At 43.2% G+C, this 288358-nt stretch overlaps 1 protein-coding gene and 1 pseudogene across 1 annotated transcript; both read left to right on the forward strand.

Annotated features, from left to right (window-relative positions):
* The first annotated feature begins 3986 nt into the window (after positions 1 to 3986).
* Positions 3987 to 4105, forward strand: LOC134949819 (5S ribosomal RNA; annotated as a pseudogene).
* Positions 4106 to 61707: 57602 nt separating this feature from the next.
* On the forward strand, positions 61708 to 177620 carry LOC135051931 (vomeronasal type-2 receptor 26-like). The gene is made up of 8 exons (XM_063957414.1): positions 61708 to 61734; positions 61831 to 61886; positions 63056 to 63079; positions 63462 to 63753; positions 121093 to 121902; positions 149306 to 149536; positions 155964 to 156087; positions 176716 to 177620. The coding sequence occupies exons 1-8, from the start codon at positions 61708 to 61710 to the stop codon at positions 177618 to 177620; spliced, it is 2469 nt and encodes an 822-aa protein (XP_063813484.1).
* The last annotated feature ends 110738 nt before the right edge of the window (positions 177621 to 288358 follow it).

The following is a 288358-nucleotide window of genomic DNA, read 5'->3' on the forward strand; positions in this document are numbered from 1 at the left end:
CCATAGGACAATGTTTCCCCCCTTGTCCGAGGGCTTAATTACTATGTCAGACCAGGACTGTATTTCTCGCAATGTTCTCCTTTCGATTTTGCTTAAATTGTCGCCACGGAGTGGTTTGGATTGGGACTTGGTATAGATTTTATCCAGGTCACGGGCTAATAATTCTTGAAAAACTCTGGTTTCCGGTGAAATATGTTCCGGAGGGAAGAAGGTTGATTTTTTCTTGCATTTAGGTCTTGAAATTATAGCCTCGGTATTCAAGTCGTCAGTTTGAAGTTCCTCAAGTGCAGCTAGGGCCTCTATTTCTTCTGTAGTGAGAGATTCATCTATTCTATTAAATTCCATATCATTTGACCGGGAGGATTCCTGATGCGTTGCAAAGAATTTTCTAAGAAGTAATTTTCGCCCAAAGAGTTTTACATCTTTTTCCCAATGGAAGCGATTCAGTGGTTGTGTAGGCGAGAAGGATAAGCCTTTAGAGAGGAGAGTAATGTGATCGATAGTGAGGATTTTGTCTGAGAGATTAATAACCCTGAGATTAGCCTCCTGTGTTACTTCCTCCTGTTGTTTCTGACTGGGTATCTGGGTTCCCAGTTGATTTGATCTCGTGGGTTTCTTGGTCCCCCTCCTCGTCTTCCTCTTTGTCGAAGTCTTGGTCTTCCTCCCCTCCTGTCTGATCCTAAAAAATGGTTCGGTGTATAATTATTGGAATCATCCCTATAGTTATAGGTTTCACCTTCCATATTAACAGGGTCAGAGTATTCCTCTCCCCCTGATGATTCTGCCTCAGAAGAAGTATACCTATCTTGCGACTGAGTGTATTCTCTACGTGTGGATGTTTTACTCCAACGAAATATGTTACCTGTCTTTAAGTCCCGCATATCTCTCGCAAATTTGTTTTTCTTTCTTTCAATTATTTTTTGCTCATATGGTTCCAATTCTTTCTTGATTTTTTCAAAAGTTTGTTGGAATTTAGTGTTGGTCTCCCATTCTTCAAGGCTTTTCCCCAGGTCTTCTATTTCTTATTCACACGCATTTAGCACTAGATGATTGTGCTTAATTAAAATGGCTATGAGGTCTTGGGAGCATTTTAAAAGTACTCCTTCACATTCTGTAGTTAGATTGTCCGTTGTTAATTGAAAAGTCGGAAAGATTTTGGGTCTCAGACCTCGTGGTGTAATTTTATTTTTTGCGTAACTTTCCAAAGTTTTGACATCCCATGCAGATCGCATCCTCTTCTGTAGACAGGATCTTAATTTGTTAAGTTCCGAGTCCCACCCCGAATTGCCTGAAGGCAAATCTGTTCCACTATTGAAAATGTCTTCCACACTTTGTAGTGACGCATGTCTACTACTCAATTCATTGCAGAGACTAAAAGAAGCCATGCTCTATTGTTTTTTATTGTTATAGGATGAGATATTATTACAGGTATGTAACAAATATAAGTCCTTATATGGATGTGTGTGGTAAAAAAGTGTACTACAACAAATTATGCCAATAATCGGCTTGAAGGAACATAAATGTTCTGTCCGTGCTGGCACCTGAAGCTGAAGATTCAATCAGCGTAAGTAATCAGGAAAAAAGGTTAATTAGTGCCACACAGGACTGTGAAAATTTCTTTGTAATGGGCTCTTGAAAAATTTGTCCCTTGTAAACCAACAGTACAAATGCATAGGACACGACTGTATCGGTAATCAAGGAGGTTGTTGGTGGTGCACCCAGAGTCAATTATATATATCGAGGTTACAAAGGAAAAGAGAGACTCTTTGTTGGGGCACGCTTGAAAGACTAAAACTTAGCTTTTAATATAAATATCATTAGAATATAGTACACAAGATCAACACACGTATATATATATTTTTTTATAACACTTTTGAGAAAAGGCCATAAGCTTGTAATGGTCCCTTCTCCTTTGTGTTGATTTTAAATTGTTAAAAGAAAAAATTCTCAATCATGAAATAATTAAGAGTAATCAACCTACAATTAATGTAGTTAATAACAATGACAGTGACACCTGGGGTGAAAATATTATAAATTGAATTTAACATTAAGTGCATAAGCATTGCATATGTTGTAAATACGCTGCGATAGTGATCCTTACATATTTACCTATAGAGAAGATATATCCTGGTAAGAGTTAATCTGCTGCTTAAAATTTTTTTAAGACAATAGGGTACAATAAATGAGAGAACAATTACTTATTGCAGACAAGTAGGGAGTCAGAGAAGCTGAATAAAACCCTCACCCCGTACACAGTATCTCAACAATCACCTATTGAATTATCTTTCCTGTCTTGGTTACACTCAGTTCACCAACTTTTCCCTTAACCTAACTATTTTCCTAACAAAATTTTACCAATTTAATTTAATTTTATTTTCATTTTTCTCCTATCATTAAGCATAATTTCAGTTAAATTTCACATATAAAATATCTATTTCTTAATAAACACTGCATTCATTTCCGTTTTTTCAGTAATCATTAATAAATCTTTAATTGTTATCATCACTAATTAACTCATAGCTTACAGTTCTTACATGTACACAACAGACTTTTATGTAAAAATATTATTTTATTATTACTTTTACTTTTATAGTAATCTTTTTATTCTCAAATTTTGCATTATTAAGCTTACTTAATTTGAGATTATCTAGCGACCAAACAACTGTGAACCTTTAACCCTATTTTGGGTTGCACATAGCACTTCCTGTTTTGTTTACAACAGAAATTTTGTGGACAGGTATTTCCTGGGTAGGGCTACGTCCACGTCATTTCCGGTCACGGAGTTTTCACTCCGTGACACATTACCGTCATTTATTCAAAACAGGAAGTGACGCGGTGAGTCATTTCCGGTACGGGTTCGCGTCCACATCACTTCCGGTCACGATGGCTCCACTCCGTCTGTGGAGATATCATTGTAACCAGCTGGATCTTTGTTTTCACATTCCCCATCCTGGTCCACCTATACTTACTGGCCTTGCTTTATCCGCAATCCAATCGTATATTCAAGCATCGTTGTTGCGGCATTTTACGACTTCCGGTCTCCGATACCGGAAGTGACGTACACATATCCGATACCGGAAGTGACGTACACATACCCGATGGTTTATCCACGAGAAATCCAGAGTTTAAAAGCATACCTTATACTAAGCTGAGGCCTTGTCCTTAGCCTCAGTACCCTGCAAGTCTAATTAAATCTCTCTTCAGTAAATTTTACTCATATTCTTTTACTTGCCAGTTATCTATGTACAACCTGCAGGGGTCAACTAGTATAATTACTTCCGGGTCCTTGGACTGGAAATGACACGCAGGATGTTACATAACATCATTTCTACCTTGTCCTCTGCCTTATGATTGGTCCTCATAATCGGACCACCCCCACTTTTGCCTTAAATAGATTGCCTTCCACCACTTCTTCACACAGTGAACAAGCCACCATCCGGTGAAACGGCCGTCTGTGTCCAGTGGAGCTGAGCAGTGCACGGCTCAGCCCACTCATCTCCTGGTATCGTATAATATGAAATCTATATCATTTAATTATCTAAGATTTGCCTAATCTGCTACTTATCAATTTCAACTATATAATACCACTTCTACTATATATAATTTTTCCTAAAAATTCTTAAATCCCCTTTATTTCTTTAGCAGTAAACCCAAAAGTTTCCAATTTTCTTACTGTCGTCAGGGCTTAAGATACCTGTGTAATTTCATACTCATTTTTCATTAGGCACAGGAAACCCATTTCTCTCTCCTATGTCTGCCACATGACATATGTGGCTGACGGTGGATAATAGAAGACGGGCCCTGAACCTATACATTTCCTAGACTCAATACCTCTTTTCCAGTACTCTCTCATTTATTGATGCCAGTCATACATCCATTCGTCAATGCAGAAGCAACAGAAGGACTGCGCACAATGATGATAAATAGAGGTACTTCTTTTGGTATATGCCAATAACCATATACCACTGTATTCACAATCTAGGTGTCATTACTACCATATCTCACTGGGTACGCCCAACCTCGCCTGATCTTGGAAGCTAAGCAGTGAATAGCCTGATTAGTACCTTTTTGGGAGACTGCTAGGGAATATCAGGTGTAGTAATAAATATCTCTGTGTTTGTGACAAACAGTGGTGTTGGAGCAACCTTTGACCATTACCACTTTCATACCTACATTTTCCTTCTCGTATTTATTCAGCTTCTCTGACTCCCTACTTGTCTGCAATAAGTAATTGTTCTCTCATTTATTGTACCTTATTGTCTTAAAAAAATTTTAAGCAGCAGATTAACTCTTACCAGGATATATCTTCTCTATAGGTAAATATGTAAGGATCACTATCGCAGCGTATTTACAACATATGCAATGCTTATGCACTTTATGTTAAATTCAATTTATAATATTTTCACCCCAGGTGTCACTGTCATTGTTATTAACTACATTAATTGTAGGTTGATTACTCTTAATTATTTCATGATTGAGAATTTTTTCTTTTAACAATTTAAAATCAACACAAGGGAGAAGGCACCATTACAAGCTTATGGTCTTTTCTCAAAAGTGTTATAAAAAAATATATATATACGTGTGTTGATCTTGTGTACTATATTCTAATGATATTTATATTAAAAGCTAAGTTTTAGTCTTTCAAGCGTGCCCCAACAAAGAGTTTCTCTTTTCCTTTGTAACCTCGATATATATCATTGACTCTGGGTGCACCACCAACAACCTCCTTGATTACCGATACAGTCGTGTCCTATGTATTTGTACTGTTGGTTTACAAGGGACACATTTTTCAAGAGCCCATTACAAAGAAATTTTCACAGTCCTGTGCGGCAATAATTAACCTTTTTTCCACTTAAAAAGATGAAAGAGGTCTGTAATTTCCATCATAGGTACACTTCAACTGTGAGAGACAGAATCTGAAAAAAATAAACAGGAAATCACATTGTATGATTTTTAAACAATTTATTTGTATATTCTTGAGAATAAATATTTGGACAATCAAAAAGTTTAACTCAATGCTTTGTAATATAACCTCGGTTGGCAATTACAGAGGTCAAACGTTTCCTGTAGTTCTTGACCAGGTTTGCACACACTGTAGCAAGTATTTTGGCCCACTCTTCCATGCAGATCTTCTCTAGATCTGTCATGTTTTGGGGCTGTTACCGGGCAACACAGACTTTCGACTCCCTCCACAGAATTTCTATTGGGTTGAGGTCTGGAGACTGGCTAGCCACTACAGTACCTTGAAATGCTTCTTACGGAGCCACTCCTTAGTTGCAAGGGCAGTGTGTTTGGGGTCACTGTCATGCTGTAAGACCCACCCACGTTCCATCTGCAATGCTCATACTGAGGGAAGGAGGTTTTTGCACAAAATCTCATGATACATGGCCCCATTCATCCTCTCCTTAATACTGATCAGTCATCCTGTCCTCTTTGCAGAAATGCAGCTCCATAGCATGATGTTTCCACCCCCATGTTTCACAATGGGTATGGTGTTCTTGGGTTGCCAATCATCATTCTTCTCCCTCCAAACACGGTGAGTGGAGTTTATACCAAAAAGTTCAATATTGCTCTCATCTGACCACATTACATTCCCCCAATCCTCCTCTGGATCATCCAGATGGTCATTGGCAAACTTTAGATGGGCCTGGACATGTGCTGGCTAAAGCAGGGGGACCTTTCAGGTGTTGCAGGATTTCAATCCATGACGATGTATTGTGTTACTAATGGTAACCTTTGTGACTGTGGTCCCAGCTCTCTTGAAGTCATTGACCAGGTCCCCCCATGTAGTTCTGGGGTGATTCCTCACCGTTCTCAAGATCATTGATACCCCATGAGGTGAGATCTTGCATGGAGCCCCAGGTCGAGGGAGATTGTCAGTGATCTTGTATTTCTTCCATTGTTTTATAATTGCGACAACAGTTGATCTCTTCTCACCAAGCTGCTTGACTATTGTCAAGTAGCTCATCCCAGCCTTGTGCAGCTGTACAATTTTGTCCCTGGTGGCCTTAGACAGCTCTCTGGTCTTGGCCATAGTGGAGTGGTAGCAGTCTGACTGTTTGAGGGTGTGGACAGGTATCTCTTATAGAGATAACCAGTTCAAGCAGGTGCCATTAATACAGTAATGAGTGGAGGATAGAAGAGCTTCTTAAAGAAGAAGTAACAGGTCTGTGAGAGCCAGAAATCTTGCTGCTTGGTAGGTGTCCTAATATTTATTTTCCACAAGAATATACAAGTAAATTGTTTAAAAATCATACAATGTGATTTCCTGTCTATTTTTTTCAGATTCTGTCTCTCACAGTTGAAGTGTACCTATGATGGAAATTACAGACCTCTTGCATCTTTTTAAGTGGGTCAACTGTCAAAATCGGTGGCTGTCCAAATACTTTTTTACCCCACTGTATATATAAATACAGTATATATATATATATATATATATAGCTTGTTTATGGACCAGCACTCATCTCTCCATGGCCAGCATACCCCGGTGCCCTCTGAAAGCGTTCTGCAGACTCCAAAATAGATGACAGCAGCACTCGAGGATTCTCAAATCAGCAAAGTGTATTCATGGCACACAAGAAAGCCAACGTTTCAGGGCTCACATGCCCCTTTGTCAAGGTGTTTAACAATGTGTAAAACAAAGCCAGTACCTTTTATCTAGAAGAAGCCCGCCAGTGAATTGCTCGTGATCGGAGATGCAGATTCCCACTTTACTTCCAGCCCTTCTCTAATGACCTCACTGCAGCAGCGCCCGTCGGTTGCCGCGGCAACCGTGATGCCGCTTCTCACCTGAGATCACAGCTGTGAAGTTAAAAAGTAAAAGAGTAGTAGAATACAAGAGCCGTGCTTCTATAAATAACAGGAACCTCCACCCTATCTGATCACATCTGTACAAATACATACTTTTCTTTCTGATGAAGAATTAAAGGTCTGGTTTTCAAATTGTTTGCTTTTATCAGATACCATAAGTGATGCACTGTGACTTTAATGTGTCTAAGCATTGGTTTTCAGGGGCATTTGTGCCATATACATTAGGTGATAAAATGACTTTCCTGAGGTCCAGAGCAAGCCCACCAAATGGCCAATTTTGATGACTTTTTATTGCTGACTTTTAGCAGACACTATGTCATTATTACAGTTTATTTTATAGCGCAGCAAATTCCGTTGCACTTTACAATTGGACACATTGATAAAACAAAACTGGGTAATAAACAAACAGTCATAGAAGTCATGACAACACTTCCAATAGAGTCTGATGTAAGGGAGTCTTCTGGGGGCATATTATGTATCTGCCATATGGGACACACAGAGGGGTCTGCACTTCTCTGACAGGGTTCACCTTTTGTCCATGTCGACCTTTTGTCAATATCGACCTAATGCATGTCGACCATATGGGGTCTACCTAATGACTATTTACCTAGACATTGTAGATCTTCTAGACCAGTGGTTCTCAACCTCAGTCCTCAAGTGCCCCCAACAGTTCATGTTTTCCAGGTCTCCTCACAGGATTGCAAGTGAAATAATTAGCTCCATCTATGGGTCTTTTACAATGTGTCAGTGAGTAATGACTACACCTGTTCTACTGCTAGGTGACCTGGAAAACATGAACTGTTGGGGGTACTTGAGGACTGAGGTTGAGAACCACTGTTCTAGACCACACCCGATTGAAGTGGTGAGAGTGTGTTTTTGGTAAGACCAATAAGGAAACAATTGCAATAATCAGTGCGGCAGATAATGAGAGCATGGATCAGATATATTGCAGAGTCTTGTGTAAGATATGGTCATATTTGGGATATGTTTTTTGGATGCATGATTTAAAGGCAGATTGAATGTAGGAAACAAGGACAGGTCAGAGTCAAAGATGACACCTAGGCAGTGAGTTAGTGGGTTAGGACTGGTTGTCACGTTCTGTATAGTGATAAAGATATCAGGCTGATGACCACTATTGATCAGTGAAAATAATGTGGAAACATAAAGATTGAGGTGGCGAGATGACATGTAAGTTGAAATGGCAGTAAGTCATTCAGTGACACGACCCAATACAGATGGTGAGAAATCTGCGGAGGATAGGTAGATTCGAGTATCATCCGCTTACAGATGATACTGAAATCTAAAAGAGCTGATTAGTTTGCCAAGAAATGTTTTATAGATTGAGAAAAGCAGAGGACCCAAAAAATGAGCCTTGTGTTACTCCAACTGATACAGGTAGCATAGAGGAGGTGGTTTCAGAGAAGCAGGCACTAAAAGAGCAATTAGATAGGTAGGATGAGAACCTAGAAAGGCATGTGTCCATAAGACCTAGCAGAGCTGTCCTTAGGCATAGGCAAACTAGGCAAATGCCTAGGGCATTTGGTATGCTTAGGGGCACCAGCAGCTTCTGATGATTAAATTGGTATGCAGCATGCCTATATTCTGTGTGTGACTGCAGCTGTATCTGCATACAAAATGCTATGTTGCAGTGTATTCCTGAAAATCACTGTAATGTAGCATTTCGTATGCAGATACAGCCACAGTCACACACAGAATAAAGGCATGCTGCATATCATTTTAATCTGCAGAAGCTGCTTGTGCATCCTAGCCACATAGCATTGCAAATAATATGATGAATTTTCATAAACAAAAGGCACCTGACATTAGCAGAGCTGACGGCTGACTCATGCCAGGCATTTCCTGCAGAACTAGCGGTGGTGCAAGGGGGCAACAGCCAAAATCTTGCTTAGGTCCGGATCTGAGACCTAGGGATTGTAGTGTTTGTATGAGAAGAGAGTGGTCAACATTGTTAAAAGCAGTAGAGAGATCTAGAAGAATAAGAAATGAGTAATGGCCTTTAGACTGCATTAAAGTTATGTTTTAATACAGGCATTTATCAAATTTAGCAGCCATGGTTACATTTTCAGGAATTACTATTATACTGAATATAAACATTTTGTTTTATATATTGCTCTTAAATTGATATTTTACAGTATACACTACATCATATTATATGTGTCTTGATGACTCATTGCCCTACCAGGGTAATACATCTACGGGTATATAAGCACAGTTCTATACTACAGTATACTGTGCATATTTTGTTTGTCTTTTGTTGGTCGATTGTTTTCCACTTATTCACATTAGAACTACAGTAACTGCTCTAATTATACATGTATTTATTTCTTATTTATATTTTTTTCCATTTTGTCCTTTTTTAGTATTAGAATATACAGCACGTATTACATACCCAGCAGCAAGCCCTCTGGGAACTCTCCAGATGGAACAATTTCCAATAGGGCTGACTGGTGCAGGATATCTGTACAAATACATACTTTTCTTTAAAGTAGCCCGATCCCCAACATTGGGTACGGGAATAGGGCTGAGCTCACATATGTAATGAAACAGTACAGTTGTGTGACACTACCCCTCTGTCAGAGGGTCCCGTGATGTCTTAACTTCTATGTGAAAGTGGGGCCGGTATACTCGGCTTAGTTGTGAAGGGGTAAACTGGGGATCGGGCTACTTTGAAGAAAAGTATGTATTTGTACAGATGTGATAAGATAGGGCGGAGGTTCCCGTTATTTATAAAAGCACGGCTCTTGTATTCTACTACTCTTTTACTTTTTAACTTCACAGCGGGGATCTCAGTACGAAGCGTCGTCACAGTTGCCGTGGCAACCGACGGGCGCAGCTACAGTGAGGCCGGAAGTACAGTGGGATGGAACACATGTATTAGATGTTTTAATCACAATTTCCTTGGATAACTTGCATCTAATACAGGTGTTCCGTCCATGGGTATTTTAACCCAGGTTCTGGCAACAGGAGTCACATCTTTGAGAAAGTCACGTGAACGTGACGAAATGTGTTAGCACTCCTCCCACTTCATTTTTTGATTCATCACCTCTGATCCCCCCACTCTGTCCACAGGTTCAAACCGCAACAGCCCTTTACCTAGCCAGGCGTCAGCATCGGTTGCGGGCAGCTGGAATCCCCAACTGACAAACACCCGCAGTACAAGCATACAACAGCCGCACCTGACGTGAGGACAGCCCCCGCTCCAGCTCCCCCTCCGAATACGGACAGTTAACCTGCATTGTGGGACGCCACATATATACCTGATCCGATCACCGGCTACTGCACTCTCGCTAGATCTCTGACCTAATTATTGCTGCCCAGCCGCTCCCCGTTAATAGCGGTGAACAGAGCATAATTCACGGCTTTATAATACTAGACTTCCTTATAGATGGAGTAAGTAACATGCATACTCTTACCACAAAATATCAGTCACAAGCTTGTGAGAGACTATAATTGATTATTCCATACAGGACTATTTACACAGGTTCAATCTTGTGAACTTTTAAAGTCATCGCTATCTCTCAGACCCACAGCATTTCATTATTACTATTTCTTTATTGTTGCTTTTAATAATGTCTCTTTGTATTTATATAGTTTTTCATGTTATATGTTCAATCAAAACTGTGCACAGTAGCAATTAAGGTTTTTTTTATTTTAAAATACAAACTGATTTACACCAAATAAATTAGACAGTTTTATTACTGATACATTGGTTTTTGTGATCCGTAAGTGTCATCTATTGAGTTGTTATTTAATCCCAGAACCGTGATTTCCTTTACGCAGTTGTTTTTTGTTTCATACTGCCGTATAAGTCCAGTGGTACTGCCGTATAAGTCCAGTGGTACTGCCATGTAAGTCCAGTGGTACTGCCGTAAAAGTCCAGTGGTACTGCCGTATAAGTCCAGTGATACTGCCGTTTATGTCCAGTGGTACCTCGGTATAAATCCAGTGGTACTGGCGAATAAGTCAATTTTTACTGCCATATAAGTCCAGTAATACTGCAGTATATATCCAGTGGTACTGCCAAATATATCCAGTCCAGTTGTACTGCTGTATAAGTCAATTGGTACTGCCGTATAAGTCCAGTGATACTGCCATATATGTCCAGTGATACTGCGGTATATGTCCAGTGGTACTGCGGTATATGTCCAGTGGAACTGCCATATATGTCCAGTGGAACTGCCGTATAATTCCAGTGGAACTGCCGTATAAGTCCACTTGTACTGCCGTATATTTCCAGTGATACTGCCGTATATTTCCAATGATACTGCCGTATATTTCCAGTTGTACTGCCATATATTTCCAGTGATACTGCCATATATTTCCAGTGGAACTGCCATACTGTATATGTTTAGTGGAACTGCCGTGTAAGTCCAGTGAAACTGCGTTATAAATCCATTAGTACTGACGTATATGACCACTGGTACTACCGTATATATCCAGTGGAACAGCAGTATCAATCCATTGATACTGCCATATAAGTCCATTGGTACTGCCATAAAGTCAAGTGAAACTGCCGTATAAGTCCAGTGGTACTGCCGTAAATGTCCAGTAATACTGCCGTGTAAGTCCATTGATACTACCATATATGTCCAGTGGTATTGCTATATATTTACAGTGGTACTGCCGTATAAGTCCAGTGGTACTGCCATATTAGTCCAGTGGTGCTGTCCTGTGCTGTATATTAGTTACGCCACATAAAGGGGTTATTCATATTTAATACAATTTCTTTACAGGGTTTGCCCTGTGTGGTAGAGGGGTACGTTCTCCTGTGCCACATATTGTGTTATATAACTCCAGAAAAATAATGGTGAACAAAAATGTTGACAATAAAATAGGGAAAGATCAAGAACCACTACCTCTTAGTGCTGAAGCTACTGCCAATATTTATGACATAGATGACGAAATGCCATCAACGTCGTCTGCCAGGGCCGATGCCCTATGTCATAGTAGAGGGCGTGTGAAATCCAAAAAGCAAAAGCTCAGTAAAATTACCCCAAAAAATTAATTTAAATGGTCTGAGGAGAAATGTAAACTTACCAATATGACATTTACGACAATGAATGGTCAAATCTCATCTAGATTCCACATCACAAGTAAAGTGATTTCCGAACTGTACAGGGACATGTCCTGAAAAATGCAACTGTACCCAGTGTCCATGAAACTATGGACATGTGGACAAGTGAAGCAGGGAAAACTGAGGACTACATGACTGTGACAGCTCACTGGGTGCATGTATTGCCTTCCGCAGCAACAACAGCAGCGCCACCAGTAGCAGCATCTCACAAATACCAGCTCGTTCTGAGGCAGGCTATGCTGTGTATCACCGGTTTACATATGAGGCACACCGCTGACAACCTCTTACAGAAACTGAGGTACATCATTGCACAATGGCTTACGCCATTTAGACTCTCCAGGGGATTTGTGATATTGGACAATGCCACCAATATTGTGCATGCATTACATATGGGCAAATTCCAGCATGTCCCATGTTTTGCACATACAATTAATTTGGTGGTGCAGATTTTTTTTTTAAATGACGGCCGTGCAGGAGATGCTGTCGGTCAGCCGAAAAAATGCGGGCCACTTACGGCATTCAACCACCACATGCCGAAGACTGGTGCACCATCAAACACTCCTAAAACCTGCCCTACCATCACCTGAAGCAAGAGGTGGTAACAAGGTGGAATTCAACACTCTATATGCTTCAGAAGATGCCATTCAAGCCTATACATCCACCTACAATATAGGCAAAGGAGGGGGAATATACCTGACTCAAGCGCAGTGGAGAATGATTTCTGTCTTGTGCAAAGTTCTCCAACCCTTCAAACTTGCCACACGTGAAGTCAGTTCAGACACTGCCAGCTTGAGTCAGGTCATTCCCCTTATCAGGCTTATGCAGAAGCAGAAGGAGAAATTGAAGGAGGAGCTAAGATGGAGTGATTCTGCCAAGTATGTGGGACTTGTGTATTGAGCCCTTCCTTTGCTTTGCCAGGATTCAAGGGTGGTCAATCTGTTGAAATCAGAGCATTACATTTTGGCAACCGTGCTCGATCCAAGATTTAAAGCCTACATTGTATCTCCCTTTTTGGCAGACACAAGTCTGCAGAGGTTCAAAGACGTGCTTGTGAGACAATTGTCAACACAAGTGGAACGTGACTCATCTTCAGCTCCTCCTTCAGTTTCTCCCTCAACTGGGGCTGCAAGGAAAAGGATACAATTTCCAAGCCCACCCACTGGCAGTGATGCAGGGCATTCAGGAGAAAGTGCTGACATCTGGTCTGTACTGAAGAAGCTGCCAACAATTACTGACATGTCTACTGTCACTGCATATTATACTGTCAACATTGAAAAAATGGTGGAGGATTATATGGGTGACAGCATCTAAATAGGCATGTCAGACAGTCTGTATGTATACTGGCAGGAAAAATGGCAATTTGGAGGCCCTTGCAACAACTGGCTTTATTTTACCTAAATTGCACCCCCACCCTCCAATGTGTACTCTGAAAGAGTGTTTAGTGCAGCCGGTCACCTTGTCAGCGATCGTCGTAGGAGGTTACTTCCAGAAAATGTGGGGAAGATGATGTTCATCAAAATGAATGATAAATTCCTCCAGGAAGACATTTACCAGAAATTGCCTCCAGAAAGTACACAGGGACCTGTGATGGTGAATTTCAGTGGGGATTAATTAATAATCTGTGAGGAGAAGGAGGATACACACGCTAAAAGGGGTGAGGAATTGGCAGATGAGGATGAGGACAACATCTTGCCTATGTAGAGCCAGTTTGTGCAAGGGGAGATGAATTGCTTCTTTTTTTGGTGGGGGGATCAATTGCATCATGTGCTCTTTGGGGCCAAGTTTTTAAAAGTGCCATCCTGCCTGACACTGAAGTGCCACACTTAGATGGGCAGGTGTTTGTGCCACACACTTCTGTCGCTTAGCTTAGTTACCCAGCGACGTCGGTGCACCTCTTATTTTTCTTTGCATGATCTGTTATTTGGGGCTTAGTTTTTAAAACTGCCATCCTGTCTGTCTCTGCAGTGCAACTGCTAGATGGGCCAGGTGTTTGTGCCACACACCTGGGTCGCTTAGCTTAGTCACCCAGCAACCTCGGTGCACCTCTTTTTTTTGCATTATGTGCACTTTGGGGCCTAGTTTTTTAAAACTGCCATCCTGTCTGACACCGCAGTGCCACTCCTAGATGGGCCAGGTGTTTGCGCCGCCTACATGGGTTACTTAGCTTTGTCATCCAGCTTCCTCGATGCAACCTTTTGGCCTAAAAAAAATATTGTGAGGTGTTCAGAATACACTTGAAATTAGTGTAAATTAATGTTATGGAGATTAATAATACCGTAGCATCAAAATTACCCCCAAATTATGTGATTTTAGCTGTTTTTGTGTGTTTTTTAAAAAAATCATCCAGAACCAAAACCCAAACCTGAAAGGGTGGTTTTGGCAAAACCAATCCAGATCCAAAACACGAGTGAGGATCAGATCCAATCCCAAAACACAAAACACGAAAACACATCTCTAGTTCCTTTGCAGAAAGCAGAAGCTTGAAGGTAGACTTATTAGTCTCAAGTCTGATCACCTCACTCTCAGCTAACTGAAAATCGAGTTTATAAGCTCTCTTGAGCCTAGCCACTGTTTGAATGGCCGACCCACGTAAAACAGCTTTGAAGGAACACCAATAGTTAAACATTGAGGTGTCTTATGGCTTATTAGTATCTAAAAACAACTGTATTGATTGTTGAAGATACTTAATGGCCTCTTGGTGGGTTAATAGATATTTCCTCAGTCTCCAGGGGCCTGGGGCAGTTTTCCAAGATCCTAATTCCCAAACCACCATTAGGGGGTAGTAGTCCGATCAAATCATTGGGAGTATTTCAATTTACTAAGGGAGGGGAGTGTCCACTTATCCATCAGAACTAGGTCAATTATAGAATATGAAGAATGAACATGTGAATAGAAAGAGTAATCTCTAACCATGGGGTGCTTAGTTTGCCTGGCATCATAGAGGTCATATTCTCTAAGTATGTGACGGAAACCTATGGAATTGTCACAGGAAGTCTTAGGCTTATATGGGTAAGACCTAGTTGTGCATGACCTATCAATAGAGGGATCAACCACCATATTAAAATCACCATGCAACATTATGGCACCCTTAGCATATTTATGTACCAGCGAACACAGCTTCCCACAAAATGGGAGTTGTTTAGAATTTGCGGCATAACATGAAACCAGAGTGACATCAACATCAGCTAGGTGTCCTACTAAGATTAGATAATGTCCCTCTGGGTCTATATATTGAGAAGATAATATAAAAGGGCAGTGAAGTGAAATAAGAATAGCTACCCCAGCCCTTTTTAGTGGGGCTGTTTGACATATAGCAGGTTGGGAAACAATTATCAGAAAAGCGCGTCTTGTCAGACTTCCTAAAAAGGGTTTCCTGAATAGCAACTATGTCCGCTTTCATTTCATGAAAGGACAGGGCCAACCTATGCTTTTGCACGAAATTCAAACCCTTAACATCCAAAGATACAATATTAATCATAGTGAATACAGAAAAGTTAGATATTGACAAGTAAACCTAGATACTTCAAAAAGCCACATTCTGGTCCCTGAGCACATAAAGGGGGAAACAGACAACACACATAAGGGAGATAAAACAGGAAGAAAGAGAAAAAGATAAACAAATAGACTCTATGTAGAGTCATAGTAAGAGCAACGCCTCACCCATCAAAACAAGGGGGTTGTAACTGACCACCCCACAATCACCAGGTAAGCAAACATTCAAAACACCTGGCATAACAGATATAAAACTATCATTAGAGTGAGAACCCCATATACAGGGCACGGAACTCCTGTCCCATGAAGAAGTCAATCCACTGAGAACACATAGTGGACAATGCTGAGCAAATCAATTGAGCTAGGACCAGAGATCCATGCATATATCCAGGGCGCTCACATTCGTAGTTACATCACCAATAAAACTTTTATTTTTCCTTTTTTTTTTCTTTTTGCAAACCCAAAAGACAAAACATCAAAACAGAAAATCAAGGGTTGTGGCAAGCAAAAGTCGAGGAAACAAATAGCAAAAACCCTTCAAATAAGCCACGGTCACATTAACAATTGGAGTTGTCAACAGAAGTATAGAAGGCATAATTAGCGTAGTTAGTGGTAAAGATGAGCATATAAGATTACTTCACCACTGTCAACTAGTCCTGCTGAAGCCGACGACCTCCAGGCAAGTTCCATTTAATAAGAAAGTTCAAGCCATCTTCCACATTAGATATAGCAATTTGTAGAGCCCTAATGGGGAATAAGTCATCACGCGGGGAAACCCCACCTACTGCCTTAAGGGAGGGCAACTGTAACCGGTTGAAAGTAGCATCTTTTAGAGAGTGTAGCTTGTGACAGGTCTCCAACATTTTGAAGCGATCCCAACGCTTCTACTGTGTCCGGTGAGGTTCTTGCCACTTTGAGTAAAGATTCCTTAATGTGAAAGAAGGGGACCCTCATCAGGTCGTCTCTAGAGGTACCCTGAGGAGCATTCCGAGCTTTCGGTACACTGTGGATATGGTACAAAAGCAAATTGGTGGAGGAAGCAGAGGGTATATGGTGAAGACAGCAGTATTATCCCCTCATAGTAACAGCTGTGACTGTCACCAGCAAGAAGGTCTCACAACACAATCACAGGCGGAGATATAATGGCTGTGTCATAGTTATACAGGCTCAATGCAGGCTCAATTAGTGTACACAGAGAAGCCCTGCAGCTAGAGATACAGCCTGCAGTATGCAGCCAAGATGGCCTCCGTAGCACAGGAGTAAGTCAGAGAGAGCCAGTCATCCTGCAGCTCAAAGCCCAGCTGTGCTGCCTATCCAGGATCAAGGCCGGCTGCCCAGGGTGTGAAGAGAGGTAAGCATTTGTCAGGCAGATCATGCAGCGGCGGTGGCACGCATGATCTCGCCGTGCCTGTCACAGAGCTTAGGGAGCAGGTCTGCACTAGACCACAATCCCCGCCCGCACACTAAAGGAAGGCCGCAACCTGCAGGGAGGGATTTCTCCATCACCCAGCTCCACGGCTCACTCCACCTCAGCAGGAAAAGTGTCAGGAAGGTAGGTGCAGGCAGGGAATTAGGGGAATAAGACGATATTTAGGAGTCTTTACGCCGGAGCTCCAGGAAAGTGCTGCCAGTCTCCGTTTCATCCATGCCACACACCCCAGCACCCCTGTATTTTTACAGCATACAGAACAGAGCACTTTTATTTTAACAACAGCACCCCTGTATTTTTACAGCATATAGGACCAGTGTACTTTTATTTTAACAACAGCACCCCTGAATATTTACAGCATACAAGACAGGACCAGTGTACATTTTTTTTCACTGCACCCCTGAATTTTTACAGCATACAATACAGGGCCAGTGTACATTTATTTTAACAACAGCACTCCTTGAATTTTTACAGCATACAAGACAGGGCCAGTGTACAGTTATTTTCACTGCTCCCCATTTTTTAACAGCATACAGGACAGGGCCAGCACCCCTGTATTTTCACTGCAAACAGGAGGACAATGTCCCTACCCCCTGTACAACACAGTGACAAACAGAACATCAACACCCATGTACAGCTGCAGCACCCCTAACAGCACATGAAACACCAGTGACAACCAGGACAGCACCCCTAACATCACAGGGACACCACAATGACAGGAACAGCACCACTACAGAGCACACACGGACCCCACCTGATGCCACCACCCACAGAGAGACAGAGGTCTGTCTCCCTCACTCTTCAAGTCCGGAGTAAAAAATGTCGATGATGCGCGGCTGTTTATATGGAATCCAATATCCACGAGAATCTGACAGTGGGATGATGATGTTTTGCCTCATTCTGGTTTCCGAGTCTGGCGGGAAGTCCTGAGCTGGACTCGGATTCTGGCTCAGAACGTGAAGTTCGGGGAGGGGGGTTCGGTTCTCTGAGAACCGAACCCGCTCATCTCTAACAGTTTCCATTAGAGAGCAAAGGTGTCACAATCTCAGTCACGATTAAAAAATATCTATATTTAGGAGTATTCCGTATTTTGGCATTTTGGACATGGGAGACTCAATCTGTGTGACAATTGTCTATTCTGGTCACTATGCCTGGTGTATTTTGTAAAGTGCTACTTGCACTTTATGTGTGTCACTTATATATATGGAAGATATACATTTATAAATATTAATTTCATCTTATTGAACACACTTATGTTCAAAAACAGTTTATGCTCCTTAGACAGGTATGAATCTGCTATTTCTGCCATTCAATGGGAAAGAATAGATAAAGTTCCCATTTTTCTGATTATTCCAGAATATATTATATCTAACCTGTTCAGGAATGAGTATAAAAGTACAAGTTTACACACTAATATTGTTTACATTTAGAAAAAATCAATTTGATTTTAATAACTTTATTAAAAAAAAAGTATATAAGGTCATACAGTCTGTACCTATTTTATTTTTTATTTTTCTTGCATCATTCATTCGTTGTTTTTATTTACATAATTTTTCATGAATGATTTGACACCATTTCCTCTAGATATTATTGTTAAACAAGGGCACTGTGTACTGAAGCTGTGCTGCACTTTTTTGTTAAGTGTTAAAGCTTCTTATTTATGGAAGTCTCTCACTATGGGGTACATTTACTAAAGTCCAAGTTTAAATTTGGTGGAAATCAATTGTACATGGGAGTATTTTTCCAAATTTAACACAGGTATTTACTATAATACTGCATTTTTTGTGACATGTATACACATATAGCTCCTCTCCGCAAACTCCTGTGGTTTCCCTCATTTGTAGGGTCACCATCCAATTTGCAGCTGCTGCTATGTAACAGCCCACTGATTGATTAAGAGTGGCCTGACTCAGTCAGACTGTCATTTAGCAGCAGGTTTGTTATTGACTGAAAGTAAGGCCGCTCACAGCCAATCAGCGGGCTGTTCCCACAAAAATGGCAGCTGATTGGCTGGCAGCCTTGCAAAGGATGGAAACCATGAAGGTTCCAGCATTGTGGAGAGAAGCAATTTGTGTATACACAGCAAGCTCCTATAGGACTGGCCCGGTTTGGGACATTAATTTTTTTATTGTTAACCCCCTGGTTGCTTACTGGAGAAGAGGACCGATCTCCAAGGGGTAGTGAGTATGTTTTATTATACCCTATCCATGTAGCAGAAACTACTTGGAGAAGCAGACTGAGCAGCACCATGGACAAGGTAAGTACAGTATCTGTGAGTGTGAGTGTGTATATTAAACTTGCACTGTCTGCAGAGTGTGTGTACTGTCTATGTTTTAAGATTTCTTTTGCAAGGGGACTGTGGGTACTTGGTACCAGTAGGCCCTTAATGCCCCGCTTGCTGGTACTTGTGGTTTTTCTAGTATTGGAATATGGGGGAGGCTTGCTGGGACATATAGTCCTCCTATAAAAGACAATATTAGTCTAACTTTAACATAATGCTATCAACTCAGCATCCACAGCTCAGGGATGCTGGGAAAGTCACAAGCACAGCCCAGGCATTGGACACCTTGGAAAGTGGGGACCCCATTATTGGTGGATTCCCACTTCCTCACCAATCCCCAGCATGGACTTTCTAGTTGGTAGGGGAATGCTTTGGCCAGAGAACTTGGTCAAGAATGTTTCCCCCCACTTAGTGGAGCCTGGTGCTGGTTCATTAAGTGCAGGGAGCCCTATGCATTTTCCCCCTCTATTTTTTCATCCAGGTCAAGCAGTTTATTTTCTCTTTATTTTTTAACCCTATAACTACTTTTACACTGGGAAGCACTGCACAGATCACACTGATTTGTGCAGGATTCTCAAAATACACTCATCCGTCTATTTCAAATGTGTATTTTGGTTCGAGGTTGCACGATTAACGGGTGAGTTTGCAAACACGATTATTAGTAAATTCATATGTATCACTGATGTCTATGGAAAGTACGCCCTAGTTTGGCTGATTTTGTATTTCATTGTGTTAGCGTGTTTGCCCCGGAAGTTCTATTCCATTTAAAACTCACATGTTTTTGCCTATAGTAAATTTCCATGTTTGCAAAAATGGGCAAACACACCTGAGATTGCAAACTCGGGCAAACTTAGATCTTAATAAATTCACCCCTATGTTACAATACTGTGATTTGCTTCACTATTAATTCCAGTGTGTGCACTGTTAGTTTTATCATATTACACCGATCACAGTATGCCGCTGAAGCGTTGCAGTGTTGTTCAAAGTAATAAATTATTACAGTAGTTGCTTGGTTACAGAAATGTCAATGCATCAGCCTAATTGCATATTGATGCTAGTTTTTATAACTGAAGACCTATCCTCATTGGATATTGTCACTATTACATCATAAAGGACTGTGTTTCTTTTTTAATTGATGATTGGTTCTTCAAGTGGAGATATCAGCCTTCCAGCAGCTGGTCCCTGCTCCAACTCCAGACGGGCTGATGGAGAGTTCATACAAACTCAACACAGAGATTTGATATGAAAATGATGATACTTATTAAAAGGCCCTACTTGTCAGTTTTTGCAATTGTTTGGTGGTTAAGGTGTGAGTATACAGTATTGTAACGAGGTAATACACCTTTGAGAGAGTTTTTGATATTTCAATATTGAGCCTAATTCAGATCTCCAATAATTTATACTAAAACACAGCGCTTACAAACCACAAGAAAACTGTTAAATATTTTCTGTATACCAGATTCCTGCAACTCTCACAGGTGGTACTGTCACATCAATTAATTATTATAAGCACAAAGATAGCAATTACTATCAAGGGAGCGCTAATTCAGATCTGTTCGCTCGCTAGCTATTTTTGCAGCGCTGCAAACAGATAGACGCCGCCTATAGGGGAGTGTATTTTAGCGAGGTTAAGTCACAAGAATGACCCCACTTAACCTCGCGGTCTGCCGCAGACCACAAAGTTCCCACCATTGGATACAATGGAGTGGCTCTGCGTTACATTGTATCTACTGTGCGCAGCCTGACAGCTCAGGAGCATACAGCCAATCAGGAGAGTGCCATGACGTGGCGCTCCCTGATTGGCTGAAGGGACCCTCTTTGAAAGGAGTCACGGGGGGGTCCCGCAAGATGGGGAAAGGGGATCCATGTGTAAACATGGATCTCCTTTTAACGCGTTTTTTTATTTTGCCAAGTCCCTGGATTACAAATTTAAAGAAGAGGACCGATCTACACAGGATTTTTTGTGAGTATAATTTTTATTTACAGGTACCCCGGGATTCTACTGGAGAAGAGGACCGACTGCTTCGTGTCAACATAGGCAAGTATGTATGAATGTAAGTGTGCATGTATGTTTACTAAACTTTTACTTTCAAGTTGTATGTGTTTTGTTTTTATTTGGGTATTCATTTTGTAGTAGAACTACAGGTATCAGCAGGCCCGATTTCCCCCTGCATGCTGGTACTTGTGGTTCTCAAAGTACCAGCTTGTGGGGGAGGCTTGCTGGGACTTGTAGTACTGCTGCAAAAAACAATATATATTTTTTTTTTACACTATGGCTATCAGCCTCCCATCCGCCGCCCTTGGATGGGGTGGCAGCCTCGGGCTTCACCCCTGGCCCTTGGGTTGCTGGAGGGGGGACCCCTTGATTTAAGGGGTCCCCACTCCACCAGGGTACCCCGGCCAGGGGTGACTAGTTGATGATTTAATGCCAGGGCCGCAGGGATCTATATAAAAGTGTCCCCCAGGTGTGGCATTATATCTCTGGCTAGTGGAGCCCGAAGCTGGTGTTAAAAATACGGGGATTCTACGTCTTTTGTCCCCCGTATTTTTTGCACCAGGACTAGGCACAGAGCCCGGTGTTGGTTGTTGAAATATGGGGGATCCCCAGTCAATTTTGTCCCCGTATTTTTACAACCAGGACCGGCTCAAAGAGCCCGAGGCTGGTTATGCTTAGAAGGGGGACACCACGCAAAAAAAAATTCTGATTTTTAACCCTTTCACACCCCTTCCCACTAATAAACATGCACGGATCTCACGGATCCGTGCATGCCTATCAGAACACAGTAAAAAAAAAGCAGGTCTATTTAAAAAAAGCTTTTTTTACGATTCGTATTTTTTCACGGCAGTGTTTGGCTATTGCCGGCAGTGAATTTTTAGTAAATTACAGAGTTATATGAAATAACAGGCGTATTTGACCGATGGTGTATTCATTCGTATTTTTTTTCTTTAACTTCAAAAAAAATACAAATGCCCTCATCACTGTCGAGAATTGAGTTTAGTAAATTCCCGAGATGACACTTTGCTGAAAAAACACCAAATCGGTAAAAATCGGGAGCTTAGTAAATATACCCCATAGTCTCCTTTTGTCTTTACCTCCTATGTAAAGATTTTCCATTTATACAGTTTATTGTACTATTTTTTCTGGTAGCACCATCAGCCAGGTGCCAGGAGTATTTGACCCTTTGCAGTGCATGTGCTACTTTGTGAGTAAGAGACTGAACAAAGGCCCTCATTCCGAGTTGTTCGCTCGGTATTTTTCATCGCATCGCAGTGAGAATTCTCTTAGTGCGCATGCGTAATGTTCGCACTGCGCATGCGTCAAGTAACTTTACTAAGAAGAAAGTAATTTTACTCACGGCTTTTTCGTCGCTCCGGAGAACGCATTGTGATTGACAGGAAATGGGTGTTACTGGGCGGATGTACGGCGTTTTAGGGGCGTGTGGCTGGAAACGCTACCGTTTCCGGAAAAAACGCAGGCGTGTCTGGAGAAACGGTGGGAGTGCTTGGGCGAACGCTGGGTGTGTTTATGACGTCAGCCGGGACAGAAAAGCACTGAATTGATCGCACAGGCAGAGTAAGTCTGGAGTTACTCAGAAACTGCTAACTCGGTTTTGATCGCAATATTGCGAATACATCGGTCGCACATTTAAGATGTTTAGATTCACTCCCAGTAGGCGGCGGCTTAGCGTGTGTAACTCTGCTATAATCGCCTTGCGAGCGAACAACTCGGAATGAGGGCCAAAAGTCTCAATACAACATCAATTAGCATTAACATAAGGCAGGGGGGAGAGCAAATGGAAACCTAATTAGTTGTCTGTCTTGGGACGGTGCACTGGGCCTGATGTACTAAGCTTAAAAAGTGATAAAATGGAGAGTGATAAAGTACCAGCCAATCAGCTCATTACTGCCATGTCACAGGCTGTGTTTGAAAAATGACAGTTAGGAGCTGATTGGTTGGTGGTTTATCACCCTTCACTTTATCACTTTTTAAGGCTTAGTACATCTTACCAACTGTCTCCAAATTCATTTATCATTCCCCCTGTGTGCTGAGGCAAACAATAGATGAAAGCAGGGGCACTTTAAGAGAGGCCCGTGTGATCGCTGACATCTTTGGGCTGAAAATCACTTAGCGCATACACACCGAGCGATTTTCCCCCTGCCCAGCGATGTCAGCGGGAGTGAATGGCTTTCCATAGCAGGACGCTATGGAAAGCTGTCCACCCTGATGTTCATCTGCTGGTAATACCAGCAGATGAATGGCATCCACCGGCGATGAAGCGGGAGTACGCATCAGCACTCACCGTTCAACGCCGAGTCTTAACACCTTTTCACAAGCCTGCTTTGTCCTGAAAAAAGACATCAGTCAAATCACTTAGAAAAGCAGCCAAAATTGCTACGTGTGTAGCAGGGACATGCAGTCAGGGGAGGCAGGGGAGGCAGTGCCTCCCCTGTCATTAATGATTAAAATAATACAAAGAGATATATGTTTTAGACTTTGTATTATTTTAATAATTTTTACATTGTAAATATTATTTTAATTGTGTGTAGGAGGCACCACTCTCGGTGCCTCACGCTATTAATATGAAATGGTCGTAAGTGGGAGCGAGGCTAAAGCCCAGTACTCACAGGCCGATCAAGGAGAGATGCGTGCTGAGCGAACCGCTCAGCACACATCTCTCATGCCGCTCAGCACAGCGCGATCTGTGCTGAGCGTGCGGGGGGAGACGGGGGGGCCGCTCACTTCACACAGCGGGTGAAGTGAGCGACCCGCTAGATTGGCCTGCATGCAGGCCAATCTAGCAGCGGCGATAGCGATGTGCGGGGCCGCGCATCGCTATCGCCGAGGGGGCTACATACGGAGCGATCCTGCCGATATTCTAAGCAATCTAGTCAGATTGCTTAGAATATCGCTCCGTGAGTACCCCCCTTAAGAAATGAGCAGCGAAAGTCCATTAAAAAAAGCGCCTGAAGCGGCACTTACTATAAGTGCCTCTTTGACAGGGGCGTCACAGTTAGCTGTGATTGGGCAGTCGTAGGGGGTAGCACTAAGCTGTACAGCGTCCATAGCCTGCCCCCCCCCCTCCCTCCCTCCCTCCCTCCTTCCACCCGGTGCCTGAACATACATTATGCCCTCCGGCGGCGGCACCCCTCACACACCCGCCTACCGTCCGGAGGACGGACGCTGCCAGCAGCAGTATCTCCGGCTGGACACTGCTTTGCTCCCTGTTCGTGGCTGTCTCAGCTCCCCCGCTGCTCTGGTCCCGCTCGGCTATCCTGAGGAGAGGAGCCCTGAGTGGAGCTGACGCTGAGCTGCAGAGCCGCCCGCTACACTCTGACTGTTCTGATGGGGCCCTGCACTGCTGCTGGAGCTCCGGCCGAGATCAGGAGATCACTACCCAGGTGCGGCTACACGGGAAGTGGGATTATGGGGTGTGCATGACCATGTGGAGGGACAGTGGGAGTAGGGTGTGTGGTGGGGGTAGTGGATTATTGGGTGTATATAAGGGAACAGGGGGACTAGCTTATTTGTTGGGGTAGAGGGTTGTATGTGGGAAGACTAGGGTTTGTGAGGTGATGTAGAGTTTAAGGGTTTTATGTGAGGAGTCAGAGGGATTAGGGTGTGTGAGTGGTAGAGGGATATGAGGTGTATGTGGGGGGACGGAGTGCTGGGTATATTGGAGCAGAGGGATATTTATTGTATGTGGGGAGACAGGGGGAGTAAGGTATGTTGTCAATCTCTCCATCACCCACTGCTGTCACTCTGTCACCCACCGCTGTCACCCTCTCCCTGGCATCACTCGCTCCTTGTCACAATCTCCCTGGCGTCACCCACTGCCTGTCATCCTCTGCTGTTACCCTCTCCCTGGTGTCACCTACTGCTCTCACTCTCTCCCTTGGGTAACCCTTTCCCCAGCGTCACCTTCTCCCTGTCACTGCTGTCACCCTCTCCCTGTCATCCACTGCTGTTATCCTCTCCCTGGTGTCATCCTCTCCCTGGCGTCACATATTGCTGTCACCCTCTCCTAGCTCCCACCGCTGTCACCCTCTCCCTGGCATCACTCGCTCCTTGTCACAATCTCCCTGGTGTCACCCACTGCCTGTCATCCTCTGCTGTTACCCTCTTCCTGGCGTCACCTTCTGCTGTCACCCTCTCCCTTGGGTAACCCTTTCCCCGGCGTCACCTTCTCCCTGTCACTGCTGTCACCATCTCCCTGTCATCCACTGCTTTTATCCTCTCCCTGGTCTCATCCTCTCCCTGGCGTCACATACTGCTGTCACCCTCTCCCAGGCATCACCCGCTCCTTGCCACAATCTCCCTGGCGTCACCCACTGCCTGTCATCCTCTGCTGTTACCCTCTTCCTGGCGTCACCTTCTGCTGTCACCCTCTCCCTTGGGTAACCCTTTCCCCGGCGTCACCTTCTCCCTGTCACTGCTGTCACCGTCTCCCTGTCATCCACTGCTGTTATCCTCTCCCTGGTCTCATCCTCTCCCTGGCGTCACATACTACTGTCACCCTCTCCTAGCTCCCACTGCTGTCACCCTCTCCCAGGCATCACCCGCTCCTTGTCACAATCTCCCTGGCATCACCCACTGCCTGTCATCCTCTGCTGTTACCCTCTCCCTGGCGTCACCTTCTGCTGTCACCCTCTCCCTTGGGTAACCCTTTCCCCGGCGTCACCTTCTCCCTGTCACTGCTGTCACCGTCTCCCTGTCATCCACTGCTGTTATCCTCTCCCTGGTCTCATCCTCTCCCTGGCGTCACATACTGCTGTCACCCTCTCCTAGCTCCCACCGCTGTCACCCTCTCCCTGGCATCACCTGGACCCTGTCACAATCTCCGTCACCCACTGCTGTCACTCTCTCTGTCACCCACTGCTGTCACTCTGTCACCCACTGCTGTCACCCTCTCCCTGGCATCACCCGCTCCCTGTCACAATCTCCCTGGTGTCACCCACTCCCTGTCATCCTCTGCGGTTACCCTCTCCCTGGCGTCACCTACTGCTGTCACCCTCTCCCTTGGGTTACCCTCTTCCCTGCGTCACCTTTTCCCTGTCACTGCTGTCACCCTCTCCCTGTCATCCACTGCTGTTACCCTTTCCCTGGTGTCATCCTCTCCCTGGCGTCACATACTGCTGTCACCCTCTCCTAGCTCCCACCGCTGTCACCCTCTCCCTGGAATCACTCGCTCCTTGTCACAATCTCCCTGGCGTCACCCACTGCCTGTCATCCTCTGCTGTTACCCTCTTCCTGGCGTCACCTTCTGCTGTCACCCTCTCCCTTGGGTAACCCTTTCCCCGGCGTCACCTTCTCCCTGTCACTGCTGTCACCGTCTCCCTGTCATCCACTGCTGTTATCCTCTCCCTGGTCTCATCCTCTCCCTGGCGTCACATACTGCTGTCACCCTCTCCTAGCTCCCACCGCTGTCACCCTCTCCCTGGCATCACCTGGACCCTGTCACAATCTCCGTCACCCACTGCTGTCACTCTCTCTGTCACCCACTGCTGTCACTCTGTCACCCACTGCTGTCACCCTCTCCCTGACATCACCCGCTCCCTGTCACAATCTCCCTGGCATCACCCACTCCCTGTCATCCTCTGCGGTTACCCTCTCCCTGGCGTCACCTGCTGCTGTCACCCTCTCCCTTGGGTTACCCTCTTCCCTGCGTCACCTTTTCCCTGTCACTGCTGTCACCCTCTCCCTGTCATCCACTGCTGTTACCCTCTCCCTGGTGTCATCCTCTCCCTGGCGTCACATATTGCTGTCACCCACTCCTAGCTCCCACCGCTGTCACACTCTCCCTGACGTCACTCTCTCCCTGTCACCCTCTCCATGGTGTCACCCTCTCCCTGGCGTCACATATTGCTGTCACCCACACCTAGCTCCCACCGCTGTCACACTCTCCCTGACATCACTCTCTCCCTGTCACGCTCTCCATGGTGTCACCCTCTTCCTGTCACCCTGAGATGCAACTTAGCGGCAAGAGGGTCCAGGGGGCTGATGGCGGCAATTTTGAAGGCCTTTGGTAGTGGCGGTAGGGAGCACTGGCTTGAGGGTGGTAGCAGGCATCGGCGGGACTCAGTGGACATTATGGTTACAGTGCCTCACCAGCCACTGACCTCACTGCACGTCACTGGTGTGTAGTCCCCCTATACACGTAGCGATTTAGGCTGCTTTTCTAAGTGATTTGACTGAATCGCTTAGAAATTCAGCACAAATCACTCTGTGTGTGGACTATAGCAATAGTGATGCGCGTCGCTATCGCCCGTCTAGGTACTGTATGCTTGAAAGATCTAGTCATCTCCCGTGTTTTCTCTATTGAGAACATGGGCAGTGACAGATCGCTCAGCATACATCGCTGGTTCAGCGCTGTGTTCTGAGCGATTTTGCTGAGCGATCTAAGCGATTTAGCATTGCTCAGATCACTGACTGCAGTCACCCCGTGTGTAGGCCCCATAATTCAGCAGCAGAAAAGAAAAGTATAATATATCCATTGGATTAAAGAGAAGCAATAGGTTATAGCAATACAGTAACTGAGACAATTAAGGCTTTGTTCATGAACCCATATTAATCTCTGGATTACACACTGAATTAGGAAAAAAATAACTGCTCTCTCTCCCTATTTCATTATCAAATGCTGTGCATACTTATAGTAGGTAGAGATGAGCCCACTCAAAATTCCCAATCCGAGCCGGGATCAAAGTCCAGCTCGGGTTTTCCTGCCAGACTCAGATCCCGGAACGAGACAAAACGTCATCACCCCGCTGTCGGATTCTCGCGAGATATGGACTATATACTATTCCACACTTCTTGCTGCAATTATCACTCCAGCATTGGAGAGGGAGCAGGATGGACATGTCTTTTGTCTGTCTGTGGGAGGGTGGCAGAAAGGGTGGCGTGGGGCGGGTGCTGGTTCTGCTGACAGTGCTATTGTCCTGTGCTGTCACAAATCAGTCCAGTGCTGGGGCTGTGCTGCCATAATAAGTCACTGGGTGCTCTGTCTATCATACAAGTGGGTGCTGCGCCTGTCTGCCACAAATCAGTCCAGTGATGGGGCTGTGCTGCCATAAAAAGTCACTGGGTGCTCTGTGTGCCATACGCATGGGTGCTGCATCTGTCTGCCACAAATCAGTCCAGTGCTGGGGCTGTGCTGCCATAATAAGTCACTGGGTGCTCTGTCTATCATACAAGTGGGTGCTGCGCCTGTCTGCCACAAATCAGTCTAGTGCTGGGGCTGTGCTGCCATAAAAAGTCACTGAGTGCTCTGTGTGCCATACGCATGGGTGCTGCATCTGTCTGCCACAAATCAGTCCAGTGCTGGGGCTGTGCTGCCATAATAAGTCACTGGGTGCTCTGTCAATCATACAAGTGGTTGCTGCGCCTGTCTGCCACAAATCAGTCCAGTGCTGGGGCTATGCTGCCATAATAAGTCACTGGGTGCTATATGTGCCATATACGTGGGTGCAGCACCTGTCTGCCACAAATCAGTCCAGTGCTGTGGCTGTGCTGCCATAATAAGTCACTGAGTGCACTGTCTGCCATACACGTGGGTGCTGCGTCTGTCTGCCACAAATCAGTCCAGTGCTGTGCTGCCCTAATAAGTCACTGAGTGCGCTGTCTGCCATACAAGTGGGTGCTGCGCCTGCCTGCCACAAATCAGTCCAGTGCTTGGGCTGTGCTGCCATAATAAGTCACTGAGTGCGCTGTCTGCCATACAAGTGGGTGCTGCGCATGTCTGCCACAAATCAGTCCAGTGCTTGGGCTGTGCTGCCATAATAAGTCACTGGGTGCTCTGTCTGCCACACAAGTGGGTGCTGCACCTGTCTGCCACAAATCAGTCCAGTGCTGGGGCTGTGTTGCCATAATAAGTCACTGAGTGCGCTGTCTGCCATACAAGTGGGTGCTGCGCCTGCCTGCCACAAATCAGTCCAGTGCTGGGGCTGTACTGCCTTAATAAGTCACTTGGTGCTCTATCTGCCATACAAGTGGGTGCTGCGTCTGTCTGCCACAGATCGATCAAGTGCCGAGGCTGTGTTTCCATAATAAGTCACTGGGTACTCTGTCTGCCATACAAGTGGGTGCTGCACCTGTCTGCCATAAATCAGTTCAGTGCTGGGGCTGTGCTCCATAATAAGTCACTCAGTGCTCTGTCTGCCATACAAGCGGGTGAAGTAACATGAGACCCGGGGCCTGAGCAGCCATAAGGCTGCAGCCTGGATGACTGAGTCCTGAGGGGCGGGCTTAGGCTCTACCTACTACTGGAAGCGGCAAATTCCATGCAGACAGCATGGAAGACAGCCCTTTAAAAATGGCAGCTGCCTTCTAGGAGACAGATGCTAGAGGTATTACCAGACCATTACCCAGAATGAGCATGTAAGCCTCTGGCACTGAGCATGTAACCCCCTGGCACTAAACATGTAACCCCTATGACAATAAGCATATGTAACCCCTGGCAACGAGCATGTAACCGGGTCCGACTTCCGGTCTGCAGAATCACGGATGCCGGTGGCTTCTACTCCCACCTCTAGCCACCAACAGCACCGTGGGCAGAAACATGGACATCCGTATGTGCAGGGCAATTTATCCATCAGGCACACAGGAATATCAGCAGCGGCAGCTAATTGTGAAGTATTAATATATCTCCAATACATCTCTCATACTACAATATCTTCCATACAGGTACCTGGCTCTCTCATCCCAGCAGCCGGGCAAACTTCACACAGATATTTGATATGGAAATTATGATATTAATTAAAAGGCACTATTGATACTTGTTATTTTTTGCAATTGTTTGGTGGTTAAGGTGTGAGTATAGAGAAGCCAATTCTCTCAAAGTATTGTAACGAGGTAATACACCTCTGAGAGATTTTTGGGTATTTCAGTACCGTATACTGCATATTTCACTATAATACATTGGATTACCGTATCAAAAACTTTCTGATTACAATTTTTACATGTCGCCATGTCGCTTTGTGAGATGATCTTTTTAATTGTGAATATTAAAAGTTATATTTTATTAATAATTTTTGACAAGTGTGCCCCAGTGTAGACTTATAGTCTCCTTTTTCTTTACCTCCTATGTAAAGATTTTCCATTTATACAGTTTATTGTACTATTTTTTCTGGGAGCACCACCAACCAGGTGCCAGGAGTATTTGACCCTTTACAGTGCATGTGCTACTTTGTGAGTAAAGTGCCCTACACACTTAAAGATTATCTGTCCAATCTTTCTGGTTGGAACAAAAATCTGGTAATGTATGGGAGCAAATGACAACTGACCATTTGCTCTCAAACACTGGACAACAGACAAAAATGGACTTTCAAACAAATTGGTTTGTTTTGTTACAATTGATCTTAACAACCATTTCTGTCCATTTTCTGGATTTTGGGAGCAAATGGTTGATTGTCGTTTGCTCCCAGACATTGCCAGATCTGTCCAATCAGACAGATTGGACAGATAATCTTTAAGTGTGTAGGGCCCTTAAGAGACTGAACAAAAGTCTCAATACAACATCAATTGGGACGGTGCACTGGGCCTGATGTACTAAGCTTAAAGTTTATTGAACTATTTTTTCTTGGCGCACCACCAACCAAGTGCCAGGAGTATTTGACCCTTTATTGCCTTTATGTTGATTTTTTGAATTTCTAACTAATCATAGTGTGAACCAAACACAGGTCCTGTGCGGTTTTAAAAACCTCTCTTTTTACCTGTCTAATTAATATGCATGTGACCTGAGCATTGTGTCACAATAAAGAACACTACAAATACACCGTTGTACACTCATTATAATGTGTGGAGTTTGTATATTCTCCCCGTACTTGAGTGGGCTTCCTCCGGATACTCCGATTTCCTCCCACAATCCCAAAATATAGTGATAGGTTAATTGGTTCCTAACAAAATGAACCCTTGTGCAAATGTGTGTGTGTACATGTGGTAGGGAATATAGAGTATAAGCTCCACTGGGGCAGGGACTGATGTGAATGGCTGAATATTCTCTGTACAGCGCTGCGGAATATGTGTGCGCTATATAAATTACTGGTAATAATGTAAGACACATACACCTAGACATCAGGTGAGCGCAGATATCACCACCCCTGATACTACATAATACTACCATGAGCCTGGACAGCTCATTATATACCGGCTGCTCCCAAATCAGGAAACAACTACTCACAGCAGCAAATGGTCGACATAGAAATGGTTAAAACACACATATGTTCAACACAAGGTTTTGGGAATGTTTTCATATTTTTTTACTTTTTCCTTCCTTTTCTCTCCATGTCACAAATCATAACCTTTAGTATCCTTGTAGTGAGCAAAGCATTTAATGCACGTCTGAGCACCAGACATTGGGTCATTCCGAGTTGATCGCCGCTGGCTAGTTTTAGCAGCCGTGCAAACGCTATGCCGCCGCCCACTGGGGAGTGTATTTTAGCTTAGCAGAAGTGCGAACGCATGTGCTGCCGAGCTCTGCAAAAACAGTTTGTGCAGTTTCTGAGTAGCTCTAGACCTACTCAGCGCTTGCGATCACTTCAGCCTATTCGTGTCCAGATTTGACGTCACACACCCGCCCAGCGAACGCCCAGCCACGCCTGAATTTTTTCAGACGTGCCTGCGTTTTTCCAAACACTCCCTGAAAACGGTCAGTTGACACCCAGAAACGCCCCTTCCTGTCAATCTTCTAGCGGGCACCAGTGCGAAGGAAAACTTCGATAGAACCTGTGCAAAACCACAAAGGGCTATGTACCCGTATGTCGCGCATGCGCATTGCGGGACATATGCATGCACAGCAATGCAGATCTTTAGCCTGATTGCTGCGCTGCGAACAACGGCAGCTAGCGATCAACTTGGAATGACCCCCTTTATGCAGCTCTGTGTGTTCTCCCCTCCCCCAACAGAATGACAACAATCAGGCACAGTGCACACAGCTCAAGCAATTCCCATCCCCCACGCTGCCCGATCACAGCAGTGGCAGCTCTGTGTGATAGCAATTTCTTTACACAGTCACAGTGCACACAAAATAACTCATATTTTTTAAATGGACCAATGGTAAAGAATTATGCTGCGCTATGTAAGAAACTGTAAATAATAATTATGATGCTTTATTTCTTAAACTAGAATCAGACTTCAACAGTGATTATGTGGCTGATAGGTACTGTATATCCCAAGTACACAGATCTTCAGTTGTCGCAATGGCGTGGCAATTAAGATCCTGCATGCAGGATAAATCTAGTCAGGTTGCCTGTCAGGGCCAGTGTTCACTGGCCCAGATGGATCGTTCAGCACACATCATTGACACATTGCTGGGATGCGCTGTGTGATGAGTGATCTTGCTGAGCAATCTAGCATCGCTCAGATCGCTCAGCACAGTCACCCCGTGTGTACTGTGTAGGCCCTTTTATACAGTAGATGCTGTGATGCCCACTCCCTGCTCTCCTCTAAAGCATGGCACAGGCTCCCCTCACAGCCAAGAGTGCATTCCCTGAGCATTTTACATTATTTGACCAGTTATGAAGGAAGCTGAATCAATTATATTTGTAAATACATACCATATTTGTTTATTGCAAGGAACAAGAAATGTATAAAAAAACTTTTGATATTGTAGCTGTATAGACTAAAGTTAGAAGCTGAAAACACTTAAATTGGAATTGAATTATTCATTTCAAATCACAGGCCATCCCTCAGACAGGATATATGCTGTCTATACCCTCCAAGGAATCTACTTCAAAGGCCTCACACACTGAGGTTTTCACACCTACTGTACACAATTAGGAATTGGACTCTAAAGCTATGTCATGATTGCTACTTTCCTGTGTTTAATTGGCCACTCACTGTAGTCTGTTAACAGATCTTTATTAATATGGGGTTATATGCTCTTTACTGTGTTCAGCTCTTTTATAGAGAATGTTTTTTAACTTGTGTTTTGCTGTATGACTGCTAACATTAAAATAAACTATCATTGTAATAGTAAACCACGTTTTCAATGTCATTGTACAGTAATGGCTGTAAAAACCCACTGATCGCTGTAGGTAAGCAACAGACTTACTTTGTGACAGAAGCTAGATTTTTTCAAAATTTTGAAGCACCCACCCATAGCCATGTTTTTGAAGTACCCAAGCATATGGTTCTGTACAGGGAGGAAGGGAGTAGGGGGGAGGGGAGAAGTTTGTAACTGTTACTGATAGTCAGAGGGAGAGGGTTAGAGTCATATGGAAAGAGAAAGTAAAAGGGAGAGAAAAACTGAGAGACAGAGTTAGGGGGAGAGCGATAGAGTTAGGAGGAGAGAGCAACAAAATCAGGGGACAGAGACACAGAGAAAGTTATGGGGAGAGAGATAGAGTTAGATGGTGAGAGACAAAGTCAGATGGAGAGAGAAAGTGAGACAGTCATGTGAGAGAGATAAAGTCTAGGAGAAAGAAAATTAGAGGGTGGTAGACACTGATAGACAGAGTCAGGGGGGAGTGCAATAGAGTCAGGAGGAGAGAGCGACAAAGTCATGGGACAGAGACACAGAGATAGTTTAGGGGAGAGAGATTCAAGAAGAGAGCAATAGAGTTAGAGAGAGAGACAAAGTTTTATGGAGAGACAATGTGAGACAGAGTCATGTAAGAGAGATAGAGTCAGAGGGAGAGAAATAAAGTCTAGGAGAAAGAAAATTAGAGTGTGGTAGACACTGAGAGACAGAGTCTGGGGGAGAGCGATACAGTCAGGAGGAGAGAGCGACAAATTCAGGGGTCAGAGACACAGAGAGATAGTTAGAGGGAGAGAGATAGAATCAAGGAGAAAAAGCGATGGAGCTAGAGGGAGAGAGACAAAGTTTGATAAAGAGACAAAGTGAGACAGAGTCATGTGAGAGAGATAGAGTCAGAGGGAGAGAGATAAAGTCTAGGAGAAAGAAAATTAGAGGGCGGTAAACACTGAGAGATAGAGTCAGGGGGAGAGAGATAGAGTTAGGAGGAAAGAGTGACAAATTCAGGGAACAGAGACATAGAGAGATAGTTAAGGGGAGAGAGATAGATTCAGGGAGAGAGAGCGATAGAGTTATAGGGAGAGAGACAAAGTTTGATGGAGATACAGAGTCATGTGAGAGAGAAATAGTCAGGGGGAAAGAGATAAAGTCTAGAAGAAAGAAAATCAGAGAGTGGGAGACACTGAGAGACAGAGTCAGGGGGAGAGCGATAGAGTCAGGAGGAGATAGCAACAAATTCAGGGGACAGAGACACAGAGATAGGTAAGGGTAGAGAGATAGAGTAAAGGATTGAGAGCGATAGAGTTAGTGGGAGAGAAACAGTCAGATGGAGAGAGACACTGAGATAGAGTCATGTGAGAGAGACAGTCAGGGGGAAGGAGATAAAGTCTAGGAGAAAGAAAATCAGAGGGTGGGAGACACAGAGACAGAGTTAGTGGGAGATCAATAGAGTCATGAGGAGAGAGCGACAAAGTCAGGGGACAGAAACAGAGAGATAGTTAAGGAGAGAGAGATAGAGGGAGAGAGACAATCAGATGGAGAGAGATAGTGAGACAGAGTCAAGTGAGAGATAAAGTCAGGGGAGAGAGATAAAGTCTACTAGAAAGACAAAATCGGAGTGTGGGAGAGACAGAGTCAGGGGGAGAGCAATAGAGTCAGGAGGAGAGAGCAACAAAGTCATGGGACAGAGACACAGAGAGACAGTAATGGGGAGAGAGATAGAGTTAAGGAGAGATAGAGTTAGATGGAGAAAGACATAGTCATGGGACAGAGACACAGAGATAGTTTAGGGGAGAGAGATTCAAGAAGAGAGCAATAGAGTTAGAGAGAGAGAGACAAAGTTTTATGGAGAGACAATGTGAGACAGAGTCATGTAAGAGAGATAGAGTCAGAGGGAGAGAGATAAAGTCTAGGAGAAAGACAATTAGAGGGTGGTAGACACTGAGTGAAAGAGTCAGGGGGAGAGCGATAGAGTCAGGAGGAGAGAGTGAAAAATTCATAGGACAGAGACACAGAGAGATAGTTAAAGGGAGAGAGATAGAGTCAAGGAGAGAGCGATAGAGTTAGAGGGAGAGAGACAAAGTTTGATGGAGAAACAAAATGAGACAGAGTCATGTGAAAGAGATAGTCAGAGGGAGAGAGATAAAGTATTGGATAAAGAAAATCAAAGGGTGGGAGACACTGAGACATAGTCAGGGGGAGAGCGATAGAGTTAGGAAGAGAAAGTGACAAATTCAGGGCACAGAGACATAGAGAGATAGTTAAGGGGAGAGAGATAGATTCAAGAATAGAGAGTGATAGAGTTATAGGGAGAGAGACAAAGTTTGATGGAGATACAGAGTCATGTGAGAAAGAAATAGTCAGGGGGAGAGAGATAAAGTCTACGAGAAAGAAAATCAGAGGGTGGGAGACGCAGAGACAGAGTTAGGGGGAGAGCGATAGTCAGGAGGAGAGAATAACAAAGTCAGGGGACAGAGACAAAGAGAGAAAGTTAAGGGGAGAGAGACAAAGTTAGAGGGAGAGAGAAAGTTAGATGGAGAGAGACAGTGATACAGAGTATTGTGAGAGAAATAGAGTCAGGGGAGAGAGATAAAGTCTACTAGAAAGACAAAATTAGACGGTGGGAGACACTGAGAGACAGAGTCAGGGAAGAGAGAGTCAGGAGGAAAGAGATACAGTAGAGTCAAAGGGAGAGAGACAAACTTAGAGGGAGAGTGACACACAGACAGAGACAGGAGAGAGACAGAGTCAGAGTTGGCTGGTTGGAACAATATCATTCAATGTACAGTATGGACAGCTTTAGCAATGAATTCAAAGCAGGTCTCTTCCTCCACACCCCCTCCCTGATCACAGCCAGCAGTGGCTCTGTGTGCCCCTCCCTCACCATAATCGGAGTGAAAGTAATCACAATACCCTGCTTGCCATTCCTAAAAAAAAATTCCTCTGAACAAAGCAGCTTATATTTAAATTACATTTTTAAGAATTAAAATGTATATAAAAGAAAATTGCTTTCCTGGGGTTCGAACCTGGGTACTTGGTTTACTAAATCAAAGCATTAGTCCACTAGACTACCTTGGTGTCTGGTAGTTATTCTTCATTTGTCCTCTTTCTGTAATTTGAAAAAATCTTTTCTAGACCAAATGTGCTGTATGTGGAAAGCTACGTTACATGATGCACTGGCCACCCAATGGTGAAACTAAGAATTGTCATGGCACAACATCACGGCAGAACAACACAATGAACTTATGTCCTGCCAAATTGACTGCCATGGCACTATTTTCAGAAAGGTAATCGTGGGCACATCTGTACTTCAAATGATGTAAATGTGAGTTATGGAACCTGTGGTAGAACAGTGTATGCAAAAGATTGCTCATCTGCACATGTCGTACACCAATATGCGCATGTGCAAGGTCCTAAACTGCGTTCTCTGCATAACGCAGTTTAAGATTTGGATGTCGATGCTCCATTTAAGTGCCGTGGACCCACCCCAGCAATGGTCCGTACATGCCTGCATTGTCCGGACCGGACAATGCAGGCATGTACGGACCATTGCTGGGGTGGGTCGCGGTAAATGTGTGACATTACACACAGCTGCTGCGACCAAAAACATGGTGGGTAGATACTTGCCTTCACAGCTAGGCTGCATAGGCAGGGAGCTACTCGTCAGGTGTGAAAGCATTACCGCTGTGTGACACTTTCACACCCCTGTGTGGGGGGGGGGGGGGCGGTAGGGCCTGGCATGTAGGGCAGACTAGCCCTGTGCTGGGTGTTCCCCCACATGTCAGAGATTATGACCGTATTTGTGCATTTTTTTGCACATCTACAATCAGCTGTGTTTTATGTGTTATTCTTTTCTATATGTCTTCTGGGGAGATTTAAATATCGGAACTGATTTCCTTGTATATTTGAGTATACTCGGCCAATAAAGATGATTCTGAGTGGAAAGGACTGGATGAAGACTACACACACACAGGTCCCTTTCTCTCTTATTATGCCCCTGATCTTGTATATTAATAAAATACTCTACTAATATTTTTCAGCTTAAGTCCTGTTTTAAAAAGGAAGTCCGTTCCTCGAGGTTCCATTCTATCCAAGTGTCTAAACAGTGTCGTCTGTTGATCGTGATCCATCATTCAGTCCCACTTGCACTAGTACAATTCTGGACAAACGTGAGGTGGTCAAAATCTCCACACAAATGGTAACACAAGTGCCCAGGAGCTCCCCCTAGTGACTTTTTTGCATACTGTACAAGCACCATGGACTGCATATGCATCTTTGCTACGTGAGTGACACTGAGTGGCAATGATACTGTACATGCAAATGACAATGTTATGGGTGTGTCATGTATGTGTAGCCGAATGATACAAATTAGAATGGGCATAGCTTCATTACATCCATAGCTGTGTTGGAATTGTCTATGACTCAGAACCAGACCCTATATAGTTTTATTCAGTAGATTAAAAAAAAAATCTTAGTACACTAAGAGATGAGATAGAGAATGCAAATGGCAGAGTTATATTTATATGTGTAATGGGAATAATATACTAGATGTAAATGTGACAAGTCCCTGTGTGTTATGTCTATTTTACTGCTTGTTTTTCTATGTAAGTATAACTTTTACTTTATTCTAAGTACATGAATAAGCCACATAACATATAAAAACCTCTCCCCATCTCATCTCTTACCAGACTGCTGATTACACCATTACACTCCATGCTGCTGTCACTGCTGAGTCTGCAGATAGAGGACACAGTCTCAGAAATGTGTGAGACATTCAGCAACTTTCTATCTACGTTATTGATCAGACTGTTCTGGTTGCTGGTCCTGTGTGTTCCCACCTGCAGATCAGCCGCATCATCCTCAGCGCCCGGCTGTCATCTTTCTATGAGAGAGTTTGTGTTTGACTATAAATATTCCAAGGATGGAGATATAATCATAGGAGGAATATTCAGTGTAAATTCTTTGGTATTGCCATCATCCTATAGCGATCCTTTTCCTTATCAACTCTGTCAATAGTAAGAACTGTTTTTGTGATTTTACTTTGACAAAACCTATTTAGGCAGTGGGAGGTCTACACTTACTATGACCACAGTGAGTATGTATACATGGCAATGCCGGTGCCAGGATCCTGAGATGGGTGTAATTCTACTTACAGCATTATACGCAGGCAGGTGCTGTAACTTTATACATGCTGCTTTCCATCATATGTATACTGTAGTTAATATACCCATGTAATCCTGGACAAGGCATTCTCATGTTGACTTGCTCGCTGTGAGAGACAGATCATTGTTTTTTTATAATTTCAGAAGACATATTTTTCTAGACATTTAATAGTTATTAAAGAGCTAGTCAGTGTGTGACCAGTGACCGCTTTATCCCGGCGCTAATTTATAATTAGAGGTAAAGTACTCTTATATGATCCAATTATGCAGCTGCCGTAGTCAAAGCGTTCAGGTGCTGATCTGACCAAATAAACTACTAACAAAAAGAGACTGAAATATAGACTGAACCCAAGTGGTATCAATATGACATATATATATATATATAAATAGACAGATTCTCATGCACACTGTATGTATCGTGTACTCCATAAAACTGATAAACTGAAAACTGAATATAAAATATACCAGGCGCATCCTTATTATAAAATATATTAAAATCATAACATGTGTCTTTCTATGGTGATATATTTTATATAAACCCTGTGAGGGAGATGTACTTAGCCTTAAAAAGTGATAAATATCACAGTGATAAAGTACCAGCCAATCATCTCCTAACTGCCATGTTACAGGCTGGGTTTGAAAAATGACAGTTTAGAGCTGATTGGTTGGTACTTTATCACTGTGCATATCACTTATCAAGGCTTAGTACATGTATAAATGCTGCAGTAGTTATTATGAGCACATGCTGCTTGTATAATGCAAAGTATTATGTGAAAATGACCCAGTCCACAGTTCTTAATTATTATATCATTAGGGGGAATAGCGAGACCTCCCTATGCTGTCCCTCCAATGCAGTGGTGTGCGGTGGGGTGAGGCAGGTGAGGCAGAGTCTTTACTGTCATACTAACGTTTAAGCCAGAGTTTTAACTATATAATGTATATGAAAAACACAAAGATTATATTATAAATATATTCTGAGCATCATTCTAATCATTTTTATAGGCATAACTCTGGAGTAAAAGTCTTTGGCAGGTCAGGCAGTGCCCCCCCCCCCCCCCCCACACACACACACACACACATGCACACACACACACACACCTAACTCTGATCAACACTCACCAAATTTCAAACAGTATACTGTATTCTGCTCCATCTGTGTATAATGGGGTCAAGACAGAAAGAAAAAAGAAAACTCTTTTTTTGTGGGCACTCTTAACAAAATGTATAAAAACTTGAACTTTTAGAATTATATTTTTATGTGTAGACTCACGTGCAGACAAAACAAACACTTAACACGTATAGGTTACAATTCACAATATATCTTGTTGTGGTTAAATCATTTGTTTGTTGTTCCAATATAGTATAGAAATCTCCTCAATATAACATTCTCCTCAATAAATAATACTTTGTAACATTGCTAGTGCAATCACAAAATGCTAAATATATGCAGCTTATTTCTACATCAACATCAACCTGTTTGTCAATGTCACCTATTTCTTCTCTATCTGCTTTTTAAATTCTAATTACAATTTAATATTCACAGTTATAAAACTGCATCTATTGTATCTACTGTATATTGACTGTAACATAAGCAGAGGAGAAAGAGGAGAAAGAAAATTATATCAGCATCTTTCTTATGGATTATTTCAGCCAAGCAGATGGTAACATTTATGGGGGTAATTCCAAGTTGATCGCAGCAGGTCATTTTTTAGCAGTTGGGCAAAACCATATGCACTGCAGGGGAGGCCGATATAACATGTGCAGAAAGAGTTAGATTTGGGAGGGCTGTGTTCAATCTGTAATCTAATTTGCAGTGTAAAATTAAAGCAGCCAGTATTTACCCCGCACAGAAATAAAATAACCCACCCAAATCTAACTCTTTCTGCACATGTTATATCTGCCTCCCCTGCAGTGCACACGGTTTTGCCCAATTGCTATCAAAAATCCTGCTGCGATCAACTTGGAATTACCCCCCATGAACACTACAAAGTGTCACCAATGTAACATTGTATCAATTGCTGTGCCACATTTGAAAAGAAATCTTCTAATTACAATGGGGGTAATTCTGAGTTGATCGCAGCAAGAATTTTGTTAGCAGTTGGGCAAAACCATATGCACTGCAGGGAAGGCAGATATAACATGTGCAGAGAGAGTTAGATTTGGGTGGGTTATTTTGTTTCTTTGCAGGGTAAATACTGGCTGCTTAATTTTTACACTGCAAGTTAGATTGCAGATTGAACACACCACACCCAAATCTAACTCTCTCTGCACATGTTATATCTGCCTCCCCTGCAGTGCACATGGTTTTGCCCAACTGCTAACAAAATTCCTGCTGCGATCAACTCAGAATTATCCCCCATGTACTGTATTTAGGTAAAATATATTTGAAACATACTCAGATCATCAGAAAATTCTGTATCCACGTAAAGAATCTGATATCAAGAGAAAAGTTTTCTTATATGTAAAGGAATAGGTAAGGGAAATACAGTATCACACACTGGCCCTCATTCCGAGTTGTTCGCTTGTTATTTTTCTTTCACAACGGAGCGATTGTATATACTGCTGCATCCAGGGGTTAAAGTGCCTTGCATAAGGGGCACCACTACTATGGGCTCTATATAAGGGGCACTACCACTGGGGGCACTACCAGTACAGTGTACATTGCATAAGGAGCACTACTACTGTGGACATTGTACAAGGGGTGCTACTGCTATGGGCATTATGTGTATTATGGGGTGCTACTACTTTGTGCATTACTACTATTGTGCGACCACGCCCCTTTCTTTTTAAGAGTACGCCCATTTTTTTGCAGCATGTGCACAATACCTCTATTACATGGGTGCTGTGGGGAGAGGGTGAGTTCCACCACCTCTCTATGACCACTATAAGCACTGGCTGCACCTATGTATAATGCCCACATTTATATACTGCTGCACCTGTGTATAATGCCCACATTTATATACTGCTGCACCTATGAATAATGCCCACATTTATATACTGCTGCAACTGTGTATAATGCCCACATGGATGTACCGTTGTACCTGTGTATAATGCCTATCTGTATATACTGTGACACCTGTTTATAATACCGAGATATATATACTGCTGCATTTGTGTATAATGTCCACATGAACCCTTTAGTTCATAAATTGTGTTTATATCTGGCTCTGGTACTAGTTAGCGGCTCCTCAGCCATTTTGCTCACCGCACGTCCCTGCCCAATGGGAGGCTTGTGGAAAGTCCTAAGCCCCGTACACTTGAGGGAGATGTGGAGGAGATGCGTGCTGAGTATAGTTGAGCAGGTTCTGTTCCCTGAGAACCGAAACATCCCTCCCCCGAACTTCACACTCCGAGCCCAGGTGCCACCAGACTCAGAACCAGAACTAGGCAAAACGTCATCATCCCACTGTTGGATTCTTGCGGGTTTTAGATCCCATATAAACAGCAATTTTTATTCTGGACTTGGAGAGTGAGGGAGACAGACCTCTGTATCTGTGGGTGGTAGTGTTGGGTGGGGTTAGTGTGTGCTCTGTAGGGGGGCTGCTACAGTCACTGTGGTGTACCTGTGCTGTGTAAGGGGTGCTGTATTGGCTGTCCTGGCTGTCACTGGTGTTTCATGTGCTGATATGGCTGGATGCTGCAGCTGTACATGGGTGTTGTATCCTGGCTGTCACTGTGTTGTACAGGAGGCAGCAGCACTGTCCTCCTGTAGTCTGTAAAATATAGAGGTGCTGCTGTTAAAATAACATTACACTAGCCCTGTATGCTATAAAAATTCAGGGGTGCGGTTGTTAAAAATTAAAAGCACACTGCTTTTGTATGCTATAACATATAGGGGTGCTGCTGCTAAAATAACATTACACTAGCCCTGAATGCTATAAAAATTCAGAGCTACAGCTGTTCAAAATTAAAAGCACACTGCACCTTCATGCCATAAAAAAGTGTGCTGCTGTTAAAATAACATTACACTTGCCCTGTATGTTAAAAAAATTCAGGGGTGCAGTTGTTCAAAATTAAAAGCACACTGCTCCTGTATGCTGTAAAATATAGGGGTGCTGCTGTTAAAATAACATTACACTGGTCATGTAAGCTATAAAAATTCAGGGGTGCAGTTGTAAAAAAATTAAAGTACACTGCACCTGTATGCTATAAAATATAGGGGAGCTGCTGTTAAAATAATATGACACTGGCCCTGTATGCTCTTAAAATTCAGGAGAGCAATTGTTAAAAATTAAAAGCACGCTGCTCCTGTATGCTGTAAAATATAGGGGTGGCAAGGAAAGGCTAAGTCCTTGGCCCATGTTCATGACTGGTGGCACACCTTCTCATATGGATGGAAGCCCTCCTCCCTCTCGAAAAAATGTAAGAATTAAGCTTGTTAAAGCACAGGAAACAACAACAGTGCACTCAGAGAAATAAAAAATCCCCAAGGAGAATCCCAGAGTGTCTGCGGTTGCGATGTAACAAGACTATATTTTTTTTAAATGACAGGGGCGTGCAGGAGATGCTGTCGGTGTAAAAAAAGAGGAATAAAAAGGTACCCACACCCTAGAAATCTGGGGAAACCTTCCCAATGCAGCACGTATTGGAAAGGGGAAAATGCCTACCCCTAGCAATTGGATACAATACAGACAAACAATGACCATACAAGTGCAAAGAAAAGCTATGATTAATATCTTTAATAAATATAAAATTAAAATCCGTAATCAAGTGGACCCTGATGTTATAATAAAAATGTAAAACATATAGTGATCACAATAAAAAATTGAGACAGTCAATATACAATATTTATTGATAAGGACTATACTGAGTTGGAATGAGTTAATACCTCTTGTCTTCCGTCTGCAGTACGGAATGAAGTTGGTATCCGTACTGCAGATGGAAGACAAGGGGTATTACTTAATTCCAACTCAGTGTAGTCCAGGGGTTCTCAAACTCGGTCCTTAGGACCCCACACAGTGTATGTTTTGCAGGTAACCCAGTAAGTGCACAGGTGTATTAATTACTCACAGACACATTTTAAAAGGTCCACAGGTGGAGCTAATTATTTTACTTGTGATTCTGTGAGGAGACCTGCAAAACATGCCCTGTGTGGGTTCCTGAGGACCGAGTTTGAGAACCTGTGGTGTAGTCCATATCAATAAGAATTATATATTGACTGTCTCAATTTTTAATTGTGGTAAGAACTGAAAATGTTTTAGATGTATATGATACTATCAATGTCCATCTGATTACGGATTTTTATTTGATATTTATTAAAAATATTAATACTATTCTTCCTTTGCATTTGTATTATGCTGTTGGTGGCCTTAAAAATTGCGTGCCCGTTTCGACATTCAGCAACTGCGTGACAAAGACTGGAGCCCCAGCAAACACTCCTTAAACTGCCCTGCGATCACCTGAAGCAAGAGGTGGTAACAAGGTAGAATTCAACCCTCTATATGCTTTAGAGGATGGAGGAGAAGCAAAAGGCCATTCAAGTCAATTCGTTCACATCCTATTAATAAACTACCTAAGATGTATATAACTGATGTTACAAAATTTCATATAGTGAAAGATTTCATGTCACGGACAATGTGGGAGCTTAAACTAACTCCATCAGGAAAGGCGGTGATATGAAATAGATACAATATACTGCCTTATGTTTAACTATGAAAGGCATTGGTTATGCAGGAAGTAGGGATATATTAGATGTCCATACTGACGAAAAATATTACACATGCTCCACTCAACCATGGTGGAGCATATAATCTGCTATTTGTGACTATGATGTTAGATGATTGGTGTTGACTAAGACCATGGTCAAAACGCATTGGTGTGAGGGCTACTAGTGTGTGTGAGGGCTACGCATTGGTGTGAGGGCTACTAGTCACCTGAGGACCTTCCAGGCCACTTCTCTCAAGGTGAGGTAATCCGGATCTATCTCATCTCAGTGATTGTGTTTTACATCTTCTGGATGGTCAACTAGGGTTTTGTACAGTTTTTATTGTTTATATGTTGGATGTTGTAATAAATTCTTTTTTACTATACTCCCACTACTGATACACAAGTTTCATTTATACCGAGATTGGGAGTATCAAACATTGGAGTTCCCCTTCCTAGGATGAAGTGGAAAAAGAAACCGCTACGGGCATATTACCAGTTGGAACACTGTAAATTGAGTATGCTCAGCCTTTTTGTGTTCTTCTGTTCAGCGGCTTATCTTATTCTGAAAATCATTTAAAGATACCTTTATGGGTTCATTGAGTACTTAAGGTTTGTAAGTACGGTATGCCAATTGAGTTTCCCTCACTTTCAGTAGGATTGTTGGAATGGATTTCACTATGATATAGTTATTGGGCTGTTTCTCTCCCACATTTCCTTTTGGGATACAATTTTTGGAGAAACAGAAAGGGGGTAAACGACATCATGTATCCAGATAGGAGAAACTCGAACCCAAAAAGAAACCTTTACATGTGGGAATCCATCCATTTAGACGTGAGTACGGTACAAACCATCCTTATATATTTCAGAGAATGAGATTTAAAATCCCCTCAGATCAAGGACGTACTACACGATATTGCGCTTCCATTTTTTTCTTTTTCAGGGACATTGGATCAAACCAGAGGGAATCTCATTAATAGATGGACTAAAGAAAAAAATTGGAAGACAATCTCCTTTCTTTACACAGACTGACGTTAACTGCATGTGTAAGGCACCCAAGTGGGTGTGCGCAGTTGAAGTAGTACTCACCTTTTGTGTATGAATGATAAATTCCTCCAGGAAGACCTTTACCAGCAATTGCCTCCAGAACGTACACAGGGACCTGTGATGGTGGATTTCAGTGGGGACAAATTAATATTCTGTGAGGATGAGAATGTACACACTGAAAGGGGTGAGGAATTGGAGGATGAGGACAACATTTTGCCTCTGTAGAGCCAGTTTTTCCAAGGAGAGATTAATTGCTTCTTATTTGGTGGGGGCCCAATCAAAGCAATCATTTCAACCACAGTCGTGTGGCAGACCCTGTTGCTGAAATGATTGGTTTGTTAAACTGTGCATGTCCTGTTTATACAAAAAAAAATGTTTTTATTATTTATAAACAGTTTCTTATATAGCGCAGCAAATTCCATTGTACTTTACAATTGGAAATAACAATGATATAACAAAACTGGGTAATGACAGTCATAGAGTTAGGAAGGACGTGCTTGCAAGCTTACAATCTATAGGGAAATAGGCATGTATATACAAGCAAAGGTGCTATCTATGGCATAGTTGTCTGCCAGATTGCAAAGGTTCTTGGTGGGCTGTATGATATGGTCTTACAGAAATGATGAACCAGGTTAAGGAGGAAGGGAAATTGAAGAATGAGAAGACATGTGAGGATATGTGTGGACTGTGCAGAGTGGATGCAATTTGATAGGAAGGTTTATGAAAGTTATGTGCGCGGTTTTGGAAACTGATATGCTAAAGAGGTGAGTTTTCAGGGAACGCTTAAAAGGTTTGGAGACTAGAGGAGAGTCATTCCACGGAGTGTATGCAGCCCGATGAAAGTCCTGCAATCGTGAGTGGGAGCGAATAATGAGTGTGGATGAGAGACGCAGGTCTTGTGAAGAGTGAAGAGGTCGGGTTGGGAGATATTTTGAGATAAGCAAAGTGATTTACGTTGGTGTAGTTTGGTTAATGGCCTCGTGTGTGAGTAAAAGTATTTTATATTTTATACAGTAGAATACAGGTAACCAATGGATGGACTGACAGAGTTTATCTGCAGATGATGAACATCTAGCGATGAAAATAAGCCTCTGCGCTGCATTCAGAATGGATTGTAGTGGTGAGAGTCTCGTTTTGGAAAGACCAGTTAGGAGACTATAGCAATAATAAATGCGGGAGAAAATGAGAGCATGGATTAGAGTTTTAGCAGTGTCTTGTGTAAGGTATGGTCAGATTTTGGATATGTTTTTTAGATGCATGTAACATGATCTTGAGACATATTGAATGTGGGGAACAAAGGACAGATCAGAGTCAAGGATGACACCTAGGCAGCGAGCTTAAAAATTGACAGTGTAGAGTACCTATTATAATAACAATATCACTGCAGCATGTATATTCTGAGCAGATCCAAACTGCAAATGAGTGTAGGTTACCTATTATAATAACAATATCACTGCAGCATGTGTATTCTTAGCAGATCCAAACTGCAAATGCTTGTAGGTTACCTGCAGAGAAAGGAGAGCAATCGTCATATTGGTCCAGCACAGCCCTTCAGTATATGGCAAACATACAGCCACTATGTAGAAGTCCTGGGTAAGACTATATTGTAATATTTTGTTAACCCTTTTAAAATAACCCAAATAAGCATGGGCGGGAAGGTCCAAGCACAATTCCATCTTGCCCCTCTTTTTCTTCTTTGCATTATGTGCTGTTTGGGGCCTAGTTTTTAAAACAGCCATCCTGTCTGCCACTGCAGTGCCACTACTAGATGGGGCAGGTGTTTGTGTGCCTACTTGTGTCACTTAGTTTAGTCATCCAGCAACCTCGGGGCAACCTTTTGGCCTAAAAACAATATTGTGAGGCATGATGTTTTAAAAATAGACTGGAAATGAATGTTATTGAAGTTAATAATATCGTAGGATCAAAATTACCCCCAAATTCTGTTATTTAAGCTGTTTTAATGGGGTTTTTTTTCAAAATCATCCAGATCCAAAACCAGAAGCTGAAAGGGTGGATTTGGCAAAACCAATCCACATCCAAAACACAAGCAGGGATCTAGATCCAAAACCCAAACCAAAAACACAAAAAGTGTCCGCCGCAAATCTCTAGTGCTGTGCGATCTAGCACAGACTGCTCAGCACACATCTCTCCCCGCTCAGCACACAGTATATAAAATACAAGATTCTTGCAATAAAATAATAATGAGTATCAATGGGTTAAAGCAACCAGACAGAGCTAACACAGGACAGACACATGGGGGGGGAAAGAGGAAAAGAAGGAGGGAAAACATATAAGTAAACAGTACAGTTAAGTCCAAAACAATCTATCCATATGCGGCCTAAGGTTACCTAAATATACGTATATAACATAAATATAAACAGAATATTGAAGTAAGGTTTGGACTAATTACCATTATAAAGAATGTAGACCTTGTTGATAGATCCAGTCCATATCAAAGAAGACTCATCCAAAATCACGGATACAATAAAATAAATGTGTGTGAGATTGCTCTATACCAGTCATGAGAATCCAGGTATTGGCGGATCAGAGAGTAAGAGTCATCATCCAATGCTGTAATAAAGAGGTCCCATTTATTGTGAAAGGAGCGAGAAGAGAGATCATCATTCAGGAGGAGGGATTGTATGTCAAAATAAAGAATCTCCAGGAGTTTGTTTATGAGTTCTTGGATGGAAGGACCAGATTTTTTTTCCAGTCAATTGGTATCATTTTTTTGCCAGGGTTAGAGCAAACACAATGAATGGGACAATTCATGAGGGGTCACTATCCAGAGACCAATTATTAAAATTGAAGAGTAAGCAAGCTCTAGAATCAATCGACAGTTGTGTACCTGTGCTAGACTGTATCTACAAAAGAGTTTTATTCCAAAATCTGCGTATCTTGGAACAGTCCCAAACACAATGAAAAAACTTAGCATTTGTTAAACCACATTTGACACTGCATGCAGATTAATCAGATGACATATATTTCCTTTGCGCAGGCGCTATGTAGGTCCTGTATAGAAGATGGAAGTGAACTTCTTGAAGTTAGGCAGACCATAAATATTTGTTAGAGTTAGTGTAGGCCAGAATTTACCTCTGAAAATCATCTGACAAAGAGGGGAAGTAGTAAATATGTGTCTAGCGTGTAGTGGCAATCTGATTTTATGATCTATTAAAGGAAGGTAAATATGTTTAACTCTATAGACCCTACTCCGATTGTCATGTAAAACTGTGAGAATTAAGTTGGGAGATGGAGGCATTGGAGAGCTAATCGGAAGCGATTGAACATAATGCCTAAGTTGTAGATAAAAATAAAATGACTGTTAAGTTAGGTGAGAATGTTTGTTGGAGATCCTGAAAAGTAGGGAAGGGTCCACCAGGATCGAAGACCTTGTTCATAGAAGTATGCCCTTTTCTTTCCAAATCTGGAAAATGGGTTATAAATAGAGGGTGAGAATTCAGGATTACCATATATCGTAAAATACGGGGGAATATCTGAAATCTCTTTTGTTTTTTTATGTGGGATCCAAGCAATCCTTCCAAAATGGAGGAGAAAAGATGTTGAAAGAAGGCTATGGGGGTCATTCCGAGTTGTTCGCTCGTTGCCGATTTTTGCAATGGAGCGATTAAGGCAACAATGTGCATGCGCATTGTACGCAGTGCGCATGCGGTTAGTATTTTAGCACAAAACTTAGTAGATTTACTCACTATCCAAACAAAGTTTTTTCATCGTTGAAGTGATCAGAGTGTGATTGACAGGAAGTGGGTGTTTCTGGGCGGAAACTGGACGATTTCTGGGAGTGTGTGGAAAAACGCAGGCATGTCAGGGAAAACGCGGGAGTGCCTGGAGAAACGGGGTAGTGGCTGGCTGAACGCTGGGCATGTGTATGACGTCAAACCAGGAACGAAACGGCCTGAGCTGATCGCAATCTGTGAGTAGGTCTGGAGCTACTCAGAAACTGCTAAGAAATTTCTATTCGCTTTTCTGCTAATCTAAGATACACTGCCAGAGGGCAGAGGCCTGTCGTGTGCAATGCTGCTAAAATCTGCTAGCGAGCGAACAACTCGCAATGACCCCCTATACTAGGTGGAAATGAGGTGGATTCATCGTTTGGGCACCCTTGGACCCAGGGGACTAAACGGTGAATTTGAGCACAAATGTTTTTACCATAGCCCTCTATCTGCCCACCATTTCATTCACCGTGCCTCTCTGTATTCATATTGCACATTGTATATGGTAATTGTGTATTATTTCATTTTATTGTTTTATGTGATGGATATTCTGAGGATTATAAAATCTGAACTTTGCTGTGCTAGGACTTTTATCTGGACTCTCCAGTGTTGCATTACAATGGAAGCGCCGCTCTGTATGGCCAGGGGACACATAGGATCGCGGTGGAACGCAAACACAGGAACTTACGGCTGTTGGAAAGCAGGTGAACCGCATGAAGGACTTCCACTTCCAGTCTTAGGACTTTATGCACAAGCGCAACACTGGGGAAATGCCGATTAGTGGCGATGTAGCCTAGCTGTTATTCATTGCTGATTGGGTTTAAATATTGAGAATCTGAGCCAGTAAAACCACGCTTCTTACGAAGGACAACCTGTCCGAAATGCATTAAGCGTGGCTCACTTGTGGACTCCTGGACTGACACATCCTTGTGGGGAACATTCCTTCCAGTGTGGAAATGACTAGTATCTGGTGATCCAGGAATTCCCCAGAAAAAAACGCAAGAATGGTGACATGTGTATTGTGATATGCTGTTTTTATTATATGTTCTTGTAAGTGCAATCTGTGGATAATAAATGTGTTCATTATAAAAGATTACTACACTACATGATGTTTGATACCCTCTAAGTGTCTCCAACTATTACCCATTACTCAAGGGAAAGGAGACACTTATTTTGCGGGTACTCCACAAACATCAGAGGCACAAAGCAGACTTGCTGTCTGGGGGAAAACTGAAAGGGAGGTTTTCTGACTATCTTTTGGCTAGACCCAGTTCAAGAGTGATCAGAGGACATCCCCCTTTTTAATGGTATATCAGTTTCCTGATTTCATATGTTACACAATGGTGTCATGTGTTTAAATGTGGTATATGGACAGCGCTACTATTGATGCACATTATATATTATTACACATCTGTCTACTAGTGTGTTTTGGATGCATACTTTATGTTCATTGTGTAGCTGCAACCCTTAATTTAAGTATTTTTTGTTTCCATCTTATATTAGCTGTATATTTGTCTAGCATCAATCACCCACACTAACAGGCAAAGGTGCCGATTCCTGATTCCGCCGTCCATCCTTTCAGCTGTGTCCTGTGTGTGTGTCGGCAAGCGGGCAGGCAGACAGCACATGGCAGGTGAATACGGGATGACAGCATATGGTGGGCAGGAGGACAGCTCATGCCAGAGCAGGCGGCCGTGGGATGCAGCGTGGTGTGATGTCAGCATGTCACATCGCAAGCCAGCCTGCCCGTGATTCGAATGGGAGGACAGCACTGGGTGGGAGTGAGGAATCGTGGTGTGACGTCAGCATGTCACATCGTGAGCCGGCTGTAGAGTGAAGATGGGTGGGCTGGCTGTGCGGCCAGTTACCAACACAAGTGTAGTGCCTGAACCTGGATGGTGGGTGCTTAACATTTTCCATGGGTGCTCAGGCCAAGGAGCACCCATGGAATTGGCACCCATGATCGGCAGTACAGAAACTCTGCCATCCAGTGATGCTGCCATGGCTACATGGTATGTTATGACTCTTGTGCTGCCCATGACGGGCCACTTGTACATAACTTTATACTTTTAATTCTCAGTCTGCCCCTGGTCTCAGACACAACTGCAGCATAAGACAAATGAAAGACAGCAATTGCATACAATCAGGCCCTTTGAGGAGGAATCCGGCCACTTCCCACCCATGTTAGGGATGCTTCCATAAATTTCCCATGCTGGATTTCCATCACAATCCACCCCTGTATAGGGGTTAGGTCCACCACGGGAAAGGTGAGAATTGTATGGGTGTACCTGTGGTTTTGGGGCCAAGGTCAGTGAGTTACTGTAAAGATGGATCCTCCGTTATCTTGGCTGGCTGAGGCATTAGTGATGATAGGGCATACGCAGCTTGCCTGGGCAAAGGGAGGTGCGCCTAGTTGTAGGGAGGCGCATAGAGCGTTTGGTGTTACCTTTATGTGTAATGCCTGCGATTATCCAACAGATGTCTCTTTTTACGATCACCACTGTGCATACGTGTGGTCTCCAGTAAAATACAACACCGAAATGCATAATAAGAACTACTTTACTGGTGCGTCTCATTACGCTACAATATGCTACAGTATGTCATTCAGTATATTACAGACATACTGTAAATACAGCAGAACAGTATATGCTGAAGCAAATTAATGTGATAAAGCCAAATTATAGTCCATTTACAGTATGTTAGGAATATTTGAGCGTCCAAGTCCCGCAGACAAATAAACAAATAAAACCAGTAGTGTACACAGAGGCAAACGGATGTTTTACAAGTGCATTGTGGTCTACTGATGTTAGGGATATTGTATGTTAGCTTCCTAATCCCGTAGCCATTACGGCATAATCAAAACTAATGGGCTTATTCATCTGTTGGCAGTGACGTGTCCAAGTGGTGAAGTGTTCCGCTTCCCATGCTTAAAATCCGGGTTTTATTCCTAAAGTGCTGTATGAATGCATGTTAGTTTCTGCAGACACTTTATTATTTTTTTTATTTTTGTATCTATCGTACTGTACTATACATTCACATTCAATAGAAGTGTGCACGCAAATTTTACATAAAGCAGGGCAAAGTGGCGGGAGTGTTTCTACAGTAAAATACACAGTGGCTATGAGGATAAGGTTCTATGCACCATGCGGTACACATACAATTCTGTAGCAGGGCAGACTCAATTAGAATGGCTACCACCCGTGAACCCCCGCCTCATGGCAGTGCTCGGGTATGGCGCGGACGACGGCATAAGTTTTGAAGACTTTGCGACAATGCTAAAGGAGCGTCACAATCCCCTAGCTAAAATACACAGAGGCGAAAGGGCTAGGCGAGCTCTATGCACATTACGATACACCGGACTCGAACACATACTGTAGCAAGTTATCAAAATGGCTGACACCAGTTATCCCTTGCCCCTTGGAGGCCCTCGGCTATGGAGCAAGTGATGGCACAGGTTTTGCAGGCTACGGGGCAATGCTGAAGGAGCGACGCAATCCCCTAGCTAAAATACACAGGGGTGATAGGGCTAGGTGAGCTCTATGCATATTACGGATACACCAGACTCGATTGCCTAGCAAGTTGACAAAATGGCTGCCACCCGTGAACCCCTGCCTCCTGGTAGCGCTTGGGTATGGAGCTAGCGAAAGCATAGCTTTTGCAGGCAATGCTGAAGTAGCGTCACAATCGCCTAGCTAAAATACACAGGGGCAATGATGTCCCGTAGAGTGATCAATTAATAAATATAGTGTAACCATATGCAAAACGAGGAGTTTAAGCAACAGAACAGTCCATTGAAGTCAGGGAAACAGTACAGTACAGTATGTGAGCGCCAAGTAACATAATAACAAAGTATCTAAGGTTGAAAAAAGACAAATTATCCATTGAGTTCAACCTATTTATGGTCTCCTAAGCAGGATTTTTTTGGTCTAAATTTTGTCTGATGCTGATGTCAGCCATTGTGTTTCATTCCTCTTTTTATAGTAACTATAGTGCGTGACTACGCACCATAACCCTGGGTATCCTTATCCATTAGGAAATTATATAACCCATTCTTAAAGGGGGTGACTGAGTCCGCCATTACAAGCCATTACAACTCTCTCAGGCAGGGAATTCCAAACACGTATTGTCCTTACTGTGAAAAAACATTTACACCATATTGTGCGGAATCTCCTCTAACCTAAGCGAGTGTCCATGTGTCCTTTGTGCTGATCTTACCAAACACAGATCCCCAGCTATCTCTGTGTGTTTCCCCCTTATATATTTGTAGATGTTGATCATATCGCCTCTTATTCCAGCATCTCCATGCCCTTAATTAGTTGAACCTTTTCTAGCTCCAGGATATCCTTTTTGTAGTATGGTGTCCAAAATTATACACAGTATTCAAGATGCGGCCTCAATAGTCATTTATATAATAGGAGTACAACACCCTCGTCACTTGCATCAATTCATTGTTTTATGCATGCTAATATCGTATTAGCCTTTTTTGCTGCAATCCTACTTTGGGTACTGCTGCTTAGTTTGCTGTCTATGTGAATACCTAAGTCCTTTTCCAGTACGGAATCCCCTAGTATTAACCCATTTAGTATGTATGTGTTTTTTTGTTCTTGCTACCACAGTGCATTACCTTACACTTGTCTGTATTAAAGCACATTCTCCATTTGGCTGCCCATGCTTCTAGTTCAACTAGGTCATTCTGAAGAGACTTAGCATCCCCTCCGTATTTATAACCTTATACAATTTGGTATCATCGCAAAAATTTACACCATGCTCCCTAGACCTAATTTAGGGCATTAATGAAAATGTTGAACAATAGTGGCCTAGTACAAACCCTTGTGGCACACCACTTAGCATTTCAGTGCAATTTGAAAATGATCCATTTACCACAACGTGCTGCTCCCTATTATCTAACCAATTTCTGACCCAAGTGCATATTGTGCTCCCTAGCACTATTTCTTGTAGCTTATAGGTAAGTCGCATGTGTGGTACTGTGTTAAAAGTAGTGATGAGCGGGTTCGGATCCTCGGAATTCGAACCCCCCCGAACTTCACCCATTTTACACGGTTCCGAGGCATACTCGGAACCTCCCGCCTTGCTCGATAAACCCGAGCGCGCCCGAACGTCATCCCGCGGTCGAATTCTCGTGAGATTTGGATTCTATATAAAGCCGCGAGTCGCCGCCATTTTTCACTCGTACATTGGAGATGATAGTGAGAGGATGTGGCTTGTGTCCTCTCAGTTTCTATGTTCAGTGGGCTGCAAATTGTTCTGCAAATATCTGTGATTAGTGTGCTGCAAATATCTGTGCTCAGTGTGCTGCAAGTGCAAATATCTACGTTCTCTGCCTGAAAAACGCTCCAAATCTGACTGTGCTCAGTGTGCTGCAAATATCTGTGATCAGTGTGATAATTGCTTTATTGTGGGGACTAGAGACCAGCAGTATTATATAGTAGGAGGACAGTGCAGAGTTTTGCTGACCAGTGAACACCAGTATTATACATTCTCTGCCTGAAAAATGTTCCATATCTGTGCTCAGTGTGCTGCAAATATCTGTGCTCACACTGCTTTATTGTGGGGACTGGGGACCACCAGTATTATATAGGAGGAATACAGTGCAGAGTTTTGCTGACCAGTGACCAGTGATCACCAGTATTATACGTTCTCTGCCTGAAAAACGCTCCATATCTGTGCTCAGTGTGCTGCTAATAGCTGTGCTCACACTGCTTTATTGTGGGTACTGGGGACCACCAGTATTATATAGGAGGAGTACAGTGCAGAGTTTTGCTGACCATTGACCAGTGACCACCAGTATTATACGTTCTCTGCCTGAAAAACTCTCCATATCTGTGCTCAGTGTGCTGCAAATATCTGTGCTCACACTGCTTTATTGTGGGGACTGGGGACCACCAGTATTATATAGGAGGAGTACAGTGCATAGTTTTGCTGACCAGTGACCACCAGTAATATATGTTCTCTGCCTGAAAAAATGCTCCATATCTGTGCTCAGTGTGCTGCAAATATCTGTGCTCACATTGCTTTATTGTGGGGACTGGGGACTACCAGTATTATATAGGAGGAATACAGTGCAGAGTTTTGCTGACCATTAACCGTGACCACCAGTATTATATGTTCTCTGCCTGAAAAATGCTCCATATCTGTGCTCAGTGTGCTGCAAATATCTGGGCTCACACTGCTATATTGTGGGTACTGGGGACCACCAGTATTATATAGGAGGAGCACAGTGCAGAGTTTTGCTGACCAGTGACCAGTGACCACCAGTATTATACGTTCTCTGCCTGAAAAACGCTCCATATCTGTGCTCATTGTGCTGCAAATATCTGTGCTCACACTGCTTTATTGTGAGGACTGAGGACCACCAGTATTATATAGGAGGAATACAGTGCAGAGTTTTGCTGATCATTAACCGTGACCACCAGTATTACACATTCTCTGCATGAAAAACGCTCCATATCTGTGCTCAGTGTGCTGCAAATATCTGGGCTCACACTGCTATATTGTGGGTACTGGGGACCACCAGTATTATATAGGAGGAGCACAGTGCAGAGTTTTGCTGACCAGTGACCAGTGGCCACCAGTATTATACGTTCTCTGCCTGAAAAACGCTCCATATCTGTGCTGCATTGTAGTATATATAGCAGGAGTACAGTGCATAATTTTGCTGACCACCAGTATATAATATATAGCAGTACAGTACAGTAGGCCACTGCTCTACCTACCTCTGTGTCATCAAGTATACTATCCACCCATACCTGTGGTGCATTTAAGTTTTGCACAGTATATATATAGTAGGAAGACAGTGCATAATTATGCTGACCACCAGTATATAATATATAGCAGTACGGTATAGTAGGCCACTGCTCTACCTACCTATGTGTCATCAAGTATACTATCCATCCATACCTGTGGTGCATTTCAGTTGTGCGCAGTATATACAGTATAGTAGTAGGCCATTGCTATTGATATATTACTGGCATATAATTCCACACATTAAAAAATGGAGAACAAAAATGTGGAAGGTATAATAGGGAAAGATCAAGATCCACTTCCACCTCATGCTGAAGCTGCTGCCACTAGTCATGGCCGAGACGATGAAATGCCATTAACGTCGTCTGCCAAGGCCGATGCACAATGTCATAGTAGAGAGCATGTAAAATCCAAAAAATAAAGTTCAGTAAAATGACCCAAAAATGTAAATCAAAATCATCTGAGGAGTAGCGTAAACTTGCCAATGTGCCATTTACGACACAGAGTGGCAAGGAACGGCTGAGGCCCTGGAATATGTTCAAGACTAGTGGTTCAGCTTCACCTGAGCATGGAAGCACTCATCCTCCTGCTAGAAAACTTAAAAGAGTTAAGATGGCAAAAGCACAGCAAAGAACTGTGCATTCTTCTAAATCACAAATCCCCAAGGAGAGTCCAATTGTGTCGGTTGCTATGCCTGACCTTCCCAACACTGGACGGGAAGAGGTTGTGCCTTCCACCATTTGCACGGCCCTGCAATTGCTGGAAGGAGCACCCGCAGTCCAGTTCCTGATAGTCAAATTGAAGATATCACTGTTGAAGTACACCAGGATGAGGATATGGGTGTTGCTGGCGCTGGGGAGGAAATTGACAAGGAGGATTCTGATAGTGATGTGGTTTGTTTAAGTCAGGCATCCGGGGAGACAACTGTTGTCCGTGGGACGAATATAGCCATTGACATACCTGGTCAAAATACAAAAAAAAATCAACTCTTCGGTGTGGAATTATTTAAACAGAAATGCGGACAACTAGTGTCAAGCCGTGTGTTGCCTTTGTCAAGCTGTAATAAGTAGGGGTAAGGACATTTACCACCTAGGAACATCCTCCCTTATACATCACCTGAACCGCATTCATCAGAAGTCAGTGACAAGTTCAAAAACCTTGGATGACAGCGGAAGCAGTCCACTGACCACTAAATCCCTTCCTCTTGTAACCAAGCTCCTGCAAACCACACCACCACCTCCCTCAGTGTCAATTTCCTCCTTACACAGGAAAGCCAATACTCCTGCAGGCCATGTCACTGTCAAGTCTGACGAGTCCTCTCCTGCCTGGGATTCCTCCGATGCATCCTTGAGTGTAACACCTACTGCTGCTGGTGCTGCTGTTGTTGCTGCTGGGAGTCGATCGTCATCCCAGAGGGGAAGTCGGAAGACCACTTGTACTATTTCCAGTAAACAATTGACTGTCCAACAGTCCTTTGCGAGTAAGATGAAATATCACAGCAGTCATCCTGCTGCAAAGCGGATAACCCAGGCCTTGGCAGCCTGGGTGGTGAGAAAATTGTTTCCGGTATCACCTTTAATTCACAGGCAACTAGAGACTTGATTGAGGTACTGTGTCCCCGGTACCAAATACCATCTAGGTTCCATTTCTCTAAACAGGCGATACCGAAAATGTACACAGACGTCAGAAAAGGAGTCACCAGTGTCCTAAAAAATGCAGTTGTACCCAATGTCCGCTTAACCACGGACATGTGGACAAGTGGAGCAGGGCAGACTCAGGACAATATCACTGTGACAGCCCACTGGGTAGATGTTTTGCCTCCCGCAGCAAAAACAGCAGCGGCGGCACAAGTAGCAGCATTTTGCAAACGCCAACTCGTTCCTAGGCAGGCTACGCCTTGTATCACCGCTTTCCAGAAGAGGCACACTGCTGACAACCTCTTACGGAAACTGAGCAACAACATCGTAGAATGGCTTACCACAATTGGACTCTCCTGGGGATTTGTGACATCGGACAACTTCACCAATATTGTGCATGCATTACATCTGGGCAAATTCCAGCACGTCCCATGTTTTGCACATACATTGAATTTGGTGGTGCAGAATTATTTAAAAAATGACAGGGGCGTGCAACAGATGCTGTCGGTGGTCCGAAGAATTGCGGGCCACTTTCGGCATTCAACCACTGCGTGCCGAAGACTGGAGCACCAGCAAACAGTCTTGAACCTGCCCTGTCATCATCTGAAGCAAGAGGTGGTAACGAGGTAGAATTCAACCCTCTATATGCTTCAGAGGATGGAGGAGCAGCAAAAGGCCATTCAAGCCTATACATCTGCCTACAATATAGGCAAAGGAGGGGGAATGCATCTGACTCAAGCACAGTGGAGAATGATTTTAACGTTGTGCAAGGTTCTGCAACCCTTTGAACTTGCCACGCGTGAAGTCTGTTCAGACACTGCCAGAATGAGTCAGGTCATTCCTCTCATCAGGCTTCTGCAGAAGAAGCTGTAGACATTGAAGGAGGAGCTAAAACAGAGCAATTCCGCTAGGCATGTGGGACTTATGGATGGAGCCCTTAATTCGCTTAACCAGGATTCATGGGTGGTCAATCTGTTGAAATCAGAGCACTACATTTTCGCCACCGTGCTCGATCCTAGAATTAAAACCTATGCTGTATCTCACTTTCCGGCAGACACAAGTGTGCAGAGGTTCAAAGACCTGCTGGTGAGAAAATTGTCAAGTCAAGTGGAACGTGACCCGTCAACAGCTCCTCCTTCACATTCTCCCGCAACTGGGGGTGCGAGGAAAAGGCTAAGAATTCCGAGCCCACCCGCTGGCAGTGATGCAGGGCAGTCTGGAGCGAGTGCTGACATCTGGTCCAGACTGAAGGACCTGCCATGATTACTGTCGTCTACTGTCACTGCGTATGATTCTGTCACCATTGAAAGAATGGTGGAGGATTATATGAGTGACCGCATCCAAGTAGACACGTCAGACAGTCCGTAAGTATACTGGCAGGAAAAAGAGGCAATTTGGAGGCCCTTGCAGAAATTGGCTTTATTTTACCTAAGTTGCCCCCCCCCCTCCAGTGTATACTCCGAAAGAGTGTTTAGTGCAGCCGCTCACCTTGTCAGCAATCGGCATTCAAGGTTACTTCCAGAAAATGTGGAGAAGATGATGTACATAATAATGAATTATAAGCAATTCCTCCATGGAGACATTCACCAGCAATTGCCTCCAGAAAGTACACAGGGACCTGAGATGGTGGATTCCAGTGGGGACGAATAAATAGTCTGTGAGGAGGGGGATGTACACAGTGAATTGGGTGAGGAATCGGAGGATGAGGAGTAGGTGGACATCTTGCCTCTGTAGAACCAGTTTGTGCATGGAGAGATTGATTGCTTCTTTTTTGGTGGGGGTCCAAACCAACCAGTCATTTCAGTCACAGTTGTGTGGCAGACCCTGTCGCTGAAATGATGGGTTTGTTAAAGTGTACATGTCCTTATACAACATAAGGGTGGGTGGGAGAGCCCAAGGACAATTCCATCTTGCACATCTTTTTCTTTAATTTATCTTTGCATCATGTGCTGTTTGGGGACTATTTTTTTGAAGTGCCATCCTGCCTGACACTGCAGTGCCACTCCGGGATGGGCCAGGTGTTTGTGTCGGCCATTTGTGTCGCTTAGCTTAGCCATCCAGCGACCTTGGTGCACCACTTTTTTCTTTGCATCATGTGCTGTTTGGGGACTATTTTTTTGGCAGTGCCACCCTGTCTGACACTGCGGGTGTGGTATTGAAAGTCGACAGTAACTAGGTCGACAATGTCTAGGTTGACCACTATTGGTCGACAGTAACTAGGTCGACAGGGTGTCTAGGTTGACAGGGTCTTTAGGTCGACATGTCAAAAGGTCGACATGAGTTTTTAATGTTATTTTGGTGTCGTTTTCTTCGTAGAGTGACCGGGAACCCCAATTAGTGCACTGCATCCCCTCACATGGTTCGCTTCGCTCGCCATGCTTCGGGCATGGTGCCTTCGCTTTGTTCAGCACAGATTACCGTTCCAATCGTAGTCCACGTGGATCGTTAAGTATGAAAAGGTTCAAAAAAAGAAAAAAATTGTGAAAAACTCATGTCGACCTTTTCACCTGTCGACCTAGAACATGTCGACCTAAAGAACCTGTCTACCTAGTTACTGTCGGCCAATAGTGGTCGGCCTAGACATTGTCGACCTAGCTACTGTCGACTGTCAGTCCGGATCCCAACACTGCAGTGCCACTCCTAGATGGGCCAGGTGTTTGTGTCGGCCACCTCGGTGCAAATTTTAGGACTAAAAATAATATTGTGAGGTGTTCAGAATAGACTGAAAATGAATGGAAATTATGGTTATTGGGGTTAATAATATTATGGGAACCAAATAACAATTCTATGATTTAAGCTGTTTTTGAGGGTTTTTGTAAAAATACACCCGATTCCAAAACACACCAGAATCCGACAAAACATTTTCCAGGAGGTTTTGCCAAAACACGTCAGAATGCAAAACACGGCCGCGGAACCAAATCCAAAACCAAAACACAAAGCTGAAAAATTTCTGGTGCACATCACTAGTCAAAAGCTTTGGTAACGTCTAAAACGATTACATCCACCTCCTTACCCTGATCAAGGTTTGCACTTGCTGTTTCATAAAAGCCTAGTAAGTTGGTTTAACTTGATCTGTCATTCACAAATCCATGTTGATTCCTTTTAATGACCTTATTGGCTTCAAGGAACTTCTGAATACTATCCCTTAGAATACCTTCCAATGCTTTCCCCACTATAGATGTAAGACAAACTAGTCTATTATTACCTGCTTCAGTTTTACTTCCCTTTTTGAATATTGGCACTACTTCCGCTATATGCCAGTCTTTGGGAACCATACCTGATATAACTGAATCTTTAAAGATCAAAAATAGCGGTCTTGCAAGTTCATAGTGAAGCTCCATTAGAACCCTTGAGTGAATTCCATCGTGACCCGGTGACTTATTGATCTTTAATTTTTTTAATCGGTCACAGACTACCTCCTCACTTATAAAAGCACTTATCAGTAGGACATTATCATTATTGAGAATGTGTGTTGGTCCCTGAATTTTGTCCTCTCTTGTATCGTTGAAAAAATCTAATTTAGTTTTTCTGGTATGTCATAATTTTTTATTAATACCCCCAAATTGTATTTTAAAGGGTCTGTCCTCTCCTTATTTAATCTCTTGCTGTGGATGTATTTTTTTTTAAAAAAATTGGGATACGCTTAATTTTTATTGCTACTAGTTTTTCAGTTTCTACTTTATCCACTTATTTCTTTGTTGCATATTTTGTTACAATCCTTATAGTGTTGAAAAGACTCTGCATTCCCGTCAGTTATGTACTTTTTTAATGCTCGCCTTTTCTTACCCATAATTTCCTTTATCTTTCTGTTAAGCCACATTGGTTTGGGATTTTTATTCCTTTTTTTGCTGCTCGTGGGAATAAATTTGTGAGTATTTTTAACTAGCAGTGATTTTAATACATCCCATTTCTCTGTAGTATTTTTTCCTTGAAACTAAATTTACCGTTCAATATCCCTTAAAGCTTCCCTCATCATGTCAAAGTTGACTGTGAAAAAGTTTAGTCCTAGTTGAGCCAGTATAGGACTGCTTATGAAAACTGATATTGAATGTTACCATATTGTGGTAGCTGTTTCCTATGGGCTCCTCTACTATAAAATTTGATACCAATTCCCCATTGTTTGTTGATATCAGGTCTAAGATTGCATTGTACCTAGTAGGTTCCTCGATTAGTTGAACTAAGTAGTAGTCATTTAGTGTGTTTAAAAACATGTTACCCCTAATTTTATCACATGAACCATTTTTCCAATTTATCTCTGGATAGTTAAAATCACCCATCACTACTATATCTCTTACTCCTGCTGCTGTTTCAATTTGCTTCAGTAACAATTCCTCCTCAGACACATTAATACAATGTGGCCTGTAGCATAAACCCAATACTAACTTTTTTATTCCTTTATCCCCGCATGCGGTCAGCGGTTGGCCGAGAGTAACCTTACCGTTAAGCTAAAAGTTCCCACCATTGGTTACAATGGAGCGAATAGGCGTTACATTGTAACACTGCCGTGTGCTGCCTGTCATACACTACAGGAGCACACAGCCAATCAGGAGGGTGCCACAACGTGGCGCTCCCTGATTGGCTGATGGAACCTTCTTGGACTTAAGTCAGAGGGGGTTCCTGGCATTCGGGGAAAGGGGTCCCATGTGAAAACATGGGGCCCCTTTCAGTTCGAGGTCGGGTATCCGTATTTTTATTTTGACAAGTACGTGGATTACAAATGTATTACACGAGGAGCCTTCTACCATGGATTTTGTGAGTATAATTTTTTCAACAGGTACACCATGGATTCTACATGGAGAAGAGGACCAACCTGCATGGGAACATAGCTAAGTATGTGTATATGGAGGTGTGGATGTATATATTAAAGTTATACTGTCAAGGTGTGTGTGTTATGTCTTTATTGGGGTATTTTTTTAGTAGTAGTACTACAGGTACCAACGGGCCCGTTTTTCCACCGCATGCTGGTACTTCTGGTTCTCCAAGTACCAGCTTGCAGGGGAGGCTTGCTGGGCCTTGTAGTACTGCTACTAAAAACAATATCCAACACTTTTAACAAAGGCTATCAGCCCCCCATCCGCAGCCATTGGATGGGGGGGGGGGGGACAACCTCGGGCTTCACCCCTGGCCCTTGGGTGGCTGGGGGGGACTCCTTGATTGAAGTGGTCCCCACTCCCCCAAGGTACCCCGGCCAGGGGTTACTAGTTGGGTATTTAATACCACGGCCGCAGGGCACTGTATAAAAGTGACCCCCCGCTGTGGCATTATCTGTCCAGCTAGTGGAGCCCGGTGCTGGTTTCAAAAATACGGGGGACCCCTACGCTTTTTGTCCCCCATATTTTTTAAACCAGGACCAGGTGCAGAGCCCGGTTGCTGGTTGATTAAATATGGGGCAACCCCTGTCAATTTTTTCCCCATATTTTTTCAACCAGGACCGGCTCAAAGAGCCCAAGGCTGGTTAGGCTTAGGAGGGGGGACCCCACACAATTAAAAAAAACACAAAAAAACACTTTCTCACCCCTTCCCACTGATATACATGCACGGATCTCATAGATCCGTGCATGCCTAACCAATCACGGTAAAAAAAAAGCAGGTCTGTTTTTTTTTAGCACTTTATTACGAATTGTAATTTTTCACAGCAGTGTTTGGTTATTTTGTGATTTGCACTTTTTTGTAAATTACCGAGATCTACCAATTTGCTGGCATATTTGACCGATGGTGTATTGATTCGTAATTTTTTACAAGGACTTCCAAAAAAATACGAATTGCCTCATCACTGCCATGATTTGAGTTTAATAAATTCCCGAGATGACACTTTGAAGAAAAAACGGCATCTCGGTCAAATTCGGGACCTTAGTAAATATACCCCACTATGTCTAATGAAGAAATCTCAGCACCGTTTCTTCTTTTTGAGGCATCTGAAGGCTGCGGGGTTAGCAAATTGACTATGCTAAACTTTTATAGATACTCTATTGAGAGCATTTTGTCTTTTAAAATTATAGTCTGGTATGGCAGCTGCACTTCAGGTAAGTGGACTGCTTTGGAACGCATGGTTAGGACCACCGGTAAGATCATTGGATTGCGGTTGCCAACCATTCATGACTTTTAAAAATCTAGAATTCAGGAGAGAAGTAGAAATATTTTATTAGACTCTAGCCAGTGATAAATTACCTTTGAAGGCACATATCAGTCGTTTACACGACAGTTTCCTCCTATCAGTAGTTTGATTGTTGCATACCTGATTTGTATGTTTGTTTTTTATTTTGAATGGTATTGCTATTGTACGATAATTGCTGTATTTGCAAAAAGGAATTTCATCTGTGAAATGTCTTTTATTGATGACAATAAAACTGTATTAAACAGTTGCATTGTTTATTAAAATAATTAGGATATATGTTATTTTCACAGTGTACATGTGAGAGAATATCAGCAGCTCCAGGCTTTTATATTGGCCATTGATGATATTAACAGTAACCCGGAGATTCTGCCCAATGTTTCTCTGGGATATCGCGTGTACGATTCTTGTAAATATACAAAGAAAGTTATTAAAGATGTTCTGCAGATACTGTCTGGGCCCAAGCTGGCAGCTCCGAATTACGCATGCATGGAACAGGGTAAGGTGGCCGGATTTATTGGAGATATCCACTCTGACACTACACTTCCAATGGCACAGTTGCTGAATGTGCTAGGATATACACAGGTATGTAATTGTTATCAATATTTTTCTGTAACATACAGGAGATAAGACTCACCTTCATTTTATCCTCACAATATGTGATCTACCACTAGATGACAATTACCTAGTAATTATGAGGAAGTTTACAGTAAGAAGTCTTGATTCTGAGTGGGACACATGTACTGTAAGCTAATGCGAATATCCACCCAAGTATCCACGGGTTCACTACGATCAGCCGGCGGCCGGCCTCCCGGCGACCAGCATACCGGCGCCGGCTTACCGACAGTGTGGTGAGTGCAAATGAGCCCCTTGTGGGCTCGCTGCGCTCGCCATGCTACGGGCACGGTGGCACACTATTTTTTTCTCCATCCAGGGGGTTCGTGGACCCCACGAGGGAGAATAAGTGTCAGTATGCCGGCTGTCGGGCTCCCGGCACCGGTATGCTGGTCGCCGGGAGCCCGACCGCTGGCATACTGAAGACAACCTGTATCCACGCATCTACTGTATGACAGTAGTTTTCCATCTTCATGTGTATGCATTGCTCCCCGTAACCATCATCCTTATGCTGGGACCTAAAAAGGTGGAATCTGGGCCCACTCTCATGTGTCATTATGTATAAATCCATCTGTCCATTTTACAGCAGCCTTGTATCCAGCCATGGTTGGTTATGATTGTAAGGAAACGTGAAACATATGATCTTTACAATGGAAATCCCCAGGTTAAATGATCAATTAGTACGTACATCATAAAACTCATGATGGTAAATATTTCATTCTGTTGTTCTGACTGTAGTTGAAACCTCGACATGTCACCAGCAGTTCTGTCATCCATACTGCTGGATTTATTATCCAGTGGTTTGGAGAGTTAGACCTGAAGCTTACTAAGATGTGGTGTAGTTTATAAACATCTAAATCATATGCAGTTTAGGAAAGTTGCTAATCCTCCCTCCTTTTGGAAGTGTTGCAAATAATATTTAAAAACATTCTGTGCCTCCAATATAATAATGACATTTTATTGCACCCTCTCTTTGTTTAAAATTAATTAGGCATGAGGGCGTGGCCTGAATGTCTACTGAACAGGACGTGAAGTGCTAGAGCTCCCACTTTGGCACCCTTAAAATCGCAAATGTGTTTATTTTGAGGTCCTATTCCACTCTAACGCTACTTCTACAGGGCTAGTCCATGCTGGGCAGTGAGAGTTGTGGAGCCGGGGGAGACTTTGTGCCTCCTCGTGGCTAGCAGCCTCCTGCCTCATCAGCTGGGATCTCAATTTAGAACCCAAGCCGGCGACATCTACACATGTGGCCGGATCCTGAGACCTGCTCACTCATCCACCGCCTTTAATTACTTGCAGTCCGTGGCCTGCCCAGCAGTTTTCACCCTGGAATCCTCCTGCTGCTGGTGTCCTGTCCTGTGATTCTGCTGTGCTGCCAATCTCAGCCGTTTCCTGGAAAAGAGGGAAATGCACATTCGCTGCTTCTCCACATCCACTTGGCTTGTTCCTGTACGGCACTGCAGCGCTAATCAGCTGTGTTAACCTACGGTGCTTAGTGCTCAGCCCGAGGCATCCCGGCTGCGTGCACCTCACTACCCCATTCTTGGAACCTGCCTGAATGCTCAACGTCTCGGCCTGTCACCCTATCTTCCTGGCTGGTGTGCTATTCGCCACAAAGTGTACCCTGCCTGGATTACTGTGAGACTAGCTTGAAAGAGTTTTCCTAAGGCTCACCAGGGACAGGGGCCAATTTGGATTTATTGCAGGTATGTGCTCTGCATTTCTATCCTCTGAAAGATAGCAGTGTCCCCCTGCTGCAAGGGATCACCCTGCACCCACTGAGCTGCTCCAATTGTTTCTTGTGTTTTATGCCTCAAAACAGTGTCATCTCCACTAGTATCTGCCTTTAGGATCCATGTCCCCTATGATGAGATAATTTACAATTTACCGCTCCCTGTGACATGTTTATTTGATCTTTCTCTGCATCTATATCCTTCTGCATCATTCCCGTCTATAAAGATATTGGCCCTCATTCCGAGTTGTTTGCTCGGTAAAAATCTTCGCATCGCAGCGATTTTCCGCTTAGTGCGCATGTGCAATGTTCGCACTGCGACTGCGCCAAGTAAATTTGCTAAGAAGTTAGGTATTTTACTCACGGCTTTTTCATCGTTCTGCCGATCGTAATGTGATTGACAGGAAATGGGTGTTACTGGGCGGAAACAGGCCGTTTTATGGGCGTGTGGGAAAAAACGCTACCGTTTCCGGAAAAAACGCAGGAGTGGCCGGAGAAATGGAGGAGTGTCTGGGCGAACGCTGGGTGTGTTTGTGACGTCAAACCAGGAATGACAAGCACTGAACTGATCGCAGATACCGAGTAAGTCTGGAGCTACTCAGAAACTGCTACGAGGTGTGTAATCGCAATTTTGAGAATCGTTTGTTCACAATTTTAAGGTGCTAAGATTCACTCCCAGTAGGCGGCGGCTTAGCGTGAGCAAATCTGCTAAAATCAGCTTGCGAGCGAACAACTCGGAATGACCACCATTATGAGCAGAACGTAAACTAGAACAAAAAAAAACAAAAAAACAGATTTGCAAGACATCTCTCACCGGCTTTAGCTTCTTCGCCCAACATTTCCGCATTTAATCCTACCATGGATCCTATGTCGGCTCCTTCCACGAAATAAGTTATCCAATCTGTTCAAGCTATGATTTGGATCTCAAGACTTCATTCTCGTCTAATGCCAGCAGAAGGGCCACTTCTTTCTTATTCGAGTGCTCTCAGATATAGATTTTTCCAGGATCTTGCGCCAGAAACCATGGCCAAGAGAGTTAGCTTCGGGCAATTACTACCGTGCTCTGAGACAATGGCTTTAAAATATAGGTGGCGATTCCCCTTTCACCTTTTGGTGACTGCTTATGGGCACCTTCACTCTGTCCATTCCATAGAGGAAGGGAACAAGCTGCTCAGGAAACTCCACCTGGCATTATCCATCAGGTCTTTGGCGGATCTGGTGCCTCCTCACCTTCCTAAACAGTTCCTGACTAGGTTACTTGCTCAAGAAACGCCGCCTAGTTTTTTCATTGTTTTTTCATTATATTTTACTTGCTGATGTCTTTTATATCCTATAACTTATTTGATATTACACAGTTATAGGTGTGTTTTACTTGTCCTTACTACACAGTTACTTACCTTCTATCACAGCTAAGGCCGTGTTTCTATGATGTTTTTTTTTCTAGGCCAACCTCTGTATCTGCTGTACTGTTTTATAGGTTGTTCTTAAGCTGTTGACCCTAAGCACGTCTGACTTCTATTTTTGGTTGAAACACTATACTAACTATTGCTGTCAACAGTACATGTTTTAGGGGGTACACATGGTTGCTTTATTGGTTTCTATTTTACTGTAGTTTTATCTTCTTTAAAATTTCCTGTGTTTCTTTAATTGTCTGGACTTGATTGTTACTTAACATTGAGATTTTTTTTTACATATTCTTACCTGTAGATCTCAGTGGGGAGCGATCTTGTATCCGCTAGCCACTCCACCCCCAATACCAGGGATGTTTGCTTTCATCTCCTACTAGGGCTACTTTGGAAGCCTGTAAATCTTGACTGCATTTATTCCCACCAGTGAGCTCTCTTTCCTGTAGAGCGCAACCTTTGTAGTCAATAACCTGGTCTTCTGGGGAATTTCCGACTACTTATTCATCCTTCACTTTCTCTTTTTCCTCCCTTAACACTAGTTTTGGTTTCATTACTACTCTTTATTTTGTTCCTGCCTATTTCTTCTCTTCATCCTCTCTGCTTCCACCCCCTCCCAACCGTATCTGCTCCCCCAACCCCTCTTACAGACAGGGTCCAAGCGATGAAAAACAAAATGTATTATTATTATTTTTATTTATTGATTTATTTTTAATCTTATTTGTCGAGGTGATCATTCCATAATCTTATACGATGCCTTTAACTTGTTTATCAATCAATGTCAAGGGCCTCAATACCCCTCAAAAATGCTCACATCTCCATTCTACGAATCCATCCTTGTCATCAGAACTCATTCCAGATCCTTCCTCGACCTCTCTCGTACTCTCACCGAAATAGACTGCTCTGGTCAACAACAGGGTCAACAGGAAAACCCGGGATGCAGTCTCTTGGTGCTAGTCCATCTTGCAGGAGGAGAAAGAAAGAGTGGTAATGGGGGTAAAGAAAATAATTAGAAGGGAAAGAAAACTGGTGCGATAACCGCCTCTAGTCTTTTTGTTCTCTGTGCTCAGATGCCGTCTCAACAGTGCTGTCTCCCAGTCCTCCCAAAACCGGCACTCCAGTGATACGATATTCTTTCCGAATCAGCGACCTTTCTTTAAGGAGCATAAATCTTGCATTACCATTTGTTTAACTGTTGTGTGACATACCATCCGTAGAACATGAAAAAACAAAAAGAGAGAGAATAATAGAAAAGAGAGAAAAATTGTCAGATTTCCGTTCACCATCAGGCTGTCACACCAACATGTCTATCGGTATCTCTGCACAGTCTCCCCCACCAGTATTTCCACTCTCCACCCTCTGTGCATGGCCAGGCACAATGATGCTGGTAAGATATACTGGGGCTGGGCAGACCTCTGGAAAGACCAAGTAGACATATGGCGTTTGAGCTATAGTTCTGCTGGTGAACGTCAGAGATGAAGAGGAAACATTTGAAGATAAATCAGAGTTTACCTGGCCACCCATGTATCCACAAGAAATGATCTACCCACTACATCAACTGTGACCTCAGGTTTACTTCTAAGGCTCGCAATTAATTTAACTGGCTGTAAACTTCAGGTGTGGCCAAAACATTTTCCTATACGATCCCTGATTCCAATTAAGTGTGTCATAACTTTGGTCGTTTTCTTGTCTAGGAGGTCAATATACCTTATGTGAGTCTCCAGAGTTGCAGTTCCGTGCGTAATGTCCTTCCCTCTGACAGCTAAAACATCTTACCACATACGACTTACCATCAGGGGTCTGGGGCTTGGGCTAATGAGGCCTGGTTGTAAGGGCCTGTATACTTACTGTCATCAGCTTATCCCCTTGTGACTCCCTGTGTCTAACGATGTTCCAATCATGCCCGACAGCGGACTCTCTTAATGCAGCCACCGAGATACCTCTCCAGTTAGGTTGAGTGGTCTGTACCCTTGTTCTCAACACTTTCTTTAAACCGTCCATTAATACGAACACCACTACCTCCCTATGATGCACACTTTCCTCAATGTCTACAATCTCAGTGTATCTAGCCATTTCCTCTAATGCTCGATGGAAATAGTCAGAAGCAGTTTCACCTTCTTTTTGTCTAATGGATAAAATTTTGTTCCACTTAACAACAGTTGGGAAATATACTCCTAACTGCAGATTGATCTATTTAACATTCTCCTGACTGTATTAATCAGTGAGGGGTACCTCTTCATCTAACCTACAATCAGTAATAAATTTTACAGGATCAATAGTAGAGGGCAAACATGCAAGCAGCACTGTCCGCCAATCTTTGTTATTGGGTTCGGCAGGGTTATCTAGTTCTTTAATAAACCTTTGACATGCGGCTCGATCTTTCCTAGGATCGGTAAATTCAGACATAATTGTCCTTAATTCTGTCTGGGACCAGGGGCAATGCATTGCATTATTACTGACGGGAGTGACTCCCAGAGCGTCAGTCTTTCCATTTGGGACTGCAATCATCCTGGCAGGATTAAGTTCAATTATATCACTCTGGGTTGATTCTACAATGTGAGGTGTAATTGTTTCTGCATAATGTATGGTACCATACTTACCTGTGGACACGGCCTCACCTGTCCCTCCACTAGGGGCCTTCGCTACTGCTCTTACTGGTTGGGCCGTGCCCACTGTAGTATCTTGTATGGTGGCTGCTAGAGAGAGTGCCGATATCGTGGTGGGCTCATCTTCCTGGTCGCAGTCCTGAGGGAAGTTTAAGATGGGATACAACTTGCACGGGTTAGCATTAGCATCAATACACTTATCTACTTTACTCTTATCACCATTAATACATTTATTAAGTGCACTTTTATCGTATACCAGTATACCATTCTCTGTAGCCATTTTCTCTCCTGTTATGTATGGTGGTGGTGGTGCTGTTGCTATCAGTTTTCTGCTAGGGTTGGAACCAGCTGCTTGAGCTAAACCCGTTGTAGCTCACCCTCCTGTTGCCATAACTGTAAATAATCATAATGTCTAATCCTTTGCTTTCCTGATTTTAACAGACATATCCTTCTCCTTAAATTTTGCAACAACTCAGGATTAAAACTGCCCACCCTAGGGAACGGTTCCCTATCGTTCACAGTCATACGTTCCCACTCATTGCATAAGACCTCTGCGTGTGATCCATATTTTTCACACATTATGTACCTCGCTGACCCTTTGGGCTGCGGAACAATATCAACGTGAACGCTTGTTGATCGTCCCTTATTTGAGCAACTGGCCCCCATTCGTTGCAGGTATTGCCTTCTCAGCTAATCCTTACAAAAAACAAATATGATAATACTCTAAACCTCAGAAGTCAAATACTACAGTGATGTAACGCCTAAAAACCTTAACAATGTGTATGCTGTTTGAGCGATTGAGACGCTAAGAAAGCTCTTTGCAGAAAAGTGAAAACACAACACTGGGTTTGGTTAAAACCACAGCAGCTCTAACACCGCCGTGGATTATTCAGAGAAAAAAAGGGAAAACAGTATAAGTTATACACTACAAGCTAACACAGAAATGTAACATAATAACGGAGAATAAAATGAACAATAGCTACAGAGAAATATACATACGTGGGAAATCTTTCGCAAGTGCGACCTGGAATCCAGTCCTCAGCTATTCAGGTAGAAAGCTTTCAGAGACAAGAGGCTGTCCAGGCAACAGTGATCTTTATATACACAACATACATTCACAATACAATGATATCTGTAATCTCATTGTTCATTGGACACAGGGATGTGTCTCTACATTACAGCAAAGGTCATAGGTGGATTTGAACAGGTGGGCTGTGTCTTTCCCCAACTGCTCTGGTGGGAGGTATCCTCAGGATTCCCGCTGCATGTGTAATTTATAGCAAATACAGTTAATGTTCATAATCTACTTTTGTACAAAACTATACGCAGGAGCGAGCGATCCTTTACTAACTAACATCGGAATATTACCCTTAAAATACCCTACAGCTGGATACTAGACACCACCTTTCAACCTTTATCTGACCCTTCCTATCATGCAAAGAGGAAACTCTCTGTCCAGGAATAGTTTAAACTAATCATACTCGCTGACATGGTCTAGGGGAATATTAACTACAAAATGCACTATATGGGTTAAATATGCTACAATCGAGTCGCATGCTACACGTTCACAAACTCCGCCATAAATACACATCTTATGCGTACGAGATGCTGGAGCGTCCCCTACGCAACCTGCGGGTATGTGTACGCACGGGGGAACAGGTGCACGAGCAGCGCGCGTGTGCATGAGTGGTTAGTTCAAGGCATATGCATCATGATATTTTTCGACTTTGACAACAATTTCATACCCTTTGATCTCCCTACCTAAGCTCCAAAGGGAGGTTGCCCTTTATGGCTCCTGTAATGGGTATAAAATACATCACTCCAAATCAGAAGCTCGTGCCCTACATGTCTCCTCTCAATTACAGTCAACAGTAACTTCCATGTTCCCATTCCTATGGATACCATCTGCCATTAAATATTTTGGGTGTATATCACAAAGACCTACTCCTCCCTTTACCAAGCTAATTTTGTTCCCTTGATTAGGAATTTGTCACAGGTTCTTGACTGCTGGAATCATATGTTAGGTAGGATAAACATTCTTAAAATGGACTTCCTTCCCCATTTATTATATCTGTTTCCAACTTTCCCAATCCCAGTGTCTCATGCAACTTTGGCCTCCCTGAAAAAGTCTTGCAATTGCTTTGTTTGGGCAGGTCATAAACCCCATGTTAGATGCTTGATCCTCAGCAAAGGTGAGATCTCAGGTGGTCTGGGGCTCCCTATTTTGCACTACTACTACATTGCCTGTAATCTTAATCATATAGTTTCCTGACACTCTACTCTGAGATCTAAAAAGAGGGTGGACATTGAAAATTCCTTGTTTCACTGCAATGTGATTGGGACATTGGTATGGCTCCCTAGGAATTGTAGACAAGCCTCGGCATACTCGGTCCCCACTATCAATTTTACTCTTCATTTATGGGATAAATCATGCATTTCCTTCAATCTCTCCACTTATCCGTCTCTGCTGGTGCCAATCTGGGATCACCCCCGGTTCCCTCCGGGCTGCGATAACAGATAGGCTGGCTCTTGGCGTTACTGCGGTATAGAGCGATTTATTAATGTTAAAGGTAAATATGCCTCGTCCTCCTTTGTGGATCTTCAAACACGTTTTAGTTTATCTTCTACATGTCTGTTCCAATACAGCAAAATCATTTGTTTTATCCGATCTCAATCTAAATCTTCTTCGTTGCGTTTGCCATCTTCATCTGAACATCTATGCTTGTACTCAATTGGAAGGAAGGGGAATATCTCAGAAATGTAAAACTCCATCCTGACTCCAGTTCACCCTCAGCGTGAACCACATGAATTAGCATGAGAATCGGACCTTACTGGACCCTTGGATGATGATCGCTGGGAATAAACTACATTACATACAGCTAAAGCTCCTATTAGCATTGCAATTCGAGAAACATGCTACAAAGTTTATACTCGCTGCTACTTTGTCCCTGCCAAGCTCCATTCTATTTTCCCTACAGAATCTGACAAATGTAGGAGGTGGGCACATTTTACCATATTTGGTGGACCTGTCCCTATATTTGTTTATTTTGGAACAAATTCACCAAGTGGTCCATCAAGCCCTTGGCATTGATGTTGCTTTAGAACCTATAACAGCTATACAGAATGCCCCCTTTTTCTGACATCTCCAAAGCCCAGGATAAATTAATTAATTTGTAAAGCCGCTCACTCCCTATTAGCTAATCACTGGAAGAACCACCGCTCACTATCAATGGCAGCCCTAGTGGCAAAAATGTATTTTATTGCTTCTATGGAACATATTACCAGTTACAAAATAACACAACTGGTAAATATCACATGATTTGGTCTCTGTGGTTTCAATCTCAAGCTCTCCCTATTCCTGGCCTCCGTTTAACCCCATTTGTATTTCCCTCCCCCTCCCTTTCCTCTTTCTCTTACTCTTAATCAGTGACTATTCTTCTTTCTTTTTGCAGTTTTTTCCCTTTCTTTCTTTCTTTTATATATATATATATATATATATATATATGTTTTTATTTTTCTATTTTATATATACAAAATTTTGGAGTGACCGCCACAGTAATAGGTGCAGCCTCATCCATATATTGTCCATTGTTGTGGATCAAAGTACTTTATTGCAACTACACTTGTATTTTTGTTAAAACTGCTTCTACCAAACTGCATGACATATATCTTGTGGTGTGTGGCACTGTACTACTGGGGGCATATGTGTATCTGGCACTGTGGGGCCATATGTGTATCTGACACTGTAGGGGCATATATGTATCTGGGACTATTGGGGGCATATGTGTATCTAGCACTGCACTACTGGGAGCATATGTATATCTGGCAATATTGTAGGTATACTGTATGTGTATCTGGCACTGCTGGGGGCATACGTGTATCTAGCACTGCACTACTGGGGTTATTATGTGTATCTCAAACTCTACTAGGGTTGTTATGTGTATCTGGCAGTGATGGGGGCATACATGTATCTGGCAGTGCAATACTGGCAGCATATGTGTATCTGGCACTTCTGGGGGTGTATGTGTATCTGGCACTGCAATACTGGGGTCATTATGTGCATATGCCCCTTTGGAGGCATATGTGTATCTGACACTGCATTACTTGGGGCATATGTGAATCTGGCACCACCAGGGGCAAACCTGTATCTGGAACTGCACTACTGGGGTCTTTGTGTGTATCTGGCACTGCACTGCACCAACTGCCAACTGTTATTAACTGAGTATCTGGAACTCTGGAGGGTGGGTGGCAACTGAGGAGTTACATTACTCCCATGTGGAGTTGTGGCTGGAAATGGATATTCGCAGCTACACTTACTCTAACCACTGCCTCTGTTATTCCTCCCAGTAGTCGGTTTGAAAAGGAGAGTTTGAATAAGTGAATAAGGTCTGCCCAGACTCCGATGCTCCCAGGTTTTACAAGGGAACAAGGAACCAACTGAGACTGAGAGAGAATAAGAGGAATGCTAACTAAGACTAGCGTGACTACAACCGGGTGAAAATACAGAGAAAACAATAAACAGATTATGTGCGGCGTGGCCACCAAAACCCAAGCACAGAAACCAAGACAACTGGCGGAACCGAAGAATATGTTAGGGTCTCCTGCCCTGTGCTGCCACGTCGTCATGGCAACCGGGAGACAAGTGCTAGTGGAGTAACCTGAGCGCAGCTGATACTCCGGTTCGGGTCTTTTGCTGTGCAGTGGTTATAGGCTCTGTGCACGGCAGGGGATCCGGTGCTGGTTTTTGTGCTCACAGTCCGTGAGGTCTGAGTGGGGCGTGGACAGCACCTGTTTTATAAGGCCTCTTTTCAGGGTAAGCAGATGCTGCTGAATCTTTGTTGGTTAGTCAGTTCATGAAAGTTAGCCAGTACTGTGTAGCTTTGTATTTGTTTGTTGCTTACTGCAAATAGGCCTGGGAATTTGGTATTACACTCTGCCAATCCAGACCTAGCAGTAAGACTGGAGTCAGTCGTTTAGCTTGCTGGGGTTCTGTTACTTCTCTGTGAACTTAGCAAGTTTGCGGCTGTATTCTAAGACTTGCCTGTCTAATCCTGTCTCACTGTGCTAGGTGTCAGGGGTCAGTTTAGTGGCAGTAAGCTAAAACCTGTGCACTGCAAGTGAGAATTAGGATTGTGGAGATTCTCCTTGTGTCTATCATTCCATCTCTGACCAAGGAGTTTACTGCCACACCCGTTGGTAACCCTTTAGGGTTTTGCTGTTGCCCTTAGCAACAGCATTTCGGGTTCTCTACGTATTAAAACACAACATCTTGCTTTTTCCATTTTAGCAGTTCTAATACAAGGGAGATACCCAGTTCCTTAGCCTCTGGGCTTCTCTGTTCACTTTGTGTGTATTTTGTTACCCTATCACCTTCTGTGTACGTTACGTCATATTCCCCAGTTTGTCTGTGAGTCCATCTGTTTTGCATAACAGTTCAAACACCAGTACATTCCTGCAGACACTGGAGTGCATAACAGTTCTGACACCAGTACTTTCCTGCTGGCACTGGTGTGCATAACATATTCAGCAGCCTAATACTCCTGTTGAAATTTTGTGGGAATATGGAGCATACCCCTCAAAATACGTTGCAACAGGTGGTCAATCAGGTGCAGGTCCTGACTCGACAATTTAATGATTTGTCCATTAAAATGCACACCTCCCAGGCTGCTGGCGGAGCTCCCGCAGCAGCAGCACCTGCAGGGGTTAAGGAGCCGAAAGTAAATCTCCCGGATCGTTTTTCTGGAGATCGCTCGCAGTTCTTTTGTTTCAAGGAGAGCTGCAAGCTATACTTCCGGCTTAGGCCTCAGTCTTCTGGGTCGGAGATTCAGCGGGTGGGCATAGTGATTTCCTTGCTACAAGGAGACCCACAGGTCTGGGCATATGGGTTGCAGCCTGACTGTCCATCGCTTAAAAGTGTTGATGCTTTTTTTACGGCACTGGGCATGTTGTATGATGACCCTGACAAGACGGCCTCAGCCGAGGCTCAGATTTCGATCCTTAAGCAAGGGCGAAGGCCAGTTGAGGTTTACTGTACGGAGTTTCGGAGGTTGGCCCATGATACCCAGTGGAATGACCCAGCCCTGAGACACCAGTACCGAAGAGGTCTTTCTAACCAGATAAAGGACCAACTGGTACAATATCCCTTGCCTGATAGCTTGGATCAGCTCATGCAGTTATCCATCCGGGTGGATAGACGGCTGAGAGAGCGTAGGCTTGAAAGGGAGACTGAGATTTCCTTCCTTCCCAAAGGAACCTCAGACTCTGAGGAATTTTCTGAGGAGCCTATGCAGATTGGGGCTACCCGCCTCTCCTCGCAAGAGAAGACGCGGAGGAGACAGCAGGGGTTGTGTTTGTACTGTGGGAATAAAGGTCATGTGGTAGTATCATGCCCAGAAAAGCCGGAAAACTTCAGGGCCTGAGGGTGATGGGAAATTTCCTGTCAGGCCAGAAGTCAGAATTTCCCAAGAAGACTTTTATCATTCCGGTGACCTTGAAGATCCTCGGTCAAACTGTCAAGACTGAGGCCTTTGTGGACAGTGGGGCCGACGGGGTTTTTATGGACCGCCAATTCGCCCTGAAACACTCTGTTCCCTTAGTACCCTTGGCATCGGAAATTGAGATTTGTGGGTTAAACGGGGAACCATTATCCCAAGGCAAAATTACCTCTTGCACTAGCCAGATTTCTTTGTTTATTGGAGCCACACACTCTGAAAAATTGTCCTTTTATGTGACTGTCTGTACTTTTGCCCCATTGGTGTTGGGGTTACCCTGGTTAAGGGCCCACAATCCTCAATTTGACAGGGTCTCTGGGGAGATTCTTAGTTGGGGTACAGATTGTTTCAGGAGTTGCTTGAGCCTTCCAGTCAGGCTCTCGCAGCTAAGTTTGCCAGGATTGCCAGGGTGTTATGCAGATTTTGCGGACGTGTTCTCCAAAAAAGTTGCAGAGGTACTACCTCCCCATCGCCCCTATGACTGTGCCATTGATTTGTTGCCAAATGCTAAGCTTCCCAAGAGCAGGTTGTACTCCCTGTCACGTCCTGAGACTCAGGCTATGGCAGAGTACATTCAGGAGAACTTGGCTAAGGGATTTATCAGACCTTCACAGTCTCCAGTTGGGTCGGGGTTCTTCTTCGTGGGTAAAAAGGACGGTTCGTTGCGACCCTGCATCGACTTCAGGGAATTGAACCGTATCACGATTAAAAACTCATACCCACTGCCTCTCATTTCGGTCTTGTTTGACCAGCTTCGTACTGCCACCATTTTTTCTAAGATTGACCTACGCGGTGCGTACAATCTAATCCGAATAAGAGAGGGGGATGAATGGAAGACTGCCTTTAATACCCACTCAGGGCATTATGAATATTTGGTGATGCCTTTTGGGCTCTGTAATGCCCCGGCAGTCTTCCAGGATTTCATGAATGATGTGCTCAGGGAATATTTGGATAGATTCTTAGTTGTATACTTAGATGACATCCTAATCTTCTCCCATTCCCTGGAGGAACATCGGAAGCATGTACGCTTAGTCCTCCAGAAACTCAGAGACCACCGGCTTGGGGCGAAGCTGGAGAAGTGCGAATTTGAAGTTCAGCAAATCGCATTTCTAGGATATATTATCTCCCCAGAAGGTTTCCAAATGGAGGGTTCCAAGGTACAGGCAGTCCTGGATTGGGTGCAGCCCACTAGTTTGAAGGCGCTTCAGCGTTTCCTGGGCTTTGCGAATTTTTATAGACGATTTATCGCTGGATTTTCGTCTATAGTGGCGCCCTTGGTGGCACTCACTAAGAAAGGGGCGGATGTTGCTCACTGGTCTTGTGAGGCTTAAGCGGCTTTTGCCCGTCTCAAAAGGGCATTTGTTTCGGCCAAGGTGCTGCGACACCCAGATCCAGAGCGTCCTTTTGTGGTGGAGGTGGATGCCTCTGAGATGGGTATTGGGGCAGTGCTTTCTCAGATGGGAGTGTCTGATAATCGCCTTCATCCCTGTGCTTACTTTTCCCGTAAATTTTCGCCTGCCGAGATGAATTATGACGTGGGTAACAGGGAATTGTTGGCTATTAAGGATGCACTCGAGGAGTGGAGACACTGGCTTGAGGGGGCTAAGTTTGTGGTCTCAATTCTCACTGACTATAAGAATCTGGCATATTTAGAGTCAGCGAAGCGTCTCAATGCCAGGCAGGCACGATGGGCTTTGTTTTTTGTTCGCTTTAATTTTTTGATAACATATCGCCCTGGGTCAAAAAACATCAAGGCTGATGCGCTCTCGCAGAGTTTTGCTCCAATCCAGGAGACCACCGAGGAGCCGTTGCCCATTGTTTCCCCATCATGTATTAAAGTGGGCATTACCCAGGACCTCTTATCATTAGTCCTTAGAGCACAGGAGCAGGCACCTCCAGACCTTCCGGTAGGTCTTTTGTTTGTGCCTCCTAGGTTAAGACAGCGAGTATTCCTGGAATTCCATGCCAAGAAGTCGGCAGGTCACCCGGGTATTGCCAGAACTCGGGAGTTGCTATCTAGGGCGGTGTGGTGGCCCTCGGTGGCTAAGGATGTGGATCAGTTGGTTCGGGCATGTGACATCTGTGCCCGAAATAAGACTCCTAGATGGGTTCCTGTTGGTCCATTACATCCACTCTCTATCCCATCTAAGCCATGGACCCACATTTCAATGGATTTTGTGGTGGACTTGCCCAAATCCTCGGGGATGACAGCCATCTGGGTTGTCGTTGACAGGTTTTCGAAGATGGCGCACTTCGTTCCACTGGTTGGGCTGCCATCAGCCAGACGCCTGTCTGAATTATTTATGCTGCATGTTGTGCGTCTCCACGGGTTGCCACTTGATGTGGTCTCTGACCGCGGATCCCAGTTTGTGGCCAAATTCTGGAGGGCATTTTGTTCCGATCTCCAGATTTCTGTCAGCTTGTCGTCAGGCTACCATCCGCAGTCTAATGGGCAGACTGAAAGGGTGAACCAGTCCTTGGAGCAGTTCCTCAGGTGTTATGTCTCCAAGTGTCAGACTGACTGGGTTGCTCATCTGTCCATGGCGGAGTTTGCCTATAACAACGCGGCTCACTCAGCTACAGGGATCTCTCCCTTCCTTTGTGTGTATGGGCATCATCCTAAGGCCAATTCTTTTGACCCCCTGGACTCCACGCCTGGTGGTTCCTCTGTGGTTTCAGTCCTTAGAGGTATTTGGCGGAAAGTGAAGAAAGCCCTTGTGTCTGTGTCATTAGTGACCAAAAGGGTTTTTGATAAGCGGAAAAGACCCTGCAGCTTCAAATTAGGAGACTTCGTCTGGTTGTCTACCAAGAATTTGAAGTTGAGACAGCCATCTCATAAGTTAGGGCCCCGGTTCATCGGCCCTTATAAGATCTCCAGGGTTATCAATCCGGTGGCATTTCAGTTAGATCTGCCCCGTTCTTTGGGTATCAATAAAACATTTCATTGTTCCCTTTTAAAACGGGCGATTAGTAATCCTTCTTCCAGTGGAAGACCTTCCCCTCTTCTGATACGTGGCCAGAGGGAGTTTGTTGTTGAAAGGATTCTTGACTCCAAGGTGGTTCGGGGTCGGCTGTCATTTTTGGTGCACTGGAAGGGGTATGGCCCGGAGGAGCGGTCGTGGGTGCGCAGTTGTGATCTTCATGCCCCCAGACTGATACGCTCTTTCTTCTCGCAGTTCCCCGATAAACCCGGTGGTAGGGGTTCTTTGACCCCTTGTCAGAGGGGGGGTACTGTTAGGGTCTCCTGCCCTGTGCTGCCACATCGTCATGGCAACCGGGAGACAAGTGCTAGTGGAGTAACCTGAGCGCAGCTGATACTCCGGTTCGGGTCTTTTGCTGTGCAGTGGTTATAGGCTCTGTGCACGGCAGGGGATCCGGTGCTGGTTTTTGTGCTCACAGTCTGTGAGGTCTGAGTGGGGCGTGGACAGCACCTGTTTTATAAGGCCTCTTTTCAGGGTAAGCAGATGCTGCTGAATCTTTGTTGGTTAGTCAGTTCATGAAAGTTAGCCAGTACTGTGTAGCTTTGTATTTGTTTGTTGCTTACTGCAAATAGGCCTGGGAATTTGGTATTACACTCTGCCAATCCAGACCTAGCAGTAAGACTGGAGTCAGTCGTTTAGCTTGCTGGGGTTCTGTTACTACTCTGTGAACTTAGCAAGTTTGCGGCTGTATTCTAAGACTTGCCTGTCTAATCCTGTCTCACTGTGCTAGGTGTCAGGGGTCAGTTTAGTGGCAGTAAGCTAAAACCTGTGCACTGCAAGTGAGAATTAGGATTGTGGAGATTCTCCTTGTGTCTATCATTCCATCTCTGACCAAGGAGTTTACTGCCACACCCGTTGGTAACCCTTTAGGGTTTTGCTGTTGCCCTTAGCAACAGCATTTCGGGTTCTCTACGTATTAAAACACAACATCTTGCTTTTTCCATCTTAGCAGTTCTAATACAAGGGAGATACCCAGTTCCATAGCCTCTGGGCTTCTCTGTTCACTTTGTGTGTATTTCGTTACCCTATCACCTTCTGTGTACGTTATGTCATATTCCCCAGTTTGTCTGTGAGTCCATCTGTTTTGCATAACAGTTCAAACACCAGTACATTCCTGCAGACACTGGAGTGCATAACAGTTCTGACACCAGTACTTTCCTGCTGGCACTGGTGTGCATAACAGAATACCACACTGTTGTTACTCAAGGTGTACAACTAGAGTATTGCAGCCTAGCTGCATAATGCGACACCGTCATGGAAACGGAAGATGCGACCTCTGTTGCTAAATTCAGCAGAGCCTCTAACTCAAGGTGTCACGAGAGGAGTATGCAGAAACTACCGGAGCTCCAGGTTGTTCTGGAACCAGACCAATTCAATTGGAGCAGACCAGGAGGCAAGCTGGACACGGTCACTCTGACTGGAAGCAGGCAACATGAACACCCGGAATCACAAGCTGGAACTGGAGACTAGCAGACTAGCTCACAGGAAGCTATCACCAGTGCGTTTGTACTGTCATGGCCCCCCTAAACAGGCCCTGTCAACGAATCATGTGGGAAACAGGCAGCCTAGTCCACTGAGCCCTGATTCATCCAGCTGTACCTTCGCATGCTGAGTGCGGCATCCCGGATGCTTACTAACAGCCAAGACTGAACTATAGAGCGGCCGCCTGGCATCTCTGGTCGCCAGGCAACCGGCCAGAACAGGACACCCGGTGGTAGAAGTGACGCGTCGGCCCTGTTACCCAGCAACCCCCTGATAAAGCTGTATTCCTTTATCGTATAAACAACCCTTTATGAGGTCTAAGAACACTGTACGCTGTTTACTTAAGAAGTACCGTAAGGGTACGCTAGTTGCATAACGATCGCTCAGCCGTAGGCGAGACGCACAAGCGTCACGTTCGCTCACGGCCCAGAGATCACAGGCAGGCACGCTATTGGCTGTTGCCTAACGTAATGATTCGCTATGGCGTAGCGGACGCTCGAGACCACGAGGAGATCACCAGCGGCGCAGACGCTCACAACGCTATACCTTGAAATCTATACCTTTAACAATGAGCTACACAGTATACCTTTATGTAGAGACAATGTGTAAGTGCAACCTGGTGTAACCTGATTAACTACAAAGCTGCTTGAGCGTCACCGACGCTCTGTGAACACTTAACACTATAAAGAATACACAGATACTTGGGCTTAGGGTCCGAAACCTATTATGTGTATTATGACTATTATTCTTGCAAAAAGGAATCACAGTACGAATGATACACTACAGTATAACATAAACCAACTAACCAGATAACTATGCAGGAAATATAATACAATACAATCTTATCAAGGGAAATTACGAGAGAAAGAGAAGAGATAGAGAGAGAGAGAGAGATGAGAGAAATGGCTCACAGTAAGACAATATGATTACGGAGAGAAACTTACGCACAAGGGGAAACGATCGCAAGCACCTCTGGACATCCAGCTTCCCGATTATCAGCAATGAGAACCGTTTGAAGAGAAGTGTAAGCTGGATGCCACAGGCCCGTCTTTTATGCTCCACACACAATGCAATCTAATGGTCCCTACAATATGATCATCCATTGGACACAGGAATTCGGCTTCGCATTATAACAAAAGGTCATAGGTTGATTCATACAGGTGGGCTGTGACGATTTCAAACAGCTCAGGTGGGTGGGACACAAGGTTTCCCGCCGCATACCTGAGTAAGAGTAAATAATAGTAATGGACATAAACTTCTTATGTCCATAACTATTCGCACGAGCGATTAATACGCTCCAAACCAACACCGGAATATTGCTATTTAAATACTCTTCCGATGGGTACCAAACACTACTGTATGACTCCTGTTAGACCCTTCCTACAATACAAAGAGGGATTCCTCCGTTCAGGGACATTCTATATTAACCAAACTTTCAGAATCTATCAAAGGGACCATGATCTATAAACTACGTTAAATTGTGGAAATATGTAACGATTGGGTCGCACGCTACGACTACATACTCTTTACCGTAAATACGCATACCGATGCGAGCGGGTGCACGCATCAGCGGGTATGCGCTATCACGGGAAAGCGCACGCACGCGCAGCGCGGACCAGTGTGAGGTGCAAATATGGCAGTGTGCATAGAGATATTTTTCTGACTTTGACAGTCCACCCTTTGGCAGTCAATAATAACTGCCACCTCCTAAAACATTTCAAAAGGAGAAAAATATAAGTCAGGGGTTAATTCATTTCCATTGTTGGGTAAGGAAGAAGAGAGGAGTAGGTGTGAAAAGGGTATGACCTAGTGAGATAGCAGAAGCATGTGTGTATGAGTGCATGTTTGGGGGGGTCATGTATCATCGTGCCGAACGTGTTGTAAATCAAGCTTCGAGGTATTGCGAAGTATACATTTGAATTCCTTCTTATCCCGTATTAAGGGTCTGTGGATGGGCTGTCAAACTCTACCGAGCTCATTTTGGCTTTCAGTTGTAACAAAATGGGGATGCACATTTTAGTTGATGATACATGAGTGGGGGAAGTATGTGGTTGCTGATATCTGTGCCTGTATTCCCTATCGACTATGTGTGTCATTACCTGAGGGTTGTAGAGATGAAGATAAAGAACACTTATGGAAAATGCAATGATATTCTATGTCAGGTAAATGTACATCTGTCGTCGAAGTTTTGTTCGGTATCAGTTGAAAGTCGTCTTCTTTGCGCTGTTTTGCTCCTTAGGCATGAGCAATAAGCTTTGTCAATGCCATCAGATTTACAAAAAATGTTGGGCTAGCGTAAGTTTAAGAATACTAGGGAAACTGGGGATCCATGGCAAAGTTCATCAAGTGTCCATTTCTCAAGTGGTCAAAAAACTCTTTCTTTGGTCCATCCGTTGTCTGTATAGCGTCTCGTCAACTTCCTCGTCCAAGGGGGTCTTGTTATCTTGGAGAAAAGCAGAAAAACAGGTGAAAGAAACGGACCGTATAATCGCATTTTCATCACATCCTGGTTTCTATCATTGGGTCATAAATCAAATCCAGGTTAATTACAGTTTCCTCACTCCTCAAACTCATCACTCTTGTACTTTGTTTGCACCTCATTAAAGCCTGCCCGCATCTAAATATCAATCCAATAGATATAACAACACCTAAAATACATAGGAGAAACTTTCCAACATCCATTATGACTCCTTGAGCCCAGTCTCCCAAACCGGAGAACCAATTTCGCGGGTTCAACCATGACACCCAACCAGTCAGCTCATTACCTACAGCAGCAAGAGTGAGATTGTGTTTTCTGCGAAATTCCCACTTTAATTGGAGAATATCATCCATCTTTTGGTCTATGACCTCTACCGGATCCTCGGTGCTATTTGTGATATACGTGCAACACTTCACGCCGTACTGTGTTGCCAATGTAACACAATATCCGCCTGTCACTGCTGTGAGGTAATTAAGAACCATTCTATGCTGTACCAGTTCTGTTTTATAAGCTTGGAGTTCTCTTCCAGTGTATCTAAACGTGTCATCATACATTTCAGTGATATTATCTAACAAATTTGCAAGCGCAGAGATGTATCTATAATTCATCACTCCTCGAGCGGTGCGAGTGAAATCTAACGCCACCAGAACCTGAATCCCGGTGGATTCATGGATCAGATCAGAGGCCGGATGCTCTAACCTTTCTGACAGTTGTCTTTTAACTCGGTGCTCGTAATGAGTGTGAGTATAAGGAGCTTGGGCACCACGGTGTATGTCTTTCATTTTGTCATGTGTTACAGTCATCACTTCAGGCAATACTTTTCCAATATAACACAATCCTTCAGAGTTTGGGGCAAGCCACTTGTACGCCTTTCTCCCGCATATGAAATAAGCATCATCGGGGAGAACATATGGGACGGAGTAGGACATTACCATATTACATACCTTCCAGGTGAAATCTCCTGACCCTAATTCTTCCATCTGCTTAATGCACGTATCAGGCTGTACGATATGTGCACAGTATCCTGGTGATACTTCTCCAACTCTAGTAATCCTATTTCCTAAGGTATATCTATACCTGAAAGATTTTCCTCTACTGGCTATGTGGCGTACAAGCTCTGTATCTGTAGGCATTCTATCTGCTCTATGCGAGAAGGTCATGGTCAGGTTGCTCCATGACACTTCCCAATTTCCCGGCTTTCGGGGATTGGAGATGTTAAAACATAAGAGGGACCTATCCACATGGTATTGGTGGAGCTTCAAACTAGGAGGGCTGGAGATATTAAACCTCCTGTCCACCGGTCTCCCACCATTTAACTCAAGTACCTCCCCTATCGTTAAAGGAAATGGTACTAGCCCTGATTTGCTATGACCCTGAGGTACTTGAGAGCATACCCAACAATCTGTTTTGTTTAACACATTACCCACTAAGGAGTGATAGTCACTCAATGGATGCCGGTCCATATGGATATTAAAACTGGATTGGCATTTCTTTATGCACCCATCCTCAATGACATTGTTACAAAGCCTGCAGATACAGTTTTCTTCAGCTAACAATCCGTCACAATTTCTTCTATGATCAATGCTATCGGATCGTTTTCTGATACTCGCCTTTGCTTGTTGGTTAGGTTGATCTTGGAAAACTACGCCTCCATCATCATAATCGGAACCCATTCCAGAACCTCTCTCGACCTCCATGGTACTCTCGCCGGAACAGACTGCTCTGGTCAACATCATGGTTAACAGGAAAATCCGGATCACAGTCTCTTGGGGCAAGTCCATCTTTGAGGAGGAAACGGAGAAGAATGAAAAGGGGGAAAAAGAAATTTCAAGGGAGAGGGGATGGGAAGTGGAGAAAAACAATAAAAGGGATTGGGGAGTCGACAACTGCTTTCGGTCTTCAAGGCTCAGGTGCCGCCTCAGTCCTCCTGGAACAGACACTCCAGTGATACAACCTCTACCGTCTGTTCCTTATCACGGGACTTCTCTGGATCAGCAACCTTCTTGCAGTGGGATGAATGGACCCAAGTCTCTCTCTCAGCAACCTTCAATGCTGTGGTGCTAGTCAATAAGACCTGGTATGGTCCTTCCCATCTATCAATAAGACAACCTGAGCGTAGAAAATTTCGTATCATTACATAATCCCCAGGTTCAATGTCATGACAATTACTATCAGGTAGATCAGGAATCACTAACTTCAGATTATCATTTTGATTCCTCAACTGTTTACTCATGTTAATCAAGTATTTTACAGTTACTTCATTGTTACATTTCAAATCATCCTGAGGGTTAATCATGACATGCGGTTGTCGACCAAACAATATTTCAAAGGGGGACAGATTAAGAGGGGACCTGGGAGTGGTTCTGATACTATACAAAACAATGGGTAAAGCTTCTGGCCATGTCAATCCTGTCTCTGCCATCACTTTACTCAATTTATTTTTTATAGTGCTGTTCACTCTTTCGACCTTCGCACTCGCCTGTGGACGGTACGGAGTGTGCAGCTTGCTATCAATTCCCATCAACTTACACATTCCTTGAAAGACATCACCTGTAAAATGGGTACCCCTATCACTTTCGATTATTCTAGGGATACCATATCTACATACAAATTCCTGCACAATTTTCTTAGCTGTAAACATAGCGGTATTTGTAGCCGCTGGAAATGCTTCGACCCAATTCGAGAAAACATCTATACAAACAAGTACATATTTCAAATTTCGACAAGGGGGTAATTGAATGAAGTCAATTTGTATTACCTGAAAAGGGCCGCCGGCAGGTGGGATATGGGATGGTTCTGTAGGTATTGCCTTTCCAATATTCTTTCTCAGACAGGTAAGGCATGACATTGCTCTTTTACTCGCATGAGAGGAGAATCCTGGGGCGCACCAGTATGCTCTTACCAATTTGCACATTCCCTCCTTGCCTAGATGAGTCAGCCCGTGAGCTGCTTCAGCCAGACATGGAAGATATGCTCTGGGGGCCACTGGTTTACCATGTCCATCCGTCCAGAGCCCTGAGGACTCCTGGCCATATCCCTTTGCCTTCCAGACTGCTCTTTCCTGTGTGGAACACAAATTCTGCATTTCACACAACTTCTGTGTGTTGATGGTATTGAATACCATCAGTTGTGTGGTGTCTGTCGGTATGGGGGTAGCAGCTGCTGACTTAGCAGCTTCGTCTGCTCGGCTGTTACCAAGTGATACTGGGTCTTGACTATATGTATGTGCTTTACATTTGATAACAGCCACTCTGTCGGGTTCCTGTATTGCTGTTAGAAGCCTTTTTATGTGAGCTGCATGCGCTATCGGTGTACCAGCTGCCGTCATAAAATTTCTGAGGCGCCATAGGGCTCCGAAATCATGGACTACCCCGAATGCGTATCTAGAATCGGTGTAGATATTGGCTGACTTACCCTTAGCCAATTCACATGCTCTGGTTAGGGTGACCAGTTCAGCAACCTGGGCTGAGTGAGGTGGGCCTAGCGGTTCCGCTTCTATGGTGTCTTGGTCATCTACGACTGCGTATCCAGTACACAAGTCTCCCGAGTCTGACTGTCTGTGACAACTACCGTCCGTGTAGAACGTGAGTTCTGCATCTTCCAGTGGATTGTCACTGATGTCAGGCCTTGCGGTAAAATTTTGGGTCAAATATTCCATACAATCATGTGTATCTTCCTTTGTATTAAATCCTCCTTCCCCATCACTCTCACCTTCCACCCTTTGTGCCTGACCAGGCACACCTGGGAGATATGTTGCAGGATTTAATGCACTGCATCTCCTTATGGTGATGTTTACTGGGGCCATTAGTGCCAATTCCCATCTTGTAAACCTCGCTGATGAGACGTGTCTGGTTTGGGCAGAATTCAATAAGGCTGACACTGCATGTGGTGTATGGATTGTGAGGTTGTGGCCTAGCACGACATCTTCGCTTTTTGTTACTAGCAATGCTATTGCAGCAACGCTTCGCAAGCATGTGGGGAGGGATCGCGCTACCGTATCTAGCTGAGCGCTGTAGTATGCAACTGGCCTGCTGGCATCACCGTGTTTTTGGGTTAGTACACCTGCTGCGCAACCAGCACTTTCTGTTCCGTATAGTTCAAAGGGTTTCCCATAGTCTGGCATACCTAGCGCTGGCGCCTGCGTTAGGCACTGTTTCAGTCTCTCAAATGCTGTTTCGGATTCGTCTGTATGCAAAATCCTATCAGGTTTGTTTGAGGAGACCATTTCCTGCAAAGGTAGCGCCAATATGGAAAACCCTGGGATCCAATTACGGCAATACCCACACATTCCTAAAAACGTTCTGATCTGTTGCTGGGTTTGTGGCAGGGTCATGTCTCTAATTGCTTGGATTCTATCAGCGGTCAGGTGTCTCAGTCCTTGTGTTAGACAGTGTCCCAAATATTTTACCTTAGTTTGGCATAATTGCAACTTGTCTTTGGAAACCTTGTGACCTGTGTCTGAAAGATGAAACAGGAGCTGTTTCGTATCCTTCAGAGATGCTTCCAGTGAATCTGAACACAGCAGTAAATCATCCACATACTGTATCAATACTGATCCACTCTCTGGTTGGAAAGACTGTAAACAATCATGCAAAGCCTGAGAAAATATACTTGGACTATCTATGAAACCTTGGGGTAGTCGAGTCCACGTGTATTGGACTCCTCTGTATGTGAATGCAAACAAATATTGGCTGTCAGGGTGCAGAGGTACCGAAAAGAAAGCGGAGCAGAGGTCAATAACAGTGAAAAATTTGGCAGTGGGAGGAATTTGCATTAGGATGACAGCTGGATTTGGCACTACGGGGAACTGACTCTCAACTATTTTGTTAATCCCCCTTAGATCCTGCACTAGCCTGTAACCCCTCCCCCCACTCTTTTTAACAGGGAAGATGGGACTATTGGCTGTGCTGGACGTTCTTACCAGAATGCCCTGTTGTAGCAAGCGCTCTATTACTGGGAAAACTCCTAACTCCACCTCTGGCTTCAGAGGATACTGTGGGATTTTTGGAGCTATCCTACCATCTTTTACTTGTACAACTACTGGAGCTACGTTTGCCATTAATCCAGTGTCCTGTCCGTCTTTTGTCCAAAGTGACTCTGGTATCTGGGAAGTCATCTCTTCTACTTGGGATGGATTCCTATTTGTCATAATGGTATGTGACATTAATTTTGATGGGGAGTCTAACATGTCTCGTACTTCCTGAGCGTGATTCTCAGGTATGTCCAAGAATACACCTTCAGGAGTACAATAAATGACGCACCCCATTTTACACAGTAAGTCTCTACCCAGGAGATTTGTCGGTGCCGATGCAGCCAGCAAAAAGGAATGCTTGGTATGCAAGGGTCCTATTGTAATCTCGGCTGGTTTGCTAACGGGGTAGTGCTGGACTACTCCTGTTACTCCCATGGCTGGAATTGTCTTACCAGTGGTTCTCATGCCCACTGTCGAATTTATCACTGACTTGGCCGCCCCTGTGTCTACAAGAAAGTTTAAAGTTTTACCAGCTACATTGATTGCGATCTCGGGTTCACTTCCAAGGCTTGCAATCAATTTTACTGGCTGCAGATTACAGGTATGGCCACACCCCTATTGGGTATGCTGACCTCCCTGAATCCCGCTGGCAGCAACTACTTGTGGGGGAGTTAGCTGGGAACTACCAGAGGCATGCCAATCTCTGTTCGGGGGGTATCTTTTTGTTTCCCCTGTATGTGGCTCATAACTCCGCCTCTGTGGATCCTGATCCCAATGTCTTGTGTTGTGTCGTTGTCTAGGGGGTTGGTATGATTTTGGTACATTTCTTACTCTACAGTCTCGTGCATAGTGTCCCTGTCTGTTACAAGAATAACATGTTATCACAGTTGACTTACTTACAGGATTTGATGGTACATACGCAGGCTGCTTTGTGGTCAGCGCCTGTATACTTACTGACATTAACTTATCACTTTGCGATTCTCTGTGCCTGGTGATGTTTCTGTCGTGATCAATAGCAGCCTCTCTCAAAGTGGACACTGACAGACCTCGCCAACATGGTTGCGTGGTCTGTACCCTAGCCTTTAATGTTTCCTTTAAACCATCCATCAGTACCGATACTGCTACTTCTTGATGGTTTGGGTTGGTCCTAATGTCTTCTATACCAGTGTATTTTGCCATTTCTAATAGTGCCCGGTGAAAATATTCTGCTGCCGTTTCGGACTCCTTTTGTTTAATGGAGAATATTCTGTTCCATTTTACAACGGCTGGGAAATACTCCTTTAACTGTAAATTTATCCTTTTTACATTATCTTTGTTGTACACATCTGAAAGCGGTACATCTTTATCTAGTCCACAATCAGCTAAGAATTGAACTGAGTCGACATTTGAAGGTAAGCAAGCTCTTAGCACTATCTGCCAATCCTTATTATTGGGCTCTAAAGTGTTTCCTAGATCCCTGATGTATTTTTGGCTTGCAACTAAATCTTTTCTGGGGTCTGGGAATTCAGACACTATGGTCCTCAATTCCATTCTAGTAAACGGGCAATACACGGCAATGTTCCTAACGGGTGTGGCTCCTGATGCATCTGTTTTCCCATTGGGAACTACTATCACCTTAACTGGATTAATTCTAACAACCTCATCCTGTGTAGATTCTACAGCTTGTGGTACAATTGTCTCAGCATAATGCATGGTGCCGTACTTACCCGTTGACACGACCTCACCTATCCCTCCGCTAGGGGCCTTCACTAATCTCGTGAGTGGAGCAGTTCCTACTGTGGTCTCTGATATGGTGGCCGCTAGAGAGAGCGCTGAAATTGTGGCCGAATCGTCTTCTTGATCACACTCCTGAGGAAAGTTCAAAACAGGGTACAACTTGCACGGGTTAATAATTGCATGGGTTACTTGGTTAACATCATTAACATTTACAGGGTTGCTAAGTGTTTGTGTTTTACACCCCAGTGCGCTTTTCTCCGCAATCAACTTCTCTCCTGTAATGTATGGTGGAGGTGGGGCTGTGGCTATCAGTTTCCTGACTGCCCCAGATCCCGCCGCCAGAGCCAAACCTCTCTGTATCTCACCTTCCTGTTGCCACAACTGTAAATAATCATGATGCTGAATTCGTCTCTTTGTTGATTTTATGAGACATATCCTCCTCCTTATATTTTGTAACACTTCTGGGCTGAAGCTACCTATTCTTGGGAATTTCTCCCTGTCTTGTACAGTCATTCTTTCCCATTCATCACATAAAACCTCTGTGTGACTTCCATATTTCTCACACATGATGTACCTTGCCGACCCGACTGGTCGGTTCTCTGAATCAACCCGAACCGAGGTTGATCGCCCCCTACCTGAACAACTGGCCCCCATAATCTGCAGGTGTTGCTTACTACTCCTTTGATCTTTATATCACGGTCTTCAGCGAACCCTTACAGCAAACCAAATTATTCAAAATAGGCCGGCGGTGGCGGTTTACCGAGTACCCCACTCACTCGCTCACGTCGACCAATACGACCTGGTCACACCGATATGGTGCTGGCGTACTCGACCTAGAGCACCTACCAAAAACCTTCTGTTTACTGGAACATGTGAGGGTTACCCGCAGGACACTTACTCTTTCCAGTAAAGGTGGGGTTGTTAGATAGTTCCTGAGTGACCAGCGAACTTCCCTTCCAAAAATAAAAAATTACACAAATCACGTCAGAATGTACAACTAGCGTTTATGACCTTTGTACGCAAAATGATACTAGTCAGGTTTACTAATGCACACAATGACGTGCGGTACAATCGTTCAGTACATAAGCACTACTTGTTATGTACTGAGAGATCAATGGAATCGAAAATTTCGGCTGCGAATTCCTTCAGCCAGAGCTTGTACGGCCTATATGGGTTTTGCACCAACCCCCGGGGTTGTGCCTCTTACCTTTATAGCGGACTTCTTTGTCTCCTTATGACCTCCTGGTCTGTTACCTTATGGTCCGCTATACTCTAATGCTCAAATATTATTTAACCAGGGATGCCTCCCTAGCCACCGTATATGTCACTTACACGTATGTTCCTGACGAGTACCCGACTTTCCTTGTGGTTCCACCTTAAAGTTATATAAACTTGTAATACAAAAACACTCACTCAACACATGTACACTTTTGCTTCTATTTCTATTTCTGCGCAGAAATTTTCTTTAGCCCAGCTGTGTTACCAATTAGGAGCAGGATCTGTTAATTAAATTTCGGACACCAAAAATAGACTTGCGTTATTTACCGCGTCGCGTTATCTACCGCCTTTGCGTTACTTATCGCCTTTGCGTTACTTCAACTTATCGTGACTTGAGCTACGTGGGCGTAACCGGACGCTCCGTTGCGTAATGTACGCTGCGTGCGTCTGCTTTTGGATTGCGTACACAAGTCTTTTGTTAGGGACACGTGTACGCAAAACAAAGATCCACCGTAACACAATTTATACTTTTATCAATGCAGATGATCCTTGATCATCTACCACGTACCCCACTGACTTTGCCTTATCTCCCAGGCAAACCTGTGTGTTTGTCTATACTTTAACTATTTAACCTTTATTCTTAAACTATGAAATAACAGCAAGTCTCTTTTAGCACTTTTCTATCAACTATAAAACTGGCAGACAGGATAGTGATATACGAAAATGAAAAAGAAATGCAGATATATATGTATGCGTGCGTGTGTACGCAAGACAGAAGAAGAAAAAAAATTACAGTTTTAAAAGACACTAGCGTTTTGTTCTTACCTCCGGTTCCCGGATTCCTTCAGCACTCGTTATCTAAGTGAAGCAGACGCTTATCCCGCCAGCACTACGAGACAACCTCCCGCCCTTTGCTGAGGGATAATGTCTGCTGATCTACCTAGTGCAGATATGTGAAGGACTGGACGGCCCCCAATTGATAAAGCTGTATTCCTTTATCGTATAAACAACCCTTTATGAGGTCTAAGAACACTGTACGCTGTTTACTTAAGAAGTACCGTAAGGGTACGCTAGTTGCATAACGATCGCTCAGCCGTAGGCGAGACGCACAAGCGTCACGTTCGCTCACGGCCCAGAGATCACAGGCAGGCACGCTATTGGCTGTTGCCTAACGTAATGATTCGCTATGGCGTAGCGGACGCTCGAGACCACGAGGAGATCACCAGCGGCGCAGACGCTCACAACGCTATACCTTGAAATCTATACCTTTAACAATGAGCTACACAGTATACCTTTATGTAGAGACAATGTGTAAGTGCAACCTGGTGTAACCTGATTAACTACAAAGCTGCTTGAGCGTCACAGACGCTCTGTGAACACTTAACACTATAAAGAATACACAGATACTTGGGCTTAGGGTCCGAAACCTATTATGTGTATTATGACTATTATTCTTGCAAAAAGGAATCACAGTACGAATGATACACTACAGTATAACATAAACCAACTAACCAGATAACTATGCAGGAAATATAATACAATACAATCTTATCAAGGGAAATTACGAGAGAAAGAGAAGAGATAGAGAGAGAGAGAGAGAGATGAGAGAAATGGCTCACAGTAAGACAATATGATTACGGAGAGAAACTTACGCACAAGGGGAAACGATCGCAAGCGCCTCTGGACATCCAGCTTCCCGATTATCAGCAATGAGAACCGTTTGAAGAGAAGTGTAAGCTGGATGCCACAGGCCCGTCTTTTATGCTCCACACACAATGCAATCTAATGGTCCCTACAATATGATCGTCCATTGGACACAGGAATTCGGCTTCGCATTATAACAAAAGGTCATAGGTTGATTCATACAGGTGGGCTGTGACGATTTCAAACAGCTCAGGTGGGTGGGACACAAGGTTTCCCGCCGCATACCTGAGTAAGAGTAAATAATAGTAATGGACATAAACTTCTTATGTCCATAACTATTCGCACGAGCGATTAATACGCTCCAAACCAACACCGGAATATTGCTATTTAAATACTCTTCCGATGGGTACCAAACACTACTGTATGACTCCTGTTAGACCCTTCCTACAATACAAAGAGGGATTCCTCCGTTCAGGGACATTCTATATTAACCAAACTTTCAGAATCTATCAAAGGGACCATGATCTATAAACTACGTTAAATTGTGGAAATATGTAACGATTGGGTCGCACGCTACGACTACATACTCTTTACCGTAAATACGCATACCGATGCGAGCGGGTGCACGCATCAGCGGGTATGCGCTATCACGGGAAAGCGCACGCACGCGCAGCGCGGACCAGTGTGAGGTGCAAATATGGCAGTGTGCATAGAGATATTTTTCTGACTTTGACACCCCGGGAGCAGGTACGTCCTGTCACAGCTGACACAAACACTGTGCAACATCAGCGGATGGGACTTGGCAGTTGGAATAGTCCCGTTTTTGAATATTGAACAACACTGCAGCAACACCTCTTGAGGTGGATTTTGCATAGTATGAAGTACTAATACAGGTCGAGTATCCATATCTGGAATGCTCAGTACCATGAGCATTCTGGATATGGAATTTTTCTGGATAACTGTATACCTGTTATCTGGACAGTTCCCAGGAGTCTTCGGGGGGTCCACCATTTTGGCATGTGGTTTATTGTGGGTTTGTTGTGTCGGCAAGGGGTACGCAGCTGGTCTACCAGCTCCAGAGGCTCCAGCGCATCAGCGGGAGGGTCAGGCGCATTTGGGGTGGTCTGTAAGGTCAGTGCCAGGCCCTGGGAGTGTAAAAAGTGTGGGAATAGCTGTCTGTGATTGGTCTCGGACTACAATGATGTCATGCCGTGGGCCACATTATGACGTAACTACAGGGCCAAAATATTCCAGCTTTCTGAACATTTCAGTTAACGGGTATCTGGATAATGGAAACTTGACCTGTATAAGCATTTAGCCTGTATAACATTTATATTGAATTGTATTTTTTTGTTTCTTTCTAAGCAAAAAAAATGTCTTCTACAGCAATTCATGTTTTACAGGATATATGTTGAAAAATGTCACAAAACTTCCCAATGATAATTTAAAGCAAGCCAACAAATATAATTTATAATTGCATATTTAAAATATTTTTACAAAATATTGGTGTTATTTTATATTTACACTATACACATGTTCTATTATATAATCTGGGCTAGGGCAAAACACAAAACTGTACATGTGTTTCGTATCATTAATGGTTTTTATTTATGGACTGTTTAATGTACTTTCACACTTAAAATAACACATGGATGTTAAATAATTAGCCCTGCATGTACTGTGGACCTACAGCTTCCAGAATGACATTCCAGTACAAAAGTGTCATCATTGTTTAAAGTGTGTCTGGGCTGGTGGTCTATCTGTGTACTCGATGTGGACTCCTGGCAAGATTTTGACCTTTTTTAATTCCTTGGCATCCACCCCCTGTCCTGTGGGCCTGCTGCACCTAGTCTGCCATTTTTTTGTTTGAGGACTACTTCATATCAACATAATTTCATTTTTTTTAAATATTTGAAATATTACGCCCTAGGAACTGATGGCATTAACCACATTTGTGATTGTCACCCACATTTCTTTTCTGCGATCCATTAAAGTGTGGTGTGCCTGGTCACCTAAGACTGGCAATGGAAAACTCACACCACAGCATGCACTAATGCACAAGTTTCTTGATACGTAAAGTGCACATTGTGTCCAGTGCTCCTCCTCCTCCCCCCCACAGAAATCCCCTCAATCTCCTGCTCCTCACTAATTCCCTCATCCTCCTCACTCACTGCTTCACCCACAAATACGTCATAACCTCCACCATCCTTATCTGCTACTCTAGGGTCCTGGCAGAATCTCTCTCTCTCTTTTCTGCTCTCATAAATGCCCCACTACCTTTCAAAGACAAAATGGTAGCTCACGGGTTTATATAGGATATTTGAGGTATTTGTCATGGGTCATTTGGGTGCTAATGGGTGACGTCCTTTAAAACTGGTCAAATCATAATCTAAAACTTGCATTCTGGTTGGTTAGAAACTCACATCCTTCCCGCTCGGTATTCTCGCGAGAACTCACATGCAACTTCTGACTGTAGCTGAAAACTCACACCACGAAAAGGTGCGAGTTGTATTTTTAATAAAAACTCACACTCCATTACATATGGCCCATAGTATGATAAGCCAATATCAGGATCTCTTGTATAATACAGATTTCCCTTATTTCATCAATCAAATGGTTTCTGTTTGTAATTCCTCTAATCTTTATTTTTCCATCATTCTAATAATAGCAATGTTAGAGTAATAAATGCTCCCAGGATGAACTATAATAATAAATAAATTATGACATAGGGGGTAATTCAGACCTGATCGTAGCAGCAAATTTGTTAGCTAATGGGCAAAACCATGTTGCACTACAGGGGCGGCAGATGTAACATGTGCAGAGAGAGAGTTAGATTTGGGTGGGGTGTGTTGAAACTGAAATCTAAATTGCAGTGTAAAAATAAAGCAGCCAGTATTTACCCTGCACAGAAACAATATAACCCACCCAAATCTAATGCTCTCTGCAAATGTTATATCTGCCACACCTGCAGTGCACATGGTTTTGCCCAACTGCTAACACATTTGCTGCTACTATCAGGTCTGAATTACCCCAATAGTGAGAAAGAGGAAGCATTATTTTACTGACACCCCCTGATGAGTTGTTTGAGGGCGGAGGAGAAAACTATGGTGGAAGCAGGGAATATAGGCCCTCATTCCGAGTTGATCGCTCGCAATGCGAATGTAGCAGAGTTACACACGCTAAGCCTACGCCTACTGGGAGTGTATCTTAGCTTCTTAAAAGTTGTAATATTGCGATCACAAACCTCGTAGCAGTTTTAGAGTAGCTTCAGACTTACTCTGCCTGTGCGATCAGTTCAGTGCTTGTCGTTCCTGGTTGACGTCACAAACACACCCAGCGTTCGCCCAGGCACTCCCACCGTTTCTCCAGCCACTCCTGCGTTTTTTCCGGAAACGGTAGCGTTTTCAGCCACACGCCCCTAAAACGCCGTGTTTCCGCCCAGTAACACCCATTTCCTGTCAATCACATTACGATCGCCGGAGCGATGAAAAAGCCGTGAGTAAAATTACTTTCTTCATAGCAAAGTTACTTGGCGCAGTCGCAGTGCGAACATTGCGCATGCGTACTAAGCGGATTTTCATTGCGATGCGATGAAAAATACAGAGCGAACAACTCGGAATGAGGGCCATAGTGCATTACCCATTAACCACAAGGTCAGTCTTAGGAGGTTCAATCAAACTTAGGCTGTCCACCACTTACTGTGCTATGTTCAGGGGCAAAAGCAATTCATTGGTCCAGAGAGCAACAATTGTTGTGGCCACAGAGCATTTGCACATGGTTACCTACAAATGCTTCCTAGATATGATATGATAATCATGTGAAGGAGAGCTAATTATGCCATAAGCCTCTTGGGGTAGGCTACAGTATGTCATGAATATTTCAGACAAACTTCATACTCTTAGTCTAATTCATATGTGGTCACAAAGCGGCTATTGTATGCAAATAAGTTGATGTTTTATTATTGCAAATGTAACATAGTAACTAAGGTTGAAAAAAGACAATTGTCCGGCGAGTTCAACCTATTTGTGGTCTCCTATGCAGTCTTATTATAGGACTAGTTATTTTTATGTTAGGACTAGTTATATCAACTATAATGCGTGCCTACGCACCATAACCCTGAATATCTTTATCCAATAGGAATTTATCTAACCCATTCTTAAAGGTGTTGACTGAGTCCACAGTTACTACTCTCTCAGGCAGGGAATTCCATACACGTATTGTCCTTACTGAGAAAAAACCTTTTCGCCTCAATGTGCGGAAACTCCTCTCCTCTGACCTAAGTGAGTGACCACATGTTCTCTGTGCTGATCTTATAGAAAACAGGTCCCTTCCAAGCTCTGTGTATTGTCCCCTTATATTTGTAGATGTTGATCATGTCCCCTCTTAGTCTCCTCTTTTCACTGTAAACATGCCTTGCCTTGCAAGCCTTTCCTCGTATTCCAGTGTCTCCATGCCCTTGATTAGTTTTGTCACCCGCCTCTGAACCTTTTCTAGCTCCAGGATATCCTTTTTTGTAATATGGTGTCCAAAATTGCACAAAGTATTCAAGATGTGGCCTCACAAGTGATTTATATAACGGGAGTATAATACTCTCGTCCCTTGCATTAACTCCCCGTTTTATGCATGCTAATATCTTATTAGCCTTCTTTGATGCAGTCCTACTTTGGGTACTGCTGCTTAATTTGTTACTTATGTGAACCACTAAGTCCTTTTCCAGTACAGAATCCTTTCATATTACCCCATTTAGTATGTGGGTGTTATTTTTGGTCTTGCCCCCACAGTGCATTACCTTACAATTGTCTGTGTTGAATCTGATTCTCCATTTTGCTGCCCATGCTTCCAATTTAGTTAAGTCGTTCTGAAGAGACTCAGTATCCCCCTCCATATATATAACCTTACACAAATTGATATTGTCTGCAAAAATTGATACCCTGCTCTGTAGACCTGCTGTTAGGTCGTTGATGAAAATGTTGAAAAAAAGTGGTCCAAGTACAGACCCTTGTGGCACACCACTTAGTACTTTAGTCCAATTTGAAAATGATCCATTGACCACAATGCGCTGCTCCCTATTATCAAACCAATTATTGTCCCAAGTGCATATTGTGCTCCCTAGCCCTATTTCTTGTAGCTTGTAGATACGACGCATTTGTGGTACAGTGTCGAAAGCTTTGGCAAAGTCTAAAAAGATTATATCCACCTCCTTACCCTGATCCAGGTTTGCACTTACTGTTTCATATGAGCCAAGTAAGTTATTCTGACATGATCTGTCCTTCACAAATCCATGTTGGTTTCTTTTAATAACCTTATTTGCTTCAAGGAACTTTTGAATACTGTCCCTTAGATTACCTTCCAATACTTTCCCCCTACAGATGTAAGACTAATTGGTCTATAATTACTGTGTTCAGTTTTTCTCCCCTTTTTAAATATCGTCACTACCTCGCTATACACAAGGCTTTGGTAACCATACCCGATTTAACTGAATCCATGAAGATCAAAAAAAGAGGTCTTGCTAGTTTAGCGTGCAGCTCCATAAGAACCCTCGGGTGAATTCCATCAGGATCAGGTGACTTATTAATCTTTAACTTTTTTAATTGGTCACAGACTACCTCCTCACATAAATAAACATTTAGCAGTGGGACATTATCTTTGTTGAGATTTTGTGTTAGACCCAGCATTTGGTCCTCTCTGGTAAATACCGTTGGAAAAAACTTGTTTAGTTTGTTTTCTGTCATTATCATTTTTGATTAAGACTCCCCTCTTGCCCTTTAAAGGGCATATACTCCCCTTCTTTAGTCTCTTGCTGTTGATGTACTTAAAAAAAAAAATTGTCTTTGCTTTGCTTTCCTTTGCTACTAGTTTTTCAGTTTCTACTTTAGCCGCACTTACTATTTTTTGCATATTGTGTTACAGTCCTTATAGTGTTGAATTGACTCCGCATCCCCCTCAGATTTGAATTTTTTAAATGCTCATCTTTTTTTGTCCATTAATTCCTTTATATTTTTGTTAACATGGTTTGGGATTTTTATTCCTTTTTTTGCTGATGGTGGGAATAAATTTACAAGTATTATTAATTAGCAGTTATTTTAATACATCCCATTTCTCTGTAGTATTTTTTCCTTGAAACAGAATTTCCCATTCAATGTCCCTTAACGCTTCCTTCATCATCTCAAAGTTGGCTTTGCTAAAGTTAAGAGTACTAGTTGAGCCAGTATAGGACTGCTTATGAAAACTGATATTTAATGTGACCATATAGTGGTCGCTGTTACCTATGGGCTCTCCTACTTCAATATTTGATACCAATTCCCCATTGTTAGTTAATACCAGGTCTAACATTGTGCCTAGTTGGTTCCTCGATTAGTTGAACTAAGTAATTATCATTTAGCGTGTCTAAAAACATATTGCCCCTAGCAGTATCACATGAATTGATTTTCCCGTTTATCTCAGGATAGTTAAAGTCTCCCATCACTACTATGTCTCCTACTCCTGCTGCTTTTTCAGTTTGTTTCAGTAACAATTTCTCATCAGACACAATAATACCAGGCGACCTGTAGCATAACCCCAATAATAACTTCTTTACTCCTTTACCCCGCATACAATTTCTACCCATAACGTCTCAATAGTATTTACAGTCCCTTCTTGAATATTTTCTCTTATAACAAGTTTTAGAATGGCTTTACGTAAATACATACCGCTCTACCCCGATTATTTAATCTGTCTTTCCTCTACAGCGTGTAACCCTCTAGATTGACTGTCCAATCATGAGATTCGTCCCACCATGTTTCAGTAATGCCTATAATAATAATATCATTCCCTGCTTGCTGCGAGGATTTCTAGTTCCCCCTTTTTACCTGTAAGGCTTCTAGCATTTACATACATACAAATGAGATATGTATTTCCCCTTGTGGTAGGGTCATCATCATTCTTATGCTGTAAAGATGACCCATTATCGTCGTTGGATACTGTTATTCTAAAACCCTTTTTAGTTCCCATATTACTACCCATGCTGTCTGCTCTATTCCTCCCCGCTACTCCTCCCCCATTTTTTTCACTAACGCCACCCCTGCTATTCTTACTGAATGACCCGTAATTTCTTGCTAAACCCTCCAGCCAGGCACCTAGTTTAAAATCTCCTCCAACCTACTAAACATCATTCCCCCCAGCACCGCTGACCCCTTCTCATTCAGGTGCAATCCATCGCAACAATAAATATGGCGCCTGACTGAAAAGTCCGCCCAGTGTTCTATGAACACAAACCCTTCTTTCCTGCACAAATCCTTAAGCAACACATTTACCTCCGTAATTTCCCTCAGTCTCCCTGGGCTAGTGCGTGGCACGGGTAATCATTTGGAGAATATTACCTTAGATGTCCTTGCCTTAAGTTTCTTGCCTAATTCCCTATAGTCTTTCTTAAGGACATCCCACCTTCCACTAACTTTGTCGTTGGTGCCGTGCACCAAGACCACTGGATCATTCCCAGCCCCTCCCAAAAATCTATCTACACTTTCCGCGATGTGCCGCACCCAAGCACCTGAGAGACAACAGACCACACAGCGATTACGGTCCTGGTAGCAGATTGCCCTGTCTGTCTTCCTAATAATGGAATCCCCTGTGTCTAAGCCGAAGTGCACATGCACAGTGATTCAATTGTGATGGAAATGAAATATGAGTGACAGGAAGACAGCATTTTGGGGTTGTAATGGTGGAGTGCTTGAGTAAACACAAGCATATCATGGCCATTTATGTGGCTTTTTATCGGTTTGCATTAATTAGCAGTTGCAATCTTACTTAGCTACTGACACTGTAGCGCTCTATGTTCCTTGTAGTGCTAATGGGCAGTGGTGGATTTAAATGGGGGCGGAAAGGGTGATTGTCCCCCTACACCTGCCCGCTGCACATGTAAGAAGCCGAGTCCACTCCCGTACAGCAGTGCTTCCCCTGCTGCCGCAATGATGAGGATCAGTTCACTGACTCAGTCAGTGATTTAGTGCAGCGGCGGGGCAGCAGCGGCAGCAATGACTGAGTGTCAGAATGTCAGTCTGAAGCTGAAGCTGAGTTTCACTGTCTCCATTTCCAGTCCCCCGCACCCACCCCAGTCCCCTGGCCTTGTCTGCAGTGCCGGCCCCAGCCATAGGCAAACGGAGCATGCATGTCAAGGCAAGGGCCGGCTCAGCTTGGGAAGCAGAAGTTTTGTGGGCTGCGACTCTGCTCTGCAGGTGCCTGACGTATGCTGGTGCTGGGCACAGTGGGCAGACCAGTGCCGCCTCCTCCTCTCCCATTCTCCAGCCTGCAGCATACTATGGGGTTTTACGAAAAGGGGCATGGCAATGGGGGTCCATGATTAGGCCACTCCCATGACTTGGGCTGGGTTCAGGTGATCATATCTGTGTGGCCCATTCCCTGCCTGCATCCCTCTGTGGGGATCTGGAGGTAACATGTGGGTTATAATTATCTATGTACATATGCATATATGTCTGGGTTTGTGTGGAGGGTGGTGACTGAAGGGGACAGACTGTGTGTGTGTGTGTGTGTGTGTGTGTGTGTGTGTGTGTGTGTGTGTGTGTGTGGGGGGATGAAGATGTGTGTGTGTGTGTGTGTGTGTGTGGTGATGAAGGTGACAGGCTGTGTGTGTGTGCAGTGACTGAAGGGCACAAACTGTTTGTGTGTGTGTGTGTGTGTGTGTGTGTGTGGTGATTGAAGGGGACAGGCTGTGTGTGTGGTGACTGAAGGGGACAGGGTGGGTGTGTGTGTGTGTGTGTGTGTGTGTGTGTGTGTGTGTGTGGTGATGAAGGGGACAGGCTGTGTGTGTGGTGACTGAAGGGGACAGGGTGTGTGTGTGTGTGTGTGTGTGTGGTTACTGAAGGGGACAGGATGTGTGTGTGGTTACTGAAGGGGAAAGGGCTGTGTGTGTGTGGTGACTGAAAGGGACAGGCTGTGTGTGTGTGTGTAGTTACTCGGATGTATTATATTAGTATGTGTGCGTGTGTGGTGACTGGGATGTATTATAATAGTCTGTATGTGGGGACTGGGATTTAATAGGTTGTGTGTGTCTGGTGACTGGGATGTAATAGGCTGTGTGTGTGTTTGTGTGGTGACTGAAGGGGAATGGCTGTGTGTGTGTGTGTGTGTGTGTGTGTGTGTGTGTGTGGTGACTTAAGGGGACAGACCGTGTGTGTGTGGTGATTGAAGGGGACAGGCTGTGTGTGTGTGTGTGTGTGTGTGTGTGTGTGATGACTGTAGGGGACAGGCTGTGTGTGTGTGGTGACTGAAAGGGACAGGATGTGTGTGTGTGGTGACTGAAGGGGACAGGCTGTGTGTGTGTGTGTGTGTGTGGTGACTGAAGGGGACAGGCTGTGTATGTGTGTGTGGTGACTGAAGAGACAGGCTGTGTGTGGTGACTGAAGGGGACAGGATGTGTGTGTGTGTGTGTGTGTGTGTGTGTGTGTGTGTGGTGACTGGATGGGACAGGCTGTGTGTGTGTGTGTAGTGACTGGGATGTATTATATTAGTCTGTGTGTGTGTGTAGTGACTGGGATGTATTATAATAGTCTGTGTGCATGTGTGGTGATTGGGATGTAATAGGGTGTGTGTGTGTGTGTGTGTGTGTGTGTGTGTGTGTGTGTGTATGTGTGTGGTGGCTGGGATGTAATAGGCTGTGTGCATGTGTGGGGATTAGGATGTAATAAACTGAGTGTGTGTGTGTGTGTGTGTGTGTGTGTAGTGACTGGGATGTAATAGGCTGTGCGTGTGCGTGCGTGTGTGTGCGTGTGTGTGTATGTGTGTGTGGTGATTGGGATGTAACAGGCTGTGTGTGTGTGTTTGTGTGTGTGTGTGTGTGTGTGTGTGTGTGTGTGTGTGTGTGTGTGTGTAGTGACTGGAATGTAATGTAATAGGCAGCATGCATGTGTGGTGACTGGGATGTAATAGGCTGTGTTTGTGTGTGTGTGGTGACTAGGATGTAATAGCCTGTGTGCGAGTGTATGTGTGTGGTGACTTGGGGGGTAACAGGCTGTGTGTGTGGTGACTGGTATGTAATAGGCTGTGTGCATGTGTTTGTGTAGTGACTGCAACGTAATGTAATAGGCTGTATGCATGTGTGGTGACTGGGATGTAATAGGGTGTGTGTGAGAGTGTGTGTGTATGTGTAGTGACTGGAATGTAATGTAATAGGCAGCATGCATGTGTGGTGACTGGGATGTAATAGGCTGTGTTTGTGTGTGTGTGTGGTGACTGGGATGTAATAGCCTGTGTGCGAGTGTATGTGTGTGGTGACTTGGGGGGTAACAGGCTGTGTGTGTGGTGACTGGTATGTAATAGGCTGTGTGCATGTGTTTGTGTAGTGACTGCAACGTAATGTAATAGGCTGTATGCATGTGTGGTGACTGGGATGTAATAGGGTGTGTGTGAGTGTGTGAGTGTGTGTGTGTGTGTGTGTGTGTGTGGTGACTGGGATGTAATAGGCTGTGTGCGTGTGTGTGTGTAGTGCAGGGATGGGGAACCTTCGGCCCTCCAGCTGTTGTTGCACTACACATCCCAGCATGCCCTTCAACAGTTTTAGCATGGCCAAATAGCAAAGCTGTAGCAAGGCATGCTGGACTGGTATGTGTAGTTCAACAACAGCAGGAGGGCCGAAAGTTCCCCATCCCTGGTGTAGTGACTGGAATGTAATGTAATAGGCTGTATGCATGTGTGGTGACAGGGATGTAATAGGGTGTGTGTGTGTGTGTGTGTGTGTGTGTGTGTGTGTGTGTGTGTGTGTGTGTGTGTGTGTGTGTGGTAACTGGGATGTAATAGCCTGTGTGCATGCGTATGTGTGTGGTAACATGGGGGGTAACAGGCTGTGCTTGTGTGGTGACTGGGGGTGTAAAAGGTGGTGAGTGTTTGTAAGGGGGGGTGGCTGGGGGGAGCAGGCTGTGGGTGAGGTCACAGGAGGCACTGTCGGATCCAAGGGTGGAGGCGGGTGCACACGGACATGGGCACATTCCACCCCCCATGTTGTTTCTTCAACTTTTTTTTTAAACGGAGACCTGCGGCAGTATGGTGCAATGAATGTGCATGCAGCAGCACTGTCAGCGCAGTACAAGCAGGAGGAGGAGTCCAGCCAATCCAGCCCCTCCTCTCACTTTTTCTTCTCCTTTCTAATGCTGTTGCCCAATGTCTCAATCCCACAAAAAACAGAAAATGGGACCAGCTGCAGCCCACGCTGATGAGAAGTATGGATGTGCACTGGGTATTTTTCGGGTTTTGTGTTTTGGTTTTGGATTCGGTTCCGCTGTCGTGTTTTGGATTCAGACGCATTTTGGCAAAACCTCCCTTAAGAATTTATGACAGATTCGGGTGAGTTGTGGAATCGTTTTTTTTTTTTTTTTTTTCAAAAAACCCTCAAAAACAGCTTAAATCATAGAATTTGGGGGAAATTTTTATCCTATAGTAGTATTAACCTCAATAACGATAATTTCCACTCATTTCCAGTCTATTCTGAACACCTCTCAATATTATTTTTAGTCTTAAAATTTGCACCGAGGTCGCTGGATGACTAAGCTAAGCGACCGAAGTGGGCGGCACAAACACTTGGCCCATCTAGGAGTGGCACTGCAATGTCAGACAGGATGGCACTTAAAAAAATTGCCCCCAAACAGCACATAATGCAAAGATAAATAAAAATAAAAAAATAGGTGCACGATGGAATTGTCCTTGGGCCCTCCAACCCACCCTTATGTTGTATAAACAGGACATGCACACTTTAACAAACCCATCATTTCAGCGACAGGGTCTGCCACATGACTGTGGCTGAAATGACTGGTTGTTTTGGGGACCCACCAAAAAAGAAGCAATCTCTCCTTGCAAAAACTGGCTCTACAGAGGCAAGATGTCCACCTCCTCCTCAACGTCCGATTCCTCACCCCTTTCACTGTGTACATCCCCCTCCTCACAGAGTATTAATTCATTTCCACTGGAATCCACCATCACAGGTCCCTGTGTACTTTCTGGAGGCAATTGCTGGTGAATGTCTCCATGGAGGAATTGATTATAATTAATTTTGATGAACATCATCTTTTCCACATTTTCTGGAAGTAACTTCCTACGCCGATCGCTGACAAGGTTACCAGCTTCACTAAACACTCTTTCGGAGTAAACACTGGAGGGGGGGGGGGCAACTTAGGTAAAATAAAGCCAGTTTGTGCAACAGCATTTAAATTGCCTCTTTATCCTGCCAGTAAATGTACGGACTGTCTGACATGCCTACTTGGATGCAGTCACTCATATAATCCTCCACCATTCTTTCAATGGTGACAGAATCATATGCAGTGACAGTAGACAACATGTCAGTAATCGTTTGCAGGTACTTCAGACTGGACCAGATGTCAGCTATCGCTTCTGACTGCCCTACATCACCGCCAGCGGGTGGTTTTGGAAATGTTATCCTTTTCGTCACAGCTCCAGTGGGGATAGAAAATGAAGGCGGAGCTGTTGGCGGGTCACGTTCCGCTTGACTTGACAATTGTCTCACCAGCAGGTCTTTGAACATCTGCAGACTTGTGTCTGCCGGAAAGAGATACAACTGAGGCTTTAAACCTTGGATCGAGCACGTTGGCCAAAATGTACTGCTCTGATTTCAACAGATTGACCACCCGTGAAACCTGGTTAAGCATATGAAGGGCTCCATCCACAAGTCCCACATGCCTAGTGGAATCGTTCCATTTTAGCTCCTCCTTCAATCTCTCCAGCTGCTTCTGCAAAAGCCTGATGAGGGGAATGACCTGACTCAGGCTGGCAGTGTCTGAACTGACTTCACATGTGGCAAGTTCAAACCGTTAAAGAACCTTGCACAATGTTGAAATAATTCTCCTCTGCGCTTGAGTTTGGTGCATTCTACCTCCTTTGCCTATATCGTAGGCAGATGTATAGGCTTGAATGGCCTTTTGCTGCGCCTCCATCCTCTGAAGCATATAGATGGTTGAATTCCACCTCGATACCACCTCTTGCTTCAGCTTATGGCGGGGCATGTTAAGGAGTGTTTGATGGTGCTCCAGTCTTCGGCACACGGTGGCTGAATGCCAAAAGTGGCCCGCAATTCTTCGGGCCACCGACAGCATCTCTTGAATGCCCCTGTCTTTTTGAAAAAAATTCGGCACCACCAAAGTCATTGTATGTGCAAAACATGGGATGTGCTGGAATTTATCCTCATGTAATGCACGCACAATAATGGTGGTGTTGTCCGATGTCACAAATCCCCAGGAGAGTCCAATTGCGGTAAGCCAATCCTCGATGATGTTCCTCAGTTTCCTTAAGAGGCTGTCAGCTGTGTTACTCTTATGGAAAGCGGTGATACAAAGTGTAGCCTGCCTAGGAATGACTTGGCATTTGCGAGATGCTGCTACTGGTGCACCCACTGCTGTTGTTGCTGCGGGAGACAGTACATCTACCCAGTGGGCTGTCACAGTCATATAGTCATTAGTCTGCCCTGCTCCACTTGTCCATATGTCCATGGTTTAGTGGACAATGGGTACAACTGCATTTTTTAGGACACTGGTGACTCTCTTTCTGACGTCTGTGTACATTCTCTGTATCTCCTGCCTAGAAAAGTGGAACCTAGATGGTATTTGGTATCGGGGACACACTATCTAAAGCAATTCTTTTAATCCCTGTGAATTAACGGTGGATACCTGACGCACATCTAAGACCAACATAGTTGTCAAGGCCTGAGTTATCCACTTTGCAACAGGATTTCTGGTGTGATATTTCATCTTCCTCGCATAGGACTTTTGGACAGTCAATTGCTAACTGGAAGTAGTACAAGTGGTCTTCTGACTTCCCCTCTGGGTTGACGATTGGCTCCCAGCAGCAACAACTGCAGCGCCAGCAGCAGTAGGCATTACACTCAAGGAACCATCGGAGGATTCCCAGTTAGGAGAGGACTCGTCAGACTTGCCAGTGACATGGCCTGCAGGACTATTGGCATTCCTGTCTAAGGGGGAAATTGACACTGAGTGAGTTGGTGGTGTGGTTTGCAGGAGCTTGGGTAAAAGAGGAAGAAGGGATTTAGTAGTCAGTGGACTGCTTCCGCTGTCACTCAAAGTTTTTGAACTTGTCAATGACTTCTGATGAATGCGCTCCAGGTGACGTATAAGGGAGGATGTTCCTAGGTGGTTAACGTCCTTACCCCTACTTATTACAGCTTGACAAAGGCAACACATGGCTTGACACCAGTTATCCGCATTTCTGTTGAAATAATTTCACACCGAAGAGGTGACTGTTTTTGTATTTTGACCAGGCATGTAATTGGCCTTATTCATCTCACGGACAACATGTGTCTCCCCGGGTGCCTGACTTAAACAAACCACCTCTCCATCAGAATCCTCCTTGTCAATTTCCTCCTCAGCGCCAGCAACACCCATATCCTCATCCTGGTGTACTTCAACAGTGACATCTTCAATTTGAATATCAGGAACTGGACTGTGGGTGCTCCTTCCAGCACTTGCACGGGGTGTGCAAATGGTGGAATCAGCCACCTCTTCCCATCCAGTATTGGGAAGGTCAGGCATCGCAATCTTACACAATTGGACTCTCCTTGGGAATCTTTGATTTAGAAGAACACACAGTTCTTTGCTGTGCTTTTGACATCTTAACTCTTTTCAATTTTATAGCAGGAGGATAAATGCTTTTATTCTCATGTGAAGCTGACCCACTAGTCATGAGTAACATGGGAGAGGGCCTTAGCCGTTCCTTGCCTCTCGGTGTCGTAAACGGGATATTGGCAAGTTTACGCTTCTCTTCAGATGCTTTTCATTTTGGATAATTTTACTGAAGTTTTGTTTTTTGGATTTTACATGCTCTCTACTATGACATTGAGCATCGGTCTTGGCAGACGACGTTGATCGCATTTCATTGTCTCTGCCATGACTAGTGGCAACAGCTTCAGCACTAGGTGGAAGTGTATCTTGATATTTCCCTATTTTACCCTCCACATTTTTTTCTCCATTTTTTAATGTGTGGACTTTTATGCCAGTAATCTGGAATTAGATGGCAGTAATGTCTGTAATTAGATACCCCTAGATAGGTACCAGATACCACTGTGACTGGAATGATGTTGACCTATGCACAGTGACAGGACACTACCACAGCACCCTACAGCAGAAAGATTCAGCACAATACACTGGACTTTTACTCACCACAATGCAGCACTGATACTGAGCACAGATATTATTCAGGATAATAGAACTGGACTACTGTACTGTACTACTATATACTGGTCACCACAATGCAGCAATGATAGTAATGAGCACAGATATTGAGCACTGTTCAGGATAATAGAACTGACACTGGGCAGCGAGAACAGCACTGAACTACTGTACTATTCTACTATATACTGGTCGCAGCAATGATAATAATGAACACAGACATTGAGCACTATTCAGGATAATAAAACTGACACGGAGCAGCAAAATACAGCAATGGACTACTGTACTGTACTACTATATACTGGTCACCACAATGCTGCACTGATACTGGACACAGATATTGAGCTGATATTTAGCTGATATTGGGCTAATCAGGCAGAGAACATAGCCACGTCCTCTCCGCTCAATCTACAATGCACGAGTGAAAATCGCGGTGACTCGCGGCTCTTATTATGAAATCCGAATCCCGCGAGAATACGACAGTGGGATGATGACATTTTCCCCCATTCGGGTTTTGCAAGTAAGGCGGGAAGAACCGAGGCTGCCTCAAACCCCTGTAAACCACGTGAATTTCCGTGGAGTTTGGGTCTCAACGATCCGAACCCACTCATCTCTAATTCGGAGGGGGACCTGTAGTTACCCAAGGTGCACAGTTCTGCTTGTACTGAATGGACACACACACAGTGATGCTTGTATCCGGGGTAGGGGGACAGCGTGGTACACAGTGCCACCTGTACCCCCTCTCTCGCTCAACTCTCTCTCACTCCTTCTACTTTCACTTTCTTTCCCCATCTCTCTCTTTCTTTCTTTCTTTCTTTCTTTCTTTCTTTCTTTCTTTCTTTCTTTCTTTCTTTCTTTCTTTCTTTCTTTCTTTCTTTCTTTCTTCTTGTCTCCCCCACCCCCTTTCCCTCTTTCAACCCTCCCCCCATCTCACGCAACCTTAACTCTCATGTTCCATAAGTTCATTTCAAAGTAATTCCGGTCACATGTCTATGTCCATTTTTATTTATAAGTAAAATCCATACTCAATCTCTTAATAAACATAAATAAATAACATTGGGTGAAATGGCAATAGTACTAGAACAAGCCATCACCATAGTGCATAAAAAAATATTTGTTTTTTAATATCATGATATATATAGATAAAAGATAAAAAACTGACAGAAGGTCTGCTTTTAAATGGACATGAACTTGTGACTGGAATTACTTTGGAACTCACTTATGGAACAGAAGTGGCACCAGAACGGGCACCAACTTCCAGGGTACGTCACTTCCGCTCTGTACAGGAAATGGAGTGCCGGTCCCGGTGCAATTACTTTGGAACGTATTTATGAAATGCAAATGGCGCCAAGACAGGCTCTTACTTCCGGGACATGTTATTTCCTCTCCATACAGGAAATGGAGCGCCAGTCCCGGTGTATAGAATTAGGAGTAATTGATTGTGCCTTTATAAGGATCAGGGAGTGCCACTTTGATCACACTTCTGATGAAGGACCTGGTGAGGTCTGAAAACGCGTTAAAGTGTGGTTTTCGTTAGAGATGAGCGGGTTCGGTTTCTTTGAATCCGAACCCGCACGAACTTCACTTTTTTTTCACGGGTCCGAGCGACTCGGATCTTCCCGCCTTGCTCGGTTAACCCGAGCGCGCCCGAACGTCATCATGACGCTGTCGGATTCTCGCGAGACTCGGATTCTATATAAGGAGCCGCGCGTCGCCGCCATTTTCACACGTGCATTGAGATTGATAGGGAGAGGACGTGGCTGGCGTCCTCTCCATTAGAATAGATTAGAAGAGAGAGAGAGAGAGAGAGAGATTGTGCAGACAGAGTTTACCACAGTGACCAGTGCAGTTGTTGTTAAGTTAACTTTTATTTAATATATCCGTTCTCTGCTATATCCGTTCTCTGCCTGAAAAAAACGATACACAGCAGTCACACAGTGTGACTCAGTCTGTGTGCACTCAGCTCAGCCCAGTGTGCTGCACATCAATGTATAAAAGCTTATAATAATTGTGGGGGAGACTGGGGAGCACTGCAGGTTGTTATAGCAGGAGCCAGGAGTACATAATATTATATTAATTTAAAATTAAACAGTGCACACTTTTGCTGCAGGAGTGCCACTGCCAGTGTGACTAGTGGTGACCAGTGCCTGACCACCAGTATAGTAGTATATTGTTGTATACTATCTCTTTATCAACCAGTCTATATTAGCAGCAGACACAGTACAGTGCGGTAGTTCACGGCTGTGGCTACCTCTGTGTCGGCAGTCGGCACTCGGCAGGCAGTCCGTCCATCCATAATTGTATAATTATATACCACCTAACCGTGGTATTTTTTTTTCTTTCTTTATACCGTCGTCATAGTCATACTAGTTGTTACGAGTATACTACTATCTCTTTATCAACCAGTGTACAGTGCGGTAGTTCACGGCTGTGGCTACCTCTGTGTCGGCAGTCGGCAGGCAGTCCGTCCATCCATAATTGTATTATTATAATATATACCACCTAACCGTGGTTTTTTTTTCATTCTTTATACCGTCATAGTGTCATACTAGTTGTTACGAGTATACTACTATCTCTTTATCAACCAGTGTACAGTGCGGTAGTTCACGGCTGTGGCTACCTCTGTGTCGGCAGTCGGCAGGCAGTCCGTCCATCCATAATTGTATTATAATATATACCACCTAACCGTGGTTTTTTTTTCATTCTTTATACCGTCATAGTGTCATACTAGTTGTTACGAGTATACTACTATCTCTTTATCAACCAGTGTACAGTGCGGTAGTTCACGGCTGTGGCTACCTCTGTGTCGGCAGTCGGCAGGCAGTCCGTCCATCCATAATTGTATTATAATATATACCACCTAACCGTGGTTTTTTTTTCATTCTTTATACCGTCATAGTCAGTCATACTAGTTGTTACGAGTATACTACTATCTCTTTATCAACCAGTGTACAGTGCGGTAGTTCACGGCTGTGGCTACCTCTGTGTCGGCACTCGGCAGGCAGTCCGTCCATCCATAATTGTATTATAATATATACTACCTAACCGTGGTTTTTTTTTCATTCTTTATACCGTCATAGTGTCATACTAGTTGTTACGAGTATACTACTATCTCTTTATCAACCAGTGTACAGTGCGGTAGTTCACGGCTGTGGCTACCTCTGTGTCGGCAGTCGGCAGGCAGTCCGTCCATCCATAATTGTATTATAATATATACCACCTAACCGTGGTTTTTTTTTTCATTCTTTATACCGTCATAGTCAGTCATACTAGTTGTTACGAGTATACTACTATCTCTTTATCAACCAGTGTACAGTGCAGTAGTTCACGGCTGTGGCTACCTCTGTGTCGGCAGTCGGCAGACAGTCCGTCCATCCATAATTGTATTATAATATATACCACCTAACCGTGGTTTTTTTTTCATTCTTTATACCGTCATAGTGTCATACTAGTTGTTACGAGTATACTACTATCTCTTTATCAACCAGTGTACAGTGCGGTAGTTCACGGCTGTGGCTACCTCTGTGTCAGCACTCGGCAGGCAGTCCGTCCATCCATAATTGTATTACAATATATACCACCTAACCGTGGTTTTTTTATACCACCTAACCGTGGCAGTCCGTCCATAATTGTATACTAGTATCCAATCCATCCATCTCCATTGTTTACCTGAGGTGCCTTTTAGTTCTGCCTATAAAATATGGAGAACAAAAAAGTTGAGGTTCCAAAATTAGGGAAAGATCAAGATCCACTTCCACCTCGTGCTGAAGCTGCTGCCACTAGTCATGGCCGAGACGATGAAATGCCAGCAACGTCGTCTGCCAAGGCCGATGCCCAATGTCATAGTACAGAGCATGTCAAATCCAAAACACCAAATATCAGTAAAAAAAGGACTCCAAAACCTAAAATAAAATTGTCGGAGGAGAAGCGTAAACTTGCCAATATGCCATTTACCACACGGAGTGGCAAGGAACGGCTGAGGCCCTGGCCTATGTTCATGGCTAGTGGTTCAGCTTCACATGAGGATGGAAGCACTCAGCCTCTCGCTAGAAAACTGAAAAGACTCAAGCTGGCAAAAGCACCGCAAAGAACTGTGCGTTCTTTGAAATCCCAAATCCACAAGGAGAGTCCAATTGTGTCGTTTGCGATGCCTGACCTTCCCAACACTGGACGTGAAGAGCATGCGCCTTCCACTATTTGCATGCCCCCTGCAAGTGCTGGAAGGAGCACCCGCAGTCCAGTTCCTGATAGTCAGATTGAAGATGTCAGTGTTGAAGTACACCAGGATGAGGAGGATATGGGTGTTGCTGGCGCTGGGGAGGAAATTGACCAGAAGGATTCTGATGGTGAGGTGGTTTGTTTAAGTCAGGCACCCGGGGAGACACCTGTTGTCCGTGGGAGGAATATGGCCGTTGACATGCCAGGTGAAAATACCAAAAAAATCAGCTCTTCGGTGTGGAGGTATTTCACCAGAAATGCGGACAACAGGTGTCAAGCCGTGTGTTCCCTTTGTCAAGCTGTAATAAGTAGGGGTAAGGACGTTAACCACCTCGGAACATCCTCCCTTATACGTCACCTGCAGCGCATTCATAATAAGTCAGTGATAAGTTCAAAAACTTTGGGTGACAGCGGAAGCAGTCCACTGACCAGTAAATCCCTTCCTCTTGTAACCAAGCTCACGCAAACCACCCCACCAACTCCCTCAGTGTCAATTTCCTCCTTCCCCAGGAATGCCAATAGTCCTGCAGGCCATGTCACTGGCAAGTCTGACGAGTCCTCTCCTGCCTGGGATTCCTCCGATGCATCCTTGCGTGTAACGCCTACTGCTGCTGGCGCTGCTGTTGTTGCCGCTGGGAGTCGATGGTCATCCCAGAGGGGAAGTCGTAAGCCCACTTGTACTACTTCCAGTAAGCAATTGACTGTTCAACAGTCCTTTGCGAGGAAGATGAAATATCACAGCAGTCATCCTACTGCAAAGCGGATAACTGAGTCCTTGACAACTATGTTGGTGTTAGACGTGCGTCCGGTATCCGCCGTTAGTTCACAGGGAACTAGACAATTTATTGAGGCAGTGTGCCCCCGTTACCAAATACCATCTAGGTTCCACTTCTCTAGGCAGGCGATACCGAGAATGTACACGGACGTCAGAAAAAGACTCACCAGTGTCCTAAAAAATGCAGTTGTACCCAATGTCCACTTAACCACGGACATGTGGACAAGTGGAGCAGGGCAGGGTCAGGACTATATGACTGTGACAGCCCACTGGGTAGATGTATGGACTCCCGCCGCAAGAACAGCAGCGGCGGCACCAGTAGCAGCATCTCGCAAACGCCAACTCTTTCCTAGGCAGGCTACGCTTTGTATCACCGCTTTCCAGAATACGCACACAGCTGAAAACCTCTTACGGCAACTGAGGAAGATCATCGCGGAATGGCTTACCCCAATTGGACTCTCCTGTGGATTTGTGGCATCGGACAACGCCAGCAATATTGTGTGTGCATTAAATATGGGCAAATTCCAGCACGTCCCATGTTTTGCACATACCTTGAATTTGGTGGTGCAGAATTTTTTAAAAAACGACAGGGGCGTGCAAGAGATGCTGTCGGTGGCCAGAAGAATTGCGGGACACTTTCGGCGTACAGGCACCACGTACAGAAGACTGGAGCACCACCAAAAACTACTGAACCTGCCCTGCCATCATCTGAAGCAAGAAGTGGTAACGAGGTGGAATTCAACCCTCTATATGCTTCAGAGGTTGGAGGAGCAGCAAAAGGCCATTCAAGCCTATACAATTGAGCACGATATAGGAGATGGAATGCACCTGTCTCAAGTGCAGTGGAGAATGATTTCAACGTTGTGCAAGGTTCTGATGCCCTTTGAACTTGCCACACGTGAAGTCAGTTCAGACACTGCCAGCCTGAGTCAGGTCATTCCCCTCATCAGGCTTTTGCAGAAGAAGCTGGAGGCATTGAAGAAGGAGCTAACACGGAGCGATTCCGCTAGGCATGTGGGACTTGTGGATGCAGCCCTTAATTCGCTTAACAAGGATTCACGGGTGGTCAATCTGTTGAAATCAGAGCACTACATTTTGGCCACCGTGCTCGATCCTAGATTTAAAGCCTACCTTGGATCTCTCTTTCCGGCAGACACAGGTCTGCTGGGGTTGAAAGACCTGCTGGTGACAAAATTGTCAAGTCAAGCGGAACGCGACCTGTCAACATCTCCTCCTTCACATTCTCCCGCAACTGGGGGTGCGAGGAAAAGGCTCAGAATTCCGAGCCCACCCGCTGGCGGTGATGCAGGGCAGTCTGGAGCGACTGCTGATGCTGACATCTGGTCCGGACTGAAGGACCTGACAACGATTACGGACATGTCGTCTACTGTCACTGCATATGATTCTCTCAACATTGATAGAATGGTGGAGGATTATATGAGTGACCGCATCCAAGTAGGCACGTCACACAGTCCGTACTTATACTGGCAGGAAAAAGAGGCAATTTGGAGGCCCTTGCACAAACTGGCTTTATTCTACCTAAGTTGCCCTCCCACAAGTGTGTACTCCGAAAGAGTGTTTAGTGCCGCCGCTCACCTTGTCAGCAATCGGCGTACGAGGTTACATCCAGAAAATGTGGAGAAGATGATGTTCATTAAAATGAATTATAATCAATTCCTCCGCGGAGACATTGACCAGCAGCAATTGCCTCCACAAAGTACACAGGGAGCTGAGATGGTGGATTCCAGTGGGGACGAATTGATAATCTGTGAGGAGGGGGATGTACACGGTGATATATCGGAGGGTGAAGATGAGGTGGACATCTTGCCTCTGTAGAGCCAGTTTGTGCAAGGAGAGATTAATTGCTTCTTTTTTGGGGGGGGTCCAAACCAACCCGTCATATCAGTCACAGTCGTGTGGCAGACCCTGTCACTGAAATGATGGGTTGGTTAAAGTGTGCATGTCCTGTTTTGTTTATACAACATAAGGGTGGGTGGGAGGGCCCAAGGATAATTCCATCTTGCACCTCTTTTTTCTTTTCTTTTTCTTTGCATCATGTGCTGATTGGGGAGGGTTTTTTGGAAGGGACATCCTGCGTGACACTGCAGTGCCACTCCTAGATGGGCCCGGTGTTTGTGTCGGCCACTAGGGTCGCTAATCTTACTCACACAGCTACCTCATTGCGCCTCTTTTTTTCTTTGCGTCATGTGCTGTTTGGGGAGGGTTTTTTGGAAGGGACATCCTGCGTGACACTGCAGTGCCACTCCTAGATGTGCCCGGTGTTTGTGTCGGCCACTAGGGTCGCTAATCTTACTCACACAGTCAGCTACCTCATTGCGCCTCTTTTTTTCTTTGCGTCATGTGCTGTTTGGGGAGGGTTTTTTGGAAGGGCCATCCTGCGTGACACTGCAGTGCCACTCCTAGATGGGCCCGGTGTTTGTGTCGGCCACTAGGGTCGCTAATCTTACTCACACAGCTACCTCATTGCGCCTCTTTTTTTCTTTGCGTCATGTGCTGTTTGGGGAGGGTTTTTTGGAAGGGACATCCTGCGTGACACTGCAGTGCCACTCCTAGATGGGCCCGGTGTTTGTGTCGGCCACTAGGGTCGCTTATCTTACTCACACAGCGACCTCGGTGCAAATTTTAGGACTAAAAATAATATTGTGAGGTGTGAGGTATTCAGAATAGACTGAAAATGAGTGTAAATTATGGTTTTTGAGGTTAATAATACTTTGGGATCAAAATGACCCCCAAATTCTATGATTTAAGCTGTTTTTTAGTGTTTTTGGAAAAAAACACCCGAATCCAAAACACACCCGAATCCGACAAAAATAATTCGGTGAGGTTTTGCCAAAACGCGTTCGAACCCAAAACACGGCCGCGGAACCGAACCCAAAACCAAAACACAAAACCCGAAAAATTTCAGGCGCTCATCTCTAGTTTTCGTGACACCTCACTTTGGACATCCATTGACGCTTTTACAATATCCCGGAGTGCTGTTGTAGCTTCTGGATCTGCATTTACCTGCTGCCACTTTGAACACCAGTGAGTGAGATACCTAATGCATTGCAGTGTCTGCCAAAAGAGAATGTCTATATGTCTTTTTTATCATTTGTTTTGTAAGTGCAATTTATATTAAATCTGTGTGTTCTGTTAAGAATGCTGCACTATCATTTCTATTATTGTGCATACCCCCCACTGCGGAATAAGCTTATGTGAGGGAAGCACGTATGTTGTTTCAGGTTCCTTACTAAAGGATGTGTTTTATCTTCCACTGCAATTTATGGAAAGTCTGAAGCCGATGTTGGACTAAAATTCACCTATAGCCAAAGCTCAGTATTTCTTATCATTGTTGTATGACTCACGTTTGACTCACGTTTAACTTATGATATTTTATCACTTTGGGGAAGTGTATTGAATACATGTTTAAACAGGAAGGCACAGGGATTAACATCTAGTTCTTTGTTCCCAATTGTGTTATTTTTGGGTGTTGGATGAACACCTACTCTAGTGGGAGTATTTCAGAGTCAATTGTAGCAGGAATTTTGTTAGCAGTTGGGCAAAAGCATGTGCACTGCAGGTGTGGCAGATATAACATGTGCAGAGAGTGTTAGATTTACTGTAGGTGGATTATATTGTTTCTGTGCAGGGTAAATACTTGCTGCTTTATTTTTACAATGCAATTTAAATTTCAGTTTGAATACAGCCTACCAAAATCTAAATTTCTCTGCACACGTTATATCTGCTTCCCCTATAATGCACATGGGCCCTCAGTCTGAGTTGTTCCCTCGCTAGCTGCTTTTAGCAGCCGTGCAAATGCTAAGCCGCTGCTCTCTGGGAGTGTATCTTAGAAGAAGTGCGAATGAAAGGATCGCAGCGCTGCTACAAAAAAAGATTGTGCAGTTTCTGAGCAGGTCGAGACCTACTGCTAGTTTGCGATAACTTTAGACTGTTTAGTTCCTGATTTGACATCACAAACATACCCTACGCTCGGCCAGCCATGCCTGCATTTACCCAGGCATGCCTGCATTTGTATCTGACATGCCTGCATTTTTTCAAACACTCCCTGAAAACGGACAGTTACCTCCCAGAAACATCCACTTCCTGTCAATCACTCTGCGGCCAGCAGTGCGATTGAAAAGCGTCGCTAGACCTTGTGTGAAACTGCATCGGCTGTTGTGAAAGTACGTTGCGCGTGCGCATAGCGCCGCATATGCATGCGCAGAATTGCCATTGTTTTTGCCTGATCGCTGCGCAGCGACCGAAAACAACTAGCGAACAACTCGGAATGACCACAATGGTTTTGCCCAACTGCTAACAAATTTTCTGCTGCGATCAACTTTGAATTAGACCCTATGGGCCTAATTCAGACCCAATCGCTGCTGTGCATTTTTGCTCAGCAGTGATCGGGTCTGAATCGGACATGCGTATGTGCCGCAATGCGCAGGCTTGTCGCTCCCCTAGCACTGGGGAGCGTCGGGGAGCGCCGAGCAGCGATGGGAAGTACGAAAAAAGCGATCACACTGGCGATCGCAATAGGATTGACAGGAAGAGGCCGTTTGTGGGTGGCAACTGACTGTTTCCAGGGAGTGTCCGGAAAAATGCAGGAGTGTCCAGCCGGTTGGAGGGAGGGATTCTGACATCAACTCCTGCCCTGATCATCACACTGGAAGAGTAAGTCCTGGGCTGTGCAAAGACTGCAACATTAAAATTGGACTTTTAACACATGGGGTATCAGCCCATTTTAAGAGTACACACGAATGCAATATATCTAGTTTGGTCTCATTTTGTGGTATCCATTTAATTCAAAATACTTGGAGGAAACATGACTTGGAAGAACAGTTAGCACGTAAGGAGATGGAAACAATCTTTGATTTGGGAACATTGACCCCGAAGGGATTGAACCTGGACTTTGAAACAAAATGGTTTTTATGACTCAAATAAATTTAGTGTTATGAGATATTAGGAAACCTACTAAGGTCATTGGAGGAATATACATCCATCATGCGACAACTAAGTCTGGTACATCATCACACTCATGGATATATATACATACTATCCATCACCTCCACCATATATATCTCTTCTGGTTCTATCATTCATTTTGTTATAACATCTATTCATGATGATTGATTGTATTTATACACATCCTTACTTATATTCAGCATTTTTCATACATCTAAACTGCATCTACTGGTACATTATTGCCAGGTTATTCATGTGGTTTACACACCGTAATATAAACATTGGATTCAGTTATTGTTTACTATCTTAATGCATATGGAATATTTTTTAATATTATTGTTATATATGATGAGAGTCTATTATTAGTTTTCATTTATATATTTTATATTTGTGTGCCTATGATATGGTTATTATTTAATTTATTGGTTATTATTTTTTCTAATGATCATTATAATATGCCCAGCTCATGGACATTTGGGTATATATTATATTTAGATTACCCATATGTTTACACACTAGATCACTAGTGATTTCCCCCACTGGCATGCATATGTATTATTTGCATTACAAAAGGAATTGTTTGAACTCGCCATCACGTGATCGTAGGTCCAATCACATGACCAGAGAGGAACTAGGGACGCGTCCACTTCCTGGTGCTGGAACGCATGCACCATCAACATAGGGTGACCGCATCCCAACTCACATTAAGGACGTCATCATTCAGTGCACGATGTGCGGCCCACATGACCGGAAGTTGAGGAGGTTAAGACTTCCGCCGGAAGTGGTATGCATTCCAGAGCTGGAATGCATACACTTATTTACTTTTTTCCAGTATATCTCAGTCCTCCCAAACACTTTACTAACAAGTCCCATTGAGATCATGGGGCACGGCTCATTCCAATTAGGCCACTATCAATTATAACAAGGAATTGAGTGCAAAAATGGGTATATTACATTTGCCTCGCCCCTTCCACCCCAATAGGAGGTTGACCCTATAGTGAAGGGTTTATAAACCAAGTCAGTCAGCAGCTCATCACACCTTGACAAAGACATTAAGTCAAAACGTGTTGGTTTTAGAGGAGGTGTGGTTTCCATAATCATGGTCTCAGTCTAAAGAGTGCGGCAGTCCGGACTTCACCGCACTCCAGGTCTGTGGTTCTATTACATCTCTTCCCTGTTGGAGCTTTACCTCTTTTTATATTGCTTAATTTTATGTACAATTACTTATTAAATGGAAATATTTTTACAAGCCCCTTTCTTTTTCGTGGCCTTTTTTGTCACAATAAAACATCATTAAGACGGCATATTCCGGAGGAAAGGAGGGTTGCTCAAAGAAACCTTGATGTGCATCATTCATATCCTTTGAACATGAGTTGAAGTATGCCTCACCATTTTGGTTATTCTTGTAAACACAGGTCACTTTATAAAAATACCTTGATAAGAAATACATTTCATGTATTTACATAAGTACGCTAAGTTTGGAGTAGTATACAGTATTTTCCTTGGGGGACTGTGTTATATTGAACATATTATACCATTGGTTCCTTTCTTCTTTCCTCCCTTGTCCATGGGTACTACATGAGAAACAGTCTATGGGTACGTCAAGACCCCCCAGGACCATCATGAGAAAGATACCTTTATGAATTTAATTCATGCATCGTACATGTGAGTACAGTACATGCATCCAGAAACACTTAAAACTCACTGTTTCAGAAGGACATTTTCACCATAAGAGACATTATAATTATTATTAATAATATTATTATTATTATTATCTTGTTAGACTTTCGGATTGCTCTATAGAGGGTGTATTTTTCTTCTTTCTGTACAGTATTTGTTGGAGATAATGACTTCTCCCTACATACCTCTTTGCAGCCATTCACTAGCGCAGTCATCCTTCCACTCCCATTCCATATCAATCTCAAGATCAGCAACTGGATTGGCGGTGCTCCTCCCAGCACTTGCAGTGGGCATGCAGCTGGTGGTAGGAGCCTCCTCTTCCCATACAGTCTTGGGAAGGTCAGGCCTAGACATCGTAACCACGGACACACTTGGAGTCTCCTTGGGGATTTGTGATATCTCTGAACGAAAAGTAGTTTTTTCCTGTGCTTTAACAAGCTTTGTTTTTAAAAAATTTTTGAGAGGGAACAGGGCTTCCATCTTCATGAGTAGCTGAACCACCAGTCATGAACATAGGTCAAGGCCTTAGCCTTAACTTGCCACTTCATGTTGTGAATGGCATATTGACAATTTTACATTTCATATCAGATACTTTCTGGGGGGGGGGGGGGTTTGGTTACTATTTTTTGCTTCTTGAATTTTACATGCCCTTTATGACATTGGACATTGGCCTTAGCAGATGACGTTGATGGAATTGCATCATCAGTGTCGTGACTGGTGGCAGCAGCAGCTTCAGCACAAGTACTAGGAACTGGAAGTGGTTCCTGATTTTTCACTATTTTTTCCTCCAAAGTGTTGTTCTCCACTTCATAGGACAGAACCCTTTATTATTACAGCACACAGAACAGTGCCACTTTATTTTCACAGCACCCCTATATTCTTACAGCATACAAGACAGGGCCAGTGTACATTTATTTTCACAGCACCCCTGTATTTTTACAGCATACAGGACAGGGTCAGTGTACATTTATTTTCACATCACTCCTGTATTTTTACAGCATACAGGACAGGGCCAGTGTACTGTACATATATTTTTTAACAACATAACCCCTGTATTTTTAAAGCTTAGAAGGCAGGGCCAGTGTATATTTTTAGTCAAAGCACCATTGTATTTTTACAGCATACAAGACAGGGCCATTGTACCTTTACAACACTCCTGTATTTTTTACAGCATACAGGACAGAGCCAGCACCCCTGTATTTACACTACCCATGTATTTTTACAGCATACAGGACAGTGCCCCTGTACAGCACAGTGACAGGACACTGACACCCTTGTACAGCTGCAGCACCCCTAACAGCAATGGACAGCACAGTGACATGACAGCACCCCTAAAAGCATACAGGATGCACCCCTAGAGAGCACACACTGACCCCACCCGATTCCACCACCCACAGAGAGAGACAGAGATTTGTCTTCCTCGCTCTCCAAGTCCAGAGTGAAAATGGCTGTGACGTGCGGCTCCTTATATGGAATCCAAAACCCGCGACAATCCGACAGTGGGATGATAATGTTTTGCCTCATTCTGGGAACTGAGTATTGTGGGAAGTCCCAAGGTGGACTCGGTTCCTGGCTCGGATCATAAAGTTTGGGGGGGGGGGTTGGTTCTCTTAGAACTAAACCCGATTATCTCTAGTTGTTACTGTTCCTACTTTATTTTTGTTAAACATATGGGTACTTCAAATACTGTTAGTTCTGAGGCCTTCTTAACTGTGAAAGAAATTCAATAACTGTTACTTTTGGAAATTAACATTATTATAATTTCTAGGTCAGCTATGGAGCGAGGGACCCACTGCTGAGTGACCGGACTCTGTATCCAAACTTCTTTCGCACAGTACAAAACTACCAGACAGAACATGTAGGCATTGCAAAGTTACTGAGAAGTTTTGGGTGGAACTGGGTCGGAATTATCACATCAGATGATGATAACGGAGAACGGGAGCTAGAACATCTGAGTAATCTATTTAATGATTATGGAATTTGTATTGAATTCAAAGTCAAAGTTGCCCAAACTAAATACGATCATAACATTCCTCTTGAGTTAAAAGCTTCATCTACAGAGATTGTTGTTATGTGTGGAACATATACGCAAATGTCTACTGTCTTTTTGCGTAGTATAACATATATTCTCATTAACAAGACAATAATCCTTCCAGCATCATGGTCACTTGCAATAAACCTTTTGTTTATTAGTAACACAAAAAAAGCAGTTGAGATGAGTTTGGTGTTTTCTCCTCCACCACATTATATCCCGGCATTACAGGAACGTTTATTCACTTTTCATCCATCCAGTCATCCTAGTGACCCAGTGCTGGAAGATATTTGGATGCGTTACTTTAGGTGCTTGTCAGCAAATTCTTATAAGAACACCATCTTTTCAAGAATTCATCAATATAATTTGGAGGACTGCGCTGGGAAGAAGAGGTTTAGTGAACTTTTTAATTATACTGGAGATCCGGCCACCTACCAGGTGTATATTGCAGTCCTCAGCATGGCGCAAGCTCTACATGAAGTGAATTTAGCCTTAAATATGTATCGAGAAAAGTATTGTTTAAAATCATTTCAATTTACGCACAAGGTGAGAGAGTGTAAGCTCTGTGGACTAAACAGTATATTACTGCAGAAATCACATAAAATCTGAGGGTTTTGTTTTTTTAATTTCATTATTTTTTATCTTGAAAGTATCGTCATAATCTTTTTGATCTCTGCTGTAATCTATAATGTCAAATGAAATGTTGTGAGATGACATTGAAAATAGATGTAATCCAGATTGAAATGTTTAATGTAATGTTATTATTAATTAATTATCCAAGTGTTCATATGGTTTACACATCAGTTTGATGGAGCTTTCATTAGTACCATTATTTTCAGGTGCCAATCAGGGCATCTTAATGGAATTCTATAGAAACAGAATATGACAGCAGGTAAGAACCTCATGAATTATCTAGTCTGCCCATGTACATACACACAATTACACATTAGGGTTATTTTTTTGTTGGGAACCAATTAACCTACCAGTACATTTTTGCAGTGTGGGAGGAAACCAGAGTACCTGGAGGAAACCCATACAAGTAATAAGAGAATATACAAACTTCACTCAGTTAGAACAGAGGGGCTAAGTCAGACCTGCTCGCTTTTTGTACAGCGGACAATCAGGTCTAAACTGCGCATGCACCACAATATGCAGACTCGTTGCACGGGTACAAAGCGGATAGCCGCTCAGCGATGGGTTTGTGCGAAGGATCCATTTGCACGGACGTTCGCAAGGAGATTGACAGGAAGAAGTCGTTTGTTGGTGTCAACTGACCGTTTTCTAGGAGTGCTTGGAAAAATCCAGGCGTGTCCAAGCGTTTCCAGCGCGGGTGTCTGACATCAAATCCGGTACTGAACAGGCTGAAGCGATTGCAGCGGCTGAGTAAGTCCTGGGCTACTCAGACACTGCACAAAATCGGTGTGTACAGCTCTGCTACATATGCATTTGCATACTTGTACAGCTAAAATACACTCCCCCTGTAGGTGGTGACTATCTGATCGCAGCAGTGCAAAAATCACCTGCTATCAGGCCTGACTTAGGCCTTACTTAGGACCATAGTGAGAATAAATCCCAAAATCTCAGTGCTGTGAGACAGTAATGCTAACCATTACACCAGACAAAACACTAAAGTGGACTGGAGCAAATGAAATCAGGGAATAAACAGGGTGTGATTGTACTCTGGTGGGAATGACCTGTTGATTTATATGGAATAGAAATGTCCATTCTCAAGGTCACATTAAAGGGATGATAAAGTTCTCCTTCTTATCCCTTAAATCATTCTCTCTGTATTAGCCCAGAAATATTCACACTGTCCTCCTGAGTCTCCTTGGTACTTCAGATATTCCCTTTTTTGTCTCAGACTCCTCTCATCCATTCGACATATATAGGGATACATGAGGATGATGATAGTGTGATACCTTTTAATTTTAATAAAATGCAATTTAAAATACACATTTGTTTAGCAGTGTACCGTAATTGGCAGTGTCTAGTGCACACCAATTAACATTTAACAAGAAACAGCTTTATTGGGTACCTCCCTTGACCGGAATTCCACCTCAAGAGTCCTGGCTTGTTGGTAGCTACCTCTAAAGTATGTCCTCACCAACGCGTTTTCGGCTATAGAAGCCTTTGTCAAGGCCTTGGTCCAATTTTGGATGTTTCTTAGTTGTATGTAACATGATTTTGAGAAAGATTGAAAGTGGGGAATAAAGTACAGCTCCAAATTAAGGATGACACCTAAGCAGCGAGCTTGGGGGTAGTATGGATTGTTGAGTTCTTAACAGTGATAGAGATATCAGGATGGTAAGTACAATTGGTCAGTGGAAAAATAATCAATTCTGTTTTGAAAATATTAAATTTGAGGTGACAAGAGGATTTCTAAGTTGAAATGACAGAAAGGCATCCAGTGAGATGGGCAAAGATAGATAGTGACAAATCTGGGGAAGATAGGTGAGTATCTTCCATGTTAAGATGATAAGGATTGAGAAAAGCAGAAGATATAAGACTGAGCCTTGCGGTAATCCAACTGATAGAGGTAGTAAGGAGGTGGATTCAGAGAAACAAAACACTGAAAGAGCGGTTAGATAGGTAGGTTGAGAACCAAGAAAGGTCTGTGTCCTGAAGACCTATTAAATAAAAAGTTTGTATGAGAACAGAGTGGTCAGTGTCAAATGCAGTAGAGAGAACTAGAAGAATAAGAATTGAGTTATGGCCTTTAGACTTCCCAGTGACCAGATTATTTACTACTTTAGTCAGTTCTGTCTCTATGGAGTACTGGAGTGTAATGGCTTGCTCTTCGCTCTCAGCATAGCTAAATAGTCTCTCTATAGTCTTTTGGTTATCTCTTTTCACTCTGGAGCACAGTCTGCTGTACAGTATTGCACATTTGTCAACTAGCAGCACAGATTAGCTGCAGTAAGGTTAGCTGGGAGTACAGGGATACTGCAGTGATGGGGCTGTGCAGAGCCATAACTAGACTTTTTGGTACCCTATGGCAGAAAGAAAATTAGTGCCGCACCCCGCCTTCCCCATTTTTCAAATAGTGACATAAGGTGGGTTTGAATCCTGGGTATGTCAGCATCTTGAAATGTAATTAAGGACAGTGTGACAGAATAACAAAGAGCTATCAGGTTAAAGTCATGAATGTTTTATAGGTACTAGCGACATAAGGGATCAGGGTAGTAGACAGTAGCGGTCAGGAGATGTTTGGCTTTAAAAAGGGGGATAGCTGCAAGTGAAAGTAATTAAAACAGATAATTGACAAGTGCCACCAACAGCGCCCCCTACCCTGCAGTGCTATGTGTGATGGCACATTCTTCACACGCCTAGTGACGGCCCTGGCGCTGTGTGTCACCATAGTTATGTGATTTTATTGGCACAGTAAAGTCTGTTTTGCAGGATTTATGTCACGTCTGAGGGTTGGGTTTGGTTTGGACAGGCATTTGTTGATGGAGCTGACACAGAGGGAGTATAAATTAATTGAGGAGGCTTACACTAGGTATGGTGCATATACTTGAAAGAATCATTAGTGTGCTAGCAGTGACAAGCTCAGAGGGAGATATAATAATAAATTAAGCTTTTATTAAAGAACAACATCCATGATTCACTGTAGATACTGTAAGCTGACAAAAGATAACAGATTAGCCACAGAAATAATAAGCGGAATGGAACCGGATTGGACTGAAAAAGACAAAGCTCAAATAACAATACTATCCAGAATGGAACCAGAATGAACTGGAGTGCTGACCGGGCTTAATCCAGAATCTGGACACTGGCAGTATTAAAGAAAGACACAGTTCAAATAACAATAGCATCCGGAATGGAACCTGAACAGACTGGAGTGCTGACCGGGCTTGATCGAGAATATTAACTCTGACAGTATTAAAGAAAGACACAGTTAAAATACCAATAGCATCCGGAATGGAACCGTAATGGACTGATGTGCTGACCGGGCTTGATCCGGAATATTAACACTGGTAATATTGGAGAAAGGCAAAGTTCAAATAACAATAGCATCTGGAATGTAACCGTAACGGATTGGATTGCTCACCGGGCTTGTGCCTGAATCTTGACACTGAAAACACTGAAGAAAGGCAGAGTCCATTTAACAATGGTATCCGGAATGGAATCGGAACGGACTAGATCATACAAAGTCACTGGAATGAAGGAGCTCAGCACAGAGCTGTTACTTCCTGGATAAAAACTGTTGTACTGAGGAATTGAAAATCCCAGGAAGTTACCTTTACACCTTGCATTGTGGATTCATTGGATGTTGCAGTCAGCTGATGAAAGGAGCTCCAGGATTAGACAATGGGAGAATCAGCTGATGGAATCAAAGATGGGAGTGCCCATGTCCGGATTTCGAGGGAAACTCTGACTAGGCCCAAACACCAGGAAGTGAGCACAATGAGAAATAAACACTGAAACAATGGAAGACAGCTCTGCTAAGTACTATGCACAGAAGCAGCAGCCGCTGCAGGAGACTTCATACTGGATCAGCGCTGGAGGACCTCTGGAAGCGATCTGTGGATACATCTCACACAGATCATTTTTGCACCATCCTGGACAGACATCGCATAGGTAAGAAAGTACTTTAAAAAGTCCGGAGTGTGACAGCACCCCTCCTTTATGGATGGCCCCAGGACACCTTTTTGGCTTACGTGGAAACTTGGCATGGAACATTTGACCTAATCTTGGTGCATGGACATCCGTGACATCTGCCCAGGAGCATTCTTCTGGGCTGTAACAAACACTGAGTGTTTGAAATTGCCAATGGAGTGCTACGATGGAGCCACTGCTGCTTTTTTTCATGTCAAGTTCCTATACGCTTCATATAGAGGCTCACAGATATACTATACAAATGGCAAATAACAAAGTAATCAGCTGAGTCTCCTGGTGTATCCTAAGTGCATTGTGTTGTGTCAAAGACGCCCAATGCTAGCAGAGTTGCATGGGTCCACTGACTTATCCCAGGCATCTCCCACTGTGTGGCATATTGGGGCTAGATGTATGAGGACAAATCTGTATCACTTCATTTTAATAACTGCTTGTCGTGACCGGGATGAAGTTGAGCACATGGCAAAATAAACCTGGTTTTGCCACTTTATAAAAAAACAGGAGAAGCTAACAAAGTATCCTGATTTCTGATTCTCACACCCTATTACACCCCCACCCCCACCCAGAGTGCACATGGCAGCTCTGCAGTAACTCTACAGGCTGCAGGGTCTGGTTCCAGGCACTATGAATCCCAATACTAGTGCCATTGGGTTGTAACGGTGCCTCCCCCCAGGCCCTGTACCCTGGGTGACAGCACCACTCAAACACACCTAGTAACAGCCCTGACCATCCATATCAGAGGATAGCATCAGATAAATAATGGTGCCATTGGGCACTGATGGTGCCTCCCCCTAGGCCCTGTACCCTGGGTGACAGCACCACTCACACACCTAGTAACAGCCATGACCATCCATATCACAGCACTGATAGCATCAGATAAATAATGGTGCCATTGGACACTGATGGTGCCTCCCCCTAAGCCATGTGCCCTGGGTGATAGCACCACTCACACACGTCTAGTTATAGCACTGGCCGTCCATACCACATCACTTATAATATCAGAGCAATAATTGTGACATTGGGCAGTGACAGTGCCTCCCTCTAGGCCCTGTGCCCTGGGTGACAGCACCACTCACACACCTCTAGTTATAGCCCTGGAATCCACACTAAAAAACTTAAAATATTAGAGTAAAACTGGTGCTATTGGGCAGTGATGGTGACTCCCACTAGGCCTTGTGCCCTGGGTGACAGCACCACTCACACCCCCCCAGTTGCAGCCATGGCTATCTATATCACAGCACTGATAATATCAGGGTAATACTGATGCCATTTGGAAGTGACTGTGCCTCCACCTAGGCCTTGTGCCCATGGTGACAGCACCACTCACACCCCCCTAATTACAACCCTGGCATTTATAGTATCAGAGTAATGCTTTTGCCATTGAGCACTGACAGTGCCTCCCCCTAGCAGGGACATTTTAACAGCAGTGTAGGGCCCTGGGCAAAGCAATGCACTGGGTTCCCTACCCATCCTCCAGCAGTATGGGTGGGGATGCTATCAGGAGCAGCTTTGATGTCTTGTGGGTGGTAGGAGGGTTCTATCTTCCGCTCGGCATGTAAAAACTGTAGCAGTAATTTCTAAATACTCATTTACTGAATAGATTGTGGGAGATGGGGCAAGAGGTAGAACACTGAACTGTAGAATGTGGCATTGGGATTAATGAAGAGGCACTGGTACATGACTTCCAGGATTGTATGGGGTGTTTAATACGTCGGGGAGGGGTGGATATTGAGTGGGCTAAATATTCATCATTTTCTGGGGGAGGGCAGCTCGCTTGACTGCAGATATCTCCAGTTCCTGGAAATACATTTCTTAGCTTTCAATAATACAAGAAACTAGAGAGTCCTACCTTTCAGAAGACAATTTGGACTTGAGGATTAGAGTTCAGGAGCCAGAGCAATTGACCAATGATAATATAAAACTGCATAGCAGGCGTGTTAATCTGGATCAGGTACCAGCTGCTGAAACGCTGATATCTCTGGTTCTGGCATAGTAGAGACAAGCTGCCAAAGTCCACCAAAAGGGGACAGTCCCAGATTTTGAAATTTGGAAAATTCAGGAAAACCATAAGTCAGACAGAACCTAAGATATCTGGCTGGGAATAGCAATTAACAGGCTCGGATAGGGACCACTGCTTTGAAGTCAGATATCTCTGATTCCCAAGGGCTAATTTTCAAATATATGGTAAACCTGGAAAAAGGGAACCCTCAGCCCTTATACTTCTGGTGCCCTTGGGCAAATGCCCAATAAGCCCATACGAAAAGACAGGCCTGCCCCCTAGGTGTTGTGCCCAGGGTGACAGTACCACTCTCACACCCCTAGTTACAACCCTGCCAGTGATATCACAGCACTGATAATATCAGAATAATACTAGTGCCATTGGGCAGTGACAGTGCCTCCCCCTTGGCCCGGTGCCCTGGATGACAGCACCCCTCGCACATCCCTAGTTACAGCACTGGCATCCACTTCACAGCACTGATAGTCTCTGAGTAATACAGGTGCCATTAAACAGTTATGGTGCCTCCCCTAGCCCTGTGCCCTGTTCCCTGGGTGACAGCACCACTCACACACCCCTAGTTACAACCCTGACATTCATATCACAGCACTGATAATATCAGAATAATACTAGTGCCATTGGGCATTGACAGTGCCTTCCCCTAGGCCCTGTGCCTTGGTTTTCCACACCACTCACACATCCCAAGTTACAGCCCTGCCATCCATATTACAGCACTGATCACTGTCATCACAAGGGGGGTGCAGGGGTACGGACTGCACCCAGGTGTCATCCGCTGAATGAGCTGGCATTGTCTGTTCAGTTTCAGGAGTTGGGTTCTGCACTGTAATATTACGTGCTGCAACCTGGCACCATGTTGAAGCTGGCACTGAAGAAACATCAGTCACGCCAGGCCACATCTCCCACACCCCTGAGGTGACAAAAATAGGGTTGGAAAGCTTAGCCACACCCCACCCTGTTAAGCCACACCCCACCCCATGAAGCCATGTCCATTTATGCCCAGCTGCATCGGGTGTTTTAGAGGTTAGTGACACCTCTGGCACTGATAGTATTAGAGAAATACTGGTAAAATGTGTGCATTATATACATGAAAAGATTTTTTAACTCACTAAAATGCATTTCATATCTCGTTTGTGATATCCCAATATAGAATATACTGAGATATATATTTTTGATCCATTAATGGGCGTGGCTGATGAAGCCTTGGACGTACTGACGTTATCTGGCTGGTCCCAGTGCAGTTACAAGTGCTGCTCGCGGCACCTGAAACCCGCTCTGAAAAGGAATTATGTGAGAAAGCTTTCTGGAGGCTAACTCACTGTATGAGAGTGCTGAGCGAATCATTGAAAGCTAAGATGTATATGAGCTGCTATTGTGATCAAATCTTTTACTCATACCTACGCCCTCCATTCTCTTTCTATTACATGTTACCGAACCAGTGGGTCTGGTTTGATCACGGAGGAAGCGGCAGGATACATCTGATATTGGGAAACAGACTGTTCATTAATCTACTTATATGGGAGACTGAGTTGGACTTGAATGTGCAGCTTTCGACTAATCCTATATATATATATATATATATACTTATATATTGCAGTTCAGAGAGGAATAGATAGAGCCAGCATTAGGAGGACATGCTGGATCCTGTATTGCCATTTGGAGAATAAAGAAGTGACTTCAGGTAGACTAGCTCTCAATCTGGATATATTTTTCTACATGCCATTATCATGTAGTCTTACATTAAGCAATTGTTTGACCCATAGTGGATACAATTATTATTGCTGTGTGTGAGTTAGGGGTGAGTTTAGGGAGCTGCAATCACAGAGAAAATTGCAGCCACAATGGCCAATGTGCATGTGCAGTAGTTAAATTGGATTGCGCAACATGTCAGGCGCCATGTTTCCAGAGACCTGAGCATGCACAGAAGACTCCAGAAAATGCCAGAGACTACAGCGTCATCCTGAGGAGGGGGCCCCTCCGGAGGTGCACATGGGCCCATCTTCTGTTGAAATGCCTCAGGCAAGATGTCATCGTCATTGCTATCCTCAACCTCATCAGTGTGTACATCATCCTCATGCAATATTAATTCATTCCCACTGGACTCCACCATTACATAAGTCTCTTTACTTTGATCTGATTGAAGGGAAAGGTCTACCTCGTTGAGTTTCTAGTTCATTCTGATGAACATCCATCTTTTCCACATTTTGAGGAAGTTGTCTCCTATGCCGTTCACTCACAATATTCTCGGCTGTACTGAAAACTCTCTCCGAGTACACAGTGGAGAATGGAAATATTGCTAATGAGCGCTGTAAAGAAAAACACATTTAAAGCACAAATGAAACATAAAAAGTTATAATGTTTAGAGATTTTTCATGAATTTACTTAAAATGGTTGGGTGTCTTCTCAAGCAGGATAGGAATTTGCAATGCCTCTAGCCCTAACTCTAACCAGTGGTGTCCTCAGTACTCCAATTCCACTGTGTAGGAGGGTCCTGGCTGTGTGGCACCTGTTCGCTGTGAGATGGCTGTGTCAGCTGGGATCGGTCATGGCTGAATGGCAGCTGGATTCCTCAGAGCAGCAACAGCCACCATTGACGTCAGATGGGAGCAGACTCAGTCCATATAAGGCTGCTTGTGGCAGAACTGTGGCGGCTCCAACGTGTTTCGGAGCTAAGTGCTACTTTATCAAGGATGAATGCCTAATGTTCCCAGTCCTTATTTAAGGCTAATATTCAATTAACCTTTTTATGTTGGTGATATGTTCACTCACCCTAATTTTTTACTTTCTCTTCATCTGTCCGACATATTGTGTGCCACAAGGACACTCCAATGTAAACATTGCTGGTGCTCCAATCTCCTGCATGCTGTTGCTAAATGCCAAAAATGTCCTGAAATTTTTTGGGCCGTAGACAACATCTCCAGCAAGTCCCTGTCATTTGTAAAAAAAAAAAAAAAACCTGTAAGTTGTGTTAGCAAAACAGGGGATGTGTTGGAATTCACCAAGCTGTAATGCTTTCACAATATTTGTGGCATTATCAGTAATAAAAAATAATGATTAGAGTCCAAGTGGGGTAAGCCATGTTGCTATTATATGCCTTAGTTTTTCTAAGAGGTTGTCAGCAGTGTGCCTCTTATTGAACCTGGTGATGCACAGAGTAGCCTGCCTCTGAATGACCTGGAATTGTCTGTTAGATAATGCTTCTGCTGCTGCTAAAGGTGATTCGTCCACGCAGTGTGTCTGTCACAGTCATGTGATATTTAGTTGCCCACTTGTGATTTACATTTTTTTTTAAATCTTAAAATTTTTATTTATAGAGCAATCGATAATAACATACAAAAAACATGGATAAGATCAGAGTAGAGTGTGACAGAACAAGAAAATACAAAACATTTCTAAAGTAGATTGTGGGTGAATGAGAATCATATGTATAAAAAAAATTGGTAATAGACAGATACTCATACACAGAACAAAAAAAAAGAAAAAGAAAAGGGGATAGGAGAAATTTTACTTGCCAGGGCCAGCCATTTGTGCACATGGGACAGTTTAGAGAGAAAAAAAAATAACAGAGAAATATAAGGGGGAGAGAAAACGTGGGGAAGAAAGAAGAGGAGGGAGGAGTAGAGGAGTAGGACAGGAAGAGAGAAAGCAAAATAGAAAGGAAAAGAGAATAGAGGAGAGAGAGAGCCGGGTGTGGAGGGCGAGAGAGGGAGTGAGGAGGTATCAGCGGAGGCCTGATAGATTCATTTGGAATTCAGAATACCAGGGTTTCCATATATCAAGAAATGTATCCACGGTGTTGTTCAGCATAGAGGAAAGATGTTCCATCCTTGCCACAAACCAAATACGGTTCACAAGTTCCAGATGCGTGGGAGGAAAGATTTGTTTCCAAGATTTAGCAATTTGAAGCTTAGCAGCACAAGAGATATGAAGTACCAGTTTGTTTTCGGATCTAGAAATTTGACAGGCTGGAGCACACAAAAAAAGCCCCTTGGGTGAGAGTGAGGGGCAATAGGGAATAACTGAATGAATCAAATTTTGGACCAAGGTCCAAAATGGCGCAAGCTTGGGACAACTCCACCAGATACGAAAATTCTGTTGTTAGGTGCCGCGGTCCACGGCACCGCTCGGTCTGTTTCCAAGCGACACTCACGGCTGCCGCACCTCCTTCCCTGACCGCCCGGCGCCTATCAACTAGGAACACCGTGCGCGCTGAGCCGCCGGGTCCCTAACAACGCTAGGACGCCGTGCGCGCTGAGCCGCTGGGTCCCTAGCAACACTAGGACGCCGTGCGCGCTGAGCCGCCAGGTCCTTAGCAATGGGGATGCCTCTGTCTTACCGCGTTCCCCGTTGCTTCCTGTCTATCATCACACCTGTTAGCTCTGGTCGTACAGCAGGGCAGCTGCATGACATTACTAATCAAGCTTCACTGCAGCTATTGGAGGGTTCCCTGTTATATTCTCCCTCACTACCTGGCACAGACGTCGGTGATAGCTTCTTGCATGTTGTTCCTGCCTAGTAACGTCTGTTCCTGGTTTAGCTGTATCTGGTCGATCCTGCTCCCTGTGCTCCCGAGTCCTGGAGTTCTGAAGCCGGTCCTGGGAATCCTTCCCGTCCAAATCGAACCTGTTGCAGTCATCTAAGGGTTCTCGTTATTTGGGGTTCTCTCCCGGTTTCGTGAGTAGCGGCTTCTGCCGCGAGTTGCGGCCTAGGCCGCTTAAACTTTGTATTACCTTTGTGTTGGTGGTTTTTGCTGAGGTTTCCGCTTTTCACTGTCCTCCCCGGAACTCGGCGGTGCCGTGTGGGGGAACGGACAGTGGTATCTTTTGTTGTTCTTTTTCCTTGGCGGCGTGCCACACATACCTTTAGTTTTAGGGTAGTTAGTAGCCCCTAGCTACCGTTTGGTTCAGTCAGAGGTCCCCTTGTTATTACCCTGTCTCGGTTCACACTTTGTCACTCTCTAAGGCCTGGGGGCATCGGAGTTGAGCAGACCTAATCTGCCCTTCAAACGCGGCTGCCGTGGGCCCAAGAAACCATAGTCATTCAGGTGTGAGTCGACCACACGGGTAAGACAACGGAGGTAGGGTGCTAGGGGCTATTCCCGTACCACTCCTTAGTTCAGCATTACGTTCTGGTGCTCTGAACTTGCATCACTACATCTCTCCAGTTCTGAGCATCAGGAATGTAACATTATCACCGGCCTTAAAAAAATAAACAGCACATTAAAAAAAAAAAAAAGGTTTATTTTTTCTTTTGTATTTGTGGGCCTAGAAATTCGGCCTCATGAATCCGGCAGTTTTAGGTCCAAATCCCAGCCAGCTTTTGGCCAACCAGATATAGGAACTAACTCAGATGGTTCAGGACCTTACTCTTCGGGTGAGATCGCAGGAAGATCTTTTGCGAGCCTCCCCGAGTATGGTTCCAGAACCAAAAATTTATTTACCTGATCGTTTTTCGGGTAACCGAAAGGATTTTTTTTATTTTAAGGAAGCTTGTAAGCTTTATTTTAGTTTAAGGCCCCGTTCCTCTGGTACTGAGTCTCAACGGGTCGGGATTGTGATGTCATTACTCCAAGGTGATCCACAGATCTCGGCTTTTGGGCTAAGAGCGGATGATGTTGCCTTGCTATCAGTAGATGCCTTTTTAAAATCCTTAGGCCTTTTGTATGATGACCCTGAAAGAGAAGCATCAGCTGAGAGCCACCTGCGTGCACTTAAGCAAGGGAAAAATCCAGCAGAGGCGTATTGTACCGAGTTTCGCCGTTGGTCAAACGACTGTGGCTGGAATGACCCGGCCCTGCGCAGTAAGTTTCGCCTCAGTTTGTCTGAAGTTATTAAATACAGTCTCCTTCAGTATCCCGCTCCTGAGACTCTAGACAAACTCATGGTGCTCGCTATTAAAATTGATCGTCGTCTCAGGAGGGCTGAAAGAGGAGCTAGTTTTAGGCCTAGTCCATGTGTGTATACTTTTCCTGAGGACATCGAGGAGCCCATGCAAATGGGTCTCTCCCGGCTGTCCCCAGAGGAAAGAACCAGAAGGCTAAATTCTGGTCTTTGTTTGTAATGTGGTGGCAAGGGACATATCGCACGTAATTGCCTGAATAAGAAGGGAAACGCTCTGACCAAGTGAATAGTGAGGGGGTTCACTTGGGTCTTCAGTTAATCTCCTCTAATGATTCCTTATTAGTTCCTGTAAAAATTTCCTTTGGTAGCCTCAGTTCGTTGGTGTTGGCCTTTGTCGACAGTGGAGCTGCGGGAAATTTCATGAATCTTGGTTGGGCTCAGGCTTTAGGCGTTCCACAGATACCTTTGGATAAATGTATCACCATGCACGGCTTGGATGGTGGTCCGCTTTCTAATGGGGTTATCACTCACCGCACACCTCCAGTACAACTGACAGTGGGGGCCCTACATTCAGAGGAAATCGAATTTTACCTTACCCATTGTCCGGCTGTCCCCGTAGTTTTGGGTCACCCCTGGCTTGCCTTTCATAATCCCACCATAGATTGGCGGTCTGGGGAGATTTCCCAATGGGGTCCCTTTTGTGTTAAGGAGTGTATTTCCCGTCCATTCCGGGTTGCGGCAGTCACCCCAGAACTTATTCCTTTGGAATATCAGGACTTTGCCGATGTTTTCTCCAAGGGTAATGCGGATGTACTGCCTCTCCATCGGTCCTATGACTGTGCTATTGATTTAGTTCCTGGTGCCTCTTTACCTAAGGGGAGTTTATATGCCCTGTCCGGGCCAGAAATCACGGCAATGAATGATTATGTTCAGGAGAGCCTGAAAAACGGCTTCATTAGGCCCTCGAAATCTCCATTAAGTGCAGGGTTCTTTTTTGCTGAGAAAAAAGATGGGTCGCTCAGACCATGTCTTGATTTTCGGGCTCTGAGTAAAATTTCTGTTAAAAACACCTACCCCTTGCAATTGATTTCAGTACTTTTTGATCAGCTTCGGTCTGCCGTTATCTTCTCCAAGATCGATCTTAATGGGGCTTACAATCTCATCCGAATAAAATCTGGGGATGAGTGGAAGACGGCTTTCAGCACACAGTCAGGTCATTATGAATACCTGGTGATGCCGTTTGGGCTGTCAAATGCTCCTGCGGTATTTCAAGATCTCATTAATGACGTCCTTCGTGACTTTCTAGGAAAGTTCGTAATTGTTTATTTAGATGACATTTTGATTTACTCTGAGTCTTTTGAACAACATATTACCCATGTGCGACTGGTCCTTCAGAAATTACGGGAGAATCATTTATACGCCAAACTGGAGAAATGTGATTTCCACATCACAGAAGTGTCCTTTCTGGGGTATATTATTTCTCCCAAGGGGTTTTTCATGGAACCAAAAAAACTCCAGGCCATCCTAAATTGGGCACAACCCACGAACTTAAAAGCAGTTCAGCGCTTTTTAGGGTTTGCAAATTACTATAGGCATTTTATTCATACCTTCTCTGATTTGGTCGCTTCTATAGTAGCATTGACTAAAAAAGGAGCGGACCCTTCCAATTGGTCGCCTGAAGCCAAGTCTGCCTTTCTGGCCTTGAAGCAAGCCTTTGTCCCAGCTCCTGTTCTCAGGCACCCTAACCCGGAGCTCCCCTTTATTGTCGAGGTAGATGCCTCAGAGGTTGGAGTGGGGGCTATCCTTTCTCAGGAAGACCCGGAGTCTCAGGAATTACACCCATGTGCCTTCATGTCCAGGAAATTCTCCTCCGCAGAATCCAACTATGATGTTGGTAATCGAGAATTGTTGTCAGTTAAATGGGCTTTCAAGGAGTGGAGGCATTGGCTGGAAGGAGCTAGGCATGCCATTATGGTGTTTACTGACCACAAAAACCTGCAGTATATTGAGTCGGCTAAACGGCTTAATGCTCGACAGGCACGTTGGGCGCTGTTTTTTACTCGTTTCAGGTTTATTATTATCTTCAGGCCCGGTTCCAAGAATACGAAAGCTGATGCTTTGTCACGTTGTTTTCTTCCGCTTCACAATAACCATCCTGCTACTACCCCCATAGTTCCATCATCTGTCATCCGGGAAGGCCTCACACAGGATTTATTTACACAGCTAGTCCAGCTTCAGCAGCAGGCTCCCAAAGTTACTCCTGCTGACCGTCTCTTCATCCCTGAATTTCTGAGAGGCACTGTTCTAGCTGAGTTTCATGATAACAAAGTTTCTGGTCATCCGGGTATCACTAAGACCTTGGATTTGGTCTCTCGCTCAGTGTGGTGGCCTAATCTTTCTTAAGATGTAGGGGAATTTGTCCGTTCCTGTCAGGTTTGTGCACAGCATAAGGTTTCTCGATCATTGCCGGTCGGGCAACTCATACCTTTAGACCTTCCTCTTTCAGCCGGATTTCGAGTCATTTGGGTGGTAGTAGACCGTTTTAGTAAGCCCAGTTCATTGCTCTTCCCCGATTACCCTCTGCTCAAGGGTTGGCAGTCTTGTTTTTCTGCCATGTGTTCAGGCTCCATGGGTTACAAAGGGATATTGTCTCTGATCGGGGACCGCAATTCATCGCCCGTTTCTGGAAACGTTTTTGTGCCTCATTAAATATGAAACTCTCTTTAACATCTGGGTACCATCCACAATTTAACGGACAAACTTAATGTGTTAATCAGTCGTTAAAACAGTATTTACGGTTGTATTCGGCCAAACTTCAGAATGATTGGTCTGAATTTCTTCCTTTTGCCGAATTTGCCTATAATAACTCTTGTCATTCTTCCACCAAGGATTCCCCATTCTTTTCGGTCTTTGGCTTTCATCCTAGAGCCAACTCTTTTTTCCCTCATTCTCCAGTCTCCTCATTGACCTTAACTTCCCGTCTCAGAGCGATTTGGAAAAAGGTGCACCTTGCTCTTAAGAAGGCGGCCTTCTGAGAAAAAAAAAATTCTGATAGGTTTCGACGCCCATGCACTTTTAAGGTGGGAGATAAGGTGTGGTTGTATACCCGCAACATCAAGCTCCGACAACCCTCGGCTAGGTTGGGACCCAAATTTATTGGACCGTTCCTTATCATTAAGAAGGTCACCCAGTTGCTTTTCGGCTACGCTTGCCTAAATCACTCAAAATTGGCAATACCTTTCACTGTTCCCTTCTGAAACAGTATTTTTCTTCCAGGAGATTCCCTCGGAGGACTTCCCAGGGTAGACCTCCGATGGATGTCCAGGGGCAACAAGAGTTCTTGGTGGAGAAGGTTTTAGATTAAAAAGTTTCCCGGGGCCGGCTTTATTTTTTGGTTCACTGGAAAGGCTATGGCCCAGAGGAAAGGTCTTGGGTCCTGGATAAGAATCTACATGCCCCTAAACTTAAGAGATTATTCTTTTGGGAATTTCCTCGGGGGGGGGGGGGTACTGTTAGGTGCCGTGGTCCACGGCGCCGCTCAGTCTGTTTACAAGCGACGCTCACGGCCACAGCACCTCCTTCCCTAACCACCCGGCGCCTAGCAACTAGGAACACCGTGCGCGCTGAGCCGCCGGGTCCCTAGCAACGCCAAGACATCGTGCGCGCTGAGCCGCCAGGTCCCTAGCAACACTAGGACGCCGTGCACGCTGAGCTGCCAGGTCCTTAGCAACGGGGATGCCTCTGTCTTACCGCGTTCCCTGTTGCTTCCTGTCTATCATCACACCTGTTAGCTCTGGTCGTGCGGCAGGGCAGCTGCATGACATTACTAATCAAGCTTCACTGCAGCTATTGGAGGGTTCCCTGTTATATCCTCCCTCACTACCTGGCACAGGCGCTTGTGATAGCTTCCTGCATGCTGTTCCTGCCTGGTAACGTCTGTTCCTGGTTTAGCTGTATCTGGTCGATCCTGCTCCCTGTGCTCCCGAGTCCTGGAGTTCTGAAGCCGGTCCTGGGAATCCTTCCTGTCCAAATCGAACCTGTTGCAGTCATCTGAGGGTTCTCGTTATTTGGGGTACTCTCCCGGTTTCGTGAGTAGCGGCTTCTGACGCAAGTTGCGGCCTAGGCCGCTTAAACATTGTATTACCTTTGTGTTGGTGGTTTTTGCGGAGGTTTCCGCTTTTCACTGTCCTCCCCGGAACTCGGCGGTGCCGTGTGGGGGAACGGACAGTGGTAGCTTTTGTTGTTCTTTTTCCTTGGCGGCGTGCCGCACATACCTTTAGTTTTAGGGTAGTTAGTAGCCCGTAGCTTCCGTTTGTTTTAGTCAGAGGTCCCCTTGTTATTACCCTGTCTCGGTTCACACTTTGTCTCTCTCTAAGACCTGGGGGCATCCGAGTTGGGCAGACCTAATCCGCCCTTCAAACGTGGCTGCCGTGGGCCCAAGAAACCATAGTCATTCAGGCGTGAGTCGAACACACGGGTAAGACAACGGAGGTAGTGTGCTAGGGGCTATTCCCGTACCACTCCTTAGTTCAGCGTCACATTCTGGTGCTCTGAACTGGCATCACTACATCTCTCCAGTTCTGAGCATCAGGAACGTAACAACTGCATGATCCAATTTGACCACATTGGCGCCAGCAAAGGTTGGGCATGTTGGGGTACATTTGGTGTAAGCAGTCTGGAACAAGATATGCTGGTGCCACGCCCTGCACCTAGATATAGCGCTAGGGACCCCAAATATACAGAGACGCCTTGATGTGGATTTGGGGCTTATTCACACATTTGCTCAAATATGTGTAACGAAGATCTCTGAATTCTATTATTATGTGGAATTTATATCTGGTTCCGGTTATCATTCAGGGTTCTGGGGGAAACAAATGCCTTTTTTTCTTGCTTTTATATATATATATATATATATATATATATATATATATATGTATATATATATATATATATATATATATATATATATAAAAGACAAACCGTAACTGAGTTTACCCAGTGAGGGGAAACATTAAAAGCATGAGGATAAAGCATATCCATAGACGTAGCTGTCCTTTAACCTAGACTGTAAAAAATATGCCATAAAAGATTTTAATAGTAATACTGATAACTGGTCCACCAGGACGGAAAAGGCATGAGAGGTCACACATGGTCAAATAATACAGTTGTGAGATATAGTCCTAACGTGTGAGGAAAACATACATAACCCGGATTCTGGAGAATATTGCTGAGGTATTTAAACAAATAAGACCTAACGATTCAGATAGCAAAAAGTATATATATAAAAGTCAAACGATAACATAATTTACTCAATGAAGGGAAACATTAATAGAAAAATCATAAAGCATAACAGTAAATGTAGCCATCCTGAAACTGAGACAGCATAAAAATATGATATAGAACAGGGGTGGCCAACCAGTCAGAGACAAAGAGCCAAGAAATCTTGTTAGGTACATCAAAGAGCCGACTTCGAGCCGAAGGCACACTTGCAAAGATGGGGTGTGACCTTTTGCCTGCTAAGCCATGCCCCTGGTATAAAATGCATTGAAAAAGACAGATCCAACATAAAATACAATGAAAAAGACACTTCTACATCAAATAATTGAAAAAGCTAGATCCGCATAAAATATATTGAAAAGCCAGATTCACATAATACACTTCAGTTCCCCCATGTGTCACTCCAGCCAGCACCCTCCTGTGTCACTCCAGCCAGCACCCGCCTGTGTCACTCCAGCCAGCACCCGCCTGTGTCACTCCAGCCAGCTCCCCCGTGTGTATTTGGCTCCCTCAGTCTACGTAGTGCTGCTGCATGTCTGGCTGGAGTGCAGCTGTTTACAGATCTCGTGTGGTCACGTGACTTTGAGTGTTGGGAGCCACATTTGAATGAAAAAAGAGCTGCATGTGGCTCAAGATCCATGCGTTGGCCACCACTGATATAGAAGCTATAAATAGCAGGGTTGAGAGCTGGTCCATTAGTATGGAAAGGGTATAAGAGGTCACTCATGGACAATTAATAGCAGAAATCAAATATGATGCTCAGGTAGTATTGGCAGAGGTAGGATACTTTAGCATCAAGGCTCTTGAGTGTGAAAACCACTGCATGGTTTGGAGCGAATTCAACAGGATAGGGGGAGGGGAGAAAAAAAAGGGTATGGTGAGGGAGAGGTATCTTAAAGGAGACCTGCTTGGTACAGGAATTAGGTTTTAATTGGAATGACCCACATCAGGAGGGGGGCCCGATTCTTCAATGTGTGACAATAGATCTTTGCTTTCATGAGGATCCCTTACAATAACAGTCTTTCCGTGAAGATCAACAATCAGCTTGAAGGGAAAACCCATCGGTACCGGATATTCTTATCCCGTAGAGCGATGGTTAGGGGGGGCAGATCTTGGAAAAACTGAAGTGTGGAGGATTTGAAGAGGATTTGGGATTTGCCACGTGTAGAGAAAAGTAAAGAAAAATTAAAGAAAGCATAGGACCACATCTCGGGGGGGGGTTCACCCACTCTGGGTTTGGGACGTAGGGCCTGGTGAGATCTTTCCAGCGGAAGTTGAGTGTCTCCAAGGTTTGGCAGCAAAAAAGCGAAGAGAGTGTGGAGATAGGTCTCTAGATTGTCCGCAGTAACGGTTTCCGGGATGTTTCGAATACGGACGTTACATCTACGCTCGCGATTTTCAAGGTCCTCATTTTTGGTGCGGAGATCAGAAAGTTCTGAAATTACTTGATCCAGGTTCCTGCCCGTATCATTTAAAGCTTTTTTAAAGTTGTCTTGTCTTGACTCCATTTTAGTAGCTCTAGAGGCGAGGGAGGAAATATCTGTCTTAATGGAGACCACTGCTTTATCTAGTTTGGATTCTAGGGATTCCTTAAAGTCAGTGATGAGAGAGCGGAGGGCCAGTATATCGTCTTTGGTGGAGAGTGCAGTTGCCGATTTGGCTGGAGTTTCCATTGTACTGTGGGTGGGGGAGGGGACTACTCTATGTTAAGTGCCTTTGGTGGCCCTAATGAAATTGCAAAAAAATATAAACCGTGCTATGTTAATGATAGCTGTTCAATTAAGAAATAGATACTTAGTTGAAACACAAGCGCTGATTAAGAAGGGCATGGCACCTGTGAAAAAAGAATTTGTGTGGTTAAAACATAATGTTTACAGCTCCTTTTGGAGCAGGTTTAACAGACAGGAGTGTGGTCTTTAGGATGTTACTGACCTGCCTTTCCCTATCTTCCAATGGAGGTGGTGTTAAACAGTCTTTGTAGCCGCCAGCGGCTCCACGTGTGTTGTCATTCCACTTTCGCTGTGGGAGACGGTGAACACTGTGCTGGCATGCAGCTTCTGATGTCTGGCTGCCTCTCTGCCGCTGCGTCCAGCAGAGGATGTGATTACATAATCGGGCGGGCACTGGCGTTCTCCGGGGGTGATGGTCCTTTCTCCTGGCTGTCTGTGTCACATCTCCAACGCGTTGCGGGCATTTAATGCACGTTTTCAAGGATTTAAATGACATTTCAATTGTTTCTAATATTTATAGTAAAAAACTTTATTGTTCTGAAATAAAAAAAAAAAAGAAGTTCCGGTCTGGAAGTGCCAAAATTGGCAGTAATCACATGTTGTTAAACATACTGTGATTAGGACATTTCTCAAGGTGCCATGCTAATAAAAAGTGTAAATATTAAAAAAGATTTATAAAAATTAATTCAGTTCAATATCAATATTTAGACCTCTTGGTTGGTTGAAGAGTTTTAAGTTTGAAAATCCATCTATTTTCAGCTTTTTTATTTCTGTAAGGACGTCTCCTCTCCAATTTCTCTTTACTTTCTGTATTACAATGAATTTTAAACCAGCTGGGTCTTTCTTATGTGTCTCCAAAAAATGGTTAGACAGGCTATGTGTGGTCAAACCTCTTATTATGTTATATGTATGTTCTGTAAATCTTATTTTTGCTTTTCTTTTTGTCTGTCCCAAATATTGGAAGCCGCATGAACATTCTGCCAAATAAATGACCTCCTCTGTGTTGCACGTTATGTAATCCTTAATTGTGTATGTTTTCCAGTGGTGTTTGACTTGAAGTTCGTGATGGCTTCAGTTGAAATTCCTTTGAAATTTTTACATGATTTACAATTTAGACATTTGTAATATCCTTTTTTTCCTGAAGGTGGCGTTGAGTGATTATCTGATTGTAGGAAGCTCAATATTAGTTCTTGTTAGAGGTTGTTTGCTGAGACATCTGAGGCAGATACATCACAAATGAGCACTCCCAGCGTGACAGGCGATCCTTCCACCTAGTCACTCCGGGAGTGCACATAGACTCTACCATTCAGAGCGTATCTCTGACGAAATAGAACCATTTATTTATGGTCATAAGGTGACAGATTTTAGACAATAGTAACCATATGTTCATATGATTGGTTGCGCCATCAGGTATTTATTCTTTTTAGTGATTCCGAGGGTGTTTATATAGGACTCTTATTTGCTGATGTGTTTCTTAATCCTCAATTTTATAGACAGTTAGCAATGTTACACCTGACACTCAAATTTATTAAATGTAGTGGTCAGAAGAAAAGATAATCCCAGATTCAGCACTTTAATTTCCTCCTCAGAAAAGACACAATCAGATACATGAAAAGTAGGTTTTCTTTGGGAGTGGTGGGCACCTAGCTCTGTAGTTTCCTCCTCTGCCTTTCATTCTGCCCCAATTGGTGTTTGTGTGTGTGAACTCTTTGATGTGCCACGATATTGTGGGTTGATACCCCTAAAGGGACAAATTTGAAATGTGATGGGGCAGGGGCGGATCCAGAAAAAAATTACAGGGGGGGCACCATAAGGGACGTGGCTTCGTTGGAATGGGCGTGGCTTCATTTGAATGGGCGTGGTATTGCAGGAAAAGACTACCTTATACCCCAGTTTTGCAACCTGCACGCCCAGACGTTGGCCACTACAGGAAAGAAAAATAATCCTGATTCATGCCCCTTACATTATTTGTCATTTTTCCTCCTTATAGTAATGCCCAGTATACATTATTCCACATACTGCAATGGCCCTTAGACATTATTCCACACACAATAATGCACATGACACAATATGCACACACTGTAATGCCCCCGACACATTATGCCACACACCGTAATGCCTGTGACACATTATGACAGGAATCGCAATGCCCGTTATACATTATGCTACACACTGCAATGCCCCTGATACATTATAGCACATACAATGTCTGTGACACAGTATGACACACACTGCAATGTCTGTGATACATTATACCACACACTGCAATGCCCGATACATTATAGCACATACAATGCCTGTGACACATTATGCCACACACTGCAATGACCTTGAGACATTATACCACAATGCCCGTGATATAGTATACCATACACCGTAATGCCTGTGACACATACCGCAATGCCCGTTATACCCTATGCCACACACCGCAATGCCCGTTATATATTATGCCACACTGCAATGACCCTGAGACATTATACCACATACCACAATGCCCGTGATATAGTATACCACACACCGTAATGCCTGACACATTATGACACACACCGCAATGTCCGTGATACATTATGCCACACACTGCAATGACCCTGAGACATTATACCACATATCACAATGCCAGCGATATAGTATACCATACACCGTAATGCCTGTGACACATTATGACACACACCGTAATGCCCATTACACATTAAGTCCTACAGTAAGGCTTCTAATTACTTTTCAAATACCTGCTCGTTGTCAGGGGTTTCATGCACTGGGTGTCATGCTCGTTGCCAGGGGTTTCATGCTCTTGGTTCCATGCACGGTGCCAGGGGTTTTCATGCTCAGGGTGTCATGCTCGTTGCCAGGGGTTTCATGCACTGGGTGTCATGCTCGTTGCCAGGGGTTTCATGCATTGGGTGTCATGCTCGTTGCCAGGGGTTTCATGCACTGGGTGTCATGCTCGTTGCTAGGAGGTAGTCCTTGTTGCTAGGGCTGTGCTCCCAGTGCCACATATGTCCCCAGTGCCAGATATTCCCCCACGGTGCCAGGTACTCACATGCCCCCAGTGCCAAATATAGCCCCCCCCCCCATGTGCCAGGTACACATATACCCCCAGTGCCAGATATTCCCCGACAGTGCCACATATGCCCCCAGTGCCAGATATCGCCCCCCCCAGTACTATATATGCCCCCAGTGCCACATATGCCCCAGTGCCAGATATCCCCCCCCCAGTGCCACATATGCCCCCAGTGCCACATATGCCCCCAGTGCCAGACAATGCCCCAGTGCCAGATATCCCCCCAGTGCCAGATATTCCCCCCAGTGCCAGATATCCCCCCCAGTGCCACATATGCCCCCAGTGCCAGATACCCCCCCCCCAGTGCCAGATATGCACCCAGTGCCAGATATTCCCCCCAGTGCCATATATGTCCCCAGTGCCAGATATTCTCCCCCCCCTCCCTGCCAAATATGCCCCCAGTGCCAGATATTCCCCCCCAGTGCTTCCCCCGTCCCTCCGCCGGCGCCGCTGCTCCCCCCCGCTCCCCTGCTGTTAGGAGGGACACGGAGGGCACAGTGCGCGCCTCTCCTGTGTCTCCGGCAGCCGCGGGTCACTGTAATAAAGGAAGTGCTCACGAACGGCACTTCCTTTATGAGACCAGCGGCCGCCGGAGACCCAGGAGGGACACAGGAGAGGCGCGCACTGTGCCCTCCGTGTCCCTCCTAACAGCAGGGGTGGAAACGAGACCGCAGACTGACATGCGGACTCTCGTCCGCATGTCAGTCTGCACTAAAAATGACAGGGGGGGCACGTGCCTTGGTGCCCCCCCCCCTAAATCCGCCACTGTGATGGGGTATTGTCATTTTTGGAGTCACTTCTAGCTGTATATTCTGCTGATGATCCAGATTCTGCTATAAAGCAGTAGTGTCTCTTTCTTTTGTAGTGATATTTGTAAAAACTAAAACACAAAAATTAAATAAAGAAAATAATGTTACCTGGTTAAATTCCTAAAGAGGACTTTACATAAAAAGGGTTTGACAGTAAAAGAAGGATTTTGTTAGTATTTTACACAAAAGTGGATATTGTATAATATGTTTTTGTATATATTTATATGCTTGTAAAATATACCTAAATAATGGTGTTTTTTATAACTATTTGAGGGGTAAAATACACAGATGTAATTAATTGTTTCACATGTTCTTGTGACCCAAATATCTGGGGTATATTCACAAAGTGTAGTAATGATACCTGCACTTTGTTCATTTATATGTATCCTGACAAAAGAACATAAGTAAATAGTTCTGAAACATTGACAATCAACAATATACTGAGTCTTTATTAATAATTGCCAACAGTGCCGCCTCTACAGATGTATATGTATATATAGGGTTAGGGTGGAGGCTGGGCTGATGGAGATCCCGGGATGATGTCATTCATGGGCGTGCCTGGGTAATCCAGCAGCAGAAGTCACCTGTGGTGTAGGTGAAGGTATTTAAACTGCACTTTGAATGCACATTTGTATCCTGATGGTGACATTAAAGTCTCAAACGTGGAATACTAGTTGCTGTCTACAGTGTTATATTGAGCGAGAGCCGCCTTCCATGGCTTATATATTGGGTCTCATGCCATGGGATATCTAGGAAGACACCGGAATGTAAGTCATTATAGTTGAGAGTGCTGCCTATGAGTACGATGCATATATACAGTATATATATATATATATATATATATATATACATACATACATACACAGTATATAAATTATTTTTTTCTTTTTCTTTTTTTTTTCCACTTGCAGCTCCATTGGATTGCAAGGCTTTTTATTAATGCAGAAGAACAAAGTACACCAAACTTAAAAGTACAAACAATAAATATATTTTTTAATGTTTATTTTTTATCTTGCAACTGTGTAACAACTACGTAGATCACAGGGTTTACTCTTAATGCACACGAACAAAGCACACAAGCAGTACAAGTACAAGCAATAGATATATATTTTTTTATTATTTTTTAACTTGTAGCTCTGTTAACACTACGTGGATCACAGGGGTGGTATTTATGTGACCGTCGGTCAGCTGACCGACAGTAACATGACCTCCTCCAGCAGCCCGATGGGACACTGTCCCGATGGTCGGCATGCCGACCAACAGGGACTATTTCCACTCGTGGGTGTCCACGACACCCATAGAGTGGGAATAGAACCCATGGCGACCGCAGGTTGCCACCGAGCCCGCAAGGGGCTTACTTCACTCGCCCCTACCCATCGGTATGCTGCCGGGATCCCGGCGTTGGTAAGCTGACCGGCGGTCAGGAGACCGCCAGTCAGCCGTACTACACCCGGATCACAGGGCTTATTAATGAACGTGAACAAAGTGCACAAACAGTAGAAGTACACAATATATATAGGGGAAAATTTGTAGCACACATTACAAACATTACACGTATGAGTTCATACTGCACATTGGAACTGTACAATAGACTCGACATATTAGACATATACATGTAAAACTAAAAACGAGGCTGCTTGGCAGAGCAGCACCGAGGCAGCAATCTGCGGCACTATTTTGAACTCAAACAATGCACATAACACAGAAGATGTAAGCAATACATCAAAAGATAAACCACACAGACAAAAAAAAATCAAAAAACCATGAGCACACAGAAAGCATAGTGGATGATTGGTGTAGGCATTTTGGGTAATAACTTCCATGGGGTGTGTACTCCACCCTCACAGGGTACCAGGTGCAGCAGCCATCTTGGGTGCACTGTGTAGGATTACCCTGGGTGGAATAGTCCACCGCTAGAAGAGATGACACAAAATGGGGGTGATTGCAGTGTCCTAACGTTCAGAGTAGGGTACCAACAAAACTATCAGGTCCATGTATTTTCATCCAATCCACAAGCGTACCAGATGAGGCAGCCATGTCGGGCGCAGTACGGAAGTTACACTGGGAGTTAAGCCATACATGGGCCCAATGCATACATGGGAGAATGGGCATTTGTGTAGTCATATGATATAACCTGTATGAACAATCCACGTGAGGCACAACCTGCTTGCAGAGGTACAATCAGAGTCCCCGATTTGGGGTGCACTGTGTTAGATGCTGCTGGCAGGGTGTGCAGTAAGTGGAGGTACACCTCACAGGAATACCACACGGTGGGGAGGAAGTATGCAGTAAAAGGGTTTTTTGTGTTTTTTTTAAAGAAAGCACATGGTGAGATCACCTTTGCAGGTAAACAATGAAAGGAGGGAAATTATCCTGGTCTAACAGAAGCAATATGGCGGGGGGGGGTGTATGAGAATGTGGGGAGCACACCAAAATCCAATGAAAATGACCCTGCTGCGCCTTGCCCTGGTGCTCCCCCCACAGTGCTCCCTGCTCACCTTGAGGGGTAGGCCTGTAAGGCACTACTGATGTCTGCCAGAGGGTTAGTAGACCTGGTCCTGGTGATTTCATTGCAGAGGTTTGGTGAGTAAACATAATGTTCATGAATTCTTTCTTGATGTCGTTCAATGTTTGTTCAACTGTTTTTATAACTGATGATTTTCAAAATGCTTAGAGATAGGAACGCTCTGAGTATTGGAACGCACAGCTGAATGCACAGCTGTACATGGTTGTAGCTACAGATATACTATGGTAAAATGACACAACTACAGCTGAGGCAAATGTCCAACTAATCAAAGGTGTTAAATTGCACATTGTTTTACTATGCAAACACCAGCCCAGTCTGCCTTCATTAAATATGCGGCACTGGGCAAAATTTCATACACAGATATTTTCAATTATAAACAAATCCTGAAATAAAAAATCTGTCTAACAAATTGTTTGCATAGTGTTCATTTAGTATAGAAATGGTTTTCAGAGGTTCAGATTGCAGTAAGAAGATTACAGGGTAAGATATGAACATACATTTAGTATAGAAATGGTTTGCATAGGTTCAGATTGCAGTAAGAAGATTACAGGGTAAGATATGAACATACATTTAGTATAGCAATGGTTTGCAGAGGTTCAGATTGCAGTAAGAAGATTACAGGGTAAAATGTGAACATACATTTAGTATAGAAATGGTTTGCAGAGCTTCAGATTGCAGTAAGAAGATTACAGGGTAAAATATGAACATACATTTAGTATAGAAATGGTTTGCAGAGCTTCAGATTGCAGTAAGAAGATTACAGGGTAAGATATGAACATACATTTAGTATAGAAAGGGTTTGCATATGTTCAGATTGCAGTAAGAAGATTACAGGGTAAGATATGAACATACATTTAGTATAGAAATGGTTTGCAGAGCTTCAGATTGCAGTAAGAAGATTACACGGTAAGATATGAACATACATTTAGTATAGAAATGGTTTGCAGAGGTTCAGATTGCAGTAAACAGATTACAGGGTAAAATATGAACATACATTTAGTATAGAAATGGTTTGCAGAGCTTCAGATTGCAGTAAACAAATTACAGGGTAAGAGATGAACATACATTTAGTATAGAAATAGTTTGCAGAGCTTCAGATTGCAGTAAACAGATTATAGGGTAAGAGATGAACATACATTTAGTATAGAAATGGTTTGCAGAGCTTCTGATTGCAGTAAGAAGATTACAGGGTAGGATATGAACATACCTGAGGATGAGAAGCAAAGGGAGATGGTTAAGTCCAGACCAATGCAGGATAAAACATTTTTTAACTGTTTATTTTTAAAATGATTAGCGATAGGAACGATTTGAGTATTGGAACGAACAGCTGACACGGTTGAAGCTACAGATATAAACAGTCACTATACGGAGTACAGCCACTTGTGAGTCTGGACACAGCACAATACAGCAGAGTACAGTGCAGCACACAGCAGCATACAGCATGCCCCCTATGCACAGTCACTATACTGCACAGCTACTTATGAGTCTGGACACAGCACAATACAGCAGATTATAGCTCAGCACACAGCAGCGTATACCATGCCCTTATACACAGTCACTATACTGCACAGCTACTAATGAGCCTATACACAGCACAATACAGCACAGTATAGTGCAGCACACAGCAGTGTGCAGCAAGCCCCCTATACACAGTCACTATACTTCACAGTCACTGAGTCTGGACACAGCACAAAACAGCAGAGAATAGTACAGCACACAACAGCATGCCTCCCTATAGCAAAGCCACGTTTGAGTCTGTACACAGCACACATTCAATAGAGCAGAGTCAGCACAGCATACAACAGTGTTCATTTCTGTGAAATGTCATAGAGCCCCAGACGCAGTGCCTTATAGTATATACAATCCATTTCCCTCAAGAACTCAACACCTGGAGGATGATGTTCGGCCTCACAGTGGGATCAGATTCTGTCAGGAACACCCAAGACTGGTGTTCAGAGCAGTTTTGATTCCACAGAATCCGAACCGCTCGTCTCTAATTAGAGCATAACACATATTTTTTAAAGTCCTTACTAATTCTAACACACTGTTTCCTGTTTGTTATTTTAATTTAAAGCTTAGAAACTTTGTAAATAAAATTAACTACACTGGTCCATATAACAAAACAATATATTTTGATGAGAAAGGAGAATATCCTGAAGTTATGGACATTCAAAACTGGTCATCTGAAGATATAGAGAATCAAACTGTTATTTATCTGAAGTCTGTTGGTAGATTTGATCCAAATGTTCCAGATGATCAGCAGCTTCTTATTTTACCATGGATGATATCATGGAAACATGGAAAGGTAAAGGTCTTAAATGACTGGCATAGAATATTCTAGAAAAAGCTGATGTTATCTCTTTTGTTTTTTAAAAAATAAATACAGTAGTTGGAAAGTTAATAAACATATTGGTAATATATAATAATGACAAAAGTTAATAATATTATGAAAGTGTATGAGCCAGACCATTCACTCCTTACTGACAAGGTAAGAACCAAGTACAATGTTCCCTGATGTTTAATACAGTAAATATACACAGTGAGAAATACATATCACAGCGCTTCTTCACAGGTGTTACATTATTATCACTTACTTTTTCATACATCACACAAAAGTGATGGTTTTTATACACAACTGATTTGTTTGATATAGTTTCACACAAAATATAAAATACAGTGAAATTCAGTGTTACACAGTATATAAAATGTATTCATATAAAATAGGTAAATTGGAAATTGTAACACTTCAGACAAGTAATTTGGTAGCAAAATAATTAGAAGTTATTAAAAATTCATATTCCAGAAACACATTTTATGGGAAGCACAAGGAATCTGTATTTAGAAAAACAACAACATTCTAATTGTGTTATTAGCCAGCATTAGTATTCATATACATGTACAAGTGATTACTGCTGTAGTTTAAAGCATTCATATACAGTACTTTGGGTATAAAAAAATATATTCACAATCATGAAATAGTAAAAATATATATAATAATGTACAGTATGTGTATTCTCTCTGATCATCATTGTGACATTAATGCATGGATAAAAGGGGAAAAAGTGGAAAGTGTCCCGTGTGGGAGTCCACATATTAATAATGTGACAGATAAAATCATGTGATAAGAATATACACACATTATAAAATGTCAGGTAAGTGTTGTGATTATGTGAAATAATAATGAATTATAATAATAAATAAATGTGTATCAGTGACATATTCAATATTCATGTTAATAATCTATGAATTAAAAATAATACATTTATTATGTGTCTAAAAAAAGGGTGAGGAAGGTGGTGATAATGGAAAAAATATATATGTGATGTGCTTATTAAAATCAAAACCAAAGTGTAAAAATATATCACTACATATGTGTGCAATAGGGAAGAGTGAGGGAACCTTGCAGTATGTTGTAATTGGTAGTTATATTAATTTATTTGTTTGGTTCCAAAGCTATCTATGATCTAGGAATATAAAATTGGAAGTCTATATATATATATATATATATATATAAAGAGAGAGAGAGAGAGCAAAGACCAGAAATTGGCACCTCCTGTTTCTAATTACCAACTGAGCCGGGTGTCCGCATAAATTATCAATAGAATAATTTTAATAATAATAGTTTTTAACTCCTGATGAAAATTTCTGAAAGAAATTGGAACATTGAGAAACTCCATGGAGTCCTGTATGTTTCTGTATATATGCTCTGAGTGCCGCATCCCCTGGATATTATGTATATATATATATATATATATATATATATATATAACATTTTGGGGTGTTTTTGTACCTGCAGTATTATTAACTTCAATAACATTCATTTCCAGTCAATATTGACCACCTCACTGATCACAATATTGGAAGTAAACGATTCATGTGTAAAAACTCAATACTTGACTCAATTAGTCAAGGACCCAACTAGAGGTAAAACTATGCTGGACCTAGTTGTTACCAATAATGTGGACATTATATCAAACACTAAAGTTGAGGAGACCTTGGGAAACATTGATCACTATATGATCACATTCAACATCAGTTTCAAGAAACATAGCTATAAGGGAACAACTAAAAAATTTAACTTTAGAAAAGCTAACTTCAATATGCTGAGACAGGCACTAAATAACATTGACTCGGAAGATTTTTTTCATGGTCAAGACACAATGGAAATATGGGATGCTTTAAAAGGGTTGCTTGATAGCAATATTCACAAATTCATTCCCATGAGCAGTAAACGCAGGAGTACTAAACACAAACCAATGTTGCTTAATAAGGAGGTCAAAGAAGCAATGGCTAAAAAGAGACATGCTTTCAAAACATTTAAATCAAATGAAGGGGATGAGTCATTCCAGTATTATAAGGAATGCAATAAAAATGCAAAAAAATAATAAGGGTAGCTAAAATTATAAACGAAAAGCAAATTGATAGAGAGAGCAAACCAACCCTAAAAAGTTTTATAAATACTTAAACAGTAAAGTTTTAAAGAAGAAGAATGTAGGCCCATTAAAAGACTAATTGGGAGCTTGAGAAATTATAAAATAAAAGCGGAAATACTGAACAATTTTTTTCCCTCAGTATTCACCAGGGAGGATCAGATAGTGAGAGTAGTGCATAGCAATAGTAAAAGTAATGACTCTTGGCTTGATGCTTGTTTAAGTGAGGAAGTAGTCCTGAAGAGACTAAGCAACATAAAGGCTAATAAATCACCAGGCCCAGATGGTTTTCACCCAATGGTTATTATGGAGCTTAGGTCGCAGCTAGCAAAACACCTATACTTGATTTTAAATAGTTCAATAAGATCAGGCATGGTACCAAAGGATTGGTGCATAGCTGAGGTAGTGTTTTTTTTTAAAAAGGGAACTAAAATAATCCTGGTAACTATAGACCAGTTAGTTTAACCTCTATAGTGGATAAAATATTGGAAGGTATTTTGAGGGATAGCATAGAGGATTATCTGAAGGTTAATAAGATTATTAGCAAAAGTTAGCATGGGTTTATAAGGGACAGATCATGTCAAACTAACTTAATTAGCTTCTATGAGGAAGTGAGTGAGAATCTTGACCAAGGAAAAGCAGAGGACGTGGTATATTTAGATTTTGCAAAAACCTTTGATACGTTGCATCACAGGAGATTGATCATTAAATTAAGGAAACTTGGCCTAGGATATACTATTTGTACATGGATAGGTAATTGGCTGGATAACATAGTACAATGAGAAGTGGTCAACAGGATGTTCTCCAGCTAGGCACCAGTAGTCAGCGGAATACCATAAGGATCTGTACTTGGCCCGCTACTGTTCAATATATTTATCGATGATCTAGGAATAGACCTGGAAAGCACAGTGTTAATCCTTGCAGATGATACTAAACTGTGTAAGGTAATTAATTCAGAAAGCGATGTGGAGTCTCTACAGAATGACTTATTTAAACTTGAAACCTGGGCGTCTAAATGGGGAATGAGGTTCAATATAGAAAAATGCAAAGTTATGTATTTTGGGGGGAAAAACACACATGCATCCTACACTCTAAATGGGGAAAATATAGGGGTAACTGTGGTGGAAAAAGATTTGGGGTGCTCATAGATAATAGGCTTAATAACAGTACACAATGTCAAATGCAGCAAAAAAGGCAAGTAAAGTGCTTGCGTGCATAAAACGGTGCATTGAGACAAGGGATGAGTATGTCATCCTGCCACTGTGGATATCACTCCTGGAATATTGTGTTGAATTTTTGGCACCATATTATAAAAAAGATATCAGGGAACTAGAAAGAGTTTAAAGGCGAGCTACTAAATTGATTAAAGGGTTAGAGACACTGGAGTACGAGGAAAGGCATAGTAGGTTAAATGCAGTATGTAGACACTAGAAAAGAGGTGTCTAAGAGGAGACATTATTAACATCTTCAAATATGTAAAGGGTCATTAAAAGGAGTTAGGAGGGGATTTGTTTATTAAAATAATTCTGTATAGGACACAGGGACACTCGCTGAGGCTAGAGAAGAGAAAATTCCGTACACAACGTAGGAAAGGGTTCTTCACGGTAAGGTCAATAAAGATATGGAACTCCCTGCTGGAGAAGGTAATAATGGTAGACTCTGTAAATGCATTTAAAAATGGATTTCATACATTTCTAATTGGAGAAAGTATCCAGGGTTATAGAATTTAACATAGTGACATTAATATCTGGGAGTGTTGAGAATCATAGATGTCAATTCGTACTAAACCATTACTTCAGCAGTTGCATTATAATATGAACAGCTTAACACAGAATACAGGTTGAGCCTGATGGGCATTTTGACTCTTTTCAACCTCACTGACTGTGTAACTAAACATAGAAAAATGGAAAGTTATGCACTTTGGGACTAAAAAAAAATAATACAACCTACAAACTAAATGGGAAAAATGTAGGGGAAATGATAGCTGAAAAAGATTTGTGGATACTCATTGATAATAGACTTAGTAGCAGTACCCAATGTCATAGTGCAGCATCAAAAGCAAATAAGGCGTTTGCGTGCATAAAAAGGGGAATTGAGTCACGGGATGAGAGTGTTGTTCTGCCATTGTACAAATCATTGGTATGACAGCGCCTTGAATATTGTGTTTAGTTCGGGGCACCGCTCCACAAAAAGAGACATCTTGGAACTTTGAAAGGGTTCAGAGGCGAGCTACAAAGTTTATAAAGGGGTTAGAGGCACTGGAATATGAGGAAAGGCTTACTAGGTTATATATGTTCACACTAGAAAAAAGGCGGCTAAGAGGAGACATTATTAATATTTAATAATATATAAAGGGACAATACAATGATCAATAGGGAGATTTGTTCATTGCTAAATCTCTGCCCAGGACACGTGGACACCATCTGAGGTTAGAGGAGAGAAAATTTCATACGCAATGAAGGAAAGGGTTCTTCACAGTAACGGCACTGCCTGAGAAGGTAGTAATGGTGGTCTCAATCAATATATTTAAAAATGGATTAGATAAATTCCTAACTGAAAGAAATATCCAAGGATATGGCATTTAAAGTGAGTCCATTTTAGAAAACGCATGATTTTTAGTGTTAGACTTATTAACTTAACCTCATCTGGGTCAGTATAGTTATATAGTTAAAATAGTGTTAAACACAGATTAGTGTAAGAATTACAAAAAAAGGTTGAACTACAGTAAATGGACATTTTGTCTTTTTTCAACCTCAATAACTATTTTACTATGTATGTTATAAATACCCCTGCAGTGAAGTGTATCTACCAATAGTGTAGGTCAACGGGGATGATGCCTCAGACTATTAATGACCAAATTAAATCCAAAGAAGAGAAGAGTCTGAATATGGTGCACAAAAAGACATCTATCCCTTCTTTGGTTTCATTTTAGTCAGCAGGTAGGGCATTTTAATACTCATTATATCTTTGTCAAGGCATGAGGAGGAAATGACCACAAGCAGGATTTATATCACTGTTGACCAATCAAAAACATCCAAAGAAGGTATTCCCTAAAATTAGTCATGAATCAACAACACTTATTAATTCATATTCTCCCATAGGAAAACATAGGGACTTATTCAGGTTTGTTAGCAAGCCAAGAAAGTCAGCAATTGGGCTAAACCATGATGCAGTGCAGGTGGGGCAGACGTAACTTGTGCAGAGAGATTTGTGTGGGGTGTGTTCAAACTGAAATCTAATTTTAAGTAGACATTACGCAGCCAGTATTTACCATGCACAGAAACAATATGACCCACCCAAATCGAAATCTCTCTGCATATGTTACATCTACCCCGCTTACACTGCAACATGGTTTTGCCCAATTGCTAACTTTTCTTGTTTGCTTACAAACCTGAATAACCCCCATAATGTGTCCCTTTCCAGTGAATCCTTTCTGCATCCTAAATAACACACTATAGCAATATTTCCACAAGAACCTCTGACTTTGGCACATATGATCCGAAACTGACATGGGATACCATTAATAGTGATCTGTTCAATTTCATTGCTAAACTATTTCAATGATGTTGTGTTTTCTATTGCAATATTTTATATATTTATATGGCATTATAAATCCCAGAGAGGCCCCAATGTCACTGCATGTACGCACTTGTAGTTCTGTAATGTAGTCCATTGCAGCCATTGTAGGGGAATTCAATTAGTCCACCACCCAAAAAAATGGACTATTCATGTAGCCCTCATATTTTGCATCCAAAAATGTTTACATTTTCTAGTAAAAATACATTAGTTACATTACAATTACTGTACACTTGTTATTGCAGCTGCAATTGCAAAAATTGGCTATTATTAAGGGCTTTTTTTTGATTGGCCGACCAAGATCCCAAAAAAATCCCCAATAATAGCTGTCTGCGGGGGCTAGTTGAATAACCCTGGATATCAATAATCCTGCAGTAAATTGCTGCGGCTAATTGAATTCCCCCTATAGTATAACAACCCATAGTATCTGTACATCAAAGAGCTAATTATACTTGCACCATTCATAATGCCACAATCACACTCCCCAGGTATATTCTCTACACAAAAATCAAAATAAGTTTCTTCCATTATCTGTCATCTTCTCTATAACACCACCCTCACTTATACAGCAGCTGTGTCCTGAAGTGCTATCTGCCATTACAGAGATGATGCTTTGTACAGTATGTGATCAGGCCATGCCCAGAACATAACAATGGCCACAAGTATAGAAATACAAATGTAATCAGCTCATATATTGGGAACAGTTTTAATATTTTTCATTCCCAGGTTCCACAAGGCTTGTGTACTGCAGTCTGTCTTCCAGGAACCAGACGGGCCCTGAGGAAAGGATCCCACACCTGCTGCTATGACTGTATCCCATGCTCAGAGGGGGAGATATCCAATGTGTCTGGTACTTATCTTATATGTCTTCATTTTACATTCCTGCAGCCCTGTGTCCATGTACGGAGGGTGGTAGAGATGATACAAATCACAGATTTGGTCATTAATTGTGCGACCTTCATATTTAGCAAAAATAATAAATTTTCTTAGAATGACAGAAAAAAAATTGTATCCTTTTGAACTTCAGTGTCAAGCCTCATTTTCAATCCTGGAGCTAAGATCTATGTATAAAGAGCTATAGGGATGGTTTATCATGAAAATGAGGCTTGACACTCAAGTTCAACAGGATACTGTTACACTTCCTACTTCCGGTTTCTAGCGATCACGTGATCACAATAGAAATAAAATCTAAGTTTTAATAAGTTTCTGAACCTCATTTTTGATAACATATAGGACTGTATATCTGGCTGTTCACACTTCAATTTAGCTGGGTTAGATTTTAAATTTAATAGTTTTTTGAATGAATTATTTTTTTACACACCTGTGGGGTTTTGTGATCAGCACTGCTATATAAGGGCACACTGCATACACACCTTGAAAAAGCTGCTGAAGCAGTGAAACGCGTTACAAACAAGTCCAAGATAACTAACTACTGAGATTTGCCTGAGGTCCACTGATTGGGAACTACTGCCTTATATTGGATTCCCTGCATTTTCAAGAATGTTTTTATTCATTTTTTAGCAGTGTTGGTTCTTGCCCTACTTAATCCTATTTTTATATTTCTATTTTATATTTCTATTGCTGGGGGCATTACTACTGGGGGCTAAACAACGGGGGGCATAAATGCAGGGTCTAAACTACAGAGGGCATTACCACTGTGGGATAAACAACATGGGGCAAACTACAGGTTTGCATTACTACTGGGGACATAACTACAGGGGCACATTACTACTGGGGGCATAACTACAGGTGCACATTACTACTAGGGGCAAACTACAGTGGCATTACTACAGCAGGGCTAAACTAAAAGAGGGCAAACTACAGGGGGCATTACTACTGGGGGATAAACTACTGGTGACATTACTACTTGGGGCAAGCTACAGGGGGCTAACTACTGGGGGCAAGCTATATGGGTCTAACTACTGGAGGCAAACTAAAAGGGTGAAAACTACTGGGGGCAAACTACAGGAGCTCATTACTACTGGGGGCATACTTACAGGGGCACATTACTACTGGAGGCATAACTACAGGGGGCATAACTACATGGGCTAAACTACTGGGGGCATTCCTACTTGTGGAAAACTACATGGGGCTAAACTACTGGGGGCATTACTACTGGGGGATAAACTACGGGGGGCATAAATGCAGGGGCTAAACTACAGGGGGCAATAAAACTGTGGGATAAGCTACGTGGGGTTAAACTACTGGTGGCATTACTATTGGGGGCATAGCTGCAGGGGCTAAGCTACAGGGGCATACCTCTGGGGGCTAAACTAAATGGGGCTAAACTACTGGTGGCATAACTGCAGGGACTAAACTACAGGGGGCATTACCACTTGGGGCTAAACTACATGAGGAAAACTACATGAGGACTAAACTACAGGGGCTAAACTGCTGGTGGCATTACCACTGGGAGGCTAAACTAAAGTGGGGTTAAACTACTGGATCATTACTGCAGAGACATTACTACAGGAGGGTAAACTACAGAGGGCATAACTACTGAGGCTAAACTACATGGGGCTAAATGACTTGGGGCATTACTACAGGCAACATTACTAATGGGGCAATACTACACAGAGGAATTACCATTATGGGCATTACTAATGGGGGCACTACTAATGAGGGCATTGTAAAGGGGGCACTTCATAAGAGGCATCACTCATGGGGACATAAGGGGCACTACTACTGGGGGCTCTATATAAGGGGCACTACCACTGTGGGCACTACCAGTACAGTGGACATTGCATAAGGAGCACTACAACTGTGATCATTGTAAAATGGGCGCTACTGCTGTGGGCATTGTGTATTATGGGGTGCTACTACTGTGGGCATTATGTGTATTAGGGGTGCTACTAATGTGGGCATTATTACTATTGTGTGACCACGCCCCTTTCATTTTCAGACCATGCAACTTTTTATTACTTGGGGGGAGGGGGAGTTCCACCACCTCTCGAGGACAACTTTAAGCACTACATGGCGGCAGGTTTGTGGGCAACATTTCAATCCATTTATTGCGCATTTTCATTATTGCAACATTTCATCAGGACCGGATGAAAATGTCACAATAAAGACATTGAAACATTGCCCACAAACCTGCTGCCATGTGTCTCATTGTGTCAGCCACCAGGAGCGCCGTACCATCCACCAGTCTGTACTTCAGTATGTATGGGCATCCGGTGCTTAGGCTTGTAACAGTAATGGGAAAGCCAGACCTGCAGCGTTGTGTGTGTGTGTGTGTGTGTGTGTGTGTGTGTGTACATATGTGTATATACATATATATATATATATATATATATTTATAGTCAAAGCGTAAAGCTACACTCACATATTAATGATCATATCTGCTGGGGTGCATGATCCAGAGACAGGTCAAATCAAGACGCAGTCCGAAACATATAATTTGTAAAAGAATGCACCACCAGGCTTCTCCAGCATGAAAAATAGTTTTAATTCCAACAACACGTGCTGACAGCTACTACTATTATTATGCACACAGGCAATGGGGATTCAGAGTAATGACATGTATATTATACTTATATTATACTTTATCCTATGTGCCCCCTTCCATCACCCCGACTCCCAAGGTGCACACTCACCCAGCACCAACCTGTCAACATCGGACCGCGTTGCCTGTTGCTTTTGTCAGATCAAAATGCTTCTCCAGTGGTCTCCATGCTGCACTTTTACCTGTGGGACAGGGAGTCTCTTATTGCTCAGCAACCTTCCTCCAAGGCACTGTATCCAGGTCCCAGCAGCAGATACATCATGCATAGCACCCTGGCTAGTTAGCACCGTGGCTCAGGTTTGAGCTCTGAAAATGGAAGGGTGAGGTAGGTTCCTGCGCACTCTCTATGCTGCCCAGCGTAAGGTCCTATCCTGATGTGTCACCACACACCTGTACAAGATTAAATACACAAACAGAAAAATAGGATAGAACCTGCTGTGGGCGCAAAGTGTGGATGACGATGGTGTATCTCCGTGGGGTCAATGTCCAAAGTTCTAGGTGAGAGAGTCCTTGGCTGTTCCTAAAATATGTCCCTCGTGCGAAAAGTTCTTTTCCCTCAATCGATGTCACATGTGGAGAAAACACAAAATGTATACAAGGGTTCAAAAGGGAATTTCTCCCAATGCAGATAGTTTAAAGTGATGGTGACTTCTCCCCGGACTCTCTGGACTATGGTGTAGCGGGGAAATGTGAAGATATCCGTAAGGGTTCACCCTGGTGCTTCAAGATAGACGTGGCCCCTCACATGTGTGCTTACTTTCATACATATGAAAAAAGCCTATAAAGGTTTCTTTATAGCCCCTTAAAGGATATTCTTGGTACTGAGGGAGGGTGTGCCCCAAACATTCACATGCAGACACTTCTGAAAGGATTTAAAAAAGAGTGGTGAAATCCTTAATGGCGCTTCTCACGAACCGATTGCTGCCTTCTGAATCCAACAATGGACTTATCCCGGATAGTCCAAAAAGTAAAACAATGGAAATAGTGGTGGTGTGGACTAGATGGCGCTAACGTTCAAGCAGTGATGGTGAATATGAGAGTGCTAGGGAAAATACTTAGCTGGGTTGTCTCCAGACGAAAGATCAGGTACAATTTAGGTCCAGTTGCTGATGGAGAGCTCAGCCCTTTGCAGAGTAGGTCGTGCAGAATTCACAGATTCCCCAATTCCAACATTGTCAATTAGGTCGACCGGACTTAATGGGACACTACAAATGCTTTCTTTGCTATTGGGTCGCTCTGTCACAAGCTCTGTATCCGTCTCTGACATTACAGAATTACTGTCTTCTAGTCTCCGCAGCTCCTCACTAGTAATTTCATCAGCATCACTTTCATCTGATATGGATGCCACTTGTAGAACCAGCTGAGCAAAGGTGGTAACTTTTATCCGCTTGAAAATGTCATCTTTTTTATACCTGTAATTTCTCTTAATCTCTTCAATCTTTTCCAAGTACTTGGTCATGCTGTTACCTGTATCAAGTCTGGTTTTGACATGTTGGTACTTTGGGTTCTGAGGAATTCTATTCTTTAGAATCTCGGGATCTCCGATTTCTGCTGATAGAGATGATTGGAGTGGTACCTCAAATCCTCACATGGACCAACGCGTTTCGACTAATGAGTCTTTTTCAAGGTGCCTATCAGCAGGAAAACAGTGAGATACCCCGGGTTAACATAATTTTTTCTCACCATTTGACTTTGTGGAAAAAAAAACATCTATGAGATTGTCTGTTGTGGTATACCATCCAGAATTTGTTTTTATTGATCCATATTGATTATTTTACAATAAATGTATATGAAACCTCATACATCCCTGCGTTTCTGTGCTTTACACCGAGCCTAAATACGAAACAAAGGGAGAGAATGAGGACGACCATCCAGCCTGCTGAGATAAAGATACCTTTACATGAAAGTACGGCGCCTTCTGAAGTAAGCCTGGATGTGAGCATCCTTTCAGAAGTGTCTGCATGTGAATGTTTGGGGCACACCCACCCTCAGTACAGAGAATATCCTTTAAGGGGCTATAAAGAAACCTTTATAGGCTTTTTTCATATGTATGAAAGTAAGCACACATGTGAGGGGCCACGTCTATCTTGAAACACCAGGGTGAACCCTTACGGATATCTTCACATTTCCCCGCTACACCATAGTCCAGAGAGTCCGGGGAGAAGTCACCATCACTTTAAACTATCTGCATTGGGAGAAATTCCCTTTTGAACCCTTGTATACATTTTGTGTTTTCTCCACATGTGACATCGATTGAGGGAAAAGAACTTTTCGCACGAGGGACATATTTTAGGAACAGCCAAGGACTCTCTCACCTAGAACTTTGGACATTGACCCCACGGCGAAACACCATCGTCATCCACACTTTGCGCCCACAGCAGGTTTGAGCTCTGTCAGCTGTAGTTAGCCCACATTTGGGGGAGCACGGCAACCAAGGAAAGTAAGAGAGCCCTGCCCACCATCAAGCCTTCCCGGAGTCCCAGCAGACCAAAACCACTCCTGCATTGTGCAGTACATTGAGGCGGAGCCGAGACTCGGGGGTTAATAGGCTGTGGCATGATATGCTTCATTAACCCAGCTGGCCGCCAGCCGGGCAGTGATGGAGTGTTGACCAGGAGCTGCGGGAGGAGAGGGAGGAGGACCAGTAATTGGCAGAAGGCGTGTGTGAGTTGAGGGTGCCAGACATTAGTGGGTGACTGTGCGCACCAGGCACCCCCATGCGCACGCCTATACTCTGAATAGATTTGAACCAATAGCAGCTGACAGATGGGATTTCAGCAGTGCAGGAGTTTACCATTCTTCAAATGTAGGGAGAGACTGTGATAGCTGACAGGACTTGCAGCAAGGAATAATAGTAATGCAGGGGTGAAGCAGTTTCAAATTTAAGGCTGAAGTATTCGGGTATGACAGACAGGTGAGGTTCAATAGGAAAAGCCAATGCACACACCACAATGGCAGACCAGGATTTTAGGAGCACAGAAACAGGACCAGTTAACAAGACACCTACAGTAATCATCACTGGCAGGGGTGTGTGCGACTGGCTGCCTTCCAACAGAAAAGACACCCAATCAGCAGCCCACAGAGATCCAAGCCCTAAGGCACAATCTATTGCAGCTGAGTGGCTGTACATACACAGCAGAGAATAGCTGGTAGGCAACAGCTGGAACTAGGAACCACTTTGGCCACCTGAAGTCCCAGTTGGCTAGCAATAACTGGGGCAGTGCAGCAGGAAGAATGCAGCATCCAGGTCTCCAGCAATGATAGTTACAGTTACACATATATACACAGAATCACAGACAGTCATACACATATACTGTATAAATATATATATATATATATATATATATATATATATAGACAGTATGTATAAAAGGAAGTCAGTATTCCACACTCTCAACTTCTTATGAAGTATTTACACAGTAACATAGTAACATAGTTGATGAGGTTGAAAAAAGACCAGCAGTCCATCGAGTTCAACCTGAATTATCTTATTTTCCCTATTCTATTCTGCTTAAAGGCTACATCCTCGTATATCCTCGTTTATATTTTTTCCGTTAGAAATTTATCTAACCCAATTTTAAACACTATGACTGAGTCCGCCATTACAACCTTCTCTGGCAGTGAATACGAGGATATTCATTTTGCCTTTACAGTGAAGAATCCCTTCCTGCGCTAAGTATGAAATTTCCTCTCCTCAAGCCTTAGCGGGTGTCCACGCATTTTGTGTAGAGGTCTCTTAAGTAATCAACTCACATGATAGCTCCGCATATTGCCCTTTATATATTTGTAAATATTAATCATATCTCCTCGTTGTCATCTCATTTCTAGTGTAATCATATCTAATGTAGAAAGCCTCTTCTCATTGTCCAGTGTCTCCAACCCCTTAACCAATTTGGTGGCTCGCCAATGTGGTGCCCAGAACTGTGCACAATACTCAAGATGCAGCAGTACCAACGACTTCTACAGTGGCAGGATTACACTCTCATCCCTTATCTCAATACCACTTTTAATTCATGATAACACCTTATTTGCCTTTGTTGCTGCACTTTGACATTGTGTACTGCTGCTAAATCGACTATCAATGAGCACCCCCAAATCCTTTCTAATACTGTTTCCACTATATTTTCCCCATCTAATTAATAGGTTGCATGTTTATTCTTATAGTCCCAAAATGCATAACTTTACATTTTTCCACATTAAACCTCATACACCATTTCATTGTGCAAAATTCAAGTTTAAATAAATATACTCCAGATCCATATCTGACTTGATTACACTACATATTTTAGCACAAAATTGACACTGTGCTTTCTAGTCCTTTGCCTAGATCATTTATGAATATATTAAATAGTGTCCCCAGCACTCAACACTGTGGTATTCCACTGATTACTTTAGCCCAGGTGGACAACATCCCATTAACCACCACGTGCTGTTCCCTGTTATCAAGCCAATTACTCACCCATGTACAAATAGTGTCTCTTATACCGAGCTCCCTTAATTTTAAAATCAGCCTTCTGTGAGGCACTGTGTCAAAAGCTTTTGCAAAATTCAGATAAACCACATCTACTGCATTACTCTGGTGAAGATTGTAGCGTACTTTTACATAGAAGCTAATCATGACCTGTTTCTCACAAAACCATGCTGGTTCTTATTAATAGCATGGGAGATCTCAAAATAATCCATTATGCTATCCCTTAGTATACTTTCCTAACGTTTGCCCACTATTGATGTCAGATAGGGCTATAGTTACCAGAATTAAGTTTAATACCCTTTTAAATGAATAGGACTACCTCTGCTATACGTCAGTCCTTCAGTACCATGCCTGATGTAAGTCAATCAGTGAAAATCAGTTACAGCTACCTTGCTGTTTCAGCGTTTAGCTCCATCAGAACCCTTATGAAGTCTATCTGGACCAGGAGATTTGTTAGTCTTATTTTTTTAGTTGCTCATGGACTACTGCCTCAGACAGATAACTATTAAGTAACAGGCCTTTATCCTTACTATTATTATTGGTACTCACTAATCCTACCATCTGTTCCTCTCTAGTAAACACTAATGAATAAAGTGTTCAATAATTCTGCTTTTTCTTTGTCGTCATTTATCAAGAATCCCAGTTCATTATTGAATGGTCCTATATTCTCTTTTTTCAGCCTCTTGCCATTTATGTACTTAAATACATTTGTAGGCTTAGTTTTACTCTCTTTAGCAATTTCCTTTTCCTTTTCTATTTAGCTACTCTGATTTCTTTTTTGCACTTTTTGTGACATTCTTGTAGTAATGGGCAGAGCCGGTCCTAACCGATATGATGCCCTAGGCAAGATTTTGGCTGGTGCCCCCTAGCACCACCGCTGGTTCTGCCTCTGACCTTGCACCTCTTTCCCAGCACCATCACCCCTCACCCATAGCAGTCCTTGTACCCCCTATATTTTAAATAGGAACAGTTCGCACATTTGAGGCACAGCCCAAAAAGGGGCATCATTCTTCTTGCTGGGAAAGGGCATGGCCACACAATAGTAACCCCAATTCCAATTACGCCACACAGTACTGCAACTTTATTCACATTTTATCTTACAATAGTGTCCATAATTCATATTACATTCCACAGTAGTATCACTTTACCTTATAAACGTTACTCCTCACAGTAGAGCCCCTTATTCACATTACATCACACTGAATTGCTCCTTATTCGCATTACACCACACCTTATTGCTCTTTATTCACATTAGACGACACAGTAGTGCCCTTTCTATATGCAATGCCACATAGTAGAGTACCTTATACACATAATGCTACACATTAGTAATGCATTTATACACAATTCCACACAGTAATGCCCCTTACACATATGAGACACATTAATGTCCTTATAAACATAATGCACCTTACACATTATGACAACCTTTATTAATGCCCTTTTACACATAATGTCCCTTACACATATACCGCACATTATTAATGCCCTTATACACATAGTGTCCCCTACACATTTGCTGCACATTATTAGTGCCCCTATACACATAATGACACACATACAGTAGTACCCTGTTACACATATGCCGCACATTATTAATGCCCTTATACACATAATGACATACATAGTGGCCATTTACACATATGTTGCACATTATTAATGCATTTTTACATGACACACATAACGCTCCTTACACATATTCTGAACACTACTGCACAACCAACCCACTCACATGCACACAGTACTCACACTTCCACCAACACTGTGACCTCTGCCTCTGCTTGGCTACAGATGTGTCCTCACAAATCTTGCATCAATGCTAATGTCGGGCACCTTTTTTTAATGAAAATGCATCTTATTTGCATTGCTATGTGGCTAGGATGCTGATATGCAGCATGCCAATATACTGTGTGAGACTGTGGCTGTATCTGCATATGAAATGCTACATACAGAATATATGCATGCCGCATATCATTTTAATCAGCAAAAGCAGATGATGCCCCTAGGCATATCAAATGCCCTAGGCAATTGCCTAGTTTGCCTATGCATATGGCCGGCTCTGGTACTGGGAAGAGTCTGCTTTCCCATCTGATTTAAAATTTTTGAATGCTCACCTCTTTTTATAGATTTCTTCTTTTACCTTTTTATTTATTCACATTGGTTTGAATTTAATACTCTTATTTTTACTGCCCATTGGGATGCACTTCTGGGTATATTTATCCAGAATCATTTTAAAAACTTCCCACTTTTCAGCAGTATTCTTTCCCAAAAACAAGGTTTTCCAATGTACAGTTTGTGCTTAAGTGCACTTTTCAGCATGTTAAAAACATTTTTTTTAAATTAAGAGTCTTAGGGGGTCATTCTGACCTGATTGCTCGCTACAGTTCATAACAGCGCAGCGCAGTGATCAGATCAGAACTGCACATGCGCTGGCAGCTGATGGCTGTCATAGCCTAGCGATCGCCTATGCCTGATTGACAGGCAGAGGTGGTTACTAGTTGGGGGGGCAGCATGGCGGCATTTGCCTGCCGTTTTGTGGGCACGGTCAGGCCAATGCAGGCATGGCCGGACCGTGCGGGAGGTGGGCCAAAGTGGCTGCATGATGTCACACACAGCCGCTGCAAGCCGGCAGTGACGAGTAGCTCCCGGTCAGCACGCATAAGGCTGGGAGCTACTCCTGAAGTGCAAGGCATTACCGCTGGGCAATGCATTTGTAATTCAGCGATGGGGCTGGGACTGACATGTGGGGTGGGCTAGCCCTGTTCTGGGCGTCCCCCCCCCATATCAGTGTGGATGATCGTAGCTGTGTTAAATTTAGCACCGCTCGGATCAACTCGGAATGACCCCTTAAGTTGCTCCGTTAGAGTGTTGCTTTTGATAGCTAGTGTCGAATGTTATCTTATTATGATCACTGTTACCCAAGGTCTCACCTACTGTGGTATTTACTATTATCTCTATGTTGTTAGTCAGTACTAGGTCCAGTATAGTCCCTACTCTGGATGGTTCTTTGACTATTTGTGACAAGAAGTTATCTTTTATCATATTTTTTTTTCAAACACATTTTTTATTTCGTATTATTGAAAGATAAGATCCGATCACAAAAACATTATATAATACAATAAAGATTCAGATTCAAAATTGTACAGTGAAAAAGATACAGGGAAGCATAGGTAAACAGGTATTTGACATTATCTAGCAAGCTAAAATTATAGAAACTATATGAGAAATCTCTGATACTCCTCAGAGAAGCTAATTTCTGTAGATACCCGTATCTAGCCTATGCTGTATGTATAACTACCGTAAGGATATGACTCTGAAAATAGATGTATACTATCTAAGTACCTAAAATATGTGTAAACAAAGTATTAAGATAATATCAACCCTAAACGCCTAAGAGAGGAGGGTGGGAGAGGATGGGGGTGGGGGGAATGTAGCAGCAATTCACCAAATATCTTAAAACTAGAGCTCTAGACAGCGAAGCGAAGTAAATAAACAAAGAGTCAAGTCCGGTCATGACTCAAGAGAGAGGTAAAGGATTAAGAATTCGCAATGTTACGAAGTAATTGCCATTCAGAATTTTCAAAAACTTGCATAATGTGTCTTTGTGTTTCCGAATTAAGCGATTCAATAAATAAAGACCATTTCTGATAAAATGTGTCTATGTATTTATCTATATCAGACAGAGTATCTTTCCTGTCGAAGTATAAAAGTTGAAGTATTTTAGTTTTGACTTCTTGCAAAGAAGGATATAACCGATATATCCAGTGTATAAAGATAATTTTCTTTGCTACGGTTACTATTATGGTTATTAAAGGGATGTAGTTTGATATATGAAATCTAGAAATCCAATTTTTAAAATTGGCACATATACATGCCAAGGGGTCTAAAGGAAGGGAAACGTGAAGCAAAATATTTATGTAATTTAAGACTTTGTTCCAGAATTTTTTAATCTTTCTACATTCAAAAATGCAATGGAAAAACGAAGCGTTAGAGATATGACATTTTGGGCATGAGGATAAGGAGTCAGGGCATATATGAAATCTCTGTGCAGGGGAAATATAAGCTCTATGTATAGTTTTGATATGTACTTCTTGTAAATATGAAGATTTTAAACATTTAAGAGTGTCGAAAAAGTGTTTAGTTAGATGAGCAACCAAAGCAATTTCTGGAATGTCTGTATGCCACGAAGTTTGTAAGAATCCCATGATTTGCCATCCGATTCCGGAGATAAAAGAGTATATAAGAACCTAATGCAATAAGGTACTCGTAAAATTAGGGAAAGCAATGCATTAAAAGGATCAGTTGAGTGTGCAAAACGTGTAGTGGGAACTAGAGACAAGGCATAATGTCTGAGATGTAAATACATAAAAAAGTTTTGTTTGGGTATACTTAATAGTGATTGTAGGTGCCGAAAGGATCGTAATGCACCCCCAGGGTCAAAAACTTGTGAGGATAATGATAGCCCTTTAGTATGCCGAACATAGAAAGTGGGATTATGTAAAGAGGGGGGGGATGCCGGATTACCCCAAATTAAGATAAAAGAAGATGATTGAAGGTCTCTTTTAAATTTCCTATTGATGGATCGCCATGCCCTGTATGTATCTGCAAACATCACATTTTGTAAAACCTGTTTCGGAATATCTTGTTTTTTGGTATGAATAAGAGCACCTGGGGAATAGGGATATAATAATGCCATGTCTATTCGAAGGTCAGTATATGTAGACTTATTCAGTAACCAATCAGTAATGTAACGAAAATGTATAGCTAGAGAATATAAATGCAAATTAGGAAGAGATAATCCACCTTTAGATCTGTGAGTTTGGAGTTTATGGAACGCAATCCTAGGACGTTTTTTATTCCAAATAAATTGGGAGGTAAGTTGATCAAAGCGCTTCAAATCTGATTTAATTAAGCTGATAGGTAACATTTGTAACTTGTAAAATATCTTAGGAAAGATTATCGCTTTTACTACAGCGATTCGGCTCAATAGAGATAAGGGGAGGTTCATCCAGGTCTCATATAAAGAAAATATTTTTATAAAAGTGGGAGTATCATTTAATTTATAAAGCTTTGTACTATCTGATGGAATGTTTAAACCCAAATATTTTATATGATCTTTATATACTGATGAGGGAAATTCTTGTAAAGACGATTGGGTAGGTGTAGAGAGAGATGAAAGAGTGAGTATTTCAGATTTTGAAGTGTTAATTTTAAAACCTGCGTACCTACCAAAGTTTTCGATCAGAGATAGTAAAGAAGGAAGGGAAGAAAAGGGATTCGAAATAAACAAGAGCAAATCATCAGCATATAAAGCTAATTTCAGTTCCACATCATTCATTGATATACCCGGGATCGAGGGCGTGTTACAGATTGCGACTGCAGGGGGCTCAATAGCGAGTGCAAAAAGCAGGGGTGATAGGGGGCAACCTTGACGTGTACCTTTACAAATATCAAAGGGTTGAGAGAGATGACCATTACAATTAAGTTGTGATTTAGGTGAGGAATATAATGTATTTATAATATGTATAAAGGATGGGGGATAACCGAAATTATATAATGATTGAAAGAGGTGGGGCCAGGTGATAAGATCGAAAGCCTTCTCGGCATCTAAGGCCAATACGACTTTTTGATCTGGTGAGGGCTTTTGGGAGCAATGTAAAATAACAGATAGTACTTTACGGACATTTGTGACCGAATGGCGTCCCCAAATAAAACCTGTTTGATCAGTATGAATTACAAATGGGAGGGAATGTTTGAGGCGTTCTGCAAGAATCTTTGTAAATATTTTAAAATCTATATTCAAGAGAGATATAGGGCGATATGAAGTAGGGGACGCAGTATCTCGTCCGGGCTTTAATAAAACTTTAATGATAGCCAAATTAAAATGTAATGGTAAGGAGTTAAACTCTATAATAGAGTTATAAAGAGCAAGTAAATGGAAGTCAATTTTGTCTATAAGGAGCTTGTAAAACTCACTAGTGAGGCCATCGGGTCCAGGTGCCTTGTTCGGTTTAAGTCGTTTAATTACCTCCCTGACTTCTGTCAGGCTAATCGGCATAGAAAGTGACGTGACATAATCAGCAGGATTCTGTGGTAAGTTTGGAAATTTCCAGGGAGTTGTACTTTCTAGATTAGGTAAGGGGGAAGACGAGGGAGAAGGAGAAAGTGTTGAAGGAATAGGGTTTGAAATTGTTTCTTGGCAAATGACCTCAGAGTCGGAATATAAAGATTCATAGTATGATCTCATGATTTCAGATATTTGTAGTGGATCCGTAGTAAGGGAGCCATCAGGCAATCGTAAAGGATGAACTATCATGGGATTCAAAGAGCCTTTTAATAAATTTGTTAATAGTTTCCCAGTTTTATTTACAAATCTATGAAAACGGAAATCTACACTAAATTTATATTTATCTCCCATAGCTGACAGAAATTCATCAAACTGCAATTTCAAAGTAGAGTAGGTTTGTTTATTAAGTGGTGTAGGGTTAGTTTTAAAAATGTGGAACGCATTCGACAGGGATTGTTGCATTTCCAAGTATGATTGAGCATATTTCTTTCTCAGTGCTGAATTATATGATATTATGTCTCCTTCTAAGGACGGATTTAGCTGTCTGCCAAAATAAAGGGGGGTTTTCTTCCGAGTGTATTTTATTACAAAAATAATAGGAGTCCCAGGCCCCATGCAACATATCACGAAATTTAGTAGAAGTAATCAAATGAGATGGAAATCTCCATTGAGGTGTTGGGGGAGAGTTATATCGCAATTTTAATGAGAACCATACCAGGGCATGATCAGAGATAACTATAGGTTCAATATGAGAAGAGGTAACCCGTGGAAATAGTTGGTGTGATATAGAGACATAATCAATACGTGAAAATGTATTGTGAGCAGATGAGTGACAAGAAAAATCTTTGTCAATAGGGTACAAGGCCCGCCAAATATCAATCAATTGTAAAGCTTTAAAAAAGTGCGGCATTCCATATTTCGGGAGATTATGTGAAGTATTGGAGAAGTGAGGGCGATCTAGAACTAGAGATGAAACAAGATTAAAATCCCCACATACAATAAGATTATCTGAGCAAAAAGGGGTCAATTTAGTTATTAAATTCTGGAAAAAAACCTTATCATATTGGTTAGGGGCATAAACCGAACAAAGAGTTAGCGGGTAATTCTCCAGTGTCAATTGAACAATAAGGAAACGCCCCTGCGGGTCTAAATCAGTATATGTGAGGTTAATCTTAAAATGGCGTCTAGCTAGAAGAGCTACCCCTCGAGACTTGGAATTATAGGGGGCGGCTGCTAGTAGTGACCATCCTAACGTCTGCAGTTTCTGTGATTCAGCCTGGGTCAAATGAGTTTCCAGAATAAATGTGAAATCAATGTCTGATCTAGATAAATACAATAAAATCTTACGGCGTTTCGCCGGGGTTTTGATACCGCTCACGTTGAGTGTGCCAATCTTGATCTCATCCATTTATAATCCATGAGGAGATGAACTGCAAAGTCGGAGCTATACTAATCGCCGTGTCAGTCATAATAATTGCTGCAGGGAAACAGGGAGAGGAAAGGGAGGTACAGAGGAAATGCCTACACAATGAAAAATAAGAAAGTGAGAAGTTTGGATATACAAACATAACTTCCAGGATAAAAGAGACATAATAAAGTTGAACATAAAAGTAAATTAACATGGTCCGGCAGAGGCGCTACCGGCTTAACCACAGCTACCTCACCATCAAAGAGACAGAGAGGAAAAAAGAAAAATACATAAAATATAAAATATAAAGCACATATGAAATCGCTGACCCATTCAGAGTAAATCTAAGATCGAACATTAACAGAAATCTGCTGATTAACCTAAATGTTAGCAGGAAGAATACTGATGAACACGGTGATCTATAAAGCCGCTTGAAAATGCCTATTTATATACGCAGAGAAGCAAACTATCGTAGCGAAAAATTGTCCATAGCATGGTGTCCAGAACTATAGATTCCACAATAGAAGCCGGGAACAAAGCGCAAATGAGACTAAACCTAAAGAGTAGAGAAAATATATATATATATATATATATATCAAACATATTAGAAATATATAACAGCAAAACGATGACATATATTGCCAGCTATAACTTCAATGTTGCGCAATCTCTGATGCATCTGAAATGTCTTCCTGTTCTCCAGAAGAATCCTCATTTAAGTACGCCATGGTGTCCTCAGGTCAAGAGAAATCCAAGTGAGAGTCGCCCATGTAGATACGTAATATAGCTGGGTAGAGTAATGAGAATTTACGTCTGGCTTTTTCAAGTCTAGAACAGACCGGAGTGAAAGCCTTCCTTGCACGGGTCAGTTCTGCCGAAAAGTCCTGGAATATGTAGAGGCGGTTATTTTCCCATTGGATTTCTTTAAGTTTCCTAGAAGCTGTCCAGAATGCCATTCTATGCAGGTAATTAAGACATCTGAAGATCGTTACCCGAGGACGGTTGTCTGACGAGCGTGGAGGAGGTCCAACTCTATGAGCTCTCTCAATTACTAGATCTTTACAAACATCAGAGATGCCCAAAATAGAGGGTAATGTTGTTTGCACAAAAGTCACCAATTCAACTCCTGTAACTGTTTCTGGTAAGCCTACCAGGCGTATGTTATTTTTTCTGGATCTATTTTCTGCGTCATCTAGCTTGTTCTATAGTTGATAATTTTCTTTTTCTAGACGTACTATGCGACCCTGAACTTCAGACATATCATGAGCTAGACCGCCAATTCTATTTTCATTCACCTGCACCTTTTGTGATAGTTGGTGCAGTTGAGAGGTTATATCGGATACTGCCTGTGCCAACAAGGGCGTCACTGCTTGAGTAATAGCGTCAGTAAGATCAGCAAAAGTAATAGGTGAGTCTGGAGGACGACTAACCTTAGGTAAATCTGTAAAATGTTGTGTAGCTGCAGCTTTCTTCGATGCTGGCGATGCTTGTGGTGTTGTGATACCAGGCGCCATGTCTGAGGCAGCTCTATGTTTCTCCTGACGTCCAAGCGGTACAGCGGGCGCCGATTTAGCGGTGGCGCCGGGGGACAAAAATTTGGGCAAAGCGGTATGGGTCGCTGGCTTTATGTAAATTGAGACTCAGCTGTGCTTTGGTGTAAGTAGCTGGGTGTCACCGGAGCAAGGCGGAGAAACTGCTCACCGCATGAAGCCGAAGCTGGAAGTTATCTCAAAGAAAATAGGTACTATTACAGGAGCCATTAAAGTATCTCATACAGAGAAGTGTATATTTCCTTTTCACCGGGAGGACCCGGCAAGCAGTGTCCCTCCAGGGGGGAAGATTAATATTGCGCTCCTTATAAACAAATGCGGTATGGACAGGGTGATGTAGGTGGTGGTGACAGGATGTTAATTAGTCACAGTGGACGGCTGGAAATCACAGTAAATCACAGTTAGGAGAGGGGGGGTGATATAGATCGATTAGTATATATCCTGTATCCACACTGTGCATTTATATTGAAGCAGAGCTGGTATTGCTAAGTGTGACTGTATTCATAGCAAGCAGGGGTCAGGAGGATCTAATCATTCAGCAGGCATATGGTTTGTGAAAGTAGGGAAGAAGGAAAGAGCTTGTCTATTAACAGAGCACTGTTTTCTGCGGCGTCGGGCCGCCTGCCAGCGCCTCCGTAGGGAAAATAAAATGGCCACCACTATGGGCTACTCACTGTCCCGCCGCCTCTCACCGCTGCCAGCGTCCATCCCAGCTGCCTGACGGGTGACCGAGCGGCGCACAGAGGGAGGACTGTAGGCTCCGATGAGCCGATGATCAGTGCGGCACTCCCAGGCTCCCACTAGCAGGTCCGACGCGTGTCCCAGTACTCCTCCAAAATTTAGGTCCCGGCTTCAGCTGTGTAGGAGGTCCGCAATCCGCAGAGACAGCGCACGCTATCCCCTGATTTCGCAGCACTCCTCCGCCGATGTATATGTGTGCCAGGTGAGGGTTAGAGCACCCAGGTAAAGTCGCTGAGAGCGGATGGAGGGGAAAGAAGGGGTTTTTGTGAGCTCATATACTGGAGCTCAGGCAGTGTGCATCTTGTTCAGTTGCCAGCCAGGCCACGCCCCCATCATTTATCATATTTAAGAACCTTTTACTCCTACTGTAGCTCTATCACATGATTGGCTGGCCCAATTTATGTCTGGATAATTAAATTCCCCAATGATTAGGACCTCCCCCAGTCCTGTTGCATTCTCAATTTTCATCAAGACTTGCACCTTCTCAGTCACACTAATATCAGGCGGTTTATAGCATGTCCCTTTTAAAAGCTTTTTTGTACATTTCTTCAACATAGACATTTAAACCCATAATGTCTCCACAAAATCTCCAGTTCGCTCATAAATAACCTCCTTTAATTACGGTTTTAGAAATGGTTTAACATAAAGTCATACACCACCCTCTCTTTTAATAGCCCTGTTTGTCCTGAAAAGAGTATAACCCTACAAGTTAGCTTCCCAATCATGAGAATCATCCCACCGTGTCTCTGTGATACCTATAATATCATATTGTTACTTTATTATATGCAATTCTAATTCCCCCATTTGCCTGAAAGGCTTCTTGCATTTGTAAGAATACACTTCAGATTAGAAATACCCTTATCTAGTTGTCTATTCATTGGTAACCTTTCACTTCTCAATTTAGCATTTCCTGATTTTCCAATTCTAGATGTTCTTCCCCTCCCCCCTTCTCCACCCCATTATACTTTATACCTCCCCTCTGCTGCACTCACTAATGACCCCGTAGCTTCTTTAAAATGCTTCCCCCTCAGACCTCTAGTTTAAAATCTCCTCCAAACCTCTAACCATCCTTCCCCTCACCACTGCTGCCCCCTCCTCATTCAGGTGCAATCCATCACTACAAACAAGATGGCGCCTGACTGTGAAGTCCGCTCTGTGTTCCAGGAACACAAACCCTTCTTTCCTACACCAATCTCTAAGCCACTGGTGTAGGAAATACTGTGGTCCATTCCATGGAATAACATCCATAATATATCTTCAGGAGATGTGTCAATGTCAAAGTTTCATTCTGATAACAGACCTTTCTTAAGACATGCAACTAATGCATCTGTTAAGTTTACTTACATGCAGCCATACGTCACAATACATCAGGGCAGCAATTCCACTCACACCTTACGGGGCCCTGTAATAATACCCTCCTGCAGAAACCCACATAACATGCCATTAACACCAGTTTGTGTTCCAGTTTATGGAATGCACTCAAACAATAGGATCACACTAGGCACACAAATGTCCACTATCATACATATACTGTATGTCAGAAGGGACTCACATTATTTCAGTCATACACAGTCATCATGCACCAAATCATGTGTAGACCGATAGCTACCACACTGGGGCTCATTGCAGGAAGCCCAACATAGATTTTTTTTTAATTGCTAAAGGGAATCTGAGGTCACTTTCACTTAATGACTTCTTTTGTCTTTTATGTGTATATATATGTATACTTGAGGCAGCAGGCAGCAATGTCAGCATAGTTTGCCGTAATTTGTCTATTTTATCCTTTGTGTACAAAACAGTATGTCACAATATTAATAAATAGGTGTCCTCAGATAAATACAAGCTCGATGTATGATATCCATGAACAGCTAAGATAACTTTGCTGTCTTGAAGTCAACTGTTGTGCTTCATTTAATAGCACAGAAAATATTGTGCACATACAGTAACAATACATTGGCAGCAATGTTCTACTTTGCATAAACTGGTGAGGCTAAATTAAGATACATAAGTAATCAATGTGTAATTTATTACTGTGCTTATAAATTAGTGTCACCCACTGAAGAAGTGGCGTAACTACAGAGTGGCTAGACTCGCAAATGTCCAAGGGCCCAGAAGGTGAATGGGACCCACTCCGAGAACAGTCACTAAATTCTGTAGACTAAATACTTGATTTGCCAATTAATTTCTGTGTAAATGGTTCTACAGTATTAAGGTTGAGATGTACTAAGCAGTGATAAAAGTGGAGAAGTGAGCGAGGTGGAGAAGTTGCCCATGGTAACCAATCAGCATTGACGTAACATTTATCATTTGCATAATATAAACGTATACAGAGCAGCTGATTGATTGCCATGAGCAACTTCTCCACTGGCTCACTTCTCCACTTTTATAACTGCTTAGTACATATCCCCCTAAGTTACTATTCAGTTCAATTAGAGTTGTAACTTAACATAGAAACATAGTAGTAACTTTACTAAAGCTTCTAAAACAGAGAATTGATGATGTTGCCAATAACAACCAATTAGATGCAGTCTATCATTTCTCTATTGCCTTTTTGAAAATGCATTTGATTGGTTGCTATGGGCATCTGATTGGTTGCTATGGACAACATCACAGTTCTCTGTTTTAGAAGCTTTAGTAGATTTCCCCATTAGATTTTTGAGGCAGATAAGAACCACTTGGCACCACTAGTCTGTTCCCTTTTTTCTTTTGGCAACTTCAACCCTAGTTGATCCTTACAGATATAGACATGCTCATCGTGGCTTCACCTTGGGGCATTTACACCTTATTTGCTGCGACTGCATGCATGCCCAGCATGCATGTGAGCCTCTGTCGTGCCCGCACAAATTAAGAATGTATTGAGCGTCAATTGCCACAGCTCGGCAACAATGCATGCCAGGTGTGCACATATTGCTGCAGTGAAGCCACGATGAGCGTCTCTACATCTGTAATACTTTGTAAGGATATTCTTGTGTTTATCCCATGCAAGGCTTCTAATAAAATAATACAATGGATTGGCTGCGCTTTGTGTTTCAATCCAAATGTGGGAGATTTATTCATCTCTTTTGTCTATAATGTAAATGCATTTCAAGCAATGTCTCGACAGCATAAAACCCATTCATACCACAGACCTGGGTTATTGTTAGGGCTTCTCCTCTGCAGGTGTTTGGAGATAAGATCATCTCTAAGCAGCATTGAGACGGCTCTCAATAGAGTGTTAACAAGACCCTGGTTACATGATTATTATTATTATTATCATCATCTTTTATTTATATGATGCCACAAGGGATCCACAGAGCTCATTACAGAGTACATAAACAAATTAGCAAAACAAGAGAAAAGCACTTATAGTTTGAGACATTATAGAAAAAGAACAAGGTATATGCACAAAACTAAGTGTTAGGTGCCTTTAAAGGGAGTATTGAGTAAAACATAGTGTAAGTACAGTAAGAGAAGGAAAGGCACATTAGGTGAGAACACTCTGCTCTTGTGAATCACGATGCCCCTTAACCTGGGTACTGCTGGGACCAACTCAGGTCACTACCCAAGTTGGATTCCCTGGTAACTGGATCTAGGCTATTTTTTTGGGAGTCTTCCACACAGATCTGTGCCCTAGGTTAACCCAGCAATAATCAAGGTATTTTCGCCAGTGTGAAAGGGGTTATCACAGAACTCTACAGGATAATGTGGTAATATTGTACAGTTTGCTATAACATTTTTTTCTCAATTAATTTTTCAGACAGTGAAAACTGCCAGAAATGTGCAGATGATGAGTGGCCTAATGAATATAAAGATGAATGTATTCCCAGAATATTAGAGTTTCTATCATACAAGACAGACATAATAGCTATAGGTTTTTCTTCAATATCTGTCATATCTTTTATCTTATCTGTGTTTATAATTGGAATATTTGTTTCATTCCGGGACACTCCCATAGTAAAAGCCAATAATAGAAACCTCAGCTTCATTCTTCTCATCTCCCTCAAGCTTAGCCTACTCTGTGTGCATCTGTTCATCGGTCATCCAGTGGACATCACCTGCATGCTACGCCAAATATCCTTTGGAATACTATTCACTGTTGCTCTATCTTCTGTCTTGGCCAAGACTGTCATGGTTTGCATTGCATTCAAAGCAACTAAGCCTGGAAGCTCCTGGAGAAAATGGCTGGGTGCTAAATTGCCGTATTCTGTAGTGTTTATCTGCTCATGTGTTCAAGTTCTCACCAGTGCTATTTGGTTGTCAGTGTCTCCTCCTAATCAGCAGTATGACAGGGACTCATCTCCTGGGATGATCATCATTCAGTGTAAAGAAGGTTCTGTGCTTGCCTTTTGTTTCATGTTGGGGTACATGGGGATTCTGGCAGCTTTGAGCTTTCTTCTAGCTTTCATGGTGAGGACATTACCTGACATCTATAATGAGGCCAAATTCATCACCTTCAGCATGTTGTTATTCTGCAGTGTGTGGGTCTGTGCCATCCCAGCCTATCTGAGCAGTAAGGGGAAACAAGTGGTCATTGTAGAGGTGTTTGCTATATTGGCTTCAGGTATTGGAATACTGAGCTGTATATTTTTTCCTAAGTGCTACAATATTCTCATGAGACCTGAAATAAACAGTAAATCACATTTATTAATGAGAAGTTATTAAAAATGTAATCAATGTTATTAACACATTTAATCAATGTTTTTTAAATTCATCCACTATTACATAGTCTTGTTGTGAAAATGTAAAACTGGCTGCAATTAATATTATAATGTGACATATATCCTAATATAGCTTTTCTATATCTATGTTCTTAAAATGAAATTAGGTGTTAAATGAATTGTAAAAAATGCTACATGTCCGGCAGCATTGTCTGTTGGAATTTAATAATGTGGGCTTACAGGGCCAGATCCTCACATGTAATTTTTGTTTTTATAATAAATATATATATATATATATATATATATATTTGTAGTCAGAAATATACTAAAACAGTGACATCAATAAAAGAATCAATGATTAGAAGCATAATGTGAGTATATTTTAAACACAAAATGAAAAAGAAAAATACAAAGACATACTGACAAAAACAAGAAGGAAATGAACAAGTAACATTGAGAGGGGTGGGAAAGGTGGTGGAGGGTTGGATGGATATAAGTGAGGTGTGTAGAGGTCAGTAGCTGTTCAGGCACTAACTAGCATCACAGTCAGGTTTACAAACATAAAAATTATTAAAATAATACAACTAACTACAAAAATGATTAGAATAATACAATAAAAATACAAGTAGGGAAACCAATCTCGGGCCATTTTTTCAATCCCGGGTATCGAGATTGAAAAATGGGCCATCCCGGGATTCCCAGGATACCCGGGATTGGGTTTTAACTATGTGGCCACCCCCTCTCCCCGCCCGCCCCGCACACACAACTAACCATATACCGCGGATGGGGAACTCCACATTCTCTCTCCCCCAGCGGCAGCTGACAGCGCACCATGACCTCACGCTGCGCCAGAGGATCCGGAAAGAGGAAGCCAGGCAGATTCTGAGCGTCCTATGGATGCTCAATGTTGATCCCTCAATCCCCGGGATTGAATCCCGGCCATTTTTGGCCCTAAATCCCGGGATCCCGATGATCCCAATCCTGATAAGCCTTTTTAATTACAAGTTATAAAATATATTTTTTAATTATTCTAATCATTTTTATAGTCAAATCTCTGGAGAATACTGGACTGTGAAAGGTGAGGCACACATCATGGTGACCACACATCATGGATGGAAATAGATGTATGATGGTGTTGCATGTTGAATTTACGGGTCAGCAATTGATTAGAATGATAAGCTTTAATGAGAATTATAGAGGTTTGGCTGATAGAGGGTTGTGTCCATCTATTCTAAGTACTGTACACCTATTCAAAGCATAGCTAAAATTGCAAACATCATTTTTACGTTATACTAACGTTAAACTAAAGGAAAACAGAAGGAGAACATTCTGCACAAAATCTGGAATAAATAAGGACTGCTTTCAAACAACAAATTTGAGTCCACTTACGCTTCACCTGAACCAGAGGCATCACCAGGTGTGGTGACACCTAGTGTGCTCTCTGCATTACTACACCCCCCCCACTCACCCCGCCAGAGCCATGGCTGCCCGAAAAGAAGGCATGGCCTAATTTAAAGTGGCGTGGTCTCACAGATCTCTGCTTCTCCTTCTCTCCGGAGGTGTGTCTAGATTCCCCGGAGATGCTGGCTACCCCCGGAGACTGTGCAGCTGCAGTGCCTGCTCCTTACCTGTGACAGGAGCCGAGTGCTGCAGAGGATTATCACACTGCAGCACTCAGCTCCTGTCACTGCAGAAGAGCTGGCAATTTGGTGTCACCCCTTCAGAAGATGACACCTGGGTGCGGGCGGCACCCCCCCCATACACACCTTCTGACACCACTGACCTAAGCACACATCACTTAAATCTGAGTTAGGAGCACTGTGAGACCTTTCCTCTTAAACCGCAGGGATCAAGTTCAATTTGCCAGCTGTCGGGATCCTGATAGTCAGGATCCTTATGCCGGAATCCTGACAGCTGAAAATGCCGCCAGCCGGAATACCGGTAAAACAGGACTATTCCCACTCTTGGGTGTCCACGACACCCATAGAGGGGGAATAGATTCTGTGGTGAGATCAGGGAGCCACCGAGCCAGCAGCATGGCAAGCACAGTGTGGCAGCACAGTGATCCCGCATGGGGACTCTTTGCACTTGCCCCACTGCCGGCATTCTGGCAGGTGGGATGCCGCTGTGGGGAAATAGACAGCCGACATCCCGCCTGCCGGTAAATCATACTGATTCCAATCTGCAACTACTTATATTTACACTATTAGTTTACCACAAACATCTGAGCTCACAGCTGTAACAATGTAAATTTTCCTTTTATATATTTTTTAAAATCCTGTCGGATTTACCATTGCTTTTTCCCTCGTCTCGCAACCTCTCACAACCTCTCAATTCTAAGGGCTGTATTCAAATGATATATCACGCCCAATCTCCTTTCTAAAGTGATCCCCGCTATCGCACATATCGCATCCCAAAGTAATCAGGTTTAGCTGCATAAAGGGTTGGGCACCGCGCTACCCTTGGGTAGTGAGCTGAAGTGATTATACCACACCAGACAGCAGATACAGAATGGGTGTGGAAGGGGCAGAAAGAATTGAATACCACCCCAAGAGTCTACTTTATAATACAACTTATGCATCCTTATAATCTTGAAACTGTATTATTGCATTGAGTATACACATGTAACAGCACACACATTTATCAACACTGGTGCTAATTCAGACCTGATCGCTCACAGGCTTTTTTTAGTACCACTGCTAGTAGGCATTCACCGCCTACAGGGGAGTGGGGGATTCAATTTGCAGGGCTGCAAACGCTTGTGCAGAGAGCTACACAAACAAAAGTTTGTGCAGTCTCTGCACAGCTCAGGACTTACTCTACCCACTGCGATGATCCAGTATGGAGCTGACGTCAGGATCCCTCCCCGGAAACGGCCGGGTACACATGAGTTCAGATGGACACTCCCTGAAAACGGTCAGTTGATGCCCACGAATGGCCTCTTCTTGTCAATCGCCAGTGTTATCACTTTCTTCGTTAGATCCGTCGCTCCATGGTGACGGGCATTGCCAGGGAGTGACACGCCTGCACATTGCGACCCATGTGCAGGCGCACTTCAGACCTGATAGCACCGCTGCAAAAAACAGCAGTGTATGATCAGGTCTGAATGAGGCCACTGTACTTTCACCTGTACTCCTGCAATTCTACTGTTCTGTCTCAGTCTTCACTCCTATTTCCAATTTTTTCACCAACCATTTACCTCATCCATACAACAGTATGACTCGTTTTTCATCAACCCTCACATAACTCTGGGTCTACCTAATACTTTATTTTGCCCCCAGTTCCATCCTCTATCCTTCCCCCATAGACTCATACATCTCATCTTTTGTACCCTTCATTGTTTCCTGTCCACCCTTCTGCTCATCTTCCCCTCCACTCCTATTACAACACTTTCATTCACCTCTGCACCACTGTTCTTCTATATCAACACTGTCTTTCTACCTCACCTCTCAGCCCTGCTTCCTCCCTCCTCTCTCTGTCTTCTCACCTCACCTTCACCTTCATACTAAACTCCCTCCTTGCCCACCACCTGCAGTTTCCCTTCTTAGCTCAGGTACCCTATCACTACTCTCACATCATCCCTTCCCTCCAAGTTAATTTCACCTCAACACTACAGCATCCCTGACAATCTCATTCACATCACTCCCACAAACTCTCTCCCTCAAACTCTCTCCCTCTCCTGTGCCCTGTGGAATTCCAGATCTGTCAGTAACAAATTGGTCCAAACCCATGACCTTTTCATCTCCAACTCTCTGAATCTCCTAGCCTTTACTGAATCCTGGGTTTCCCCCTCTGACACAACATCTCCTGCTGCTCTCTCCACTGGGGGCCTCACATTCTCACACACACACATCCCAGCCCAGTGGTCGATGTTGTGGTGGTGTTTGGGCCCTTCTATCCTCCGGTTACTCCTACCAACTCATACCACCAGACCCAGACAAGTAGCTGTCATTTACCATCCCTCTGGAATTCCCACCAAATTCCTCAATCCCTTTTCTTCCAGGCTCACTAAATTCCTCTCTTCAGACATTCCTTCCATTATCTTAGGTGACTTTAACATCCCTATTGACATCTTCACAAAATCCTCTGCCTCTAAACTCCTTAACCTCACATTATCTCTTGGTCTCTCCAAGTGGACCTCCTCACCCTCTCATGTGAGTGGGCACACACTTGATCTTGCCTTCACTCACTATTGTTATATTTATGACTACTCCAAAGCTCCATTTCCCCTCCCTGATCACCACCTACTCTCTTTTAACTTATCTCCCTCTGCTTCTCCACCTCTGCCTACTACAGTAAGGCTACTATCACTAAGCATAACATTGAGGCCATCAACACGGCTTCCTTATCCTCTCTGCTTGAATTCTCTCTCCTTTTATCTCTCTATACCATGCTGAACATGCCACTTACATATACTATACTTCCCTTACTTCTGCTCTTGACTAGGTTCCTCTGGCAACCAATATTCACCCTTGTAGATCAACACCTCAACAATGGAATTCCAAACATACCAGATATCTGCCAAACAACAGTGGAGGAAATCAAGCTCAAAGGAGGACTTCTCCATTTCAAATTTATGCTCCCATCCTACAATGCTACCATTTCCCTCTCTAAGCAGTTGAATTTCAAGAACCGCATCTCCACCCAGTCTACAAACCCTGCGTCTCTTTGCCACAGTAAACTCTGTCCACCCACAGGGCCATCTTAACAGCAATGTAGGCCCCTGGGCAAAGCAATGCACTGGAGCCCCTAACCATCCTCCAGTGGCAGGGGTGGGGGTGCTATCAGCAGCAGATTTGATGTCCCGCTGGCAGTAAGATGTATTCTATCTTCTGCACAGCCTGTATGACCTGGAGCAGTAATTTCTTCTAATTACTCCTTTACTGCACAGATGGTAGGAGAACACAGAACTGTAGAAGGGGGCAATGAGCTGAATGAAGGGGCCCTGTTACATCACTTCCAGGGTGGAAGGGGGTGTTTACTATGCAGGAAAGGGGTGGATAGTGGAGTGGGCTTCATATTCATCATTTTCCGGTGGGAGGGCAGCTTGCTTTACTGGAGATATCTCCAGATCCTGGAAATAAATGTAATGGCTTTCAGTTTGATACAAATCTAGAGAGTCCCATCTTTAAGGAAATAATGGGGACTTAGTCATCAGATTTCAGGAGTCAGAGCAATCCACCATTGAAAATATAAAACTGCATACCAAGAGTCTGGAGTTGGAGCAGGGACCAGCTGCTGGAAGGCTGATATCTCCACTTGAAGAACCAATCATCAATTCAAAAAAGAAACACAGCCCTTGATGATGTAATAGTGACAATATAGAATGAGGACAGGACTTCAGTTATAAAAACTATCATCAATTTGCAATCAGGCTGATGCATTAACATTTCTGTAACCAAGCACCTACTGTAATAATGTATTACTTTGAACAACATAGCAACACTTCAGTGGCATACTGTGATCTGTTTAATATGATAACACTAACAGTGCACACACTAGAATGAATAGTGAAGCAAATCACAGTATTGTAACATAGGGGCAAATTTATTAAGGTCTGTGTTTGCCCGGGTTTGCAATCTCTGGTGTGTTTGGCCATTGTTGCAAACTTAGGAATTTACTATAGGCAAAAATATGGGAGTTTTAAATGGAATAGAACTTCCGGGCAAACACGCTAACACAATCAAATACATAATCAGCAAAACTAGAGAGGACTTTCCATAGACATCAGTGAAACATGTGAATTTACTAATAATCGTTTTTGCAAACATACCCGTGAATCGTGCAACCTCGAACCAAAATACTCATTTGAAATAGACTGATCTGTGTATTTTAAGAATCCTGCACAAATCAGTGTGATCTGTGCAGTGCTTCCCAGTGTAAAAGTAGTTATAGGCTTAAAAAAAACTGAAAATGAACTGCTGGACCCAGATCAAAAAATGGAGGGGGAAAATGCGTAGGGCCCCCTGCATTTAATAAATCAGCACCAGGCTCCACTAGGTGGGGGAAGACATTCTTGACAGAGTCCTCTGGCCAAAGTATTCCCCTCCCAACTAGACAGCCCATGCTGGGGATTGCTGAGGAAGTGGGGTCCCCCAATAATGGGGTTTCCATTTTCCAAGGTGTCCAATGCCTGGGCTGTGCATGTTAATTTCCCCAAATCCCTGAGCTGTGGGTGCTGAGTTGATAGCATTCTGTTAAAGTTAGACTAATTTTGTCTTTTACAGAAGGACTAAAAGTCCCAGCAAGCCTCACCCATATGCCAATACTAGAAAAACCACAAGTACCAGCGGGGCATTAAGGGCCCACTGGTACCTAGTACCCACAGTCCTCTTGCAAAAGAAATATTAAAACAAAGACAGTAGACACACTCTGCAGACAGTACAAGTTTAAAATACACACTCACACATATACTTACCTTGTCCATGGTGCTGCTCAGTCTGCTACTCCAAGTAGTTTCTGCTACATGGATAGGAAATAATAAAACATACTCACCTACCCCTTGGAGATTGGTCCTCTTCTCCAGCAGGCATCCAGGGGGTTAAAAATAAAAAAAACAAATGTCCCAAACCAGGCCGGACCAAGATGATCTTGATGTGTATACACAAATTGCTCCTCTCCACCATTGCCGGAACCCTCATGGTTTCCATCATTTGCAAGGCTGCCAGCCAATCAGCTGCCACTTTTGTGAGAATAGCCCTCTGATTAGCTATGAGCGGCCTTACTTTCAGTCAAGAGCAAAGCTGCTGTTAAATGACAGTCTGACTGAGTAAGGCCACTGTTTATCAATCAGTGGGATTTTACATAGCAGCAGCTGCAAATTGGATGGTGACCCTGCAAATGAGGGAAACCACAGGGGTTTGCGGAGAGGAGCTATATGTGTATACATATCACAAAAAATGCAGTATTATAGAAAATACCTGTGTTAAATTTGGAAAAATACTCCCATGTACAATTGATATCCACCAAATTTAAACTTGGGCAAACACGGACTTTAGTAATTTACCCCATAGTGAGAGACTCCCATAAATAAGCATCTTTAGCACTTAACAAAAAAGTGCAGCACAGCTTCAGTACACAGTGCCCTTGTTTAACAATAAAATCTACAGGCAATGGTGTCAAATTATTCATGAAAATAATGTAAATGAAAACAACGAATGAATGCTGCAAGAAAAATAAAAAATAAAATAGTTACAGACTTTATGACCTTATTTACTTTTTTTTAATAAAGTTATTAAGATCAAATTGATTTTTTTTTTATATTTAAATAATATATGTGTGTAAACTTGTACTTTTATACTCATTCCCGAACAGGTTAGATATAATATATTCTGGAATAATCAGAAAAATGTGAACTTTATCTATTCTATCCCATTGAATGACAGAAATAGCAGATTCATACCTGTTAAGGAGCATAAACTGTTTTTGGACATAAGTGTGTTCAACAAGATGAAATTAATATTTCTAAATGTATATCTTCCATAAATATAAGTGACACACATAAAGTGCAAGTAGCACTTTACAAAATACATCAGGCATAGTGACCAGAGTAGACAATGGTCGCACAGATTGAGTCTCCCATGTCCAAAATGCCAAAATACGGAATACTCCTAAATACATATTTTTTTTTTATCGTGACTGAGATTGTGACACCTTTGCTCTCTAATGGTAACTGTTAGAGATGCCCCCCCCCCCCCCCCCCCTACGAAGAAACTTCATGTTCCGAGCCAGAATCCGAGTCCAGCTCGGTACTTCCATCCAGACTCAGAAACCAGAACGAGGCAAAACATCATCATCTCGCTGTCGGATTCTCGCACATCACCGCCATTTTCACTACGGACTTGGAGAGTGAGGGAGACAGGCCTCTGCCTCTCTGTGGGTGGTGGCATCGGGTGGGGTCAGTGTGTGCTCTGTAGTGGTGCTGTTCCTGTCACTGTGGTGTCCCTGTGATGTTAGGGGTGCTGTCCTGGCTGACACTGGTGTTTCATGTGCTGTTAGGGGTGCTGCAGCTGTACATGGGTGTTGATGTTCTGTTTGTCACTGTGTTGTACAGGGGGCAGGGACATTGTCCTCCTGTATGCAGTGAAAATACAGGGGTGCTGGCCCTGTCATGTATGTTGTTAAAATTATGGGGTGCAGTGAAAATAAATGTACACTGGCCCTGTCTTGTATGCTGTAAAAATTCAGGGGTGCAGTGAAAATAAATGTACACTGGCCCTGTCTTGTATTCTGTACAAATTCAGGGGTGCTGTTGTTAAAATAAAAGTACACTGGTCCTATATGCTGTAAATTATACAGGGGTGCTGTTGTTAAATAAAAGTGCACTGGTCCTGTATGCTGTAAAAATACAGGGGTGCAGGGGGGGCATGGCCTGGATGGAAAGGAGACCGGCAGCACTTTCCTGGAGCTCCGGCATAAAGACTCCTAAATGTCCTCTAATTCCCCTCATTCCCTGCCTGCACCTACCTTCCTGACCCTCTTCGTGCTGAAGTGGAGTGAGCCGTGGAGCCAGGGGATGGAGTAATCCCTCCCTGCAGGTTGCGGCCTCCCTTTAGTGTGCGGCCGGAGGCTGTGTTCTGGCGCGGTCCTGTTTTCTAAGCTCCGTGACAGGCGCGGCAGAAATTATGCCTGTCACTGCCGCTGCATGATCTGCCTGGCAACTGCGGACCTCTCTCCACACACTGGGCGGCTGGTCCAGAGCCTGGATAGGCAGCACAGCGGGGCTATGAACTGCGTGGTGACTGGCTCTCTCTGACTTCCTCCTGTACTGCGGAGGCCATCTTGGCTGCATACTGCAGGGCTGTAGCTCTTGCTGCAGGGCTTCTGTGGCTACACTAATTGAGCCTGTATTATTCTGACACAGCCATTATGTCTCCCACCTGTGATTGTTTTGTGAGACCTTCTTGCTGGTGACAGTCACAGCTGTTTCTTTGAGGGGATAATACAGCTGTCTTCACGCTATAGCCTGCAGTTCCTATGCCAGCTGATATATTGGTCTGGACTTTCAATATATGTGTACACAACTATTCAGTGCTCCCCTTCAAGCTATCTTACATGCTTCTCGTTGGTGGCTGATTTATGGCTGGATGTAGCTGCCACTGGTAATGGTCCTTCCCCGTGACATCCCACAGTCACCTTCCTTGGATTGATCTATTCATATGGCATTAGTGATGAGCGCCGGAAATTTTTCGGGTTTTGTGTTTTGGTTTTGGGTTCGGTTCCGCGGCCGTGTTTTGGGTTCGAAAGCGTTTTGGCAAAACCTCACCGAATTTTTTTTGTCGGATTCGGGTGTGTTTTGGATTCGGGTGTTTTTTCAAAAAAACCTAAAAAACAGCTTAAAACATTGAATTTGGGGGTCATTTTGATCCCATAGTATTATTAACCTCAATAACCATAAATAACACTTATTTTCAGTCTATTCTGAACACCTTACACCTCACAATATTATTTTTAGTACTAAAATTTGCACCGAGGTCACTGGATGACTAAGCTCAGCGACCCAAGTGGCCGACACAAACACCTGGCCCATCTAGGAGTTGGCACTGCAGTGTCACGCAGGCTGGCCCTTCAAAAAACACTCCCCAAACAGCACATGACGCAAAGAAAAAAAGAGGCGCAATGAGGTAGCTGTGTGAGTAAGCTAAGCGACCCTAGTGGCCGACACAAACACCTGGCCCATCTAGGAGTGGCACTGCAGTGTCACGCAGGCTGGCCCTTCAAAAAACAACTCCCCAGTCCCCAAACAGCACATGACGCAAAGAAAAAAAATAGGCGCAATGAGGTAGCTGTGTGACTAAGCTCAGCGACCCAAGTGGCCGACACAAACACCTGGCCCATCTAGGAGTGGCACTGCAGTGTCACGCAGGATGGCCCTTCAAAAAACTACTCCCCAAACAGCACATGGCGCAAAGAAAAAAAGAGGCGCAATGAGGTAGCTGTGTGAGTAAGCTAAGCGACCCTAGTGGCCGACACAAACACCTGGCCCATCTAGGAGTGGCAATGCAGTGTCACGCAGGCTGGCCCTTCAAAAAACTACTCCCCAGTCCCCAAACAGCACATGACGCAAAGAAAAAAAAGAGGCGCAATGAGGTAGCTGTGTGACTAAGCTCAGCGACCCAAGTGGTCGACACAAACACCTGGCCCATCTAGGAGTGGCACTGCAGTGTCACGCAGGATGGCCCTTCAAAAAACACTCCCAAAACAGCACATGACGCAAAGAAAAAAAGAGGCGCAATGAGGTAGCTGTGTGAGTAAGCTAAGCGACCCTAGTGGCCGACACAAACACCTGGCCCATCTAGGAGTGGCTCTGCAGTGTCACGCAGGATGGCCCTTCAAAAAACACTCACCAAACAGCACATGACGCAACTAAAAAAAGAGGCGCAATGAGGTAGCTGTGTGAGTAAGCTAAGCAACCCTAGTGGCCGACACAAACACCTGGCCCATCTAGGAGTGGCACTGCAGAGTCACGCAGGATGGCCCTTCAAAAAACACTCCCCAAACAGCACATGACGCAAAGAAAAAAAGAGGCGCAATGAGGTAGCTGTGTGAGTAAGCTAAGCGACCCTAGTGGCCGACACAAACACCTGGCCCATCTAGGAGTGGCACTGCAGTGTCACGCAGGATGGCCCTTCAAAAAACTACTCCCCAAACAGCACATGGCGCAAAGAAAAAAAGAGGCGCAATGAGGTAGCTGTGTGAGTAAGCTAAGCGACCCTAGTGGCCGACACAAACACCTGGCCCATCTAGGAGTGGCAATGCAGTGTCACGCAGGCTGGCCCTTCAAAAAACTACTCCCCAGTCCCCAAACAGCACATGACGCAAAGAAAAAAAAGAGGCGCAATGAGGTAGCTCTGTGACTAAGCTCAGCGACCCAAGTGGTCGACACAAACACCTGGCCCATCTAGGAGTGGCACTGCAGTGTCACGCAGGATGGCCCTTCAAAAAACACTCCCCAAACAGCACATGACGCAAAGAAAAAAAGAGGCGCAATGAGGTAGCTGTGTGAGTAAGCTAAGCGACCCTAGTGGGCGACACAAACACCTGGCCCATCTAGGAGTGGCACTGCAGTGTCACGCAGGATGGCCCTTCAAAAAAACACTCCCCAAACAGCACATGACGCAAAGAAGAAAAAAAGAGGCGCAATGAGGTAGCTGTGTGACTAAGATAAGCGACCCTAGTGGTCGACACAAACACCTGGTCCATCTAGGAGTGGAACTGCAGTGTCACGCAGGATGGCACTTCCAAAAAACACTCCCCAAACAGCACATGACGCAAAGAAAAATGAAAGAAAAAAGAGGTGCAAGATGGAATTGTCCTTGGGCCCTCCCACCCACCCTTATGTTGTATAAACAGGACATGCACACTTTAACCAACCCATCATTTCAGTGACAGGTTCTGCCACACGACTGTGACTGAAATGACGGGTTGGTTTGGACCCCCACCAAAAAAGAAGCAATTAATCTCTCCTTGCACAAACTGGCTCTACAGAGGCAAGATGTCCACCTCATCATCATCCTCCGATATATCACCGTGTACATCCCCCTCCTCACAGATTATCAATTCGTCCCCACTGGAATCCACCATCTCAGCTCCCCGTTTACTTTGTGGAGGCAATTGCTGCTGGTCAATGTCTCCACGCAGGAATTGATTATAATTCATTTTAATGAACATCATCTTCTCCACATTTTCTGGATGTAACCTCGTACGCCGATTGCTGACAAGGTGAGCGGCGGCACTAAACACTCTTTCGGAGTACACACTTGTGGGAGGGCAACTTAGGTAGAATAAAGCCAGTTTGTGCAAGGGCCTCCAAATTGCCTCTTTTTCCTGCCAGTATAAGTACGGACTGTCTGACGTGCCTACTTGGATGCGGTCACTCATATAATCCTCCACCATTCTTTCAATGGGGAGAGAATCATATGCAGTGACAGTAGACGACATGTCCGTAATCGTTGTCAGGTCCTTCAGTCCGGACCAGATGTCAGCATCAGCAGTCACTCCAGACTGCCCTGCATCACCGCCAGAGGGTGGGCTCGGAATTCTGAGCCTTTTCCTCGCACCCCCAGTTGCGGGAGAATGTGAAGGAGGAGATGTTGACAGGTCGCGTTCCGCCTGACTTGACAATTTTCTCACCAGCAGGTCTTTGAACCCCAGCAGACTTGTGTCTGCCGGAAAGAGAGATCCAAGGTAGGTTTTAAATCTAGGATCGAGCACGGTGGCCAAAATGTAGTGCTCTGATTTCAACAGATTGACCACCCGTGAATCCTTGTTAAGCGAATTAAGGGCTCCATCCACAAGTCCCACATGCCTAGCGGAATCGCTCTGTGTTAGCTCCTCCTTCAATGCCTCCAGCTTCTTCTGCAAAAGCCTGATGAGGGGAATGACCTGACTCAGGCTGGCAGTGTCTGAACTGACTTCACGTGTGGCAAGTTCAAAAGGTTGCAGAACCTTGCACAACGTTGAAATCATTCTCCACTGCGCTTGAGACAGGTGCATTCCACCTCCTATATCGTGCTCAGTTGTATAGGCTTGAATGGCCTTTTGCTGCTCCTCCAACCTCTGAAGCATATAGAGGGTTGAATTCCACCTCGTTACCACCTCCTGCTTCAGATGATGGCAAGGCAGGTTCAGGCGTTTTTGGTGGTGCTCCAGTCTTCTGTACGTGGTGCCTGTACGCCGAAAGTGTCCCGCAATTCTTCTGGCCACCGACAGCATCTCTTGCACGCCCCTGTCGTTTTTTAAATAATTCTGCACCACCAAATTCAAGGTATGTGCAAAACATGTGACGTGCTGGAATTTGCCCAGATTTAATGCACACCCAATATTGCTGGCGTTGTCCGATGCCACAAATCCACAGGAGAGTCCAATTGGGGTAAGCCATTCCGCAATGATCTTCCTCAGTTGCCGTAAGAGGTTTTCAGCTGTGTGCGTATTCTGGAAAGCGGTGATACAAAGCGTAGCCTGCCTAGGAATGAGTTGGCATTTGCGAGATGCTGCTACTGGTGCCGCCGCTGCTGTTCTTGCGGCGGGAGTCCATACATCTACCCAGTGGGCTGTCACAGTCATATAGTCCTGAGACTGCCCTGCTCCACTTGTCCACATGTCCGTGGATAAGTGGACATTGGGTACAGCTGCATTTTTTAGGACACCGGTGACTCTTTTTCTGAGGTCTGTTTACATTTTCGGTATCGCCTGCCTAGAGAAATGGAACCTAGATGGTATTTGGTACCGGGGACACAGTACCTCCAACAAGTCTCTAGTTGGCTCTGCAGTAATGATGGATACCGGAACCACGTTTCTCACCACCCAGGATGCCAAGGCCTCATTATCCGCTTTGCAGCAGGATGACTGCTATGATATTTCATCTTCCTCGCAAAGGACTGTTGGACAGTCAATTGCTTGGTGGAAGTAGTAAAAGTGGTCTTACGACTTCCCCTCTGGGATGACCATCGACTCCCAGCAGGAACAACAGCAGCGCCAGCAGCAGTAGGCGTTACACGCAAGGATGCATTGGAGGAATCCCAGGCAGGAGAGGACTCGTCAGAATTGCCAGTGACATGGCCTGCAGGACTATTGGCATTCCTGGGGAAGGAGGAAATTGACACTGAGGGAGTTTGGTGGGGTGGTTTGTGTGAGCTTGGTTACAAGAGGAAGGGATTTACTGGTCAGTGGACTGCTTCCGCTGTCGCCCAAAGTTTTTGAACTTGTCACTGACTTATTATGAATGCGCTGCAGGTGACGTATAAGGGAGGATGTTCCGAGGTGGTTAACGTCCTTACCCCTACTTATTACAGATTGACAAAGGCAACACACGGCTTGACACCTGTTGTCTGCATTTCTGTTGAAATACTTCCACACCGAAGAGCTGATTTTATTGGTATTTTCACCAGGCATGTCAATGGCCATATTCCTCCCACGGACAACAGGTGTCTCCCCGGGTGCCTGACTTAAACAAACCACCTCACCATCAGAATCCTCCTGGTCAATTTCCTCCCCAGCGCCAGCAACACCCATATCCTCCTCATCCTGGTGTACTTCAACACTGACATCTTCAATCTGACTATCAGGAACTGGACTGCAGGTGCTCCTTCCAGCACTTGCAGGGGGCGTGCAAATGGTGGAAGGCGCATGCTCTTCACGTCCAGTGTTGGGAAGGTCAGGCATCGCAACCGACACAATTGGACTCTCCTTGTGGATTTGGGATTTCAAAGAACGCACAGTTCTTTGCTGTACTTTTGCCAGCTTGAGTCGTTTCATTTTTCTAGCGAGAGGCTGAGTGCTTCCATCCTCATGTGAAGCTGAACCACTAGCCATGAACATAGGCCAGGGCCTCAGCCGTTCCTTGCCACTCCGTGTGGTAAATGGCATATTGGCAAGTTTACGCTTCTCCTCCGACAATTTTCTTTTAGATTTTTGAGTCCTTTTTTTACTGATATTTGGTGTTTTGGATTTTACATGCTCTGTACTATGACATTGGGCATCGGCCTTGGCAGACGACGTTGATGGCATTTCATCATCTCGGCCATGACTAGTGGCAGCAGCTTCAGCACGAGGTGGAAGTGGATCTTGATCTTTCCCTATTTTTGGAACCTCAACATTTTTGTTCTCCATATTTTAATAGGCACAACTAAAAGGCACCTCAGGTAAACAATGGAGATGGATGGATACTAGTATATTTATGGATGACGAGCGACTGCCGACACAGAGGTAGCTACAGCCGTGGACTACCGTACTGCGTCTGCTGCTAGTGTAGACTGGATGATAATGATATAAAAAATATATATATATCACTACTGCAGCCGGACAGGTATATATTATATAATGACGGACCTGCTGGACACTGTCTGTCAGCACTGCAGACTCCTAAAGTAAGCTACTAGTATCAAGAAGATAGAAAAAAAAAAAACACAGGTAGGTGGTATACAACAATTATGGGTGGACGAGCGACTGCCGACACAGAGGTAGCTACAGCCGTGGACTACCGTACTGCGTCTGCTGCTAGTATAGACTGGACGATAATGATATAAAAAATATATATATATATCACTACTGCAGCCGGACAGGTATATATTATATAATGGCGGACCTGCTGGACACTGTCAGCAGCACTGCAGACTCCAAAAGTAAGCTACTAGTGTCAAGAAGATAGAAAAAAAAAACACAGGTAGGTGGTATACAACAATTATGTGTGGACGAGCGACTGCCGACACAGAGGTAGCTACAGCCGTGGACTACCGTACTGCGTCTGCTGCTAGTATAGACTGGATGATAATGATATACAAAATATATATATATATCACTACTGCAGCCGGACAGGTATATATTATATAATGACGGACCTGCTGGACACTGTCTGTCAGCACTGCAGACTCCTAAAGTAAGCTACTAGTATCAAGAAGATAGAAAAAAAAAACCACGGGTAGGTGGTATACAATTATGGATGGACGAGCGACTGCCGACACAGAGGTAGCTACAGCCGTGGACTACCGTACTGTGTCTGCTGCTAATATAGACTGGATGATAATGAGATAAAATTAAAATATATATATATCACTAGTACTGCAGCCGGACAGGTATATATTATGTAATGACGGACCTGCTGGACACTGTCAGCTCAGCACTGCAGACTCCTAAAGTAAGCTACTAGTATCAAGAAGATAGAAAAAAAAACACGGGTAGGTGGTATACAATTATGGATGGACGAGCGACTGCCGACACAGAGGTAGCTACACCCGTGGACTACCGTCCTATGTCTGCTGCTAATATAGACTGGATGATAATGAGATAAAATTAAAATATATATATCACTAGTACTGCAGCCGGACAGGTATATATCATGTAATGACGGACCTGCTGGACACTGTCAGCTCAGCACTGCAGACTCCTAAAGTAAGCTACTAGTATCAAGAATATAGAAAATAAAAAAACCACGGGTAGGTGGCATACAATTATGGATGGATGAGCGACTGCCGACACAGAGGTAGCTACAGCCGTGGACTACCGTACTGTGTCTGCTGCTAATATAGACTGGATGATAATGAGATAAAATTAAAATATATATATATCACTAGTACTGCAGCCGGACAGGTATATATTATGTAATGACGGACCTGCTGGACACTGTCAGCTCAGCACTGCAGACTCCTAAAGTAAGCTACTAGTATCAAGAAGATAGGAAAAAAAAAAACACGGGTAGGTGGTATACAATTATGGATGGACGAGCAACTGCCGACACAGAGGTAGCTACAGCCGTGGACTACCGTACTGCGTCTGCTGCTAATATAGACTGGATGATAATGAGATATAAAATATAATATATATATATATCACTACTGCAGCCGGACAGGTATATATTACATAATGACGGACCTGCTGGACACTGTCAGACGAATGCATTAATAAAAACACCACACGATGAGTGTTTAACTTTTTCAGGCAGTCAATCACAATATACTGGTGGTCAGCAGACAATCACAATATACTGGTGGTCAGTGGTCACTGGTCAGTCACACTGGCAGTGGCACTCTGGCAGCAAAAGTGTGCACTGTACTTAAAATATGTACTCATGCTATAACTGCTCCCCAGTCTCCCCCACAAGCTGTGTGAGCAGTGAGCACTCAGCACAGTCAGATAATGATATACAGTATTACATATGATGCAGCACACTGGGCTGAGCACAGATATGGTATGTGACTGTGTCACACTGTGTATCGTTTTTTTTCAGGCAGAGAACGGATTAATTAAACTGGTGGTCACTGGTCACACTATCAGCAGCAAGTAGTACTCCTCCTAATAATATGCTCCCCAAAATTAGTAAATCAAGTGTCTCTCTCTAGTACTCTAGTCTAAATGGAGAGGACGCCAGCCACGTCCTCTCCCTATCAATCTCAATGCACGTGTGAAAATGGCGGCGACGCGCAGCTCCTTATATAGAATCCGAGTCTCGTGATAGAATCCGAGCCTCGCGAGAATCCGACAGCGGGATGATGACGTTCGGGCGCGCTCGGGTTAACCGAGCAAGGCGGGAGGATCCGAGCCTGCTCGGCCCCGTGTAAAAAAGCTGAAGTTCGTGGGGGTTCGGTTTCCGAGAAACCGAACCCGCTCATCACTATATGGCATAGCAGCTATTTATTTTATTTTTTTCTCCGAGTCTCCTCATGGGCTCTTTGAAGTAATATTTTATTTCTTTGAATTCCTCACATTATGCCTCGGAAGAAACATAAAGTCTCAAAGTCTGTCACTCCTTTTTCAAGCCAACCCCCCAGTGCTCTAACTCTCAAGGTGTAGGTAACCCTAGCGTATGTCCTGGCCTCCCTTCCTGCGCCTCATCCCTTATGGCTGACCCATCTACATCTCATAGTTCCTCTCCCCCGCTACAGTTGGAAGACAGTGAAGCCTTAACAGTTAGCACGATGAAGCTTTCACTGCACCAATTGAAAGATTAAGGGGCATCTGAGTTATTTGTAATGTTGCAGACATGTCAACGTTCTATTAATGACCTGGGGGTGCAATGGTCATCTAGAGACAAAAATGGTGAAATGGTTGGATCACATAATGCCTTAATTGACTCACATGATTCTTTCAAGGGAGAGGTGGCAGCTTTGCAAGACAAGGTGGCGGACTTGGAGGATCACTCGAGAAGAAATAACCTAAAGCTTCGGGGGGCCTAGAGACTGTATCTAACAGTAGCCTCTATAATTATGCTATTAATGTTTTCAAGAAGCTTTTGCCCTCTGCTTCCTTCACCGATTTGCTTCTGGACCGTATCCACAGTGTACCGTAAGCTCGGAATGCTCCTGAGGGTACCTCTAGAGACGTCCTGATGATGGTCCACTTCTTTTACATTAAGGAATCTCTACTCAAAGTGGCAAGACCCTCACCGGACACAGCAGATGTGTTGGGATTGCTTCAACATTTTGGAGAGCTGTCACAAGCTACACTCTCTAAAAGACTCTACTTTCAACCGGTTACAGTTGCCCTCCCTTAAAGCAGTAGGTGGGGTTTCCCCGCTCGATGACTTATTCCCCGTGAGGGCTCTACTATTGCTATATCTAATGTGGAAGATGGCTTGAACCTTCTCATTAAATGGAACTAGCCTGGAGGCTAGAATGTTCCTTCTCCAGTTCCTCGGCTTCAGCAGGACTGGTTGACGTTGGTGAAGTAACCTTATATGCTCATCTTTACCGCTAACTACACTAATGATGCCTTCTATACTTCTTTTGACAACTCCAATTGCCTCTTTTTCCTTCCAGTATACCTACGGACTGTCTGACGTGCCTACTTGGATGCGGTCACTCATATAATCCTTCACCATTCTTTCATTGGTGACCGAATCATATGCACATGACAGTAGACGACATGTCAGTAATCGTTTGGCAGGTCCTTCAGTCTGGACCAGATGTCAGCACTCGCTCCAGACTGCCCTGCATCACCGCCAGCGGTTGGGCTCGGAATCGGAATTCTTAGCCTTTTCCTCACAATCCCAGTTGCGGGAGGATGTGAAGGAGGAGCTGTTGACGGGTCACATTCCGCTTGACTTGACAAGTGTATCACCAGCAGGTCTTTGCACCTCTGCAGACTTGTGTCTGCCAGATAGAGAGATACAACGTAGGCTTTAAAACCTAAGATCGAGCACGGTGGCCAAAATGTAGTGCTCTGATTTCAACAGATTGACCACCCGTGAATCCTGGTTAAGCGAATTAAGGGCTCCATCCACAAGTCCCATATGCCTAGCGGAATCTTTCAATTTTAGCTCCTCTTTCAATCTCTCCAGCTGCCTCTGCAAAAGCCTGATGAGGGGAATGACCTGACTCAGGCTGGCAGTGTCTGACCTGACTTCACGTGTGGCAAGTTCAAAGGGTTGCAGAACCTTGCACAACATTGAAATCATTCTCCACTGCACTTGAGTCAGGTGCATTCCCCGTCCTTTGCCTATATCGTGGGCAGATGTATAGGCTTGAATGGCCTTTTGCTGCTCCTCCATCCTCTGAAGCATATAGAGGGTTGAATTCCACCTTGTTACCACCTCCTGCTTCAGATGATGGCAGGGCAGGTTCAGGAGTATTTGCTGGTGCTCCAGTTTTCGGCACACGGTGGCTGAATGCCGAAAGTGTCCCGCAATTCTTCGGGACACCGACAGCATTTCTTGCACGCCCCTGTCATTTAAAAAAAAATTCTGCACCACCAAATTCAATGTATGTGCAAAACATGGGAAGTGCTTGAATTTGCCCATATGTAATTCACATACAATATTGGTGGCGTTGTCCGATGTCACAAATCTCAAGGAGAGTCCAATTGATGTAAGCCATTCTGCGATGATGTTACACAGTTTCCGTAGGAGGTTGTCAGCTGTGTGCCTCTTATGGATAGTGGTGATACCAAGTGTAGCCTGCCTAGGAATGAGTTGGAGTTTGCGATATGCTGCTACTGGTGCCGCCGCTGCTGTTCTTGCTGCAGGAGGCAATACATCTACCCAGTGGGCTGTCACAGTCATATAGTCCACAGTCTGCCCTGCTCCACATGTCCGTGGTTAAGTGGACATTGGGTACAACTGCATTTTTTAGGACACTGGTGACTCTTTTTCTGATGTCTGTGTGCATTCTGCCTAGAGAAATAGAACCTAGATGGTATATGGTACCGGGGACACAGTACCTCAAACAATTCTCTAATTCCCTGTGAATTAACGGTGGATACCGGACACACGTTTAACACCACCGCAGCTGCCAAGACCCGAGTTACCTGCTTTGCAGCAGGATGACTGCTGTGATATTTCATCTTCCACGCAAAGGACTGTTGGACAGTCAATTGCTTACTGGAAGTAGTACAAGTGGTCTTCCGACTTCCCCTCTTGGATGACCATCGACTCCCAGCAGGAACAATAGCAGAGCCAGCAGCAGTAGACGTTACACTCAAGGATGCATTGGAGGAATCCCAGGCAGGAGAGGACTCGTCAGACTTGCGAGTGACATTGCCTGCAGGACTATTGGCTTTCCTGTCTAAGGAGGAAATTGACACTGATGGAGTTGTGGTGTGGTTTGCAAGAGCTTGGTTACAAGAGGAAGGGATTTAGATGTCAGTGGACTGCTTTCGCTGTCACCCAATGTTTTTGAACTTGTCAATGACTGCTGATGAATGCGCTCCAGTTTACATATAAGGGATGTTGTTCCTAGGTGGTTAACGTCCTTACCCCTACTTATTACAGCTTGAAAAAGGCAACACACGGCTTGACACCTGTTGTCCACATTTCTGTTAAAATAATTTCACACCGAAGAGGTGATTTTTATTTTATTTTGACCAGGCATGTCAATGGCCATATTTTTCGTCCCACGCACAACAGGTGTCTCCCCGGGTTCCTGACTTAAACAAACCACCTCACCATCAGAATCTTCCTTGTCAATTTGCTCCTCAGCGCCAGCAACACCCATATCCTCATCCTGGTGTACTTCAACAGTGACATCTTCAATTTGACTATCAGGAACTGGACTGCGGGTGCTCCTTCCAGCAATTGCAGGGGGCGTGCAGCTCTTCCTGTCCAGTGTTGGGAAGGTCAGGCATCGCAACCGACACAATTGGACTCTCCTTGGGGATTTGTGATTTAGAAGAACGTACAGTGCTTTGCTGTGCTTTTGCCAGCTTAAGTCTTTTCATTTTTCTAGCTGGAGGATGAGTGCTTCCATCCTCATGTGAAGCTGAACCACTAGCCATGAACATAGGACAGGGCCTCAGCCGTTCCTTGCCACTCCGTGTCGTAAATGGCATATTGGCAAGTTTACACTTCTATCAGACGCTTTTGATTTTTGAGTCATTTTACTGAACGTTTGTTTTTTGAATTTTACATGCTCTCTACTATGACACTGGGCATCGGCCTTGGCAGATGACGTTGATGGCATTTCCTCGTCTCGGCCATGACTATTGGCAGCAGCTTCAGCACGAGGTGGAAGTGGATCTTGATCTTTCCCTATTTTACCCTCCACATTTTTGTTCTCCATCTTTTAATGTGGGGAATTATATGCCACTGCACACAACTACAATGCAGCACAGATATGGATAGTATACTTGACGACAAAGAGGTAGAGCAATGGACTACTGTACCGTACTGCTATATATATATATTATATATACTGGTGGTCAGCAAAATTCTGCACTGTCCTCCTACTATATACTGCGCACAACTACAATGCTGCACAGATCTGGAGCGTTTTCAGGTAGAGAACGTAGATATTTGTAGCACACTGAGCACAGATATTTGCAGCACACTGAGCACAGATATTTGCAGCACACTGAGCACAGATATTTGCAGCACACTGAGCACAGATATTTGCAGCACACTGAGCACAGATATTTGCAGCTCACTGAACACAGAAACTGAGAGAACGCAGCCACGTCCTCTCGTTATCATCTCCAATGCACGAGTGAAAATGGCGACGATGCGCAGCTTCTTATATAGAATAAGAATCTCGCAAGAATCCGACAGTGGGATGATGTTGTTCGGGGGCTTTCTGGTTAACCGAGCAAGATGGGAAGATCCGAGGCTGACTCAGACCCATGTAAAATGGGTGAAGTTCGGGGGGGTTCAGATCTCGAGGAACCGAACCCGCTCATCTCTAATTTTAATATGGTAGTTGATCCTCTATTGATAGGTCATGCAAGACTAAGTCTTCCCAGCCTCAGACTTCCTCTGACAATGCCATAGGTTTCCGTTACCTACTTGTAAAATATGACCTTTATGATGCCTGGCGAACTAAGCACCCCACGGTTAGAGATTACACTTTCTATTCACATGTTAGTTCTTCATATTCTAGAATTGACCTAGTTCTGATGGATAAGTGGAGACTCCCCTCCCTTAGTAAAATTTAAATACTCCCTATGACTTGGTCGGATCACTCCCCCTAATGGTGGTTTGGGAATTAGGATCTTGGAAAACTGCCCCGGGCCCCTGGAGACTGGGGAAATATCTATTAATCCACCAAGAGGCCTTTCAGTATCTTCAACAATTAATACAGTTGTAATTAGATACCAATAAGCCATAAGACACCTCAGTGTTTAATTATTGGTGCTCCTTCAAAGCTGTTTTACGTGGGTCGGCCATTCAAACAGCGGCTAGGCTCAAGAGAGCTTATAAACTCGATTTTCAGTTGGCTGATAATTAGGTAATCAGACTTGAGACTGCGCACAAAGCTGATCCCCTAAATAAGTCCACCAGCAAGCTTCTGCGTTAAGCAAAGGAACGTATTAACACTAGAGATGTGCGGCGGGCACTTTTCGTGTTTTGTGTTTTGGGATTGGATCTAGAGCCTCGCTTGTGTTTTGGCTCTAGAATGGTTTTGCCAGAACCTCCCTTTCAGGTTTTGGTTTTGTATCTGGATGATTTTTTTTTTAAAAATACAAAAACAGCTAAAATCACATAATTTGGGGTAATTTTGATGCTACGGTATTATAAATCTCCATAACATTAATTTACACTAATTTTAAGTCTATTCTGAACACTGAACACCTCACAATATTGTTTTTAGGCCAAAAGGTTGCACCGAGGTAGCTGGATGGCAAAGCTAAGTGACCCATGTAGGTTGCACAAACACCTGGCCCATCTAGGAGTGGCACTGCAGTGTCAGACAGGATGGCAGTTTTAAAAACTAGGCCCCAAAGAGCACTTAATGCATAAAAAAAGAGGTGCACCAAGGTTGCTGGGTTACTAAGCTAAGCGCCCAAGTGTGCGGCACAAACACATGGCCCATCTAGCAGTGGCACTGCAGTGACAGACAGGATGGCAGTTTTAAAAACTAAGCCCCAAAGAACAGATCATGCAAAGAAAAAAAAGAGGTGCACCGAGGTCGTTGGGTGACTAAGCTAAACGACAAAAGTGTGCGGCACAAACATCTGGCCCATCTAAGTGTGGCACTGCAGTGTCATGCAGGATGGCACTTTTAAAAACTAGGCCCCAAAGAGCACATGATCCAAAGAAAAAAATAAGAGGTGCAAGATGGAATTGTCCTTGAGCCCCCCCCCCCCACCCTAATGTTGTATAAAGAGGACATGCACACTTTAACAAACCAATTATGTCAGCGACAGGGTCTGTCACACGACTGGCTGCAATTATTGGTTTGTTTGAGCCCACACCAAAAAGAAGCAATTAATCCCTCAACCAAAAAAGAAGCAATTCATCTCTCCTTGCACAAACTGGCTCCATAGAGGCAAGATGTTGTCCTCATCCTCATCCGCCGATTCCTCACCCATTTTAGTGTGTACCTCCTCCTCCTCCTCACAGATTATTAATTAATCCCCACTGGAATTTACCATCACAGGTCCCTGTGTACTTTTTGGAGGCAATTGCTGGTAAATGTCTGTCTGGAGGAATTTATAATTAATTTTGATGAACATCATATTCCCCACATTTTCTGGAAGTAACCTCCTACGATGATCGCTGACAAGGTGAACAGCTGCACTAAACACTCTTTCGGAGTACACACTGGAGGGGGGGGGGGGGGGCAACTTAGGTAAAATAAAGCCAGTTTGTGCAAGGGCCTCCAAATTGCCTTTTTTCCTGCCAGTATACATACGGACTGTCTGACATGCCTATTTGGATGCTGTCACCCATATAATCCTCCACCATTCTTTCAATCGTGACAGTATAATATGCAGTGACAGTACATATGTCAGTATTTGTTGGCAGGTTCTTCGGTATAGACCAGATGTCAGCACTTTCTCCTGACGCCCTTGGGTGGGCTTGTACATTTTATCCTTTTCCTTGCAGCCCCAGTTGAGGAAGAAACTGGAGGAGGAGCTGTTGACGGGTGAGTTCCGCTTGAGTTGACAATTGTCTCACAAGCACGTCTTTGAATTTCTGCAAACTTGTGTCTGCCAAAAAGGGAGATACAACAAAGACTTTAAACCTAGGATCGAGCACGGTGGCAAAAATGTAATGCTATGATTTCAACAGATTGACCACCCTTGATTCCTGGCAAAGCAAATGAAGGGCTCCATCCATGAGTCCCACAACTTGCCGGAATCACTCCATCTTAGCTCCTCCTTCAATTTTTCCAACTGCTTCTGCAAAATCCTGATAAGGGGAAAAACCTGACTCAAGCTGGCAGTGTCTGAACTGACTTCACGTGTGTTAAATTAGAAGGGTTGGAGAACCTTGCACAAGACAGAAATCATTCTCCACTGTGCTTGAGTCAGGTGCATTCCCCCTCCTTTGCTATATTGTAGGTGGATGTATAGGCTTGAATGGCCTTTTGCTGCTCATCCAGCCTCTGAATGTTGAATTCCACCTTGTTACCACCTCTTTCTTCAGGTGATGGTAGGGCAGGTTCAGGAGTGTTTGATGGTGCACCAGTCTTCGGCATGTGGTGGCTGAATGCCGTAAGTGGCCCGCATTTTTTCGGGCGACCGACAGCATCTCCTGCATGGCCCTGTCATTTTAAAAAAAATTCTTCACCACCAAATTAATTGTATGTGCAAAACAAGGTACATGCTGGAATTTACCCATATGTAATGCACGCACAATATTGGTGGCATTGTCCAATATCACAAATCCCCTGGAGAGTCTAAGTGGGGTAAGCCATTGTGCAATGATGTACCTCAGTTTCTGTAAGAGGTTGTCAGCTGTGTGCCTCTTATGTAAACTGGTGATGCACAGCATACAGTAGCCTGCCTCAGAACGAGCTGGCGTTTGTGAGATGCTGCTACTGGTGTTGCTGGTGTTGTTGCTGTGGGAGGCACTACATGTACCAAGTGGGCTGTCACAGTCATGTAGTCCTCAGTTTTCCCTGCTCCACTTGTGCACATGTCCACAGTTTAGTGGACACTGGGTTAAACCGCATTTTTCAGGACACTGAGGACACTTTTCTTAATGTCCCTGTACAGTTCGGGAATCACTTTCCTTGTGATGTGGAATCTAAATGGGATTTGGTACCAGAGACACACTACCTCCATCAATCGTCTAAATCCCACTGCACCAACGGTGAATACAGGATGCACATCTAACACCAATATAGCTGTCAAGGCCTCAGTTATCCACTTTGCAACAGTATGATTGCCGTCATATTTCATCTTCCTTGCAAAGGACTTTTGGACAGTCAATTGCTTAGTAGAGATGAGCGGGTTCGGTTCCTCGGAATCCGAACCCGCCCGAACTTCAGCTTTTTTTACACGGATCCGAGCGACTCGGATCTTCCCGCCTTGCTCGGTTAACCCGAGCGCGCCCGAACGTCATCATGACGCTGTCGGATTCTCGCGAGGCTCGGATTCTATCGCGAGACTCGGATTCTATATAAGGAGCCGCGCGTCGCCGCCATTTTCACACGTGCATTGAGATTGATAGGGAGAGGACGTGGCTGGCGTCCTCTCCATTTAGATTATAAGAGAGAGAGATTTACTGGAGCTTAGGACTAGGAGGAGTACTGTAGAAGTGTAGAGAGTGCAGAGAGTTTACTAGTGAGTGACCACCAGACAGTGCAGTTTATTTAATATATCCGTTCTCTGCCTGAAAAAAGCGATACACACAGTGACTCAGTCACATACCATATCTGTGTGCACTGCTCAGGCTCAGCCCAGTGTGCTGCATCATCTATATATATTATATATCTGTCTGACTGCTCAGCTCACACAGCTTATAATTGTGGGGGAGACTGGGGAGCACTGCAGTGCCAGTTATAGGTTATAGCAGGAGCCAGGAGTACATAATATTATATAGTGAGTGACCACCAGACAGTGCAGTTTATTTAATATATCCGTTCTCTGCCTGAAAACAGCGATACACACAGTGACTCAGTCACATACCATATCTGTGTGCACTGCTCAGGCTCAGCCCAGTGTGCTGCATCATCTATATATATTATATATCTGTCTGACTGCTCAGCTCACACAGCTTATAATTGTGGGGGAGACTGGGGAGCACTGCAGTGCCAGTTATAGGTTATAGCAGGAGCCAGGAGTACATAATATTATATTAAAATTAAACAGTGCACACTTTTGCTGCAGGAGTGCCACTGCCAGTGTGACTGACCAGTGACCTGACCACACTGACCACCAGTATAGTTAGTAGTATACTTATATTGTGATTGCCTGAAAAAGTTAAACACTCGTCGTGTGACTTCACTTGTGTGTTGTTTTTTTTTTTATTCTATAAAAATAAAACTCATTCTGCTGACAGACAGTGTCCAGCAGGTCCGTCATTATATAATATATAATATATACCTGTCCGGCTGCAGTAGTGATATATATATATTTTTTATATCATTTATCATCCAGTCGCAGCAGACACAGTACGGTAGTTCACGGCTGTGGCTACCTCTGTGTCTGCACTCGGCAGGCAGTCCGTCCATAATTGTATACCACCTAACCGTGGTTTTTTTTTCTTCTTTATACATACATACTACTACGACATCTCTTTATCAACCAGTCTATATTAGCAGCAGACACAGTACAGTACGGTAGTTCACGGCTGTGGCTACCTCTGTGTCTGCACTCGGCAGGCAGTCCGTCCATAATTGTATACCACCTAACCGTGGTTTTTTTTTCTTTCTTCTTTATACATACATAGTTACATAGACATCTCTTTATCAACCAGTCTATATTAGCAGCAGGCATAGTACAGTACGGTAGTTCACGGCTGTGGCTACCTCTGTGTCTGCACTCGGCAGGCAGTCCGTCCATAATTGTATACCACCTAACCGTGGTTTTTTTTTCTTTCTTCTTTATACATACATAGTTACATAGACATCTCTTTATCAACCAGTCTATATTAGCAGCAGACACAGTACAGTACGGTAGTTCACGGCTGTGGCTACCTCTGTGTCTGCACTCGGCAGGCAGTCCGTCCATAATTGTATACCACCTAACCGTGGTTTTTTTTTCTTTCTTCTTTATACATACATAGTTACATAGACATCTCTTTATCAACCAGTCTATATTAGCAGCAGACACAGTACAGTACGGTAGTTCACGGCTGTGGCTACCTCTGTGTCTGCACTCGGCAGGCAGTCCGTCCATAATTGTATACCACCTAACCGTGGTTTTTTTTTCTTTCTTCTTTATACATACATACTACTACGACATCTCTTTATCAACCAGTCTATATTATTAGCAGCAGACACAGTACAGTACGGTAGTTCACGGCTGTGGCTACCTCTGTGTCTGCACTCGGCAGGCAGTCCGTCCATAATTGTATACCACCTAACCGTGGTTTTTTTTTCTTTCTTCTTTATACATACATAGTTACATAGACATCTCTTTATCAACCAGTCTATATTAGCAGCAGACACAGTACAGTACGGTAGTTCACGGCTGTGGCTACCTCTGTGTCTGCACTCGGCAGGCAGTCCATAATTGTATACTAGTATCCATCTCCATTGTTTACCTGAGGTGCCTTTTAGTTGTGCCTATTAAAATATGGAGAACAAAAATGTTGAGGTTCCAAAATTAGGGAAAGATCAAGATCCACTTCCACCTCGTGCTGAAGCTGCTGCCACTAGTCATGGCCGAGACGATGAAATGCCAGCAACGTCGTCTGCCAAGGCCGATGCCCAATGTCATAGTACAGAGCATGTCAAATCCAAAACACCAAATATCAGAAAAAAAAGGACTCCAAAACCTAAAATAAAATTGTCGGAGGAGAAGCGTAAACTTGCCAATATGCCATTTACGACACGGAGTGGCAAGGAACGGCTGAGGCCCTGGCCTATGTTCATGGCTAGTGGTTCAGCTTCACATGAGGATGGAAGCACTCAGCCTCTCGCTAGAAAAATGAAAAGACTCAAGCTGGCAAAAGCAGCACAGCAAAGAACTGTGCATTCTTCGAAATCCCAAATCCACAAGGAGAGTCCAATTGTGTCGGTTGCGATGCCTGACCTTCCCAACACTGGACGTGAAGAGCATGCGCCTTCCACCATTTGCACGCCCCCTGCAAGTGCTGGAAGGAGCACCCGCAGTCCAGTTCCTGATAGTCAGATTGAAGATGTCAGTGTTGAAGTACACCAGGATGAGGAGGATATGGGTGTTGCTGGCGCTGGGGAGGAAATTGACCAGGAGGATTCTGATGGTGAGGTGGTTTGTTTAAGTCAGGCACCCGGGGAGACACCTGTTGTCCGTGGGAGGAATATGGCCGTTGACATGCCAGGTGAAAATACCAAAAAAATCAGCTCTTCGGTGTGGAGGTATTTCACCAGAAATGCGGACAACAGGTGTCAAGCCGTGTGTTCCCTTTGTCAAGCTGTAATAAGTAGGGGTAAGGACGTTAACCACCTCGGAACATCCTCCCTTATACGTCACCTGCAGCGCATTCATAATAAGTCAGTGACAAGTTCAAAAACTTTGGGTGACAGCGGAAGCAGTCCACTGACCAGTAAATCCCTTCCTCTTGTAACCAAGCTCACGCAAACCACCCCACCAACTCCCTCAGTGTCAATTTCCTCCTTCCCCAGGAATGCCAATAGTCCTGCAGGCCATGTCACTGGCAATTCTGACGATTCCTCTCCTGCCTGGGATTCCTCCGATGCATCCTTGCGTGTAACGCCTACTGCTGCTGGCGCTGCTGTTGTTGCTGCTGGGAGTCGATGGTCATCCCAGAGGGGAAGTCGTAAGACCACTTTTACTACTTCCACCAAGCAATTGACTGTCCAACAGTCCTTTGCGAGGAAGATGAAATATCACAGCAGTCATCCTACTGCAAAGCGGATAACTGAGGCCTTGGCATCCTGGGTGGTGAGAAACGTGGTTCCGGTATCCATCATTACTGCAGAGCCAACTAGAGACTTGTTGGAGGTACTGTGTCCCCGGTACCAAATACCATCTAGGTTCCATTTCTCTAGGCAGGCGATACCGAAAATGTACACAGACCTCAGAAAAAGAGTCACCAGTGTCCTAAAAAATGCAGCTGTACCCAATGTCCACTTAACCACGGACATGTGGACAAGTGGAGCAGGGCAGGGTCAGGACTATATGACTGTGACAGCCCACTGGGTAGATGTATGGACTCCCGCCGCAAGAACAGCAGCGGCGGCACCAGTAGCAGCATCTCGCAAACGCCAACTCTTTCCTAGGCAGGCTACGCTTTGTATCACCGCTTTCCAGAATACGCACACAGCTGAAAACCTCTTACGGCAACTGAGGAAGATCATCGCGGAATGGCTTACCCCAATTGGACTCTCCTGTGGATTTGTGGCATCGGACAACGCCAGCAATATTGTGTGTGCATTAAATATGGGCAAATTCCAGCACGTCCCATGTTTTGCACATACCTTAAATTTGGTGGTGCAGAATTTTTAAAAAAACGACAGGGGCGTGCAAGAGATGCTGTCGGTGGCCAGAAGAATTGCGGGACACTTTCGGCGTACAGGCACCACGTACAGAAGACTGGAGCACCACCAAAAACTACTGAACCTGCCCTGCCATCATCTGAAGCAAGAAGTGGTAACGAGGTGGAATTCAACCCTCTATATGCTTCAGAGGTTGGAGGAGCAGCAAAAGGCCATTCAAGCCTATACAATTGAGCACGATATAGTAGGTGGAATGCACCTGTCTCAAGCGCAGTGGAGAATGATTTCAACGTTGTGCAAGGTTCTGATGCCCTTTGAACTTGCCACACGTGAAGTCAGTTCAGACACTGCCAGCCTGAGTCAGGTCATTCCCCTCATCAGGCTTTTGCAGAAGAAGCTGGAGACATTGAAGGAGGAGCTAACACGGAGCGATTCCGCTAGGCATGTGGGACTTGTGGATGGAGCCCTTAATTCGCTTAACAAGGATTCACGGGTGGTCAATCTGTTGAAATCAGAGCACTACATTTTGGCCACCGTGCTCGATCCTAGATTTAAAGCCTACCTTGGATCTCTCTTTCCGGCAGACACAAGTCTGCTGGGGTTGAAAGACCTGCTGGTGACAAAATTGTCAAGTCAAGCGGAACGCGACCTGTCAACATCTCCTCCTTCACATTCTCCCGCAACTGGGGGTGCGAGGAAAAGGCTCAGAATTCCGAGCCCACCCGCTGGCGGTGATGCAGGGCAGTCTGGAGCGACTGCTGATGCTGACATCTGGTCCGGACTGAAGGACCTGACAACGATTACGGACATGTCGTCTACTGTCACTGCATATGATTCTCTCAACATTGATAGAATGGTGGAGGATTATATGAGTGACCGCATCCAAGTAGGCACGTCACACAGTCCGTACTTATACTGGCAGGAAAAAGAGGCAATTTGGAGGCCCTTGCACAAACTGGCTTTATTCTACCTAAGTTGCCCTCCCACAAGTGTGTACTCCGAAAGAGTGTTTAGTGCCGCCGCTCACCTTGTCAGCAATCGGCGTACGAGGTTACATCCAGAAAATGTGGAGAAGATGATGTTCATTAAAATGAATTATAATCAATTCCTCCGCGGAGACATTGACCAGCAGCAATTGCCTCCACAAAGTACACAGGGAGCTGAGATGGTGGATTCCAGTGGGGACGAATTGATAATCTGTGAGGAGGGGGATGTACACGGTGATATATCGGAGGGTGATGATGAGGTGGACATCTTGCCTCTGTAGAGCCAGTTTGTGCAAGGAGAGATTAATTGCTTCTTTTTTGGGGGGGGGGTCCAAACCAACCCGTCATATCAGTCACAGTCGTGTGGCAGACCCTGTCACTGAAATGATGGGTTGGTTAAAGTGTGCATGTCCTGTTTTGTTTATACAACATAAGGGTGGGTGGGAGGGCCCAAGGACAATTCCATCTTGCACCTCTTTTTTCTTTTCTTTTTCTTTGCATCATGTGCTGATTGGGGAGGGTTTTTTGGAAGGGACATCCTGCGTGACACTGCAGTGCCACTCCTAAATGGGCCCGGTGTTTGTGTCGGCCACTAGGGTCGCTAATCTTACTCACACAGTCAGCTACCTCATTGCGCCTCTTTTTTTCTTTGCGTCATGTGCTGTTTGGGGAGGGTTTTTTGGAAGGGACATCCTGCGTGACACTGCAGTGCCACTCCTAGATGGGCCCGGTGTTTGTGTCGGCCACTAGGGTCGCTAATCTTACTCACACAGCTACCTCATTGCGCCTCTTTTTTTCTTTGCGTCATGTGCTGTTTGGGGAGGGTTTTTTGGAAGGGCCATCCTGCGTGACACTGCAGTGCCACTCCTAGATGGGCCCGGTGTTTGTGTCGGCCACTAGGGTCGCTAATCTTACTCACACAGCTACCTCATTGCGCCTCTTTTTTTCTTTGCGTCATGTGCTGTTTGGGGAGGGTTTTTTGGAAGGGACATCCTGCGTGACACTGCAGTGCCACTCCTAGATGGGCCCGGTGTTTGTGTCGGCCACTAGGGTCGCTTATCTTACTCACACAGCGACCTCGGTGCAAATTTTAGGACTAAAAATAATATTGTGAGGTGTGAGGTATTCAGAATAGACTGAAAATGAGTGTAAATTATGGTTTTTGAGGTTAATAATACTTTGGGATCAAAATGACCCCCAAATTCTATGATTTAAGCTGTTTTTTAGTGTTTTTTGAAAAAAACACCCGAATCCAAAACACACCCGAATCCGACAAAAAAAATTCGGTGAGGTTTTGCCAAAACGCGTTCGAACCCAAAACACGGCCGCGGAACCGAACCCAAAACCAAAACACAAAACCCGAAAAATTTCAGGCGCTCATCTCTATTGCTTAGATGAAGTAGTACAAGTGGTCTTCCGACTTCCCCTCTGGGATGATGATCGACACCCAGCTGCAACAACAGCAATAGTAGGCGTACCACTCAAGGATCCTCCGGAAGAATCCCGGTTAGGAGAGGACTCGTCAGTCATGCCAGTGACATGGCCTGCAGGACTACTGACCTTCCTGAGTGAGGAGGAAATTGAAGTTGAGGGAGTTGGTGGTGTGGCTTGCAGGAGCTTGGGTACAAGAGGAAGAAGGGATTTAGGTGTCAGTGGACTGCTTACGTGCTTACCCAAAGTTTCTGAATTTGACAATGACTTCTGATTAATGCGCTGCAGGTGATGTATAAGGGAGGGTGTTCCTAGGTGGTTACCCCTACTTATTACAAATTGACAAAGGCAACAAATGGCTTGACACCTGTTGTCCGCATTTGTGTTGAAATAATTCCACACTGAAGAGATGGCTTTTTTGGTATTTTGCCCAGGCATGACAATGGGCTATTTCATCCCATGGACAACAAACCACATCACCATCAGAATCCTCCTTGTCAACTTCCTCTTCAGTGCCAGTAACAACCATATCCTCATCCTGGTGTACTTCAACAGTGACATCTTCAATTTGAATATCAGAAACTGGACTGTGGGTGCTACTTCCAGCACTTGTAGAGGGTGTGCAAATGGTGGAAGGAGCCACCTCTTCCTGTCCAGTGTTGGGAATGTCAGGCATTGCAACCACAGAAACACTTGGACTCTCCTTGGGGATTTGTGATACAATCTTAGAACGCACAGTTCTTTGATGTGTTGTTACCAGCTTAACTCTACTAATTTTTCTAGCATGAGGATGAGTGCTCCCATCGTTTTGTGAAGTTGAACCACTAGTCATATACATAGGCCAGGGCCTTAGCCATTCCTTGCCACTCCGTGTCGTAAACGTCATATTGGCAAGTTTACATTTCTCCTCAGACCATTTAAATTTATTTTTTGGGTCATTTTACTGAACTTTGGCTTTTTGGATTTTACACGCCCTTTACTATGACATAGGGCATCAGCCTTGGCAGACAACGTTGATGGCATTTCATCATCTATGTCATGACTAGTGGCAGCAGCTTCAGCACTAAGAGGTAGTGGTTCTTGATCTTTCCCTACTTTATTGTAAACATTTTTGCTCTCCATTATTTTTCTGGAGTTATATAACACAATATGTGGCACAGGAGAATGTACCCCTCCACCACACAGGGCAAACCCTGTAAAAAAAATTGTTTTAAATATGAATAACCCCTTTATGTGGAGTAAATAATATACAGCACAGGACACCACCACTGGACTTATACGGCAGTACCACTGGACATATACGGCAGTATCACTGGACTTGTACTGCAGTACCACTGGACTTATACGGCAGTACCACTGGACTTATACGGCAGTATCACTGGACTTGTACTGCAGTACCACTGGACTTATACGGCAGTACCACTGTACTTATACGGCAGTACCACTGGACATATACGGCAGTACCACTGGACATATACGGCAGTATCACTGGACTTATACGGCAGTATCACTGGACATATACGGCAGTACCACTCGGCATATACGGCAGTATCACTGGATTTATACGACAGTACCACTAGACCTATATGGCAGTACCACTTCACCTATACGGCAGTACCATTGGACTTATACGGCTGTACCAATACACTTATATGGCAGTATCAATGGATTTATACAGCAGTTCCACTGGATTTATATGGTAGTACCACTGGACATATACGTCAGTACCACTGGACTTATAAGGCTTTATCACTGGACTTATACGGCAGTTCCACTAGGCATATATGGCAGTACCACTGAAAATATACGGCAGTATCAATGGAAATATATGGCAGTACAACTGGAAATATACGGCAGTATCACTGGAAATATACGGCAGTACAACTGGACTTATACGGCAGTACCACTGGACTTATACAGCAGTTCCACTGGACATATACGACAGCTCCACTGGACATATACTGCAGTACCACTGGACATATACGGCAGTATCACTGGACATATACGGCAGTATCACTGGACTTATATGGCAGTACCAATGAACTTATACAGCAATACCACTGGACTGGATTTATCCGGCAGTACTACTGGATATATACGGCAGTATTACTGGACTTATATGGCAGTATTAATGGACTTATTCACCAGTACCACTGGATATATACGGCAGTATCACTGGATTTATACAACAGTACCACTGGACATATAAGGCAGTATCACTGGACTTATACAGCAATACCATTGGACTTATACAGCAGTAATACTGGATATATACGGCAGTATTACTGGACTTATATGGCAGTATTAATGGACTTATTCACCAGTACCACTGGATTTATATGGCAGTACCACTGGACATATACGGCAGTATAACTGGACATATATGGCAGTATGAAACAAAAACAAAACAACAACTGCACTAAGGGAAACACGGTTCTAGGATTAAATAACAGCTCAATAGATGACACTTATGGATCACAACAACCAATGTATCAGTAATAAAACTGTCTAATTTATTTGGTGTAAATCAGTTTGTATTTTAAAATAAAAAAAAACCTTAATTGCTACTGTGCACAGTTTTGATTTAACATATACGATGAGAAACTATATAAATACAATAAGACAATGTTAAAAGCAACAATAAAGAAATAGCAATAATGAATTGCTGTGAGTCTCAGAGATGGCGATGACTTTAAAAGTTCACAAGATTGAACCTGTGTAAATAGTCCTGTTTGGAATAATCAATTATATTCTCTCACAAGCTTGTGACTGGTATTTTGTGGTCAGAGTATGTATGTTACTTACTCCGTCTACAAGGCAGTCTAGTGTTATAAAGCCGTGAATTATGCTCTGTTCACCGCTATTAACGGGGAGCGGCTGGGTAGCATTAATTAGGTCGGAGATCTAGTGAGAGTGCAGTAGCCGGTAATCGGATCAGGTATATATGTGGCATCCCACAATGCTGGTTACCTGTCTGTATTCGGAGGGGGAGCCAGAGCGGGGTGGTGTCCTCACCTCAGGTTTGGCTGTTGTATGCTTGGACTGCGGGTGTTTGTCAGTCGGGGATTCCAGCTGCCCGCAACCGATGCTGCTGCCTGGCTAGGTAAAGGGCTGTCGCTCCCTGGAGCGGTTTGAAGCAGAGGACAGAGTGGGGGGATCCAAGGTGATGAATCAAAAAATGAAGTGGGAGGAGTGCTAACGCATTTCGTCACATTCACGTGACTTTCTCAAAGCTGTGACTCCTGTTACCAGAACCTGGGTTAAATACCCATGGACAGAACACCTGTATTATCGATCCCAAGTTTACACCTTCACAACTAAAACATCTCTTGGCAAACTAATCAGCTCTTTTAGATTTCAGTATCACCTGTAAGCGGATGATACTCAAATCTACCTATCCTCCGCAGATTTGTCACCATCTGTATTGGGTCGTGTCACTGAATGCCTTACTGCCATTTCAACTTGCATGTCATCTCGCCACCTCAATCTTTATGTTTCCACATTATTTTCACCGATCAATAGTGGTTATCAGCCTGATATCTTTATCTCTATAGAGAACGTGACACCCAGTCCTAACCCACTAACTCACTGCCTAGGTGTCATCTTTGACTCTGACCTGTCCTTGTTTTCTACATTCAATCTGCCTTTAAATCATGCATCCATAAAACATATCCCAAATATGAGCATATCTTACACAAGACTCTGCAATAACTCTGATCCATGCTCTCATTATCTGCCGCACTGATTATTGCAATTGTTTCCTTATTGGTCTTACCAAAAACACACTCTCACCACTTCAATCGGGTGTGGTCTAGAACAGTGGTTCTCAACCTCAGTCCTCAAGTACCCCCAACAGCAGTGGCTTAACTACTGCCCCCGCAGTCCTCACGGTGGCTTGGGGGCGAGGGGCTGCGGGGGCGCCACTGATTACAGCAGACTGACATGCGGACGAGCGCCCGCATGTCAGTCTGCTTTCTCCTTCCCTCCGCCCGGTCCACCGCTTTTTGGAGGGACACGGAGGGACACGGAGGGCACAGTGCGCGCCTCTCCTGTGTCCCTCCTGCTGCATCATCTCCGGCGGCCGCGGGTCTGATAGGGAGAAGTGCCGTCCGTGAGCTCTAATTGGCTCACGGACGGCACTTCCCCCTATTAGACCCGCGGCCGCCGGAGATGATGCAGCAGGAGGGACACAGGAGAGGCTGTGCCCTCCGTGTCCCTCCAAAAAGCGGCGGCGGCGACGGCTGGGGGGAAGGGGGGATGATAATATCTGGCAGGGGGGGATATCTGGCACTGGGGCATTATCTGGCACTGGGGCATTATCTGACACTGGGGGGGAATATCTGGCGGGGGGGGTGGATATCTGGCACTGGGGCATTATCTGGCACTGGGGGGAATAACTGGCAGGGGGGGGATATCTGGCACTGGGGCATTATCTGGCACTGGGGGCATATATGACACAGGGGGGGAATAACTGGCAGGGGGGGGATATCTGGCACTGGGGCATTATCTGGCACTGGGGGGGAATATCTGGTGGGGGGGTGGATATCTGGCACTGGGGCATTATCTGGCACTGGGGGCATATATGACACAGGGGGGGAATAACTGGCAGGGGGGGATATCTGGCACTGGGGCATTATCTGGCACTGGGGGCATATATGGCACTGGGGGGAATATCTGGCACCGGGGCATATATGGCACTGGGGGGGATATCTAGCACTTGGGGCATATATGGCACTGGGGGGGGCATATCTGGCACTGGGGGGGAATATCTGGCGGGGGGGGTGGATATCTGGCACTGGGGCATTATCTGGCACTGGGGGGAATAACTGGCAGGGGGGGATATCTGGCACTGGGGCATTATCTGGCACTGGGGGCATATATGACACGGGGGGAATAACTGGCAGGGGGGGTATATCTGGCACTGGGGCATTATCTGGCACTGGGGGGGAATATCTGGCGGGGGGGTGGATATCTGGCACTGGGGCATTATCTGGCACTGGGGGCATATATGACACAGGGGGGGAATAACTGGCAGGGGGGGATATCTGGCACTGGGGCATTATCTGGCACTGGGGGCATATATGGCACTGGGGGGGAATATCTGGCACCGGGGCATATATGGCACTGGGGGGGGGATATCTGGCACTGGGGGCATATATGGCACTGGGGGGGGCATATCTGGCACTGGGGGCATATATGGCACTGGGGGGGAATATATGGCACTGGGCATATTTGGCACTGGGGGGAATATATGGCACTGGGGGCATATCTGGCACTGGGGGCATATGTGGCACTGGGGGGGAATATCTGGCACTGGGGGCATATGTGGCACTGGGGGGGTATATGTGTACCTGGCACATGGGGGGGAGCTATATTTGGCACTGGGGCATGTGAGTACCTGGCACCGTGGGGGAATATCTAGCACTGGGGACATATGTGGCACTGGGAGCACAGCCCTAGCAACGAGCATGACACCCAGTGCATGAAACACCTGGCAACGAGCATGACACACAGTGCATGAAACACCTGGCAACGAGCATGACCCCCAGTGCATGAAACCCCTGGCAACGAGCATGACACCCTGAGCATGAAAACCCCTGGCACCGTGCATGGAACCAATAGCATGAAACCCCTGGCAACGAGCATGACACCCAGTGCATGAAACCCCTGACAACGAGCAGGTAATTGAAAAGTAATTAGAAGCCTTATTATAAGACTTAATGTGTAATGGGCATTATGGTGTGTGGCATAATGTATCACGGACATTGCGGTGTGTGTCATAATGTGTCACAGGCATTACGGTGTATGGTATACTATATTGCGGGCATTGTGATATGTGGTATAATGTCTCAGGGTCATTGCAGTGTGTGGCATAATGTATCACGGTCATTGCGGTGTGTGTCATAATGTGTCAGGCATTACGGTGTGTGGTATACTATTTCACGGGCATTGTGGTATGTGGTATAATGTCTCAGGGTCATTGCAGTGTGGCATAATACATAACGGACATTGCGGTGTGTGGCATAGGGTGTAACGGGCAGGGCATTGCGGTATGTGTCACAGGCATTACGGTGTATGGTATACTATATCACGGGCATTGTGGTATAATGTATCACGGACATTGCGGTGTGTGTCATAATGTGTCACAGACATTGTATGTGCTATAATGTATCAGGGACATTGCAGTGTGTAGCATAATGTATAACGGGCATTGCGATTCCTGTCATAATGTGTCACAGGCATTACGGTGTGGCATAATGTGTCACGGGCATTACGGTGTGTGGCATAATGTGTCGGGGGCATTACAGTGTGTGCATATTGTGTCGTGCATTATTGTGTGCGGCATAATGTCTAAGAGCATTGCAGTATGTGGCATAATGTATACTGGGCATTACTATAATGAGGAAAAATGACAAATAATGTAAGGGGCATGAATCAGGATTATTTTTCTTTCCTGTGGTGGCCAACGTATGGGTGTGCAGGTTGCAGAACTGGGGTATAAGGTAGTCTTTTCCTGCAATGCCACGCCACTTTATGCGAAACCACACCCATTCCAACGAAACCACACCCCTTTCTTGCTCCCAATTATGTAGCATGAAGGAGGGGGGGGGGGCGCCGAAGAATTTTTTGGCTTGGGGGAGAAAAATTTCTAGTTACGCCACTGCCCAACAGTTCATGTTTTCCAGCTCACCTAGCAGTAGAACAGGTGTATTCATTACTCACTGACACATTGTAAAAGACCCACAGATGGAGCTGATTATTTCACTTGCAATCCTGTGAGGAGACCTGGAAAACATGAACTGTTGGGGGTACTTGAGGACTGAGATTGAGAACCACTGGTCTAGAAGATCTACAATGTCTAGGAAAACAGTCATTAATTAAACCCCATTTGGTCGACATGCATTAGGTCGATATTGACAAAAGGTCGACATGGACAAAAGGTCGACCTATGAAAGATTGACACTGGGAAAGGTCGTCATGGACAAAAGGTGAACCCTGTCAGAGAAGTGCAGACCCATCTGTGTGTCCCATATGGCTGATACATAATATGCCCCCAGAAGACTCCCTTACATCAGACTCTATTGGAAGTGTTGTCATGACTTCTATGACTGTTTCTTTATTACCCAGTTTTGTTTTATCATTGTGTCCAATTGTAAAGTGCAACGGAATTTGCTGCGCTATAAAATAAACTGTTAATAATGACATAGGGTCTGCTAAAAGTCAGCAATAAAAAGTCATCAAAATTGCCCATTTTGTGGGCTTGATCTGAACCTCTTGCAATCATTTTATCACCTAATGTATATTGCACAAATGCCCCTGAAAGCCAATGCTTAGACACATTAAAGTCACAGTGCATCACTTATGGTATCTGATAAAAGCAAACGGTTTGAAAACCAGACCTTTAATTCTTCATCAGAATCTGAGTCCACAGTTAGTCTATCACCCTCTGGTTCCACTCTCAAGGCGATGAGTGTGAAAGAGGAATGGGCAGACCAAGAGGAAAGAGGGGCATGAGGAGCTCATTTTTATTTTGTCTACACATCATCTATGGCTGAGCATTTTCTGTTGTCTAAGCGGTTAGTGTTGGTTCCAACTTGTCAATTTAACCCTTTTCAATGGCCCATTGATCACTTCACTTTCTGATAATAAACCAGTCTAATGTGAAGAAATCTAACCAGATATGTAAGAAGACTAGCTCCTTCATACCACCATCATCCTCTAATACTAGTTTTACTTTTATTCTGAGACTTGTTGATTTAAATGTAAACAAGAGGCTATGAATACCAAATACCTTAACAACTTAAATGGCGATGAACGGAAAGGAATTGAAATAATTTCAGAATGATATTCTATTGTCTTACATACATAATGTGGATAAATGTAGAGCGGTGGTCCTGCAGGATATTTCTGATTACAATGAGGAGATTAAAAGACAGTTGTTTATACCTGTACCTATCAGAGGATGGATTTTAAAAAGGAAAAGGATGATATGATTGCATTTGCTCTACAGATGGAGCCTCCATTATCTTTTCCTGCCTAGTCGCAGGTGTGCACTCCCAGCGTGACTAGATGATCCGTCTGCCTACTCAAGCTGGGAGTGCACAGAGACGCTCCCATTCAGAGCGTATCTGTTCAGGTGCACGGACGGAGACGCTCTTCATTCAAGTGAATGGGGCGCATCTCCATCCGGGCGTGCACCAATCCTGACGGAGATGCTCACAGTGCCTCGCCACAGAAGAAGTACAGGCAACGGTGGCTCCATCTGTAGCTTGAATGTGGATTGATGAGAATATCACTTCTTTTCTTACTGTAGACAACCCCACCTGCCCAATGTATTTCCTATGGCAGTATATATATATATATATATATACACTGTTAAAAAAAATAAAGGGAACACTAAAATAACACAGCCTAGATCTGAATGAATGAAATATTCTTATTAAATACTTTGTCCTTTACATAGTTGAATGTGCTGACAACAAAATCACACAAAAATTATCAATGGAGATCAAATGTATTAACCCATGGAGGTCTGGATTTGGAGTCACTCTCAAAAATAAAGTGGAAAAACACACTACAGGCTGATCCAACTTTGATGTAATGTCCTTAAAACAAGTCAAAATGAGGCTCAGCAGTGTGTGTGGCCTCCACGTGCCTGTATGACCTCCCTACAACCCACACAAGTGGCTCAGGTAGTGCAGCTCATCCAGGATGGCACATCAATGCGAGCTGTGGCAAGAAGGTTTGCTGTGTCTGTCAGCGTAGTGTCCAGAGCATGGAGGCGCTACCAGGAGACAGGCCAGTACATCAGGAGACGTGGAGGAGGCCGTAGGAGGGCAACAACAGCAGCAGGACCGCTACCTCCGCCTTTGTGCAAGGAGGAACAAGAGGAGCACTGCCAGAGCCCTGCAAAATGACCTCCAGCAAGCCACAAATGTGCATGTGTCTACTCAAATGATCAGAAACAGACTCCATGAGGGTGGTATGAGGGCCCGACTACCACATGTGGGGGTTATGCTTACAGATGTTTGGCATTTGCCAGAAAACACCAAGATTGGCAAATTCGCCACTGGCACCCTGTGCTCTTCACAGGTGAAAGCAGGTTATCACTGATCACATGTGACAGATGTGACAGAGTCTGGAGACACCAATGAGAACGTTCTGCTGCCTGCAACATCCTCCAGTATGACCGGTTTGGCAGTGGGTCATTAATGGTGTGGGGTAGCATTTCTTTGGGGTATCGCACAGCCCTCCATGTGCTCACCAGAGGTAGCATGACTTCCATTAGGTACCGAGATGAGATCCTCAGACCCCTTGTGAGACCATATGCTGGTGCGGTTGGCCCTGGGTTTCTCCTAATGCAAGACAATTATAGACCTCATGTGGCTGGAGTGTGTCAGCAGTTCCTTCAAGACGAAGGCATTGATGCTATGGACTGGCCCGCCCATTCCCCAGACCTGAATCCAATTGAGCACATCTGGGACATCATGTCTTGCTCAATCCACCAACGCCACGTTGCACCACAGACTGTCCAGGAGTTGGCGGATGCTTTAGTCCAGGTCTGGGAGGAGATCCATCAGGAGACCATCCGCCACCTCATCAGGAGCATGCCCAGGTGTTGTAGGGAGATCATACAGGCATGTGGAGGCCACACACACTACTGAGGCTCATTTTGACTTGTTTTCAGGACATTACATCAAAGTCTGTACACTTAAAATTTGAGTGTGACTCGAAATCCAGACCTCCATGGATTAATGAATTTGTTTTCCATTGATAATTTTTGTGTGATTTTGTTGTCAGCACATTCAACTATGTATAGTATAAAGTATTTAATAAGAATATTGCATTCATTTAGAATGTGTTACTTTAGTGTTCCCTTTAATTTTTTGAGCAGTGTATATATATATATATATATATATATATATACACAAGCAGAATCCGGCACTCAATAAAATTAAATCATACCCCGGTGTCCTGATCCTAAGCGGTGTTTAGCCGCCAATGTAGAAATCGGTATGGAACGGCACTCAGAGGCTTTTGAAAATGTAGATAATTTGTTTTAAAATTCAGTGGTACATCACTTGTAGAACATCAGATGTTCTACAAGTGATGTACCACTGAATTTTAATACAAATTATCTGCATTTAGAAAAGCCTCTGAGTGCTGTTGCATACCGATTTCTCTCTCTCCCTCTCTCTCTCTCTCTCTCTCTCTCTCTCTCTCTCTCTCCCTCTATATATATATATATATATATATATATATAGAAAAAATCCAAGAATAACCACACAGGTGATTGTACCCAGAAATACCAGCACACAGCTTAGATGCAAAAGAAGAAGTTTTACTTGTCCAGAAAAGTCATTTAAAAAGGCAACAAGCATATAGCACACATGATGGTAGCAGCATGAATAGATCAATGAGTACTTATCATTCCGACAGCTGTTTCGACTATCTTCATCATGGGAATAGATAAAGTGACATGGTGCTGTACACTGCCATCCGCAGTGTCTGGTTCCAAAGTGACGTGTGCCTGAAAAGCTTAGCCCATGAGTGCATTAAATAGTGTGTGAAATACTTACCTGTAAGCTGTCTCACCTGTTCCCCGTCACACGTGGACATCAGCTGCGTTACATCCAAGCAGCACGGCATGCCGTGAACCGGAAGTGACGTGCAGGGGAGGGTATTAACCGCTGCACATCGTCAGTGACCAAACGATGGAGCCGGGACCTGTCCATCCTGCACGGAGACATAAGTCTCCGTAACTGTGTCCTGGTGTGAAGAATCACCCTCGGGCCGCGCGTCACTTCTAACGCGTTACCCGTGGCAACCAACAGGTCGTGCTTAAAACAGTCCGGGTAAACGAACACACCCGGAACTGAAGAAGCATCAGACCTGTTTCCGGGGACAAGGGGAGAGGCGCACAGGCAAAGAAAAACAGTGTAAGATAACATTGAACTAATAAAAATGAATAAAAATGAAAATAAATTAGATGCACACTTACATCCTGATGATGAATCTACTGATAATAAAGCATGTCTATGGCCAGTCATAAATGATTTAACAATGGATTGAACTGAATTTAAATCTGTCACTGACTACATTCTTAGTTATTATACATAAATCATGCCTTATAACAAAGCCCCAATTTATAGGCCTTTCAGTAAGTAGGTATATAAATCAACTAAAGTGTGCATATAAGCATAAACAGTTAATCTAATTAATAAACAAATAAACAAAAAATACATAGATAAGACAATGGATCCGGATGCAGAGTCATCAGGCTCACATGTGTTCACGTACATAAAAAATGTGAAGTGAAAAAAATGTAAATATAAAAAAAGAAAAGAAAAAAATATATTTATTTATAAAAAAGGTACCAACGAGAATTCCTCATTAAGTCCCAATGGTGAAAGGGAAAATAATCGTCGGATCCAGCGGCATTCCTGTTGTAATAGCAGCTTATGCCGGTCACCACCCCTCTTCAATGGTGGTATGTGGTCAATGGGCATGAATAAAAGATCTTTAATGTGGTGACCTTGATGAACGAAGTGTTTAGCAACTGGCGGAGTGGAATTTTCAATTTTGATGAACGCTTTCTTAATTGATGACCGGTGCAAGGCCATCCGTTCTTTGAGCATTCTAATAGTCTTTCCGACATATAGTTTCTTGCAGGGGCATTGGATCACGTAAACGACATATTTGGTCTCACATGTCATTCGATGTTTCAGTCGAAAAGTGTCTCCCCTAGTTGGATGGACGAACGTGCTACCTGTGTGCATATGCTTGCAATTAACACAGGAGCCACATTTGTGTGCTCCTGGTTTCAATTTTAGCCAACCATTGCCTTGTTGCGACATTGGTGCTATATCAGAATAGGTGATCTGATCCTTGAGATTTGGACTACGTTTGTAGCTAAATAATGGTAAGCTGTCACAGAATTTTCCCATAGTCGAATCTGCCTGTAAAATATGCCAATGCTTGGAGATCGCACGTCTCATGGCACCAGAGGCGACAGAATATGTGCTGGAAAAGACCAATCGTCCAATCTCTGGATCTTTGTTCTTGGATCTTAATACGTCTGAACGTTCCATCTGGAGACATCTCGTGATCGCTCCTTGTATCTCAGTCGGATCATAGCCCCTCTCGATGAATTTCTTGCCCATCTCGGTCAAAGCAGCTGGTAATAATAATTCATCCGAAGTTATGCGTTTCACTCGTAAAAGTTGGGAGAAGGGTAGTCCCTTCTTTAATGGCTGCGGATGGAAGCTCGTAGCCAACAAGAGAGAGTTTTTATCTGTAGGCTTCCTATAAACCTGGGTGGTGATGGACCCGTTGTTTAATTTGATCGTAACATCCAAAAAATTGATAGACAAAAAGTCGTGAACACATGTGAGCCTAATAGACCCTGGAATTTGATTTAATTTGGTAATAAATTGTTGAAGCTCAGCCTCACCCCCAGTCCACAGCATGAACAGGTCATCAATATATCGCACATAAAATAAAATGTAGGATGAAAATTTCGGATCTGCCATAATATATTGTTGTTCATACTGAAACATAAACAAATTAGCATACGATGGGGCCACATTGGACCCCATCGCTGTGCCCTGTAATTGTAAGTAAAATGAATTTTCAAACAAAAAATAATTTTTGTGTAAGATGAAATCTAACAAAAGTAACAAAAATTCACTTGGTGGACCCTCATACTGTGGACTGGAGGTAATGGCCTTCCTAGTTGCCTCAATGCCCTCAAGATGATTGATACAAGTGTATAAACTGGTGACATCGAGTGTCACCAGTATACAGTCATTGGGAAGAGGACCAACTGCCTTTAATTTCGATAAAAAATCTGAAGTATCCTTAATGAAGTATGGCGTTGATTGCACAACCGGCTGCAGAAAAAAGTCCACATATTGGGATAATGTCTGGCACAAAGAGCCCCTGGAGGAAATGATAGGTCTCCCAGGGGGTTTGTCCAGACATTTGTGGACTTTGGGCAAAACATAAATCAAAGGAATGCGGGGAAAGTCCTGGGTAAGGAATTTAGCTGTTTGATCATCAATCCAATAATTAGAAACACCTAAACCAATTATGGAATCTGCCTCACGTTTAAAATTATTGGTTGGATCAAATCGGAGTTGTTTATAACATTGTTTGTCGGCTAATTGCCGATTGATTTCATCAATGTAATCAGTACGATTTAATAATACCACGCCCCCACCCTTATCGGCGGGGCGTATGATAACATTTGGGTTATCCCTTAGAGATTTGACTGCCAGTCTTTCTAATTTAGTCATATTGTAATTTTTAATTTTAATATTATTGATGCAAGGTAAAGTTTCTTTTTTAACTAAATTAATAAAAACCTCAATGGCAGGATTCATGGATGGTGGGTCAAAGTTACTGGGTGTTTTAAATTGACTCCTTGCGACAGAAACAGTATCCCTTTTTGAGAAATAATCTTTAAGTTTTAATTGTCGAAAAAATTTAAATAATTCGACCTCACAATCAAACTTGTTTTGTTTATATGTTTGAACAAAAGTGAGTCCTTTAGATAATACTGCCATTTCTGCCTCTGTTGGAGTGTAATCTGATAGATTGAAGACAGTTATTTCCGTCCCCCCTTGTAATTCCTGCCTCCTGTATTTTTTGTGCTTGAGCCCCCCTCTCCTGCACGGTCTCTTGAATCCGTGGTCTCTTTTGTTTTGCTCCTGGTAAATGTTTTGTCCCCTAAAAAACGACCCCTATAGTGGCCTGAATGATCCGAATCGCTTTGAGAGGTATGCGATTCTATGTCTGTAAATTGGACCTCAGCTTTATTACGGAAGTTTTGGCCTTTTCTCCAAGGACGTCTATTGGTTTGTGTGAATAACCACGGATAGACTCTCAAATCCCTGTAGTCGTCTTTAACCTTACGGTTAAAGACGACTACAGGGATTTGAGAGTCTATCCGTGGTTATTCACACAAACCAATAGACGTCCTTGGAGAAAAGGCCAAAACTTCCGTAATAAAGCTGAGGTCCAATTTACAGACATAGAATCGCATACCTCTCAAAGCGATTCGGATCATTCAGGCCACTATAGGGGTCGTTTTTTAGGGGACAAAACATTTACCAGGAGCAAAACAAAAGAGACCACGGATTCAAGAGACCGTGCAGGAGAGGGGGGCTCAAGCACAAAAAATACAGGAGGCAGGAATTACAAGGGGGGACGGAAATAACTGTCTTCAATCTATCAGATTACACTCCAACAGAGGCAGAAATGGCAGTATTATCTAAAGGACTCACTTTTGTTCAAACATATAAACAAAACAAGTTTGATTGTGAGGTCGAATTATTTAAATTTTTTCGACAATTAAAACTTAAAGATTATTTCTCAAAAAGGGATACTGTTTCTGTCGCAAGGAGTCAATTTAAAACACCCAGTAACTTTGACCCACCATCCATGAATCCTGCCATTGAGGTTTTTATTAATTTAGTTAAAAAAGAAACTTTACCTTGCATCAATAATATTAAAATTAAAAATTACAATATGACTAAATTAGAAAGACTGGCAGTCAAATCTCTAAGGGATAACCCAAATGTTATCATACGCCCCGCCGATAAGGGTGGGGGCGTGGTATTATTAAATCGTACTGATTACATTGATGAAATCAATCGGCAATTAGCCGACAAACAATGTTATAAACAACTCCGATTTGATCCAACCAATAATTTTAAACGTGAGGCAGATTCCATAATTGGTTTAGGTGTTTCTAATTATTGGATTGATGATCAAACAGCTAAATTCCTTACCCAGGACTTTCCCCGCATTCCTTTGATTTATGTTTTGCCCAAAGTCCACAAATGTCTGGACAAACCCCCTGGGAGACCTATCATTTCCTCCAGGGGCTCTTTGTGCCAGACATTATCCCAATATGTGGACTTTTTTCTGCAGCCGGTTGTGCAATCAACGCCATACTTCATTAAGGATACTTCAGATTTTTTATCGAAATTAAAGGCAGTTGGTCCTCTTCCCAATGACTGTATACTGGTGACACTCGATGTCACCAGTTTATACACTTGTATCAATCATCTTGAGGGCATTGAGGCAACTAGGAAGGCCATTACCTCCAGTCCACAGTATGAGGGTCCACCAAGTGAATTTTTGTTACTTTTGTTAGATTTCATCTTACACAAAAATTATTTTTTGTTTGAAAATTCATTTTACTTACAATTACAGGGCACAGCGATGGGGTCCAATGTGGCCCCATCGTATGCTAATTTGTTTATGTTTCAGTATGAACAACAATATATTATGGCAGATCCGAAATTTTCATCCTACATTTTATTTTATGTGCGATATATTGATGACCTGTTCATGCTGTGGACTGGGGGTGAGGCTGAGCTTCAACAATTTATTACCAAATTAAATCAAATTCCAGGGTCTATTAGGCTCACATGTGTTCACGACTTTTTGTCTATCAATTTTTTGGATGTTACGATCAAATTAAACAACGGGTCCATCACCACCCAGGTTTATAGGAAGCCTACAGATAAAAACTCTCTCTTGTTGGCTACGAGCTTCCATCCGCAGCCATTAAAGAAGGGACTACCCTTCTCCCAACTTTTACGAGTGAAACGCATAACTTCGGATGAATTATTATTACCAGCTGCTTTGACCGAGATGGGCAAGAAATTCATCGAGAGGGGCTATGATCCGACTGAGATACAAGGAGCGATCACGAGATGTCTCCAGATGGAACGTTCAGACGTATTAAGATCCAAGAACAAAGATCCAGAGATTGGACGATTGGTCTTTTCCAGCACATATTCTGTCGCCTCTGGTGCCATGAGACGTGCGATCTCCAAGCATTGGCATATTTTACAGGCAGATTCGACTATGGGAAAATTCTGTGACAGCTTACCATTATTTAGCTACAAACGTAGTCCAAATCTCAAGGATCAGATCACCTATTCTGATATAGCACCAATGTCGCAACAAGGCAATGGTTGGCTAAAATTGAAACCAGGAGCACACAAATGTGGCTCCTGTGTTAATTGCAAGCATATGCACACAGGTAGCACGTTCGTCCATCCAACTAGGGGAGACACTTTTCGACTGAAACATCGAATGACATGTGAGACCAAATATGTCGTTTACGTGATCCAATGCCCCTGCAAGAAACTATATGTCGGAAAGACTATTAGAATGCTCAAAGAACGGATGGCCTTGCACCGGTCATCAATTAAGAAAGCGTTCATCAAAATTGAAAATTCCACTCCGCCAGTTGCTAAACACTTCGTTCATCAAGGTCACCACATTAAAGATCTTTTATTCATGCCCATTGACCACATACCACCATTGAAGAGGGGTGGTGACCGGCATAAGCTGCTATTACAACAGGAATGCCGCTGGATCCGACGATTATTTTCCCTTTCACCATTGGGACTTAATGAGGAATTCTCGTTGGTACCTTTTTTATAAATAAATATATTTTTTTCTTTTCTTTTTTTATATTTACATTTTTTTCACTTCACATTTTTTATGTACGTGAACACATGTGAGCCTGATGACTCTGCATCCGGATCCATTGTCTTATCTATGTATTTTTTGTTTATTTGTTTATTAATTAGATTAACTGTTTATGCTTATATGCACACTTTAGTTGATTTATATACCTACTTACTGAAAGGCCTATAAATTGGGGCTTTGTTATAAGGCATGATTTATGTATAATAACTAAGAATGTAGTCAGTGACAGATTTAAATTCAGTTCAATCCATTGTTAAATCATTTATGACTGGCCATAGACATGCTTTATTATCAGTAGATTCATCATCAGGATGTAAGTGTGCATCTAATTTATTTTCATTTTTATTCATTTTTATTAGTTCAATGTTATCTTACACTGTTTTTCTTTGCCTGTGCGCCTCTCCCCTTGTCCCCGGAAACAGGTCTGATGCTTCTTCAGTTCCGGGTGTGTTCGTTTACCCGGACTGTTTTAAGCACGACCTGTTGGTTGCCACGGGTAACGCGTTAGAAGTGACGCGCGGCCCGAGGGTGATTCTTCACACCAGGACACAGTTACGGAGACTTATGTCTCCGTGCAGGATGGACAGGTCCCGGCTCCATCGTTTGGTCACTGACGATGTGCAGCGGTTAATACCCTCCCCTGCACGTCACTTCCGGTTCACGGCATGCCGTGCTGCTTGGATGTAACGCAGCTGATGTCCACGTGTGACGGGGAACAGGTGAGACAGCTTACAGGTAAGTATTTCACACACTATTTAATGCACTCATGGGCTAAGCTTTTCAGGCACACGTCACTTTGGAACCAGACACTGCGGATGGCAGTGTACAGCACCATGTCACTTTATCTATTCCCATGATGAAGATAGTCGAAACAGCTGTCGGAATGATAAGTACTCATTGATCTATTCATGCTGCTACCATCATGTGTGCTATATGCTTGTTGCCTTTTTAAATGACTTTTCTGGACAAGTAAAACTTCTTCTTTTGCATCTAAGCTGTGTGCTGGTATTTCTGGGTACAATCACCTGTGTGGTTATTCTTGGATTTTTTCTATATGATTACACCAACCGTGCACCAGCGTTTTCTAAATGATAAGTGAGAAGCGGCTGCTTTTGTGGATTTGTATATATATATATATATATATATATAAATTTCATGTGAGGATCTGGCCCTGCAAGCCCACATTAAATTCAAACAGACAATGCTGCCGGACATGTAGCATTTTTTACAATTCATTTAACACCTAATTTAATTTTAATAACATGGATATAGAAAAGCTATATTAGGATATATGTCACATTATTATGTTTATTGCAGGCAGTTTTACATTTTCACAAGACTATGTAACAGTGGATGAATTTAAAGTGAAAACATTGATTAAATGTGTTAATAACATTGATTACATTTTTTAATAACTTCTCATTAACAAATGTGATTTACTGTTTAATTCAGACCTCAGGAGAATATTGTAGCACTTAGGAAAAAATATACAGCTCAGTATTCCAATACCTGAAGCCAATATAGCAAACACCTCTACAATGACCACGTGTTTCCCCTTACTGCTCAGATAGGCTGGTATGGCACAGACCCAAACACTGCAGAACACCAGCATGCTGAAGGTGATGTATTTGGCCTCATTATAGATGTCAGGTAAGGTCCTCACCATGAAAGCTAGAAGAAAGCTCAAAGCTGCCAGGAACCCCATGTACCCCAACATGAAACAAAAGGCAAGGACAGAACCCTCATTACACTGAATGATGATCATCCCAGGAGATGAGTCCCTGTCATACTGTTGATTAGGAGGAGACACTGACAACCAAATAGCACTGGTGAGAACTTGAACACATGAGCAGATAAACACTACAGAATTCGGCAATTTAGCACCCAGCCATTTTCTCCAGGAACTTCCAGGCTTAGTTGTTTTGAAAGCAATGCAAACCATGACAGTCTTGGCCAAGACAGAAGATAGAGCAACAGTGAATAGTATTCCAAATGATATTTGGCGTAACATGCAGGTGATGTCCACTGGATGACCGATGAACAGATGCACACAGAGTAGGCTCAGCTTGAGGGAGATGAGAAGAATGAAGCTGAGTGTTCTATTATTGGCTTTTACTATGGGAGTGTCCCGGAATGAAACAAATATTCCAATTATAAAAACAGATAAGATTAAAAATATGACAGATATTGAAGAAAAACCTATAGCTATCATGTCTGTCTTGTATGATAGAAACTCTAATATTCTGGGAATACACTCATCTTTATATTCATTAGACCACTCATCATCTGCACATTTCTGGCAGTTTTCACTGTCTGAAAAATTAATTGAGAATAAAATGTTATAGCAAACTGTACAATATTACCACATTATCCTGTAGAGTTCTGTGATAACCCCTTTCACATTGCTGAAAATACCTTGATTATTGCTGGGTTAACCTAGGGCACAGATCAGTGTGGAAGGCTACCCAAAAAATAATCCAGATCCAGTGACCAGGGAATCCAACTTGGGTAGTGACCTGAGTTGGTCCCAGCAAAACCCAGGGTAAGTGGCAGCATGATCCACAAGAGCTGGGTCTTCTCCAGTAATGTGCCTTTCCTTCTCTTACTGTACTTACACTATATTTTACTCAATACTCCCTGTGATAGCACCTAACACATTTTTTTTTTATAAATCTGTTTTATTGAGATTTTACAGATTAACAAAGCAATAAGATATCAGGTGTAAAAGATACAGTAGGCATAAAATTAGTGATGAGCGGGTTCAGTTCCTCGGAAACCGAACCCCCCGAACTTCACCCATTTTACACGGGTCCGAGGCATACTCGGATTCTCCCGTATGGCTCGGTTAACCTGAGCGCGCCCGAACGTCATCATCCCGCTGTCGGATTCTCGCGAGATTTGGATCCTATATAAGCAGCCACGCGTCGCCCCCATTTTCATTCGTGCATTGGAAATGTTAGGGAGAGGACGTGGCTGGCGTCCTTTCCGTTTATTAATCTTGATGCAATAATATTTGTGCTTATTCCTTAATTGTGGGGAGGACTGGGGAGCAGCTGTTAGGAGGAGTACAGTGCAGAGTTTTACTGACAGTGACCACAAGTTTTTTATGTTCTCTGCCTGAAAAACGCTCCATATCTGTGCTCAGTGTGCTGCATTTATCAGTACTCACACTGCTTTATTGTGGGGACTGGGGAGCAGCAGTATTGTATAGCAGGAGTACAGTGCCGAGTTTTGCTGATCAGTGACCACCAGTATACACTCAGTGATCCTGGCTCACACTACCTAGGCTATATACATCACTATCAGGTACTGATTACTATAATACAGCCGCCTCTTGTGTCTCTATAAGAGGCCTGTACAGCAGTCACTCTCACCTGGTGATATCTTTCTATGCACTCAGTGATCCTGGCTCACACTACCTAGGCTATACACATCACTATCAGGTAATTACTATAATACAGTCGCCTATTGTGTCTCTATAAGAGTCCTGTACAGCAGTCACTCTCACCTGCTGATATCTCTCTATACACTCAGTGATCCTGGCTCACACTACCTAGGCTATATACATCACTATCAGGTAATTACTATAAAACAGCCACCTATTGTGTCTCTATAAGATTCCTGTACAGCAGTCACTCTCACCTCCTGATATCTTTCTTTACACTCAGTGATCCTGGCTCACACTACCTATGCTATATACATCACTATCAGGTAATTACTATAATACAGCCGCCTATTGTGTCTCTATAAGAGTCCTGTACAGCAGTCACTCTCACCTGGTGATATATTATACGTTATCTGCCTCAAAAACGCTCCATATCTGTGCTCAGTGTGCTGCATATATCTGTGCTCACACTGCTTTATTGTGGGGACTGGGGAGCAGCAGTATTATATAGGAGGAGTACAGTGCAGAGTTTTGCTGATCAGTGACCACCAGTATTATACCTTCTCTGCCTGAAAAATGCTCCTTATCTGTGCTGCATTGTAGTATATAGTAGGAGGACAGTGAAGAATTTTACTGACCACCAGTATACCTATATATATAGCAGTACAGTACAGTAGTCCACTGCTAGACCTCTGTGTCGTCAAGTATACTATCCCATTCATACCTGTGGTTCACTTCAGTTTTGCACAGTTTGCTGACCACCAGTATATAATATATATATCAGTACGGTACAGAAGGCCACTGCTCTACATACCTCTGTGTAGTCATGTATACTATCCATCCATACCCGTGGTGCATTTCAGTTGTGCGCAGTTTATATAGTAGTAGTAGGCCATTGCTATTGATATATTACTGGCATATAATTACACACATTAAAAAATGGATAACACAAATGTGGAGGGTAAAATAGGGAAAGATCAATATCCACTTCCACCTCGTGCTGAAGCTGCTGCCACTAGTCATGTCCGAGACGATGAAATGCCATCAACGTCGCCTGCCAAGGCCGATGCCCAATGTCATAGTAGAGAGCATGTAAAATAAAAAAAAATAAAGCTTAGTAAAATGACCCAAAAATCTAAATCAAAATCGTCTGAGGAGAAGCGTAAACTTGCCAATGTGCCATTTACGACACGGAGTGGCAAGGAATGGCTGAGGCCCTGGCCTATGTTCAAGGCTAGTGGTTCAGCTTCACCTGAGGATGGAAGCACTCATCCTCCTGCTAGAAAACTTAAAAGAGTTAAGATGTCAAAAGCACAGCAAAGAACTGTGCCACTCCTAAATGGGCCAGGTGTTTGTGTCGGCCACTTGTGGCGCTTAGCTTAGTTACACAGCGACCTTGGTGCGCCTCTTTTTTCTTTGCATCATGTGCTGTTTGGGGACTATTTTTTTAAGTGCCATCCTGTCTGACACTGCAGTACCACTCCTAGATGGGCCAGGTGTTTGTGTTGGCCACTTGTGTCGCTTAGCTTAGCCATCCAGCGACCTTGGTGCACTTCTTTTTTTCTTTGCATCATGTGCTGTTTGGGGACTATTTTTTTGAAGTGCCATTCTGTCTGACACTGCAGTGCCACTCCTAGATGGGCCAGGTGTTTGTGTCGGCCACTTGTGTTGCTTAACTTAGCCATCCAGCAACCTCGGTGCAAATTTTAGGACTAAAAATAATATTGTGAGTTGTGAGGTGTTCAGAATAGACTGAAAATGAGTGGAAATTATGGTTATTGAGGTTAATAATACTATGGGATCAAAATGACCCCCAAATTCTATGATTTAAGCTGTTTTTGAGGGTTTTTTGTAAAAAAAAACACCAAAATCCAAAACATACCCGAATCCGACAAAACAATTTCAGGGAGGTTTTGCCAAAACGAATCCGAATCCAAAACATGGCCGCGGACCCAAATCCAAAACCAAAACACAAAACCCGAAAAATTTCCGGTGCACATCACTACATGAAATGCAGGTGACATGCAAACGAAATGATTAGCAGAAACAGAAAAGACAAGTAATAAAGTTGCATACAGTGTAGTGGCGACTATAACAGGCTCCAGGTCAAAAAAAAGGAAAAAACAGAAACAAACAACAAGTCTTATTTGAAGACTCCGAGGGTGAGGCCTGCCACATCTGCCTTTGACAAAACAGATAGTACAATTCTGTTTAATAATAAGCCTGATATATCAATTAAGCTGAACGAAACCTGGGGGGGTCACACATAAAGGGTAAGAAAGGAGGGGAGGGTGGGGGTATTGCTAGTATCAATGTCCAGCTATGACGATGGAGACTGTAGCGAGAGCTGTCGGAGCAGGTACCATTCAGTCGACTCAAAAAACGTAGATATGTGAGTTTGTTTGGAAAGAGGGAGCGACTCAATATATTTTTCCCACCTAGCATAGAATTTAACAACATCAGTTTCTATGTTTACCAGTGCAGATCTGCGGTCAAAATATAATATTTGTAACATTTTCCTGTGTACTTCCGATAATGAAGGTTTAGACCTTGAGACCCAGTGTGTGAGAATGATCTTTTTAGACACTGTGACCAGTATGGTCAGCAACGGTATATGCCTTTTTTCTGAAGTACCCAAGTCCCACTGAGAGAAATTGACTCGGGTGTGGAGCAGATTATTGATACAGGAGAGTACCTTACCCCAATATTTCCTAATGTGACCACATTCCCATAAATTGTGATAGAAAGTTGCTGAGTGATAGCCACATTTAGGGCATTCCCCTGATATCAGGGGGTTGTATCGGGCATGGTGGATTTGAGGGACATAGGCCCTTTGAAAGGTTCTGAGATGGACTTCCTGTAAGTAAGCAGAAGACAGAGTTTTCATAGTGGAGCAATAAAAAGTGCTTAGCGCTGTGGAGTCAATAAGGGAGAGAATATCTTTCTGCCATTGGGACAGTAAAATGGATCATCTGGGGGACAAGGATATGTCAGTGAGGAGGTTGTACAACATCCTAGTGCGGAAAGGAACACGTTCACACAAGGATATCACTGATTGTAGTGGGTCTGGGGGGTCAGAGGAGAATGTGGGGTGACCTATGGGATGGAGAATGGAGGTGAGATAGTGTCGAGTCCGTAAGTACATATAAAAATGTGATTGTGTAAGAATAAAACAAAACTACCCCCGGGTCATAGACCTTGGAGGAACATGACAATCCCTTTGCCCTCCAGAGTTTGAAGGTTGAGTTTGTGAGAGATGGAGGAACGCAGGATTACTCCAGAGAGGAACTCGCCGTGTGAAGATGTGGTCCCTGTGAAAAAATCTGTTTATTTTAATCCATGCATAGTAAATATCATGGAATAGTGGGGAGTCAAGAATGCGAGGGGGGATAGATTTCGGGGTAGAATGAATGAGTGAACTGGGAGAATAGGGAGAAAACATGGACTCATCTAGAGCGGGGTCCGTGAAAGCATGGCATCCGTCAGCCAGTCAGCAGCCCAGCGAAAAAGGGCAGACAAGGAGTATGAGAGGAAGTCATGCAGGTTGACTACCCCCGCAGCACGGGGAGCAGTCAGTGTTTTGAAGGCTTATGAGGGGTCTTTTTCCTGTCCAGAGGAATTTGGTAAGGATATTGCGAATGTAGGCCAAGTGGAAAGGCGGATGGGTAACATCTGCAGATAATATAGATGTGGGAAAAACACACTTTGAAGAACCACCACCCGGCCCAAGAGAGAAAGAGGCAAAAGTTTCCAAGAGTCGAGGGTAGTGGTAAGTTTATGTAACATGGGTGTGAAGTTGGCCTCATATAGGGTGGATAAGTCTGATAGGATTTGTATTCCTAAATAAGTGATCTTATCTATAACAGTTTTAAACGTCAGCATCAGGGTAGCGGCAGGTTGGGCAATGGATGTATGAGGGGTCCCCAGGGGTAGCAGCTCAGATTTGGAAACATTGATACGATAGCCTGAGATCTTCTCAAAAGACGATATGAGGTGCAGAATCTCCGGAATGGAGACGTCAGGCTCAGAAATGAAAAGAAGCATATCGTCTAATAATGCCACTTTGAACTCCACGTCACCAACCCGGACCCCCCGGAAATTCCTGGATGCTCGTAAAGCTATTGCCAGAGGCTCCAAAGCTATATCAAACAATAAGGGAAACAGTGGGCATCCCTGCCGTGTACCCCTACCGATTGGTAAGGGAGCAGACATTACAGTTTACATGGGTTTGAGTGTGTGTATATAGAAGTTTAATCCAGTCTATGAAAGCCGTCGAGAAGCCAAAACGTGCTAGGGAATGATATAAATGGGTTCATTCAACCAGATCAAACGACTTCTCTGCATCAAGGGAAAGGATATAAGCAGGGTCAGAGGAGGCGGAGTATGTCTGAACCGCTGACAACACACGTCTGACATTGACTTTCGAATGCCTGCCCCATATAAAGCCCGTTTGATCTGGATGAATAATGTGGGGAAGGAGCAATTTTAAACGATCAGCCAGAATCTTGGTCAGTAACTTATAATCAAGATTTAGTAGGGAAATGGGACGATAGGATCCCGGGAGGGTGAGGTCCCTGCCCGGTTTCGGTAGAACTTTAAGGATGGCTGAGTTGAAATGTTGGGGGAGAGTTTGTGATGTAAGCATGGAATTAATTGCATGCATCAATGGGGTCTCAAGTTTTGGCAAAAGCAGCTTGTAGAAATCGGCAGAGAAGCCATCAGGTCCCGGGGCTTTGTCGCGTTTGAAATGACCAATAGTCTGGCGGATCTCATCCAGTGTGATCGGGGAAGTTAGTGATTGGCTAAGCTCTGGAGGTAATGTAGGTGCTGGTAAGGAGTCCTAAGTATTAGGACAAGCAGGATCTCTAAGGGAGTCCAGTGGGGGGCGGGCGGGGAACCGTAGGAGAATAGAGATCTGTGTAAAAGGATCGCATGACTGCTGAGATCTCGGCATTGGTGGCAGTCAATCAGCCCGAATCTGTCATCAGTGGTCGTCTAGTCAGGGGGGGGGTGAGAGACACGCAAGAAGGTTAGAAAGCAACTTACCTGTTTTGTTTCCAAATTTGTGGAACCGGTAGCTAACATTAAACATATATTTATCCCCAAGTGTTAACAAGAATTCATCAAAGTGTGTTTTTGCCAAGAGATAATTATGTTTAGTGGTATCATTTGGCATGGACTTGAACTGCTGAAAGGCTGAGGTCAGGGCCGTCTGGAACTCCAAGTAGTGCTCAGTGTGTTTTCTGCGAGAATTGGCCACGTAAGATATTATTTCCCCCCGCAGTACAGATTTGGCAGATAACCAAAAGAGCATGGGATCAGAGTCTGCATGTAATGCATTATCTGAGGCATATGTTTCACAGGCAGCTTCAAGTCTATTTCAAAATTTCAAAGACTTGGATAAATAGGAGGGGAATTTCCACAGTCTGGGGGAATTCCGCTGTTCCGAGATTTGGATAGAGGCCGTCACGAGGGCATGATCGGAAAGGGATATTGGAGCTATGAGAGCGTCCACTACGCTAGGAAAGAGGATGTGAGATGTGAATATGTGATCAATTCGGGATAGGGCGTGGTGAACTGAGGATAGGCAGGTATACTCTCTATCAGTGGGATGGAGAGTCCTCCAAACATCCACCAAAGAGAATCTATCTGCGAGTAAAGGCATTCCCAATTTTGGGAGGGTTAGGCCTTTAGGAGGAGGGGAAGATCTATCTAACAAAAGGGTGGTTACCAGATTAAAGTCTCCGCACATTATGATAGAGGAGGAGAGGTGTGGGGTTAGCAAGGCAATGAGTGATTGGAGAAAACTTTTGGTATAGGTTGATGGTGCATACACATTACAAAGTGTCAGGGGTTGTTCGTAAATCTTACGGGTCAGTAACACCGTCCTACTAGATGCATCGGAACGAGTTGTTTGCTCTTCATAGGGATATATGCTTTTTGATCAGGATGATTACACCTCTAGCTTTTGAGTTATAAGAACTAGAACCTAGAACAGACCAGCCTAAGGTGTTTAATTGTACTACTTCAGCGGGGACTCTATGGGACTCTTGCAGGAAGGCTATGTCAACATTTTGTTTATTGAGATAAATAAGGAGTTTCCTGTGTTTTGCTGGTGAGTTGAACCCGCCAACATTTCACGAGCCAAGCGTCAAAGTGGGCATGGCACAGGGAAGGGGGCTAAAGTACTATCACAGCTTCAAACATCAAAATATTACAATAGATCATAGACTAATGAAAGAGGGGGATGGAAGGAGGGGGGAAGACAGACAAAAAACATAACTTTACAGTTCTAAATAGTGAGACCAAAGAATCAGTGGCGTGGTCAGTAGGGAATCCACATGCCAGGAGGACTCAGGACTTCCCGTAAAACAAACTAGCATACAAAGAGATTTAAACCATAGTAACATAACAGCCAGTAGTGGAGTGTGAGGAAGGAGATCCACCCACCCAACCACATCCACTGCGAGTAAAGAGAAAGTGGCTTTGCCCTGCACATATATGAAATATAAGACATGCATGAGAAGCAGGTGGTGATGGTGTTGGCCCTGTCTTATGTAGAAGCAGAGAAGAAGAAATAATTAATCTTATGTTACGCAATAATAAGGGAACCAGCGTCCCTAGTAGTCTGGGCAGTGCCCACATCGTAATATGCTGGGTTCACCAGTAGCAGGGGCTAGGGAGCTACATACAATAACTAAACACGTTAATAACGATGAGGAATAATAACATGCAACATGAGAAATGAATTACAGCATGAACTTGCGGAGGAGGATTACCATATCATAACAGAGCATAACAAGACATAATGAATGCTCATGAAACAATATAACATTGAGAAACAATATCGCACAGTTGTGCTAGGAAAAACTTCAGGTGGCTGAGGTAGGTGGTGAATCGCTGATGTCAGTATCCGGGGGTCAAGAGAGAGCATTCAGAAAAGCATGGGCATCTGCTGGGGAGAGGAAGTCCATATAGGAGGAGCCATCATAGATACGTAAACGGGCTGGATAGAGCAAGCCAAATTTGCGGCCCTCTGCAACAAGATGGGAGCAAATTTTTGAGAATGCTTTCCAGACCCTTGTCAATTCCACGGAGTAGTCCTGGAAAATAAAAGCTTGTGACCCTCCCATTGCAGGTCCTTTATGCGGCGTGATGCAGACCAAAAAGCAGTCTAATGTGGAAAGTTAAGGCAGCGAAACAACGTGACCCTCGGACGGGGCTTATTCGGGGTGGGGGCAGGGCCCACACGGTATACCATCTCAATCACCAGGTCTCGACAGTCATGTTCAATTCCTAGAAGGGAAGGAAGCGTGGTACGGACAAAGTGGGCAAGGGCTGGTCCTTTTACTGATTCAGGTAGGCCCAAAAGCTTGATATTGTTTCTCCTCAATCTGTTTTCGATATCATCGAGTTTGTTCCATATGTAATAATTGTCTGAAGTCAGCGTTTTCACAGTCTGCTGCAATTCATTCATATTATGCATGGCAGCTCCCAATTGATTTTCAGTGTGGGACACACGGTTCTGCAGCTGCTGCAGCTGCAGTGTGATATCAGCCACAGCTTGAGTGAGGAGGGGGGTTATGGTGGACCGGATGGCATCCACCTCGTCAGCATATGAGACCGGAGCGTCTGCAGTGCGCTCTGAGAGAGGCACCATCACTGCATCCACCTTCTTTGGGGCTGAAGAGACCGGGTCAGAGCCAACCTCAGGTGTCAAAGTCCCCGCCGCGCTGCGTTTTTCTTGGCGCTGTGGCTGTGCGCCAGCCGCTGCTGCGGGTGTCACAAAGCGGTCCATAAGTGTCGCGGGTGCGGGGGGGGGGTGCCGTGCAGGGCAAATGGAGGCCGGCAGCAGCCTTTAGAAGGTTAAATCAGATGGGTTGTGGCGGAGCTCCGAGATCTGCTACCTCACACCATCAACCTGGAACCGGAAGTCTCACCTAATACTTAGTTATGTGCATATACCTTGTTCTTGTTCTATATTGTCTCAAACTGTAAGTGCTTTTTTTCTAGTTTTGCTGGTTTGTTTATGAACTCTGTAATGGGCTCTGGGGATCCCTTGTGGCGTCATATAAAAAAAAAGATGATGATGATAATAATAATAATAATATATTAATATAAATAATCATGTAATTAGGGTCTTGCTAACACTCTATTGAGAGCCATCTTAATGATGCTTAGAGATGATCTGATCTCCAAACACCTGCAGAGGAGAAGCCCTAACAATAACCCAGGTCTGTGGTATGAATGGGTTTTATGCTGCTGTGACATTGCTGGAAATCCATTTACATTATAGACAAAAGAGATGAATAACTATCCCACATTATGATTGAAACACACAGTGCAGCCAATCCATTGTATTATTTTATTAGAAGTCTGGCATTGGATAAACACAAGAATATCCTTACAAAGTATTACAGATGTAGAGACGCTCATCGTGGCTTCACTGCAGCAATATGTGCACACCTGGAGCGCCGTGTTGCCGAGCTGTGGCAAATGAGGCTCAATACATTCTTAATTTGTGCGGGCACGACAGAGGGTCGCACACATGCTAGGCATGTATGCGGTCACAGCAAATAAGGTGTAAATGTCCCAAGGGGAAGCCACGATGAGCATGTCTATATCTGTAAGGATCAACTACGGTTGAGGTTTTCCAAAGAAAAAAAGGAAAAGACTAGTGGCGCCAAGTGGTTCTTATCTGCCGCTAAATTCTATGGGAAAAATGTACTAAATATTCTAAAACAGAGAACTGTGATGTTGCCCATAGCAACCAATCATATGCCCATAGCAATCAATCAAATGCATTTTTTAAAAGGCAATAGAGAAATGATAGACAGCATCTAATTGGTTGTTATGGGCAACATCATCAATTCTCTGTTTTAGAAGCTTTAGTAAAATTACACCGCTAATTGAACTGAATAGTAACTTAATACTGTAGAACCATTTACACAGAAGTAATTGCCAAATCAAGTTTTTAGTCTACAGAAACTGTGACTGTTCTCAGAGTGGGCCCCATTCACCTTCTGGGCCCTTGGACATTTGCCAGTCTAGCCACTCTGTAGTTACGCCACTTCTTCAGTGGGTGACACTAATTTGATGTACAGTAATAAATCACGCATTGATTACTTACAGTATGTATCTTAATTTAGACTCACCAGTTTATGCAAAGTAGAACATTGCTGCCAATGTATTGTTACTGTATGTGCACAATATTTTCTGTACTATTAGATGAAGTACAACAGGTGACGTCAAGACAGCAAAATTATCTTAGCTGTTCATGGATATCATACATCCAGCTTGTATTTATCTGAGGACACCTATATATTAATATTGTGACATACTGTATTGTACACAAAGGATAAAATAGACACATTGTGGCAGTCTATGCTGACATTGCTGCCTGCTGACTCAAGTATACATATAAATACACAATAAAGACAAAAGAGGTCATTAAGTGAAAGTGCACTCAGATTCCCTCTAGCAATGAAAAAAAAATTCTATGTTGGGCTTCCTGCACTTAGCACCAATGTGGTAGCTATCGGTCTACACATGATTTGGTGCATGATGACTGTGTATGACTGAAATAATGTGAGTCCCTTCTGACATACAGTATATGTATGGTTGTGAACATTTGTGTGCATAGCATGATCCTAATGTTTGAGTGCATTCCTTAAACTGGAACACAAACTGGGGTATATGGCATGTTGTGTGGGTTTCTGCAGGAGGGTATTAATACAGTGGCCTGGCGAGGTGTGAAGGTGATTGCTGCCCTGATGTATTGTGACTTATGGCTGCCTGTAAGTTAACCTAGCAGATGCATGAGTTTCATGTCTTTAGAAAGTTCTGTTATCAGATTGAAATGTCGACATTGAACACTGATATTGAATTATTGATTATCCTAGCAGGGAAATAAAGCTAAGGTAAATTGATTAGTAAGTAAGTGCCCTGGTGATCACCATACATGGTTCACCTCCTGAAGATATATTATGGATGTTATTCCATGGAACAGACCACAGCATTAAATGCTTTATCTGAAAACGAGAGTGTGGAATACTAACTGACTTTACTTATGATTGGTACCTATGCAATTTTGGTACTATCATTTCTGGCACCCATCACACAGTATTTATTATCTGATGATATAAGGACAGAAATCTGTAGATTTGGACACACAGATTGTTTGTAGATTCTGAACTAATGGCACATGGAAGTGGATTACTTCTGAATGAAACACTCCTATCACAGGCTGAATAGGGTACTGTAGTGTTAACGGATGATAATGCAGACTAGCTGAATAACCTCCATATGAGAAGATACCTATGAATCTGATGGTACCCATTAAGACCAAAGTTGATACTGTATTTTTTATGGGCTTACCTCAGAGTTGGCTGAATGAAGCCACATACAAATTTCTGACTGTTGATTATCCCATTTGTCCCATCCTGTACACACTGCCGAAGTTCCACAAAAGCCTTAATAGACCACAAGGGAGACCTATAATCTCCACTAGAATATCACTGTTACAATTGTTGGCTATTTTTTGTCAACCAGATCCTTCAGCTGTTGGTATCCAAAAACCCCAGTTATTTCATGGATATAAATGACTTCCTAAATAAGCTCAGACACTATTGGTGAATATGTACAGCTCGTTGCCATGGGTGTATGTTCCATAGTAACTATAATACCACTTTTGCAGGGCCTTGAAGTAATCCAGGGGCCTTTGTCAATAAAGTTACACACCGAGTTAACTCTCAGTTATATCTTTGAGTTGGTAAAATTGGTGCTGAAGGGCGTTGTATGATGTACTATTTACAATGTTTGGGCACTACCATGGGCTCCAATCTGGTGACCTCATATGCAAATTTGTACATGTTGGTATAACTTTATCTGTTTAAATGGTTCATTGATGATGTATTACTGCTAAGGAGAGACACTTAGGAGACTTTCATTGCAATGGTTGAGGCTCTGAACAACCTTGATCACCCAGTCAAATTCACATGCTCTGTGGGTGAAGTGAAATTAAACATTCTGGATATTACAGTTTCAAAATTGGTGATACACTATACTTTATACCATAATGAGATGGGTATAAATACTGTGGTACAAGCACAGAGCTATCATCCACTGGCTATGAAAATTTGTCTTCCCAAATCCCAGTTTCTTACATAATAACTACATTCTTTTTTGGGGGCACTCTTAGTTAAAGAATCAGAAGTACAGTACTTGTATGTGTGTTGTGGCTATTCCTCTAAAATGTAGCTATTAGTGTACTATTACATTAAAATGAATAGAGATAGATACCCAAAATAAATGAATATGCTTCTGGTGCTATAGATATAAATTTAGCGTGCATACATTGCATACAAAAATAAATACTGTATATAACAATTTTTGTGGTGTGACTTAAAACCACACATATTATGTATGTATGTATGTATGTATGTATGTATGTATGTATGTATGTGTGATACTTTTATACTGATATAATTCAACACTTTTTTTGTGCCAAACTGTTGAAGATCTCCTACAGTGTGATACAAATAATTTTTTTTAATTATATCAGTATAAAAGACTCAATGTATACACACTAAAATTATGTTTATTGCACCAGAAGCATATTACTTTATTCAGGGTATCTATCTCTTTTCATTTTAACTTAATTATACATTAAAAGCTACAGTTTAGACTAAAATCCAAAATGCACATACAAGTTTATCTGATTCTTTAAGTAAGTCTGTTCCCCAAAAAGAGTCTTCCTTCTCTCTATATCTACATTATGTACCTCTGACTCAGGGAATCACCACCAACCCTTTTTCATATACTTGACTTTATCCAGTGTAAGTATTAAGGTATTTGGTTTCTACAGATATTGGGACTACTCCTACCCCTCTATTACATAACATATCTCCAACTAAGGGAATGGGACAGGGATCTAATGCGTATACTCAACCCTAGTGTTTTGTCCATAATAACTCTGTTTCAAAAGTGGCAGAGACACAATTAAGGGAAATGAGTGAGAGGTTCCTGGAATGAGATTATACTAAACTGATTATATGAAAATGATAGAAAATGATACATATTACACTCCCACTGAAGAAATTACTATGACTAAGAAACCATCGTCATGCATGATTTTACCAATGATGGTCTTTAATAGAGGTTCAAGCTTAAAACAGCTGTTGCTCAGACCAGCAATGACCCCATGTGTGTGTACTGGTTACTACAGCAGAAACAAGGATGTGTGAGCTGCAGGTACTGTGTTATTTGCAGGAGTTTGATACAGGGCCCCTATTTTCCACATCCTCACTCAGTAAAGCAGCTTAAATGCCAATATTGCCTACACTATTTGATGGATCATGTCATTTATATCTTGATAACTACATGTAGTTTGTAGTACTTTGGACTCACTACTCATGTTTTTCAGAAAATAATGGTGACTTATAGGACCAGCATTAGGCTGGCAATTCAGATTTATGTGTGTTCCATACCAGTGGCCAGACACCTTCTTGAAAATAATCATCAGGTGGCCTCCTTGAAGTGTAGGATAATTGACTGTAAATCGATCCTAGAATGGTGAAAAGACTGGGTGATTAAATGACATCAAAGAGAAAATCAATGGTTCAGCCACTTAGACATTGTCACGCCTAGAGGGCTTAATGAATACAATCCATTGTCAGTATTACTTTATTCAGCCCTGAATATACTAATCTCGCATTATATTTTTGTTTGTTATATTCCTTATTTTTATTTTATTTTGGCCATTTTCAGTTTGACTTTTGATCCTTTTTGTTCGCTTGGTGATGTTTTTTCTGATATATGTGTGCATTTATGTTTAAGAATGTGGGTATCATGTCTCTTTTTAGGTGTATGTGTGTGCCTGTGTGTGTGCATGTCTGTGCATGTATACATATGTGTATATGTATATAAATGTATATATGTAGGTATATTTAAATATTTTTTATCATTTTGCTTTGTTTTTTTATTATTTTTTGTTCTTATTATTATTTTTATTTCTTTACTCTCAAAAGTTTCTATATTGTTTACTCTATGTTCAATTATTTTCTGTTCTATATATTTTTATCCCTATATTGAATTTAAAAATGTTTTGTGGAAGTTTATACAGTATCTTATCCATTTTTGGTATGTTGTACATTAATGGTTCCAGTGTTACATTAGACTGTATAATTTGGAGCTCTTTTTTTGCAGTGTCCACTTTGTTATTATCTAGTGGTACTGCATCTATTATATAAAGTTATATTTTAAGACTTCTGAATAAGTTTTATGTGTTTTTTGTATATTTGTATAATATTTGCTCTATTCTTATGATGGCATTGTATGCGTTAATTACTTAACACTATTACCAGTGAAAGAATGCCATATTTTAATAATATGCCCTTAGTAATGTTCAAGAACATGTTGAATTAACATGCATCACCTGACCGGGACTTTTTTTTATTTAACGCCTGTAATGCTTGTCCATTATGTTCCACATTTTTGATAGTAGAGATGAGCTAATTTATGATTTGATTAATTACTGGATTCTATTCTATAGTAATGAGCTGATAGGAAATTGATTGCTTGGCAACTGCTCTGGATCTTCTCTCTAATTTATGCCTGAGCGTATGCGCAGTTCATTGCAGTCCCTGAGTAGAATGCAGTTGGAATACGCTTGCACCAACTATGTTAAGGGTAGGTGTGGGTGAAGCTGAAAGTGATGGGGCATAGATGAAGTGTAGAGGCTTAATCCAGCTCATAGTCCTGGAATTAGGAGGCTAGTAATGGCAATAGGAACTGCTAGCAAGTGGACTTGAGAAGAGTCATTGGTGTTTTAGCAGTGGCTGGCCCAAAGGCACAAACAAACAATAAAAGTATATAACGTTATTAGACTGGAACTGAATGTGGCTTGACAATCTGATTTGTGTTGAAGACAGGGGAGACTGGATAGATGATTCAGGCTTGAACTGTATGTGAGACATGCTAGAACTGGATTGGTAACTAGAAAAGGCTGGAACTGGTTTTGTGACTGGACTGGACCAGATAGATGACAGGGCTGAAAACAGGTTGGTGACCGGACTGAACCATAGAAGTGATTGAACTGAAACCGAATAGGTGACTGATCTGGATCTGGATTGGCAAATGGACTGGAACCAGGCAGGTGTTAATTAGTGATAAGCGGATTCGGTTCCTCGGAAACCGAACCCCCCCGAGCTTCACCCATTTTACACTGGTCCGAGGCATACTCGGATTCTCCCGTATGGCTCGGTTAACCCTAGAGCGCCCGAATGTCGTCATCCCGCGGTCGGATTCTCGCGAGATTTGTATTCTATATAAGGAGCCGCGCTTCGCCGCCATTTTCACTCATCCATTGGAAATGTTAGGGAGAGGACGTGGCTGGCGTCCTCTCAGTTTATTAATGTTGCTGCAAATATTTGTGCTTATTGCTTAATTGTGGGGACTGTGGAGCAGCTGTATTATATAGGAGGAGTACAGTGAAGAGTTTTGCTGATCAGTGACCACCAGTTTTATCCATTCTCTGCCTGAAAAACGCTCCATATCTGTGCTCAGTGTGCTGCATATATCTGTGCTCACACTGCTTTATTATGGGTACTGGGGACCAGCAGTATTATATAGGAGGAGTACAGTGCAGAGTTTTGCTGACAGTGACCACCAGTATATATAGCAGTACAGTACGGAAGGCCACGGCTCTACCTACCTCTGTGTCGTCAAGTATACTGTCCATCTAGATTCTATACCTGTGGTGCATTTTAGTTTTGCAGTTTGCTGACAGTGACCACCAGTATATTTCGCAGTACTGTACGGAAGGCCACTGCTCTACCTACCTCTGTGTCGTCAAGTATACTATCCATCTAGATTATATACCTGTGGTGCATTTTAGTTTTGCAGTTTGCTGACAGTGACCACCAGTATATTTCGCAGTACTGTACGGAAGGCCACTGCTCTACCTACCTCTGTGTCGTCAAGTATACTATCCATCTAGATTATATACCTGTGGTGCATTTTAGTTTTGCAGTTTGCTGACAGTGACCACCAGTATATATAGCAGTATGGTACGGAAGGACACTGCTCTACCTACCTCTGTGTCATCAAGTATACTATCCATCTAGATTCTATACCTGTGATGCATTTTAGTTTTGCAATTTGCTGTCAGTGACCACCAGTATATATACCAGTACGGTACGGAAGGCCACTGCTCTACCTACCTCTGTGTTGTCAAGTATACTATCCATCTAGAATCTATACCTGTGGTGCATTTTAGTTTTGCAGTTTGCTGACAGTGACCACCAGTATATATAGCAGTACGGTACGGAAGGCCATTGTTCTACCTACCTCTGTGTCGTCAAGTATACTATCCATCCATACCTGTGGTGCATTTCAGTTGTGCGCAGTATATATAGTAGTAGGCCATTGTTATTGATACTGGCATATAATTCCACACATTAAAACATAGAGAACAAAAATGTGGAGGTTAAAAAAGGGAAAGATCAAGATCCACTTCCACCTCATGCTGAAGCTGCTGCCAATATTCATGGCCGAGACGATGAAATGCCATCAATGTTGTCTGCCAAGGCCGATGCCCAACGTCATAGTAGAGAGCATGTAAAATCCAAAAAAACAAAAGTTCAGTAAATGACCCAAAAATCAAAATTGAAAGCGTCTGATGAGAAGGGTAAACTTGCCAATATGCCATTTACGACACCGAGTGGCAAGGAATGGCTGAGGCCCTGGCCTATGTTCATGGCTAGTGGTTCAGATTCACATGAGGAGGGAAGCACTCATCCTCTCACTAGAAAAATGAATAGACTTAAGCTGGCAAAAGCACAGCAAAGAACTGTGCGTTCTTCTAAATCACAAATCCCCAAGGAGAGTCCAATTGTGTCGGTTGTGATGCCTGACCTTCCCAACACTGGACGGGAAGAGCTTGTGCCTTCCACCATTTGCATGCCCCCTGCAAGTGCTGGAAGGAGCACCCGCAGTCCAGTTCCTGATAGTCAAATAGTCACTGTTGAAGTACACCAGGATGAGGATATGGGTGTTGCTGGCGCTGGGGAGGAAATTGACAAAGAGGATTCTGATGGTGATGTGGTTTGTTTAAGTCAGGCACCCGGGGAGACACCTGTTGTCCGTGGGACGAATATGGCCATTGACATGCCTGGTCTTCGTTGTGGAATTATTTCAACACAAATGCGGACAACAGGTGTCAAGCCGTGTGTTGCCTTTGTCAAGCTGTAAAAAGTAGGGGTAAGGACGTTAACCACCTAGGAACATCCTCTCTTATACGTCACTTGGACTGCATTCATCAGAAGTCAGTGACAAGTATAAAAACTTTGGATGACAGCGGAAGCAGTCCACTGACCACTAAATCCCTTTATCTTGTAACCAAGCTACTGCAAACCACACTACCAACTCCCTCAGTGTCAATTTCCACCTTACATAGGAAAGCCAATAGTCCTGCAAGCCATGTCACTAGCAAGTCTGACGAGTCCTCTCCTGCCTGGGATTCCTCCGATGCATCCTTGAGTGTAATGCCTACTGCTGCTGTTGTTGCTGCTGGGAGTCGATCGTCATCCCAGAGGGGAAGTCAGAAGACCACCTGTACTACTTCCAGTAAGCAATTGACTGTCCAACAGTCCTTTGCGAGGAAGATTAAATATCACAGCAGTCATCCTGCTGCAAAGCGTATAACTCAGGTCTTGTCAGCCTGGGTGGTGAGAAACGTGTGTTCGGTATCCACTGTTAATTCACAGGGAACTAGGGACTTGTTTGAGGTACTGTACCATTTCTCTAGGCAGGCGATACCAAAAATGTACACAGACGTCAGAAAAAGAGTCACCAGTTTCCTAAAAAATGCAGTTGTACCCACTGTCCACATAACCACGAACATGTGGACAAGTGGAGCATGGCAGACTCAGGACTATATGACTGTGACAGCCCACTGGGTAGATGTATTGCCTCCCGCAGCAAGAACAGCAGCGGCGGCACCAGTAGCAGCATCTCGCAAACACCAACTCGTTCCTAGGTAGGCTACGCTTTGTATCACCGATTTCCATAAGAGGCACACAGCTGATAACCTCTTACGGAAACTGAGGAACATCATCGAAGAATGCCTTACCCCAATTGGACTCTCCTGGGGATTTGTGACATCGGACAACGCCACCAATATTGTGCGTGCATTACATCTGGGCAAATTCCAGCACCAACCATGTTTTGCACATACATTGAATTTGGTGGTGCAGAATTATTTAAAAAAGGACAGGGGCGTGCAAGAGATGCTGTCGGTGGCCCAAAGAATTGCAGGCAACTTTCGGCATTCAGCCACTGCGTGCCGAAGACTGGAGCACCAGCAAACAGTCCTGAACCTGCCCTGCCATCATCTGAAGCAAGAGGTGGTAACGAGGTGAAATTCAACTCTCTATATGCTTCAGAGGATGGAGAAGCAGCAAAGGGCCATTCAAGCCTATACATCTGCCCACGATATAGGCAAAGGAGGGGGAATGCATCTGACTCCAGCACAGTGGAGAATGATTTCAACGTTGTGCAAGGTTCTGCAACCCTTTGAACTTGCCACACGTGAAGTCAGTTCAGACACTGCCAGCCTGAGTCAGGTCATTCCCCTCATCAGGCTTTTGCAGAAGAAGCTGGAGGCATTGAAGGAGGAGCTAAAACAGAGCGATTCCGCTAGGCATGTGGGACTTGTGGATGGAGCCCTTCATTCGCTTAACCAGGATTCACAGGTGGTCAATCTGTTGAAATCAGAGCACTACATTTTGGCCACCGTGCTCGATCCTAGATTTAAAACCTACGTTGTATCTTTCTTTCCAGCAGACACAAGTCTGCAGAGGTTTAAAGACCTGCTGGTCAGAAAATTGTCAAGTCAAGCGGAACGTGACCCCTCAACAGCTCCTCCTTCACATTCTCCCGCAACTGGGGGTGCGAGGAAAAGGCTAAGAATTCCGAGCCTACCCGCTGGCGGTGATGCAGAGCAGTCTGGAGCGAGTGCTGACATCTGGTCCGGACTGAAGGACCTGCCAACGATTACTGACATGTTGTCAACTGTCACTGCATATGATTCTGTCACCATTGAAAGAATGGTGGAGGATTATATGAGTGACCACATCCAAGTAGGCACGTCAGACAGTCCGTACGTATACTGGCAGGAAAAAGAGGCAATTTGGACGCCCTTGCACAAACTGGCTTTATTCTACCTAAGTTGCCCCCCCTCCAGTGTGTACTCCGAAAGAGTGTTTAGTGCAGCCGCTCACCTTGTCATCAATTGGCGTACGAGGTTACTTCCAGAAAATGTGGAGAAGATGATGTTCATAAAAATTAATTATAATCAATTCCTCCGTGGAAACATTCACCAGCAATTGCCTCCAGAAAGTACACAGGGATCTGAGATGGTGGATTCCAGTGGGGACAAATTAATAATCTGTGAGGAGGGGGATGTACACAGTGAAAGGGGTGAGGAATCGGAGGATGATGATGAGGTGGACATCTTGCCTCTGTAGAGCCAGTTTGTGCAAGGAGAGATTGATTGCTTCTTTTTTGGTGGGGGCCCAAACCAACTAGTCAGTTCAGTCACAGTTGTGTGGCAGACCCTGTCACTGAAATAATGGGTTCGGTAAAGTGTGCATGTCCTGTTTATACAACATAAGGGTGGGTGGGAGGGCCCAAGTACAATTCCATCTTGCACCTCTTTTTTCTTTCATTTTTCTTTGCATCATGTGCTGTTTGGGGACTATTTTTTTAAGTGCCATCCTGTGTGACACTGCAGTGCCACTCCTAGATGGGCCAGGTGTTTGTGTTGGCCACTTGTGTCGCTTAGCTTAGTCACACAGTGACCTTGGTGCGCCTCTTTTTTTCTTTGCATCATGTGCTGTTTGGGGACTATTTTTTTGAAGTGCCATCCTGTCTGACACTGCAGTGCCACTCCTACATGGGCCAGGTGTTTGTGTCAACCACTTGTGTCGCTTAGCTTAGTCACACAGCGACCGTGGTGTGCCTCTTTTTTTCTTTGCATCATGTGCTGTTTGGGGACAATTTTTTTGAAGTGCCATCCTGTCTGTTTGTTTGGATTTCTGCAGGATAGTATACTGTAAATAGAGGGACCTGGCGTGGTGCGAGGGTAATTGCTGCCCTGATGTACTGTATTGTGTCTTATTTGACAGTATGTCTGCCTTTCAAGCTAACAAATGCAAATGAGTTTCATGTCTAGAGATAGGTCTGTTCTCGGACTGAAACTTCAACAACGAACACTGACATTGAATTATGGATTACACTTACTAAGAAATAAAGCTAAGGTGAATTGATTAGCAAGTCTGTTGAGTGCCTTGGGGATCAATATACACGACTCACCTCCTGTATATATGTTATGGATGTTATTCCATGGACCACAGCATTAAATATTGTATAAGAAGTTGAGAGTGTGTAATTCTGACTTCCTTTATACATACTGTAAAGTAAATGTGTACAGAACATGTGTATGACTGGCTGTGGCTCTGTGTATAAATGTGTCACTGTCATTGCTAGGTGACCTGGATGCCGCATTCTGCCTACTGCACTGCCCCAGTGATTTCTAGGCAACTGGGACTTCAGGTGGCCCCAGTGGTTCCTAGTTCCGGCTGTTGCCTACCAGCTGAACTGATTGGGTGTCTTTTCTGTTAAAAGACAGTCAGTGCCACACACCCTTGCCATTGACAGCTCCATGCTTACTGTAGGTGTCTTGCTATCTGGTCCTGGTCCTGTGCTCCTTAAAGCCTGGTCTGCAATTGTGCTGTGTGCCTTGGCTTTACCTATTGCACCTCACCCCAATCATCCAGCCTTAAACTTGAAACTCTGCTTCACCCCTGCATTACTATTATTCCTTTATGCAAGTCCTGTCAGCTATCACAGTCTCTCCTGCATCTGAAGACTGGTAAACTCCTGCACTGCTACAATCCCATCTGTCAGCTGCTATTGGTTCAGATCTATCCAGAGGTTGTTCAGCCCTGCTGCATCTATCATCATATTACACCTGCTGCTGCCCTGTGGACATTCCTATCTCATTACACATTACTATCATTGCCTGAGTCCTGCTCTGTGGTAACACCAGCTGCTATAATACTATTGTCATTGCCACAGTCCTGCTCTATAATATCCGGTATCTACTATATCTGCTCCAGCTTATCTCCTGTGATAACCCGCTGATTAGATAAGCCCCTACTGTCCAGAGTTTAAGACCTGGTGGCATCCAAAGTACCAGTTAGTGTGTCTCATGCTAAGGGAACAATGGGCAGTTGCTATAGGTAGAAGACCTCTTTGGTGTGGCTCTAGTAGTTTTGTAGAATTATTTTTATGTATAATAACAATATATGTATGTGTATGAGTATGTACAGATGTAGCCATGTTCACCATTGCTGCATGGCATACCAGGCTGCATCTTATCACAGCAGGAGATCGCTCCATTAATTCCAGTCAATCACTTTCCCATGAAATCCTCATTGTGAGCAGGATTACAGTGGCATCTTGGCACATGCACATTGCACCTGCAGCACTTGCACAGTCTGATGATAATTTCTCACTTGCATAAACAATGGCTATAATATAAAGCGTGAATTAGGCCCATAGTCAAATAAGCAAAACCGGCAAAAGCGCGACACACGGACGCTACAGCATCCAACACAGAATCAGGCCCTAAGTGTGTCAGATACTGGGGAGAATATTCATTTTTACTTATTCACAGCAGTCAGAGATTTGACACTCTTAGAACCGCGTCTGTGACTCTGGATCAGGCCACATATGTTTATGGCACGGGCAATAACCTTGTCTATTATACTTTATCATAGTGATGTATCTATGTAGCAGATCATATGGCAGTGTTTACATATAATGACAAATGATTATGGACATGTATAGACATTAAATATAAAGATGTGCCAATTAATTCTTCCAGTTTTTTTCTGTCATTCTAAGAAAAATTTAATCTGTTTGCTAAATTTGAAGGTCAATTAATGACCAAATCTGTGATATGTATCATCTCTACCACCCTCCGTACATGGACACAGGGCTGCAGGAATGTAACATGAAGACATATAAGATAAGTACCAGACACATTGGATATCTCCCCCTCTGAGCATGGGATACAGTCATAGCAGCAGGTGTGGGATCCTTTCCTCAGGGCCCGTCTGGTTCCTGGAAGACAGACTGCAGTACACAAGCCTTGTGGAACCTGGGAATGAAAAAATATTAAAACTGTTCCCAAATATTTGAGCTGATTTCATTTGTATTTCTATACTTGTGGTCATTGTTATATTCTGGGCATGGCCTGATCACATACAAAGCATCATCTCTGTAATGGCAGATAGCACTTCAGGACACAGCTGCTGTATAAGTGAGGGCGGTGTTATAGAGAAGGTGACAGATAATGGAAGAAACATATTTAGATTTTTGTGTGTAAAGAATATACCTGGGGAATGTGATTGTAGCATTATAAATGGTGCAAGTATTATTAGCTCTTTGATGTACAGATACTACGGGTGGTGATACTATGGGGGAATTCAATTAGCTGCAGTAATTTACTAAAGGATAAGTGATCCCCAAGGTTTTTCAACTAGCCCCGCTGGCAGCTATTATTGGGGATTTTGGGGGGGATCTCGGTAGGTCCCTCAATAAATCCCTTATAAATAGCCCATTCTTGCAATTGCAGCTGCAATAACAAGTGTACTTGTAATGGAACCAATGTAATTTCACTTGAAAATGTAAAACATTTTGGTTGCAAAAAATAATGGCTACTTGAAAAACCAATTTTTTGGGTGGGGAGGGGGCTAATTGAATTCCCCTACAATGGCTGCAATGGACTACATTACAGAACTACAAGTGCCTACATGCAATGAAGTTGGGGCCTCTCTGGGATCTATAATGCCATATCAATATATAAAATATTTCAATAGAAAACACAAACATAATTGAAATAGTTTAGCAATAAAATTGAACAGATCACTATTAATGGTGTCCCATGTCAGTTTTGGATCATATGTGCCAAAGTCAGAGGTTCTAGTGGAAATATTGCTATAGTGTGTTATTTAGAATGCAGAAAGGATTCACTGGAAAGGGACACATTATGGGGGTTATTCAGGTTTGTTAGCAAACAAGAGTGTGAGAGGAAAAAACAGAAGGAAGTCTGTATTGTTGACGCACTTAGAGAGTATGAATTTATTCTAAAATATAACCTTTATTCGATATACATTAAAATAAAGTTGGATATTTGTCCTGAGAATAGAAAAATGTGTGTTATTCTTTTCACGTATTTGTTAGTATTGTGATTTTAACTCTTATGTTTCACGGTAGCTCAGGACAAATATCCAACTTTATTTTAATGTATATCGAATAAAGGTTATATTTTAGAATAAATTCATACTCTCTAAGTGCGTCAACAATACAGACTTCCTTCTGTTTTTTCCTCTCACACTCTTGCTTCAGTGCACTGTAGTTGACAGCACCCCCTGAATATATATTGAATAACATTTGCGATACAGTATTAGGGGTTCACCAAGTGAGTGGATAGTGATGAACCACATACACTCACAGAAAATACAATAATTAATATATTACGAGTGTGTAGATACCCAACTCCTGTGTTTGTTAGCAAACAAGAAAAGTTAGCAATTGGGCAAAACCATGTTTCAGTGTCAGTTGGGTAGATGTGACATGTGCAGAGAGATTTAGATTTGGGTGGGTCCTATTGTTTCTGTGCATGGTAAATAGTAACTGCATAATGTCTACACTGCAAATTAGATTTAATCTTGAACACACCCCACCCAGATCTCTCTGCACATGTTACATCTGCAACATGGTTTTGCCCAATAGCTAACTTTCTTGATTTGCTAACAAACCGGAATAAGTCCCCATGTATTCCAATAGGAGATTATGAATTAATAAGTGTAGCTGATTAATGTTTAGATTTAGGGAATACTTTCTTTGGATGTTTTTGATTGGTCAACAGTGATATATATCCTGAATGTGGTAATCTCATCCTCATGCCTTGACAAAGATGCTAGGAGTATCAAAATGCCCTACCTAGTAATTAAAAGAAGAAACCAAAGAAGAGATGAATGTCTTTTTTTTTTGCCAAATTCAGACTCTTCTTTTCCTTGGATTCAATTTGGTCATTAATAGTCTGAGGCAGCATCTCCTTTGACTTACACTATTGGTAGATACACTTCACTGCAGGGGTATTTATAGCATACATAGTAACATAGTTATTGAGGTTGAAAAAAGATAAAATGTCCATCTAGTTCAACCTTTTTAATAATTCTTACACAAATCTGTATTTAACACTATTTTAACTATACTGCCCCAGTTGAGGTTAAGTTAATAAGTCTAACACTATAAATCATGCATTTTCTAAAATGCACTCACTTTAAATGCTATATCTTGGATATTTATTTGTTAGGAATTTATCTAATCCATTTTTAAACATATTGATTGAGTCCACCATTACTACCTTCTCAGGCAGTGAATACCGAATCCTTACTGCCTTTACTGTGAAGAACCCTTTCCTTCATTGGGTATGACATTTTCTCTCCTCTAACCTCAGACAGTGTCCACATGACCTGGGCAGAGATTTAGCAATAAACAAATCTCCTGATAGATTCTTATATTGTCCCTTTATATATTTGTAAATATTAATAATGTCTCCTCTTAGCTGCCCTTTTTTCTAGTGTGAACATATCTAACATATTAAGCCTTTCCTCATACTCCAGTAACTCTAGTCCCTTTAACAATTTTGTAGCTCACCTCTGAACCCTTTCAAGTTCCAAGATGTCTTTTTTGTGGAGCGGTCCCCAGATCAGAACACAATATTCAAGGTGTGGTCATACCAATTATTTGTATAATGGCAGGATAACACTCTCATCCCTTGACTCAATTTCCTGCTTTATGCATGAAAACACCTTATTTGCTTTTGATTCTGCACTATGACATTGGGTACTGCTACTAAGTCTATTATCAATGAGCACCACCAAATATTTTTCAACTACCATTTCCCCTACATTTTTCCCATTTAGTTTGTAGGATGCATGATTGTTTTTAGTCCCAAAGTGCATAACTTTCTATTTTTCTATACTGAACCTCATTCTCCAATTATCTGCCAAAAATTCCAATTTAAATAAGCCGTTCTGTAGAGACTCAACAACCTTGTCTGAATTAATTATTCTACACAGTTTAGTATCATCTGCAAAAATTTACATTGTGCTTTCCAGACCTTCTCTTAGGTAATTAATAAAAACGTAAAACAGTAGTGGATCGTGTACAGACCCTTGTGGTAATCCACTCAGTACTGGTGCCCAGTCGGAAAAAAATCCCATTAACCACCACTCGCTGTTCACTGTTATCCAGTCAATTACTTACCCAAGTACATATATAATTTCCTAAACCAGCTCTCTTATTTTGAAAATCTGATGTGTTGCACTGTGTCAAATGGTTTTGCAAAGTCTAAATAGAACACATCCACTACTTTACCCCGATCAATATTTTTGCTCACTTTCTCAAAGAAGCTAAATAAGTTAGTCTGACATAACCTGTCCCTCACAACACCATGATGGATCCTATTAATAACCTTTGGTGAAGTCCATCTGGACCTGGAGATCTATTTATCTTAATTTTACTTAGTCTATCCCAGATTACTTCCTCATTTAACCAAGTACTTAGCAACGGGATGCTATCACCACTTTTGTTGTGCACTACTCCCCCAAACTGGTCCTCTCTAGTAAACACGGATGGAATTTTTTTTTCAATAAATCTGCTCTGTCTTTGTCATCATTTATCAAGACACCCAACTCACCCTTTACTGGTCCTCTATTTTCCTTATTTAACCTTTTGCCACTTATATACTTAAAAATTAACTCTCCCTGGTGATTTTCAGTTTCTATTTTATTGGCTCGCTTTTCTAAATTTTTTGTTACATTCCGTGTAGTACTGGAATGATCCTGTCTTCCCGTCAGATTTAAAAGTTTTGAAAGCATGCCTCTATTTATCCATTTCTTTTTTAACCTATTTTCATAAGCCACATTGGTTTTAATTTAATGCTCCTGCATTAGCTAACCATGGGAATGAACATTTAAGTGTACTCATCCAGCAAAATTTTTAAAGCATACTAGATTTCAGCCGTATTCTTACCATGAAACAATATTTCAAAATCAATGTCCTTTAGTTCTCATTTTATCATGATGAAATTAGATTTTCTAAAGATAAAATTCTTAGCTTGACCCGTATAATGATGTTTTTGAACGCTAATATCGAAACTGATCATAATATTGGGGTGATTCAGACCTGATCACAGATGTGATAAATTTAGCACTTCTACGATCAGTTTCTCTGAAATGCGGAGGGGGGCGCCTACCCCCCGGCACGGGTGCAAATGCATCGCATGGTGGTGATACTTTTGCACCTGCGTAGTGGCTCCCCACCTGTGCAGCCTAGCTGCTCTGGCAGGCAGCCACCCACCTCATTTTGGGTCACAGTGAATGCTTGTGATGTCACAACACTGCTGTGGCCTGCCCCCCAATGGTCCAGTTATGCCTGCATTGTACAGACCGTGCCCCACCAACAGTGTTCTAATGACTTTGGCATACCCCCTCCCACCCCATGACCACCTGTGCCTGTCAATCAGGCAGACTTGATCGCAGCAGTGAGATGCTTTTGCATCTCACTGAGTCTTACTGGGTGCGCAACTTGCATTATGGCCACTGCGGCATGCACACTCCAGAAAGGGCTTCTGGCTGTGTTCACTGTTGTACCAGCGATCGGGTCTGAATTAGGCCATATGATCGCTACTTCCCAAGGTCAACAAGGTAAATATAGGTAAGTCCTGGTGCAACAGAACTCTGTCCCTCCTTCCCACATTGATATACAGATGGGTCCTCCATTAACCTTGGCTGTTTCTGCGCCTAGATAAAGTTTTAGTCATGCCTAGGTGATAGATTAGGTTGTTGAGTTTAATCACGGACAGACTCATTGTGTCATGAGCATGCAAAACACATCTCCACCACTGGGTGGCTTATGCTCCACTAATCCAATAATTTAGTTTGAATAGCGGTGGATGGATCTACAGTACAATCTCTGGCAAATGGTCGGTGATGACTGTAATGTTAATATACAATCCTGAACTGCATAGTGTACACACAGATGATGACCAATGGTCAGATGGAGAAAGTAAGAAAAACAAGTTTATACAGACACAAATGAACATATTAAAACATTTGTGTATGCAGACACAACTAATGTGTGAAAGGAATAATGAAGCTCATTGACTTAAAAGTATGTAGAGTGCACAAAATACTGTCTTTTGTAATACGAGTGTCCGAGTCCCCTAGCAGCATAAGCAAACACCAATGGGAAGGAATCGCTGCTTGCATTACTTTTACACAAGAACTTGTGTAACTTCCATGCAGCGACATAGGTGGGCAAGCGGTGAAGGCTCCTGCCTCCCATGCTGAGAGTCATGGGTTCGATTCCCAAAATGCCAATCTATATTTATTTTCCTTTGACATTAACTTTACTATTTGTTTTCTTTTTAATCCATTGTATTACATTCAATGGAATGTTGCACACAGATTTCACATAAATCAGGGTAAATCTGCAGAAGCGACTCAATCCACTATCTAAAATATACAGCAGTAATGAGCACCCAAAGACGTACCAATAAATATAAATTATTGTATTCTGACGCAACTGTTTGAGCAACACAGTACTGTAGATCATTGGCGTTAGAGAATCTGTGTTGTACTTTATACATCTCGGTAAATTACTAAGAATTTGTATTCTCAATCACTGCCGACAATAGCCAAACACTGCCGGGAAAGCATATAATTCATAAAAAAGGAGCTTTCAAATACTGTAGACCTGCTTTTTGCTGGCATATTCAGATAGTCATGCACGGATCAGTGAAATCCGTGCATGCTTCTCTGTGGAAAAGGATCAGAAATAGTAAAAAATTTTAAAAAAATGTGTGGGTTCCCCCCTCCTACGCGTAACCAGCCTCGGGCTCTTTGATACCAAAAATACCCACAAAGTATTTGCTAACCAAAATCCATAAAAATGTTTAAAAATACATGACAGCCCATTGTTTTCCGGAGAAAGCAAGTATTTTTGTTGACCACCACTTAATAAAACTTGTACTCTTTTTATCCTCTTACATCAGAGACTCACTTAACTAAACTAGAAAATATCCATTTAAGCCCTAATGTGTGGCTTGCAAGCTGTGTTGTTGAAAGTCTTTATAAGAGCATCAATCATGAAATTGGATTTGCAGCCGTAAGATATTTCATTAATATGGAAACATCAGGAGACTTCAACAAATTCATCATAACCTTATTGTCCTGACCAAGAATTACTTTGGGCCTAACTCAGAGTGGATCCCTTCCGCAGCAGCGATCACAGTCTGAATACTTTAGTGGAGTGCGCTCACGCACCCTGGGATCCCAGTGAGATGCTAAAAGCATCTAAGGGCTGCAATCACCTGTGCCTGATTGACAGCTAGAGGTGGTCGCGGGTTGGGAGACGGGTGGCATGCCACTGGTGTTAGAAAGCAGTTGGCGTGGTGCGGTCCGGACAATGCAGGCATGTCCAGAACATTGCTGGGGCAGGCCACGGCAGCTGCATGATGTCATACGCAACCACTGCTAGGATGTGAACTAGCAGCACAGGCAGGGAGTTAATCTCTGAGTGCAAAGGCATTGCTGCCATATGATGCTTTCACACTCATGTGGAGGGGGCAGAGCCAGACATGCGGGGCGGACTAGCCCTGTGCTGAGAAAATGATTGTAGATGTGATAAATTTAGCACATCTATGATTAGGTCTGAATTAGGCCCTTTGTCTGCAATGAAGTCTCATACCTCCAGGTTAGAGGTGCAGTGATGGGGACCACATGTGCCCCCACATATGCTAACCTCTACCTAGGGTGGTTGGAAATGGATATTGTTTTGGAGAGCAGCATGACATGTATACCAAACGTGGTAATTTGGCTTTGTTTTAGAGACCATATCTTGATTATATGGGAGGGTGATGACAATTTTCTTTGGGAATTCATCTCAGTATTGAATTTGAATCAATTAAATCTTAAATTAACTACTGTGATAGGTAAAAGCCAGATTTACTTCCTGGATTTGACTATCAATAGTGGGAATTTATCCACGGACTTGTACCATAAAAAAAACCCAGGAAACAGATTGATACGTGGAATACCGCTCAACCGGCGCCTCACTGAAATGAGGCCAGATTTTTTTCAACTCTTAGATCCGTATGCTTCCTTGAGTCCTTTTCTATATGAAGCGACTCTCAAATCTCAATCACAGGATTAATACCGGAAAGAGAGATGATTGGCAGAATAGTGTGATACTGTATAAAATGTATTTACATTACATTTAGGACATGAAATTTAAGAACAAATTAAAAACACAAAAGACCACACAATCATGGTGCAGACATTCACTAAAAGGGCTGGCACCCTTGGCAGCGACAGTAGTGGTGGCTAATTACCGGCTCTTAGAAGAGAACTCGCTCATATCAGTTCTGTACACATGAGTTTGATCAGAGTGTATCACCAGGCTGCAGCTCAGGGATTCCTCAGTCACAGGACTCTTTCTTAAGTCGGATCAGTCTGCACTCCTTGTCATCCGCAGAAAGGGGTCAGTCCCAAGAGCACCCACGCGTTACGACCCTCCACGGGTCTTTCTCAAGGTCAGCTCAATTGTGCGGATGACGAGGAGTGCAGAGTTAGATTTGGGTGGGTTATATTGTTTCTGTGCAGGGTAAATACTGGCTGTTTTATCTTTACACTGCAAATTAGATTGCAGATTGAACACACCACACCCAAATCTAACTCTCTCTGCACATGTTACATCTGCCTCCCCTGCAGTGCACATGGTTTTGCCCAACTGCTAACAAAATTCCTGCTGCAATCAATTTGGAATTACCCCCAATATTTTATATTTTGTGTGAAACTATATCAAACAAATCAGTTTTGTATAAAAAACATCACTTTTGTATGATGCATGAAAAAGTAAGTGATAATTTAACACCTGTGAAAATGTGCTGTGATATGTACTTTTCACTGTGTTTATTTACTGTATTAAACATCAGGGAACATTGTACTTGGTTTTTACCTTGTCGGTAAGGAGTTAATGGTGTTTCTCATACACTTTTATAATATTGATAAACGTTTGTCATTATTATATATTGCCAATATGTTTTGTTTAACTTTTTAAATACTGTAAATCAGCTTTTTCTAGAATATTCTATGCCAGTCATTTAAGACCTTTACCTTTCCAGGGCCCTCATTCCGAGTTGTTCGCTCTGTATTTTTCATCGCATCACAGTGAAATTCCGCTTAGTGCGCATGCGCAATTTTCGCACTGCGACTGCGCCAAGTATCTTTGCTATGAAGAAAGTAATTTTACTCACGGCTTTTTCCTCGCTCCGGCGATCGTAATGTGATTGACAGGAAATGGGTGTTACTGGGCGAAAACACGGCGTTTTAGGGGCGTGTGGCTGAAAACGCTACCGTTTCCGGAAAAAACGCAGGAGTGGCCGGAGAAACGGTGGGAGTGCCTGGGCGAACGCTGGGTGTGTTTGTGACGTCAACCAGGAACGACAAGCACTGAACTGATCGCACAGGCAGAGTAAGTCTGAAGCTACTCTAAAACTGCTACGAGGTTTGTGATCGCAATATTGCCATTACTTCGGTCGCACTTTTAAGATGCTAAGATACACTCCCAGTAGGCGGCGGCTTAGCGTGTGTAACTCTGCTACATTCGCATTGCGACCGATCAACTCGGAATGAGGGCCCATGTTTCCATGATATCTTCCATGGTAAAAAAAAAAAAGCTGCTGATCATCTGGAACATTTGGATTAAATCTACCAACAGACTTCAGATAAATAATAGTTTGATTCCTTATTTCTTTATATGACCAGTTTTCAATGTCCATAACTTCAGGATATTCTCCTTTTTGATCAAAATATATAGTTTCTTTATATGGACCAGTGTAGTTAATTTTATTCACAACATTTCTCAGCTTTAGAAGAAAAACAATCAAACAAACAAACAAACAAACAAACAAACAAACAAACAGAAAACAGTGTGTTAGAATTAGTAAGCACTTTAAAAGATATGCATTATGCTCTAATTAGAGATGAGCGGTTTAGATTCTGTAGAATCAGAACTGCTTCAAACACCAGGCCTGGGTGTTCCCAACAGACTCTGATCCCACTGCGAGACTGAACGGCAACCTCCCGGCATCAAGTTCTTGTGGGAAATGGATTGTATAGATGTGCACTTGAAATTTTTCGGGTTTTGTGTTTTGGTTTTGGGTTCGGTTCCGCGGCCGTGTTTTGGGTTCGACCGCGTTTTGGCAAAACCTCACCAAATTTTTTTTGTCGGATTCGGGTGTGTTTTGGATTCGGGTGTTTTTTTTAAAAAACACTAAAAAACAGCTTAAATCATAGAATTTGGGGGTCATTTTGATCCCAAAGTATTATTAACCTCAAAAACCATAATTTACACTCATGTTCAGTCTATTCTGAATACCTCACACCTCACAATATTATTTTTAGTCCTAAAATTTGCACCTAGGTCGCTGGATGACTAAGCTAAGCGACCCTAGTGGCCGACACAAACACCGGGCCCATCTAGGAGTGGCACTGCAGTGTCACGCAGGATGTCCCTTCCAAAAAACCCTCCCCAAACAGCACATGACGCAAAGAAAAAAAGAGGCGCAATGAGGTAGCTGTGTGAGTAAGATAAGCGACCCTAGTGGCCGACACAAACACCGGGCCCATCTAGGAGTGGCACTGCAGTGTCACGCAGGATGGCCCTTCCAAAAAACCCTCCCCAAACAGCACATGACGCAAAGAAAAAAAGAGGCGCAATGAGGTAGCTGTGTGAGTAAGATAAGCGACCCTAGTGGCCGACACAAACACCGGGCCCATCTAGGAGTGGCACTGCAGTGTCACGCAGGATGGCCCTTCCAAAAAACCCTCCCCAAACAGCACATGACGCAAAGAAAAAAAGAGGTACAATGAGGTAGCTGTGTGAGTAAGATAAGCGACCCTATTGGCCGACACAAACACCGGGCCCATCTAGGAGTGGCACTGCAGTGTCACGCAGGATGGCCCTTCCAAAAAACCCTCCCCAAACAGCACATGACGCAAAGAAAAAAAGAGGCGCAATGAGGTAGCTGTGTGAGTAAGATAAGCGACCCTAGTGGCCGACACAAACACCGGGCCCATCTAGGAGTGGCACTGCAGTGTCACGCAGGATGGCCCTTCCAAAAAGCCCTCCCCAAACAGCACATGACGCAAAGAAAAAAAGAGGCGCAATGAGGTAGCTGTGTGTGTAAGATAAGCGACCCTAGTGGCCGACACAAACACCGGGCCCATCTAGGAGTGGCACTGCAGTGTCACGCAGGATGGCCCTTCCAAAAAACATTCCACAAACAGCACATGACGCAAAGAAAAATTAAAGAAAAAAGAGGTGCAAGATGGAATTGTCCTTGGGCCCTCCCACCCACCCTTATGTTGTATAAACAGGACATGCACACCTTAACCAACCCATCATTTCAGTGACAGGGTCTGCCACACGACTGCGACTGAAATGACGGGTTGGTTTGGACCCCCACCAAAAAAGAAGCAATTAATCTCTCCTTGCACAAACTGGCTCTACAGAGGCAAGATGTCCACCTCATCATCATCCTCCGATATATCACCGTGTACATCCCCCTCCTCACAGATTATCAATTCGTCCCCACTGGAATCCACCATCTCAGCTCCCTGTGTACTTTGTGGAGGCAATTGCTGCTGGTCAATGTCTCCACGGAGGAATTGATTATAATTCATTTTAATGAACATCATCTTCTCCACATTTTCTGGATGTAACCTCGTACGCCGATTGCTGACAAGGTGAGCGGCGGCACTAAACACTCTTTCGGAGTACACACTTGTGGGAGGGCAACTTAGGTAGAATAAAGCCAGTTTGTGCAAGGGCCTCCAAATTGCCTCTTTTTCCTGCCAGTATAAGTACGGACTGTGTGACGTGCCTACTTGGATACGGTCACTCATATAATCCTCCACCATTCTTTCAATGTTGAGAGAATCATATGCAGTGACAGTAGACGACATGTCCGTAATCGTTGTCAGGTCCTTCAGTCCGGACCAGATGTCAGCATCAGCAGTCGCTCCAGACTGCCCTGCATCACCGCCAGCGGGTGGGCTCGGAATTCTGAGCCTTTTCCTCGCACCCCCAGTTGCGGGAGAATGTGAAGGAGGAGATACTGACAGGTCGCGTTCCGCTTGACTTGACAATTTTCTCACCAGCAGCTCTTTCAACCCCAGCAGACTTGTGTCTGCCGGAAAGAGAGATCCAAGGTAGGCTTTAAATCTAGGATCGAGCACGGTGGCCAAAATGTAGTGCTCTGATTTCAACAGATTGACCACCCGTGAATCCTTGTTAAGCGAATTAAGGGCTCCATCCACAAGTCCCACATGCCTAGCGGAATCGCTCCGTGTTAGCTCCTCCTTCAATGTCTCCAGCTTCTTCTGCAAAAGCCTGATGAGGGGAATGACCTGACTCAGGCTGGCAGTGTCTGAACTGACTTCACGTGTGGCAAGTTCAAAGGGCATCAGAACCTTGCACAACGTTGAAATCATTCTCCACTGCGCTTGAGACAGGTGCATTCCACCTCCTATATCGTGCTCAATTGTATAGGCTTGAATGGCCTTTTGCTGCTCCTCCAACCTCTGAAGCATATAGAGGGTTGAATTCCACCTCGTTACCACTTATTGCTTCAGATGATGGCAGGGCAGGTTCAGTAGTTTTTGGTGGTGCTCCAGTCTTCTGTACGTGGTGCCTGTACGCCGAAAGTGTCCCGCAATTCTTCTGGCCACCGACAGCATCTCTTGCACGCCCCTGTCGTTTTTTAAAAAATTCTGCACCACCAAATTCAAGGTATGTGCAAAACATGGGACGTGCTGGAATTTGCCCATATTTAATGCACACACAATATTGCTGGCGTTGTCCGATGCCACAAATCCACAGGAGAGTCCAATTGGGGTAAGCCATTCCGCGATGATCTTCCTCAGTTGCCATAAGAGGTTTTCAGCTGTGTGCGTATTCTGGAAAGCGGTGATACAAAGCGTAGCCTGCCTAGGAAAGAGTTGGCGTTTGCGAGATGCTGCTACTGGTGCCGCCGCTGCTGTTCTTGCGGCGGGAGTCCATACATCTACCCAGTGGGCTGTCACAGTCATATAGTCCTGACCCTGCCCTGCTCCACTTGTCCACATGTCCGTGGTTAAGTGGACATTGGGTACAACTGCATTTTTTAGGACACTGGTGAGTCTTTTTCTGACGTCCGTGTACATTCTCGGTATCGCCTGCCTAGAGAAGTGGAACCTAGATGGTATTTGGTAACGGGGGCACACTACCTCAAGAAATTGTCTAGTTCCCTGTGAACTAACGGCGGATACCGGACGCACGTCTAACACCAACATAGTTGTCAAGGCCTCAGTTATCCGCTTTGCAGCAGGATGACTGCTGTGATATTTCATCTTCCTCGCAAAGGACTGTTGGACAGTCAATTGCTTACTGGAAGTAGTACAAGTGGGCTTACGACTTCCCCTCTGGGATGACCATCGACTCCCAGCAGCAACAACAGCAGCGCCAGCAGCAGTAGGCATTACACTCAAGGATGCATCGGAGGAATCCCAGGCAGGAGAGGACTCGTCAGAATTGCCAGTGACATGGCCTGCAGGACTATTGGCATTCCTGGGGAAGGAGGAAATTGACACTGAGGGAGTTGGTGGGGTGGTTTGCGTGAGCTTGGTTACAAGAGGAAGGGATTTACTGGTCAGTGGACTGCTTCCGCTGTCACCCAAAGTTTTTGAACTTGTCACTGACTTATTAAGAATGCGCTGCAGGTGACGTATAAGGGAGGATGTTCCGAGGTGGTTAACGTCCTTGCCCCTACTTATTACAGCTTGACAAAGGCAACACACGGCTTGACACCTGTTTTCCGCATTTCTGTTGAAATACTTCCACACCGAAGAGCTAATTTTTTTGGTATTTTCACCAGGCATGTCAATGGCCATATTCCTCCCATGGACAACAGGTGTCTCCCCGGGTGCCTGACTTAAACAAACCACCTCACCATCAGAATCCTCCTGGTCAATTTCCTCCCCAGCGCCAGCAACACCCATATCCTCCTCATCCTGGTGTACTTCAACACTGACATCTTCAATCTGACTATCAGGAACTGGACTGCGGGTGCTCCTTCCAGCACTTGCAGGGGGCGTGCAAATGGTGGAAGGCGCATGCTCTTCACGTCCAGTGTTGGGAAGGTCAGGCATCGCAACCGACACAATTGGAGTCGGACTCTCCTTGTGGATTTGGGATTTCGAAGAACGCACAGTTCTTTGCGGTGCTACTGCTTTTGCCAGCTTGAGTCTTTTCATTTTTCTAGCGAGAGGCTGAGTGCTTCCATCCTCATGTGAAGCTGAACCACTAGCCATGAACATAGGCCAGGGCCTCAGCCGTTCCTTGCCACTCCGTGTGGTAAATGGCATATTGGCAAGTTTACGCTTCTCCTCCGACAATTTTATTTTAGGTTTTGGAGTCCTTTTTTTACTGATATTTGGTGTTTTGGATTTGACATGCTCTGTACTATGACATTGGGCATCGGCCTTGGCAGACGACGTTGCTGGCATTTCATCGTCTCGGCCATGACTAGTGGCAGCAGCTTCAGCACGAGGTGGAAGTGGATCTTGATCTTTCCCTAATTTTGGAACCTCAACATTTTTGTTCTCCATATTTTAATAGGCACAACTAAAAGGCACCTCAGGTAAACAATGGAGATGGATGGATACTAGTATACTTATGGATGGACTGCCGAGTGCCGACACAGAGGTAGCTACAGCCGTGGACTAACGTACTGTGTCTGCTGCTAATATAGACTGGATGATAATGAGATGAAATCAATATATATATGTATGTATATATAATATCACTAGTACTGCAGCCGGACAGGTAGATAATATATTTATTAGGTAATGATGACTGATGACGGACCTGCTGGACACTGTCAGCTCAGCAGCACCGCAGACTGCTACAGTAAGCTACTATACTATAGTAGTATGTACAAAGAAGAAAGAAAAAAAAAAAACACGGGTAGGTGGTATACAATTATGGATGGACTGCCGAGTGCCGACACAGAGGTAGCTACAGCCGTGGACTAACGTACTGTGTCTGCTGCTAATATAGACTGGATGATAATGAGATGAAATCAATATATATATATGTATGTATATATAATATCACTAGTACTGCAGCCGGACAGGTAGATAATATATTTATTAGGTAATGATGACTGATGACGGACCTGCTGGACACTGTCAGCTCAGCAGCACCGCAGACTGCTACAGTAAGCTACTATACTATAGTAGTATGTACAAAGAAGAAAGAAAAAAAAAACCACGGGTAGGTGGTATACAATTATGGATGGACTGCCGAGTGCCGACACAGAGGTAGCTACAGCCGTGGACTAACGTCCTGTGTCTGCTGCTAATATAGAGTCTAGACTGGATGATAAATTATTGATAATGAGATGAAATCAATATAATATCACTAGTACTGCAGCCGGACAGGTACTATATATATTTATTATGTAATGACTGATGACGGACCTGCTGGACACTGTCAGGTCAGCAGCACCGCAGACTGCTACAGTAAGCTACTATAGTAGTATGTATAAAGAAGAATGAAAAAAAAAAACCACGGGTAGGTGGTATACAATATTATATATATATATATATATATATATATTATATACAATTATATATATATATATATATATATATATATTAAACTGGTGGTGATTGATTATTAAACTGGTGGTCAGGTCACGTTGCAACTTGCAACTAGTACTCCGAGTCCTAAGCAGACAATCACAAAATATATTATTATACTGGTGGTCAGTGTGGTCACAACAATGGCAGTGTGGCACTGACTCTGGCAGCAAAAGTGTGCACTGTACGTTATATGTACTCCTGAGTCCTGCTCTCAGACTCTAACTGCTCCCCACTGTCAGTGTCTCCCCCACAAGTCAGATAATTAATACAATACACTTACAGTCACACTATCTAATCTATATCACTTCAGCAAGTAGTATAGTAGTATAGTAGTACTCCTCCTAATAATGCTCCCCAAAATTACTACTACTGTGTCTCTCTCGTCTCTACTGTGTCTCTTTCTTCTCTAAACGGAGAGGACGCCAGCCACGTCCTCTCCCTATGACTCTCAATGCACGTGTGAAAATGGCGGCGACGCGCGGCTCCTTATATAGAATCCGAGTCTCGCGATAGAATCCGAGCCTCGCGAGAATCCGACAGCGGGATGATGACGTTCGGGCGCGCTCGGGTTAACCGAGCAAGGCGGGAAGATCCGAGTCGCTCGGACCCGTGAAGAAAAAACTGAAGTTCGGGCGGGTTCGGATTCAGAGGAACCGAACCCGCTCATCTCTATTGTATATACTGTAAGGCACTGTGGCTCGGGTTCTATGCCATTTCACAGAATTGCAGGCTGTTGTATGTTGTCCTGACTCTACTCTATTGACTGTGTGCTGTGTACAGGCTCAAAAGTGGCTCTACTATAGGGGGGCATGCTGCTGTGTACTGCACTTTTCTCTGCTGTTTTGTGCTGTGTCCAGGCTCATTAGTGGCTGTGCAGTATAGTGACTGTGTATAGGGGGCATGCTGCACACTGCTGTGTGCTGTTCTATTCTCTGCAGTGTTGTGCTGTTTCCAGACTCATAAGTACTGTAGCTGTGCAGTATAGTGATGCTGTTTGCTGCTGTAAGTAGCTGTGCTCTGTATAGTTACTGTGCATAGTGACTGTTAACAGAGCTGCATGTTAAAAAATATATATCAATTGCTTTTACTTGTACTATTTGGTGCACTTTGTTCATGAGATTAATAATAAGCTCTGTGATCCACACAGTTTAATGGAGCTGAAAGTAAAACAACAAACAAAAAAAACATAAAATGTCTTAGTCCCAAAGAAGATAAATGTTAATGGTCCAGTAGTAATATTTAGGTTTCCCTTTTCTGCACAAGGATCTGTATAAAAACAAATGTGTCTTCCTTCCACACAGCGCTCAATAGAGCATGGGTTGGACAGGCCCATATAATAGAGACAAATAAAGTGCAATTATTCTTTTTTTAAAAAGATTGGTTTCATTACACATAGCACTTACAAAAACAAGAAGATTAAAAGCATATCATGAAAATCCAAAGGGACACAGCTCAGCATTGTGCTATCCCTGCTGTCCCAGAGATTGATTACCTGACAGTAGTTAAAACTCAATTCTGTATAGAACAGAAGTAAATTAACTGCTGAAAAAGCGCCTCTGCAGAGGAGATGTCCCATAGATTGAAGATATGTAGTAAGAACACATTTCTGAGATACTGCGCTTGCCGAACAACTATGTGTCGTCATGTAACAAGAGAGAAACCAAGAAAAATGGCTGCGCTGTATGTCAGAAATAAAGTGAGGAGAAAGCCAACGTATAGAAATATAAAAATATTTAATTCATGATGAAGGTAAAATATTATAATATGGTAATACCAGTAAAGAAACAATATGAATTAAAATAACACACAGAACTTGTCTCAGAGTGTCTAACAGGCTGAAGGACTTCTACTTAGCTGCAGCTGTAATTTAGAGCTGAAGTCCGTATTCACAGCAGCTATTACCGGCATATTGTTTCTTTACTGGTATTACCATATTATATTATTTTACCTTCATCATGCATTAGATATTTTTATATTTCTATACATTGGCTTTCTCCTCACTTTATTTCTGACATACAGTGCAGCCATTTTTCTTTGGTACAATTCTGTATAGAGAGGTTAATCAGGGGTCATCACCACAGCGTCACCAGATCCTTTGTTGTTCATGCAGGGTAGACACTTATTGCATTTCTGACATATAGTTCTTCATCAGAAGTGTAAGGGAAAGCTCCCCAAATGTCCATATATATAACCTTAAACACCTCCAGCACACCTGATGTGCTGTAGCCGCTGATCGGCGTTTTGTGCGCATTGTGCATGCTCCGAATAACCAGAAACCGTAAATGCATTCCATTTGCATTCTAAATCCCGGAAATGCATCATCAGACCGGAAGTTACATATTAAGTATGGTTAATGCGTTCCACAGGTCCATGTGTCTCCCCTGCATGAACAACTAAGGACCTGGAGATTCTGTGGTGATGACCCCTGGATTAATCTCTCTATCCAGAATTGAGGTTTAACTACTGTCTGGTAATCAGTCTCTGGGACAGCAGGGATAGCACAATGCTGAGCTGTGTACCTTTGGGATTTCATGATATGCTTTTAATCTTCTTGTTTTTGTAAGTGTAATGTGTAATTAAACCAATCTTTTAAAAAAAGTATAATTGCTCTATATTTGTCTATTATATGGGCCTGTCCAACCCATGCTCTGTTGAGCGATGTGTGGAAGGAAGACACATTTGTTTTTATACAGATCCTTGTGCAGAAAAGGGAAACCTAAAGATTACTACAAGAACCTTAACATTTATCTTCTTTGGTACTAAGACATTTTATGGTGATTATATACATCATAGCCTTCTGTGTGTGCTAGCAACAATACTTTCTCAAGGTCACAATTGTATCACAAGAGCGCCATTTGTGTACAACTCCTCTTTGTTTTATGCATGCTTTTTTAAGGTGTTTTCTTTGGATGCACACTTGTGTTGCACAGCTGGCTGCACTTGTGATTTAATTGCACTCATATTCTATATTCTCTTCGTCACACTGTTCAGTATTACCTAATGATGTAATCCTGTGCACAGCAGACATAAAAAGTCTTTACATGAGCAGCTCACAAGTTGCGTGTCTGCAGGCTGTCCATCATCTGATCACACATACTTTGTTGTATAAGAGTCCAGGCATTGATTTATTCAAGTCTTTACTTACATTAACTTTAAAAATATGTTTTTTGGTGGCAGGTATTACCTGCAGATTGCCGGGTGTGCCATGGGCTTGCCAGTTGCACCACCTCTACCTACCTCTAACATGATTGCATTACTTAGAGAAATTTTCTATTTCAATCCTAAATATCACAATGTATCTTTCTATATAAAAGAAACATTGATGATCTGTGTATACTATGGTAAGGAGCTCTTAGCACAGATTTTCACTGCACATAATGCACTGGTTCACCCAATAAAATGAAACCTGTGAAACCAGCAACAGCAGTTTTAATTGTCTCAGTGTTACCATCATCAATATTGATGACAGGCTTGTTACAAAAATGTTTATAAAGCCGACAGATAGACATAATCTATTACATCATAGGAGCTTTCAGCCTCCTTCCTTAAAACAAGGATTACCCTATTCTCTATTTCTAAGAACTTGCAGAATAACAAGTGATAGAATGGAATTAACAACATAGTTATATTACATGGTAAAAAAAAAATATATACTGTGAGGCTATCCCTTAGCAGATTTGATAAAATAAAAGGAAAAATAACTATATGATCCTTGGATTGTAATACTCCAAACAAAAGGAGATAAGGAAAAACCTGTCCAACCGAATTACATAGGTTAATCATTACAGCCCGTTAAGTAAAAAAGTACATAAACAAACAAAAAAAACAAAATTGGCTCATGATAACATCCGATCCAGAATTACCTACCTCAATATGTAATTCTACAATGCAGAGCTTTATTAGAGGAATGAACTTAAAAGTACTACTGGCGTAGTCAGATGTAACCAATCTTGATAAATCATTGAGAACTGGTATTCAGAAAATGGTTGTTGCAAATGCCCAAATTGTCTCACATGTAGAAACATGATAAGTGGAGACACTTTTGGACATCCATACACGGGCCAGAAATATTGCATAAGACACCCAGTAAGTAGTACTACTAAATTTGATATTTAAATGCTTTCTTGCCCTTGCAGTGTAAATTATATCGGAAAGACTGAAACTATGTTTAAAGAATACCTTGCTAGCCACAGAAGTACTATTAAAAAGCATTATTAAAAGGCACTAGCGACCGACCCATTGCTAATCACTTTTTGCAGGATGGACACAATGTATCCAACTATAGGATGCATTGTTTTCTTTAAGTTTAATATAAACAGATGTCTTGCAAGCATTCTGTGGCTTAGTTTATCTCATTACAGTTCAGTATTCCAAATTGACAATAGATAAATGAGGCATGATAGTGTTAATTGTCATTATTGTCCCAAATTGGTAAACTTTGGGGTTGCAAACATAAAATCTTTAACCTTTACCTAGTAGATTGAAATGCATACACTACTGTGAATGGTGCAATATAATAAAGGCCAATTCCATCTTTGTTTGGAGAAGAAAAATTCCGCACCAGACAATAGATATATTACTCAATGGAATATTGATCTTTACATATTGCTAACACACTTACATGTATATTGTATAATTTTGAAATCAAGTGCTACCCTCCAATTTAGAAAAATGGACTGAATGAATATAAAAGGAAAGAGATTGGGTTATTGGGTGCAAATTTCCCCTATGTCAATTAAAATATAACTTTTATTCATGTGTTGATTTAAATAATATAAAAAATTCTTCACATCAATAACTAACTAACCTACGATGAGGCTAAGTGAAGCGAAGTATTAGAAAATAATAAAGAAAAAGGGGGATTGTGATGTGATGACAAAAAACTGTTTATAAATAAAAATTTTGGTAAAATTAATTATTGTGTCATGTCCTTATTTATGTAAGTAGAAAGTGATATTCTCAAAGCTGTGTATTATCTATATTGCTGTTTCTTATAATTTACAGTTTCACTTGTAATGTGCCATACTTTTTCAAATGTATGCTTTCCATATTTCTGGTTTTATTCAACAACCACTATGTGATTATGTTTCAAAGATGTGTACACTTTGTAACAGCTGCACCCAATTAGTACAATGTAGCAAAACAATAAAGAGTAATGATATATCACTGTTTCCAGCTAGTGATCTCTTTCAGATAATCATCAGTGCTCAGCAATGTAGAGTGACTTGTAGTAACTATAAATATTCTGGTTTTTAATTTGATAGTGTGCAGTTATTTTCCATCCTTATTGCACTTATGGAATTACATTGATTTTATTTGTTCTGCTGGTACAACAAACATTTTATTCCTACATACAGTTGCAAGAAAAAAGTATGTGAACCCTTTGGAATTTCCTGGATTTGTGCATAAATTGGTCATAAAATGTGTTCTAATCTTCAACCAAGTCACAACAATAAATAGACAACAATAGAAAATGATCCACTCCTGATCTCCGGGGCATGTTCCAGCACCAGCGGCACATCCCGTATCTGGTGTCCGGCCATGTACATGCAAGTATCATAACAGGAAGTGCATGGAAGCTCCACTGGAATGCACATTCCATGGACAGCAGCTCCCATGTCACTGATGTGTCCTGGGCAAACAGAACCAAATATCTGGTTCCACCTGCTGTACACAAGCTTGTAATATATTATATTGCCGAAAGCATAATAACCAGAATGTAATACAAGACAATAGTGGGAGAAATACTGTACATTGTTGAACATAGCCCAAATGTCCCAACAATTAAATTAGGCTAGAAACAGAGCCAGACAAACATGATGAACATTTCATTGTTAATTAAACTAAAAACACATCATACAACAATCGTAAAGAATAAATAATCAAACAAGAAAAATAATAATAATAACAACCAGAGAGTATATTGCTTAAGCAGAAAAACATGCAATAGGTTAGATTCATTGAGTCCATGAGGTGTCAGAGTTCCAAGTCTATAGATCCACTTTGCCCCAAGTTTTATCAAATTAGGGCATGATTAGCACATTTTGGAATTGGCACCCAATCAATTATCCTGCATCTAAGAGATTCCACTTGGTGGCCTGTGTCCAAAAATTGTAGGGCTACTGGTTTGTCCATACCATCTGATGTCAAATCCTGGTGTATTGAGCTTCTATAATATGTCATGAATTCCCAATTTACCATTCTGTGGATGTGGAAAGGTACTTCTGTTAGCAAAGAATGACAGGTGACAACAGCCAGTACATTTAACACAACCTGATTTCTGTGTGTTAAGCCAAGTAGTGTCACTAGTGGTCAAATGTTGGGTAGGTTGCATAAGTAATTGCTTTAGGTTACATCCGCTCCTAAATGCCATCATCAGAGGATCACTCAGCATCTGTAGGAGCTTTTGTTCTGATTTGCACTAACTGCCAATGTCTCCTCATGGAACTTGTAATGCTGGAAGATCCATAGTCATATTGTGTAACAACAATCATATGATCATTCTTTTTAGAGTGTTTAGACACAAGCCTGGTGCATGCTTTAGCAAGGCAATTCTCTACCATCTTTCACTTGTTCCCCCTCTCAATGAAGCAATTCTAAAGCTCCAAAATCTGCCCTTCTTCTGTGCTTGGGTTGGTACTGTTGCACAACACACACATAAATATATATTTGTTCCGGTTGGTGTGCTCTAATCTTGTGTGCTTTGTTTACATACATCTCTAAGCCCTGTGATCTGTGACTTGACAAATAAATTTCAGTTTAGAGAAGAGCAACCAAATACTAGTGCAGCAGCTGCTGCCACCAGTCATGATAACCATGGGGGTCATTCCGTGTTGTTCGCTCTCTGCTGTTTTAAGCAGAATTGTGATCAGGTTAAAAACCGTCAATTCTGTGATTGCGTATGGGCCGCAGGGCACACGTGCTAAGTACTTTCACACAAAACTAAGCAATTTTACACAGGGCTGTGCGACGCTTTTTAGTCGCTCTGCTGATCGGTGAGTGATTGACAGGAAGTGGGTCTTTCTGGGTGGTAACTGAGCGTTTTCCAGAAGTGTGCTAAAAAAACGCAGGCGTACCAGGCAAAAATGCAGGAGTGGCTGGGGAAACAGAGGAGTGGCTTGCCGAACGCAGGGCATGTTTGTGACATCAAACCAGGAACCAGTCTGCAGTGATTGCAATCTAGGAGTAGGTCTGGAGATACTCAGAAACTGCAGGGAAATATCTAATAGCAGAACTGCTAACCTTTCGTCAGCAATTCTGCTAAGCTAAGATACACTCCCAGAGGGCGGCGGCCTAGCGTGTCCAATGCTGCTAAAAGCAGCTAGCAAGCGAACAACTCGGAATGAGGGCCCATGTTGCTAGTCCAGCAACATCATCTACTAAAGCTGAAGCTCAAGGGCATAGAAACATAGAAACATAGTATTTGACGACAGATAAGAACCACTTGTCCCATCTAGTCAGCTCCTTTTTTATTCTTTAGGTAATCTCAACACCTTTGAAACTTAATTATTTCTAAGGATATTCATATACCTATCCCAAGCATGTTTAAATTATTCTACAGTCTTAGCCTCCACCACCTCTGGTGGGATGCTGGTCCACTTGTCCACTACACTTTCTGTGAAGTCATTTTTCCTTAAATTTCCCCTGAACCTCCCTCCTCCAGTCTCAGTGCATGTCCTCGAGTTCTAATTCCCCTTTTCCTTTGAATAATGTTTCCATCCTGTACTTTGTTAAAACCCTTGGTATATTTGAAAGTTTCTATCATGTCCCCCTTCCAAACTATACATGTTAAGATCTTTTAGCCTTTCCAGGTAAGTTTTGTGATGTAGGCCATGCACCATTTTAGTTGCCCTTCTTTGTACACTCTCTAATGTATTCATATCCTTCTGGAGTGGTCAAATATCCTTCATAGTGGTCAAAATCAGGGTATCTAAAATAAAAGACCCAATATACCATACAGTGTTAAAGAAAAATAATAAAGAGAAAGGTTTGGTGCAGAAAAACCTAAAATTGGCAACATTTCATTCACCACATGCAGTGGCAATGAAAAGCTCAGTCCTTGGCCTTTATTCCTGAGTAGTGGTTTTACAACTGTCAATGAGGCATATTCTTATGCCTCTCATGACAAAGCAAGACCTTTTCACTTGGAGTCTAGGGTGGTCATTCCGAGTTGTTCGCTCGCTATCTGCTTTTAGCAGCATTGCAAACGCTAGGACGTCGCCCTCTGGGAGTGCATCTTAGCTTAGCAGAATAGCAAATGAAAGAGTAGCAGAACTGCTACTAAAATATTTCATGCAGTTTCTGGGTAGCTCCAGACCTACTTTTAGATTGCGATCACCTCAGTTCATTTAGTTCCTGGTTTGAAGTCACAAACACACCCTGCTTTCGGCCAGCCACTGCCCCGTTTCTCCAGCCACTCCTGCGTTTTTCCCTGGCACGCATGCAGGTTTTACCACACTCCCGGAAAACACTTAGTTACCTCCCAGAAATGCCCCTTTCCTGTCAATCACTCACCGATCAGCAGTGCGACTGAAAAGCGTTGCACAGACACCAGCAAATCTACACAGTTTTGTGTTAAATAACTATGTACATGCGCGCTGCGTACCATGCGCATATGCATTTTCCACCTAATCGCTGTGTTGCGAAAAACGTCAACGAGCGACCAACTCGGAATGACCACCTAGAAGAGGTGTAAAAAGACTGAAAACCACTAAGGCAGTGGAATAAACTGTGCTTTCAGAAACAGAAATGTCACAAATACCTGAGGAGAGACTAAGTATGTCCTCGAGGGCTATTTGTGAGCCTGACCTTTCTGATACTGTATTCGCAGAGAATCCACCTTCCACCATTTATTCTCCCTCTACAAATGTGGAGATGAGCAGCAGAAGTTTATCTGATGACATAGAAATTGTGGAAGCCACCGTGAAATTGCAAGAGGATAAGAGGGATATTTGTGTAGCTGACTCAGGCTCTAAGGATAGTGATGATGAGAATGTTGGTGTGTAAGTCAAGCACAAGTGGATACAGCTCTTGGCCACGAAAAGAAGATTGCCATTGTCATGCCTGGGAATAGGACCAACAAATCCACCTCTTATATGTGTAATTTTTTACACAAATCCAAACATCATTTGTCAAGACATTTGTAGCCTCTGTGGAACCACAGTAAGTAGAGGTAGGCATGTTAGGCATTTAGGAACCTCCAACCTTTTTTGTCATTTGCAGCAAGCTCATAACAAATTTTTGATAAGATCAGGAACTGGTGCTAAAAAAATAACAACAAGCTGTCCAGCATCAGCTAGCTCTCTTCTCTCAACTAGATCCCAGCACCTGCAATCTCTATACCAACACCTACATCCTCATTAACCTCAGTAATGATCAGCGGTAGTCCTGCTGCTGGGGGTGAATCTTCATCCCAGAAGGGGACCAAGAAAACGACTAGTAATATTGCAAAAAAAAAAAATTATTGTGAATCAGTCCTTTGCAAGGGGAAGCAAAGTATGACAGCTTTCACCTAGGCACACAGCAGATCACTGATATCATCGCAACTATGCTAGTAGTAGATATGCATCCAATATCCACCATTAATGCAATGGCTTTATATAGTTAATTGAGGTCCTGTGTCCCTTATACCAAATTCCATCTCTGTTCCATTTTCGCCAAAAAGCCATTCCTTTTGTAGGCTAAAAATTACAAGCACTAGTGTGAAAACTAAATATTACATGACATACTGTCAGACTGTGACAGACACACTGGGTTGATGAATCACCTTTAGCAGCAGCAGAAAAATGGTCTAACATACAATGCCAGCTCATTCAGAGGCAGGCTACTCTGTGTATCATACTGCTCACAACCTCTTAGAAAAACTAAGGGATGTCATAGAAACATAGCTTACCCCACTTGGACTCTACTCATGATTTTTTATTTCTGATAACGCCACAAATATTGTGAAAGCATTAAAGTTGGAGGAATTCCAACACATCCCCTGTTTTTCTCACACAATTTATTGGTACAGGTTTTTTTTTTTTTACAAATGACCTAAAAAATGTCAGCACATTTGTAGCATTGAGCAGCAGCATGCAGGAGATTAAAGCACCTGCAAGAATGGTTTAAATTGCCCTGCAATCAACTGAAGGAAGAGGTGGTAACAAGGGTGAACTCCACCCTTATATGCATCAGCGATGGAACAACAGCAAAAAGCCAATCAAAGCTATACAACAAGTCTTGACATTGAGATAGGAGGGGGGATGTACCTTAGCCCAGCACAGTAGAGAGCACTTTCTGTCTTGTGCAAGGTGCTCAATCCCATTGAATTAGCCACCTGTGAAGTGAGTGCTGACACTGTTAGCTTGAGTAGGATCATTCCCATTTTTAGGCTATTAGAAAGTCAGCTGGAGAACTGAAGGAGGATATTAAAGCAAATCTTCAAAGGTTGCCAGACTTGTAGATCAAGTCCTTTATTCGCTTTGCCAGGATCCAATGGTTGCAAATATCTTGAAATCTGATCACTCCATTTTAGCAATTGTGCTTGATCCTAGGTTAAGTCATACACTGTGTATTTCTTTCTGACTGACCCAGATCTTAAGAGATGCAAAGAGCTCCTGGTGAGCAAGTTGGCAGCTCATGGGAACACATGGCACTATGATGTCTCCTCACTCTCTTTCTTCAGCAGCAGCCCAAAAAATCTCAGCTTTCTCCAAAAACCCACTGGTGATGCAGATGAGTCAACCCAAAATTTTGACATCTGGACTGATCTAAAATAATTGACCAATATAACTCCATCTGATACCATCACCATCAAAAGAATGGAGGAGGATTATTTTCATGAGACCATACAAATAGGCATGTCACAGAGTCCTATTAAGTACTGGAAGTAAAAAAGGCAGTTTGGATGCCCTTGTGCAAACTGACTTTGCATTAGTTAAACAGTCCATCCTCCAGTGTGTACTCATAGAGAGTTTTCAGTACACCCGGGAAACTTGTGAGCGAACGGCATAAGATACAACTTCCTCAAAATGTGGAAAAGATGCTGTTCATCAAAATGAACTAGAAATTCCATGAGGTAGACCTTTCCCGACAATCATGTCAAAGTACAGAGACTTCTGTAATGGTGGAGTCCAGCTGGGATGAATAAATATTGTGTGAGGATGATGTACACACTGATGAGTGTGAGGATAGCAATGATGATGACATCTTGCCAGGGGCATTTCAACAGAGGAGACCAATTTAACTACTACGCATGCACAGTGGGAATATTGGCTGCAATTTTCTCTGCGATTGCAGCACCCACAACTCACCCTTAACTCACACACAGCAATAATAAGTGTATCCACTATGGGTCATATAATTGCTTAATGTAAGGCCACATGATAATGGCTCATACAAAAAGATATCCAGATTGAGAGCTAGTTTACCTGGAGTCACCCCTGTATCCTCCAAATGGCACTACAGGATCCAGCATGTCCTCCTAATGATGGCTCTATCAATGCCTCTCTGAACTGCAATATATAATGAGTATGTATACGTATATATTATATGAGTTTGGGGTGTGGTGCCCCCGGGATTTGGTGTGGCCAGGCTGCCTTGGGGTAGCACACCATAATATTTATTTAGCACTATTTATTTTTATGCTAACACTACTCTTGATTATTTAACACCCTTATTCTTGTATCACTTTTTAACACATAGCTCCTGCTTCTTTCCTATTAACACATTTTATTACTTTAGTATTTGAACAGTGTGCTGCACTGGGGTGGTTGGGCCAGTGCCAACTTTATGGGGTCTGCACCCTGGACTTATACTTAGTATTAAGGACCTCCAAAAATATAGACAACTTGAAGTGGCCTGGAGGTTTATCATATTTTTTTCTAAATATGTGTTATGAAGATCTCTACGTTTTCTATTACCATACAGTGTACAGGTCTTGTTACTAATAGCCCTTAGGGTGCATGGGAAAAACACTTTTTTTTTGTCTAGAACAACCCCTCCCGCAGCACCTCAGGAATGTTACCAGTATGATTAGAGCAGTTTGCCATTATATATTGGAAGATCACTACAGATGGAGCCTCTGTTGTCTTGCTCCTGTGACTAGGCATCCCCTCCTGGGTGTACCAAGTCACTGTGAGCATCTCCATCTGGAAGGGCACATGTGCCCAGACAGAGACGCTACCCTTTCAGTTGAATGGAGGGCGTCTCAGTCCATGTGGGCACGCTCGCCCAAACAGAGAAGCTTACAATGGGAAGCAGCTCTGTGGACTCCCGGCATGACTAGGCGGACAGATCACCTAGTAACGCCGGGAGTGCACGTGTGCGCCTCGGCCAGGTGGAATACCGGAGGCTCCATCTGTAACTGTAATAAATGTGCATTAGGGTGAGAAAAGTCCAGTGACTTACCATTAATGGGTCTACAATATATATCTCAGTATATTTTATATTGGGATGTTACAAACGAGAGTTGAGATGCATTTTAGTGTGTTAAAAATCATTTTATATACAGTATGTTATTCACCCATTTTACTTATTACCAGTAATACTCTAATACTATCAGTGCCAGAGGCATCACTCTCCTCTAAAACACCCAAAGAGGCCGGGCACAAATGGGCATGGCTTCATAGGGTGGGGTGTGGCTACACAGGGTGGGGTGTGGATAAGCATCCCAACCAAATTTTTGTCATCTCCGGGGTCCGGGAGATGCGGCCTGGCCTGACTGGTGTTTCTTCAGTGCCAGCTTCCACATGGTGACAGAAGCCGGGTTGCTGCACGTAATATTACAGTGCAGCACCTGGCTCCTGTAACTGAGCAGGAGCCGGCACTTTGGTCTCACCCCTTGTGACACCAGTTGTCAGTGCTGTGATATGAATGTCAGGGTTGTAACTAGGGGTATGTGAGTGGTGCTGTCATCCAGGGCACAAGGCCTTGGGGACAGGGACATCTTTTCATATGGGCTCAATGGGCATTTGCCCAAGGGCCATAGAAGTATAAGGGACCTTGTATTATAGATGAGGTCCCCTTTATCTAGGGGTACCAGATTTTTTAAAATTGGACATGGGAAACAAGAGATATCCGACTTCAATGCAGTGGTCCCCATCTGAGACTCTTACTTGCTCTTCCTAGCTAGATATCTCAGGTTCTGTGTGACTTGGGGTTTTCCTGAGAGTATATTTCAAAATCTGGGACTCCCCCCCCTTTGGTGGACCCTGGCAGCTTGTCTCTACTATGCCCAGAACCAGAGATATCAGCCTTCTTTTAGCCGTTCCCTGCTCCAGCTCTACTCACCTGGTATGCAGCTTTATATTTTCATTGGTGGATTGCTCTGGTTCCTGAACTCTGATTCCCAAGTCCCCAGTATCTTCTGAAATATTTATTTCCAGGAACTGGAGATATCAGCAGTCAGGCAAGCTGCCCTCCCACCAGAAAATGATGAATATTAAGCCAACTCCACTATACACCACTCCCCTATGTGTTAAACACCCCCTACAACCCTGGAAGTTATGTTTCAGGACTCCTTCATGTGTTTAATGCCCCCTTCTACAGTTCAGTGTTCTACCTCCTGTCCCATCTCCCACCATCTGTGCAGTAAAGGAGTAATTAGCAGAAGTTACTGCTCCAGGTCTTACATGCTGAGCAGAGGATAGACCCCCTACCACCAGTGTGATATCAAAGCTGCTCTTGATAGCCTCCCTTACCCCTACTGCTGGAGGATGGGTAGAGGCCCCAGTGCATTGCTTTGCCCAGGAACCTACACTGCTGTTAAGATGGCCCTGCTATTGGGATGTACTGTCAGTGTTTTATAGCAACAGTATTACTCTGATACTATCAATGCTGTAATATAGGTGCCAGGGCTGTAACTAGGGGTGTGTGAGTGGTGCTGTCACTAAGGGCACAAGGCCGAGGTGGAGACACAGTCACTTCCAAATGGCACCAGTATTACCCTGATATTACAGGTAAGAAGAAGGAAAGAGAAAGGGATCTTTTTTATGGTGCACAAAGATTTTAAAATATAACTTTTATTTCATAATTTAAGAAGAAAATATTAACATGTTATATAGTCTCATGTATTACAAAATGACTTATGTGAAATATTAAAAAACGTATAGAATTTATGTGAAAATGTTGTAATACTGTGAATTACAAAAAAGAAAGAAAAATAATAAACATACTGTAAATATTAAAAATCTGAGCGTCTTTGTGGTGTCTGTTCTCAAAAATTAATTAATGTCTTAATATGAATCCCTAATATCACGTATCTTATTTTGAATTGATTTGAGTTAATATAATGGATACGTAAAGTGTAACAAAATTGTTACTATTGTGCTTTTTAAAGATCTTGACAAATTGCCAAGAAGAAATGTTTGAAATGGGATAGAATTGTATCATATAATGGTTACTTATGTAACAATATTGACCAGAGTGCTCCAACTGGTTCTATTGCCACATATTGGACAGAAAGTACATTTTTTTGACGGAAGTTGTAATCAATTTTTAAGATAAAAAAGCCTCTTGCAGATAGTTGGTGTCAACACACAATTCCTATCTTCCCAATTAATCTCATGGTGGTGGGTATGTTGTTAGTGCATTATATGACGGATGATGCTGGCACCATATATGGTGCCAAATCCTATGAAGGTGGGATTCAATTAATGTTTTACACTTATAGGGGGTAATTCCAAGTTTATCGCAGCAGGATTTTTGATAGCAATTGGGCAAAACCATGTGCACTGCAGGGGAGGCAGATATAACATGTGCAGAGAGAGTTAGAGTTGGGTGGGGTGTGTTCAATCTGCAATCTAATTTGCAGTGTAAAAATAAAGCAGCCAGTATTTACCCTGCACAGAAACAATATAACCCACCCAAATCTAACTCTCTCTGCACATGTTATATCTGCCTCCCCTGCAGTGCACATGGTCCCTCATTCCGAGTTATTCGCTCGCGCTGCTTTTAGCAGTGAATCTTAGCTTCTCAAAATTGCGAACGACGGATTCGCAATATTGCGAATAGATCTCTCTTAGCAGTTTCTGAGTAGCTCCGGACTTACTCTGCCATTGCGATCAGTTCAGTCAGTGTCGTTCCTGGTTTGACATCACAAACCCTCCCAGCGTTCGCCCGGGCACTTCCCATTTCTTCAGACACTCCCGCGTTTTTCCCAGAAACGGCAACGTTTTTTCACACACACCCATAAAACGGCCAGTTTTCGCCCAGAAACACCCACTTCCTGTCAATCACATTACGATCACCAGAACGAAGAAAAACCCTTGTAAAGCCGTGAGTAAAATACCTAACTGCATAGCAAATTTACTTGGCGTAGTCGCACTGCGGACATCGCGTATGCGCAGTAAGCGGAAAATCGCAAAATAACAAAAATCGGCAACGAGCGAACAACTCGGAATGACCCCCATGGTTTTGCCCAATTGCTATCAAAAATCTTGCTGTGATCAACTTGGTATTACCCCCGCTGTTAGCAGTTGGGCAAAACCATGTGCACTGTAGGGGGGACAGATATAACATTTGCAGAGAGAGTTAGATTTGGGTGGGTTATTTTGTTTCTGTGCAGGGTAAATACTGGCTGCTTTATTTTTATACTGCAAATTAGATTGCAGATTAAACACACCACACCCAAATCTAACTCTCTCTGCACATCTTAAATCTGCCTCCCCTGCAGTGCACATGATTTTGCCCTGCTGCTAACAAAATTCTGGCTGCGATCAACTTGGAATTACTCCCATAGTGTCAGGTATACTGGTAACATTTCCTCTCACATATAGTGTAAGGTATATTGGTGAATCACCTCTCACATGCAGTATCAGGTAAGACAGGAGGATTTCATTGGTGTTTGGCAGATTACCTCTCACTTGTAGTGTCAGGTAAAATGATAAGATTCTCTCTCACATATAGTGTCATGTGTATTACTGAGTCACCTCTCACATATAGTGTCAGGTATATTACTGAATCACCTCTCACATATAGTGTAAGGAATATTACTGAGTCACCTCTCACATATAGTGTCAGGTATATTACTGAATCACCTCTCACATATAGTGTCAGGTATATTACTGAATCACCTCTCACATATAGTGTCAGGTATATTACTGAGTCACCTCTCACATATAGTGTCAGGTATATTACTGAATCACCTCTCACATATAGTGTCAGGTATATTACTGAATCACCTCTCACATATAGTGTCAGGTATATTACTGAATCACCTCTCACATATAGTGTCAGGTATATTACTGAATCACCTCTCACATATAGTGTCAGGTATATTACTGAATCACCTCTCACATATAGTGTCAGGTATATTACTGAGTCACCTCTCACATATAGTGTCAGGTATATTACTGAATCACCTCTCACATATAGTGTCAGGTATATTACTGAATCACCTCTCACATATAGTGCCAGGTATATTACTGAATCACCGCTCACATATAGTGTCAGGTATATTACTGAATCACCTCTCACATATAGTATCAGGTATATTACTGAATCACCTCTCACATATAGTGTCAGGTATAAGTCTAAATCACCTCTCACAGATAGTATCAGGTGTTATTATAAATTTAGGATGACAAAGCTTCCTCTCACATATAGTGTCTGGAATATTCATGAGATGCCTCCCACATATAGTGTCAGGTGTGAAGCCAAATCACCTCTCATATACAATACCAGGTGTTATTTTTGAATTTACAGATATGCTTTTACAGTGTACGGAATACCAGTATCACCTATGGGTCTCTCACTTAAGAGTGTCAGATCCAGGTAGTGATCTCAAGGGTAAGATGAGCCTTACTCATCTGGTTTAGAGTTTCAGAGTCTCTCACCTATTAGTGTCAGATTCAAATGGGTAATTATAATTCAAAAACAGTTCTCACACTCCCTTTTTATTATTTGTTACAGTTAAAATCCCAGATTATATATCATATATCTTCATGCACTTCTCACATCACCATAAGTGTATATATTCTGTAATTTCACAGCATCATGGTACACATTATGTTATAATTTACTAGCGATGAGGGGTTCGGTTCGTCGAGATCTGAACCCCCCTGAACTTCACGTGGTTTACACGGGTCCGAGACAGCCTCGGTTCTTCCCGCCTTACTCACAAAACCCGAACGAGGCAAAATGTCATCATCCCGCTGTCGGATTCTCGTGAGATTCGGATTCCATATAAAGAGCCGCGAGTCGCTGCCATTTTCACTCATGCATTGAAGATTGAGCGCAGAGGACGTGGCTACCTTCTCTGCCTGAATAGCCCAATATCAGCTAAATATCAGCTCAGTATCTGTTCTCAATATCAGTGCTGCATTGTGGTGACCAGTATATAGTAGTACAGTACAGTAGTCCATTGCTGTATCTTGCTTGCTCCGTGTCAGTTCTAGTATCCTGAACAGTGCTTAATATCTGTGCTCAGTATCAGTGCTGCATTGTGGTGACCAGTATATAGTACTACAGTACAGTAGTCCATTGCTGTATCTTGTTGCTCCGTGTCAGTTCTAGTATCCTGAACAGTGCTCAGTATCTGTGCTCAGTATCAGTGCTGCATTGTGGTGACCAGTATATAGTATTACAGTACAGTAGTCCAGTGCTGTATCTTGCTGCTCCATGTCAGTTCTAGTATCCTGAACAGTGCTCAGTATCTGTGCTCAGTATCAGTGCTGCATTGTGGTGACCAGTATATAGTATTACAGTACAGTAGTCCATTGCTGTATCTTGCTGCTCCATGTCAGTTCTAGCATCCTGAACAGTGCTCAATATCTGTGGTCAGTATCAGTGCTGCATTGTGGTGACCAGTATATAGTATTACAGTACAGTAGTCCAGTGCTGTATCTTGCTGCTCCGTGTCAGTTCTAGTATCCTGAACAGTGCTCAATATCTGTGCTCAGTATCAGTGCTGCATTGTGGTGACCAGTATATAGTAGTACAGTACAGTAGTCCAGTGCTGTATCTTGCTGCTCTGTGTCAGTACTAGTATCCTGAACAGTGCTCAATATCTGTGCAATATCTGTGCTCAGTATCAGTGCTGCATTGTGGTGACCAGTATATAGTAGTACAGTACAGTAGTCCAGTGCTGTATCTTGCTGCTCTGTGTCAGTTCTAGTATCCTCATCAGTTCTCACTGCTCAGTAAAACTGATCATTGTCTTATGCTGCATCGTGCTGCTCAGTGTCAGTTCTCAGTATCAATGCTCAGTAGTATCATCAGTGCTCAGTATCACTGGTTAGTGTCATGTCAAAACAAAATGTTTTGGAGGTTGTGGAGGTGTCTTCCTCAGAGGAGTCTGTACTAGGTACTCAGGATTGCCTTGAGTGGTTTCATCCCATTAGGATGGGGAAAGAATGGCTGGATAGCCTAGAAAATAAGATTAATCAGAGTTCATTAGGGCATACTCTATTAAGTTGCTGGAAAAAAGCTATGAAGAATGCTCTAGATATGGATCAGTCCATTTCATCTAGGACCCCCTCAGCTCCTGATACACAGGTCTTGCCGGCCAACGTGGACATTGATGCCGACACAGGGATTGATAGAGGGGGCACTATGATAGATTGAAATATAAAATTCAGCAATTTATCAATGCCATTATGGATGTGATAGAAATACCTATACAAATAGAGGAACATTCTTGTATGCTAACTGCAAAATCATTAGTGACAGTCCCAGTTTTGGAAGAGTTGAGTACCCTATTTGAAAGATCCTGGTTAAACCCCGAAGAGGTTTTTCACATCCCCAATAAAGTACTTAAGACATATCCCTTTCCTGAGGAGGATAGAAGGAGATGGGAGATTCCTCCCATAATGGACATTTTGGTGTCCAGGCCATCAGGGCTAATTACATTACCCATACAAGGCTCAGCCTCGTTAAAGGAGCTGACTGACCGCAAGATAGAGACAACTCTAAAATTAATTTACACGGCTACTGTAGCCGCCCTTAGGCTCACTATTGCATGCACTTGGGTAGCTAGGGCTATGTTAAAATGGTCAGACTATTTAATAGAAGACCTTGATACAATCCATAGGGATGATGTCTTTATTCTAGGTCACATAAAGGATTCGGCTAAGTTCATGGTGAAAGCCATGAGGGATATTGGGCTGATGAATTCTAGAGCATCCTCCATGGCAGTAATGGCTCGCAGAGGTCTCTGGATCCGCCAATGGAACACAGACGCCGAATCAAAGAGGTACATCCCCTTCACAGGTGAGACACCGCTTTGGGACACTCTGAATACAAATCCTTAAGCAGCACCACCTGTGAGAAGACGTAACTCTGTTTCTCTGATGCAGTCCCCTTGGGCTGCTAGATTGAGAACATTTGGGAGGGCCTACTTCAGCACGAGGCTAGGCCATAGAAAGAGCAGAAAGTCTGCACCCTCTACAGTTGCACGGGTTCAGAGGTTGGATTCTACTCCCTTAGCGTCCTCAGCGTGACACGGCAGGACTCCCATGTGGGGGTCCACTGGGGGGGAAATCTCATCTACATCACTACAGGGGAGCCTTAGTGATTATTATTATATCCCGGGTAATAAAAATTATTACCCAGAGTTAGAAACTGGATTAAGGAGTTTCCCCTGGCTGTTTGTTTAATCAGCCCTGCCAATTGTTAGGACAGTGAGTTTGTCCCTGTCATATAAAAAAAAAGTTTTTTTTAAAGTGCCATCATGGCTGTCACTTGAGTGCCACCCCTAGATGGGCCAGGTGTTTGTGTTGCACACTTGTGTCGCTTAGCTTAGTCATATAGCTACCTTATTGCTCTCTTACTTCTTGGTACATATGGGTCACTAACTACTTGGCATGATGTCTTGTTTGGGGACTATTTTTTTTAAAAGTGCCATCCTGCCTGACACTTCCGTATATGTCCAGTGGTACTGCCATTTGATATAATTCCTGACATTACTGCCATTTAATTCCAGTGATTTTGTTATTTTCTTCCAGTGATTTTGACCAATAATACCATTGATTAGAATGAATAATTCCTGTGATATTGGCTTTTAATTCTAGTGATTTTGTGATTTTCTTCCAGTGATTTGGACCAATATTTCCATTGATTATAAAGAATAATTCCAGTGATATTGCCTTATAATTCACATGATACTGGAGTCTATTTCTAGATGAGAATAAACCAAAAATATGTACAAAGAATTGGCGCTCTACAATACACACACTGTCCAATTAAATTCAGACAGCTGCTCACCAGTTGTGGGCGGGCAGCCCCAACAGTAGATCAAAATTATTGTGAAAAAAAGAGAGGAAATGGTAGCGCTGGATGAATCTAATATATATTTTTTATTAAAATATTGTTATATTAAACACATAAAAATACAATACATAAAATAGCCTAAAGATATTAAAAAAATTAATATTGTATAAATACAGTATATATAGGACTGCCATATCTCCCGAACCGATATGAGTAAGAGAAACTCTAATAAACCTTAGTTAGGAGCTGCACTGATGCTTCATAAAATTCAGCCGTGCGTCCACGAGCTGAAATACATGTAGGAAGGAGACTAATGAGAGGTACCTCTGTTATAGATCACTGTTGAAATGTACAGTCTCTCTTCTCCTTATACACATAAAAGCCTCATTGGCAAACAGTGTCCCAGTACTGAGAATGCGGACACCGGCGCTGTATTAATGTGTGACAAATAGACGGTGATAGATTCACTTGTAGTATATCACCTGATGTGGGAGCCTCTCCGTTGAAGGCGCTGTACTAAGCCGGGTTTGCAGCGGCTCTGTGCAAATGAGAGTACAGCTGGTCACGTCGCCAGTGAACCATCCACTCAAACGCGGTTGTTTTTCTCCGCTAAAAGGTACTGTACCAATTAGGATGTGCAGTATAATGAAGCAGCAGATTCTCCAGCCGCTGGTGAAAAGTCTGTTTAATTGCGGCTATGATCCACTCAATAGATACGGCTCGCGGAGTGTCAGGAGAATGCAGCAGTCAGATGAAGTCCTTCAATGGAGTACCTTAACGCGTTTCTCGGCCTGCAACACTGGCCGTTTCATCAGAAGGAAATGAATAAACAAATGGTGGCTAGCCTGGGTATATATACCCTATTGATTCAAAAATCCTCCCTATCTCTAACAAGTTTTTTATCCTTATTCTGTATTAATGATTTCTTAAATTCCTCGATTTTTTTAATTTAATTTAGAATCCCTATGATCAAAGTTTTCCTGCTTTGAAAAAGGGGCAAGTGCATGTTGTACCTCTTCAATTTCTTTCTGTATTTTGTTAACTTTTTGTTCTCTATACCTAATCAGGAGGTGTATGAGGTTTTTTGAACATTGATCAAGTATAATTTCCCATTCAGATGCAAAGACAGGATCCTCTTTGAATGAACAAGATTTAAAAATCCTCAAGCCTCTAGGAATCATGTCTCTGTCAAGGTATTTTTGTAAGGTCACTTGATCCCACCAGTGTCTAGTTTCAGTCAGTGATAGGTCTTCTAATTTATTAAATATTTTATACATATCACTGGTGGTATCACTGTGATCCTCACAGGAATCCTCTTTACCTTCTCCATGCAAGTATTTTTGTCTATGCTCCAGGCGTTCACTTAAACATCTTAGTTGAGACATTTGAATTGGATAAATAAAATAAATAAACAATGTTTCTTATATGAAAGCCCACTGAAAATAAAATTTATCTATAGATGAAATATTAATAATAAACTGTGTACACACAAAATAAGGAGACCTGTGTATGAAACCACTAAGTAATATTATATATATATATATATATATATATATATATGTATATAAATAAAAAAGGCACAGCAATTAAACGTGTTCACCCCATACGTTATACCAAATACGGTTGAACCTACTCTAAATAAACTAAATTGGCTGCCTCCCAAGCCTAAAGGTTTTTTCAAATGCGGTAGAGACAAATGTTTGACTTGCAAACATGTGGTAAAAAATAACAATAAGTTAGTTTCTCACACTACTCAAGAAACATTTGAAATAATAGATTTTTTAAATTGTCAATCACAATATGTAATCTATGTAGTCCAATGTAGGTGTGGATTACAGTATGTGGGTAGGACTATTAGAACTGTCAACACCTGTTTTTTGGAACATAGGAGAAATATTCTCAAAGGTGTACTAACCCATAGTTTGTCTCAACACATCTATAGATGTACACAAGGAGCAATTGAAGATGTGACCATTACGGCAATTGAAAAAATAAATTCTACTAAAAGAGGAGGAGATAGGTACAACCTCCTATGTAAACGTGAAGCTTTTTGGATTTTTAAACTCAGTACATTATGTCCTGAAGTTCTTAACGACACAGTAGAACTAAATAATGTATGATCCTCTTGACAGATAAGGTATGCTATCATAGATATGTGTTTTTTTCTGATACAATAGTTTTGAGAAGATTTCAGCTATATCCAGTTTTTGTAGTCATTTATTTATGCCGTGTGCTACTGCCTCGCCCGACTACCTCCAGTTCATTTAATTCTGGAGGTCTTGGGTGACGCACTGACACACGGCATAGATTCTCCTCCTCTTTTCTATTCAAAGAAGTATCCCTTCAAAGAATGCTTTTGTATATTTCAATTATATGTCACTTTAAGAACACCATTGTATTCGTTATTTAACTTTCATCAATAGTATTTTTCATTGTCGTTATTTCACATATGTATACAAAATTCATTATTCTCTAAATAAGTTTATAATGAAATTTACTATGTAATCCATAATATAATAGAAGGATTTGGATTCCTTCGCAATACACTTTTTTTCTTTTCTCTTCTCTGAATGATTATACTGAGCCCATTGAAAACATTTAATATCTTTAGAATCAATAGATGAATAATAATTGATATACCTCAGATTATCATAATTATATATTTTGCAGTAGGTTTTTATATTTGTGTTTAGATATACATGTCTATATTTATATATTTCCCTTTTCATACACTTTTTTTAGTGGTTTAATATACTGGTTTAGTTTAACAGGAGACCTGTGTTTGGAATTAATTGAAGTTAACTTTACAGCTGATTATGATTTTTAAATCAATAGGGTATATATACCCAGGCTAGCCACCATTTGTTTATTCATTTCCTTCTGATGAAACGGCCAGTGTAGCAGGCCGAGAAACGCATTAAGGTACTCCATTGAAGGACTTCATCTGACTGCTGCATTCTCCTGACACTCCGCGAGCCGTATCTATTGAGTGGATCATAGCTGCAATTAAACGGACTTTTCACTAGCGGCTGGAGAATCTGCTGCTTCATTTTACTGCATCGCTGCACATCCTAATTGGTACAGTACCT

This window comes from Pseudophryne corroboree, chromosome 1, assembly GCF_028390025.1.
Source record: "Pseudophryne corroboree isolate aPseCor3 chromosome 1, aPseCor3.hap2, whole genome shotgun sequence".
Lineage (NCBI taxonomy): Eukaryota > Metazoa > Chordata > Amphibia > Anura > Myobatrachidae > Pseudophryne > Pseudophryne corroboree.

What these genes read in the sequence shown, in the direction of transcription:
- LOC135051931 (XM_063957414.1), top strand. Translation starts at nt 61,708, where the DNA reads ATGGGGCCCCTTTCAGTTCGAGGTCGG. An exon ending in CTGCATGGGAACATAGCTAA is followed by an intron (nt 61,887 to 63,055) that starts GTATGTGTATAT and finishes TTAAAATTATAG; the next exon opens with TCTGGTATGGCAGCTGCACT. An exon ending in GTATGGCAGCTGCACTTCAG is followed by an intron (nt 63,080 to 63,461) that starts GTAAGTGGACTG and finishes TTATTTTCACAG; the next exon opens with TGTACATGTGAGAGAATATC.